At 40.1% G+C, this 260,655-nt stretch overlaps 14 protein-coding genes and 1 pseudogene across 48 annotated transcripts; 5 read left to right on the top strand and 10 right to left on the bottom strand.

Annotated features, from left to right (window-relative positions):
- Positions 1-10,465: 10,465 nt before the first annotated feature.
- tspan7 (tetraspanin 7) lies at positions 10,466-26,741 on the bottom strand. The gene is made up of 8 exons (XM_077580748.1): positions 26,580-26,741; positions 18,032-18,220; positions 15,679-15,753; positions 15,479-15,574; positions 14,282-14,437; positions 14,127-14,210; positions 12,369-12,454; positions 10,466-12,281 (listed from the first exon to the last, which is right to left on the bottom strand). The coding sequence occupies exons 1-7, from the start codon at positions 26,643-26,645 to the stop codon at positions 12,386-12,388; spliced, it is 735 nt and encodes a 244-aa protein (XP_077436874.1). The 5' UTR covers positions 26,646-26,741; the 3' UTR covers positions 10,466-12,281; positions 12,369-12,385.
- Positions 26,742-27,728: 987 nt separating this feature from the next.
- On the bottom strand, positions 27,729-30,305 carry LOC144061027 (mid1-interacting protein 1A-like). Of its 7 annotated transcripts, none has more exons than XM_077581043.1 (2): positions 30,157-30,305; positions 27,729-28,627 (listed from the first exon to the last, which is right to left on the bottom strand). In XM_077581043.1, the coding sequence occupies exon 2, from the start codon at positions 28,610-28,612 to the stop codon at positions 28,172-28,174; it is 441 nt and encodes a 146-aa protein (XP_077437169.1). In that variant the 5' UTR covers positions 28,613-28,627; positions 30,157-30,305; the 3' UTR covers positions 27,729-28,171. The 7 variants fall into 7 exon arrangements, with proteins under 7 accessions (XP_077437169.1, XP_077437164.1, XP_077437167.1 ...); XM_077581038.1 differs by having other exon boundaries at positions 27,729-28,755; positions 30,157-30,304; XM_077581041.1 differs by having other exon boundaries at positions 30,073-30,267.
- A 1,122-nt stretch (positions 30,306-31,427) lies between these two features.
- On the bottom strand, positions 31,428-39,291 carry katnal1 (katanin p60 subunit A-like 1). Of its 2 annotated transcripts, XM_077580140.1 has the most exons (11): positions 39,183-39,291; positions 38,151-38,324; positions 37,928-38,088; positions 35,868-36,033; positions 35,686-35,795; positions 35,515-35,620; positions 32,984-33,142; positions 32,773-32,899; positions 32,554-32,688; positions 32,183-32,309; positions 31,428-32,100 (listed from the first exon to the last, which is right to left on the bottom strand). In XM_077580140.1, exons 1-11 carry the CDS (start codon positions 39,195-39,197, stop codon positions 31,902-31,904), a joined length of 1,479 nt encoding a protein of 492 aa, XP_077436266.1. In that variant the 5' UTR covers positions 39,198-39,291; the 3' UTR covers positions 31,428-31,901. The 2 variants fall into 2 exon arrangements, with proteins under 2 accessions (XP_077436266.1, XP_077436265.1); XM_077580139.1 differs by having other exon boundaries at positions 35,686-36,033.
- A 781-nt stretch (positions 39,292-40,072) lies between these two features.
- Positions 40,073-44,406, bottom strand: LOC144060983 (ras-related protein Rab-33B). Its single transcript, XM_077580977.1, has 2 exons — positions 44,113-44,406; positions 40,073-42,008 (listed from the first exon to the last, which is right to left on the bottom strand). The coding sequence occupies exons 1-2, from the start codon at positions 44,374-44,376 to the stop codon at positions 41,562-41,564; spliced, it is 711 nt and encodes a 236-aa protein (XP_077437103.1). The 5' UTR covers positions 44,377-44,406; the 3' UTR covers positions 40,073-41,561.
- A 1,576-nt stretch (positions 44,407-45,982) lies between these two features.
- kbtbd7 (kelch repeat and BTB (POZ) domain containing 7) lies at positions 45,983-49,558 on the bottom strand. Its single transcript, XM_077580773.1, has one exon. The coding sequence runs from the start codon at positions 49,280-49,282 to the stop codon at positions 47,408-47,410; it is 1,875 nt and encodes a 624-aa protein (XP_077436899.1). The 5' UTR covers positions 49,283-49,558; the 3' UTR covers positions 45,983-47,407.
- Positions 49,559-51,341: 1,783 nt separating this feature from the next.
- slain1a (SLAIN motif family, member 1a) lies at positions 51,342-66,563 on the bottom strand. Of its 2 annotated transcripts, XM_077581008.1 has the most exons (9): positions 65,930-66,563; positions 59,852-59,997; positions 58,689-58,805; positions 58,012-58,113; positions 56,490-56,639; positions 56,075-56,410; positions 55,603-55,812; positions 54,110-54,443; positions 51,342-52,346 (listed from the first exon to the last, which is right to left on the bottom strand). In XM_077581008.1, exons 1-9 carry the CDS (start codon positions 66,388-66,390, stop codon positions 52,271-52,273), a joined length of 1,932 nt encoding a protein of 643 aa, XP_077437134.1. In that variant the 5' UTR covers positions 66,391-66,563; the 3' UTR covers positions 51,342-52,270. The 2 variants fall into 2 exon arrangements, with proteins under 2 accessions (XP_077437134.1, XP_077437135.1); XM_077581009.1 differs by lacking the exon at positions 55,603-55,812.
- A 1,204-nt stretch (positions 66,564-67,767) lies between these two features.
- Positions 67,768-76,423, bottom strand: scel (sciellin). 10 transcript variants are annotated; one of them, XM_077580626.1, is made up of 19 exons: positions 76,146-76,423; positions 74,636-74,714; positions 74,443-74,505; positions 73,663-73,722; positions 73,392-73,424; positions 73,270-73,305; positions 73,106-73,144; positions 72,931-73,002; positions 72,802-72,855; positions 71,681-71,743; positions 71,562-71,606; positions 71,405-71,473; positions 71,237-71,323; positions 69,885-69,950; positions 69,684-69,803; positions 69,533-69,607; positions 69,324-69,417; positions 68,195-68,297; positions 67,768-68,113 (listed from the first exon to the last, which is right to left on the bottom strand). In XM_077580626.1, exons 2-19 carry the CDS (start codon positions 74,695-74,697, stop codon positions 68,097-68,099), a joined length of 1,158 nt encoding a protein of 385 aa, XP_077436752.1. In that variant the 5' UTR covers positions 74,698-74,714; positions 76,146-76,423; the 3' UTR covers positions 67,768-68,096. The 10 variants fall into 10 exon arrangements, with proteins under 10 accessions (XP_077436752.1, XP_077436751.1, XP_077436746.1 ...); XM_077580625.1 differs by having other exon boundaries at positions 69,533-69,610; positions 76,146-76,420; XM_077580620.1 differs by having other exon boundaries at positions 69,324-69,432; positions 76,146-76,419.
- A 5,544-nt stretch (positions 76,424-81,967) lies between these two features.
- Positions 81,968-163,375, top strand: mycbp2 (MYC binding protein 2). 17 transcript variants are annotated; one of them, XM_077579039.1, is made up of 85 exons: positions 81,968-82,688; positions 86,305-86,380; positions 95,036-95,251; positions 95,895-96,048; positions 96,746-96,942; positions 99,151-99,393; positions 100,025-100,096; positions 100,248-100,344; positions 100,607-100,680; positions 101,587-101,725; positions 102,673-102,749; positions 103,271-103,475; positions 103,569-103,733; positions 104,905-105,063; positions 105,686-105,890; positions 105,972-106,117; positions 108,000-108,110; positions 109,713-109,817; positions 111,770-111,889; positions 112,905-112,986; positions 114,783-114,900; positions 114,980-115,338; positions 116,177-116,349; positions 116,442-116,567; positions 116,691-116,818; positions 116,902-116,993; positions 118,414-118,548; positions 118,639-118,722; positions 118,812-118,908; positions 118,977-119,169; positions 119,334-119,608; positions 120,514-120,735; positions 120,818-121,009; positions 122,785-122,991; positions 123,073-123,210; positions 124,627-124,805; positions 124,891-125,033; positions 125,163-125,263; positions 125,344-125,562; positions 126,424-126,646; positions 126,739-126,857; positions 126,964-127,051; positions 127,751-127,800; positions 127,870-128,042; positions 129,735-129,879; positions 129,970-130,176; positions 130,262-130,317; positions 130,566-130,681; positions 130,849-130,946; positions 132,038-132,154; positions 134,279-134,419; positions 136,492-136,569; positions 137,482-137,706; positions 139,640-139,772; positions 139,854-139,979; positions 141,760-141,984; positions 143,078-143,182; positions 144,156-145,796; positions 145,880-146,049; positions 147,451-147,698; positions 147,783-147,950; positions 148,237-148,394; positions 148,477-148,676; positions 150,068-150,217; positions 150,291-150,451; positions 150,526-150,682; positions 150,761-150,985; positions 151,064-151,129; positions 151,246-151,485; positions 152,238-152,327; positions 152,408-152,488; positions 152,571-152,837; positions 153,472-153,755; positions 156,153-156,249; positions 156,329-156,448; positions 156,539-156,640; positions 157,355-157,483; positions 157,570-157,702; positions 157,777-157,880; positions 159,328-159,516; positions 160,995-161,102; positions 161,207-161,416; positions 161,480-161,587; positions 162,634-162,799; positions 162,995-163,375. In XM_077579039.1, exons 1-85 carry the CDS (start codon positions 82,414-82,416, stop codon positions 163,108-163,110), a joined length of 14,412 nt encoding a protein of 4,803 aa, XP_077435165.1. In that variant the 5' UTR covers positions 81,968-82,413; the 3' UTR covers positions 163,111-163,375. The 17 variants fall into 17 exon arrangements, with proteins under 17 accessions (XP_077435165.1, XP_077435167.1, XP_077435173.1 ...); XM_077579041.1 differs by having other exon boundaries at positions 101,584-101,725; positions 108,024-108,110; XM_077579047.1 differs by having other exon boundaries at positions 101,584-101,725; positions 137,482-137,517.
- A 2,697-nt stretch (positions 163,376-166,072) lies between these two features.
- fbxl3a (F-box and leucine-rich repeat protein 3a) lies at positions 166,073-174,529 on the top strand. Of its 2 annotated transcripts, XM_077579980.1 has the most exons (6): positions 166,073-166,349; positions 168,988-169,360; positions 169,464-169,586; positions 170,420-170,591; positions 171,753-171,886; positions 171,998-174,529. In XM_077579980.1, exons 2-6 carry the CDS (start codon positions 168,989-168,991, stop codon positions 172,391-172,393), a joined length of 1,197 nt encoding a protein of 398 aa, XP_077436106.1. In that variant the 5' UTR covers positions 166,073-166,349; position 168,988; the 3' UTR covers positions 172,394-174,529. The 2 variants fall into 2 exon arrangements, with proteins under 2 accessions (XP_077436106.1, XP_077436105.1); XM_077579979.1 differs by having other exon boundaries at positions 171,753-174,529.
- Positions 174,530-174,532: 3 nt separating this feature from the next.
- cln5 (CLN5 lysosomal BMP synthase) lies at positions 174,533-178,911 on the bottom strand. The gene is made up of 4 exons (XM_077579981.1): positions 178,260-178,911; positions 175,689-175,863; positions 175,376-175,601; positions 174,533-175,260 (listed from the first exon to the last, which is right to left on the bottom strand). Exons 1-4 carry the CDS (start codon positions 178,349-178,351, stop codon positions 174,761-174,763), a joined length of 993 nt encoding a protein of 330 aa, XP_077436107.1. The 5' UTR covers positions 178,352-178,911; the 3' UTR covers positions 174,533-174,760.
- Positions 178,912-187,223: 8,312 nt separating this feature from the next.
- LOC144060802 (uncharacterized) lies at positions 187,224-193,382 on the bottom strand. Its single transcript, XM_077580648.1, has 8 exons — positions 193,192-193,382; positions 192,000-192,145; positions 190,171-190,286; positions 189,922-190,046; positions 188,470-188,759; positions 188,187-188,275; positions 187,932-188,115; positions 187,224-187,698 (listed from the first exon to the last, which is right to left on the bottom strand). Exons 1-8 carry the CDS (start codon positions 193,247-193,249, stop codon positions 187,552-187,554), a joined length of 1,155 nt encoding a protein of 384 aa, XP_077436774.1. The 5' UTR covers positions 193,250-193,382; the 3' UTR covers positions 187,224-187,551.
- A 22,851-nt stretch (positions 193,383-216,233) lies between these two features.
- Positions 216,234-219,522, bottom strand: LOC144060308 (alpha-2,8-sialyltransferase 8F-like). The gene is made up of 2 exons (XM_077579709.1): positions 219,284-219,522; positions 216,234-218,081 (listed from the first exon to the last, which is right to left on the bottom strand). Exons 1-2 carry the CDS (start codon positions 219,505-219,507, stop codon positions 217,601-217,603), a joined length of 705 nt encoding a protein of 234 aa, XP_077435835.1. The 5' UTR covers positions 219,508-219,522; the 3' UTR covers positions 216,234-217,600.
- Positions 219,523-219,537: 15 nt separating this feature from the next.
- LOC144060440 (NXPE family member 3-like) lies at positions 219,538-233,048 on the top strand. The gene is made up of 6 exons (XM_077579989.1): positions 219,538-219,544; positions 219,930-219,985; positions 228,269-229,050; positions 229,739-229,809; positions 229,891-230,094; positions 231,956-233,048. Exons 1-6 carry the CDS (start codon positions 219,538-219,540, stop codon positions 232,519-232,521), a joined length of 1,686 nt encoding a protein of 561 aa, XP_077436115.1. The 3' UTR covers positions 232,522-233,048.
- A 3,583-nt stretch (positions 233,049-236,631) lies between these two features.
- Positions 236,632-242,778, top strand: LOC144060841 (uncharacterized). Its single transcript, XM_077580716.1, has 8 exons — positions 236,632-236,826; positions 237,869-238,014; positions 239,728-239,843; positions 239,968-240,092; positions 241,255-241,544; positions 241,739-241,827; positions 241,899-242,082; positions 242,316-242,778. Exons 1-8 carry the CDS (start codon positions 236,769-236,771, stop codon positions 242,460-242,462), a joined length of 1,155 nt encoding a protein of 384 aa, XP_077436842.1. The 5' UTR covers positions 236,632-236,768; the 3' UTR covers positions 242,463-242,778.
- An 8,769-nt stretch (positions 242,779-251,547) lies between these two features.
- Positions 251,548-257,895, top strand: LOC144060003 (NXPE family member 3-like; annotated as a pseudogene).
- The last annotated feature ends 2,760 nt before the right edge of the window (positions 257,896-260,655 follow it).

The following is a 260,655-nucleotide window of genomic DNA, read 5'->3' as shown; positions in this document are numbered from 1 at the left end:
AATATTATATAAGTTTATTGTTTAAATATTTTGTTTAATCACTTATGGGTTACCACATCTAGTGGCTAATAACTGCTTTTGCAAAACCTTATTTTGGAGTGACACCAAGTGTCCGGGTTACCAATTTTCACATTCTGAAAAATGTACAGTAACTGTTAATGTTGTGAACTGTTGTTCATAAAGATTGAAATGATTAAATCAATTGTAAAAAATAATAATAATTATTAAAATACTTGAACCCCTTTTTTTTGTGGAATACTTATGCAGCCAAGATGTGCTCTACTCCAAGACCTTTGAGGTCATTTAATCTACTGTATGCATCTGTGGGAATTACTGTAGGGCGGTTTTAGCAACACTATGCAAGTAGCCCATCTTACCACATGAATAGTGGCCCTTCCAACTGCACAATGCAGCCTGAAAGTTGTGGTATCTCTTGGGGGTTGACTTAGCCCATAAAGGGTAGTCAACCTAGCGTTCGTGGTCCCGTGCAAGACCCTCGAGAGCTTTTGAAACGACCCCTAATTGGAAAAGGATTCTCCTGCTTTACTCTCTCACGTGTACAGCTCACTTATACATAGCACTTCCAATGAATATTGGCAACACTGTCGACTAATTGGCAGGAACATCATGTTATATTTTGAGTGATGAGTGAGAGTCACATACCTTAGCTACGTTGATAACAGTATTTGTGCACCGGTGTACTGTGCCTAATAATACATTTACACAGCAACAGCCTTGTTAAAAAAAAAGAAAACTAATAAAAAAAATTAAAAATTCTTTGCCTACAGAGAATAGCATCAAAATTCCCACAGCTCATATAAGCATGTGAAACCACTATAATGTGCTTTGCCAAATCATTAATAGTTGTAGCTGCTCTTACCCGAAACAATCTGCTTCATAGATCTTGGCAACTTATCCAGCACATATCTGGGTTTTACAATAAAAAAAAATAAAACATATTTAACATAAAAATGATAATATGTACCCGTTGTTGGCAGTTAGCCAAATGTTCATATTAAACACTTACAAAATTTTTGTATTTTCAAAAACAGTAAAAACAAATAACAAAACTTTATTTGAACCAGATTGCAGCACTATACGGCAAAATTGTAAACTATTTTGGAGGCAGCTCAACAACAATCTTTAAATAATAATAACTGTGTGCCATTCTAACATGTTGCTGTTGCTTAAATCTATATAAATTAAACAAACTGGGCGTGTATCAGTACTCCAGCATTAATTTGCTGGATAAGCATTTTCAGGCTTTAAAATGATGCTACAGCCAAAACATTACATCACACTTGTTTTTGGTGATGTGCAAACAACTCCTATTATGGGATTGTCTGTATCTATGAAAGTGAAACAAATTACAGTGTTATAGTATTAACTTTTTACAACAAATCTGAGTTGTAAGCGTTACTTTTAAAAAGACGGTTATCTATTTTTATGCTTATAAAAGAGCCACGCTAATAATTTTATGGGAGCACTTTGATGAATAATAAAGGAGGAACCATAAACTTATAAATAATAATTATAATAATAATAATAATAATGAATCAAAAGTACAAATTGAATACAATGAAAATAAATACAATGTAGTAAATAAATATATATAACATAAAATAGATTAAATAAATAATAATAATGTATAAACTGGTATGTATTGTGTGTGTTTGTTTGTTTGTTTTTTTGCCTTAAACAGGATAAGCATTTGAACAGATTAACTGTTGAGCAGTAAACAAAACACTTAACAGTGTGTTTTTTAATTGCAAAATCAGAAAGCAAACTGCCTATGGCATAATACACAACAGCGGGGGCCTATTCTTAATTAGAAAGGAAGTTGTGGTAAATATAGTTGTTCATGTCTGGGGTGCAGGCTTCTTGGGGACCTAAAATGTACAATGCTGACATTTGAGCCACACTTCCTTTGGCTGTGAGTTATCAAAATGTTTTAAACAAACAATAGGCCTACAGTCATTTTCATTTCTGAGGAGACATCTTCTTTGTCATCGGGCTAGGGGCTTTTGTTTGAAAATTTGTTTGTTTGTTTGTTTGCCTAGGCATACTCTAAAAAGAAAAGAGACCAGTACAAAATTTTGCCATAGGAAAAGGTTGTAACAGTTTAAAAACAGTTACAACCCTCCCCATTCCTGGCAGCCATTAAAAAGCTAACCATTTTTAGCATTTAGCTTCAAAGCTAGCGCTAAAGCAACACACCAAATGAAATTACCAAAACTACTAAATGAGCTTATGTAAGTCAAACAATTGTATCTACAACACAGTGGATAATGTGCATTTTTTTTTTTTGGTTTCTTACCTGACATTTTTTTTGGGGCGGGAGGCTCCAGAACAGACAGTTTGCAACTCAGAAGCATGAATCTTCACCAGTATCATTTCTGATTGGTCAAACTGAGGGTGTTACAACTATCCCTTTGTAACACTCCCCGGTCTCCCCTACTCACAATTCTAAATAGATTTATGAATCATGATGAAACTTAGCTATATTCTAATGCTACTTGCTGCAAAACAGAAACAGATATATTTTTTTCCCCGACGAAAGACAAGACTCTAATCTTTCCTTTGGTAGGTTCCATGTTTTTATAGCAATAGAACACAATATTCTGTGGGCCTTGCAAAATCAGTCAAAATCCAGTAAAACAGCTGGGAGCGAAGGGGGTTGCGTCAGTGAAAATGGCTGGGAATGAATGAGTTAAAATTGAATGAAATGAATGTCAATTTTCTATTCTTCTAGTTTCTAGGGAATGACTGTAAAACTGGAACCAGGTAATGATTGTAAAATGTCAATAAGAGGACGTCTTAGTATCTACCTGGTACTGGCATCGGCCACCGTCCCGAGTATCACTACTTTGAAATACAGCAAGGTATCGGCCCAATTCGCCCATCCCTACTCAACTCAAACAGCCGAAGGGGTGAAGAGGATTGCTTCAGTGAAAATGGCTGGGAGTGAATGAGTTAATAGCAACACTGTCACATTGTAATTATAGAAACCACCAATACTAAACAAAAACACAATGTAACAGCATGTCACCGTGCCACAAACTGCACACTATCTGGAACAGTTAAGAATCAATATTTATTGAATAACATGACAAAATACATCATACTCACCAGAGATGCTCATTATTAAATGTATTAATGACTGCAGATCGCTACAGGTGTGTTTTATAGTCGAAATAAGCCGCAACAAATAAATAAGCTGACCAACCAGTCAAATCAAGTAACAAGCTGTTTCCCAGTTAGAGTTCTTCTCCATCCTTGTGATCTTATGAAACGTCATCAGTCGCCAACCAAATATTGTTTCAACTGGAAGTACGAATAAACCAGGAACGCTCGGAATACACGGATGTTGCTCTTGTCAGCTAGTATTCGGTTGGATACTTTTGAATAGGGGTGTGCCAAAAAAAATCGATTCTCATTTAGTTCAATTCAGAATGGATTTTAAATGTCCCCTAATTGATTTTATTTAAATTATTTTATACTGTTTTGCCTTTGTCTGTGTGTGCCTTTATTTGGAGCGCTGTTCATGTTGTACCCGGTTTGGCCACTGAGGGGCAGTGTGGTTAAGTTGTAACCACATTAGAAAGTAGAAGGAAAAAGTCCCGATCAAGTTATTCCAATATAAGTTTTTTTTTTCAGAGTGGCGCCGTTCTTTTGAGTGATAAAAGTGCCGCGAGTAGCGCGCTAATTAGCATTAGCGAGTCAGACTGGTGTAGATCATTACAATTCCTTGCACATCTATAGATTGAAGCAAAAATCATTGTCAATCAAATCATTTTTTAATCAAAAATGGTTCTTAATCTAAAATCGATTCTGTATCGAATCGCAGACCCCAAAATCGTAATCGAATCGTGAGACATTCAAAGATTCCCACCCCTACTTTTGAAGGCTTGGCTAGCAATATAGCCCAAGATGCATTTTGTGCTGCTAACTGCTATGTCAAAGTCGAGGAGGAATTTAACAAGTACACAACTGTAATTGACAAAGATACTCACATTCTTAGTAAGAACGTTCTCGTCTACGTTCTCAGCAAGACCATACTTGCCGAGTTCATAAGACCGAGACTGTACTCTGCGTTCTTCATATTGAGAAACTACCAAAGACGCATTGCTAACAGTTTAAGTTACATCGGCCCGCGTTATTTACTTGGAAGCCCCTGGGCAGATTAGAATGACATGCATAGCAACACAAAGAGGCTAAAATCTGACTGGACAAAACTAAATCTACCATACTGGAAGCAGTACAGCCAAGAGAAACACTATAGACAGAATAGAACAAATATGCAATTTTAAGTTGTAAATGTAGGTCAGTGCACCTGATGACCTTCTGGCTCTGACCTCCCCGCACTGTGTGTACCCCACTGTAGCTCAAGTAGCTTCTGGTAAACAAGGGGAACGCTTTACTAGAAACAGTCCACAATTAGAAAAAGCACAAAGTACACGTTTGAAATCTGAGCTGTTGTCCACAGCATGAAAACATGTTTTCACTGTGTGAAGGGGGGCAGTTGGGGGTGGACATCTGCTTGTGAATGAAGTTTAAAATAGCGCTGCATGTCTGCTGTTACGTAAACGCCGAGCGGGGAGGGCACGACCGGCATAGCGCAGACTGCGCGGTCGATACGACAATCCCACAAGCGGAGAGTTGAGCACAGCGTGTTCCAGATACTCGCAAAGTGAATCAGCTCTGCAAAATTGTTGCTGAGCAAGAAAGGGAGAATGTGAATAGAACTCACCGGGTGAGTTTCTACTCTTTCTCAGAGGCGTATTCTCAGAATTTCTCACTTATCTCAAGTACAATCAGATGACCTGTTTGTTGGGTTCACAGAGGTCGCGATGATGATCGCAGCAGGATCTTTAGTTGATTTTATTTGTTTTTAATTGTTCGAGACGTTTAAGATGGTTAATTTCAACTACCACTACTTGTCTAGTACTACTAGTCAACAGTGAAGACTGGAATTCTATTTATGATACACAACTAGCATTGTTTCGTGTGTATTATAAACAATAATGAGGAATAGTCCGGAAGGTTCTTGCTACATGGCAACCATGATGAAAATGGCTAGCGTCCAATTAGTTTTTGTTATGAGCCATGACAAAATCATCTCTTGAATGTAACAAATACACGTGTACATAACATTCCCATTTGATGGAAAAATACCTTCAAAAGTTTGCTACATTGCACTGAAGTCATTCCAACATAGTGCTTCTTAACCTTGTTGGAGGTTCCGCACTTGTATTCCCCATTTTCATGCATCTTAAGTTCCTTTAGTTTTTCTAGATAGCAGCTAGTTGTGCTGGAATAGAATTGCAGTTAGGACGCTGACTCACATCACTCAACTCAACTCTATTTTTAGAGCACTTTTAAACAACCACCACTGTTTTCTTAACCCAGGGGCAGCAGATACAACGAAAACAGCAGAGGCTCCAGAATTGAACCCTGTGGAACACCGTAAGTTCTGTTATACATGTGAATTCATGTGATTCAGGTGTGTGTCTTGACCGCCACCAAGCCACAGTTCCGTTCTCAAATCATAGTTTCCCATTGAAATGAATGGAAATGCTATTTCAACCCCCGCCCCCACCCCAAAAAAAAAACTAAAACAACAACAACACACAAATTAAGGAAAATAGCACTCTATCACATGCACAGCAATGCCATAATTCAATTAAATGTTAACAATTAAACTATTTTTGCCATATTTTTATTTGCCTTGTATACGCCTACTCTATTATTTTGTCTGACTCATGCATATTAATGAGTAAAACGTGATTTGATATCAAACCCTATTCTCTGGCAGGACTTTATGAAAGTTAGAATTTACACATTCAAACTTTCCAGGGGGCGCTAGTACGCGCTACTGAGTGAGTTTTTGGTATTTGTGTTCCTGATCCTCAGAATCAGGGCTGGACTGGCCATCTGACGTGCAGGGCAGATGCCCGGTGGACTGGCCTCTTTTGGGGCTGAAGCAGTGCTTTTTAATTATTATTTTCCTACATTTTACCACAAGAGACTGGCCCGCAATTAATCCATTTCAAACATAGATAGCAGATATTTTTACCAATGCACTTTTGCTCTGTGAGTTTTCAGCCATGTTGACACAGCCAAAAAGGCCATTTATTCAAAAGAATCTGAATAAAAACATCCATTCGCCCAAAATTGAGATAAAGAACTGAATCCAAGTATCTGAAGGGACTGCTTCTATACAATTTGGCCAGAAGTTGCTGCCCAACTCTCACAAGCTGTTTGGAAAAAATGCGACCTTGTGGAGCTGATTAAAGAAGAATTTAGTGGCAAGTCATCAAACTTTGCTGCCATTCTGTGCCCACATGCAATGATAGCGTCTATGTGGTATAAATTTGGTAGCCGCCGAGAAATAGCCAAAATAACTGCAATGGCCATTTCAAACCAAAATGGCAGACTTCTGTGTCATTTCAGGCATGATTTCCCAGACTTTTTGTGGGTCTCTTCATACTTATCAAATGTCATATTACTAAGGAGGCGGCGTTTTTAAAGACTATTGGGGAATGGTATTGAACCAGTTTATTGTTCCAATTGTGGTTACGAATTATGAGGCAAAATGGAGTGCACTACTTGGCTCGATTTTTTGGGTCGTCGTGTGTGAGGTCTCTCACGTTTGAAAAATCGGTCAAAATGTTGAAAATCGGTATGCGTGTATCCCGCAGCATTATTTCAAGCAGCGAATACTAGGGCTGAACAATTAATCAAATTCAAATTGACATCACGATGTAGCGTAGAAAGCAATTTTCAAATTTCGGTCTTGGCTAATGAGCCACATGCTGCTTCACCAGGACATCATGGTCAGATCCCCTATCGCACCCCGCTGTGTTAAATTTCCATTACAGCCGGCAAACGTCGTCTGCGCGCCTCGCATTCAGTCTCGTGGTCTTGAACTGCACCTGAGCCGAGATCCCATCAACACACGAGCCGTGCTCTCCTGTCAACAGGGCTGTCAATCAAAGCCCCACCTCGCTGACATCCGCCCCCTCAAACCCCCCCCTATCCCCTGAGCCTTTGCACTTGTCACAGAGGATGCGCGGAAGGCAGCCGCCAAAGCCGCCACGAAGGCTTTCTCACTAGCGTGTCGCGTCGTGCCGCGATTACGCCGGGTGTCATCATCATCATCCCGCAGGCTTCAAAGAAGCGGGCGGGAGGAAGCGGCAGAGGTGGCGCAGACGAGAAGCCGCGCTCGGTGGAAAGTGTTTCGTCAAGGGGGGGAGGCCGGAGGGGCGAGCGTCAATTAGAGGCAACGACGACAACATGAACACAAAGAGACGCCGCTACATCACTTTGGACGCCGCTAAACGACATCTAATGGCGGCGTTAAATAATAAAGACGTCGTCTGCACAACAACAGCCTCTTAGTGCTGTCACACACTTAAGACAAATAGAATCAAATGATCCTTTCAGGCTTTTTTGCCACCATTTTTGCATTTAGGGGAAAGTTGAGCAGTGCTCCATCAATTTCAGCAGATGGCGCTGTGAGATCAACACATGTGTAGTGACAAATTAGTCCAGTTTCACTTCAATGTTATTTTCGCAGTTTGGCCTTCATGAATTCTCAGATTTACCTGTAACTCCGTGATTGACTGTTTTTGTGCATTAGCGCCATCATGTGGAATTATGTTCAAGTAAGGGGAGGAGCTTCATTTCGTCAGGCCATAGCCCTTGTAACACCATCTTGGTGTAAAGAAGGTATGTGCATTGCCATCATCTTGTGCCATCTATACAGACCAAAAAAAATCTTAAGTATTTCTGATTAACTCTTTCACCGCCAAAAACGTTGAATGACGTATACTAAAATCCAAATGAATGCCACCAAAAACGTTAATTGACGTTTACTACATTTTTCTCTCTCGCAATGGGCAGTGAAAGTTGTTGCGCAGCGCTGCCGATTCAATGGACTTGTCAAATCACAAACACCCACTACAGCCAGCAGATGGCAGCATTGCATCTCGTTTCAATGGGCTCCCGTTAGTATGGAATTACACTGAAACATGGCCAATCTGATGAAAATGGAACGTTTTCAAGGATGACGTGAATGATCAAAGCCTTTGTCACATTAAATCTAATTCACAGAACGTCACTTAAGAAAAAATATTAGTGTCAACGTCACCGTTGTGTATGTAAATGTGTCTTTCTCACAAAAAGCTTGTTTTTTCCTTGTTTTCAATTTTCGCTCAATGTTACTCAAATGACCTATTTTCGAATGGTGATTACTAAAGAACGGAATAAGGTAGAAAAAAAATTCTAATGAAAGAATGGAACGAGATCTTTCATTTGGTACCCACCATGTTTATATAGTCAAAGTACACACTATTCTGTTTGCCTTCAGTTACATGTACAGCACTTTGTATACAGCAATGTTTGTTTTAAAAGTGCTTTATAAATAAAGTTGAGTTGAGAGTTGAGATTGTGCTGCTCCTTCTGGTGTTGGTCTTGGCCACCAGAGAGCAGCATAATACATACATAGACACAAACGAAGAATAGCTTCTCAACTACTGTAAGCGACTCAGTAAGCCGCAGCAAAACTAGTCAACCACAACTATCTATGATAATCGTTAGCATATCTATGGTGTTTGCCATCGTTTATAGCATTAAGCTAGTGGGGCCTTTTTTTAGGTAGTTGTTTGGTTGATTTCAATACACATTCACAACGTGTCATTTTTGTTATTTTATGTTTTGTGTGACAGTAAACTTCAACTGTTAGAGGCATTTAACAGCTTGACCCCTCTTTTTTGATGAATCGTTCACTGCCACCATACAGCACTTGTAGGTTAACTCCAGGCAACACACATTTTGGATGTCTGGAACAGATTAATTGATTTACATTATTTTCTATGGGAAATATAGCTTTGGATTTTACATGATTCTGTTTTAGCCAGAGATTCTAGAATGGAATAATCACGAAAACCGAGGTTCCGCTGGACTTAGTTGACAACGTGATGGCGACAAAGCAATGCTTCAGCAAATAAAAGGATATGTAAAAAGAAAATAACTAAAAGGCTGAACACACTGCAGTCATTAGCTTAAATGGCATCACTTGTTAATTAGACAGTGAGGTTTGCATCACATGACAGGATGTATTGAAATTAAATATACATTTGTTTCATTCTAATGCGGCTGCTGATTATGACTGGCCGCTGCGCTGGCTGGCGCGTGTGTGCGCGAGAGACATTAAAAGACAGACTAATAGCGCTTCCCCGGTGGATGTCTCCCTCTGGCCTCTATCAGGCAGGGGGGGTGGGGGGTGGGGGGGGCGGTGGTTGCGGGGCTGGGGGGCGGAAGCCAGCGGCACTCACGCTCCATTAGCGGACCCACTGCCGCGCCGCTCCGCCGGTAATTTGTGTAACGAGGTTGCAGCGAACCCGAGCAGCCCGGGCTTCGCCGAGTAATAGCCTCTCCTTCCCATCATCTCGCCGCTTTGCCGACCTTATTATGGATGCAGGCCGCGCCGCGCAGCGTCTATCTCGCTCGCTCTCTTCCGCTCCCCCCCACTCGCTCTCTCACTCGGACGTTACGTCTTCCCCTGACACCGCAGCGCCATCAAGAGGACGGGTGCGGCACTACACAAGGCAAGCTGCTTTGACGCTCAAGGACATGCGTCGAATTTGTGGCCCAAGGGCCTACATCCGGCCTGCCGCCTACCGCATCACTTTTTTTTTTTCAGTCTTCTAGATATTTCAAATCTTTTTTCTCCAACCAGATGTTGACATAATTTGAGCAATAGTTGGATACTTACTGACAAATAATTCCAAATCCAAAAATTGCCATTTGGAGAAAATCAAAGGTCAACTTACAAACAGCAGTTGTTTTTTCTCATTTTTTTCTAGAGCTTTTTATACAGTGTTATAGAGACAGTGACAGAACCCTGCTGTGAATAGTGAAATCCACGACTAATTAACATCACCCTCGCGAAGCTCCTCCCCTAACTTCCATTCAATTCCTGGGCCTCAAGATGCCATGCACGCAATGGCAATATTTTTCTGATAAACATTGCTTGACCTCATTTTCGAAGTATTTAGTTAACTTTTACAATTATATGGCAGTTAAGAACGTTAAAAAGTCCCTTTAAACATTGCTTGTGCCGTTTTTAAAGGTTTTATGACGTAGATAATATGTATTAACATATTTTTATACTTTATTTTGTAATTAACCATTTGTTAAAATTCTAATATATAAATAATGCATAATAAAGTTGAATACATAACATAATAAAATGATGTAAATACAAACAAATAAATATAAATACAAACAAAAACAACATTTTTCAAATTTTAAAAATTTAATAATGTGAACCCTCACTTCCTGGGACATACCAACAATCATGACATTAACGTTTTTAAAATTAAGTAAATAGTCAGTCTCATTGTAATCCCCAAAATAAACTACATTCTTTCAGAAATGACCAAACGTTAGCAAAGAAATGTTCCATTTTGTCAGTTTATTGATAATAAGACCACTGATGGTGACGAGGATATTAGACAGTATAGTGTTTTTGAGTGTGCGTGTGTGGTGACCCCGTGTGCAAGCTGGATGGCATTACAGGTTTTTTAAAGTATGTACAAGATAAAACATACACATATCCAAAGCAATGCAAAACAGCAAGTAGTTTAAAAACAAGCCACCATTAAATACGGAATAGAACTCAAGAGCTACTGAAGAACAAGGAAAAATTGTCAAAAGGTTACTGAGAAGCTAAAAACAAAATCAAAGAGGAAAGAAAATCACACGTTGAAGCTGTAATGCCAAACCCTACTAGAAGTCTACGTCAGAACATCAGCCAATGCTAGTTACTAGTCAGTGCAAACAAATACTTTACGGCTAAACAGCAGATTAAACACAGCCAATTAACATATTAGAATTAAACATTACATCATCATTATTATAAATTACATTTACAGTACATATCTACAGATATGATGATGATGATGATGATGATAGAAGTGGCGGCTTGGCGATGCGCCACACACGACACTGTCACTCTGAGGATCAAAGTTTGATTGAAATGCAGTTTTACATTACAAGCTAAAGCTCTTAACTAAAGGAGAAAAGTCGGAAGATTAAAAAAAAAAAAAATCATGAGGACAGATTTAAAATCATGCATAAGAAGATAGTTATAATATTTGGAGAAAATCAGAATTTTACTTGACAAAAGTGAGAATCTTATAGGAATAACCTCCAATATTACAAAATTAAGTCAGAATTTTCAGAAAAAAATAAATTTTTGTGACAAGATTTTTTTCAGAAAAGGTAATAATTTTTGTGACATAAGATTTTTTTTTAATTATTTTTTACAAGACTAAATAGACAATATTATGATTTTTCCCCCAAAAAAGTTTGAATATTACGGAAAAAAAAACTAAAAATAAATATTTAAAAGAAAAAATTTTGGGGGGGGGGGGATAAAGTCTAGTATAAAAAAAAAAGTTGCATAACGACTAAAATGTCCTGATTAACTCTTTATATTACAAGAATTAAAGTCAAACGAAAATTCATATTACAGGAAAAATTGGAAGTCCACATTTTATGAGGATAAAATTTTAACATTCCATAAAGTCACAATGGGGGAAAAAGTCATGATGAGAAAACAATTATATATATATATATATATATATAATTTATTAATGAATGAAGTCATATGAAAAAGAAAATGTGTAATTTTTGTGATAAGTCCTAAGTATTTATTAAGTCTTGAATTTGGGAGAAAAAAAGTCAGTCTGCAATAAAGTCAGAATTGAAAACACAAAGTTTTACAAGAATAAAATTGTAATATTACAATTTAAAAACATTTCTAAAACACACCACAAGTGCGTGTTGTTCACTCATTCTTTCCACGTGTGCAACGTTCACAAATTGAGTGAAAAAAAGAGAGACTGCAGTGCAACAGCACCCCCTACTGTCTGGTAACAGATTTGATGACGTGTCTAATTTGTCTCCTCCAACATGTAGTCCAGTACCCGTATTAATGGTGACGTCTAACACAAATGAAATCCATCTATGAAAGCACTGGGTGGTCAGTGTCAGCGAGCCTTCAGTGCAGTCAGTGCCAGTGTGACAATGTGTTGTGTGGCACACAGAGCAGAGCGGTGAGTGGGAATGACGCTTACGTGAACCTAAATGTTGTGCATCATGTACAAATTACAGGCAGAGAGACAAAGGGAAGCAAAAGAAGCTGTTTTGACATGATTTAACAAAAGAAAGTATTCTCGTGTGTCTTTTTTTTTCATCTTCTCTTCATCTCACTGAAAAGACAACAGAATTATTAATGGCAAAAGAAGACTAACTCATCCAAGTTTTTATTTTTTAAATAAAAGCCCCCCCACTCCCACCTGCCATGTGATGTCAGCTACACCATCTCATACTGGTTGGCTGTGATGATCCTGGACAGACAGCAGGCCAGCAACATGCCAATCAGCTAAAACACAAAAAAACAGAATTCAAGTTCAATAAATGCAATAGAAAAAGGGAAAAGGATGAAGTTTACTTTTCCAATAAATAAGTGAAATGAGTTAAAAAAAAAAATTTAAGCTATCAAATAAGGTAGCTGCACATTTTTCTAAACTGATAGGGAATAGGCAAGAAACTTAAAATAAGTACAATTATTAATTAGTAATGTTAAGTAAATGCTGTAAATGATAACTACCGTACATAAATAAGCTAAAAACTAAAAATAACATCGAAATTCAAGTGCAATAGAAGGAAGTCGAAAAGTACATACAAAAAAACTTTACTAAAAAGGTGTGAAACTAATTCAAATAAAAGTAAATAAATACATTATAACTAGTTTTAAAAAAACTCCCATGCCACAAAAAAAGAAGAATATTTGAAACAAAAAAGCTGTGAATAGGTGAATCTGCCAAAAATGCTGGGTCCACTACTTAAAGAAAATAATTCAACAATGAAGAAATAAATTACATAATAGCTTTTTATAATTTCATTTTTTAAAAAGATTGGTAATAAACTGACCAATGAACCAAAGTAAAGATTTTTTAAGAAAGCAAAAAGCTTTGATACAAAGAAAACTGTCTATAAACATGATGTATACAACATTACAATACATACTGTAAATTAGCTAAAATGATCAAACATACTCAAAAGTAAAGTAGGTTAATTATGATGTTAGCTAAAAGCTGTAGTAAATGTTATTTGAAGTGAAATTAAGTTAATAAATATGAATGTGTGGAAAAAAAGATACGTTAAATTAACTTAAAACTTTAAATGTCAATACATTATTAACTCATTCACTGCCATTGACGGCTATAGACGTAAAAAATTCATTTGAACTATTTCAATTAGTTTAACATTTTTCCCACTTTTGTTAACAAGAGTTATGAAAACCTATATATTTTTTTGTATTAGAACAGATATAAAATTTGTGATTAATCATGAGTTAACTAGTGAAGTCATGCGATAATTACGATTACAAATTGTAATCGCCCGATGCCCCTAATTTTTTTATAATCTTTTCTTAAAAATAAAAAAAGATTATAAAAAACAATAAAATAAAATTATTTTATTATTTAAAAAAAGAAAAAGAAAAGATTATTAAAAATTAGGGGCATTAATCGCATGACTTCACTAGTTAACTCGCGATTAATCACAAATTTTATATCTGTTCTAAATGTACCAAAAAAATCTAGGTTTTCATACTCTTGTTAACAAAAGTGTGGGGGGGAAGTTAATCTAATAGAAATATTTCAAATTAATTTATGACGTCTATAACCGTCAATGGCAGTGAATGAGTGCATAAGAAAAGATTAGGATTTTATCAGCTGAAATTAGCTGTTTTAAAAATCGGACAACTGAAAAATCTGAAACTGAAAAAAGTTAAATAGTATTGGACAAAAGTAATGTGAACAGTCAAATGGTCATGTTTATTGTCACAAGCGTTAAGGGAGGCAAATTTTTTATCCATTATATTTAAAAAAAAATAATCAGCTGATTAATCAGAATTGTATTCTGCCAAATATCGGAATTGCCTTTAAAGAAATCCTTATCGGCCTGGCCCTATAAATCCATCAAATAATACATCAAAACATAAAAAGGGCTAATTGATCAACATCCTCTTTGTTTCGTTTTTTCCTTACCTGTGAGAAGGCGATGCCGAAGGTGACACCCGCGATGATGGCCATGTTGGTCTCCATGAAAGAAGTGACCAGCTCGTAGCAGCCCTGCGCACACGCAACCACACGCAACAGTTAAACATGGTAAACGAGCACAGGGTGCGTAGCGCAGCTCGGACCTGGTGATAAACTTTGTTGGGGCCCACAGTTGCGTTGCGGAGGTCGTCCGGGTTGCAGTCCGAGGAGTTGACGCAGCAGCTGGCGGGAATGCCGTGGGACGGATAATACACGCTGCCGAACCAACTGGTGTAGTTGTACACCCCGCAGCAGCGCAGCTAGAAATGCGCGCACAAATAAAACGGAATCAAGTTTGCGGGGGAAATTGATGTCATCAACTGTAAGCAAACACACTGAGGTGACCTTAACTCATTCACTGCCATTGACGGTTATAGACGTCAAATATTCATTTGAACTATTTCTGTTAGTTTAAAATGTTCTTACCCTTTTGTTAACAAGAGTATGAAAACCTACATTTTGTTAATTGTACTTTTAGAACAGATATAAAATTTGTGATTAATCTTGAGTTAACTCGTGAAGTCATGCAATTAACTCATTCACTGCCATTGACGGTTATAGACGTCAAAAATTCATTTGAACTATTTCTATTAGCTTATTTCCCACTTTTGTTAAAAAAATATATGAAAACCTAGACATTTTGTTTTATTGTACATTTAGAACAAATATAAAAATTTGTGATTAATCGTGACTTAACTAGTTAAATCATGCGATTAATTATGATTACAAATTTTAATCACCTGAAGCCCCTAATTTTTAATAATCTTTTATTAAATTTTTTTAATCTTTTTTTTTTGAATAATAAAAATAACTAGTGAAGTCATGCGATTAATTACAATAAAAATTGTAATTGGCTGACGCCTTTAAAAAAAGAAAAGATTAAAAAAAGAAATTTTAAAAAGTGGAAAAAAATGTAAACTAATAGAAATAGTTAAAATATTTTTTTTACGGCTATAAAAAATTTAATCGCCTTTTGCTCCTAATTTTTAATAATTTTTTCTTCTTTTTTTAAATTGAATCAGGCGATACATTTTTTTAATTGTAATTAATCGCATGACTTCAATAGTTAACTCCCAATTAATCATAAATTTTATATCTGTTCTAGATGTAAAAAAATATATATTTCTAGGTTTTCATACTCTTGTTAACAAAAGTGGAAAAAATGTTAAACTAATTGAAATAGTTTAAATTAATTTTTGACGTCAACAGCCGTCAATGGCAGTGAATGTGTTCAAACTAAAATGAAGTCAATTGCACCCTTTGGAAAAGACACAGACCAGTCTTGTGTATGTGAGGCTTACTCTGTGCTGCAGGTTGTCAACAGCGCGGCTCGCCTCGTCCTCAGAGTTGTAGTTGAGGACGGCGTCGGTGTACGTCCTGTGGAAGGTTCCCTTGATCTGTGTTCCAAAAAAAAAAAACATAAAACATGACATCATCACAACCTGACTGACTTTGGATTGACAGTTTTAGGCTTTGGCGCTGAAATGAAAGGCACGCTGACCTCGTGGCGAAAGACAAATCCGCTAATCCCGGCCACCAATTCGGCGAGGAAGACCAGCGACAGAAACATGGCGTACTACACACAGGGAGAAAGAACACCACTTATAAACATTAAGATAATGCTCAGTTCCGAGAGGTTTTTGTTAACTCATTTACTGCCATTGACGACTATAGACGTAAAAAATTAATGTCAACTATTTTTCTATTAGTTTAAAAAAAAAATCATTTCATTAGATTTTTTATGAAAACCTAGAATTTTTTTTATTGTACATTTAAAAAATTTTTTTTTAATTAGGCCCGTCAGGCGATTATTATTTTTTTAATTGTAATTATCACATGACTTCACTAGTTAACTAACGATTAATCACAAATTTTATATCTGTTCTAAATTTACAATATTTGTTTCCCCTAGGTTTTCATACTCGTTAGCAAAAGTGGAAAAAAATGTTAAACTAATAGAAATAGTTTAAATGAATTTTGGACGTCTATAGCCGTCAATGGCAGTGAATGAGTTAATTTGGTTAGCTGGTTCAGTGACATCCAAAAATCACAAACAGCTCTCAGGATGATGCGGTAAAATTTGACACCACTGAAAACCTGAAACCACTACAATCCCTCCTCCATCTTGGGTTCCAGGTTTGTGTCCCGCTATTTCACTGATATTTTTTGGTATAGTTTGTAACTACTTCCTTCCTGCCGTTTATTTGTAGGTGTAATTCTACTGCCATCCACTAGACGGCAGCACACAATTTATTTGACGTGCAAGTCTGAAAGGAGCAAGGATGTAACGATATCCAGCATCATGACATCACAACATGAACCCCACGATATGATAATTATCACTATATTGTGAAGTAGGGGTGGGAATCTTTGAATGTCTCACGATTTGATTTGATTCCGATTTTGTGGTCTGCGATTCGGTTCAGAATCAATTTTCGATTGAGAACGATTTCGGATTCAAAATAATTTGATTGACAATGATTTTTCCTTCAATCTATAGATGTGCAAGGAATTGTAATGATCTACTCCAGTCTGACTCGCTAATGCTAGCACTTTTATCACTCAAAAGAACGGCTCCACGCTGGAAAAAAACCAAACTTTTATTGGAATGATTTGATCGTGACCTTTTCCTTCTACTCTCTAATGTGGCTACAACTTAACATTGTATTAGACCGCGTGGAACCACACTGCCCCTCAGTGGCCAAACCGGGTACAACATGAACAGCGTTCCAAATAAAGGCACACACAGACAAAGGCAAGACAGTATAAAATAATTTAAATAAAATCGATTTTGGGACATTTAAAATCCATTCTGAATCGTACTAAATGACAATCGCAATTCTTATGAGAATTGATTTTTTGGCACACCCCTATTGTGAAATAGGAGATAAAACTATAAAAACGCACAATATTGTAAAATGCAAAGCGACATAATAGCAGTGACAAAGAAATATGCTTTGCTGGTCATTTTATTGTCATGTATTTTCAGTTTTTGTCCATGTGAGCAATAATCCGACCAGAGTACATGTAACATTAACCTTAATGTACATAAATGACCTAAAAATCACTAATAACGCTTAATATTGACTCGCTAATGCTCGCACACATTGTGAATCGAGTTCATCTGTAGAGGAACTCAAAAGTGTTACAATCCCCTTCATCTGGCAATTAGCGTGGATCTTAAAAATAGGTGGCCAAAATGTGCCTAATTAAAATGAAATATACCAAATAAACTAATCACTGGATGGTGCTGGAACTGAACACAACTTGGCCTTTTTAACAGTTGTGCTTCTGTTAAAATCATAACATGACTACGACGACGATATGGTGGCAATTTTAATATTGTGACATCATAATGTTGCTGTCGGAGAATGAAAGCAGGAAGTATTTCGGCTATTTTTTGCTGAAATTAATTGAATGTCCAATTCTCTTCAATCCCGCTTTTTACGCCTACAGAGAGGGTGACGGCTGTATATCATCTTTGGACATAGGGTTATTGATGCATATTTTGAGTTTAGCTTGTTAGCTTGGAAAGAAACAGGACTTATTTACTGTAAACGGAGAGAATGGTACACTGTACAGTTTTTTTTCATCCATTGCTCTTGCTATTAATATATGATATGTTAAAATGGTTTTGTATTATTTTAAAAGTTTGTTTAAAGGCCTTTAAGTAATTACGTGCTGTAAATGCCTTTAGGGTATTTCTACGTAGCTTGCGAATTTCACTAATTGCCGGAGTGATCTGGAACGTAACTCCCGCTATGGAGGAAAGGATTATTGCATTGGTAAAATAATCACTACACATTCAAACAGTATTACAAAATGCAAAATATGGTGGGTAGGTAGCTTCTTACCAGCTTCAGCATCCATGGGCTTCCTCTGCATGTGGCAAAGCAACCGAATAGGCCAAAAACCACAATGACCGTCCCGGTGCCGATGAGCACGTAGGGGGCGTTGGTGGAGTTGTCGGCGATGAGCGAGATGTACGGGCCCAGCATCAACTTGCCCCATACTCCCACTGCCAGCAAGATAGCGCCGGTGATCTGTAGGGCGGGATAGGAAGAGGTATGTTAAAAGCATAAACAAAATGCTAACGTGCTATTTGCGCTAGTATGCTAGCTAGTATGCTAGGTGGTTTGTTTGTGTTTAATAATTGAAGTACTTACTAGAATTGTTTATTTTATTTTATTTAACCCGTTGGCCGTATTTTATTTTGAAATGGCTTGGTCCGAACCATCAAACAAAGTTGATGGGTGAAAACCCGGAAGTCGGAAGTCCCGCCTCCTCCGTGGCATATAGTTCATAGTTTTGTCTGTCACTATGTCGCTGTCATAGATAGATAGATGAACTTGATGATCTATGATGGCTAAAGGTGTGCATCTAATAAATGACGATTCGATACAAGGGGTGCGATATGAATCAAGGAAGGTTCGATTTTAAAGTGGACCGGCACTTCAAAGTAAAAATATCTGTCAATACGTATTTCGATATATTTTACACTGCAAAAACTCAGCTCAATTCGATGGACTCGCATGTTTTAAATTAAAACCGATTTTCCGATTCAAATCCGTTTTTGTTCCCCCCTAATCACGGCATATTAGAGTGCTGCGGCACCTTGGTTGGGAATCAATGTGTAAAATGATGGCGTGAGCAGGAAAGGGAAGCGGCTTTTTACCCCAACTTCCTCTAGACGGGCAGCACGGAGGCGGATCAAGGTGGAACAAGAAAGGGCCGCAATTAGAGACGCGGGATGCGTTTATGCTGCGTGCAGGATAGCGATCACCTGCCTCGTGAATAACGGAGAGAGAGAATGGCGGCGCATCAAAGGCGTCGCTTTGATCCGCCGCGAGACGCTTCCTCCTGTTGCGCCGCTCTTAGCATTTCAAATGAAGGCAGCGGATAAAAGAACGCCGTTGTGCGAGGCAGCTGAATGAAGCGGCGGCGTGCGCGTCTCGGCTGGGAACGTCTTTCCCGGCATGGGCAGGGGGGTTGGGGGGGGGGAGGGGGGAGCACCCGCTGACGACGACGACGATCCGCCCCCGAGCGACGGCGGGCCGTCATCCTAAACCTTCCAAGAGCAGGCAGCTTGCCTTCCCGCTGTCAACACGACTTGACAGCGAGACGTCTGTACAAAATGTCTCCCTCAAACCTCGGAGAGAGGGAAAGGAAAAAAACAAGCTCGGGTCTGGCAGAAAAATAAATCTGCGACGCTGGAACGGTGGCAGGTCCTTTCTTGGGAATTGGTGCCTCTTGGCTGTAGGTCAACCGGGTCTTAAAAGCCACAAAAAAGAGAGGGATGTCCAAAATGAAACACAACCTCTTGTGGTTGATTTGCAAGTTTCATATGCATTTACGATCGATTAGTCGGCCAATTACTCCTCTTCAAACATCTGCCCAAACAATCGGCCAATCATTTTCCCCTTAAAACGTTAAAATCAAAGAAAATCGAAGTTTCTGACGCTGTGAAAGTAACCTGAATGCACCATTTTGCTCACGTAGCATTAGCAAGTAGCAAGTGTGTAGCATACGTTATTATGGTTATTCTGTTGTCCCCCAAGCGTCCTTTAAGCTGTTTAATCACAACCCAGTTGGAGTTAACTGTAAAACTAAACACACGACAATAAGAACAACATCAAATATATTTTTAAATACAAAACATGATTTGTTTTAAAAAAACATCGCTAGCCTAGCGCTAATGCTAAAAGCGAAAGGAGGATACCATTCAAATTCTAACCCGAAGTTAGCATTGACTTCAGGAGTGTTTTTCCCTCAAATAACAAATATTCACACACTAATTGTGTGGGAACACATACACACAGGTAACATAACACTACGCAAAGGCACAAATTCTTCCCAATACGTGAAAAACAAGTTATTGTAATAGAATTCAATCGTAACTTTCTTCCGTACTCACTTTAAGTGTGTGCACGGCACCACACTGTCCCCAAGAGGCCAAAACGCACAGAACAGTCAGTATTTGTTCTTACTGGTTTTTCAGTTGCTGTTATTTAAGTATTTTCTATTCTTATTGCACGTTCTTATTTTTATTTTGTCATTGTCCTTTCAAGTTAGATTGAAAGTTGATATTTCAAAGAATTTCTTTCTCAAAATTCAAGGATGCAAACATCAAATGATTTTTTTTTGTGTGTTTTAATCTTAATACATTTCCACATGGCAAGGCACGAAATAAAATCCCCGAGGTCTCAGGTTAGCCCAGTAAGTCCCAAGACTTATAAAAAAAAAAAGGTTAATGCTTAGAATAAAAATGAGTAATAAAGGCTTGAATTTCACATAATATATTTACAACATGATTTGTACTTGACAAAAACAAAGTGCAGGTATGACTGGGCCATGACGCTACAATGACACTTAAGTAGTTGAGCAGTAGTAGTAGTAGTTGGATAAATATTTAGTTCTGAAATCACAAATTGTTTTAATCATGATTTCAATCTCAATCAAATAATTGTAAATCTTAAAAGTGAAAGTTAGGAATGGGGCGGCACTTTTATGCATTATATATATATTTTTAAATCAGATTAATCGGTAATCAGTATTTATTCTGCCCAAAATCAGTATCGGCCTAAAGAAAATGCATTATTATACATTATAAGAAATGTTAACCACTGTAAAATAAAACACAGCCCCCACTATATCAAGGATTTTTAGGTGATTTTATTATTATTATTTTATTTTAAAGCAATCATTGAACTAATGACAGTAATTTTGGAAATAATAAAACAATGACAAACACTGTGAGAAAATAAACCATTAAATAATAAGCCAGTTAAATGCACGAAATATTACAGGACTTTTGATCATGTAAATTGTTGTGAATTAAAGAACGGCGCAAGCAGTAGTGTCACTGAGCTTACAAGATTGATCTTTTGGGGCCGTTTGGCTCCGGAGGGGCCGCTATACTTCATTTCCATCCAAGCTATTTCGTGCAGGTCGGCGCCCGCTGACACCGTTTACACTTTTGCCCTATCGGCAGAGCGCGACCACAACCATCAGCCGCCAGAGGTTGTTTTCCACGCCAGGCTTTTAGCCTGCACGCTGGGAATCTGGCTGAAGCATCTCCAAAAAAAAAAAAAGGGATCATTGCACTTCAATCTCAGAGGGTCGGGGGTGAAAACAACAAGCGTTTGTACAGCTGTTTAACTGCCACGCATGCATGTTTTCTTATCAACACACGTGCGCGGACAAGGACAATCGCTTCCAGATGAGTGTTGACATGATAAGATGATGAAGGCTGCAGCCAGACAAAGCAAAGTGCAACTATACTGTTGAAATACAGCAAATACTTGGATTGGTGCAGGGGTCAGCTAACCTTTCCTGTCAAAAGAGTCATTTTAGGCCATAAAGAATCTAATCTGTCTGGAGCTGAAAAACATTTGAACATTGTGATGATGGAAACAAGTGTGTGAGTAGTCTAATGTAATGAGGGCCCCATGAACTAATTAGCGCTGCACCATAACAGAAAAATATGCAGCATCCAACACTTTGAGATTCATTTTCTTCTACCTTTCATCCTCTGTTTTTTTTTAACTCATTCACTACCATTGACGGCTATAAACGTCAAAAATTCATGTGAACTATTTCTATTAGTTTCACATTTTTCATTTCATTTAATTTTTTATGAAAACCTATAATTTTTTGATTGTACATTTTTAATAGATATAAAATTATCATTCAATTAATTATGATTAAATACACCTCATTTTTAATATATATATTTTTTTAATTAGGCCTGTCAGCAGATTAACATTTTTAATTTTAATTAATCACATGACTTCATTAGTTAACTAACGATTAATCACAAATTTTATATCTGTTCTAAATTTACAATATTTTTTTTCTAGGTTTTCATACTATTGTTAGCAAAAGTGGAAAAAATTTAAATAATAGAAATTGTTCAAATGAATTTTTGACGTCTATAGCCGTCAACGGCAGTGAATGAGTTAACGCTTCCGTTTTTCATAAATTTCTAGATTTTCTGCTTTTGTGTCTAATTTCTGACTTTTTTTATTTTATTTTTTTACAATTTTATGGACATATGGTAATGTTTTGCCTCTCTTCATCCTGTTTTGGGAATTGTCTTGGCTATTTTTTTTTTATACTTGTTTTGACAACTTTGTGGATATATGGTAATTTTTGAAATTTCTTCTCTTGTTTTTAGGACATTTTATGGTTACTTTTTGAACCTTTTCTTTGCTGCCTTCTTTTAAATCAATATTGTGACATTTTTGGCAATTTCGTAGATATTTTATGGTAATTTTCTGCTTTTCGTCTTCCTTTTTGGACATTTTAGGTCATTTTAAAACTTTTTCATCTACTTTTCATGTACCTTTATCTGACAACTTGGAATATCTAATTATTGATTAAAAAAAAAATCAAAATCATGAATTCATTGAATTATTATTTATCTAAAAAAAAACAATATAATTTCTACAATTTTTTTTTAAAAAAGAGATTCACAGGGAGCCACAGGAGAGGGACTAAAGAGCCACTTATGGCTCCAGACCCGCAGGTTGCAGACCACTGGATTAGTGCAACACTTCCAATATTTTCCACACTGCAATTTATTAGTACAGAGGAATTTTAAGTATAAGTCTAAAAGAAAATACAAAACGACTATTATGGGCATACGGCAAAAAATTAAAAACTGGGAGGAACCGGTCCCCAGTCCATGAATGTGGATGAACACAACATTGTGGAGCGACCACACTAACACCAATGACCTCATTACAACAGTTTCGCCTGCAACGATCCATTACCAACAAGTGCCAACCTTTCTCCTTTGACCATTTTTTTCCCTTCCGTTTTTTGTTTAGTACTCTCGCTAACGGGAAAAGTAGATGAGTAGCTGTCAATCATTCTTACACAGTTAGTGACACAAAAACACCAGCCATTGCATATCGTCACAGTTTATTTTATTTAGATCCTTATTTTTTAAGCATAAAAGGCATGCAATAAACAAATACTAGAGACCGATAAAGACAGGGCACTTTTATCGTCTTCAGGAAAGACTACACATAGAGCTTGGGGGCCCCCTGGTGGCTTGGGGGCCCTAGGCAGCCGCCTACTTGGCCTACAACAAGAAGGGGCTATTGTAAGCCGTTTTAAATTAAAAGGAAAAACTTATTTAGAATAAAAACAAACCTGTCACAATGTCACTAAAGACATTTATTATTCCTTTTTTTTTTCCTACTAGTAAAGCTGAATAAAAACCACAATGGATAAATTATTCATCAAATGAATGCAGCCAATTGGCCGTCCCAACAGCCTTTGTATTACGGGAAAGTAAAAGTGCTCCGTGATGCAATGCAAAACCTCAAGTTAACAAGAGGCACGGCTGCGCGTGGATGTGTTTTCTCGCCATAACGAGTTTCATCTATAAATGGCGATTCTCTTGAGGGGGCGCATCGTCTCTTTTGATGATGACGCTCTCCCTGTTCTGTTTATGGCCTGGGTGATTACAGATAAATTGTTTCCTGCTTCCTGTCCGCGCTGCACACAAGTGGCTTGTTGGGAGCGTTCATTTCCAAGGCCCAACGGGAAATCAAGTCCAAGAGGATACAAGTGCTTCTCAACTTGTTATGTCGGCTTGTGAATTCCAAACAGCTTTGGAGCCGCCCCCTCTTCTCTCCCTCTCTCTTTCTCTGCCCAACCCCCACTGCACTTTTGTTTGAAATTCAACGCCACGCTGGTCATCTCGGTCGGAGAGTTTAAAGGAGGTCGGCTTTCTTCCCTCCTAATAAAGCAGCAGGAGGTGCGATGACATGACGCGCCACCTGCTCCATCTGCGCGAGACGTTCAACAAGCCGAGCTATTCACACTCCGCGCTTTATTTCGCAAGCCGATGACAGTAAAAAGCGAGGCCCGCTGAGGTCTCGGGGTTCAGAAAAACGAGCCTTACTGACAGCGAAACCCGAAGCCGCCCATGTCTCGGAGCGCGAATGCCCGACCCGACTAAATATAAAAGCTTGGTGACGCGGACACATGGCTGCACGGAGGCCAGCACGTCTCAGCCAAAAACCGGAGAGTGCTTGTCACTGCTGGTAAAAGTCTTGCATTCACATTGTTGCTTGTGCTTACATCATACTTGCGTGGCACAAAGTGGCCGGAAGAGAATTGCAACCACCCAAAAATTTAACAGCTTTTAATTTGTCGAGTGCCATGTGTTAAAGCCAACATTATTGCAACACGTTGCGGTTAACAATCTTATTGTAAAGTTTTATATTTGCTACTTTTATATCATTACAGTTCATAATTAATAATCATAAACTATGTTGCTACAGATATGAATCTTATATGATGCAAAAATTATCCCTCATGTATCTGTAACTTTTGTTTTTTTTAATCTAAACCATTTCTTCATGTTTAATGCTCTATACTTCCTACTTTATCCCTGTAACTGAGAAAAAAAAATTATGATGGACGCGTAACAACACCAGGTATTGGTGCCAATCCTGGCCTTATTTTATCAGCGCTAGTGGAAGCTGTCAATACCAGTATCAGCTGCCCTCTTGTGGCCATTTTACGATCATGTCTGACAGATGCCCATTCACTGCCATTGACGGTTATAGACGTCAAATATTCATTTTTAACTATTTCTATTAGTTTGACTTTTTTTTTCTCCACTTTTGTTAACAAGAGTATGGAATTCTATATATTTTTTATTGTACATTTAGAAAAGATATAAAATTTGTGATTAATCATGAGTTAACTTGTGAAGTCATGCAATTAATTACGATTAAAAAATGTAATCGCCTGACACTTCTAATTTTTAATAATCTTTTCTTCTTTTTTAAAATCGCGTCAGGCGATTAATTTTTTTTATTGTAATTAATCGCATGACTTCAATCATTAACTCATGATTAATCATAAATTTTATATCTGTTGTAAATGTACAATAAAACACATTTCTAGGTTTTCATACTCTTGTTAACAAAAGTGGGGAAAAATGGTAAACTAATAGAAATAGTTCAAATGAATTTTTGACATCAATAGCCGTCAATGGCAGTGAATGAGTTAAAGTGTATGTATAGAAATAGAAAAAGATAGATAGATAAAAACTGCCATTAATTTCATACAAATTTAAGGAAAAATACTACTGCATATTGCGATTGGTAGGTATTTGTTTAATATTAACTCTCATTGTTTTTTGTGTGTGTGTTTTTTTTAGGGAGGTATCTATCAGAAGTACTAGTGGTATTGGCGCTTGGTATTGGACGGTATGAGTGACGACTCAAGAGTTGAGTAGTCATACGTATCGTGTCGCTCTGGAAAAAAAAAAAATATAATGCCAAGTGAGACCAAGATTAATTATTTCCAAACTTTTTTCAACATTGTGACCCAAATCCTGTATATCTGAATTTAAAAAAAAATATATAGTAATAATTATAATAATAACTGTGTTTATGTTCAAAATTAACCAATCGCATTGAAACCCTAAATAAAGTTGTTCTAGTAGGCTATTCCTGACATTTTTGCAGTCTGAGTGTGGTTGAGTTATGGGATTTGGTGGCAACAATTGAAATCTCACCAAATGCAGGTGGGAAAATGTGTTACAATGCAATCAATCAAAGGTTGAACTTTGTGGCCATGATTCCAACAGGCACGTTGACACAAAAACAACACTGCTCGGAGGGGGTTGTTTTTCTCGTTAACATTTCAGTTGGTTTTTCAATGACTGGTTATAGGTCACATTAATGGTAGGGGAAAGTACGTTTTTCAATGATTTATCATGTTCTCTTTCTTTTTACATCACAAAATAGTAGTTATACTAAGTTACTAATCTTACAAATCTGACAACGATATCCACAGGCACACATATCTACGGTAGTATTAATTTTGCACACGTCACATATGTACGGAGTAGTCACACAGACATACTGTATGTATTATTAGTCACATACGTGCTCACTGCACCGTGCATGTATCTATGGCAACACGCGTTCACGGGGGGGTGGGGGCATACACACATTCTAATGGAGGCCTCGGAGACAGTACAACATGCGCCTATTTATCATGTCGATAACGCATCATACATGCACACACCCTTTTGCCCATGTACCGAAAGTGGGCTGAGGCCTGGCCCGTCACAATCGTCATTTGTTGACTTGAACGGTTGCGGAGATGACGTTTGTCGTCCGCTGGGCCCACTTGACGTCTAAAAATAATGACGAGCTTCGCGGCATGTTTGTCATCCATTCAAGCGTCAGGCGAACGTCGGTGGACCGTTTCGACATCCGAACAATTGGTGATGCTGCTGCAGCAGCTATTAGCCGCCCCATCATCATCATCATCGTCATCATTATCACCAGCAGCATTACGCACGCACATTATAAACACAACGGCCGCACACGTCAATGGCCATTTGAGTAGAGAGGATGGACTTACCCAAAAGACGAAGGAATAGACGATGAGGAGGGTCTTCAGGCAGGTGATAACCGGTTTGGTCTCCATGATGTCGCTACTGACCGCGGCGGAAACAAACACACTACTGCAGCAGGCACAGCGTCACTGGAGCGCTTCGTCGCGTCGGTCGCCAGGGGGCGCCCGTACACACACACGCCACCATTCACTGGAAGCGGCACAAGTTATTTGGGGGAATTAGAGCAAATATGACTGTTTATTCCCAAAGGTTGTGAGTTTCGACTAATTTTGTCATTCCTAACATCAGCTCTTTAAATACGTAAATTCTTATGTAGAATCAAGCATTTTGGTGCATTTCATCCAGCCTTTGACGACAAGGGGATCAATAAAAAATTGACCACAAAGGGTTACCGTTATTGTTAAATGTGCAAATTGTTGCTCAAGATTTAAACATTGGTAAACATAAATGACCCATGACGTGTACATATATTGCATTTACCATTGTCCACATACCGCACCATGTTGTGATTGATATCCTCATTCTAACATCTTTGGCTGGGATACAGACATTAACATTTTGATATCAATTGAGGATCATTATTACAGCCTTGGCTAATATCATCAGTGTTGAAGCTGCTAAATAGTTTTGAAATGTCAGTTGTCACACGGCTAACGAGAGTTGCTTTCATCGCTTCATTGTCTTACAAAAAGGGTCACATGGAGAGACCAGCTTTGATTGAGCATTGTTAAAGTTGATTACTGTATTTGGTTGGATTAAATAAAGTTCACTTAATGTAGATTTTCACTCTTGATGTCATTTTATCAGCACCATTTATATTGCAAGAATGAAACCTCACGTCGCTTTAAAAAAAAAAACAACTCTGAAATTTGAATTTAAAAGCGCATGTTCGTCAACGGTAGAATGCACAGAAAATGTTTTTTTTGATAGGGACCACCCACAATTTCGGTTTATGCTACCCTGGCTGGATGTCTGGTACTAGGGTCAGTATGAGTTACGTTGAAAAAAAGGGTGCAACATTTCAAGACAAAGTAGTATTTTAAGAGAATCACAATTCAGAATTTTGAGTTATTTTCAAAGACAAAGCAGTAATTTTACAAGAATTAAATTCCAAGTCTATAAGTTTAATGAGAAAAAAAATCTTAAAGTCTCAGTATATTTTGATAAGTTGTAATTTTATTAAAATTCAATTTTACAGAAATTGGGCAGTTGCAAATATAGTCATAATAGTAGGAACAAAAAAATAATACCTGCATCAAGTTGAGCATGTTGTTACAATTTAGCATAAGTAAACAGTGCTTGAAATTCACCAAAAAGAGTTGATTGTCATCATTTTCTTTCATAAAGTGATGTGTGGCAAGATCATTCAATTAGAAAAGTAATTCATTTGAAATTCAATAAATAAATAAAAAGTGCTTCACCTTGGGTGTCACAAAAAAAATACAGGTGATAAAAGTCTCAAAGGGTTTAAGTGCATTATACAAAATTGTGACATTGATAGTGGACGAAAACCACGTACAAGTCGAATTCCTCAGTAGTTAACATGAGCAGGTGGAATTTCATTTTTTTTTTTGGTGGAAAATGTGAAGGTGGCTTCTTAGATACCGACCCTTTGCTTGTAGCAGCTGGTAAGAGAATTGGCCTGCACGGTGAGCTTGGACAGCACCCCCTGGAGGCCGGTGAGGTGGTACTGCAACTGCTTCTCTAAGTTGCTGTCGTTTTCATCCTCCTCATCCTCTTCAGATGATGACATAGATGACGACGACGTGGAGGACGAGGAGTTGGTTCGGGTGAGCGGCTTGCCCTCGGCAGTCTTGACGCCCCACTCGATGTCGCCGCGCAGGGACTTGAGCAGGTGGTAGTAGGCGTACAAGTCACCCTCGTCCACGTCTGACTTGATGTGGCCCATCTCCGTGTGCTCGTCCAGCGGGATGTCCCTCAGCAGGCTGGGCACCAAGACGGTCTGGTCCATGGTGTTCACCGCCCCGATGAAGCCGTTCATGCAGGTCATGAGGGAGTTTTTCTTCTTGGGTGGCATCCTTATGATTTGATTCTAGGCCAGAAATGGATTGTCAAGTTTTGGCTTTCACATGGAGTCCAGGTAAGATCAAAGTGCTTTAAATGTATCAAATTGTTCTCAGGGTGCACATCCAATCCAAGTTGGAGCCGACCCCAAGCGACCTAAAAAGGCCCAGAAAGGAATGAATGGTAATCACAAGAAAAACTTACAGCATTTGATCTTATGAGAGTAATTGTGACTTGTGAGAAAGTTGAAATAGTACAAGAATATAAAAGGGTCCTTGAGTTGATGACAGTACCGATAGATTTTTAAGGTTATAAGTGGCATGCAGGGACCGCCCCTACAGTCACTTTAAAAAAAATAAAGAAAAAGGGACACACGATGAAAGCCGAATTGCTATAAGAACACATCATAAATTAAGTTATATTAAATAGATTTAAAAAAACTGAATTTGAGAAAAAGTAGTTATTGCTAGAACTAAATAATATTTCAACCACCATACCAGTCTAAACATGACATTCTGAGTTATAATACGAGTAATTATAATACGGAATACGAGTTATTTATGCAGCAAAATCCAGTCGTTTTTATCCGTCTCAGGGCTCATTTTGCCACTTGCTGTCGACTTAAAATGACATCACAGTTGCTCAGGGTTCAGGCAACGACCAATTACAGCTCACCTGTTTTCTGAAGCTGAGCTGTGATTGGTTGTTACCTGAGACCTGAGTAACTGTGATGTCATTTCCACTGAGCAGCAAGGGGCAAAATGATTGATGAATATTGATTAAAACTGCTGGATTTTGCTGCTCAACTCATATTCCACTAACGCAATATTAACCAGAATACCGTATTTAGACTAGTGGGGCTGCAGAGAACATATTATTGTTAAGACATTTGTGGAGAGTTGACTTCCCCTTTAAGTGTCGAGAGTTAAGTCTTAATCTTAATAGAAAAAAAGTCATACAAAAATACTAATGTTGGAATATTACAATAATTGTTTTAATTTATGAACATAACATGAAAGTCACTGGAAAAATAATGTCAAATATTATTACAATATAAAGCGAAACAGTTACAAGAACATGTTTGCAATTTTTGAGAAACAATGCCAGAAACAACGGTGCTATAGCAACATACTGTTGAAACTTCAATTCTCAAAATCAATTCATCCCAACATTCTGCTTACTTGCTTACCGAAAATATTTACCAACTGAAAAGGTTGCAAATGCATTCTAAAAGCAAGGTCGAGTTAACGTCTTGGTAGCAACTTTGGCTGTATGTCTCATACGCGTACACCTGATTCAACTCAGCCAATTATGACATCTTAGTTTTGCTCAATACCACAATCTGAAAATACTGTATACTGGTTAATCCGTCAATACTCACGATAGTTTAACGGTTTGGGGTACTCTAGAACCCGAGTTTTGTACGTGTGGTACATTTGTACCACTAACCTCGTAGTAAATGTATTGACAAACCTGGTCGCCAAGATGACGGAGAAAACCGCACCCTGGCCGGTCCAGGGTCGGTTGAGTCCAGTAGGAAAAATACAAGACACTCACCGTTTTAACGTTGGTATGTCGTGTAACTGACGTTTGGTCCGCCAAAGCCGTATAGTTTTCATACACAATAGGCACGTTTTTATCAAAGCCAGTAGCTCAAATTGTTCTGAGCATGCGCACCTGTCAGCACGATATGTCCGGAGACGATTCCTACTTCCACTAAAGTAACCGCAGTTTAGAAAGCATAAATGGATATAAAATAAAAAATAAAATAATAAACTGTGTGACAGAACACAAAACATACTATTTGAAAACGATAATAACAAAAACAAAACAAACAAAAAAAATAATAATACATATATATATATATATATATATTTGAAATTATTTTTAAATCAGGCTGTATGGATAAAAAACAGCTTGCTTAATTGATTTTTTTTTCTGTTTAATTGTATTTCATGCTTTAAACGTAAGTTTTATTTGTATTTAATTCAGTGATTCTACTGGAGGGAGCCCACAAATGGAAGAAACTCAAAGGCCGTAACATACAGTAGAAGTGGAATCAAACTTAAGTCCATTTATATAACACTATAATCAGGGCTGTGCAAAATTCATAATTCAATGGATGAATTGTAATTTTAATTGACCCCCCCAGAGGAAATGGAATTGAATTCAATGCAATTCAGAGGAACTCATTCTCACCACGTATCAGTAAATGTTTGGGTATAGCCATTTCAAAGCTATAGATAAAGCAAGGTATTCTGGGAAATTAAGTGGTGTTCTACCATCATATTAAACAATTTCAAAGTTTTTACAATTTTAATGTTTATTAGAGTTGTCTTTCAGTGTTAATATAAACAAATGACTACACTTTACTATTTACTGTAATTATGAGTAGGCTTCTAATACTCATAAAAAACAATTTATAGGCCTACACGTTACTATATTTACTATAAATATTGTGTATAAAGCCAATAATATTTGTATGAAATTAATGTTGTAAATAGGCTTGCATGCAGTAAAGCTTCATTGTTAAATACACTATAATTTTGCATCATGAATTTTCTTTGAATTTCAATTCTATTTCCTGCAATTCTGCTTCCTGTTTGCTACCTCAATTTCAATTCAAGAATTGAATTGAAATTTAGGGATAATTCTCCATTCAGTTCTGAAATTCTACTATTAACTATTCAATTTTGATAAAATGTTACAGTAAAATTAATTTGGCTAGCATGTACTGTATGCTTAGACAAACACGCAACATTTTGCACATTTTGAAATAAATCTTCAGGCTATACAAGAATTTAATAGAAAACACACAAACAATTCCATAGTGAATAATCAAGGTCATCGATTCATTTAATGGATTTCAGCACACTTCAACAACGTATTAAAAGTTCCTACAGCATCAGAGAAGACAGATTTAAACCACAGTTTGCAGGTGTAAATAGGCAAAATGCCACATGCTGGTCCCTGCATCGAAGTTCCCCTGACATGCAGGATGTGTCCTGCTATTGTTACAGCTACAACCTCGAAAGGAGAAATATTGCTGGGTCGATTTTGCACCCCCATTCGCTGTCAGAAACTGCGTGATAGGCTGTCTGCATTCTGCCATTTTCTTTTTTAAAGGCATGAATTGATTGTTATTGTTAATTGTCCTCAAAGTCAAATGCCCATCCCTAGTTGACAACAAAAGCAGTTGAGTCTGCTTCAATACATTCTTGTTCCTCACCCACAACGGTTTGAAATACTGTTACATATTCATCAGTCAACCATTGTCCAGTTACCACTTCACAAAAACTCCTTCACCCCGAACCAAACTCGGACATCCAGGCTTCATATCTTTCCAGATCTGCAGCAGACACAGACTTGGAGATCTTCTTGAGTGTGAGCGTGAAGTCCTCCATCATCACGGGCATCTGCAGCTCTTCTTTGGACAAGGCTCGGATCTCCTCGGGGCTCAGACCTTGGATTCGCCGCCGCATGGCCATCATGGAAGCATCCCTGAGGGAAACGAATGAAAAGATGGTGGATTTTGTCCAGGATTTTTTGTCTTTGTTCTCTGACCAACATCCTGTTGACAAACCTGCAGACATTGGTGATGTCGGCTCCGGAGTAGCCCTCCGTCTTCTCAGCAATACGGTCCAGGTCCACGTCAGCGGTTAAATCCACCTCCCGCAAATTAATCTTTAGAAGCTCCGTGCGACCCACAGCTGCCGTTTACAAACAAAAAAAAGCAACATTAAGATAACACATACAAGGAAATTAGGTGACCAAGTTGACCCTGTCATTTTACACCTTTGGAGGATGAGTTCCATAATGGAAGCCTCTATCGCACTGCGTATACAATGTGGTATGTTTCTGTGTACCTTCATGATCAACGAAACACGGAATAGGGGGGACAAAGTCGACCCTGTGTCCTTTATGGCATTTCAACATAGGCGATTGTGAAGTCACCTGTTGGCAGAGGGATGTAGATCCGCTTCTCCAGGCGTCGGCGCAACGCCTCGTCAATGTCCCATGGGAAGTTGGTTGCGGCGAGGACCATGACCATCTTGGAAGGGTCGTCATTGTCCTGGGCGCCACCCACACCTGGAGGGGTGGGTGGGGTAAAAAGCATTGAGATGAGAAGATAATATAGGATGAAATGTAAAAAAAAAGAGATATTTTCTTTACCATCCATTTGAATTAGAAGCTCAGATTTGACTCTGCGACTGGCTTCGTGTTCATTGGACGTTCCTCTTCTGCTGCAGATGGAGTCGATCTCATCTATGAAGATGGTCGTCGGCGCGTAGAAGCGAGCCTGCATGAAGCACACAAATCATTGCTTTGAATTGTAATTCCAGCCAATCACGAGTTGTCACAAGAAACATAAAAGTAATGCTACCATTTCAAAGAGCAGGCGGACGAGTTTCTCCGACTCGCCTCTGTATTTGGAGGTAAGGGTGGACGAGGACATGTTGAAGAAAGTCATCCCGCATTCTGTCGCCACAGCTTTGGCTAACATGGTTTTGCCTGTACCCGGTGGGCCCACCATTAGCACGCCCTGTGATAAAGGAAGTTCTGTCGGTTAATAAAAACATGATGCCATTGTCGACATCCATACATTGAGGAAGAATCTCAAATGTCCCTTTTCATTTTGAAGGCAGTTCAATTAATTTTTGCCACGCTGCCACAGGAAGAAGAAAACATTTTGCGCCTCTGCCCTCAAACTCACCACTGTGACTATAAATACTGTAGTATCATTCATCTCTAAAATGGGTTTAAGACTTTTGAAGCCGCGAGGCCGCCATATTGCTCCTCCCAAGAAACGTTTCTCGGCATACGATCCTATACATTAACAGTATCGAAATTGGAGAATATTTAAGACAGTACTGAGTAGAAACAGCATGACTTATGATGTTTTAAATTTGTTAAACATAAACAAGAAGACTTCAGGCATTTTACAACTTGCCTTAAATACATGTATAAATGATATGCTTAATGATGTTTACAGGAGCAAACTTGTATATTTTTATTAAAGAATTATAACTGTAATTCAACAAAAGATGCCTCTGCCAAATCTAATATTGGGGTCTAAGGAACTGAGCGATAAAAGAAAAAGGGGGTCTTCAAAGCAGCACATACTGTCCTCTTATTTTTATTTTTTTACTTTTACTTGTTAAAAAATAGTGACCAGCCCGCCACTAACTCCCACCACGAGCTGTATATGTCTAATCGCTATGTATACCGTAGCCACTGCCACCTACTGTAGTGGATGTGCAATTACACTTGATTCTTATTCTATACAGTGTTCCCTCCTTTTCCGCTGGGGTTAGTTTCCAAAAAATACCCGCAATAAATGAAATCCGCAAAGTAGCTAGCTTTATGTTTTACATTTATTATAAATGTTTTAAGGCTCTCAATGTTCAAACCTTCATAAATTTTATGAAATAGGTACATTACTGTAAAAAAAACCCAAAAACAAAACAAAACATGCAAAATTGCACCCAAAAAAATCAGCGATACAGCGAGACCACCAAAAGTAAACGGTGTTATAGCGAGGGAACACTGTACTCAACAAAAATATAAATGCAACACTTTTGTTTTTGCTCCCATTTTTTATGAGATGAACTCAAATATCTAAAACTTCTTCCATATACACAATATCACCATTTCTCTCGAATATTGTTCACAAACTAGTTTAAGTCCAGACGGAAGCAAAGCCGGCTTCGTTCCTCAAACAAATCTCGTACACACAGAAGCATTTCAAGACTTGCGTGTGGCCAAAAGAAGATGCTGAGGACTTTTAACGGTTGTAACGCATATGCCAAGTCTGGAGTGGCGCTGTAGCGCAGCCACAGAGAGTTAACGGAAAGCGTAGAAGAAGAATCAGCGAAGAAGACAAACACTTTTTTTTCTAACTTTATTGCAATCTACAGAACAAACATGGCTTTGCATGTATCAAAATAACATGAAAAAGACGAACACAGGAGAAGTGACAATGGCGGGTGATTCAAGTACAACACCGCTTGTTGAACGTGGGAATAAAGAAGCAAAATATTTTGCTGCAAAAGCTTAAGCAAGCTAAGGAGGCTGCGCAAAACGACTATGACACGGCTATCCGACATTGTTGTTGACAGACTGACGGTTCGCGCGAGAATTGAAGCATACGTCATCAATCTGCGACAATTCGTCGTCATCGAGCTGCGACCACTACGTCATCGCTGGAGAAGTATCCTGCATAAGGTGTCCAGACGGACGCGTTTTGAAATCTTTCCACTCTGGAGCCCGGTTTCAAAAGTTTCAAGCTCCGAAACCGCGCCATCGTGTGGACGAACGACCTAAACGGTAAGAAACTTGTGAGGATACATTGAAACTGGCTTTCGTGTGGACGGGGCCTCAATCTGTGATTGTGAGCACTTCTGCTTTGCCGAGATAATCCATCCCACCCCACAGGTGTGCCATATCAAGATGCTGATTAAACACCATGATTAATGCACAGGTGTGCCTTAGACTGCCCACAATAAAAGGCCACTCTGAAAGGTGCAGTTTTGTTTTATGGGGGGGGGACTCAGAAAAGCAGTCACTACGAGAGTGGCCTTTTATTGTGGGCAGTCTAAGGCCCAGCTGTGGTGTCTAATCAGCATCTTTATATGTGCGAGGTTGGATGGATTATCTCGGCAAAGGAGAAGTGCTCACTATCACAGATTTAGACTGGTTTGTGGAAAATATTTGAGAGAAATTGTGATATTGTATATTTGGAAGAAGATTTTGATCTTTGAGTTCATCTCGTAAAAAATAGGAGCAAAAACAAAAGTGTTGCCTTTATATTTTTAAATGTAGAACAAAACAAACAAACAAACAAACATATTCCATGGAGTCACACCCGCTCCTCCTGTAATCTCATCATGTGTGTGCTTGTGTGTGCGTGTGTACCTTCCAGGGCCGTCGAATGCCCTTGAAGAAGTCAGGCATCCACATGGGCAGCACCACAGCTTCTCTTAGCAGCTTCTTAGCATCCTCCAGATCAGCAATGTCGTTCCTTTCCAAATAATTCAGCGGTCAGAAATGCGAAACACTGCAGTGTATATGTGTGCCTTTTCATACCAGTGTACATTGAGGTTGCGCGACACAATGTCGCGCTCGAGTGATTCCACCAGCTCGCAATCATGTCCCGCACCATCAAACTTTTTCTGCTCTTTTTCACCTTTCTTTCCCTTATGATTGACAGATAACAGTTTGTGATCTAGCAAATCACAGATTTTCCTGACAATTATTTTGAAACTAACCTCATCGTTCGATTTGATGTTGCGGGCGTCTCTGGCTGCCGGCCGTTCTGCTTTCGGTTTGGCCTGCCCGCGACCTTCTTGTCCTTCCCCTCGATGATGCAGACCAGGCGAGTCTTTCTTCTGCTGCTTCACTCCAGTGCTGGGACGCTTCATTGCGACAGGATTCCTACATAGTGGAAGTACATTACATGCCAGCACAGTCTCATACTTATCAAGTTAATTTATTATTATTAATAGTATTGCTGTACAGTATATGTATAATCTTAAAAAAAAAAAATCTTGGGCCACCTTTTTTTTTTTTTTTTAAAATACCTAAACACCTAAGGAAAAATACCCACTAAAGTGGTACAAAATGACAGATTTTGAAGTGCCGTCACTTGAGATGTCAATAAAGTTCGGCTAATATTAAAGGACTGTTTCTCGACTCTTTTATGTATTTAAATCAGGCCCATTGTTTTCCGTCCAATCTGCCTGCCATTCGTCAAGTTTTCCCAACCTGTCTTTGTTGTGTCCCATTAATCTTGCCATACTTAGTTAATTGCTTCCTTTGAATCTGTGTCAGCTCCTTTTGTTTATCTTGTGAGTTGTGTTGTGCAAATTGCCATTGTCAAATGCCAAGAAGCGTTTTCATTTTTTCCCCCCCATCAGTCCTCCATCTTTGTCTGCTGGTATATCTTTCTGTGTAAACTAGATCCCCAAATCTCTTGAAGATTATACAAATTGTAAAATACATTTTCAAGAGTAATATGTCTTAAAGGTTGCATAAAAGCATAGTTTCTCACTGTCAACATATCATGCAAGACTTTCTTCTTTTTTTTGATAGATTTATTTTTAACATCTTTTTACACTTGCACTTGCAGCTTGATATAAACTTTAATTGATTTACAGATTTACAGATTACACCTGCATGACAGTGATTTGTCAAAATGTTACTTAAAACTTTGGACTGTTTGACAGGTTTGACTTGGGAACAATTTTTATACTTCTTAAGACAATTAAATTTGCTAGATTGCATTACGGCCTTAGCTTGCATGATTTCATATGGGGATTTCTTTTTCTTCCTAATGCTGCACTGATTTCCACAAACCCTTGTAGAGGAATGGACAAGTTTTGGTGAGGATCTGGATAAATCTGCCAATACATAGAATCCACTCCCCAGAATTTCAACAGTCGGCGTCCTCCACAAACAAGGAAGTGGCATACTAACCAAAAAAAAAAAAGACTCTAGACAATTTTTTTTTTCTCACCAGTGAGGCCTTGGTAGAGGTCAGTGCTCTACTGCGTAATAGACTAGTTGGCATTTGTTATTATTGTTTTGAAGTTTTGGGCATTCAATTTAGTAGACTTTTATTGTGTATATAGTCTCAGAAAGGCCTGGCGGGAAAATACTGGGGCAAACCCTATATTATAGAGAGTGCCATACTTATTAAATTTTGTGAATAATGATAAAACATCTATGTTCTAATAATGCTAATTGCTGCAAAATGGAAATAGAAACAAAAGTACTTTTTTTCCCTGATTAAAGAAGAGACTCTAATATTTATTTTGGTAGGTTCCATGTTTTTATAGCAATAGAACAAAAAATTCTGTGGGCCTTGCAAAATCAGTCAAAACGCAGAAAAACAGCCAGGAGCGAAGGGGGTTGCTTCAGTGAAAATGGCTGCCAGTGAATGAGTTAATAAACAGCTGAGAAATGCATTGGTGACTGTGGTAATAGCAAAATGTCCTAAAAACCAATGTCTTAAAAAAAAAAAAAAAACATAATATAAAACGCACTCTAGCGAGAAAAGACTGTATATTTACACTGCATTTGCATTGGCAGTCATTTGTGTCAGATTTGTATCCATACTCAGAAGAGGCCTGATTCCACTTGATGATATCTGAGGTTTTTTTTGTTTGTTTTTTGCACGGCCATGATACATATCAAAATTGTGCCATTTGAACCATGCAGTGTAAATCCACCCACAGAGCAGAAACCATATGAAACCATCTAGCATTACTAAAACAACTACCGTAATAGTATGGTGACGCAAGACTTTTGCACACAACTGTATGGTCACCTGTGTTCCGCAGGCGTGGGCGGCGGCCACGCTGCCGGGTCCTCGGCACTCCCCCCCGACTGAGGAACTGGTACGGTCACTGGCTTCTCGGTCTTGAAGGCTTCCAGCACAGCCAAGATACTCTTAATTTGCTCCCACTCTTCGGTCAGCTCCTGTTTCACCTGACCAAATGGAAAACTCCGATTAACTGATTTGAGATGGTGTCATGAAACAAAGCACCCACCTGCTGCCACCGGACTTTAAGTGCTGGGTCCTTGAGGGTCTGGCAGTGCTTGTTGATCTGCTGCAGCACGCCCTGGTAGTACACGCTGGATGAGTCGTAGTTGCCCAGCAAAGCATACTCGCGACCCTTTTTGGCGTTGTCGTCGATCTCAGACAAATTCATGGTGCATGACAGCTATGAGACAAAGACAAGAAGAAGCTGGATTCTGGTTTCTCTTCTCCAACACACCTGAAGCTCATCAGCAAGCTCTGCAAAAGCATGATAACGATCCTGTTCATTGGGACAGGTGTGTTGGAGCAGGGAAACATCCAAAACCTGCAAGACTTTGGCCCTCTGAGTTAAGATGTTAAAAATTGGTATGTGTGTACCGTGCTGAAATTACGCACCACGGTGTCAACTATGGGGAGTGAGCACTGAGCAGTGATGACAATTCTAAAGGCCCATTACTGACAGGAGCACTAGAAAATGTTATTTTCCATGTGCAACATTAAGTCACAAATGAATATAAATCAATAGCTGCGCTCAAACATGTTCCTATCTCGTTTTAAAGAAGAGCTAATACACATGTATTTTGAAATATTTTTCTACTTGCCTATTTCATAATGTGGTGGGACGGCTGCTCTAATAAGATCTAATACAAGAGCTGTATTAAAGATATCTGCCCTTACAGATATACCAATGCTCACTTATATAGTTTATTATGGTTTGTAGTGGTGTATAGTTGCATATATTTTTCAAGCCTGATAACGTAACCCAACATTTTGAACACCATATGCATGCACCTGTCCGCCACATCCATCCACTCGCCTTAAATCCACTTCATCAGTCCACAATCATTGTAATCTGGCTAGCTGTTGCTAATAGCATCGCTTCCAAGCCACGAAGACAACAACAAACCGGGTGGCGTTAAATAATTCAAAAAAAGCCAAGCGTCGTCGTTAGTAAAAACGAACCGCTACAACAACAACGGAAACTGCGAGGCGCCTGCTGGTATTGTTGACAACAAAATCAACATGAAAATAATCGTCATACCTGCGTTAAAAGCATATGATTGCGGTGTCCTCTTGAATCGGAGGTCCACTATGAAGTGTTACCATGGCCGCGGAGACGCCTGGTGAAGAATACAGATGGCGCGATTACAGTGCTGCATTCACTTACTGCAGAAACGTACGTAAATATAATGAACCTTGTTCTCCTCGCAGATTGCACCCCAAAACTCTCAAAAAATGTTTTTTATATTATACATACTAACGTTTATCGTACTAAAGGTATCTTTGTCAATAGTAAATTGGAACAACTTCATTTAGCACACTGCAATATGCAAATTAGATTGTATTTATTATATTCCTGTTCTCCTTTAATTTGCTAACTAACATGAGGTGGTTATTTGCAGTATTCCTGCCATCTTTTTGGCTAAACTACTTGTTAAAGCTACACACAGTAAACCGACCAGTGGTTAAAACTGTTTTGACGTCTTACTCCACACACGCTCCGAGGTCATTTGAACGCAGCATTAATAATGTTAGCGTTGGGTAGGCAACACCAGATGCCCAAGACTGTCAATACTTGACTGAAAAACATTAACAGTAAATGTACTGTAGTGTGGAGGTAAAATAGAGCATAAGCGTGTGCTATTGTTCTACAAAATTATTATTTGATTTAGTACATGAGAAAATACTTTAAAAAAACAACTTATAGGTTTACTGGTTAGAACTATGATTTAAAAAAAAAAATAGGCAATTCAATACATGCAAATTACATTTGGCCTGGTTGTTAATCCACTTTTCTTTTTTTAATGTGGGAATTCATTTTACATATTACACATACAGAATGGTGAAAATGAATGAAAAATTATAGTGCAACTAATTTAAACTATTAACTACTAGCAATATGTTGAATTAAATACAATAGCCAGCCCAAGCTCAACTATCTGCATCAAACCATTTTTATTTTGCTGGTTCACACACAAGACAAAAATCACTTCAAAGCATACATCAGCCACTTCTGTGGCATGTTCCGAAATTCAAGGTGGTCCAGAGAGGAATGACTGTCTGCATTTCAAGGCTTGTGTACCAAAATGAGAGTGAGGAAAAACAAATCACATTATCAGTACCGTTTATTGTATTTGCGTATAAGAAGCTGAGAAATAGCTGCTTATGATAATATACATTTTGAAGAAAAACACTAAGTAGAGTTCAATAAAAACAAAAAAACAATGTCCCTTTAAAACATTTTTTTCAAGGATTATACCTGGATGCATAGTTATGTTAAAGGAATTTTCCATTTACAGCAGCAAAAAGTTGATATTTTGTCCAGAATGAATTTGGTAACTTCATCATTTTCATATTTATATATTTCATGTACAATTAATACATTTAAATACTATTTTTTCCACTTGTTGTCTGTCTGACTGAAGATAACATAACATGTGCTGAGGAAGTAGGTAATGACCAATCACAACAGGTGAGCCATGACTGGTCGTCACCTACATCCTCGGCACAGGTGATGTCATCTCCAGTCGACAGCAAGTGGAAAAAATCAATATATAATAATAAATACATCATAAAATAAAAGTTATTATTTGTGCAAAAAAATTTACTTTTTAATGCTGAAAATGGCTCAATGAGTCAAGTATCCCTTTAATAGTGTCGCTACAAGGCTAATTGCTTATCATCTTACGCCATAATACAGCGGAATCTCCAGTTGAACACCTTAAAGCTTGACGAATCTTTTGGGGGAAAGGGAGAATATATTATACTGTTAATGAACCTATTTTGTTAGGTTCTGCTTCCAGTTGGATCTTCTGCACTGGGTGTTTTGCATTTGAGTTGGACTGAGTGAAGATTTAAACCGCTACGTTAGCGCCTAGTTCGCTGTTGATGAGCTAGCATGTGGAGGGTACGTGCTATTTGGGCGTCGGGTGTAGTTGTTGCGGTTTGTTCGCTGTTGCTTTTCAGCAAGTTAGGGTTATTTTAGACTCCAAAATTGTCCATAGGCGTGAATGTGTAATTAGTTGCGTGTGATTGACTGGCGACCAGTCCAGGGTGTATCCCCGCCTCTCGTCCAAAGCCAGCTGGGATAGGCTCAACCCTGAAACTTCTGCTTACACAAGCGATGCTGTTAAAATATTATTAAAAACATTGTACGGTCAATTGAAGCTTTGATAATGGGGGATCGAATTATTAAAATTAGAATGCTCAACTTCGGAGGCTCCACTGTAAAAAATAAAGTGCACCCAATTGTATTTTGTAAGCTAAAAAAATATTTGCTACACCACATATATATTTTTGCATGCATTTCATAAAAATGTAGTGCAAACTGGTCCCTCTGCGCTGTCTGTGAAGTGCATAACAGCAGGTAGATGAAGGTATACTATAAAGTCATAGGAAGATTGTGGTTGGAGGCCACCGATCAACACTGACATGTCACCGCTTCCTGCTCTGTGGCTTTCCAAAGATGCCTAACGTCGCTCTCCGAGGGCGGCTTCAGTCTCAGAGGTTTGTGGCTCTTGAGCCTGTAGGCCAGCGTCAAGAAAATGGCGTCCACGTTCTCCTTCTCGGCGGGGTCCTTGGCTGAGGTCTCGAACAGGGGAATATTGTGCCCGTCGGCGAGACGCTGCGCCGCTGACGTCGGCACCTCGCGGCGGTCCCGCAGGTCGCACTTGTTGCCCACCACCACGCGGGGCACCAGCGGCCCCACGCCGTGACGGCCGCACTCCTCGATCCAGTCGGGGACGCTCTGGAAGGTGGTCAGGCTGGTGACGTCGTACACGAAGATGACGGCGTGGACACTGCGGTAATAGTGCTCCACCATGCTCTTCCTGAAACGCTCCTGGCCTGCCGTGTCCCAGATCTGCAACTGGCCCCAAAGTAACAAATATTAACTCATTTGCTCCCCAAAACGTACACATGTTTTAAGTGTCCCAAAGACGTATTTATATGTTTTTTAAGTATTTTTTTTTTTTTAAATACTAGAGCAGGGGTGGCCAAGTTCGGTCCTCGAGAACCATAATCCAGCCTGTTTTCCATGTTTCCCTCCTGCAGCGCAGCTGAATCTAATGATCAGCTAATCAGCAAGCTTTGCAGAAGCCTAATAACGATCCTGATCATGAACCAGGTGTGTTAGGAGAGAGAAACATGGAAAACAGGCTGGATTGTGGCTCTCAAGGACCGAACTTGCCCACCCCTGCGCTAGAGCATACAGAAAGCTTTGATTAAGCTTCTCAACGGCAAAGAACGGTTGAAGAAATTGTAATTACACAAACGGCCAGCAGGTGGCAACCGAGCAAAAGAGATTCACCTGGGCCATGTTGAAAAAGCTAATTTACTCACGTTTCTAAATAGATTTGTGAATAATGATGAAACTTAGCTATATTCTAATGCTAATTGTTGCAAAATGGAAACAGATAGAAATATACTTTTTTTCCCTAGATGACTCTTTCTTTTGGGAGGTTCCATGTTGTTATAGCAATAGAACACAATATTCTGCGGGCCTTGCAAAATCAGTGAAAATCCAGTAACAGACGGGAGCGAAGGGGGTTACTTCAGTGAAAATGGCTGGGAGTGAATGAGTTAAAAACACTCAATGGCTGAATTAAGGAAGGCCCGAGAATTTTTTTTTTTTTAAGATGTTAATTCTGATATTAGGCAGAACAAATTACAATAACTTGAGTTTTCTAGTACAAAAACCTGCAAAAAAGCATGAACTGATTTCAACCCACCGGTCGCAATTGTGATGGACAATAATTAAATGTACAGGACTTTAAAAATTTTACTGAGTAATCTTTAAAAAATATTTTGACCACATACCTTAGTGGTACGTTAACTTATGAGCACAACTGTATAGTAAGGAAAGGCCGAATGCCCATAAAATCCAAAATACTGTGACAATTGTTAATATTTTCAGAGATGGATATGAGTAGAGATGTGCATTTGAATTTTGGTGACAATTCATCACATTTTTGTGACATTAAGCGGCATTTAGCTTTTGTACATAAACGGTTACACTCACAAGTTTACATCCCTAGGGATATGCAAATTTATGAGCACAATTGTATATACGATTACTGTGGAGGGACTTAATTTATATCATGACATGAATTTTAGGCCATATCACCCACATTTTTGCTTTTTGCCCCTAATATCTAGAGTTTCATTCACTTAAATCGATCAACCCATTTTACCTCACTGTGTTTTTTGTTCTCTTTTTTCGCATGTCAGGTTAACAACAATCCTCAATCATCGACCAGCTTGGGGGTACAACCCTAGAATTGTGTGTTATGGCTACTGCAGCAAACCACACCAAATAAAATGCATCCAGGCTCAATCTATGCGAGAGCCCACATTGAAATTTCATTGCAGCATCATGTTTTCATTGACTTGGAAATCTACTCGAATAACTTGCTTACAATGTCACTGAACCTGATATTTATTTTAAGTGTCTCACTCCAAAAAAAAAAAAAAAAGCTGTTTATTTAGTCACTAACGCAACATGAATGAGAGGGCCATCACCACATCTTGGCTCACGGGTCACCTCTCAGCAAAGCTTCAGTTGAACCCTGTTTCAAGTAATCATGCAATCATGTAACCACTTGTTTTTGTTTAAATGTTATTGTAGCCCGTACTCTACTATTTGCATTTTGGCGCATGAGAAATGGTTCCATTGTGCCTCTAAACCCATAGAGAAAAACATGTTTTCATTTTTATTTGCAGTAATTTTAGTGTAATAAACATTTTCTTTCTAAATGTATTTTATCATCTAACAAAAACAGGGACGATACCTCCTATCGGTGAGGAGTGCTTTGACGTCATTTTAAACTGCAACACATCAACGTTTTTGTTTTTGAAAATTGAGCAAGAACCTACTTTTTTCCTTAATACGTTACACTACTACCAGTCTTGTGTTGTTCCTGTTTATATCAGGGTTACGTTTTCGTAGAACCTGCAGTGTGTCGAGGTCTTACCTTAATGATTTCTCCATCAAGCTCCAGCGTCCTCTCCCTAAAGTCAACGCCGATGGTCGCCTCGGGGTTTTTCAGGAAAGACCCGCCGCAGAATCTGTACGTCAAACACGTCTTCCCCACATTAGTGTCTCCTATGACGATAATTTTAAACACGCGACACGGGGAGGGGTTGCCGTCATATTGCGACGACGACGACGATAACTCCAGGGAGTCGAAAAAAACCGAGTCAAATTCCTCACCGCCGGTTTTGTTTTCTATTGCCATCGTTCATCGTCTCTGTTCATGCTTCATGGTGTTAGGGAATCTCGCGAGAAAGGCGTGAGAATTAGCGAGAACGTACACCGGAAATGAAAAGTCGATTTGACCGAATACTGTAAATGTATATTGTTTTTATAATCCTATATGCAATAACACATTTTTAAGACGGTATCTACAAAATGTAGTTGCCCGATCTCTGTAAAAAGGAGCTATATTCTAAAAGGTTTTTAAAAAGAAGAAATTAAGAAGATCAGATGTAATTATCTATCTTTTTCGATCCCATTCAAGATAAAGGAAATCCAATTTTAAAAAAATTACAAAATTTACCCAATTAAGGAATATCTAAAACATAAATTCAAAATGGAAACTGGGATGTGTGTGTTCTGTGGAATAGAAAACGAAGACTTGCAACATCTTTTTTTTCTTCTTGTAATATATTTCAGAGGTTTTGGAATGATTTCAAGGTTAGTTGCAACACAAGGGTAGTCAGTTTGTTGTGCTGTCAATAAAAGAGATACAATTTGGATTGACTATTAACAATAGGAAAATTGACTTTGGTGTCAATGCTCTTCTTGTAATGGGTAAGCAGTTCATTCACAAATGTCGTTTTTTTTTTAAACGAATCCTAATATGGCTCACAGGAAGAATGAGATCTGTCTCATTGCAAAATCTTTTAAGGTTTATGGATCAGAAAAATGCCCATGTTTTTTTTTAATGACTTTGATTACATTTAAAATATTTGTGGGATCCTTTTCTTTTTTTTCAATTTGTAACAATGCCCCTTGTTCTTTCTTTGTTGTGTGTGTGTGTGTGTATATATATATCTTGAAGTTTTATGTAATTGACTTGATTGTAACATTATGCAGTGCTTCAATTGTTTGTATTGTATTTGAGGTGTTTTGAATTTAAAAAAAGTGTGTGTGTGTGTGGGGGGGGGAGAATACTATTTTAAAATAGATAAATATGTTTTTTAATTGTTTTACTTTGGTTTTTGTATTCATTTATAAATATTACAAAAAACAAAATCCCAATTCTATTTCTGTTTTTAAGACCGATTAAGTTGTAGCAAACAGAAACCCATAAATAATACATTAAAAACAGTAAAATAATGATTAGAAAGGCAATATTTTTATTCCAATTATATCGTTTGTATTTTTTAACTCAAAGCTGTATATTCATTTTGAATACCAATCCTGTTTTAATGGATCATGCAATTGATGTTTGAAAAAAATGAGAGCATAATTTATCACACATCCAAATATTTTTAAAATTGTAATATACTTTTTAATTCACTTGGTTTGTTGTATATTCTTCAAATTCAAAAATGAAAACTTCTAATTAACACATCATTACAAACACCTATCAGGATGCAGTGAAATTAAACACCACTCACCGAGAACTCCAACTATAATCATCTACAAATAAACGCAATTGAAACTATCATCATTCAAATGTACTGAATCTTGTTAAAATCTAGTGAGATTAAAATGTTAATGTATAGGGATCAAAATACAATTAATAAAGTGCCAAATAATTACAAAAATGCTAAGTGACTATAAAAACATTATAAATATTAGGATGTTTTTCTTCCACATAAAACAAAGCACTGTGATTCAATTTACACGGTTGGTTTATTGACAGGTACAATACAACTGCCATTGTAATCCAGTTTCTTTGTTTCGCACACATCAAAAATATATTAAAGTTGCATTTATTCACCATATAGAAAACACACACACACACTTGTAAGTAACTAATATGATATAATGGATATAATACTTGGAGTGGAACAGTTTTAAGTTGTACTGTAGTTTGTGTTAATGAACAGATTAGTGGGAACAATTGTTATAAATTAGTTAACAACATTGGAAAATAAGTGTGAGGGTAAAATAGCTGACAAAAATGAGGAGAGGACTTAAACAGACTTGTAAAAAAAAAAAAAAGCACTGATATAGACCCACACACCAATGTCATATTCATTTTGTTAGAAAGTACAACAAAAAAACACCCCTGAGTATGCATAATGCACTCACTGGGCCATGTCATTAGGTGCAATACCGGCACCCAAAATTTAGCACATTTTAAGAACAGTGATCAGTTTTGACTGGCACAATGGAGGTATTACTCTAACATTGTGTGTACGATATTTTGTAATAGTAATGTAACCAATATGAAACAACTTTGTATGATGCAGTGCAGGTTAAATAAGCACAACAATAAATATACAGTATTGTATCACTGTGTTGTTTTGGCCCCGTGAGTGCGGTGCGTAATTAGCTACAATTCAACACAGCATCTGTGCAATCTTCATACGCGTTAAATACAAAGATGGCAAATCGCTAATATGACGTCCAGAAAAAAAACGGCCACCTTCCACAAAGCTGAAGTGCAAGAAAATACGCTCCACGACGCGTATGGTGTCACCCGCCTCGCTCGTCTTTTTTACTTTGAACTCGGCACGCTTTGCTCCCTGAATAAACATTGTAAAGCTGTACTAGCTTTGCTGCGCCGTTTTTGCAATTTGAACAACTGGCAATTGCGCAGATAGAAGCAGCCTGACCTGAACACTGGTCTAGAGTTAATTATATTGATCATTTTGATCCCTGCATTTGAATGGCAGACAGTCCAGTGTGTACAACACCTCTCAGTACCTTAGACACAGGACAAGCCAGGAAAAAAAAAAGTGAGTCAAGACTGGCTTTTTTGGCAAATGACTTCGAGCCCTGCGATTAACTGTTGACCATTCCAGGGTGCCTCTTGACCAAAGCCAGCTGAGATATGCACCATTCATCTCACAGCCCAAATGAAGACAAGTACTATGGAAAATGGATCAGTGACTTTTTGGTTCATATTCAAGTCATTCAGTGTGTTGGAGTGCTTTGTCAAAATGAGATGTATTTTAGGAAGTTGCAGTTCTGGGAAGGAACCAAAAGTTTGGGGGAAAGCCTGCCCTAAAGAATAAACTCCATCTCCCCTGTGAAGTGGTACAGAAAATGGATCGACGTAATTTAGCTTGAGCAACCCTGTAAAAGTCCAACTACCAGTTCTCGTCCGAAAACGAGCTGGAGCTGGCAGAGTCGGAATCTGGGTCCGTCAAGCCGTCCAGGTCCCAGTCGGCGCTGGACCCGCTGTCGTCGTCCTCCTCGGTTGAGAAGCTGTGCGCTGAGCCCAGGCACGCCGGGTAGACGCGTGTGGAAACGCACACGGGGCCCAGCGTGGACACGTAGACCGCCATGACGCTCTTCCAGCTCTCTCGCATCGGCTCGTACTCGTGCATGAGGACGCGGTTCTTGTTGTGCTGCAGCAGCGTCTGCGTGAGCAGCAGCAGCTTGCCGCCGTGCTGGATCACCTGGTAGTTGAGGGCGCGGCTGTCGATGGGGATGTCGGCCAGGCGCCGCCACTCGCCCCGCGCCGGGCTGTAGGCCTTCACCACGGGGATGTCGCACACGCAGACGATCTGGTCCTGGTACACGCACGCCTTGTGTAGCTTGTCGCGCCGTAGCGAGCCGCAGTGGCGCCAGCGGTTGCGGCGCGGGTCGTAGCACAACATGCGTCGCTTGTTCACCACGTACAGGTGGTCGTTCAACGCCACCACCTGCATTTTGCTAAAAGAGTGCGGCAGAGGGGCCACAAAGGTCCACTGGTTCCTCTGGACGCTGTAGCACTCCACCTCTTTCAGCCGGGCGTCCGTTACGGGGTTCCTCCCCCCCAGGAGGTACACGTGACCATTGAGGTAGCCCATCCCTGAGTGAATCCTCCCGAGCGGCCTCTCCGCTAACTCCTGCCAGCTGTTCTGCACCGGATTGTACTGCCAGAAGTGTTTGGAGAGGTGAGACGCTAAATAAAGGTTGTTTTCTGGGCTAGAACACGCAATGAGGGACTCCATGGTGGACCGTTTGTAATCCTGGCTGCTGAGATCCATAAGAGGAGGCGTCACAAAGTAGAGGTCCTCGGAGTACGGGTCGCAGCACATGATGTTGTCGTTGGGAAGACCGAAGAACAAGATCATTTCTTTGGCGCTCACGCCTATCCTATGCTTGGGAACGTCCAGAGACGCGGCCACACCGCAGGGCCTGTTAAAGAACGACTCCAGGTACTTCTCGATGAAGGACCTCGCCGCCAGCCCTTCCAGGTAGCGCTTGTCCCTCTCTGTGAACAAGTTCCAACGTACGCACCTCAGCGCCCGCAGAGTGTCCTCCTTCTTGGGCGGCGCGTTGGCCTCGATCCAGCGCAGGGCGGCCGAGCACACCTCACGTTCGCAGGCCACGTCCAGCGTGTCAAGGGAGAGCAGCTCCTCTAACTGGTGCAGCTCCAGCTCGCACAGCTCCCCCGCGATGCACAGCTGGCCGAAGTTCCTGGCGATGAAGGCCCGAGCGCTCTCCTTTAGCTCGGGGTTGTCATAAGTGTCAGCAAACTTCAGAACCCCCACGCAGTTGGTGAGATCCAGCCTGCGAGTCATGAAGCCAGAGCAGGCCTTCCTGATGTACTCCAGTTGGAGCATGTTGGCGGCGGCATACAGTCTCTGCACGTTGCCCTCCGTGATGGTCACCTTACCCGTGTAGCAGTAGTCCACGATGACCGTCATGGACTCCGCGTCCACCCCACGGATGGCCACCCTCTCCTGGACACTCTCGGTCAAGCCACCGGTGAACATGCTCTTGAAATAAGGGCTGGCGGCGGCGAGGACGTTGCGGCTGCAGTGGAACAGCTGGACGAGGTCGTCCCCCGAGGGCCCACGGCTGACACCACCTCCGCCGGGCTCCAAGGCTTCTCCGTCAGGGTCCACCTCTATGGTAACGTCCGAGAGGAGGCGGCTGTCGTACAACGCCTTCAACTCCCCAATCAAACCTAAAGCGTGACTGATGTCCTCCAACACTTCGGGTCCATTGAAGCAACCTAGCACCGAAGCCATTTTTGGGTCTAGTTTTTATCTTACGTCGCGGAAGCTTTCTGATAAGACACCGCCTCGCGCTCCACCTCCACGGCTAGCTGACAAGGACGCATCCGCTCACAAGAAAACGTCAAATATATGCTTAAAAATGGGGGGAAATTACCAGCTACCTAACGCTTTAGGTGGACGTTAGGGTGCCTCAAAGTTTGTTTTAGCCTCCAAAAGAGCATAATGTCCACTAGAAGTCCACCGTAAACGTGTTGGTTTTCTTCGTTTAACTCCGTGTGTTAATGCTTTTGAGAGAAACAGATCGCGGAAGGCGGGGGGCAGTGATAAAAATACACTGTGGAGTGTCAAAATAAAACGCACTCTTAAGTGTGCATATGTTTTATTGTTTTAAAATAATTTTGCTTGGTAAGTAACATTTATTTGTATTGTAATTTAGCCGAACTAGTCATGTTTTACACATTTTATTTGACATCTAGCCTAAAACTAGAAGAAGTAAGCCCTTGTTCTGAAGGCCGCAAACAGCACTTCCGCTCTCTCTCCCCCACTGCAAGCTCACACGTTTTACGTCAGAGCAAAAGGACGCCTGTGATTGGCTGCCATAACTGGGTCAATTTCGCATGGATAAACAGCATTATTCGAAAGTCCATGATAAAATAACTTATTTTTAAAATCCAGCAGATTTATACACTTTAATTTAAACTGCCACACCCCCATATATTCGAATACAATACATGAAAACAATGTTTGGAGGAAAAAAAGAAAAACATTTTTTTGGGTGTGATTTATTTTATATTTAATTTCAAACTCAATGCAAAGCTTTATGTCAGGTATATTTGCACTTGAGGTCTTCGTGTGAAGTTCATCCTAGTGGATGGTGATGAGGAAGGCGGAGGACAGCGCTCCACCCTGCTGCTCAGTTTCTGGTGCTCGGAGTGGAGGTAGCGCAGCCTCTTGCATCTTGACGACATATTAACAACATGAACAGATCTCAATAGCCCTAATCAATATATTTAATTTAAGGTATGATACGATGTGGTTTGTTTACTTAGGCTCGATAGCTAACAACCAGGCCCGGACAAAAATGATGATACGCTTAATTTAATATTTTGTTGCACAACCTTTGAGGCAATCACTGCAATTAAAAGACGTTTGTAATTTTCAAAAACATTTCTGCATCTCTCAGTAAGTATTTTGGTTCTCTCGTCTTGAGCAAACTACTCCAGTTTTGAAGGATCCTTTCTCCAGACAGCATGCTTCAATCAGCTCCTTTCACGGATGTTCAAAAGGATTTCGGGCTCAGAAGGCCACTTCAGATTCAGAATAGTTCGTTGTTTTGCTCATAGCCATATTTGTGAGTTTTTAGCTGTTTATTTTGGTTCACTATCCTGCTGCAAGAAGCATCACTAAGCTTTCTAACACTTGGCAGCACACCTCTCTCGAGAATACCTCGATAGTCTTGAGATTTCATTGTACCACATGTACCCTGTGATTGACTGACATCCAATCCAGGGTTTAGTCTGATTTTCGCCCAGAGTCAGCTGTTATAACCAGCTGCCACAGTGTCTGTGACCCTGAACATGATAAGCCAGGGGCCACCAAACTCTTTCAAAGTGAGAGCTACTTCTTGGGGACTGATTAACACAATGGGCTTCCATCAGTTTCATACACACTTTTGAAATGACACATTTGCTAAAATTACTCGAATTACTAATAATTAATTATATATATGTGAAAACACCAATCATGTTGTTGATTGCTCACAATAATTATCATCAAGGATATAACATAGCTGGAAACACATAAATACCAATATGCTACACTTTGTTTCTATAATGATCATTTCACTGGACTACCTGTTGCCCATGGGCACCAAGTTGGTGATGCCTGTGATTAGCGGTGGGCTATAGAACACGGAAGGATGGATTTTAGTTGAAAAATTGAATTTAATCATAATAAAGTAATTCCAAAAAAATAAACAATAATAAGATAATAAAACAAATGGAAAGAAAATAATCAAAAAATATTTCAATAATTTATTTTTGTTGTTTATTGTTAAATGGAAGAAACACAATGTTGTCAAAACCTTTTATTTCACCTTAAAAATTCACCGTCTCCTTCAAATCATCATGAACATGTTAAAATCATCAAAGATGATGTGCAATATCAATGCAGCGGCCGGTTACATTAAGTAAAGTACCTTTTGAAAAACTAAACAAAAAAAAAACAAAAATTGAAAAAATTCACATGAAAAATGGTCATCATTTAAGCAACCCATAACCAACAAAAACTTTTAAAGTGTTATTCACATAATTTTGATAAAAGTGCTGCAAGATGAGGCCAGTAAATAAAAGTGATATGAATATGATGAATGTGACACCACTTCCAAACAGGCACAGGATGTAGCAAAACAGTTTCCATCATTTTTACACCACAGTGACAAAAGTTTGTGAGATATTTGAAAAACGCATGTACAGTACAAAAGCCTGACTCTTTTTTTGTTTTTAGCTTGCAGACGACCGACCAACACGCACACTTACAGTAGTAAAAAGTTCACATTTAACAACTGGTTAGTGGAATATTGCAAGTGTCTATAACAGGGGTGGGGAACCTTTTTCCTATCAAAGGCCTTTTCAGTTTTATGAAGTCCTTAGTAAATGTATAAGAAAATATGATGTGACCATCAAACAAATGTTTATTAGAATCATGTGTTTTTGAGTTTTGGGGAGTTTTTGTTGTTGTTGTTTGTTTGTTGTACATCACTTCCTCTGAGTTTTTATTTGTTTTTGGTCCGACCATATCTGGCCACAGGTTTCCCACCCCTGCTTTATTATTACGATCCAGCCTGCTGGATCCATTTATTTCATCCCTCAGAGAAGAAAAAACAGTCATTTTTTCTTGGATGGCAGCTTAACAAATGCTGTTACAGTCAGTAACTTTCAGCGTGACCCTGTTTATTACGAGTATTATTATTATCACTGTTATGACGATACCTGTGGAACGTTAATAGCAGCCGTCTTTCCAGCTGGCATCCCTCAGGGTACTTAGAGAGGTTAGGCTCTTTGGGGGTGTCAGCAAACTGCAAAGGAGAGGAACCAAAGGAATAATCAATGACTCGTCTACGTTCATATTTTAACCATTAGAAAGCAAGCTGCAAGAATGAGAACTCAATATGCCTTTGTGTTGATCTGGCAGTTCAATTAGAAATACTAATGACTATATATATATATATATATATATATATATATATATATACATATACACACACATATATACATACATACATACATACACACACACACACACACACACACACACACATATGAGTAGGATTTTCCAGTTATGAAATACAGATAACAGTCAGGGGGGGAAAAAACTAATTATAAAATGAATTAAAATTCTTTAAAGTAAAGTAAATTAAATGTAAAATAAAAAGTTAGGGCTGTTCGATACGGAACTTTTTTTCAGACCGATACTGATACGCAACTCTTAAGTAGTCACCAATACCAATACCAGATACTGATACCACTAGTACATAAACGAAAAAAGACAGATACTTTTAAAGAAAGACCTATGAATCCCATTATAGCATTTTCCTTAAAAATATATGAAATTAACTGTAATTTTATATTCCTCAAATTTCCCATTTCTAGTTCCTGATTGCCGATACCAGTATTGGCCACTGCCACTAGTAGTGATACCTAACATAAGGCTGGTATAGGCCCATCCCTAAAAAAATATAATAATAAAAAAAAAAACATATTACATAAACTATTTTGAGCTAAAAAAATATATTTCTATTCAGCAAAATTATGCATTCAATTACAATAAGACAAAACACAAAATTGAATATTAACTCATTCACTCGCAGCAATTTTCACTGAAGCAATCCCATTCACTCCCGGCTGTTTTACTGGATTTTGACTGATTTTGCAAGGCCCACAGAATATTGTGTTCTATTGCTATAAAAACATGGAACCTACCAAAAGAAAGATTAGAGTCTCTTCTTTCATCAGGAAAAAAAGTATATTTCTATCTGTTTCCGTTTTGCAGCAATTAGCATTTGAATATAGCTAAGTTTCATCATTATTCACAAATCTATTTAGAACTGTGTGTAAATTAGCTTTTTTCAACATGGCCCTGGTTGATCTCTTTTACTCTGCTGTCACCTGCTGGCCATATTTGTAATAATCACCATTACTTCAACCGTTCTCTGCAGTTCAGAGGCTGCATCAAAGCCTTCTGTATGCTCTAGCATAAAAAAACCCATAAAAAACATATAAATACGTCTTTGTGACACCTAAAACATTTAAAATAGAACACATTTACGTTTTTGGGAGTAAATGAGTTAAATAACATAAAAAATAATTAACATTTGATTTTGTTAAAGGCCCCATGCCACAATTGTTTTCCTTTTCTTGATGTAATTTTATTAGGTATGCAAGACCATTTGGATTAGAAATGCAGCTTACGTTTGGTAATTTTCAAGCTAATTTAGTTGGTCTTAAATGTCTGAGATGTTAAGAAAGTTGAATTCCTGACATGACAAGCTTGGCTCTGATTGGGTCACTGTTTTCATTAATTTGGATTGGAAAACAGTTTTCCTCTGATTGGTAGTTGCCAATATGCCGCCATCCTGTGACCACCATTTCTTTAACATTGTGTTGGATCATGGATGTTTTGAAATTTAGAGGGTTGTCGGCATAGTTGTGGCCAGCCATGGTGCACTCCGAAGCGGCCATGGCAGCCTGGAGGAAAATTTGTCCTGCTTTTTTCTCCTCCATGGCGACACCTGACATATTTATTAAACATTGGGCCTTTGAGTAGTCTTCTGAAACTTACCTGCGCGTGGGTTGTGTGAGTTTGCTCGATCGCGGAGCTCCACCAAGGCCCACAAAGGAGGCGGGGCGAGGCAGCGAGCTGCGGGGGACAGCGGACTGCGTGGCTGCAGCAGGGGTCTTTAGGGGCTGTGGTACAGAGCTGGCGGCAGGCTTGAGGGGCTGAGGCAGCGACGTGCTTCCGGGGATGGAGTGCAAGCTGGTGGAAGTGGACAAGGCGGAGGGGCCCTGCAGGACAGTGGGGCTGACATAGGCGGTGGCTTTGAGCGGGTGACGAGCGGCAGCGGGGAAGTTGCCAACACTCTGGACGCGTTGACTCAGTTGGCCTGGAGAAGGAACTGTAGCACACAAGGTGGATGTAGTCAAATCGAGGTAAAATAGGCTAAGATAAAATTCCCTTAAGTAATAAAATGCTGGTTCAGAAAATGGATGGATACATGAAAACTTGAAACAATGCTAAGCTAATATTAGCAAAGTTAAGACAAGATACCCTAAACTGACCCTTGTGCAGTATTTGTCTAATTATTGGCAATTTTTTCATAGATAAAGCATATTAAAAATCACTTAGGTAGCTGAAATGTCACCCAGATTGTCCAAACATGTTGAAGTTCAAAATGGCACCATCCATCATTTCTAAAATATTATTGTCATTATTATATGTGGGAGACAAATTTTAGACGCAGGTAGTATTTGTCCAATGTTCGGCTCCTTTGACTCCCATAATAAATCATATATTTTTTCATATGTTTGGTGCACTGTACACCTGATGTGTTATATATAGTGCGTTTCCCATGATTACCTAATTAATCCGTTCAGTGGGGCCTAAACTCAACGGGGAAAATAAAAAATGTGAATTGAGAATATTAAAAGCCATAATCCACCAAGTGGCGCTAGAAAGCAACTTTTTGTGCTAATGTATAACCAAAACAAGCCTGCATGGTCGGGATTGAGAGAACAGGCCTGTGTATGAGTGTGTGTGGACGCAGTAACACTCATGTGCACACGCGTACGTGTGTGTGGCATGTGTGTGCGCGCGTGCGTGGTCAAAGGGACAATCCTGACAAAATGTGTTTTATATACAGTGCAAAGTTAGTTTTGCTCATTGCCCACTGCGCAAAAATAAACAAACAACCAAGGAAATAAATAAATAAATGAATACAATTATATATGTTTGGTAGGTCTGATGCCACTGAACATTTTGAGTAGCCTTAAGTAAAACAAAATATTCATAAATTACTTTGTTATCACACTTCAAAGAGGGAGCCAACTCTTGGCAGAAATATCACGAGAGGGGTATTTTTTTTCCCCCGCACAAAACTAAATAGGCTAATCTAAACTAAATCAAGACACCTTTGTCTCAGATGAAAGCTAGTATTTGCTGAATTAAGCAAAGCTAACATAAGATACACTAGGATAAGAACCCTTAACCATGGATGTGGTTGTTGTTGGCCGTCACGTCACACATGAACGCACATACAGGTGCTAGTAGGGTCTTACTGGAGTACTGGAGGCGTGCGAGGCTGCTTGACGAGTCAAAGCTGAGGCTGCTGCGCAGGGAGGACATGGTAGGCAGGGAGGAGGGGCCATGGGATGAGGGGTTGACGGGGGACGCCAGGCATTGCATACTGGGAACGCTCGGGATACTGGGAACGCTTGGCATGCTGGGGGCTCGCATCAGGTTGGGCATGCTTCTCCGCAGCCTAATGTCTATACAACCATGGCAAAACAAAAACAAAACAACATAAGCTAAAGTATGCTAAGAAACTCTGAGCTCTGTTATATGCTAAAATAAGTTCAAATAAGATTACCAAAACAAAGCTAAGTTAGGCTAAGACGAAAAAACATATGCAAAGATAAGACGTGATACATTCCAAGCCCCCTGCAATAAGTGAATTTCCACAAAGTAGAGTTTAAGTGACCAAAAATGTTTACTTGCCACATAAAGATTTTGTGTGAAAAGCAAAGCTACCTGCACTGTTCCTGTACGCCGTGTGCGTTTCCCCGCTCAGGTTTGTGGCCCCCATGTAGGGCGCCAGCCCCCCGAGCGAGAAGGTCGAGGCAGTGGAGCTGCGCCTGCAGTCTCTGAAGCTGGAAAAGGTGTGCGAGTGAGGCAGGCCGCCCCGCTGCACCGAGCCCGTGCGGAAGAGTCGAGGCTGGGGAGGAGGGAGCTGGTCGTAACCTTCATCCTCGTCCTCCTCGTCGTCCTCCTCCAGATCCACGTCGCTACGTCGGAGCGAGTTCAAAGAGAAGCTGGAGCAGCGACGACTGACTGTCGCTGAGGTAGACGCGTAATCCTGACGCAGACCTAGCAGGAGGATTTTTTATTTTTTTTATTGAAATAAAAGGAAGATGCTGGGTTGACTTTGTGTGAAAAGTTGACTCACTCTCCTCCTGAAGACGGGCCATGACCTCCACATCTGTCATGTCCTGCAGTTTGTACCCCATGGAGATAGAGTCGTCATTCAGCTCCGAAATGCCCGCCTCGCTGTCCAGGGAAGACTGGGGGCTTATGGTTGCCTGTCGCCGGCCAACGTCTAAAACGCAACAGAGGTAGTTTATTTGACTTTTATTGTGTCTTTTTTTTCTTATCACAAATCATCCGGCGATTATTTAATCAACTATGGAACATTGACTTTTTAATTGTATGCAAATAGTTGGGTCTGCCATCAGCAAGTGAGAAATTATAAAACCAAGGAAGTCTCATGTTATCTGCCTATTTCTGAAAATGTGTCTGCGAGCGAGCGAGCCGTCCTGCACAACTGTTTCACAACAATGGGGCTAATTTACATACTTTAATACCTGCCCACATCATGAGTTTCTGCATCCATGACTTGGCACCTTGAAGGTCCGGAGCCACTTTCAAGCTGTGGCCAGACTGAAACACTATCGTGCCACATTCTACACAGGGGTCTTCTGCTATTATGTCAAAGTAAAAGCATTAGCTTTGCCTAACAAGTGGTGCGTATTTGACTTTATGGCCACAACAATCACACTTGCCATTGGCCTGACGGAATATGGCGCATGGGATACAGACGTGCTTTTTAGCTATCACACAAGTATTAAAAGAAGTTAAAAAAAATATATATATATTTTTTTTTTTTTCAGGAGAGCTCAGTATTGTTCATTCGATTTGACATCATCATTGCTCTCCTTTTTAAAAAAAAAAATACATATATATATATATATATACGTATATATATATATACATATACTGTATATACTTTTTTTTTTTGTATGTGGGTGAGCATGTGCATGTGCGTGCGTGCGTGTGTGCGTGTGTGTATTCATCAGTTCACCTAAAGCCCATTAAAAAAAAATCCCATACTAATAATATAATATAATAATAAATTGCCAAATGCAGAAACATCAATGTAAGTTATCACGATGTAGTGGCTCTCGCTAACAGACAGAATTAAGTAACCAGAATTAGGTTAAAAAATTCTATATACGTAGACCATGTTTCTATAAATTTATATGATATTTGGTTTTTATTTGAGGCAGATATTTTTTCCATTAAAATGTGATTTATAAGGAGGTTAGACCATTGGTCGATATTCAGAGTTTGTTTATTTTTCCAGTTAACAAGAATTGTTTTTTTAGCGATAGTAAGTAAAAAAAAAAAGAAAAAAAGAAAAAAAAGAAGTTAAATTTAACTCCAATGTCCATTTCTTCTTTTATTATTATTGATGACATCACGGGATGCAAATATCAATTGCGTTTCATCTCCTGTTCACATTTTCACTCTTTGCCATTACTCTTCTGTGGTGGCATTAGGAATAAGTAATCCCACAAAAAAAAAGCCCTCAAAAAGAAAAACCTACCATACTCGAACCATTATTTTTTATGTCTTGAAATTTTTGCACAAAAGTACATGTAAGATGTCCATAATATAATTGAATGTCTTACGGTGCAAGGTGGAGTTGGACAGGAAGGTGGGGGCCCTGTCCAAGCTGAAGCTGGGCCTGAGTGGGAGGGCGGGGCCTGACGATGACGGCGACGGCGGCAGAGCTTGTAGGGGGGAAAAGGATAACAGCAATTTTAATCCCACTCAGGATAACATGCAAATCCAAAGTGCGCTGGCACGCCACCTTATGCATGTCCAATATAACATGAAAATGTGGATGAAATTCAATTTTCATATTAGGCATGTTTGAGCTCTCAATCGCTTTTTCTGCCCATCTAATCTGCTCACTGGAGGGAAATGGTGTGCACTACTCTGCTGTGACCAGCAGATGCGCTGTTGAATCACTCTCAAATAGGTTGCTGCCTGCGGAAGTGTCAAACTGCCATTGTGGAGTAGACATTTTTTTAACTGGCAAATATGTTCAAAAGTGCTTGCAAATATCTTTAAACGTATTTCCAAGTACGTTTAAATGTACTTTTAGGATAAATGCTATAAGCATGTTTTCCCATAAAGCTATTGTGTATTATCTTGCAAGTAAAAAAAAAAGAAAGAAGCTACAGTATTTCGTTAGCATTTGGTTTTTAGTGGGTTATTTATTTGGCCCAACTTTTTGAGTTAAACCAACGAATTACCCAAAAAGTTGGGTTTGTTCCTTTGTTGACCCAACTGGTTTTCTTACCTGTGGTCTCGGATATTGCAGCAGGTTTGGAGTAAGGCAGGACGGGGCAGCTGAGTGTGGACAGTCCATCTATGCAGCTGTACGGTCGGACGGAGGAGATTCCTCGCCACCGCTTGGCTGGACACACAAACACAGCGAGAGGGGTCTTCAACAGTAGCACGGCAGATTGATTATACTGTCAGCAGTCAGCCCAAATATTAATCTTCTGCCGACATACCGCTATTGATGTCATACATGCGTCGAAATGAGCATTAGATTACGACAAAAGATTACTAGATTTTTTTTCTGGAGGGATTTTAGGATAAACAGGGATTGCATATGTATGTGGGTTTCAACCCAAAACACAATCAGACCTACTTAAATGTACATTTTTGTATTAACAGTTTATGCTTTTCTGCCATTTCATTAGCTTTATAAAGCATTATTGGTCATTTGGAAATAATCCAAATCCAGAGGCTTTGCTGTGCCTCTCAGGACAGCGTGAAGAGCTTGAAAGAGAGACCAACAGACAGGCTGCAATGTGTTATTTAAGTATTTCCTTTAATTTTACTTCAGTTTAGTGTGTCTGGGTATTTATTTATTCAATTGCAGATGGGACCAGGCAGTTCTTCGTTGTAGAAATTGTCTCTTTTGGACCCAATGTTGGGTTAGCTATTTCACATAGTTGGGTTACTTTGAACTAAGCAGTTTTAAGATACAATATCAGAGTGCTATTTTTATCATTTTAAAAAAGTTCAGCGTTAGGAATATAGTCATAGAAGGAATTTAACTCGGAACTCATGGCACCACTGCTCCACATTTTCATAAATAATGACCGGCTTGTTTATTAACTCACATTTAATAAGGGCATGCATTGATGTTCAAACTCATTTCTGTAATAAAAGTCTATTTTCCTTTCATGGTGGCCGGGGCGTTTATTAGGGAGGTGGTTGCAATTTACAGAATATAGAGTACAGCATCTGATTTGTTCATGACTGACAACTACAGAGCAAATAATCTTTATCACATTCCATGTTGAGCGCTACAAGGTGTTTGTTGGCGCACGTGTAGGATGCAAAGCAACATGTGTCACAGCTTAGTTTATCACATGTCCACAGCCAGAGGGACAGCTGTCCACATGTGGCCGCTAATCCAAGGGGTTGGGCGGTGCTCTCGCAGGTTACCTTGGTCCAATCTGTGGCACAGCGTCATCCTCGCCAGCTCCACTTCTGGTCCCGGGTGGTCCAGGACCTGCCTGCACCACTGGAGAGGGCTGAGACCGCTGCCACCATCTCCGCCGCGCAGTTTGGCTTTGGTGCTCACATAAAGCCTGAGACACACACAAGCAGCAGTTTTATTGCTCACACTGACAATGTCTCTTACTATTGCTTGAAATGTCAAGCGCCTTTTACAGGGCCACCTTTTAAACAGCATATAAATGCAGGGAGTTTTTATGGGGTCATCCTCCCGTGTGGCTTATTAATGTCCATCAATTGATTCATAGGCTTGAGGTGCCATTTCCTAAAATGGATCTACAAAATAACACATCTTATTATCTTTATTTGGTGAATCTATTGCTGTTTAGTCCATGTCATTTCAATAAAGCCTTTGAAAAGCTAAAATGCTCATAAAGTGTCAGAAGGTCTTTATTGAGAACCGAGTGTTGATTCAAGCCCGTATCTCACAGAGTGGCGCAGGCTTGCGAGGGTGCGCACACATAGCGAGTCTGGAACAAGAAAAAAATAGTAATATAAAAAGGGTTTGAGAGTGTCTGGTAAGTGTCTTTGCAACGTATTGTAACACTGAACGAAGCCTGGCGAAAAAGCAACACTTGCACGCACACTTGCAAGTCTGTGCGACTCAGTGAGATACTAATATACTACTACTACTACTAATGATCATTTACTCAATTGCAGATGGAATCAAATATTTAATATGGATAAAGTGTTTATTGGGGGCATTCATTTGAACAATTAAAATAATAAAAGTATCTGTATTTGCTCATATAGTGTCCAGGGGCATGTATTTACTAAACTGCTGATAGGACCATCGGGGTAGTTTGTTTATTTGGAGGCAGGGAGCATTTACTTGTAAAATTGTATTTTCATAATAAAATCATATTTGCTTATGTAGGGGCCAGGGGCATTTATTTACTCAAATAAATGCAAAGTGTGTGTGTTATTTAAAAAAAAAAAGTATTTTTTATTTTTTTTTAGAGGGGATTGCTTCAAATAAAGACTTATTTAAAGGTGAAGTCAAACAAAAATATTGACAATGATGTTCTATGCAGCCCCACTAGTCTAAATATGGTATTCTGGTTAATATTGCATCAGTGGAATATGAGTTAAGCAGCAAAATACAGCCGTTTTTATCAATATCAGAGCCATTTTGCTATTTGCGGCTGACTGAACATGACATCACAGTTTCTCAGGCAACAACCAATCACAGCTCCTGTTTTTTTAAGCTGGCCTGTGATTGGTTGTTATCTGCGACCTAAGCAACTGTGATGTCATCTTCAGTGGCAAAATGGCCACCCCACTGAGATGGATAAAAACGGCTGGATTTTGCTTCATAACGCCACTAATGTAATATTAGTGAGGTCACATATAACATATTATTGTCAAGAAATGTTTAAAGGTGACTTCCCCTTTCATTAAAAAAAAAATACAATGAAAAAAAATCTCATACAGTGGTAGGTGTTTTTATATTCAACTGTAGAGAGTACTGTCTCGAGGAGAAAGGTGTTAATGGGGGGGGGGGCTTTATTTGAGGAACACATTAAAAAAAAATGTACTAATGTAATGTATAACATTTATTTACTTAACTGTAGAGAGTCCCGGGGCCTTTTGGGGTTAAGGCAGTTATTGGATGTAGGCCTTTATTTAAGTACATTTGTGTAATTCAATGAAAATTTGATATATAGCATGTATTAATTATATAACACATGCTAAATACTTATTTTGACCTAAACCACTCATTAAAGGGTCACTGATCCTTTTTATTGACATTACTCACTTGTGTATTTTCCCTCCACTGTAAATGTGAGCTTTTAAATGCTTTTAGCATTTAAAATGACAAAACACACAAATTTACAACTTATCCAATACAAAATTATTCACAGAACATACATTACTCAATATATGATGAAGAAAATGGGACTCTCAGACTCCGACATTTGTCTCCAATGCTTACAAAACACTACAGACACTTATGTTCATGCTTTATGGTTATGTACTCCGGTTATGTATTTCTGGACTAAAGTCTTAGAAAAACTTTCCGCTATTTTGGACTGTAGGATACCTTTATCTCCAAACTTGTGTTTGCTAGGTGACCTAGCAACAACTGACTTACCACATAAACAATTTCAATCTACACTTGTAGCCCTTACTATTGCTAAAAAAACAATTCTTGTTAACTGGAAAAATAAACAAACTCTGAATATCGACCAATGGTCTAACCTCCTCATAAATCACATTTTAATGGAAAAAATATCTGCCTCAAATAAAAACCAAATATCAAAATTTATAGAAACATGGTCTACGTATATAGAATTTTTTAACCTAATTCCGGTTACTTAATTTTGTCTGTTAGCGAGAGCCACTACATCGTGATAACTTACATTGATGTTTCTGCATTTGGCAATTTATTATTATATTATATTATTAGTATGGGATTTTTTTTTAATGGGCTTTAGGTGAACTGATGAATACACACACGCTCGCACGCACGCACGCACACACACACACACGCACATACACATACTCACCCACATACAAAAAAAGTATATATATATATATATATATATATATATATATATATATATATGTGTGTATATGTATATATATATGTATTTAAAAAAAAAAATACAAAAAAAAAATAAAAAAACATTTATTAATTTTTTTTTAATTGATTTGTTGTTTTTTTTAAAAAAAAAAAAAAAGGAGAGCAATGATGATGTCAAATCGAATGAACAATACTGAGCTCTCCTGTAAAAGAAAAAAAAAGAAAAAAAAAAAAAGTAAATGTGAGCTTTACAGATGCCACTTCTGCTCTGTGTTACTGTGGTGAAGGCGTCAGTCAGAGTAATAGTTAATTACATCTACCTGTGAGGAAAATGCCAGCATCTTATTTGGTGACGTGGCGATGAATTGAGGCACGGCGCCAGAGCGTGGGCCACCATTTCACCAATACAAATATCCTGATCTGAATATATATATACACGTTCGCGGAGTTCAATGAGAGCGCATCTCAACTGACGCCGACCCATTTTATTAGCATCTAGGCCACAGTCAAACGCCTACACGGGGCCATCGCTTGTCTTCTAAATGGAGGATGGCGGCGAGGCAAGCGGCTCAATGTTGCCTCCTGTCATGGCTGCATTCATCCGTGTGCTCCACTTTCCACATCATCACATCACACATGAGCAGCAGTCTGCGTTGTCATCGCAGATGCAAAATACCGGCCTGCCTCCAAACCCATAATGTCGCTTCTCATGCCTGCAAGTGCATGTTGGCAAGGATCTCTTAAGTCTTAAGAGGGAAAAAAATGCACTCAGTCAACGCCCTTTCCACAATACACAGCATCATCATTTATTCTTGGCAGGGAATTTGTTTATTATCCACATTTAAATTCACCCAAGACTTCATAGGGGCTGCTGATTGGGTTTGCAGCAGAGTTCAAATGAGCGAGTTAGCTCTTGAATCCATGAGTAAATAATATCGCCTATTAACTGAGATACGTGCCAACAAATTTTAGAAATGAATATTTCCGTATACCGGATCCTTATTTACTCCATGCTACCAGGTGTCTATGATGGTTAAGGCATTTATTATGGAGAATGCCTTTCAATATACTTTTAGAATGACATATATCCGGAAATATGTGCCAGAGGTGTTTATAATTGATTATTGCAAAGCATACGAGGCATCTATTTGTCACACCGCAGTGAGGTTGTCTTGTCATTTCCTGTTTTATTTTTGAAAATTCTGACTCCTTTCGTTTCAGGTCACTTGCCTTTCCTCATGTGGTGTCAGTGTCAACCCTGATTCCTGATTGTGTCCACCTGTTTCCCATTACCCTCATGTGTTAAATGGTCTGCGTCTCCCCTGTCGTGTGTCAAAGTGTTTTCGTCAGAGCCACTCAAGCCAGTCACAGTCCTCAGCCTCGTTGTCCTGTCCCTTGCGTGAACTTTGGTTTGTAACTTTGTACAGTTTTAGTTAAGGAGTGATATTGTTTTGTTTGTAGTTTAGACATCCTCCCTTTTGGAGCGCCTTTAGTTTAACATTTAATAGCCTTTGTTTTTTCCCTCTAAACGAGGAGTTTTTTTTGTTTAATAAATTTCTGCCTTGGCCTCAAACCCCTATCTCTGCGTCTGAGTCCTAAATCTGCCATGTCATGTCACTATTAGTGGTAAGGCACACATTTGTGTGGAGGCCTCCACTTTTACACCAACATATTTCCCCATATATTGCAGGTGTCAGAGGTGTTTATTTACTCAACTGCAGCCTATCAATCAGCTTTAAGGTGTTTTGTACAAATCCATTTTGGAATAATCCTGATCCCTCTTATACTCTACTACAAAATGCACCAGCCGTCTGTTAGAGGTGAGGCGTCAATTAGGGAGGAGGCCCTCATTTAAAAAAAACGGACTTTAATGATAACGTATTTCTTTATATAGGTGCTGGAGGTGTTTAGCGACTTTATAACTACAGAGGTGACCAACCATCTATTAGGGGTAAGGCATTTGTTTTTACAAAAACTTTTTAAAGTACCATATTTAATCACTTGGATGCCGGAGGTGTTTATTAACTTAATTGCAAAGGGTACAAAGCATCTAACAGAGGTAAGGTGTTTAATCGGGTGTGTGGGGGGGGGGGCTTAATGTAATATACTCTACAAACATGTTTCGGAAGACTTACACATTTCCTAACATAGTGTCATGAGGTATCTTTTATACTCATCTGCAGAGTGTATGAGCCATCTATTAGAAGTATTGGGTTCAATTAAGGAGAGGTATTTATTTTATTTAATGCACAGACACAATTGGAATAATAAGGAAATTCTTCATACCGTGGCAGGAGGAGATATTTTTCTAACCCACCCGGTATCTATCTGAGGTAAGTAAGGCATTTATTAGAGTGGGATCCCTTTTTTCTAATACTGTACCTCATTGGCTGGACGGATTCATTGCAACTGCAGACAAGGCATTTATTATAGGATACTTGTACAAATGCATTTGGTGTAAACAATTCAACCCACAAATAACATTACAACATAATATCTACACTTGGGCTCATAAATATACATACCGTGGCAAATTCTTAAAAACTTTTTTCTAATGATATTGCTATTCTGATTCAGATTTTAATTTGAATCTCAATTAAAAAATAAAATGAAAGTATTTTGCCTGATTATGCATGATAATGATGGCACAAAATCTGCCAGGGTATATAATCTTAGGAGCAAAATGTATCATAAGAAAAATAATGTAAAGGACAGGCAGCATAACACAGTAATGGTTAGAAGATGTTAGATATTATTAACATTTTTAATACTTCATTTCATATATTAACCATTGTTATACATTGTTAACATTTTAATTCTTTACATTAACCTTGTCGAAATGTTTTGTGGACGTGGATAGCAAGTAGTGTTGAACTCAGTATAATTTGACCTTAAGCTGGGACATATTATTTGGTCTAGAAGTTCCTTCTCTGTGGGAAAACACATTAAGTCCTTGAGAACAGAATCTGTTTCGAACACGCACCTCTGACTCTGTTTTCGCCATCGCTCATGGAAAAGTACCCAGAGAGTATGTTTTGTCTACAAATGAAAGAGAGGCGGTCGGTTTTAAACTATAAGAAGCCATTTTACACGCGGAAGAGGCACATTCGGCGCTCTGAATTCCACCTGTTAAGTGATGAATTGGAGACTGTCACGATGTCCAGAGATCTCTGTGATTAAAATCATTTTTGCAAAGGTGTTTTTTCTTACATTAAATCTGTCTTCAAGTTTTGGAACACGCAAAGAGGACAAATATTTTTTATTCCTCTTTCAAAGATCTATATGTCTCACAGGTGGATGAATATCTAATTAAAATAGTGATGTAGGCCTAATATGAGGCCTTTTGTTTGCATTTAGGCAATCTTAAACTTCAACTTGAGTGAGAAAAAAAAACTGGATTTTTGCATTCTGCAAATCAAAAGCATGAAAATATAAGCAGATATGATCTTATAACTAATAGTATTTCAAAAGAGTATTACCAGCTATCCGGTTCCGAGACAGTGAGGACGGTGCTAAGGTCCAATACGTCAACCTCATCCAGAACCGTCGCGCCTCCATCCTCCTCCTCGTCCTCCTCCACAACCCCGTCTTCCTCCTCCTCGGCGGCACCGAAAGACGACGAGCTGGGTTGAAAATAGGCGAAGGGCTCCCGGGGGCTTTGGCTCTCACACTTAGCCGGGAAAGGCTCCTTGGCTGGGGGCAGACAAGCGGCCGGCGAGCCCGTCTGGAGATGAAGGTGGTTGTTGTGGAGATGGTGATGGCGGGAGGCGACGGGACAATTGTTTACAGCGTTGGCCCTGCTCCGCAGCTGCTCGTTTTGCTTCTCCAGTTTGCGGACGAGCTCCTGCAGCTTGAGCACCTCCAGCTCGGCGTTGGCCAGTTTATTGTTGCCGTTCACGTCCGCCATCACGGGGGGCCCCAGAAGCACCTCGGCGTCCATTTGCCGCCGACGAGCACATGGAGAGACGTTCGCGTCAAGCTTTTAACACTAAAGAGAGTCCTTTATGGTTTAATTCGGATGGAGGCGGCCCACGTCCACGGTTTGAACACGCAACACACACTCATATGCACACAGATTCACTCACACACGATCACACACACATGCGCGGAGGATGCTGATGCTGGCATGACTTACAAGCTGTTTTCTGATTGGTCAGCAGTGTCCTGGACACCACATGGCCAGGAAGTGTTTAAAAAAAATGTGGGTGGGCATTTGCCAAGGAGACTTAAACATTGCATGATGTTAGATAATAAACCTCAAGTGTGCACTTTTTCTGTGAATATGTATTTTTAATAAGATTCTTTCAAATAAATGCTAAAACTGATTGTACTGATTGACTATGTACTACAAATGAACTTATTACAAAGGTAGCTAAAGCAAAATGCCAGGCTTTTCATTCAGTTTGGACTGGTTGTGACTGAAGAAAAATTCCTTGTGTATTTTTACATTCTTGGCCAACAAATTAGATTCTGATTTTTATGTACATTTTGGGAAAACTATAATATTTCATCATATATGGTTGAATGGTCTCTTTTATATTCAACTGTGGAGGCATTTAATAGAGGCTATTAGAGTGGAGGCCCTCATTTGTCAAAACTGACTCATATTACATATTTTCTCACATGGACAAACTTGTGGGTAAGCCCTCTCTTAATGAAAGAAAAAAACAACAGTGGTCACAGAAATAAAGTAATAAAAGATTTATTGAAAATGAACCAATGAAAATTTGACATTTCTTATGAATTGTGGTTGAACAGAATTATTAGTAATAATAAAAAACTCATGAAACAGGCCTGGAAAAAAATGGAGCTACTACAAAATAATTGGCCCTAGAGAGACATGTTCAACGTTTTTGCATATTTAAAACATTAATGTCGATCACAATGTCAACTGCAAACATCATCAAATGGGGATCCCAGTCTAACCTCATGTGTCAGCCTATCCGTCGTTATTGCAAAGCAGATCTGATTGATCCCTGATGCAGTCCCACAAATATATGACAAAAAAATATTATTTCTATTTCTAAAACTTCTCTGTCACACCTACAGCGCACCTGACCGCTGTTCTGCTGCCTCCTACATGTCTGTACCATTCTAACATATTTTTCTGCCACTATAGATTTCCCACGGAGTCAGGCTTTCTCTACATCTACAAAGACCCAATGCAGCACCTTCTAACGGATATGTTCTTTACGAGTTGTTTTGTTTCTTGCTCTTACCTGTTTTTACTTGTTCTGTTTCAGGGCAATATGTTTGTTTTGTATTATGTTTGTAACTACGGAGGATTTACAATAAGAATGACAATGAGACAATAGCCTTATATCATTACAGTGACTGCTTTTATTGCACACAGGAATAACAACCCCGGCCATCCACATCACAGTATTGTTATCACATTACAAACAAAGAGTCCCTTTAAAGCCATCAGAGAATATTAGAAATAAAATATTGAGTATATCTATTGAAGCTGTCTGCTATAATATGTGCTACAAAGACCTGTCCATCCTTCATAATCATCCCAAAGCACCTGAATTGATACAAATATAAATGCAACAGAATCCTCATGGCCACCCAGCCCCCTTACACATTTTTATTTATGTATTTAATCACTTGCTTTTTTTCCACCGTGGAAGTTGAGGTGCCAAGTCAGTGACGCCATTTCTCTGCGGGGATGAAACATTGATTTGATTTCTTACTCATTTGCCTTTCCCTTGTATTTAAAAGCTACGAGATGTGTTTCTTACCTCTGGTCACGTCAAAGCAGTTCTCGCAGTGCACCATGTGGTTGTACACCCACATGCAGTCACCCGCTTTTAGGTGGCCCAGCGTGCCATTGCACACCTCGCACTGCGCACACACATCCGTTGTCCATGTTTAATTGAAATACAATAAAAGGTACATTCAAAAATCCTTCTTTTTCTTTCTATCCATCTATCTATCTATCTATCTATCTATCTATCTATCTATCTATCTATCTATCTATCTATCTATCTATCTATCTATCTATCTATCTATCTATCTATCTATCTATCTATCTATCTATCTATCTATCTATCAACTTTGGGCCTACAGTAAACTCTAATGTCATAATTTTTTCACAAATCAATACTATTAGTACCCACCTGGTTATACAATTATAATTTTTTTTAATTGTGTTAAAATGGTTTGCTCTCTGCCAACTTCTTAGCTGGTCAACGTTGGAATGAATGCACGCACGCAGTGCCTTCTCTTGAAAGTCCATTGTAATAATCAGCTTTACAGATGCCATGTTTTCTTTAAATTGATGATTATGCCAATTATTTAAAGGGAAAGTAACCCCGCCCCCCACTAGTGGAATATGAGTTAATATAATATTAATCAGAATGTCATGTTTAGACTAGTGAGGTCATATATAAAATAATATTGTTGATAAATGTTTAAGGTTGACTTCCCCTTCAATTATATTATAATTAAATGAAAAAATATTTTTGCTTTATTAAATAACAATGTGCATGCGAGGTGCAGGCATTATTACTGTCCACTTGGTGTTACCATTCTCATGTTTCACAACATAATATGTGTGACTTTGAGTGTGTGTGGCTTTAAAAGGTGGAGCCTGGCCTGGTGAGGGACGTGGGAGAACAAGTTATTTCTACGCGGAGTTGGTGCATGAGTATGAAGTAACATTAGTCTGTGTGGAAAATGTGAAGCTTCGAGGCAGAGGTTTTGCATCGACTTGTTTTTGTAATAAAATTATTAGATTAATCATTTCAGTCCTTAATTGCCTCTATATTTAAGTAGCTAAAATACATAAAAAGTTGTTAAAATAAAGGTAATTAATTACACCTCTCTAACCTTCCGCGGAACCATATTTTGAGTTTTAAAAAAAATTACCTTGAAGCAGAAAGCATGGCAGTTTATCTTCATGTCATCCAGGACCATCTTGGCATCACCATTGAAGGGCTTATGGCAGTAGGTGCAAAGTTCCCTATCAAGAGGTGTCCTACATTTTTGATAATGTGATATACAGCATATAAGTACTACTGAAGTCAATTCTAATGCATGAAAAGCATTGAAATGTAACGCTAAAGCACTTTTCTAACCTATCAGAGCTGGAGTAGACAGTCTTGACGGACGACGTCATGGGACTCGACAGCATGTTGTCAGACCTGCTGCTGCTGCTGTAAGAGTAACATTCCATTTTTTTTTCTCATTTCAGGTCTATAAATTCACATTCATACCACATGCATGTACCTCCTGTATGAAGTGGAGGAGTATTCAGTGGGACCGCTGATACTACTGTATTCATAGGTGGGCTTGGATGAGGTGGTGGACGAGTAGTAGTAGCTGCCGCTTTTGCTGCCGTATTCGTCACTGAGTGCAAAGACATGCAGAGTTAGTGTGTACGTGTGTGTGTGTGTGTGTGTGTGTGTGTGTGTGTGTGTGTGTGTATACCCGGGCAGGCTGCTGACAGTGTAAGAGGTGACACGGGCGCTGGGAATTTCATCAGTGTAAGAGCGGCTGCATATCAAAGAGAAAAGTACGGTGGCATCGTTTATTGGTGTATAGTAAGTTAACGGAATTTCAATGACATGTATAAAACATAAGTAGGGGAGACTGGGGCTTGTTGTATCACTTTTTATACTTTTATATATTTCTTGGAATCAATACATCAAGTATAAACAAATGTGTACTAGATGAAATACCAAAGTCTTATGTATATTTTTTGTATTCATGTCATTTTCATGAATTTTGTTAGTGCAGAGTTATAAGCCATCAAATAGAGGTAGTGAACATGTGACATGTTGCCCCACCAACGGGTAAGTTGTCACACTATATGGGGTAAGATGTCACACTGGATTTTGCAACTAATAAAATAAGGGCAAACTTATCTTTGTTCTCCTGTTTTTTTAATTGATTTAATTGATTTATTTTTTGCAGCCAGATAAATTGTTTATCATTGTTCTAGAAAATTTAGAATAGTCATTTAGCAAACTTTCAAGTCCTTAGGAACTGCCGGCATGTTAAAGCTCTCAGCCCCCACTTAAATTGGAAATTTGAGATTAAATTGAAAGCCAAAAAATTAAGCATTTCAGTTAATGGATGGATGGATGATTTATCATGAAACTTTAACCAGTCCTGACATGTGAGCATACTGTAGTTCCATTTTTAAACAATGAACCAGAACGTGGCAAATTAATTTCCTCACTCATCAAATTCTATTATCTGAAGAACAATTCTGGCATACGTAAACTTTTAAATTTTTTCATTGGCCCATTCTTTGCAAATGTGACAATAAACCCCAAAATGACTGAGACAAGTTGCCCCAAACTACCATATTGGCTAATACTTGCTCTAGTTTAAAGTTAGCTTAAAACAGAGCGGTGACTGAGGCATGACAAGATGCCTGAATCTCTCCTCTAACGAGTCCAAATAATTTGCTGCTAGAATGAATTTGTCTATGTACGGTGCCTGTATCAAAATATATGGTTGAAAAATGTTAATTTGAGTTGTGCAAAACAGATTACCGGGTACTGGCACTCATTGCAGCTCACAATGTGCTATTCTCTTCTCAGACAGTGCACAACCCCTGACCATTTATACAAAGAAAACTAGTATTCCACTTTTTTGTTGTGCCCTCTGGTGGAGAAGAAAATTGCAATGTGACAACTAGCCCCGGTCTCCCCTACTCAAGTTTAGTAAACATGATGTAATGCATCAAATATACAGTCATGGCCTAAAGTCCTAAAAAATAAAATAAAAAATAAAAATAAATACTGAAGCATTCTCCACGCATGCATGTTTACCTGGTGGAGCGCAAGGATGACGAAGAAGTTAGCGGCGCTACGCTGCTCTCGATCGTCACTAGCTCTCTCTTTGTCATGCTCGAGGTGCTGACACAAAGACACAAGAACATCGTGAAAGTGTCCATTGTGAGATGTGAGCTTGTCGCACAACCATGGATTTGGTCTTACCTGTAAGATGAAGACTGAGCGGAGGAGATGCCTTTCGGCAGCAGGGTGTCATACAGCTCATTTTCAGCTCTGCGAGCGCATGACAACATTCACATACATGACTCACATATACAGTCCCCGTTTATTATTTATTTCACTGATTAAACGTAAGACTTACCCATTAATACTCCTTGTCACAGTCATTGTCTCGCTGCTGGAGAGACTTGTTTAACCACAGGGAAAATAATGGCATTTTTACTCCGTTTTGTCACTACTTTTAACAAATAAAAATCTCACCTGTCTCCAATGTCATCTCTGATAGTATTGGGGGTAAACGAATCATACAGTTTGTCCTCAGCACTGAGGACATACAAAAATACACTTTTTTTGTGTGCTATTTCATGCTGTTAAACCAATAGAAATACAATTGTTATATACTACATGAATACTATACAGCCATCCGTTCTCTGTACCGCCTATCTCACGAGGATCACGGATGTGCTGGAGCCGATGCCAGCTGATTTTAGGCAAGAGGCATTGTGCAATGTACACCGTGAACTAGTTGCCAGCCAATTGCAGGGCAAAAATAGATAACCAACCATTCACACGCACTAAAGACATTTTAGAGCAGGGATGAGCATCTGCTGATAAACATTCAATACACCTTTTTTTTTAAATTATTATTATTATTTATAATTATTATTTTTCCAATATGCATGTTCTCCCCGTGCTTGCGTGGGTTTTCACCGGGTACTCCGGTTTCCTCCCACATTCCAAAGACATGCATGGCAGGTTAATTGAACACTCCAAATTGTCCATAGGTGTGATTGTGAGAATGGTTGTTCGTCTCTGTGTGCCCTGCGATTGGCTGGCAACCAGTTCAGGGTGTACCCCGCCTACTGCCCGAAGCCAGCTGGGATAGGCTCCAGCACCCCCGCGACCCTTGTGAGGAAAAGCGGTCAAGAAAATGGATGGATGGATGGATTTTTCCAATATACCTTTTCCACAACAAATTGGGGGTACATGAGGGATCCAGAAAGTAACAAAATATACATAAAATATACCCAAAAAGAAATCCGCAAAAATTCGCCAAACTGCGAATATGCATTGTCTGTATATTTTAAGTTGTAAATGCACCATTCACCGCTAGGTGGCAGACATAGCTTAGTTGAAGTTACTCGTATTATACTGTCCTATACTACAACATAAGTAGGCCTAATATTTTGTTGTGTGTGTGTATTTGAAATGACATGCAGAAAAATATTTTTTTCTTGATGAAAGAAGAGACTAATCTTTCTTTTGGTAAGTTCCATGTTTTTATAGCAATAGAACACAATATTCTGTGGGCCTTGCAATATCAGTCAAAATTCAGTCAAACAGTGAAAATGGCTGGGAGTGAATGAGTTAATAGCGTTTACCCTTTGCTGAAGGACTGCACTCGCTCGCTAAATGTCTTGGTAGGACTTGTTCTGCTAATAAAAAAAGAACAACAATTTTGTTATAATCTGACAAACGACAATCCAATGACACGACAGGGCACTCTCTACCTGACACTCTGGCTGGTGGTGACCGTGGTTTCGGTGATTTTGCCATCCTTGCTCACTGTGGTGGTGGTGGTGCTGAAGATACAACACAAGTTTCAAAAATAATATGTTCTACTGTTTTTTGTTTTTGTTTTGGTTAAATTTAATTTGGATGCATGAATGACTGTTGCTGGCACACCTTGAATCCGGTTCGTCAGTTCTCCTGTAGGAGGGGGAGCTGGAGGAGACACATTAACATATATAATTTCCATAAAGGGGAAATTTGAATATTTGCAACCGCTTCACATCTTGCAAAGTCAACTTGCTTGATATCTTTTTTCTTTTTTAATAGGAAAAATCTACCTCTGAGTGTAGGAGACTCGGGAATTGGTGTAGGAGCTGTGTGTGACAAGGCAGAAAAGCAATACTTAAAAGGCTTTGCGGCACTTTTCGTGAACATTTTTTAAAACAAATTTGACACAAACCTGGATGGCAGCTCATCCTGACTCCCGCTGAATCTATGACAATAAAAAAATGACAATCAGTGGTGCATATCGACATCCTTACGATACAATTTCACATCGTCAGTTTGGCTAATTTAATTCATTTGTATTTACAGTAGTGTTAGTGGTCTCTATGTTAGACAAATGCCATTTAGTTTCCTGTGGTCCTGGCATGTTGATGAAATAGCAAATAAAATCCCTGCAAACGTCCGAAAATGCTAAAGAATGAGAACCTGCTGAACCAGAGTTTTACCTCTTGCTGAGAGCCTGTACAGATGATGACCTGGTCATTTGTGTTTTTTCTGTCACAGGGCTGTAAGCAACACGCAAAAAAAAAAATAAATAAAAATAAATAAATACTTTAGTAGGAAATTGAATAAAAATCAGCCACTAATTGCAGTTCAAAGTCCGACACGATAGCAAAAAACGAAACAAAAGAATCAACTGATAAAAGCGAGTCACACCACAACATTTCACATACATTGCGACATGTCCATTATTATTGTCATTCTTACATTTTTATACAGTAGAACCTTCAAAGTGGAAAACCCTGAGTTTTTTTTTTCTAGAAAAATGCCTAAAAAGTCAATTAAAATAAGCCTCAACATGACTGATATTTGGTGAGCATCCAAATCAACAAGTCCTCCAACAGTAACAACCATAATATACAGTGGTATTATTATTACACTTGCATGCAGTAAATAGATAAAATGCTAATTGAAACATTATCCTCAACTTTTGGGTCAGTGGCAGTAATTTACGTCACATTATTTCCTGCGGGAAAACAAGGCTTGGGAATTCGAACAACATGGAAGTCAATCAGCTACACAGAATCGATTGTGTTCAACTTTGGATGTTCTGCTGTAACAGAATAAAAAGTCAAGCCTTGCACAAAAATGAGCCATTAGTATATTCACACTGGGCTGTTTTTCTTTCAGCAGCATTGGCTGTCCAATGAAAATCATATACACACAGTACTGTATTTCTAAATGTTGTGAAGATTTTTTACCCCAGAGAAGAATTTACATTTTACCTGCTTAGACTATCGGTAGATCTGTAGTGGCTGAGAACAGATGAGCCAAAGTTTGGATCTCGGCTGTGGAAGAAGAAGACAACAAATGAAGGCAGAGTAAAAGTTACACTCTCTCTCTCTCTCTCTCTCTCTCTCTCTCTCTCTCTCTCTCTCTCTCTCTCTCTCTCTCTTTCAATTAAATAATTGTACTCACTCGACAGCTTCATACTCATCCAGGTCTTTTCTGATCCAACTGGTATCTTTCAGCAGAGACATTGCGCGGACGCTCTTGGCTTTAAAAATATATGCTTATGATTAATAAATATTAATAACACAACAACCCTAACAACAACAACATGACTACTCATACATTTAATATCTCAAGTTGATTTTTTCAGCTGTATGTGCTGAAAACAGAAGGACAAGAGAACGACATTTTAAGAACCGATACCGTATATGCACTACACACTAGCGTATTATGGCCACTAGATGTCGTTGTTGGCTGGGCTTCATGGCTCTCGTAACTGTACACCTCAAAGCTTGCAAGTCAACCCCCGAAGTCAGTAAACCACATGCTATGCATGTTTAAAATACCTTAAATTAAAAAAACTGCAACTTTCCAGCGGTTGAACTGTTAGAAATCAGAGCTCATTCCATTGGATCCAATTCATTTTCAATGACCGTATGGTAGTTAAGCCTACCCACAATGCTCCACGCCGCCTACCCATAATGCACCGTGCAGTCGAGATGCGCACTTCGCTTATCAGGACTATGCCTCGTTTGGTAACACCTGAGATGAGTTGTGTGCTGAATACAAGAGCTGCCTATTTAAAACTGGTTTGTCTGGATCCCAGCCCACATGAACATATCTCCACGTTCCATCCAACACACACCCTCACTAAACACACACAAATACATAGTAGAACATATGAGTGACATGAGTCATTTTCATTAGTGACACTTTAGTGATCACGTCTGCATTTTTAAAAGATGTGTGTAAAGCTTCAATGAGGGTTTCTAAACTAATGGGAAAGGAATGAGCTCATAGTACAACCATCGTAAAACTAAATGTGACTTATTTCTAGTTTTTATATATAGACTTAAATGTAGCCAACTGGAAAATAGTGAAAGTACAGCAGACTACATGGTCAAGACGCAAACATTTACATGCTTTGTGACATGCCCTCCGAAAACATTTGACCCTAAGAAATATAACCTCAAAGGAGCTGTTATTTAAAAGTAATATAATAAATGCTTGTTAGGCATAGTTTTAAAGGGTGAGTAGTTTTACTTTATTTTAGTTGTATGACCCAGTACCTTATTTTGTTTCGCTTGTGTGAGAGTTATGAATGTTAAAATGTTCCTTTAAAGAGAATAAAGAGAGATCTTTTTTCCCCCCACATAAATTTAGTATAGCCCTCAGACAACTAAAAAGGTTCCTGCTCCTGTCCCTGCTCTTATAATTAAGTCCCAAGAATCGACAGCCAAGTTAATAACCCTAACCCTCTATGTAATGCGTGTGCTAATGAATAACACAAGCAAATAAATGAGGGGCGGATTTCATTACTCAATATTTGTTCTTAATTACCGCATTATAATCACTCAAGCAAGTAAAGTTGGATCGACTTTCGCTAATCAAGTGTGGAGTCTGTTGACATAAAACAGTCAGTCAATATTTGATCTTTTCGGAGAGCATAGTAATCAAAGTAAAGAAAAGTGCGTACCTCGATGGAAAGTTGTGAGTTCCGTGCAGGGCGGAAACGAAATGGAGCTCTAAATCCTTCCTTAGCACCTGTATATTACAGCACAGTGTGCAATTACACCCTCGTCAAAGCACTTTTAACCCGAGGGGAGGGGAGTGCGAGGTCACACTGGGGAAGGCGAGGCCTCACTAAAAGAGAAAAGTGAGTGTTCCGTAGGCTTGTCGTCAACATGGAGCAAGTTTGTCGGCCGCCGAGCCCACTGAGACGCGGCTGGAATTTAGGTGGAGCGCCTTAAAGGACCTGCACGTCAACTACAGGGGTTAGACAGGCATGGAGTGGGTGTGGGAGTGCATGTCAGCACGTCACTAAAAATGTGTAAAAGGCAGATATATCTTTTCAAATCAACTGGTTTTCTAGGAAGTTTTACTTTGCATTACATGATTGTTCCTTTGAACCACCTGGGGACTTTGCACTTTATATCCGGAGTAGCTCACAAGGTGCGTCCAGTGAATATTCACTGAGCAACGTCAGTAGCTTATACACTCACAGGCCACAACATTAGGTACACATGTAGGCAACAACCTACAGTAAATCAATGATTCCCAAACACTGTGTCGTGGCATATTAGCGTGTCAGAAGCAAGGTTATTATAGTTTTGGAATTTTTCATTTTAGTTTTTATTTCGTTTTGAGTTTTTATTTTTATTTTTTTTAAATATAGTTACTTAGTTAGTTTTAATTAGTTTTCAGGGTGATTCTGTTCGTTTTTGTTATTTCATAAATGCTTAGTTTTAGTTTAGTTTTAGTTAGTTCCAGTATTAGTTTTAGTTTTGGGAGCAACGTCATCTGAAGGTGCTTTTCTATTGGCTGCTGCTAGATGATAATAATGATAATAATATTGATTAAAAAAATAATAATTTCAATTATTACCGTACACTCCACAATTACAAAATCGGCATAATCATAAACAAAAATAAAAGATTATTAATACTAATTTTGAGTTGTTTAAATGTATATATTTTTTTATGACTATTTTAATAAATCTTGTTTGGTCCAAAAGGAACTTGCACAATTATAGTGTTCCAAAGAAATGTATTTGTTTTAATATTTTTTTTTACATGTTTAAACTTTTTTTTGTACAAAAAAGGCAAATAATTGTCCTAATCATGATTGCAATTATTACCAAATTAATCATGAGTAATATTTTCTTCATAATCAAGCTGCCCGAATCTCAAGGGCCATTACAGTGAAACCTTGAGGAGTGTGCAGACATAAGTCTGGGATTGATGGATAACGATATGAATCAATGACTATCAAAATCAATGTATATGACTGATGCGTTTAGTAAGAATTGATGCTGACGAGTTAATTAATAAGTGATGGCTTCAACTCGCCTCTTCTTTCGGGTGTTAATGTAGCAAATGTTGTGATCGATGTAACCTGTTGTAATAATATGTCCGAAAGGAAAAATTAATAAAACAAATAAAACAAACAAACCTCAAATCCAAAGTTGAAGACCACCTGCCGGTACAACTGCTCCAGAAAAGATTACAATTACAGCGAACATGCAAAAGTTACACATGTGCTTTCAGAAAAAAAATGGCCCAAAAGTCAAATAAAAACATGAAGTTTACAAAATCACCCCACACAGCTTCTTACTCCTTGCCAAGAATTTTTCTTCAAATAACTTGTCTTAGTGATAATACATTTTTCATGATTATGTACGGTTTCAAGATTAATCATCAATTTTATCGATTATTTCAAGTTAACTTGTCTGGATGACTCAACGAGGGAGCTCAAGACAAGAAGAAGGATCCACCTAGCATTGGTTCAGTTGTTTGGACTGAAAAACAGTAAATTTAGTTGAAAAGCGTTTTTTTTTTTAAATCTTTTTTTAAACCAATTAATAAAAGCTCTACATTCAGACAGTTTGGCCATGCTCATCATTATTTTCTTTCAAATATTTTTTGCAGCATTAGATTGCATACAAATGAAATGTCTGAAAATAAATATTACAGAAGCTGGGTAATGAGTAACATATTTATGCCAAAACAAATATCCCAATCAGATGCATCTGTTACACCTTAAGGCTGAAGAAACGTTCTCTTTAAAAAAATAAATAATAATAATAATTAAAGCTTTACAACTGGAACACTACCAAAAAGTTACTGTAAAAGTTTATAATCCAAATCTTCCTTTTCTGCTATGGGACTGTTACTACTTAAATGATCAAAAGTATGAAAGGTTCATAGCATGCCAGGGTGTGACAACATAATGCTGATAGGCAAGCCTCGGTTGCAATGTCAGGAATGCAGACTACCCAGAAAAGAGCTTGCTATTGTGTTTTGTTATAATAGATTAAGCCATTAAAATAGTTATTGGAGAGGAAGGAAGGAAGCACGTTCACATTTGGCAAAATATATATATATTTTTTAAATCAACACACTTGATTATCTTCCTCATTGTGATCATAAATTTCTACTAGCCACAAAAATAGTGTTTGTATAATGTACACCAGGACACCCCAGATTTGTGGGGATGTCATAAGAGTTAAGGGCACATATTTTGGATACTTGGCTGAAGAGAGGGCCGGAGCTATGGTGGGGGAAGATGCTGGAAAAGACGAGGTGGTTGTGTTGGCTTTTTACGCTGGGAAATTCAGCTCTGGCGGGAGTGGTTGTCAGGCTAGCGTGAAGTGGCTGAGATGAGAATCAGTAACTCCAAGTCGGAGACCAGCGAGCATGAGCCGGAAGGCGAAGCTTTCAATTTACCAGTCAATCAACAATCCCACCCTCAACCATGGACATGAGCGACCTCAATGACGCTCACCCTTAAGAGATTGGATGAGAAACTTAGTTGTTCTGGTAAACTGGTAGACAATTTTTTTTAAACTAAAATATGTAAATTTGTGAATCTGCGGGTGCCAAACTGAGTATGCAGGAATCTATACCTATAGTAAACAACATGCAGCTATGTATGTCTATTTTTTTTTTTAGATTTTGAATTTTAATAATTTAATTATTTTTAATTGTATTTTATATCTTAAATTGGGTGACTATCTTATAAATGATTAATTAATTCATTTTCAGAACTGTTTATCCTCACTAAAGATAATATTACAAAAATACACTTTTTTTGGTTTATTTTGTTGTGCCCAATAAAATCTCACCTAGCGTGGCACATTGCACAGTTATAAATTACAGTATTGTATGTGACATTTATAATGTGAACCCACATCATTTTATCTATTAATTTTCAGATACTATTTCACAAAGAATTTGTGAAATAGTCAAGAACAGTTTTCCTTGATTTAGATGACAAATCCTAGTTACTATTTTACCCGTTTCCTGAACATATCCTATTGTTGATTAATTTCTGATCGTTGTGCAGTTTGTCACTTTTTTTTTTTTACTCGTGACTGCCACCTCTGGTCCAAAGCGTAACTGCAGCATCCCAACTGTGTGGAAGTTAGCAGCTCATGCGTACAGTGTCGCACGCTAGCTAACACCACAGGCTAATGCTAGCACAACAACGCCACATGTACGCTCACTCCGCGAGGACGCGCATGACGTCACCCTCCAAGCACTTCTTGATGCTGGGTGGTCAGACATCACCTTAGACACCCTGCCCTGGGCATGCTTCACCAGTGACGCACCCCGTAATACTCAAATGACGTACACTAGGCGGTGCTATTGTGCTGCATTTAAAGACATAACAAAGGTGGCTGCGCAACACTAAAATCAATCAATAAATAAAACGCAATTAAGTTGATGCTGCAAATGTGTGGTGTTCAAAGTTTGAGAAAATGTAGTTTGAATTTAAAACTACATTTTCTGTCAAGATACACCTCAAAAGTTGAATGCTACTCGCAAGTTCAAGCCATCACGTGTGAATCAGTAAATCTAATAAGAATTTAACTCAGTGAGCGTTTAATCGATCAATAACTCCATAAGTGGGTTTTGCTTTTTCCTTGATTTGTTCGTGATATCGCCTATAAAGAAATGTTCAACAAGTTATTAATTCCAACCATACTTATGAAACTCCACTAGGTGACAGTATTGCCCTGAAAACCCCTTTCAGTCCCCTTTCCGTCATGCATCTGTTAGGTAGCTTTAAATTGGAGTAGTTTCACTTTATTTGAGCTTTATTTTACAGCAGCAGTTCCATCCATCCATTATCTATATTGTTTGTCCTCACTAAGAATCAGAATCTGAATGTGAACAGGCATGTTTTTGTAATTTGAGATGAAGTACTTGCCTGGAGAAAATTCAACACAGGCATAGTCCCTACATGCAACCTCCACGTAGAAGAGCCGAGATTTGAGCACAGAACTTTGAACTGTGGGACAGACTAAAGAATGGATGTATATGCCCCGCTCAGTGGCTGGCGACCAGTCCAGTGTGTACTCAAGACTCTCACGCCACAGTCAACTGGGATAAAGCTCAGTCACTACAGAAAATGATGGATTTGTATATCTGCGAGGCCATTGAATAGAAGGTGAACTGCAAGTCATGGGTGACGTACCAAGGAACCCTGAGAAAAAAGACAAAATACATTACTGAACATAAACTTCAAATGGTGTGGGTAAACTTTTTTCTCTCAAATAGCCACGTTTTTATCTGATTTAAAAAATGGACAATCAGGCGAGGTGATTTGTAAATAAGGTGTATACAAAATTTTAAATGTTAAAACTTAAAAAAAAAAAAAGACTTAATTTTCATTTTATTTTGTTTATTATTAATTAAATCATAATTAATTAACTAATTATTCAAAAAAGTAAATAATTGTTAAATACATATTCACATTTGTTTATTTTACATTATTTCACCTTTTTTATCATTAACAATAAACCCATTCATCCATTCTCTGTACTACTTATCCTCACATATGGCCATTTTTGGAATGTGGGAGGAAACCAAAATACGCTGAGAAAACTGACAGCCACGGGGAGAACATGCAAGCTCCAACAGAAATGCTGGTGTATGTACAACAGAGCCTGGATTTGAACTCACAACTTTAGAATTATGAGGTGGATGGAAATGCAAAGCACTAGGCAACTGTGCCGTAGGCGCACAAATTCAGATCTTTTTCTCTTACGGTGATAAAGGTGGGGCTGAGAAAATGTATACAATATAAAATGCTAGGTATTCACAGATTTGGGAAGGGACTAGCACCCATATGCCCCGGGTATAGCTTCGCCCCTGCTATGCAGCCTAATATATATATACAGTATATACATATCATAATGATAATAAGATCAAGACATATATTTTAATTCACCAATGTAAAAGGAAGGAAAGAAAAAATGAAACTATGAATGAAACTAGATTTCTGAAAAATGTTCCTCGCTGGGCCAGAATAAAGTACAGAGTATGTGGCCTGTGGGCCCTATTTTGTCCAATCCTGATCTACATTATACTACTCTGGAAAATAAAGAGAGAAAAGAATCCTGCAAGATTATCAGTTAACCAGGTTTAGCTATTTATAGGAATGCATTTGAGTAAAAACGATAATATTTGTTACATTCATTTAACAACTGAATAAATAAATAACAAAAAAATGACATAAACCTCAAATGTCTTTCTTGTTTGTTTGTCTTTTATGGTTTCCAGAGTAGCAGACAGACAACAAAACCGTTTAAAAATAGAATGTCAACTTGTCAAGGTGCACACTGGGAGGAGTCTTACCTCTAAATATTCCACAGAAATTCTCATCATTAATCAGCAAGCATGCTGCGTAGTTAAAATACCAAAGCATGATGATAATGTTCCTGAAGGCTAATAATCATCCCATAATGAAAATGTTCAGGCAGTGTGCAGGCGAAGCGACGCAGCACACAGTGCAGGGGAGGGGAGGGATGATGGAGCTAAGATGGCAGACCGACTGAGGGTGCAGCCGCTCGGGGGTCAACGCATTTCCGAGGGAAAAATGGCAGAGAAGCCCCAACACAACGAATGCTTTTGATATTGTTGACATTTTATAGGGAATGTTTTTGTAGCGCGACGAAGAGACACGGAGGAGGAGGAGGAGGAGGGGGGAGAAGAAGAAGAAGAAGAAGAAGAAGAAGAAGAAGAAGAGAGGGGGAGGAGGAGGAGGACCTCGGTCGCTGAATTAGCCCTGATAACAAGCGCCGATCCCGGATACAAATTGTGCCTTTTTCCGCAACGTTAAAAAGGACATATAATAGGCGCGCGGTGGCTTTAACAACACACAGATTGTATCCGATGGCCGGGCGGGATCTAGCTGCTTTATGTTTTGCGTGATTCATTTATGCATTGTGCTCCTAAACGATGATGTGTGCCGCTGCGGCAGCGGCCGCCGCCTGTGGGGGGATTCTGCCCTCTTCATCGCCGTCGATCGGGCTGGGAGTCCGGGTCATTTACGGACTAGGAGCCGACCTCTCCACCATTGGGCCGGGCATGGGTCCCTGTCCGACACCCGGAACCCAGTCTGACTGTCGGACTCGGTACCAGCTTTTACTCTCAGGGAGAGCCCTGGCAGAAAGATACCGGAGGATTTATACGACTGCAATTAACGATAAAGAACAAGGAATAAATCCAGGAAGGTGAGTGGGGATATTTGGCTGTTCGGGTAGAAGCTGGCTTGTCATTCGCTGGACTAGCTTGGAGCTAAGGTTAGCTCGACGTCATATCCCTGGCTCGACATAGCTATCGTTAACGAACTGTCATATATGTCTCGTGAGCTAGGCTAGCTTTTATGGTTCATGCCGCTGTCGCATTAGCTTCCCAAATAAATAAATAAATAAATAAACCCAAGAGGTGCGCTGTTTTGAGAAGGGGTGGGGGGCACTCCCGGTGAGGTCAGCTTGCGAAGATAGCATTTGGTCCGGCGACTTCCTTAGCCTCTCGAAGCCCCAATTAGCTCCTGTTAGCTTCGGCCAACATGCACAAGGGGGGCTTGTTTGACTAATGTTTTTTTTCTTTTCTTTCCTTTTTAAGCAATACAGCACTTGTCATTTAAATAACACAACCCGCTCGGACTCTGCATGTTTAATGGCACGCACCTTTGGTTTCATATTTAAAGCCCAAGCTATGTAGCTCTAAGCTCAGCTGTCACGAGAGCAATTTTAAAGATTTATACCGAGTAAATGTGAATAATTACATCACAAACTGTCCAGGATGTGTATTGTTACTTGAGTCGTGGCCATTCGTGTGTGTTTAGGCCCAACGGCGTCACTATTTATTGCTCGCTAGTTAGCTTGCCAGCTAGCTGGACGTCAACTATCATGGGAGTAGCGTTAGACTTTCCTCGTCTTAAGTCCTTTTTTTAGACGACGCACAGTAATGACAGTGACGATAAAGTGCCTGCGTGTATTTTTGTGTGTGTGGAGGAAGAGGTGGGTAATCTCAAGTGGCATTTTTTGGTCTAAGCGGGTAATAAGAGTTACGTCATTTATTGTCAGGTTGGAGAGGAGCTGGGTCATTGCAGCATCCTCCCTCACTCTCTGCTCTTGTGTTGTTGTCAGCAGCCCTCAATGTCAGTTTGTAATCAGACTTTTCTTCACTACAAGATGGTTTGATAATGAAATGCGATTACAGTTATGATAAATATTGTACAGGCTGGGTCAAATGTTGGTATGCACTTTTTATGATAAGCTTTAAAAAAAAAAAATATATATATATATATATATAAAGTTTCGTGATTAATAGTATTCTAAAGCAGTATTGAACAGGTAGCGAAGGAAGAAAAGTAGTTTTAAGCATGCAAAGGAGAATGCAAAGTGTAAAAGTTTGAAGGAAGATAGAAAGGAATGTAGGATGGCATGAAGGAAAGAGGAAAACATCAGGTCGAATGTGGTTAGGAAGGATGGCAAAGAAAATGGTTTAAGTGATAGAACGATGAATGCATGAATAAAATTAGTGATGGAAAGAGGAAGTGGAGGAAGGAAATCATAAAAGTAGTGTTAAGTAAAATGAAGGATGCAAAATAAAAAGCAAGTCTCGGAACGAATGAACGTAGAAAGGAATTTAGAAGCGAAGCGGTCAGGAAGAAAAGAAGAAAAATAGGGCAAAGGTGGAAAGAAGGAGGTCAGAATGCAAGGCAGAAAAGCAGGCTTAAGCGATGAAGGATGATGTTGTGATGGAAGGAGGGAATGAAGGACTCAAGGGAGAAAAGAAGGTTTAAGCTAAGGAAGGAAATATACATGATTGATTTGGAAGGAAGGCAGGAAGGAAATAAAAGTGGAAGGAAGTCAGAAAGTAAAAGATGCCAGAAAAAAAGTGCGACTGAAAGTAAGAAATTCAGGAAAGAGGTCAGAAAAGGAGGGAAGATAAGAACAAAGGAGAGCAGAAATGTAGGTTTCAATGAAGGAAGGAGTGAAGTATAAAAAAAGAAATATAAAAGAAGAAAATAATAAAAAAAGAATAATAAGCAACTCGGTGGTAAGGGAGGAAGCCAGTAAAGAAAAGATGGCCGGACAAACCTGTATGTCTTAATAAAATAATTAACATCTATTAAAGTGTCTACCCAATTTTTTCTCACCCTCTATTTAGATTAACCGTCTCATTGGCGTCCCTATACTGTTGTTCTCCCCTCTAAATGTTTGTGCTTGAGGGGAAATAACATGGTAGTGTTGTTATACATGATGCACAGATGTGTATCGTAATTTTTTAGTCATGCACTCTCAAGTTGACATTTTCATTGACCAAGGCACAAGCGACCTGTGGTAGCATATCAAGTAAGACTTGGACTTGGAACGGCAGCAGCGTGTGACTCAATCAGAAAGTGAAGTCGTTATTTGTCCCACAGCTACCTTAACTATAATTCCTTGGTTGACTGTGGGGAAAAATGAATCATAAATCAATTGATTTGTAACCGGACCCAGGCCCCCTAAATGTATGCTTATTTTAATGTTGTATTTTATCTAACAAATAGCATAGCAGACATCAAGCAAGTCGAGAGTAAATTGACGTTGCCTGAAATCAGTTTCTTCAATCAACAATCAATTTCCCATGCTTTTTATTTTATTTTATTTTTTACGATGTTAGTGACTAATTGATAGTTATGCAACCTGGTTTGAAGTTCTATGGTTAATTATGTTGTACACCTATTTAAAGCTGCTCAATGGAAGGAAAATTAAATTTCGAATTGCTACTGCCAAGTGTGGCGGAAAAATGAAATTGCACACTCCCCTCTTCATGTAGACACTGCACAAATGACATCACATCTTTAGACAGAGGGCGGGAAATACGAACCCGAATCCAGTCTCTAAACTATTGGCCGCAGGCTTGTAGGAGTATCTATTGTGAGCAGCTAAGATGGTAATCTGCTAATTAGAAGATTTTTGAGTCATAAACGGTCATATAAGAAGGCTATTGTAAAGATATTTTTGGGAAAAATGCTCCAAAAATTAGTTTTAAGCTCTTTTTGTATCGTACAAGTTTTATTTTTTTTTGTAGTTTCACTATCTATTACTACCTTTTTCTTCTTCTTGTAATGTCACTAAATCGCAAATAATAATTCAATTTGATTCTATAGGGTGAACACATTTCAAAGTTGGACTCACACTCTCAAAAATAGAAAATACAAAAGCAATTCTTTTTTTGTTTTGTTGTATCTGTCAAAATGTGGAAGATGCAGTTTAGAGACAACACTGCAAGAGCATTTACAGGTGCTTTGGATTGATTTATGTCTTTTAATTAGCGAAAATCATCTTTGTTCACAAGTTATTACAAAAATGATTTGCATATCATGTTAGCCGGGATTTTATTTTGAAATTTAATGTTCAATTTTGCTCTCATTAAAGTGCAAAGCATTATACTCACTGGCACTAAAAAAAAATAAGCATAATTGTATCCCAGTCTGTGGAGAATATCATAATAGTCCAAGCTATAGAAAGCCATTTGACAGGTGTCGTTTACACTCAAGCTTCTATGAAAACATAGACCTTGTCAGGGGCCAATTTTATAAAGTCTTCCACGGGCCAAGCTAAAATTTATTAAATGTATGAAAAAAAAAATACAATTTCATACGATTATTTATTTGTGGTTTTTTTTTTTTTGGTCTTTTTTTTTCTTTCCAATAACATTTCCTCCGAGGTTTTATATGTTTTTAGAATTGCAGGACTGGTCGGATCAAATGCTCTCACAAGCTGTATACGGTCCTCCTGCTGTAGGTTTCCTGATGGATATTCCTTGTGATGGACAAATTGTTTCTTTCAGGGGAAAGAAGGCCTTGAACAAGAAGAAGCTGAAAAGGCGACAAAAGGTGAAGTCCAAAGTCAAATCGAGGACGAAGGTAAGAGATGCTGGTCAATTTAATGCCCTTTGTCATCATCTTGTATGCATAAACAAACCTTCATAATTCACATAATCAAGTGCAATCTTACTGATAGAAATCATGATTGTCTCTGGACTCCATCTCATCCTCAAAAGCTGCCAGGGGAGTGCCAAAAAGCACAAATACACCGGAGGGGGGTTTGGGAGGCTCATCCGTGTTAGTGACAGCCTGTTGCCAAGCGACCCAATGTGTTCCGCATCGCCACGGCAACAGTTGCTTGGCTCCAACTCCTCCGTCCGAAGGGGACACCTTGTCTGTACTCGGTGAGGATGGTGGGGGGCGGTTTGCTGCCTCACTGCAGACTGAACATTTATTTTTGTGTGCTACAAGATCTGTTTTTTCTCCTCAAGGTCAAACACAATCTGATTGACCTCTGGTTTACTTGGATTTTGGAACTATTTTCCCCTTGGGAATAAATGGAAACATAAATAATCTGTTTCAGGCTGAAATTGTCCTAAAGTTGAAGTTGTTGATGTGGCGGTAGAGCGTTTTTTAAATTTTATTTCAATCACTCAGCTGCAAAATTTTGATGCAAATGAGGCTAAATAGAGCACACTAACTATCTGAAACTAACACATGCGCTCTGCAATCACTCAACAGTTTTGCCTAATAAAGGACAAGTTTTCAGGCCTGTACATACTGTATTAGGAGTTCATTTTGGAAGTTTAGAATACAGTGATACCTCGCTACTTCGCAGATTTTTATCTCCCCATTTTCAATCGTGAATACCCCATAAAATTCTTTATTTATGCTGCCATTTTGGTCTTTTTTTCTTGGTAATATTTGAGTAAATATAAACAGCTCTTTCTAACTAACTTCAACAAGGCCAACTCTGCAAGAAGACCTCATTAAGGTGACAGACATTAGGTGCCTTTCCATTACAGTTTTTCGCAAAAATAAAAGCGATATTGTACTATTTTGATGAAGTACAATTTCCATTTGCCGGTGTATCCATTGAAGAGCGTTTCGCTTCTGAGGCGCAATTCTCGTGATGTCTCGCGGGATCTCGCAGTTCCGTAGGAGGTGCTCTGCTCATGATGTTTACGGAAGACAGACGCCTGGAGTTCTTAATATCACTTTAAAAACATCTCCCTCCGGTGATCGGGCGGGTTCAGACATTTGATATTGGTGTTATGTGTGCGCGCTTGGAACTCGTGTTATGGTGCGGACAGATAGATTTCAACGACGACGTGCGCCGTATGCCGCTCGTTGTCCGGGTCAACGGCCATTTCTCATGCTACGTGCATTGAACGGTGGCATTAGGCTCTATAGCTAAATCGCTTTGTGCTTAAAAAGACCTGTTATCCGCTCGGGAGGCAGCTCCGACACGAAAGCGAGCTGCGAGTGGTCCCGTACTTCCCACTTCATTTCCTCCGTGACCGGGTGGGGGTCACATGACTACAGGGAATGCACAAAAAGTGCTTCCATTACAATTTTGTCTCAAAAAGCACCTCATGAGGGCGTAAAAACTTGTTTGCGATATTTGAGAGTTTTTTTTCTAAATTTTTGCGATATTTGATAGTTAGTAGTACATTTTTTGCACCCCTTCGCCACCGAACCCCGCCCTCCCGCTCATCGGCGGGAGGGCGTCTCGGCTATCTGAAATGCTTCGGACACAGACACACACTACGCACTCGCAGCCTCGCACCCGTCGACGGGAATGCGCAACCCAGGGGCACAAAGGCGGAAGCGCAAGTACTGGGACGCGGCCCACACACCGCAAACCGGAAACGGAAACAAACTTGATGGGTGAAAACCCGGAAGTCGGAAGTCCCGCCTCCTCCGTGGCATATAGTCCATATAGGGAGTAGGTTGCACATTCTGACACAACCATTATTAGCGTTATTGAATGGTGGTGGTGGTGGTTGAGAGGTTTAAAGGACCGCTACTTTATGGAAATTCACCTTGGCGTGGAACGCAACACCTGTGAAAAGCGAGGGAAAACTGTAGCAAATATTTCTTATGTCCCATTTACGAAAAACAATAATTAAAGCTGAAATGAACGATGAACGGATCTTTGCATCCCCTCTTTCATGGTGAATCTCCCAAATAATAATAAAGCTTTAATTCTATGCAACATTAGATGTTTTCATCAAAGTTTTAATTAAAATCTTTTTCGTGCTTCCTGTTGTGATAAATGTCCATCTGCGTTTATTATTTAAAATGGTGAACGGGGAATATTTTCTTAACTTGCCAAGAAGCACTACTGAGTAGGTTTTGGGGGATCTTGTTAAAATCCATATTTACAGAAGCATACACCCATGTGCAAAAAAGGGTTAGTTTTTGGGGATTTTTCAGACCCCCAAAAATCCACTCATTAAAGCGGTTCAAAGAGGATCTCTCTTGGTGCTCGGGTCCTAGTTATGATACAAATAACCGATTGTTAATTTTCCTGTAAGGAAATGTAGTCGGGCAATTCCATGACATGGTTGTCATTAGTGCTGTCAAAATTAATCGACAATCGATTATCAAATGAATCGAGTATTTTAATTAGAGGTGTCAGTCGATTACATTTTTTAATCGTAATGAATCGCCTGACTTCAATAATTAACTCATGATTAATCTCTAATTACATCAAACATCTGTTTTTATTTGGGAAAACCATGACCAAACCGATATCATATTACAAATATGAAGTATGAAATACCCACCAATGACTGGTTAATAAACAGAAATCTGGGGGTGTAAATGCTTTTGTAATGCACATAATGCAAAACTAAAATGAATCAGATTGATCGATTGAACAATTGATAGATTAATCAATTCTAAAAATATTCGATAGTGAGAGGCTACAGCATTAGTTGTCATTCTGACCATGATTGCCACAACGACATTGTGGAGACAGTCCAATACTGTGAAATTTGTGGTAACATTGCACTTTAACAATAATTCCTTGTCTTTTTTGCTGTTTTGTTTTTAATCTATCTTAAATTTTTAGAGAACTGGCGATCAAGCATTTAGCTGTTTGATCAAAAATACCATTTGTGTGAATGATTGATTAACTTATTATTCACACAATTAAACAATGGTGAATAGATAACATTAAATGAAACGCTCAAGTGAATAGTGCACCACAGGCCGGGTTACATATATACTGTATGCAGTGTTACAGCAATTATGGGGGGGGGGAGTGTCAGACACCCAGCGTCTTCTATAAATACAGAAGTGGCTTAAATAGCACAGTTTTACTGTAAATTATGTTAACGTGAGCCGCTCAAATAACTGGGAAAAAACATTTAATAGATTTTGAAAAGTGCTATACAATTTAGAGTTTATATTTAGACTTGTTTCGTTATTTATTTAAATTTTTTCATTTCGTTATATTTTCAAATCCTAAGGACTGCAGGCTGAGTCACATATGCAGCGTTGCAGCAATTGTGGAGAGAAAAAAAAAAGTGTCAGACAGGCAGCGTCTTCTAATACAGAAGTGGCTTAAATAGCACAGTTTTACTGTAAACGAGTTTAAATCACTTAATTGGGGAAAACATTCCACACATTTAGATTTTCTGTTATTATTGTTATTTAATTTATTTATTTTCGTTACTTTTTTATCTCAAGAATTGCATTCCGACTCAGGTCGAAAACAAAAAGACAAAAAAAAAAATGTTGCCATGTGATTGTTGCTGCTCCCGGCGGCATCATATGCTTGTACTGTGCACGTGCAGAGCTTTTTTCTTCTTGAGCAATCAGTCTTTTTAAGAAGCAGCTAATATTAGACATTTTCACGAGAAGCAAAAAAAAAAAGTTTAGCGCATCTACCTCACAGTGCAGAGGTTGTGCTGCCATCCGTGTCTGCTCAAAGATGTCCACATTTCTTCCTTACAATAGCTCCATTTCAAGACACATATTGTGGCTTTCGTTTCAAGCTCTCTCTGGTGAGCCTCTTGTGCTGTTTCACAAGTGACCACAAATTTTTTTTTTAAATAATTTTCAAATTCTTGTGGCTGAATTGGCCTAAAGTTGGTATTTCATCATGATTGAGTTTCTTTAGTTGGGCAATATCGGAAGTTGCACATTCCTGCTTTGTAATTTTGTGTATTTGATGTTCATGCTCCGAATCAGATGAAAAAACAAATCTGAAGTTATTCACCATTTACTCAGTACTGGAGTAGTTTTTCCACTGAGAACTTACTCTTAAGTAATTATTAGAGGACTACTTTTTATGTATGTCTGATGCTTGAGTTATGTTTTCCCAAAGTAACAGTACACTTGCTTGAGTACAATCTTTGGTTACTTTAGCACCGTTGTCAGTGGTTATGTTATGATTCCTCCCTGAGACCCAATGACTCCAGCACATCCTTTAAGCCTTCTGCTATCGATTCACCTGTATGCTCATAAGGGAAATATGATACCTGTTAAGCATTGGCTGGCCAATCCCCAATCATCAGTTATGAATTGGATCGTGAGGCTGATATAAGGCTCCATGTTGTAGTTGCAAAATGCTTTAATTCACAAAGGTCTTAATCAACTTCCTCTTGCAGCTGGTCATACAGTTTGGGCATTTCTGTCTTATTAAAGCATCTGCGTCTCAGCACTACGGATGGTGGATCAAGCGTTTTAAATCACGTCTTCAAACCTGCCATGTTCCATTGTTTTGAAAAGGGACCATGTCTTTGCATGAGTGTATTGTGGGCCTAATGGCTTTTGTAATGTGATTCCTACACTTACTCTTTTTGTGCTAGGGAGTACTCTTCAAAAAAAGCTTGTGCGTTAGACCTCCGTTGTTGGGTAGTACTATACCATTTCAATAGTGAATTTCTCTTATTACTTTAGTTTGCAGCACGGTCACACGACACATCCTGAAAGTGACATTTTTCTGATCACTATCTGAATCGAATCAATACCAAGTCCAAATCACTGAGGTAGCCTACCTACCTACATTGGATCATGACTTTAGCGCAACTCCTTGCTTCAGCATATGCTCTCCATACACCATCCATTCTTTCCTTTTCCACTGTCCTTCTCTATTTTGTTCACCGACTTGGCGCCATTTTGTTTTTAATAGCTGAGGGAGATGATGGTGTTGTCAACAAGCCTTAGCATGATTATTCGGTAGAGTACAGAACCAGATCTCTAGGCCTAATTTGTATTGTTTATACTTACGTACAGCGCACCCTTACTATGACGCACTGTATATCAAAATTGTGCTACTTGAGAACAAAAATTCAAAAATTATATATTGTTGTTTAAATCCAGCCTAATATATGCTCATACCTATCACACACGCTTCAAAAGATCAAATCTGAGGTTGTTTTGCCTTTTTTTTTTTGCAACACCTACTACAAACCTCAACAAGCTCATGATGAGCATATATCTTTTATTGTTTTGAACATTATTTTCACAATGTATGGCAATTGTTACTTAATAGAATGTTATTTAAAACGGCTAACAAAGGTTTTATGATGTGACCGTTTGGCCCATGATTTCCTATGAGGAAAACTGTGGTTGACAAGCATACCAGCACGTGCACAAACTTCGAGGTCCTGCTGCATTCCTAGAATGGTCTGTTTCAAAATCGGATTCTCAAGCATTCTCTGCTCATTTACAGCATGGGGTTTATATTACATGCCTTCAATAAGCCTTGTCCTTTTAAACTGTACACTAAGTGCTACAGGCAAGAGAGCAGCAGACGCCCAGCTAGATGGGAACTAATATCCTCCCTGTTGCTTTGAGCTGAGTATGAATGATCTCGCCCCAACCCCCGCTGTTGTCTCCCCCCTCCCAAACAGATGACATCACCTCCTGTGATGGGTATGCCCAAAGGGCAATGAGAGGCAGTGGCGATCGATCGTTGCGCTTCCTCCTCCCTTGGGGTTGTGGCTAAAAATGCTGCCTCAATGGAGAAAGTTAATCATACAGTGCGCTCGTCCTGATTATTATTTGATGGACACTCTTAGATGTACTTCGTGGCGCTTTTTTTTACACCCAACTGCTTCATATTTCTAGCCTCCCAATTAATAGGGTTAGCGCTGGTAGCATATCGGGGCGTGACTATGAACTACTCACTACATGCCCCAAACACGTACTCCAACAGTACATAAGTACCGGTAATAAGAGCTCATATAAGCGCTGCCTCAGACAAACGTAAAACCGCTGTTTGGAGGCAGGTGACTCAACTCACTTCACAAAAAGTGAACGTTTGGCAGATATAATTAGGAAAATAAGTTACAGCTAAAAATGACTTCATGAATGTACTACTACAATTAACACATATACAAGAATCACTCACTCAAATAAATCAATTCTAGATAACATTATAACAAATAGTAGAAGCCCTAAACTACATTCTGAAGTAATATTATCAGATATTTCTGACCACCTGCCTATTGTTTTGTTTCATGGTCTGTCAGTCCAACCTTACGTCCACACGATAAGTCTGGAATTAAAGTAATTAATGAGACTACCTTGCAAAGTCTCAAGGAGCTGCTACTGACTTACACCTGGAATAATGTTTACAAATGTTTAAATACGGACATTGCATATGGAAACTTAGTACAACAAATTACACACGCTATACGGAGGGCTAACCCTGTTAAAAGTGTTAGACACCATCAAATGGCAAAAAATTCCTGGCTCTCAAATAGCATAATAACTCTATTAAATATAAAAACAAATTATATAAACTATTTATTAAAAATCCTACTTCAACTAATAAAGAAAGCTACATCAATTAGAAGAATAAACTATCACATATATTAAGGAAAAGTAAAACCAAACACTACTCAGACCTTATCTCAGCATCCCTAGGAGACTCGAAAAAATCTTGGAATGTTCTTAATAATATTTTGAACAGGGATATGTCCTCACAAACCACTGTGCTTCCTGAAACACGAAACTGGTCTACCTTAGTCGATTCTTTTAATGACTTTTTTGTCTCCATTGGTCACAATGAACAATATTTGACAGCCAACTATCCAAACTCATTCTTCCTGAAGCCAACCAACAGCATTGAAATCTGTGAAATAGTGAGAAAAATGAAAAACTCAAATTCAGCAGGTGCAGATGACATTTCCAGTTCTCCCTATCTATAAATCTGGTGACAAAAACAATCTAAGCAATTACCGCCCTATATCCATATTGCATACCCTCTCCAAAATCATGGAGCGAATTGTCCATAACAGACTTAGTAATTACTTTAACAAACTTAGTATTTTCACTGCATCTCAGTATGGCTTTAGGAAGAATAGGACTACTTGATTTGGTAGAAATAATTAACGAAGCAAGTGATGACAGTTATTGCGGTGTTGGGCTTTTCTTGGACTTGTCAAAAACTTTCGATACAATCAATATTAACATCTTGATTAGGCAGCTGCATCACTATGGCATTAGAGGTATTACATTGAACTGGTTTAGCAGTTACCTACGTGGAAGGCAACTGTATGTAGTTGTTAAAGATTACATATCATCAAATAAAATTATTAAACATCGGGTCCGACAGGGGTCCATACTAGGACCACTTCTTTTTTAGTTTGTATATTAATGACTTTGTTAACTCCTCAAAAGTGTTCCATAAAATTCTATTCGCGGACGACACTAGTCTCTTTTTGGCCCACGAAAGTCCACTTGAACTCAACCGAGTCATGAATCAAGAACTCTGTAATATTGACAAATGGTTTAAATGTAATAAACTTTCCTTTGAATGTCCAAAAAAACTACTATAAGATATTTCGCTCCTATCAAAAACAAGATTATGCCAAACACATACATTTTAAAATCAATAGACAGACAATTTCACAAGTATGCGCTACCAAATTCTTGGGAATACATTTGGATGAATCACTGAATTTTAAAAATCATATTGATTTCCTTGTCAAAAAACTCTCTCCTCTCTCTCCTCACCTTATACAAAACTCTTTTTGAACCACATTTGCATTACTGTTATGTCATCTGGTACAACACTTTTCCAAGCCATACAAAGAAACTCCAAGCTCTGCAAAAGAAGGTGATGCGTATTTTTTCATGCTCTGAATACAATGTCCACTCTTTCATCATCATGGACTATTAAGACTTCCTGAGCTCAGTTTGTACCATAACGCATGTTTAATGCATCAAGTTGTCAATAATTTGATCCCCCATCTCAGCGACCTTATTCCTACCTGTTCCTCCCAACATGGACATAACACCAGGTACAAAGACATCATCACAGGGAAAAGGCAAAAGACAAGAAGGCTCAAGACAACCAGTTTAAGTGTTGCATATTGTGGCCCTCAGATTTGGAACCAGCTTGATATACACCTCAAAACCGCCCAATCTTTCCCCATCTTTAAAAGGAAACTCATAACTGAACTATTGGCTACATATTTATAATTAGCTGAATCCACTGTCTGGGATCAACGTTTTTTGTTTGTATGTTTGTTTGTATTTGTTTAGCTTGTTGTTTGTCTCGTTTCTGTTCCGAGCCCCCATTAAATAAGCTATAAAAAGCTTCTAAGGTGTGTCTCTTTCACATGTATATGTATATTTAGATTGTCTTTATGACAAATGCCAGCTGTGGTATTGCAACACGTGAATAAATTGAATTGAATTGAAAGTGTTACTGCCACAAATGCCAACACTGAGCAAGTGTTCCTGACTCGACTGACCACTTCCCCTTCGTCACTTTGGCTCAAACAGACGGAGAGTTTCGATGGCGCCCTCTGCGTGCCCGACATCAAGCTGCACAGCAACCCGTCGGCATTCAACGTCTACTGCAACGTGCGCCACTGCGTGCTGGAGTGGCAGCAGAGGGAGGCCTCGTTGGCCCTGGCCTCCAGGAGCTCGGTGCAGAGCGGCGACTCAGACAGTGAGGAGGAGGAGGAGTACCGCGAGCCAGCCATCAAGCTGCCAAAGGTAAGGACGCTCCTTTATCATTATGCAGTGAGTTCCCGGTAGGATTTTACCTTTTTAAAAAAGAAAAAATATATACTGTATGTATTTTTAAAAGAAATGTAATGTATTATTTTTTATCACCTTCCCAGACGGTTCTAATCCCTATCAGGAGGATTAACAACGTCGCCTGGCCCACATTTCTCTTTGACTGATTTTAATATCCATTCACGAGGAGCTACCAGTCTAACATTAGGGGTGGAGATGCTGTTGAAAAAAATCTTGTCATCATTTACTGTTCATTGCTCGTTAAACCTAATTCCTGCACACATGCAATGCTCCTGTATATCAGCTGTTTTTAATTTCTTTACTGCCTGTTTTTTTATATTTTATTTCTATCACAAGATAACTCTAGTAAGTTTTCAAGTTACACTGTATTTGATTTCTTACAAGCACTGAGAAAGAGAGGATTCGTATACTGTATCTAAGACGAGCCTTCTTTGTTCATTTAGTTCTCAAGTGGGAGCGATATACAAACTCGGAATGGTGATTGCAGAAGTACACCAGAGGATATTTCTTTTGTTTACTCTGATTGGGAATTTAAGTTTAGACAGTAAGAACAGTATAAATAGTTTATCTTCATGCTCTGATTCCTCTGTGCCCGTAGATCATCGGCATCGGCCTGTGTGGGGTCTTTGAGCTGATAAAGGAGACGCGCTTCTCGCACCCCTCGCTGTGCCTGCGCAGTCTGCAGGCCTTGTTGGACATGCTGCAGGGGCAACAGCCTGAGGGTTTCCAGACTGAACCTCCCGACGTGCTAGGTGAGGAGCTGTGCACACAAATCGTTCTCATTGATGTTGGAGAAAAAACGAGGGAAATGTTTTCTATTGGGATAAAGTCTGTCTATTGACCCTGTGCTGTAATTGTATGCCACAGCGTGACCTGCGGTGTATCTGTACATTCATAGTCTGACGATTTTGTGTGTGTGTGTGTCTACAGAACACAGTCTGCAATATTACATTTGTTAAAAATGAGTTTAGTGTGTTTTTAACAGTGTTTGAGATGGAACATGGGACAAAAAGTTATGGCGTTTCTTATAAATTGAATGTCACTTTTAAACAAGTTAACTTTATTATTGAAATGACATTAACTTGAATGTGTTATTGCTTATTTGACAATGCTTAATAAATTTATTAGCCCACCTGTCATAAAAACAAGGGGTCAAACCAGCAGCATTAAGAACTTTAATGCAGAAATCTCAATATTTTACCATTTAGAACAGAAGCGCAAGAAAATTTGACATCTTAAACTGCATATGTATATGTGATGGTCAGAAGGAGAAATATATGTATGATTTATCAAGAAAAACTGCATCCTAACGCGAAAAAAAAAAAAAACTTGTGTTGTTAAAGCAAGCTTGTAACAGCTTCGGAACGTATTTGTCGAGGCGCCATACTGCTCGCAGCCATCTTTGCCAGCGAGGAGCAAAACATTAATTGAATACATGTTGTCCTCCAGAGTCCCTTTTCCAGCTGCTGCTGGAGACCACAGTTCGAAGCACAGGCCCCAATGACCCGACAGGACAGGCCATCACTGCCCTGTCCTGTGCCTGTCTCTTCAGCCTGGTGGTATCCTGGGGGGACACTGGCAAGATTCTGCAGGCTGTCTCCGCCATCCTCACCAACAATGGCAGCCACGCTTGCCAGACGATACAGGTGACTGGCCAATAGTGGTGTCTTGAGATATGACTTTAATGTTAATTATTGATATATCATGTAATATTGTAATAGTAGTCATCTTTCATTTAAGATTAAGAATTAATTTGTTTAGCTTTAAGTCTCTTTTTTAATGTTCAATTTTTGGCTGAACTTCTTATTGTGTAGTGAGATGACGTGAGTTCACTGCCACAATACTGTGCTCGTATCTCAAGTTTGTACCCTTAAATCAAAGCAAAAGAGCAGCTGACAGACGACTCGTATCTCAATATTCGAAACTTGGGTCACTCATATCTCAAGGCTCTACTGTAGTTTTAAAATTCGTATTTCGTTTACCACCAAGTTTGTTATTATACAGGAAACATCACGGCACCTCCTTTGTGCATTTCTTTTAAGCAATGTGGACAGACCAAATTGAGTTTGGCAAAATGTCAGCCGGCTAGCAGTCCCCTCACTAATTAGTTTACCCTTCCTGATGACTTTCGCTGTTCTGCCAAGTCACTGGCCGTCTCTCTCGTCTAACTACATCCTTAGCCCTCTCCCTGGTACTCAAGCACATTCTTGAAACCTGCATGTTAGGTCCATTGGAGACTGAAAATTGTCCATAGGTATGAATGTGAATGGCTGTTTGCCAAAGTTATCTTGGATTTGCCAGCTAGTGTTGTAGAAAATGTGTGGATGGACTATTCCTAATGACTTCTTCCATCTGCAGTTGACTAAATCTATCTCTCCCCAGCCACTATCTGTGGTAGTCACGCTCCCTGACTTTAACATTAGCTACCCCTAAATTTACCCTGATGTGATGTGTGTAAAAATAAATAAATAAATAATAAAATAAAATAAAGAAAAAATTCTGCCCACTTGAAGATGACTAAAATGGCACTAAGTAGACCACAGACTAGATTTCAACTCATTCACTGCCAATGACGGCCATAGACGTCAAAGATCGATTTTATCTGGGCTGGCAGTGAATGAGTTAAGATTTCTTTTGTTCTGTATTTGTAATTTAGCCTTGAATGGTATTAAGTAATTGGATGTAATCAAGTAAAAACACCTGATTACTTTAAAATGTCTTTGATGCAGTGGTTCACAATAACAAACAATTTTAACTTAACCCATTAAGGCCTAAAGGGCCTGCCAAAACATGTCTCTAAAACCTATGGGTGACTTTAGTCAACCCCGAAAACCTGACGTTTTCATGGAAATTCAACAATGTTCTAATGCCTACTAAATAATTGAAATCAGCAGATAGAAAGATAATTCCCCAAAACATTTCAGAGCTTACACCTGTGGTGTTCACACAAATCTAAGTTTATTATTATAAACCTTCAATATAATTATTTTTTTTTAAATCAACAAACAACTGTGTCTTATCTGTGGGTATATTTACCTTCAACACTGGAGCAAAGTTGTAATAACCTCGAGGGGATCGAGTGGTAATTATTCGTCGCCATTACAAAGCCGTTGAAATTTTCAACATCCTCATTGTCTGCAAACATATTTCTTAACAGTTTGTCATTGTCGACTCGTTACACTGATTTGAATTCCTCCCGTGCCGTCGTCAATCGCGTCATTTATTTCATAACTCCCGCAAATCTGCATCAACCATAAATGCTCAAATAAAATTCCAGGACATGCTACGGGGACACGTCACCCTCTCATGTATATTCTGATGCATTTCTTCGGCTAAGAGACCAAGAATTGGTCAAAACAAAATGAGGTATCGTCTCTCCCGGCTTTAAAGGGAGAATCGCACTGGATGCGCACCAAGCCTTAATGGGTTAACACAGTCTGATGGAATTGAGCATTATTATAGTTTTAAAGATTAAAAAAAAAAGCTTTTGTATTGGAGCCAATTAGATTGTGTAGGTTTACCTAACATAGTGTCAGTTTCATGCCAGCAGACTACAAGCCGTATTTTTCCTCCTGGGTTCTTGCCGTTAAAGCTTTGACAATGCTGAGTCCTCACAAAAGCAGGCTGGCGGGAAGTGTGTACTTCTTCGCACCGCACATTTATGTGCGTGTGTGTTTGTGTATGTGTGTGCTATAACCGCCGTGGTAATGTGATGTTGAGCTCAATGAGATGAGGGAAAACTCATCAGCAACGCCATGAGCATCATTTGCTTCCCATAATAACTCCCCACTATGTGACTAAAGGGCCAATGTCATGTGTTCTATAAGCTTTACTCACACATGCGATTCCCTTAGGTGCCCACCATATTGAACGCCGTGCAGAGAAGCGTGCAGGCAGTTTTGGTGGGAAAGATTCAAATCCAGGATTGGTTTGGGAATGGCATCAAACGCGCGGCATTGATGAACAAATGGGTGCTGAAAGGCGTGACCATCGACGAGGACGAGCGCTGCCTCCTGCAGACCGATGGCTCCTTTCTCTACCTGCTCTGCAAGGATGGACTTTACAAAGTGGGCTCGGGGTACAGCGGCACTGTCAGGGTAGGTGACACTGAAAAGAACATCCACAATTGTACCTGTAAAATAAAAATAAAATAAAAAATTTCTCTGAGACACTGGTTGAAATCCATAAAACTTGATAATGTTTTTTTTTCCATTTTGCAATCAAACAGCAATCAAAGTTTCAATTTCTGTGAAATGGCCATGTAAAAATAAAAAAGGCAACAAGAGAAAACAGTTTGTTCATCCTTTTGTTGCTGACTGAGTCGAAGCCTCACAAGATTTGCTTTTTTAGTAGCTATTATTATAGTGAGAAGTCAGGACAGAAATGCAATAGGAGTATGTGGCAGGTTCAATTTTCAGTTCTTCTGCCATTGTCATATTTTCTTTTTGCCGTACTGTTCTGTGTTAACATCACAAAATGTTTTTGTCTGCCTTTGTGAAATTTGCTTTTATTGTATTTTTAACCAGCTGCCCCAAGATGCCTAGACACAGACAAATGAAGCAGCTTTCCAGCATTGTAATTGTTGTTCCATTTGCAAATTTCCATTCAATTCCCTAACCCATGGTTATCTAATTTCCCTCAGCCATCAGTGGCCTTTTGTATTGAGACTAAACAAATAAGCAATAATAATATATATAATAAAGCATAATTTCTATATCTTTTCCTCAGGGTCATGTTTACAACTCCACATCTCGCATCAGAAATCGAACAGAGAAGAGGTCATGGTTGGGCTTCGCGCAGGTAATTTCAGCTCATGCGTTTGACTCGGCAACTGCATATTGGGCTGTAAAATGTTTTCAGCTAAACCGCATCAAGAATTTATAGTAAGCCTACTTTACTGATAATTGTTTTGAGAATAAAAATGAGCAGCACATTTGTTTTGTCCCCTTAGGGCTACTTGCTGTACCGGGACACAGGTAACCACAGTATGTCGGCCATCAAGATCAATCCTGAGACACTAGAGCCTGAGGGGGCTGTCACCATGCCAGGTGCTGACATGATGTTTATTTACTTGCTTAATAGTCTTCTCTCTTTTTTTTTTTTAATGTGTCAGATTTTTACTTTGTGTGAAGTTATGTTTGTTTTTAATGTGCTCTATAAATAAAGTTGAGTGTATTATACATTCTGAGGTTTTTTTTGCCTCCCATTGAAGTAAGAAGACTATTGAGTTTGCAGTCATCGACAGAAAGATTGATTGAAGTAGCACGAGCGATAAATAGTGAGTCTTGACAGTCAAATTTCTCTCTCCAGGTCAACATTCAGATGGACAGAACATACTCTTCACGGACGGAGAGCACATCAACCAAATAGCAGCCTGCAAAGATGTAAGTCTTAAGATCCTCCAAGTTATTTACATGGGAATTTCTCAACATCTATAATGAATTCCAGACATAACCAAGTACTTGACTTCATTATGAATTACACCGAATTACTTTTAAATTCCCCAGCAGTCAAAAGCGCTTTACATTTGTACAAAGCCTCTTCTCGTATAATGCTGTCATTTATTATACCGAGAGAGCTGTGCTGTCGTGTAGACAAGGGTCGTGCTTGCGTATTTGCCAGAGTTTAATGTCAGAAGCTATCTGCATAAGCACATAAAGACTGCGATGCAACGCAGGTGGGGGGAGGGGACCATGTGAAATCCATAGAACTGCCGTTGCAGTACAGCTTCCAACAAGGGGGGAGCATCTTTGCGAGAAGCAAATCAAGAGGGCTGCTGCGCATATGGTGAATTCTTTTTAATGTCCCTTGCTGCCTGCCAAAGCTTGAGATTTATTGCCTTTAATACAGGTGAAGAGCTGTTTTATTGTTTCGATTTAATTAATAAGGTTTGAGAGCAAAGTCTAAAAGATAAACATTTCAAAGAAAAAACACATTTTCTAATTAGATTGAAAATGTTACTAAGCAGATGATAATGTATCTACATTTATTATACTGTAGCAGGCACATGAATTCCAGCAGTATCTACAGTATAGAACATATTAATCTCATGTTTCATATCCGTTATGTGTCAGGCCTCTTCAAAGCATGAATAGTTTTTATTTGAGTTGTTTTTAGTTTTATAACATAGCAGTTAACTTCCCTTAGGTTAGGCATATCAAAACAGTACTTAAAACAAGCTGTAAGTGTGCTCAGCAGCCTTATGAGTGTCAGCAATCAAATGACTGTAAAAAAAAAAAAAAAAAAAAAACACACGGCAGGTGCATTATCATGTGGTGTTCCTTTAGCAGGACGGTTTTGTGGTGCGCATCTACACTTTGAGCTCCGATCCAAGCCTGCAGCAGGAACTGCAGCTGAAACTGGCGAGGAAGTGTCTGCACGCCTGTGGCATCTCCCTCTTTGACCTTGAGAAGGATCTGCACATCATCAGTGAGTTTATGCTAAACGGACATGATGGTGTTTTCAAATAAATCTTATTTTATCATATAGTGGCTGGAGGTGGGGCTATAATATACAATAATATTACTGGAACTGTATATTCATCCATCTATCCATTATCTGAACCGCTTATCCTCATGATGGTCGCAGGTGTGCTGGAGCCTATTACTTACTTAATTGTTTTCTGGGTTTGGGCAGTAAACTGAGCCATGATTGGTCGCTACCTGCTTCTTTAGCTCAGGTGATGTCATCTTCAGTCGACAGCAAGTGGAAAAATTAGTTTATTAACGTATTAATTGTACATGAAAAATAGTGAAGTTATAAAATTAATTCTGGACAAATTTAATGTTTTACTGCTGAAAATGGCTCAATGAGTCAAGTAATCATTTTAAAGACCAAATCAATAACGGAATCATAATGTTTGTGCAGTTTCTGCATCGTCAATTTGAAATAATGTCATGTTTTTATATGATAAAGGAATGAAAATTTGGATACTTTTTTTTCTCCATCTGATACATCACTTTATTGAAAAAAATAATTGACAGATTAATTGTTAAATTGGAAAATGTGCTAATTGATTTCAGTATCAACTGACCTCACTCATAGATGATCGGTTTCGGAATCTGCTGCATAAAACCCTGATAAGAACACGACTAGAGTTTGATTATTCTACAAATAAAAGATTATGGTTCATTGAAGTTTGGATATTACAATATGATAGATGTCTATTTAAGAGAGGAATTTGTTTATTCAAGCTGATGCCACATCGCATTATTATTATTATTAACATTTAAATGCACAGTGTATTTGAGTCTAGGCTACTATTTAAGGAAATACAGTATGCATCTCTCTATAGTTGTAGTGTGTGTGTGTGTGTTGGCCAGAAGCTATCCTGAACCCGTGAGGCAATCACTCAAAACGCTGTGTTGATGTTACAGGCACGGGCTTTGATGAGGAGGCGGCGTTGCTTGGAGCTGGCAGGGAATTTGCGCTGATGAAAACTGCCTCTGGGAAGGTGAGAGTGAATATCATGTATTATTTAAGTCATACACTGACTGACCACATCAGTCAGTACAAAAAGTGATAGATTGATTTGATCAACACACAAAATAGTAGCGTTGACCTATCCTTGCTATTGCTATCTATTTAGGGGTTATTAGATGTGTGTGTACCTAATGTTAAAGGGATAAAGAGGCTAAGAAACACTTTCTTCATACAAACAGAAGTCAATGCCAAGTATGTTGTTAGGCAGGGGTGTGAACAGGGTGTAGTTGGTTGCTTCTGTGCAGTGGGTGTGACACAGTGTGAGGCCTCGCCAGATAACAAGAGGCCAGCTTGCCTATTGCTCATTTCTTTGGACTTGATTGGACAAAGATCTTACAACACTTCTAAGTACCTACCCATAGGCATATAACCTGTGCTCACACCTACTACTTAAACTATGTTGACTACAGAGAGAAACTGAAGTATTGAGTACGTATCTTTATAAATGTATTAATACCAGTTTTTCACTATTCCCTCATCCTCCCATGTCAGATCTACTACACAGGAAAGTATCAAAGCCTGGGTATAAAGCAGGGAGGCCCTTCCGCTGGAAAATGGGTGGAACTTCCTGTCACCAAATCTCCCAAGATCCTTCAGTTCTCCGTCGGCCACGATGGCTCCCACGCATTGTTAGTGGCCGAAGACGGAAGCGTTTTCTTTACCGGTTCTGCGAGCAAAGGAGAGGACGGAGAATCCAGTATGAGAGATATCCACATTTATTTAGTTAGGACTCAGATTGAAAGATAACATAATTAATGTGATGTGTTATTTCCCCTGCCACCCTGCGCAGCTAAAAGCCGGCGACAACCCAAACCCTACAAGCCTAAGAAGATGATCAAATTAGAGACCAAGATGGCGGTCTACACGGCGTGCAACAACGGCAGCAGCAGCATCGTCACCAAGGATGGCGAGCTGTACATGTTTGGAAAGGACGCCATTTACAGTGACAGCACTTGTGAGTTCATCATCAATAAAAACACAGTGGAACCCCCTAAGTCAAATGCCCATGTAGGGTAGTAATTTGAAGTTTAAACAGATTTTTCTGCGATAATAGTTTTTGGGGGATGCCACTATTGAAGTGTGCCTGGAATGGCAAAGAGGAAAATGTGATGATGACCATAGAACAGAAAAATAATCTTATGTGACCCAGGAAAGGGTCTGACTGGTCAGTATAGTATGGCAAATATTAAATATATTGTAAATTGCATACACTGATATATTTTGCCATGCAGATGCTAACATAAATGCACAATGAATATCATAAAATACTTCACAGTGCTCAACATTTATTAATGCCACAAATACCTATTAAACACCACAATGTGATAGTATCACTCGGGAAAGACCTTCCTGTTTCTTCTACATTACATCTGGTGTCTTCAAAATAGTTGACTTACAAGTGCCCCAACTTACAAGTTTTTCCAGTTAAGAGCCATTGGCTTGGTTGATTTATTTTTCATTGTGAGCCAAAATTTTAATTGCATAACAGATGCAGATACACTGCCGCTTGACTGAAGTGATAATATAGGAGAGCGATGCCGTCTACTGAACAGGACCAACAGTCCAACAGGACCAACATACAAAAATAAAATTGGGACACTTGCAAGGAGCAGGGAGAAAACGCCAACACTGAACTGGCCGCGTAGTAAATGCAAACATGAGCTTGAGTCACGCCCTATAAAGGCACATGTCAACACAAATACTACAGTGTGTGTGTGTGGCTTTTGCCTTAATTGTACATTATAAAACCTTTTCTCTTTTTTTTTTTTAACACTTTCTTAATATTTTAAGTTTTTTTTTAATATTTATGTTATTCAACACATTGCTAATCTTCTTGATTAAAAATAAAATTAATTATGGTCCTTGGGTGAGGTTTGAATGGAGTAATAACATTTCAATTAAATACAATGGGGAGAACTGATTTGGTAAATGAGTAAAAAGTTAAAAGCCTGATCAGAATGAATTAAAGCCGTACGTCTACTGTACTTCTCGACACTCTTATGACAGTTCAGAATGTTAAAATGTAACTTTGTTTGAACAAAGATTGTACCGTTCTGTGTTTCTTACATCCACACTGTTTTTATTAATTTCCATGTCTTAGCATCATCACCGTCTGCTCTCCACAGGCCAGGTGACCGACCTCAAAGGCCACGTTGTCACCCAGGTTGCGATGGGAAAGGCCCACACGTGCGTCCTGACCAAGAGTGGGGAGGTGTGGACATTCGGGGTGAACAACAAGGGCCAGTGTGGCAGAGAGACAGGGGCCATGAGCCAGGCTGGGAAAGGTGGGGAAAATAAAACAATGACCCAGTAAAGTGAATTCAGAGATTTGTTTCTAAATGCATTTTACATGGTTGAAGATAACTGCTGAAAGCATGTGGTAAGACTGCAAACTATGTACAAAGCAGTACAGAATTATGGAGATTCATTCAGTTTTCCTTATGTTTTCCCCCTCCTTTTCTTTTGGGTGTGGCTCAAACAGGGCCCAGTGGTGCACTTTGGAGTCAGGCATGAGTTGAACCTCCCCCTCTATAGACGCGTATCCAGCGCATTTGCGATGCACAGTTAGCTAGCTAGTTAGCTATGCCTGCACCCTGAAAATGTATTTTCGATGCTAGATGAAGCACCATCCATTTTTCCACGTCATTGAAGTGGTATTTGTGATTGACAGTTGGCAGGTGAGCGGAGTGTGGTTTCACTGCATTTAGTGGACGCACCCACAGTATAGAACAGAGAGATTGACATGATTTCGAAGACTCTTTATATTTTTTTAATCATTCAAATTTGGCCAGGGCGTAAATACACTTCTCTGCGTATCAAATTTAGAAAAAATATTCATTTTCACCTTAATAGCCATCATTGTTTCTTTGATATTGCTAACTTGCATACTTGACGTGCCTGTTGCAGCGTTCGGTGTGGAGAACATGGCCACGGCCATGGACGAGGACCTGGAGGACGAGCTAGAGGAGAAGGAAGAGAAGAGCATGATGTGTCAGTCCGGCATGCACAAGTGGAAGCTGGACCAATGCATGGTTTGCACCGTGTGCGGCGACTGCACGGGCTACGGTGCCAGCTGTGTCAGCAGTGGGCGGCCTGATAGAGTACCAGGAGGGTAAGATGACACAGATAATACATATTGCTCATCTTTGACATTACATTTGCTAATTGCAACAGTTTTTTCTTTGTTTACCAGCATCTGTGGCTGTGGGTCGGGAGAGTCTGGTTGCTCGGCATGCGGCTGCTGCAAGGCTTGTGCCAGGGAACTGGATGGTCAGGAGGCTCGACAGAGAGGCATCTTTGATGCGGTCAAAGAGATGATCCCATTGGATCTCCTTTTAGGTAATGCCTTTTCTCACCTTTTAACACTTGAGCCTAGGATATCTGTGAAATCTGGCGCAGTATATCCCACATTTAGATACCATTGCTGCAACTCTGTGAGAGTTCAAACAGCCACATGGCATTCCACAATCCCACAAAGTTGAAACATTACAAGATTAAAGACATAATACATGAAAAAAATTCAGGCAGAATATAATGAGAAAGTCATAATTTTTAGTGATGCACCCGTATATTCGTCCACCGAAAATTTGCGGCAGAAAATGGCTATTTTTGCCATTTTCGCCATTTGGCCAAAATAAAATTAAAGCCGAAATATGATGTTGTGGTGACACAAGCAAAAAAAATCGCCGCAAACAAGCGCATGTTTCAATTAAACAGCGAACGCGGGGGTGAGTGTCTGCCTCACTTCTCGCTGGCTTTTCACCGTGTGAGTTTGCACCGGTCGGTCGCAGCAGCTCCCGGGGTCATTACGCACACCGGAGGAGAGGGGCGTCGCTTTCCCAGCGCCTTCCCTTTAAAAAAATATAAATAAAAGCCCCTCGAACGCTACCACTTTTTCACTTGCATCCAAGTGGCCGTGCTAAGTACTTTAGATAATGCTAGCGCTATTGCTATCAACAGTTTTAAACACGAAAACACTTAACGCTACCGACCCCTGTACAGGACGCTGTGAGTGACTTTGCAGTCTGTTCCCAAAGCCGATTAGCTGGTGCAAACAAATACATTTATTTATTTTTAGACGTTTGGTGAATATGTGTCGCTTTTAAGTGCGCCGCACCTTGTCCCGCCGCACGCATCAGTGCCCGCCTGGGCAAACTACATTTGACTATAAAGTGCAATCGCACCGCCAGAAAATGCTCAACCCTCGTTTGGTGTTTAATGTACCATTAGCTAACATGTCTGCTGTGTGGGCACATTTCAATTTACATTGTGTTTTGTTAAAATGCCAGTGCTAAATAAATATTTTATAATAATATTATAATTTTAATTAATTATAGTAAATGCAATGATGGTAAAAATTGACACAACTTTTTTTTTTCTTCTGCGTTTCGGCATTTTCGGTTTCGGCCCAAAATTTTCATTTCGGTGCATCCGTAATAATTTTGTAAAAAAATAAAATCATAAAGTGTTGAAACTGAAGCTCTAATATTAGAAAAGTAGTCTTTAATTTATTTTAATAAAGGTATATTACAATTTTACTCAAGAAAAAAGTCAGGAAAAAAATTCTCAAGAGGAGCACATTAGAATTTTACTCGAATAAAGTCTAATGTTACAAATTAAAGATGAACAATACATACAGTACACTACATAAAAAGTAAAAAAAAAAAAAATATATATATATATATATATATAAATTGTTTTATTAATTTTTTTAATCACAATTTTTAAAAAAAAAACAGGAAAGGGGGTCTTTTACGGGCAGTGTAAAAGAGGATTTGTTGTGTCCTGTTCCTTTCACTCACATGATGTCCCGCTCACATTTACTCACTTACATGATCAGCATGGTTAACTCTCATTCATCTACTTGTTATATAAGGTGTTTAAAGGTGACTTTTCAGCTTTCAAGAGTGTGTGTGCAGCTTGATACAACTTGGGGGTCACAGGAAACTTTGAACAAGGATGAGAGAAAACTGTTATTTCTGAGTCTGTTCCGCACACACTGGCTTGCCTGTTGCTTTTCTGCTGCATTCCATGTGCCTGTGTCACCCATTTTGTTCTTGTGTTGAGCTGAGTCATTGTTAGTCCATTGCTTCTCTCCATCATCATTCATTCATTGATGTGTGTCTTGTTTTGTTCTGCTCTGCTCCTATCCTCCTCCCATCCTACATCTGTCTGGCCTGGCTGCACCCCTTGCACCCCCTCCCTTTTTTTTTGTTATCAGCTGTGCCTGTTCCCCCCCCTCCAGGAGTGAACATCGAGGAGCACATTCAGATCCGTCAGGAGGAGAAACGGCAAAGGATCAACCGCCGACACAGGCTGGAGGAGGGACGAGGTAGGAATCAGGTTGAGACAGATGGGGACCATCCATTTATGTTAGGCAATCTGTATAAAATTTCCCATAAGAACTATGGAGGTTCATCAGGGATTTTTTTGGTTTTTAATTATGCCCTGCCTCAAAAAGTAATAGTATTTTGGCCACACTGAAAAAAAAAAAATAATAATAATAATAAAATATACATGTATATATTATTTTGAGACTAACTGTAGAATTATGATAATAGAATTGTATTTAACTGAATACAATTTTGTTTCTTAGAGAAATAAAGGAAATTGTATGAAAATAGAGTAAAAATGTATATAAAGAGGGGAAAAAAGCTAGATTTTCTGTGAATCAAGTCAAATATAAAGAATAAAATATAATTCTTAATTAAATAAAATACTAAGTTGTAATATTGGAAAAGAAAAACACATTAAACACACAAAATTCAGAGGGGAGAAAAGTAATTGAGCAAGAAAGTGGTAAGATTTTTTTTTACAACATATTGAAATATGATAGAGTTGGAAATTACAAGCAATGAAAATTTGCATGAATGAGGTAATAACTTTATGGACGTTGGAGAATAAATAAAAACTAAATAAACTCATCTTATTAAAAAATATATAATTTTGAAAGACTAAAGTTGTAATATTACAGGGAAAAATAATAATAATTTTACAAGATTAAAGTGAAATTTTACTAGAATAAATTCCTAATATTACCGGAGATATTTTTGTAATATTACAAAGACTAAATTAGTCACAGTTCTCCTAGAATAAAGTCATAATAATACCATATGTAAATCGATTTAGAAAGTTGTTGTATTAGGTCAGAATTCTCCTAGAATAAAGTCAATATTACTTTATGTAAATTCATGAGAAAATTGTAGTCTTAGGAGAAAAACTCAAACTTTAATGGTATTATTATTTTAAATATACAGAGAAATTGAATATAATTTTATGAAATTGTATTTTAGAAGAATAAGTCGTAATATAAAAATTTTAGTGCAAAGTCATAATTTGCAAAAATAAATTCATATTGACTTCATTCTGGATTTTTTCAGTATGTTTTTTCAGTGTGGCTAATATTGTCTTGTATAACACCACATACAGTAACTACTTTACTGAACTCCTGGTACACATACAACACACCTCTCCATCACAAAAACAACTCAAAATTGACTTACAGACACGTAACTATTAACTGATATTTCAACTAGTTGTAATACGAATGGGCGTGGTTAAAATGACAAAGTAAGTGTAATGACTTTCCAAACTCCATGGTACAGTTGCAGTTGCCATGTGTGGCTGGACGTATGGCAGCCCTGGGGCAAATCCAGAATGAAATGCGTTTCTAAGAGCCTTTCAATGTGTTAATAAAGAGTCAGGGAGCGTTAGAAATTGTGTGAATGGCATGAGTATAAAACAATGCATTCATCCCCTTTCATTTCAAATATCTTTAAGGTGCTGCGCTAGCTTGGGTGCCTTGGTGACTTCCCCCATGCTTTTTTATTTCTGTGAGCGTGCATGGTCGTGGCGTAGCAGTATTTATCCTGTGCTGTTTCCCATTGATTTGTGAGCGTTGTTGCATGCATGTGAAAGTTTCTTTCTCCCCCAGGCCCCATTGTTTTCCCCGGTACCATTTTAATGAACCAGCGTGAGCAAGCCCTAGCCAGAATAAGACCCCTTCAGGCGCTAAGGCATAAACGGGACAAGCACAAAGGTACTACGGTCTTTCACTACCTCAACGGGCAGGGAGACGCTCCCCCCACTTTTTTTGACTCATTTTTCCCCATCTGGCTGTCCCGCCCACTTCCTCTCTTACTCTCTGATGGGGGTCATTCAAGTGTGTTTAGGTTTTAGTTTTGTGGCAACACTGACCCACTTGTGGGCTTTTTAATAGCAGTTCCGCTAAGGTTTTATTTGTTTTTTCGAATTGCATGGTGGTCTGGATCAAACGCTGCTGGTAGACTTTTTGCTGACAGAGTGCTTTTTATTATGACTTAATGCCAACGAGAAGGAAACCCCTTCACCATTCCCGTTTTAATACAAACTACACTAGACCCTCAGAAGTGGAAAACAAGCTGTGTTCTGGGAGTCTTTTTGACTTCATATTGAATGAAAGTTAATTTTGTTCAAATGCTACTTTAAAACATCACCTGCAAAGTTAATACAAAGTTGCATGGTGCCACATTTGGAGCCTGAAATGAATTACAGTGGAACCTCGGAGTTTGAACGTCTCGGAACACGTACAATTCGGACTTCAACCAAAAAATCTGAGTAAAAAATGCCTCGGAGTTTGAACTCATTTTCGGAGTTCGAACACCCAAGCAAAGCAAGTTAAGCCGAACATACCTTGAACGGGTAGCCGAGTGAAACCGAGCAATGCCGAATGCTCACGTTGCGGAAGTTGAGACGATGCACTGCTCATTTCCAATCAGACCGTGAATACTCCCGGAAGTGCTCCATACTCGCGAGTGCATTTTGATTTTTCTTCGCCCTGGGCCCAAAGAAAGACAACAATGCCAGTGGGAGCAAAGAAAAACATACAGTGCTACGAACTACAGAGTGGAATTAGGAAGGAGATTATTGTGCAGTTGTAACTACCGCGACTACTTCTGTAAATACTGGAACGAGGACCACCCTTAGCTCTTCAACCACGTGCTTGACAATAAACAACGCACGCAAGGACCGCTTAGTAGTCTAACAATATGCCCAATGTAAAATACACAAACTCAGCACTGAACTAAAGCTAGCATCAACATAGCATTTATCCTCCACTGATGCCATCACACCACAACAGCTAAGGTAAAGTATTTTTATTGTTTAAATACTGTACTGTACTGTAAATGTAAAAAACATACATAGAAATTAGAATAGGAATTTTCTGTTTTTGGAGCTTGAGAACGGATTAATTGCATTTACATTATTTCCTATGGGAAAAAAATGTTTCGGAGGTTGAACAATTTGGACTTTGAACTTTGAACGAATAATGTTCAAACTCCGAGGTACCACTGTAATTTGACAGGTTCAGAGTTCTCATTAAACATTCAAATTCTATTTTGATTAAATTTATGTTTGATGCTGCAAGAGTTCTGATGGTCCACTGTGTATTTTTGACAATTGTCTACTTTGACACACTTGCGCACCACTGTCTTATTTCTGCTTAACTTTCAGCCCTGCGTGTTAAGTCATGGGGGCAAGAGCCAGTCAATATTTAGTTTGATAGTCAGGGCCAGCTGGTATTCTCTGATCTTCTGTTTTTTTTGTAAACCACAAACAGTTGGCAGTGATTGTGTTCAATGTGATTCATGGGCATTGACGCAGCTTTTTCAACTCCCACAGTCAGACCTTTAACACAAGACTCTCAGTAGACCACATTTCCTCACTGTAGAAAAAAAAATACTAATACAAAAGCACAGTCTGTCGTATCTCATGCAGAAGACCTTAATGATATTTTATTTTGGGACTGTTTGACAGAAACTTCTGTTATTTACCCCCTCTTTCATTTTCAGCATGTGATTTCCGTCTCTCCTTTTACCTCCAGCATAGTTTCTCCTAGGAGTGTAGACACGAGACTTCTGGAAGTTGGAGCTGAGCAGCTTTCGCCACCCTCTCTTGCCCTCAAAACAGGACCGCTTGTGTGATGCTTTTTCTTCTTTTCTTCTCTTTTAGATGGCAGCAGTGAGCGTGGTGAGAAAGATGCCAGTAAAATCACCACCTACCCACCCGGGGCTGTCAGGTTTGACTGTGAAGTGCGAGCTGTGCAGGTCAGCTGCGGTTTTCACCACTCAGGTAGGTTACTTCTTGCAAACTTAATCCTAAACCTTGAACCATAATCTTAAATTCTGGTCAGTCGGGGTTTCAGGCATTTGAAACCGGTAATATGACTGTGATGAATCACTATTGTTTGCTTTTTAGTCGAGTCGATTAATTATTTATATTATTTATTTAATATTTTCGGATACTTAAATTAACTAAGCTGAGCTTACCCTATGGCTGTACCTCAGCTCTGGATGCTGCAGTATGATACTCCACATTCGTCACTTTGTAATCTCTTTGGATAAAATCACATAGTCTAATGCTGCTGTCAGACTGAACGTGAGCTCAGTGTTTCTGCCAGTGGGGTTCCATTTATAGCCAATGAGGTTTGTGCGGTCAGGTGCAAATGCGTGCCGGGCGGCACTGATGAAGCGTTTGAAGTGAAAATTTAGCTTCTTCACCCATTTGGCCGGGGTTTTGCAAATATTAAATATATTTAATAATATATTGTAATATATTATATATTTTTAGTATGTTTTTAATATACATATATTTCAATATGACATTTTAGTACCAAATTACCCTGTTGCCTATGTCTTAGCTTTGGCCACCGCAGCATTTTACTCCACTATCTCAACTTTGCCGCAGCATGTTGTTTTCTTGCTGCCCTTAGTCTCCACTCAGATCAAATTTGTCTTCTTATGTAACGGATGCCAGTTTGAGCTGCGTATTTGTGTGTTTATAAATCCTCACAACCCCATGCCTTCAACGAGGGTGCTGGTTGCTGAGCTGGTGGCTTTTGGCACAGTGGCGAGCGCTCTCCGCTCCCAAGCCGGAGATGTGTTGGCGTTGTGGGTTGGTTCCCTGCGTTGCATGGACACTGCAGGGTAAAACCACCACCGGTTACACTTAATAACCACATGCCACTTACAAGCAGGCTCTTATTCTCCTCCGTTTATTAACTTGTTTCATTCCAACTGATGCTTTCAATGACACTTGTTTTTTTGCCGTTTTCCCCTGTGGTTTTTATGGTTACCTTATCTTGCAGTGGTGCTGATGGAGAATGGAGACGTCTATACATTTGGTTATGGACAACATGGTCAGCTTGGACACGGTGACGTAAACTCCAGGTACTGTTTTGGTTGTCTTTACAAACATACAGGTGTCCTCGTTTTTATAACAAGGTTCTGTTAGCATGTTGGCAATGTAACCTGAATTTGTAGACAAATCCGAGTCAGAGCACACCATAGTCTATCACTAACGCAGTTCTGAAGTTATGATTATGGTTAATATTTGAATGAAAAACACTTTTGTTCCATAAGTAATAATAATAATAATGAAACTAAAAACACTGCAATATAGTTAATCAACAGCTGGTCATAACCCCAAAATGTCTGAATTCGTGTAAAACTATGAAAAACGATCCTAGGTGCAAGTCTCGAACTTTTGAGGAGCGTTTTTTGCAGGTTAATCCTAGTGACCGCCAGGGTTTTTATTAAACAATAAAAACATGACATAAAGGAGAGGTTATATCATCATTTATTTAGATAAGCCATATTTTTTCTTAATAGCAGCAACTGTATTTTATCGTCTATAAACATTTTCAGTGGGGCAAATGTCAAAAAAATGAATACATTTTAACTCAACATTTATTGACTAAAAATTAAGGCATTAAATACAAATAAGATTCAACATCCTTTATGTAACTTCACTTGAGCAGTTAGTCTTTTAGCATGCAACTTAATACAGTTGGTTCTTGATTGTGCAGCTATGAGTTTATGCAAGCTAACTAGCAAGAACAAATATTCTTTCATAGTACACATACTGGAAATATTCAAGCTAGAATAAAGATACATCAAGAGGAAACAGTTAAGATTGTAAACTGTTATTATAATATGTAATGTTAATGTTAAATATTGATTAATGTTCTCATCAATTACAGTAAAAGTGATTAAATTATCCATTTGTTAAAAAATAATCCTCAAGAAGGATTTTAAGGACTTTATCTAGGTCAGAAATAGAAGAATTTCCTCAAATTTATAGTTTTTAGTTGATCAGAAACTAAATATAAAAATATATATACAGTACAGGCCAAAGGTTTGGAGTTTGGACACACCTTCTCATTCAATACATGCTTTATTTTCATGACTATGTACATTGTAGATTCTCTCTGAAGGCATCAAAACTATGACGACAACTAACAAACACATTTGGAGTTATGTACTTAACAAAGCCACCCTTTTTGCTGATTAATATTTTGCACATTCTTGGAATTCTCTCAAAGAGCTTCAAAAGGTAGTCACCTGAAAAGGTTTTCTAGCAGTCGTTAAGGAGTTCCCAGAGGTAAGAATGTCAAGAGTATGCATAAAAGTAACCCGAGCAAAGGATGGCTATTTTGAAGAATTTATAATATAAAACATGTTTTCAGTTATTTCACCCTTTTTTTTTGTTAAATACATAACTCGACATCAGTTCATACATAGTGTTGGTGCCTTCAGTGAGAATCAAAGTAACCAGTCATGAGAATAAAGTAAATGTAAATGCATTGAATAAGAAAGTGTGTCTAAGCCTTTGGCCTCTACTCTATATAAAAAATATTTGGTGGTAAATATTAGATCGCAAACTTAAGATGTCAGATAATGGTAGCTGATTTCAAAAGCAGGACAAAGGGCTCACATATGGTCAAAATTGAGCATTTTTTAAAAATGTATTATTAATTTAATTGTAACAAAATTTGACTCTCAAACTACTATGCGAACCTTGCTAAATCATAAAATAAAAAACTTTTAATAGTGATGGTAACTTAGTGTACCCGATTGTGCTGTGTGATGCCATGTTCATGTGTACCATTCATTTTTTTTAACCTAAGAATGCTACAAATGTATATCCTTTTCAAAAAGTGGCAACTCGTGTATCTACCTTGTAGGGGTTCTCCCACGCTGATCCAGGCTCTCCCGGGTCCAAGTGTCCAAGTGACGGCAGGCAGCAACCACACTGTTGTTCTTCTCGTCGACGGGCAGGTCTTCACTTTTGGTAGTTTCTCGGTAAGAAAATAACAATTTCCGCAATTAACTCAATACGTGAGTCACGTTGAAACCCCAAAACACACAATTGATCTCTCAGAAAGGGCAGCTTGGGCGACCTATTCTTGATATGCCCTACTGGAACGCCAAGCCATCCCCCATGCCCAACATCGGTGCCAAATATGGACGAAAGGCCACCTGGATCGGCGCCAGCGGAGATCAGACGTTCCTGCGCATCGACGAGGCGCTCATTAACTCCCACGTGCTGGCCACTTCTGAGATCTTTGCCAGCAAACACATCATTGGTCTCGTGCCCTCCTCTGTGTCGGAGCCGCCACCGTTTAAATGTTTACTCATCAACAAAATGGACGGAAGCTGCCGCACCTTCAATGATTCTGAGCAGGAGGACCTGCAAGGGTTTGGACTCTGTCTAGACCCTGTGTATGATGTCATATGGAGGTCAGTCTTAGGACTTTATGTGCTATTATTTCTCCATTAAAAACATTCCAATTAAACTTTAATCAATTGAACAGGCAATGTTGTAAGCAAAATTTTAACGTCACCTAAGTATGACATGTGGGGCAGACTACTTTAATCAACAAGTTACATTAAAAAGAGTCCTGTAATATTTGTTGCATTCATTTGGTCATTGGTTTTCCCTCAAAATTAGTTGAATAAAAGATATTTACTTTTTAAAATTAAATATTTAATATTTATTTTATTTATTGTAAATACTAACATATAAAACTATATGGAAACATAAAGAATATTACTAAAATGAAAAAATGCATGAACATTTGTCATTTATTTGTTTAATTAAATAATTGGTAAATTTATAACAGCGTAGTGCATGTGTTTATTCTTTTAATAAAAAAAGAAATAATTAGTTGATTGATTTGTTTATTAATATAATAAGTACAGAAATGCATGTTCAGTTTATTACTGTATAATGAGATTAATTATACAGTCCATAATACCATTTTAAATGAAAAGTCATTATTATTAAATTACTGCAAACTATTTTATAACCCCACTTAAACTTTTTTTTTTCCTTCACATGTCCTGGTCCACCTGTTTCTTCTAAAAATCAAATGTGGCCATTGAGCTCAAACGTTTGTCCACCCCTGGACTGAAGGTTAAAACCCAACACATATACCACTTTACCTTTTGAACATCTTTTGAGTAACAAACATGTATGTCAGCTAACCAATCCACATATTCACACCATGCTCCTTCAAAAAAAGCTTTGACAACTAATCTCCATTGTCCTTAAGCATGTTCATCTGCGTGTCATTAGGTTCTTACCAGCTTCAAGAGAGATGTGGTGCTACAATGCGGTGATAGCAGACGCCAGAATGCCTTCTGCCACAGACCTACAGGCTCGTTGCAGCATCCTCAGCCCGGAGCTCGCCCTGCCTGCGGGGTCACACGCCACCACTACACGCTCACATGGCGCCTTACACATTCTTGGTAATGCCAGAGCTTTATTTCTTCTATGTTGTTAGCGTTTACCAGAATGTCAGAAGGTTTGGTGCTAAGGAGAAGTATGCTGCTGTCAACAGGTTGCCTGGACACCTTGGCGGCTATGCAGGAGTTGAAGATGGGTGTGGCTAGCGCTGAGGAAGAAACACAGGCGGTGATGAAGGTATACTCCAAGGAGGACTACAGCGTGGTGAACCGCTTTGAGAGTAAGTGTGTGCTTGGAAGTATAAACCAGTCCCCTTTGAGCTGTGATTTATTGCATGCTAGCTGCTGAACATAATAGCGCTCAGCACATTGCATAGTCTTCTTGACGATGTGGGATGTTTTAGGTCACGGTGGCGGTTGGGGCTACTCGGCCCACTCTGTGGAGGCCATTCGCTTTTGTGCTGATGCTGACATCTTGCTGGGGGGGCTGGGCCTGTTTGGTGGACGAGGAGAGTATACAGCTAAGATCAAGGTAAACAACCCTTATTTCAAATTAAGACTATTTATTTGCATCTTATTCTGAATTAATTTAATCTTTTCATAACATTTGAACAGCTTTTTGAACTGGGGCCTGATGGAGGTGACCATGAGACGGATGGAGATCTGCTTGCTGAGACTGACGTACTGGCCTATGACTGTGCTGCCAGGTACACTTAATTTTGATTATGTTTTACACATTACTCAAGTACTGGCCTAATCCGTAAGTAAATAAACACATGGCCTAAAGTAGACACCTTCTTTCTTCCTGACAGGAAGCAAATAAAAAAGTGTGTTACTGCATGGCTATAATTACTTACTGATACCATTATTTGTGGCGGTAGTCATCTTTACCACAATAATCACTGCCTACGCGGGATACAATGCTTCTGTGAATCTGTATTGACACAATACATACTTGTATTTGTTGACATTTTTCATAATATATATATAAAAAAAATTAAGCATCAGGATTTATTTGTGGAAATAAAAAAGACAAAATTCTGAAAAATACATTTGGTCAAATAAAGCACCTACTCTAAATTCCTCTTCTGTATTTGATGCCATTTACTGTCTGCAGGTGAAAACATTTATTGTAATACACATTTTGACATGAATAATGATGATAATCGTTGAAAATATATTTGCTTATTTAAGAAAATAATCATTTTTCATATTGGCTAAATATGATGTTATATATTTATAACAATAACACTATTTTAGGTGCCATTTTATGTGTGAAAACAACAAAATACATATTAAAAAACAACCTCGTCTGCAGTTGGGCAAATATGTTCTACTGTATAATTGGTAAATGGACTGCTTTTTAAATAGCGCTTTAACTACATCATATGGTGCCCAAAGCGCTTTACAATTTAAGGCCCCGTCCACACGAAAGCCAGTTTCAATGTATCCTCCCAAGTTTCTTACCGTTTAAGCCGTGCGTCCACATGACGGCGCGGTTTCGGAGATTGAAAACGATCACTTTTGAAACCGGGCTCCAGAGTGGAAAGAATTCAAAACGCGTCCGTCTGGACACCTTATGCAGGATACTCCTCCAGCGATGACGTAATGGTCGCAGCTCGATGACGACGCATTGTCTCAGATTGATGACGTATGTGCCGATTTTCACGTGACTCAGCCTCACATTCACCCATTCACACACACATTCACACACACACCAATGGCTCACTGCTGCTACGCAAGGCGCTGCTAGCTCCATTGGGAGCAAATCGGAGTTTAGTGTCTTTCTCAAGGACCCACAACCTCACGGATGGAAGGCGACCACTCAACCACCGTCTAAATAAATAGTAAAATAATCACTATAATCGCTATTTAATGTTATAATATATTCTCTGAAGTAAATCTTATTTGTGGAAAAAAAAAGGATAACAAGTATTTTTTTAATTTCATGTGCACAAATAAAATCCCCATGCATAATAAATATCATTAATAAGACACATGGTACTTACTGCAAAATGCTGCTGGGCACTATATGAAGAAAGAATTCTTCCCAACAACTTTCAAGCGAATTTGCAGTCTTTGTTCATTCTCAGTTAAAAGTTGTTTTTATTTTGAATTCAATTCCAGGGAGAAATATGCCATGATGTTTGATGAGCCAGTCTTGCTTCAGTCGGGCTGGTGGTACGTGGCCTGGGCCCGGGTGTCTGGTCCCAGCAGTGACTGTGGGTCTCACGGACAAGCTACTATCACCACTGATGATGGGTACAATGCATTTCATGTTTATTTACCATGTGATGTGTATAACATGCCAGGGAAGACATGTACATTGTTACACATTTTTTTCCTCTTTAGTGTGGTATTCCAGTTCAAAAGCTCCAAGAAGTCAAACAATGGTACAGATGTCAATGCGGGTCAAATACCTCAGCTACTTTACAGGCAAGTAACAGCTGTTAATAGTGATTCATGCTTCTTTTTCTATGTTGTCAACTTGTCAATTAAACATGTACAATGTTATTTCACATTAGGCTTCCTTCAAATGATGGGAATGCATCGAAAGGGAAACAGCAGACCAGTGAGCCGGTTCACATCCTGAAGCGCTCATTTGCTCGGACAGTCTCTGTGGTAAATAATATGGTGGGGGTGGTGGGGACATCTCATAGCTTGGTAGTTACACTTTTTATTCCTCATAGGAGTGCTTTGAGTCCTTGCTCAGCATCCTCCACTGGAGCTGGACCACCTTGGTTCTGGGTGTTGAGGAGCTGCGAGGCCTGAAGGGCTTCCAGTACACAGCCACCTTGCTTGACCTGGAGAGGTTGCGCTTTGTGGGTACTTGCTGCCTCCGCCTACTCCGGGTCTACATCTGCGAGATCTTCCCCATTGCTGGTAAGACCACGTGGAATTTAAATGTCTTCAGCAGGCTTTTTCATTTGCTTAGCGATCAAATGCTCACATAGGCCCTTTATTGGCCCAGGGATTGCTTTATAATAGCAGAAGAGTTTTAAATTCAAGAGGGTGTTCTCACTTTGACTATGTAATCTGGTTCCTAGCCAGCACCAAAGCAGTGGTGGAGGAGTCGAGCAAGCTGGCCGAGTGCGTGGGGAAGACGCGTAGCTTACTGAAGAAAATCCTGTCAGAGAGCACGGACAACTGCTTGACCAAGCTGGACAACGACCCGCAGGGCTACCTGTCCCAGCCCTTAACCCTGCTGGAGGCCGTGCTGCAAGAGTGCCACAACACCTTCACCGCCTGCTTCCACTCTTTCTACCCAACGCCGGCGCTGCAGTGGGCCTGCCTCTGTGACCTGCTCAACTGCCTTGATCAGGTTAGTGATCAGTTTGTTGTTGTTTTTGCACTTTTCATACAATCACAGCCATTCAGTGAGCTGGTTGTCTTTTAAAAACTAATTCTAATTGGCATAAATTATGGGTTGACTAATTTGCTCCATAATTCATAACTCTATCTATCTATCTATCTATCTATCTATCTATCTATCTATCTATCTATCTATCTTATATATATATATATATATATATATATATATATATATATATATATATATATATATACAATCTTACTTAATACTAATGTCTTCTCTACAATTTTTTTCTTGACTTACCACAAGTCCCTCTTTTAGAAAAAAAAAATCCACTTGTTAATTCTTTGATGCTTGCTGAAATGAGGTTTAGTGTAGTGCACATTCTGGTGGCATTTTAAAATAAAAATAAATGTAAAAATAAATTAAATTATACGTTAATTAACTCTTTGACTGCCAAAAACGTTAAATAACGTTTAGACAAATCCTATGGAGGCGTGCCAAAGACGTTAAAAGACGTTTGTTTCAAAACAGAGGTGAAACTAACCATTTTCTATTGTTGATTACTCAAAAACGGAATAAGGTAGAAACAAACTTTTTTTCTGATGAAAGATGAGAGTCCAATCTTTCATTTGGTAGTATGTGTGTTTCCATAGTCCAAACACATAATTTTCTGTGGACCTTGAAAGATCAGTCAAACCCTAACCCTAACCCTAACCCTTTTCTGGAAACGTCTGGCAGTCAAAGAGTTAATGAATACATTAATTATTATGATTTTTTTTTTCTGGAAACGTTTTATGAGAAATTATCTAAAGAAACACCATGCCATAACACCAATGTGCAATGTGTTTAAATGAACACCTGGAAAATAAACAGCACTAATAGCACTTCTGCCATTTTGTTGTTGTTTCCAGGACATTGCTGAGGCTAACTTCCGCACATCCAACAGTCGTCTGCTGGCGGCAGTGATGTCAGCTCTGTGCAACACTTCGGTCAAGCTGACGTCAATTCTGCCTATCGCGTACGACGGCGAAGTCCTGCTGCGCTCGCTAGTCAAGCAAGTCAGCACGGAGAACGACTCAGCCCTCGCTCACCGCTTTCCCCTACTCGTGGCTCACATGGAGAAGCTAAGTCATGTGAGTGTCATGTGCACGGCGTGAACTGTTTTAATGAAAGAAATTGTTGAAAGGCTTGAATTGTCATTGTGGTCTACCTTAGACCGAGGAGAACCTGATGGGAATGACCAGCTTCCGGGAGGTCCTGGAGAAGATGCTGGTGATCGTGGTGCTTCCGGTGAGGAAGAGCTTGAGGAAAGAGGTGGAGCTCTTCTCTCCACACCTGGTGTCCAACACCTGTGGCCTTCTGGCCTCCATCGTTTCTGAGCTCACTGCCTCTGCCCTGGGCTCCGAGGTAAAGAATTTGATCACCTTTGACAGTGGTCGAACTTGAACGTGCTAAAGCTCTTTCTATGGTTGAGAGAAATTGCTAAAGTGGATGTAGTATTCCATTCTGTTTGTACGCTTTGCTGAGTCGTGATGTACTCACTGTCTTGGTTATCACCACCTTGCTTCTATACCACCATAAGCAAAAGTCAGGACTCAGCTGTCCCCGTAGTAACCGCCACTCAACAGCAACTCTTAGCATCAGCAATTTGTCACCCCTTGTTAAGGAGACATGCCTTGTCCTTTAGGAAAGTGCAATTGTTTGAAGCAGTGAGCAACCCTCCTGGCAGTCATTTTAAAACGAGAGTTACGGCTGTAACTGCGGTTCTATGAGTCCCGGACGACCGCCAGAGCGTCCTGTCACTCGGAATCCTCATGGTTACGCGAGAAGATTCCGTAGGACATGAACCTCGGGTGACACCGAAACTTACCCAGACACCCAGGGGTCACAGGTGACTAATTTGGTATGCATTACTCGAACTCCGCATGGGCGAAGGAAACATTCAGTGCTTGAAGCACCACCATCTGGCGGTCGGGAGGGACGAAATAGAACTCATTGATTTAAACAAAGTGGAGATGATGAGAAAATGGCTTTTTAATAGCTTGTATACAAATTATTGCGTCTTTACTGGGTCAGCCCATTCATCAAGTTTAAAATTAAGTAAATCTTTTGTTAAATGTCTATTTCTGAAAATATGTCTGAGTGAGCCATTTGAATTTTTGCCCAGTCGTGTAACCGTAATGATTTAATGACCTAATTTACCTAATAACCACCCCCAAACCATGATTTGGAAGGTAGACTGAGTGAATATAGGCTGATTAAAGGTCCGCTTTTTTTAATCGGCGGGCAAAGTAACTGTATTTAGCCTTGCCCAGTCACCGGCCGTCATGGTAACAAAAGGTGTACTAATTTGCACTGGATTTGCATGAGACAGAATGGCCTTCTGAAAACACAGTGATTTTAAGTTTGACAAGTGGATGTTTTTTTAAATTTTTTAATTGTTGTTTAAAAAATACATAATATGTCTCCATTAAAGGATAAAGTTTAGTGCTAACTAGTGGTAAACTAATAGATTGCAGCTGAAGCATTGCATTTTGAAGCACGCAGACTACGGTGCCTTAGGGAAACCACACTTCGCTAGCCTACCACCAATTGCTACGTTCGCAAAGTTCTTCTTCGTATAATTAGTGATTACTTGACTGATGATTTAATAAAGAAATGTATGTTGATGTGTTGGAACATATTTTTTATTCATATTAGAGAAATTAATTGAAGGTTTTTAAAATGAATTAACTATTACTTCACCACTGAATGGCGCTAAATTCTCCACACTCTTCTCTTTAAGGCCAAACACACTGTGTGGTTGGATTGCTGTTCAATGTCAGTTCTATTTCGTCCCTCCCAACCGCCAGAGGCGGTGCTTCAAGCAATGAATGTTCCTTTAGTGCATGTGCAATCCAAGTTATGCATACCACAATAGTCACCTGTGACCCCTGGATAGCCCGAGAACGGTATACGTTCCAGTGTCCCCAGAGGTTCGTTTCCTATGGAATCTTCTTGCCTGAACGCAAAGATTCTGAGTGACAGAACTTTTGATTTAAATATCCTGCTCCAGAATCAAATTGAATATAAAAAATAGCTGTAGTTGTGTTTGCCATCAATTTAACCCTTTTTACAGTGGCATCACAAAAAAAGAAACATCAAAACATAGAGTTAATTCTTTCTTTTCTCTTCTTTATTAGGTTGATGGTCTGAACTCGCTCCATTCTGTGAAGGCCACTCCCAACCGTTTCACCAAGACGAGCCAGGGCCGCAGCTGGAACACGGGCAACGGTTCCCCGGATGCCATCTGCATGACAGTAGACAAGCCGGGTGTCGTCTTGGTGGGCGTCTGCGTGTACGGAGGTGGCGGCATCCACGAGTATGAGCTGGAGGTGCTCGCTGACGATGTAAGAAAGAGTATTCAGCTGGATTTGTTTCACTGTGCACCATTTTAAACCATTTTTTTTAACATGTCTGTTTTCACACAGGCACAGACAGAGCACCCAGGGGACTCTGCACACTCTCACAGGTGGACATCCCTTGAGCTGGTGAAAGGAACTTACAGCACTGATGATTCTCCCAGTGATATTGCGGAGATTCGTCTGGACAAGGCCGTGCCGCTCAAGGTACATGCATGCATTATATGTAAGGACGCACCAATGCCAGTACCGATTTGACTATTGGTGTCGATACTGTACATCTGTACTCAAACCCCCCCAAAAAGCTCCAGTACTACGACATTGATAATTTAAGGTAAACACGGAAGACAACACTTTGTTTGTGGGCTGCGAATAATTTTTTGCAAAATGGATGAAGTCCACTCAGGTAGTTTTGGAGATCAACGCCCTGTGAGTTACGAGAAGCGCCAAGTTTCTCAAGCCCAATTGCTATCTGCTCTGCACTGCTTAGAGCTTAGTCAGCCTCTTTGTGTCTCATACTTTACTTTACTTAGTGCCTCCTAGTGATCAGAATGAGACACCATGCAACTGAAATGTCTTGTGTTACAGGCTACAGTTAAGTGAAATGTGTGGCTAGACAGTCAGAAAAAAATGCAGTTGGCAGTTAAAATGTCAGTGAGTTGGTATGCTAAAAAATGTTAGTTTAAGTGAAACAGCCATGTTCAAGAAAAGTTCATGTTTTATGCTTTGGAACGATATTAGATTAAAATGAAACACATTTGCAAGACGTAGTGGCATTATCAAGTATCTGTACTCGATGCTGGTGAATATTCAAATATGCAAATATACAGTAAGTACTAGTGCTCGGCGCTCGCACTTGATATCTGCTAGAATCGTGAGATGCACATTTCAAATACTTGCAAAGTGGAACCCAGTCCCCTTTCAAAGTGTTATAATTTTAAACAGATTTTTTATTAATTATATTATTAAGTTACGATTCAGGTTGTCATCATACTTTTTCTCTTTGCCTTTTGCGGTGGCTTCACAAAATAAGTAGAACACATACACATTTGTAGAGTTCATTGTGCCGATCAGGGGTCGCCAACCTGTTTTAAACTGTGAGCTATTACTTTGATACGGATCAATCCGAAGGGCTACCAGTTTGATACACATTTCTGAAATAACGAATTTGCACCACTTACTTTTAATAATAATATTGTATGTTAATTTATAATTATTGATAATCATTTATGTGAAGATGCTGATGTTAATGATTTCTGACAATAATTAGTAAACAAGTAAACGTCAATCACTTTATTTCTATAAAGGTCTGCCAGTATCTTTATTTTCAAATCATCACTTGTACAACATTTCTAGAAAATCACAGTCCCGTCATTGGGGAGCTATTTTTAGGCTACTCATGTTGTCCTTGGGTTGGCTACACGCTGCCTGCGGGGCACCACATTGATGACCCCTGGTATAGATATTCCCTGAGATAGGCTGTCATGAAATTTGACATCCTGCTCGATGATGGTTTGTGCTACATGTTTTGTTTGAATTTTGGGGCATGTTTTTATAGAATATTTGGGTTTTAATTCCCAATTCAACTTTTGTGACATTCCACTGTGATGTATTCTCATGTAGGAAGGGGTGAAGTACGCTGTGCGATTGCGCAACTATGGCAGCCGCACTGCAAACGGGGATGGCGGCATGACCACGGTGCAGTGCTCAGATGGCGTGTCCTTTACCTTCAGCACTTGTAGCTTGAGCAGCAATGGCACCAACCAGACACGAGGACAGATCCCTCAAATTCTCTATTACAGGTTAACACAAAACTATCTTTATGAGAAGACATCCCATGACTACTGTATTTTGTCCCCTTGACATTTGTCTTCTGATTTAATTAAGGAGCGAGTATGATGGCGATCTCCAATCCCAGCTACTGAGCAAAGCCAACGAAGAGGACAAAAACTGCAGCCGGGCGCTGTCTGTGGTCAGTGCTGTGGTCAAAGCGGCCAAGGACTTGCTTCATAGGGCTTTTGCTGTCGATGGTAAGCCGGGTAATCAGATGCCTCATTTGCAAACACAACTTTGAAGCACCATAATAGATTCCCCCCCCCCCCCTAATCTAATTTGCTTCAACTTGCTCTCAGCTTTATCAATATCTATTTTCTCTTTAGTGGATGACATCCCTGAGCTGTTAAGCTCCTCCAGCCTCTTCTCCATGCTGCTTCCCCTCATCCTGGCCTACATCGGCCCTGTGGCTGCATCTGTACCAAAGGTACGCTTCCAAGCACCTTAACTATCATTCCATCGTCTTACTTCATTTGGATGGTGTTGAAATTCCGCCTCGTCTTGTAGGCTGCCGTCGAGGTCTTTGGGCTCGTCCAAGAGCTGCTTCCCGCCGTCTCGGCCCTCAACCAAAAGTACGCCCCGCCCACATTTAACCCCAACCAATCGACGGACAGCACAACTGGCAACCAGCTGGAGCAAGGACTGTCGGCTTGCACAACCTCCAATCACTACTCTGTGATAGAAAGTGACCACCCCTACAAACAGGCCGGGGTCACGCAATACAAGGTACAATATTCTTAAAAGTGCAAGCCAGTCTTTTGTTGTTGTTGTTGTTGTTGTTGTTGTTGTTGTTATTGTGTTCCTTAAAACTGGGAAATCTCTGAAATCTGATTTGAAGTTCCTACTTAGGGCAGGTTGGTGTAATCTAATGTAACTTAAAATGACTGCACACACAGAAATGCATTGAAAGACTAAATAAACTATATTTATCTATATTTATTGATTTTACTGGATATGACCACACAACCAGGTTTGCATGAAAAATGGTTTTACGATATAAATAAATCTTAAATTTGATTTTCTATTCTAAATGAAGAGCTGCATTATCTTAAAAATAAATCTTCAAACCACTGTTCAAAGGTTTTAAAATGCCCATTTTTGTTCAACTGTGTCTAACCAGACGACTAGAAAAAAAATGTGATTAAAGGTTTTAGTTTGACTATAGATAAGACATTGCACTGTAAAAAATCTCATGTAGTTGTATCCCAATTTTTTTATGTTATTTTGATGGGTGTCTCCTAATAAAAAATAAGTATTATATTTGGCTTCCTTAAACCTGTCGCTACCCGTTTTGACTCTATCTTACAGCATGAAATTATTTGATAAAACAAATGTCTTTGTTTAAAAAAAAAAAAAAAAGAAAGAAAATATTTATTTTGTATCTGAATTGCCTGCAGTAAAAGGATCTATTCACAAATAGTGTTGCTGTTGCCAGCCATGCTTTTTGTTTACGTTTGACCGGATGAACTTGATGTTGCATCCTGTAGGTTGCCAAGTACCATATTTCTGATTTGAATGTTGCATTTGTACCAGATTTGCATCCAGTCTCTTTTAATTTAACCTCAACGTTACCTCACCTGCCTTCAGGTCTCGTTTCCCGAATGTGTGCGTTGGACGAGCATTGAGTTCGACGCACAGTGCGGCACCGCTCAGCCAGAGGACGTCCTCCGGCTGCTCATCCCCAGCCGCACGCTTCACCTGTCCTGCTTGGGTGGCAAACCCCTGGTCCATGACACCATCAACACTTGGACCGAGCTCAGGAAGTTCTCTGGCTCAACAGGCTGGCCGACCGCAGTGCTTGTGCTGCCAGGTGAGAAGATTGTGTCTTTCCACTTCTGTAATGTTTTTTTTGCATTCTTAATTTATTAAGGATATTAATATTCCATTAAATTTCTTGTACAGGAAATGAAGTCCTCTTTTCACTGGAAACCGCCTCCGATTATGTGAAGGATGAGAAGGCATCCTTCTATGGCTTTAAGTGTGTTGCGGTGGGTTATGAATTCAACCCAGGTCCTGATGAGGTAATGTCTGCTTCTTCATTTTTCTGCATTAATAGTCTTTATTATCCCAAAGTAAAAGCTGAGTGTCATAGTATCTATCTGACAAAAGTCCTTTTGGACATTTCAGGGCATCATCCAGCTGGAGAAAGAGTTGGCGTACTTGGGTAGTGTGTGTGCTGCAGCTCTAATGAAGAAAGATCTGGCGCTCCCTATAGGTATTTGGGGGGAGGATAGACACACTGTTGGGCAAGTTACAACTCACTGTGATGTATTACAGTATATATTGCAAGTTAATGTCTTTTAAATAGTAAAACATCTGACTTTCGCCTCAACAACGGCATAAGCGCTCAGGCATTTAACCCATATACATGTGCATCTATGGACTTGAAGAAAACAACCATGGCCGAAAAACACATTGCATGTGATAATATTCACAGGCCTACTTTTCATTGAACTTTTGTACTTTTTAACAAAATCAAACATTATTTCGATAAAAAAAAAACTTTCCAGATTAAAATATCAGTTGTCACTTTCATTCCTCCTGATATGCTTTGCAGCCGACCTTCTTTAATGTACTGTTTTCTAGCCAATTAATCATTATTCTGACTCTACATAAATTTAAAAAGCAACAACAATTTATGAGTCAGCCGGCTGTTTTAACGGTCGTAAAAATTGTTTAGAAAACACTATGATCACAAATGCTGCATCAAATTGTATAAAAGATGCACAAGTTGTTTTGTTACCAAAATGTTATTGGTATATCCTTATATTAGTGCTTTTACAGCAAGAAAAGTTTTACTTTAATTGCATCATTTTTGTAATCATAACGTAAAAAACTGATTATGTATCATTTGGTCTGTTCTGCATTGCAATATTGTTGTGATCTTAATTAAAATAGCACTCTTGTTTTTTAGGCAATGAACTAGAGGAGGACCTAGAGATTCTAGAGGAGGCCTCTCTCCAGGTAAGTTACTATTTTTTTCCCCCTCCTATTATCTTGCTGCCTTTATTGATCCCTTTGCCCCACCTTTAGGTGTGTAAAGCCCATGCAGGGATCCTGGGGAAGGGTTTAGCACTCTCCCATCCCCCGATCATCCTTGAGGCCTTGGAGGGGAACCTGCCCTTGCACCTCCAAACCAACGAGCACTCCTTCCTTGAGGACTTCATCACGTGTGTGCAGAACTCAAGCGGAGGACGTCTAGCGAGGTATAAATAAGTGTTACTGCCTTTTGTTTCTATTTTCCACTGCATAGGACTTACTTCAGGAGTGGCCAGGTTTGGTCCCCGAGAGCCACTATCCAGCCTGTTTTCCGTGTTTCTCTCCACTAACACGCCTGATTCATGATCAGGATCGTCATCGGGCTTCTGCAAAGCTTGCTGATGAGCTGATCATTAGATTCAGCTGCGCTGAAGGAGGGAGACATGGAAAACAGGCTGGATAGTGGCTCTCGAGGACCGAACTTGGCAACCCCTGACTTACTGTGTTTTACTTGATATTGAAGCTTTTCCAATGGCAAAACCAGGCCCTGCAAGGTACTTTTTGTATCTGGTCAGCTGGGGTTCCAAGTGTGCTGAGAAGCTACCAAATAGATGACATAAGCCACAGTTGGTTGCTCATTGGTCGAACAGATTGATCATTGTATCATTTCACAATAACATAACAAAATAACCATGCTAATGTGAGCGTAACTTTAGCTTAGCTGCATCAGTCTGTATTCTTTTCTGTCCTTTTCTCATTTTCTCATCAATTGTTACTTTTTACTGCTACTCATTCTGACTGATGGGTTCAGTTTGGCGGTTTTGATTTTGAAGTGCAAAACCAAGAGTAGAACTAGGGATGCACGATAATATCGGTAGCCGACAATATCGGCAATCATCAACCAATTTGACATCATACAGATAATAAAAATCCGGCGATAATAATAGACCTGCCACGTTGGTCCATCTATTGTGGTTTTCTCTCAAGTTGTGCCCAACTCCTCAATCCCTCCCCTTTTCTACGGTAGTGTAGCATATTTGTGACGTCATAATGCGCGTTACCTCCTGTTCACATTAGATGCATCATGGGGACATGGCAGTCGCCAGTGTGGGTTTTCTTTACTGTCCTGTTATGGAAAATAACTATTTAACATGTATTATTAACTTAACAAGTTTATACTGTATTGTGGACACCTGTATTTTCTTTAACAATGGGCTTTTCACTTCTTGTACATAAACCAATATAAGCCTGCTTGGAACAGACTGCTTGCTTTCCTATCTTAGCTGACCCTCCCTTTCTCCTCCCAAAACCTAACCAGCCTGCATAAAAATCTTCCCATGATAATTTACTGCTAAACTCGCACAGATCACTTCTTGTAGACTGCTCTGTAAGACTTGTGTATATTTGAAGCTTCAAATATAAAGAAAGCCAAAAGACAAATTGTTTTCCAGACTGTTTTATTCATCTCGCCTAACTACTGAAAATTCCACAACATCCTCGCAGATTTTTGTTGCGTTTTTAAAACGTGACTGTTTTGTTTTGGCAAACTCAAAATGAGTTACTGGTTGTCTTTGAAGCAGATATATCAATAAAATGTAGTTTCATGGTGCTTTACACAATGTTTCAATGTATTTGTACATGTTAGACTTATAGTAGGACTGGAAAGTATATTAGTATTCAAGTTAATTTTGCAAACAATTATCGGCTTACTTATCGGTTATCGACATTGGCACTTTCAAAATCATTGGTGTATCGGTTGAAAATAACATTATTGTGCATCCCTAAGTAAAACCCAGCCAAACCGATACTGCGCTGTATAAAATCAGCATTAGATGATCCCACAATGAGAGATCCAGCTCGAGCCTTTCATAAGAAGTAGCCCCACATTTGGATTACGACTTGCCGTCTCTTCCTTCAAGGTGGCTGCAACCAGACTCCTACGCTGACCCCCAGAAGACATCTCTGATCTTAAACAAAGACGACATACGCTGCGGGTGGCCAGCTACTATCGTTGTGCAGACCAAAGATCAATACGGAGATGTGGTGCATGTTCCAAACATGAAGGTTGAGGAAAATGTTGATTTAAATTTAGTGAAAACTGAACTGGCAGAGACTTATCATTTGACAAAAAATCCTCATCTGTTTCATTACCAGGTGGAAGTAAAAGCCGTGCCTGTTTCTCAAAAGAAGTCACTGCAGCCCGAAAATGTGAAAAAACTGCAGCGACTAACTGGAAGCACATCCCCGGCATCTTCAGGTCCTGACCTCACCTTTGGAGGTCTGCCAGCACCCAAGCTGGAGGCCACATACGAACCCATGATCGTGAAAGAAGCTCGCTACATTGCCATCACCATGATGAAGGTCAGCCCCACGCACACCCACGAATGTCTTTCCTCTAGCTCACCTAATGTGAGTACTTACTTTATTTTCTCATATATATTTATAGGCATATGAAAGCTACTCTTTTGAGGAGCTACGGTTCGCTTCCCCAACTCCAAAGAGGTACGTGACAGCATGAAAGTTGCATTCAAGTACAGTGGAACCTTCAAAGTTATTCTTATTTCAAAACAATTAGAAATGATAAAACAAATTGTTCAAGGCTCAACCTGCTTTAACTTAACGATTTTTTTTATTTTTACATTTGGATTTATTACTCACCTTACAGAGCTGCCAGAACCTTTCCTATGTGGTTCCTGTGTCCTATATCCTGTTCCGTGGTCATCATCACATATTCACATTTCCTTTCTCAGGCCCAGTGAGAACATGCTGATACGTGCCAACACTGACGGAACCTACAGTGCCAACTGGACCCCGGGAGCAATCGGTCTTTACACAATCCACGTCACCATTGATGGAATTGAAATAGGTGAGTGGTCATGCCTTATGCCAGACTTAAAACACAGCTTGGTTTCATAATTGTTTCCCAGTAGAGAAATGTTTTTGTATGCTGATTTTGGGGATATACTATGTGGTCATCTACGGCCAGGTCATGTTGTTGAACTTAAATTGAAACAAAGTACATGGCTCCTACAGATGCTGGTTTGGAGGTAGAAGTCAAAGACCCTCCTAAAGGCATGATACCGCCTGGAACGCAGATGGTCAAACCCAAGGCGGAGCCTCAACCAAGCAAGGTTAGCTTTTATTTTAAATGGCCTTAGTTGTAAACACATCCATGCTAGCAAACACTACACGGAAAATCCAAGTAATCATATTGCCTCAAACACCTGCTGATAATCCCCTTGCACAGCCTGTAAAACATTTTAGTCGGGATCGTCTCAACAAGTTGCATTTTTGGTGGAGGAATTCCTTGACACTTGTCAAGATATCAGATGTTAAAAAATAAAATACTGTGAGTTCTGAATAACAGGAGTGTATGAGAACGAATGGTAATGTAATGTACAGGAATTAAAGCGAATGCACTTTTTTTGAGGAAATGTGTTTCTTTTTAGTTAATTGATTATAGTACTCTACTATTCGCTAAGAATCTCAATCAGTCTACTACAAAGCTGATACCGTCCCTGTCTTTCATGTGTACTCATCACTACTCAAAATCTTATACAATATATTTATTTTCCATTAAGACTATTATATACCTTTATGTATCTGTGACCTCAAATTAACATATTACCATATCTTCCAAACTTTTACCAACTTTGAATATTTCCTAAATTCCCCCAGCCACACCCGCCATTATATTTCCTGGAATGTTTCCAGAAATGTACTGAAAATGTCCCATTCCTTTGCAAACCTAGTAAGACAAACGTCAAAGCAACACCCGAAAGTGATCCCCCGCCGTTGTTTTTTGTCTTGTTTGAACATAAGACAGAATGTCCTGCACTGAAGCCTTGGCTGTTTTGCTTAAGATAAGCTTTTAACTTCAAGGTTTTAGTTTTATTTCAGGGAAGGAATCAAGGTAATGTTTGACCTGTTGCAATTATTGCGCGAGAGGATTCTTCATTTGGAAAATGGGGAAACAAGCAACGTTGTGTACCTACCCTCTCTCTTCTTTGTGTATTCACCTCTCCAAGCGTGTTTGTCATAATGAGATGAAGAAAGAAAGCAGGACTGAAGCAGACCTCATCCAAATGGTGTTTGTCCTTCAGTGCATGCGTGCCTGCTTTCTTTCCCTCTTGCTCTGCTTCACTGACTGTCTTTCTTTCCTGGGTTGTCTTTGTCTTTTACTGCTGTGGCTCACACACAGTCTCCCATGTGCTTCTCTCAGGTCCGCAAATTTGCGTCCAAGGATAGCGCAGGCCTGCGTGTGCGCAGTCACCCCTCCCTGCAGAGCGAACAAATAGGCATAGTGCATGTCAATGGCACCATCACTTTCATTGACGAGGTAATTAAGCCCAAAAAAGATGATTAATTGTTTTGCTTTTATTGTAAGCCGATAGACACAAATGTACCAGGACCTCAAAATCGTACAGTTCAGAATTCAGACAAATGTGAAACGCTGACCTTGCTGTCACTGTTGCTGTGTCCAAAGTATACAATCACACTAGATGTTGTGGATTTGCACAGTCAGATTATTAAATGTGTGCGATTGCAATAATTGCTTTTGATCCAAAGGAGTGTGCACACTGAGTCTTGGGTTCTAAATTTGAAATTTATTTTACACACAGAAGACGTTCCGCCTCTGTTACACCTTTCATATGACTCAGAAATTTGCAGTTTAAGTCAAACCCAGGCCAACGATTAGCACATTTGCCTGAAGTCCTTAGGTTTGGGGTTTGATTCTTGGCTCCTATGAACCGATTTCTCCGGATACTCCAGCTTCCTCACACAAGCTAAAAACATGCTTCTTAGGTTAATTAAAGACTATTAATTGTCCAGTATAAATGGTTGTTTGATTTATGTGTGAACTGTCCTTAGTGCACCCCACCTCACGCCCAACGAGACACAGGCATTGACCTTACTGTGTAGTTGCCAGCGTGTACGAGTAACAACTTTGGTCTGTTCTAAAAATAGCTCACCGGTGATGGGACACTGACTTGATAGGAAGAATTAAAAGAAGAAAAATGTCAACATTTTTTTAAGCTTATAATGGTACATATTTCTTAATTTACCAAATATTATATACTGTGTGTGTGTGTGTGTGTATGTATATTGAATGAAAGTAAAGAGTTGTTTTTATTTCCTCAAATATTACAAAAAAAGACAACACTAGCAGCAGTAATGGACCCAAATAAAAATCCGCGATAAGGGTGAATCCGCATTAGGTGAACTGCAAAGTAGTGAGGGATCACTCTATATATAATCATTGAACACAATATCGTGTGGGTATTGCAAAAGTAAAGTTAAGCAGGTTATTCCATCCATTTTCATCAATAAATAAAACATTACCTGGACAGTTACTAGAGATGACAGTTTTAGGACTGATTCAGTTTAGATTAGTTAGGAAAAATTGGGATTTTGGTCAATCTTTGAGGTTCCTCTGTGCAGTACATAAACCATAATCAATCTTCTCCAGATAGTCCAGTTTATGAATCCTTTTTTGCTTCTAAATGTTGTGGTGATTACCTCTTGCCCAAAATATTTACTTTTCTTTTCAATATTTCCGCTTACAAAGCATTCTGAGGCTGCTTGAATGTATAAAAATAAATCACATTCATAAAAAAATGTTTTGATGAGTATACAATGTACAGTATATCCTACTCACAAAAAGTTCAGATATTTTGCTTTGGGGTGAAATTTTAGGATGAATCTAAAATGCACTGTAATCTTTACTGGTGAACTTAATTTGGCTTTGTTTAAATTTTTTGAATTTAGCTGTACAACTAAACAACTTTCTGTTCTCTCACTATTAGCTATATAACAAAATTCACAAAAGGTGTTTATTTGATCCATAAAAACCTTCAATGATAAACTCTTCTTTGCATTTCTGTTGTCACAGAAAGGCGTAGAAAACTGTTTCTTTGCCACCCGCTAATGACACATTGTGGCAATCTAAGCTCAATGGCCTCTTTCCTCTGGGAACATCCTGTTTGAAGCCCCACAATGGCAAGGTTGAGGTACTATTGTTAAATTGTTAGATAGATGTTCTTTGTCTCATGATGTCAAAATGTGATCATTGTGACAAAGAACTGTTTAAGTACCAATTTTAATTAAAACAAGAACTTTATTGGTAGACTCATTAATCAAACACTTGTGTGAATTTTGCCATTCAGCTCCTTGTCAGAGAACAGCAAGTTATACCAGATTTATCAGTTGAACGTGTTTGATGTGCATTTAAAAGGTCAAATTATGTTCGCTGCTTAAAGTTATTAATTAGTGCAATCTCGATTCATCCTGTAATTTAACTTAATATCCCTCCGTTTTTTTTTTTTTTTACATTCTTGTGGCCTCAGAGTTGCTTATGCTTGTTTTCCGTGCCCCTCCTGTTTCCATAGTAACGGAACGGCATGGCTGTGTTCTGCTCTGTTGCTTGTTTCCCTCTTCCCCCTTCCCCCTTCCCCTACTCTAGATCCACAATGATGATGGCGTGTGGCTCAAGCTCAATGACGAAACCGTAAAGAAGTACGTGCCCAGCATGAATGGGTACACCGAGGCCTGGTGCCTCTCTTTTAACCAGCATCTGGGCAGGAGCCTTCTGGTCCCCGCCGACGTAAGTAAGAAGAAGGCAGTCTGACAGAGGCTGTTCATTTTGGGAGAAGCTCAGCTCCCCTTTTTTTGTGTCAAAACTGCTTTTCAAGGTTCCTGTTTTGGTGCCCTCTCCCCAAATGTACACAGAGCATGTTTAATTGGACCTAATGAAAGGGCGGTGCGCTTGCATGTAATATCTGTTTGAATAACAATTTCTACTGAGGCACAGCAAAGAAAAAGCACGCATGTAGCTAAGAGATGCTTAAATGTGGTTAAAGTTTTACCAAAATGTACCGTATTTTCTCATATAGTGACCCCAGAGTTTTATTTACTTATAATACAGTGAGCATATATAAGGCCCGGCAGGGCTGTAATTTGCTAGTTTTAGTTTTATTTATTCATTTTTATAAACGTGAACATTATTAAATGTTATTATTATGGCATTTTTCACACAAATAAATGATACGTAAACTACTACACTATAGAGGTATATGCCTCAATCATTCAACTGTCAGAAGTGCTAGGTGACTGTTAAGGGTAAGGCGTCTATTAAGACAGTATTTAAATAATAATAATAATGTAAACGCTGTTAAATCATACTGTTTCCAAAAAGGAACAGTACTTCACTAAAATGTTACAACATATAATATGAACAATATTAAACACGGCCACAGTCGTTCAGCGCTGCTGTCGAGAGTACCAGGCATCTATTCGCCTTCACCCTACAATATTTTATAATGGGGGAAGCCATTTTGTTTTGTATTATATAAAAACTGCTGCATCTCAATAAATTTTGAATATTGTAGAAAAGTTCATTTATTTTTGTAGTTCAATCAAAAAGTGACACATATATGATACATAGATTCTTTAAAAATAGGAAAATGTTTTTTTAGAAGGCCAATTCCTAGCTAATTGTTATATTAAAATTTTTAAATAATAATTAGATTGTTTCCTACTAAATTCTTGCGATAGTGAATTTTTGTTAGCTGTAAGCTATAATCATCAAAAATATTAACAAATTTGTGAAAAAAATAACTGAGTAGTAAAACCATGAATTAAACTTTAAACATTGAATTACTGAAATAAATGACATTTTCCACCATATTCCAATAAATTAAGAAGATCACAGTTCAAAGAGATGCAAAAATATTATTGGATACATTTGTAATACTACAGCTTTCTAGGTACCATGTAATAATGTTAGTACATGGTGGTATAATTGTAGAAATTGTACTATAGTAACAGTAGTATGTACTGTACAGTAAATGTATAGCAAAATATGTCTATATACCTGTACTAGTAATAGTAGCTTAATAAAAGGAATTGCATCTATTAGTTTAGTTAAAAACAGTTGAGGAATCTATTTGACAAGTAGTGCTTATTGAAGTGAATAATTCAGCTGGTGATTAATTGTGGCACTGTGTCCGCGGAGATCACTATTTGAGGAAAAATTGTACATGTTGAATTGGAAGCAGCTCTTGCAAGTGCTCATGCACTCAGATAGGACACTTTTAAGTGCATTTACTAACACAGAGAATAAGATGCAACTTTAACCCTGTGGTAAATTAGCTGAGTGGGCTCTTTCTCCATTCCCTCAGTTTATTAGCACTGATGCATTACGGCATGCCGCATTGAAGGTCATTTTTTCTCTTACTTTTTTGCTGCTCCATGCCATGACCAGCAACACAAGTCACTATGAATGTGATGCTCCTCAGTTGTTTGAGTGCCATGGGAGATGTCCCAAAAATTAGATCCATACGGTTTATGAAGCTTTTGAGTGAGATAATTGCACCTCCACAGTTCCACCTTTGCGTCGGGTCGCTTTAGGGGCTCCAAGGCTTTCCAGTGCAAGGTTTCTGTCTGAACAGCATGACACACCGTATCATCCAAGTGGGGGGATTTTTTTGGAAGTGCTTTCCATTCTTCCTTTTTCCAATTTTGCTGCCTCTCCTGAGCTTCTCAAAAAGCCAAACTGGCGAGAAAACCGTTCTTCTTCCCCAAAAATATTTCAGCGCCCCTTCCCTCGTTCCTCCATCCTGTTTTTCTCTCCTTTCTCTGCTGTGTGTCTTGACTGTTTCACGATCTGTTGCTCAGAGTGTCTTTAACGCTAGCCATGGAATCAGGGATGTCGGCTTTTTGTCGTGGACCCCATTAACTATATTCCTGCCACAGGTGAGTTGTATTAAGGAGAGGGTTGAATAGCTTGTCTGCCCCCCCCCCCCACCTCTCCAACACCATATATAGCATCTCATTTATTTCTCACACTGTCTTTGTAGTTGTGTCAAAAGGAAGAGGAGCCAGATTTGCATGGTTATCTTTATATTTCTTGTATCTTTGTGTCAGCCGAAGGTGATCATAATGTCTCCACAGCGAAGTGATTAATGTTGTTTTTAATTGCATGGAATTGAAGACTTCGATACCAGTCCTCGCATGTTTGGCCAGTTTGTCATCTTTATGAGTTCTAGCATGTTGGCCTTAATGAAAATGACATACAGTAATTTGTGTGGGTCCTTCAAGTTGAGTCGGTGATTGTGTATGTTCCTGTTAAATCGTTTTAAAACAATTGGACAAAATTGTTGAGACGTGTCATAACGAATTACCGTAATCAATAAACCTAATTTCTGTCTGAATATGAATTTTCTGGTGCACATGATCATATCATAACAACTTTTGATTTCCTCAATCATTAATGGGGAAAAAATACTGATTATAAATTAATCTTTTCATAGCATCATTTGAATAGGATGGTCAGTTCTCCAATCCCAAGAGATTTAGGACAATTCTATTTCTATTTTTGTAGAATAGACAACACTACTCATATATATATATATTTTTTTGTGTGTGTAGCAGAATCTGGCATATTTGCAAAGGGGGAACACTTCCAAATTTTGTTCTTGGTGTCATAATACTTTTGTCCATATTGTTCGTGGTGCACCCTTACAAGGGGCAATCTGCTGGGAATAAATAAGATAGCATTGAGTTTCTTCATACTTTGAAAAGAGATTGAATTTGGTATAGGTTCAAGTCATACAGTACTTTGTGTGCTTTCCCCCTCATTCTTATTCCCGCTCTTACCTCTTGCAGGAGGTCAGGGGCCAGACGGAGGACACCACAAAGGAGGTGAGCAGCTGCCCTTCCCACGAAGCTCCCGCTCGGGTGCATGGCGGGGCAGGGCAGGGCGGCGGACCGGGGCTTTATAAGGTAGTGAAGACCGGCCCCTCTGGTCACAACATCAGAAGCTGCCCAAACCTTAGGGGTATCCCCATTGGAATGTTAGTACTTGGCAACATGGTCAAGGCCATAGGCGAGGTACGCACTCATCCCAAATGCAATGTCTTAATCAAGTTCAGGGTTGATGTAATTTTGTTTCAAAATGAACTGCATTGGTCAAATAAGACAAATCCACACACAAACAATTTTCTTGAAATGGAATACTGAACTATCAGTGTAACCTGGGTGTCTTCTGGGCATGTGCTCTTTATCTTTCACACGGTGCCTGTGCCTTTTCATACTAATTTCCAGTTTGTTCAGGTTATCACAGCTGTGGGTGGAATCTCTTGCACCTTGATTTCTTAAACTTTCACTTTTGTTGAACGGACCGTCATCCTCTCACCCTCTTTTTATTTTTCGTATTTATTTTTTGGGGTTTTGGCCGCTGTGGTGTGTCATGCTGTTCTCTAGCCTTCACTAGAATGGCCCATCCAGACCTGAAAGGTGCAGCCTGCACATACTAATATTTCCCATTTGTGTTTTGCCCCCCCCAAATGATATCGTGTTTCAGGGAGTTGAGTGCATTTAACTTTCAATAAGCAACCTCTCAACGCGTAAGTTTTGCTTAAGCCTCATTGGTTTTGTAGTGTGGCGTGCTGACAACAACAAAATTATCGAATCCTGTTGTGTTCCAATATTGGCCGTTGTGTATTTAAATTGATTCATTATGTTGCATGTTGAAGATCTGCTCTAGTCAAATTTTTGTCATGGTCTGTGCAGTTACACTGGGATTGATGAAGTGTCTATAGACTGTCTAAAATGTGGATATACCCTCTGTGACTTGGGTTGGCTCCTTTAACCATATAGTATTTGGAAAAGAGGGTGGACTTAAGCGACAAATACCATATCTGGTGAAAGATGTGAGGTAAAAATCCGTTTATTTCAAAACAAATTTTACAGTGCCAGCTGATCACGAGGGATAGTAACTGGGCTGCCCCATAAAAATCCATGTAGGCCATGATGGCCATTAAAATGCATTGGGATTTTTTTTTTTACTCAAAAATTCTTTAAAAGCGCTGATAAACATCCGATATGCATTTTCCATGAAAAACAGGTTGGTTCCCAACAAAAAAAAAACAACCTTTTTTCACAAAATATTGAAAAAAATATATATGGAGAGAGAAAAAAGGTGAATCCATGGGTGCCGAACGTAAAACATTTTCTTAACTCCACAGGTGTTTTAAAGAAACATGGTAACATACAATATACAGTGCATACGAGTGTAAAAATATGATATGCACTTGCACTATTTGAAGTAAAAACAATGAAATACTCAAGTTTACTTTGAGGTCTTTTGGCATTCCATTCCTATGGCTCCAACATAAGACAAATTTGTTCTTAAGATGGATTGTTCCATGGTCTATAACTAACCTATGCTAACTCAGTGCTAAAGTCAGAATTACATACAGTACAAGGAACCCTTCTATTTACATGGTCATGGGGACCAAGCCCTGCCACGAATACTAAAAATCCACCAGTAATTGCTCCAAGTTTGCAATTACTGGTAGCTTTAAATGCTACAAAAGGGCGGCAAAAAAACCAACCTCTCCATCCATCCAGCTTTTGTCTGATTGAAGCTTTCAACTCGCTTCAGTTTGTTTCCTTGGCACCAAGTTGCGCCAAATAAATATTTTTATGAAAAATGTCTTTAGGTCTTAACTATAAACTATCAAATGAGAAACAATATAGTATTTACGGCAGTAACTGAGCATGCAGTTCATTGCCTGCCATTCTAAACATGTCAGTATCCTTTTAAAGCGAGGACCCCCTGCACCCTTATCCGACTTTGTTTTCATCCGTTGACACAACCCTCTTCTGCCACTGAAATGAATACACTTTAAGTTTGTTCCTTCCAGATCCAAAGGCTACATCCACTCTCATACGGTCTATGTTTTGATTTGAATAAATAAGGATTAAGACAAAGCATGTGTCCGTCAGAGAGTTTGGATAAAGAATGCTGTGTGTGTACCAGGTGGTCAACTCGGAGGGAACATGGGTGCAGCTGGATAAAAACAGCGTCGTGGAGTTCTGCGAGAGTGATGAAGGAGAGGCTTGGTCACTGGCTAGAGACCGCGGAGGAAACCAGTACCTTCGCCATGACGAGGGTAAGCAACATCCTTCATCATCATCACTGTATAACAAATGCAGTCACTGTCTGGATAACATGATTAAATTCGCTCTTGCAGAACAAGCGCTGCTGGAACACGGCGCCCAGACCCCGCCGCCAAGCCCTTTCTCAGTGCAGGCTTTCAACAGAGCTGCAACATCCAATGGAGCTCAGGGCTTTGACTATGGAATCTCCAACAACAAAGGTCAGTTTAGGGATGGAATAGTTGTCAACACAAACACTTATGGTCCGACACATTTTGAGTGCTGTTCTATCATGACCAGGGCTCTAGATTAACTTTTTTTTTTTTTTACTAGGAGCACAGTTGTCCCTAACCTGAAAATTTAGGGGCGCAAGTAAAAGCTTTAAGGGCACACACTGTAACTTGACTTGCAGAGTAAATATTCATCCCACTCATTTTTACTACATACCTGAGAAATGGGTTGAAGAGTGAAGCAGAAGATTGTCAGCAACAAACAAAAAATATCAAGAATAGTAATCAGCAAATTTACTGGTCGTACTGACATGAGCCGATGAAAATTTTAGTTTCATTGTCTCAAATTGTATAGGCAGAATGCCACAATTTAGCGGCAGTCTGGAGCCCTGATGATGACTGATAGTCGACACTAACCTACCTCAAAGTTAGGTACACCTGCATCTTCCTTTACAGAGATTTTAGTGCTTAGTGTGAATCAAATTCACACTGTCACAGATTTTTTCATTTAACAATACACAAATTGTTGTGGTTATACTGTGAAATATTTCTCTTTGTATTTGCTCATTTGAATCCCTTAAGAGAAATTAAAACTCCAGTTTGCCCATTCACTGCTTACATCACTGGTTGTGGTCCTGTCTGACTGCAACAATGTGTGCTCGATTCCTTTTCTATTCTTTCACCCCTGCCGACTTTAACTTCATTAATAAACACATGGTTACATTTAACTGATGATAACTGAGCATCAGCGTATCCTACTACTGGAAACACTGAGGATTGAAATCCTAAAATGTTAATTAACCAAAAAATTTTTTTTTTTTTTCAATTCTGATAGCTATGACGTTTGATCAACAATTACTGTGTTGATGACAGGTGGTGCCATAGGTGGGGTTACAAACAGTCATGTTTCAGCCATTCATACATATATAGTTTCTTCAACAATTGGCAGGTGTCCTGACATGATATGGCTGTCTAAAATATCATGCATGTCAACTTTAAACCCCAAAGGGGAAATTCTATTTTTACTCTACTGTATATTTGTGCTGTAAGCAATATGATAGCTAATCCCACTTCTGACACCCATGTGGCAAGCGACCTTGCTACAGGTGTGATGGTGACCTTATTTAGTTACTATAATTTGGAAAAATCTCAGTATGATGTGATGCAATATGTAGACCTCTGCAAACTTTTAACCGTAAATTGACTATCAATAAATGGAGCAGTTACGTTTGCAAAGGAAGAATGCTTGGTGCAGCTCTTATATTGTCTCTCATCATTTGGTGCAGGTGTACCTAATGAAGTCTCGCCTCAAACTTCACAAATTTTGCTTGCTCCTCATTAATTGATTTCATGGCTTTGTCCACTTTTTCTATACTCCAAACTTTTATTAGAGAACCATGTGAAGTTGCTTTCCCCAAGTTTTTTTCAGTTAGCCCTTTTTTCACGGATTTCATTCTGCACTTTCATAAGCTACATTCAAATATCACCAGTCCATTCGAATGTCATCTTTTCATTTGTTTCTGCATGTTTGAACTGGTATGTACATAAGCGATGCCTACCACCGCAGCAATGCCAAGCATCATGTCTGTGTGTTTCTTCAGTTCAGCCTGCTGTAATTTTTCTGGGCCATGCCACTTCTTACATATGTCACACTTACCTAAAATGAAGATTGAACTACCCACACCCTCAATTGTGGTGTCCTTCCCCATCCCAGTCGTCCCCTATAGTTGAAGCTGTAGTTTTTCCACCTCCTCTGTCTCCATGTTTGCAGGTGACCGGCTGAGTGCCATACTGAATTCCATTCAGTCTGGGCCCTTCGTCTCAGCAGCTCCTTCCTCAATGTTTGAGCAAGCCGCACAACCTCCCTCCTCTTCTTCCTCTTCCTCTTCCTCCTCCTCTTCCTCCTCCTCCTCCTCCTCTTCCTCCCTTGTCCACAGTCCATTTGTGTTTGGACAGTCCCCCTCCCAACTGTCTCAGCCGCAACCACAGCTTCTGAGTAAGTGTGTCCAGTTATTAGAGAGCTCCTGATCCTTTCCCCCCCCCTCCCTTACCCTCATTGTCCTCATTCGCTCAGAATGTGTTATAAGGCATCACATGCACTCATGTGTTGGTCCTTCAGCTGGAATACCTTTAACAAGTTCACCAGTCTATCATTGAATTGTTGTCGTTTTAAAAAGTAGCAAGTGACATTGGATTGAACTAAATATTGCACATTTCCTCAAACAGCGGCGTCTAGTCTAATAAACTTCACCCCTCGAAAGGATTCCCCCCCTCAGGAAATAAAAAAAACTAGTAGTACTAGTTACCTTTACTAGGACATAGCAACACATGTATTTCTTTGCCGTGGTAAATATGGTAGACATATAGTATTAACAACTTTAAAATATTATGTATAATAAAATCCATTTGTACGAATAAATACCTGCCACTTGAAACAGTACTCTGCAGTTGAATGAATTTGAGGAAATGTGGTAGTCACCTTTTTAAAACAAGAATTAGAATCTCAATTGTAGGCTGAATGTCTTGTTAAAATTTAATTTTCATGGGCATGTGCTAACTTATGAGGCTGAGTTACTTCATTTATTTTAGCTTGTTCTGATGATTATTGACTTTTTTTTTTGCCCGCATTTTGCATCAGTTTTCTTTCTTTTCCATTTCCATTCTTTGGGATTTGTCCCTAGCCACCCTGACCAACCGCGTCTATTGTTGCCCTTGCACACAAAAGTACTTTTAATTATTGTTTCTGATGACCTCCTTAAACTGTTTTTTTTTCTTGAGTTTTTAATACAATTACAGAGCTCGAAGTGGGAAATTGGCATTGGACGTAACCCAAATTAGTAGCTCTCTTCTTGTCCGACATTTTTTTGTGTCATGCTTATTTTCGGCCTTAAAAACTAATTTCGCTATCAGCTTCTCTATAGGGCACTTTAATGCATTGCCTTTTTCAATTTCTCCATCTTAATTAAACCCATTTCCTTTTTGGTGCTTTCTCTGGCTCTCTCTCTCATTCTCTCTCACTTTCTGGCTCCGGTGGCCTCCTTGCATTCCATGCTTTGTTTGTTTACCTTGCCACTTGTTTTCCGCTGTAGATGATTCACCACGCAGCCTTGCTTCTCGCGAGCGTGCACGCAAAAGCGGCGTGGCTGCGACCGGGCATGCCACCGCTCTCTCATCTCTTGCTCTGAGGCAAAAGGGTGGGTAGTCAAATCACGCATGCCCTCCCTCAGACCGATCAGAGGTTGAGTAGAAAGTGATTTTTTTCTGCTTGTATTTTCTAAGCTTGTCATAAACATTTTCTAATCGGATTTGGCCATCCCGTGCCCCCCAAAAAAGGAGGTCTTGACTAAATGTTGTAATGGTGATGAACCACTCAATACATACTCATGTGCTCATTCACCTTTGTTTGGACCTTTCATATCAGTTTACATCTTTTATTGTCACGTCAGTGTGCTATGTTGTAGCTGAATGATTTAAAGGGGATTTATCATGTTTGCCTTAATGTCTCAGAGTTATAGAGTCTTAAAATGTTACCTCCTTACAGATTCACACAATGGAGTCATCATGTTAAGAAAAGACAAGCTTAAAACAAACGGTAGCCATTCTCAACTGCTTGTTAAAGTTGGAATTCTTTCATGTCACTGTTGTGTACTAGTGAACCTAGATGTTCATTTTCAGCCTTTTATAGGGTGTATCAGAGCTGCTACCCAGGCGAGTGCGAAGTTACCAGACACTTAGCCTACTTATCCCTCCCAGTGTTTCAATGTCTGATAAGTAGTTTGTACCTCATACCAGACAATGGCTCTGATGTCATCTAATTATCTGATTGTGGGATCCCATGTCAGTGTGTGAAAAGCCCACAATTGTGGTAATATCCCACCTTTGTGCTTTTCTGTGTAAAAAGCAAAGGAGGATGCAACATGTTTTTTTAATTGCTATATATAAGAGGTTGTTGAACATGGAAATGTTATACCTAAACTACACTGCTTAATATTGATAATGATCAGTTGAAATTGAAGAAACTTTATTTGTAAAGCTTGTAACCTATGCAGAAAAATGCACATCCATTCAAAACAAATCTGAGACTTAGCATCATGTATCCCCTTTAAATGTGTATAATGGTTTCTCTGGAGTTTTATGTTTTCATATAACTGAATTATTTACATTTAGGTGAGCAAGGGAACCTAATGCCCGGTGCACGGTCCATGTCCCCAGCCTCCAAACACCGCCAGGAGAACCGTTCGCTCAAACAAGAAAGTCGCGGGAGCCGCACACTGGAACACGGCAGAATCAAGACGGGTCAAGAGGGGTCACTCTCGGCCAGCGAAGCCCTCATACTGCGCTCTGATACAGCCAAACTGCGCTCCGACTCTCATAGCCGTTCTCATTCGCCAAATCACAACACTCTGCAAGCCCTCAAGTCAGACGTCAGGACGTCGGGACATAGGTCTGAGTCTCCCAATTCCAGCTCCCGCTCCTCCTCGCCTAAACAAAAAGGAGTGTCCTCTTCTGGCAGGTCCAGTCCTTCCAGCACCTCCTCCCAACATTCCTCTTCAGCACACCACGACAAGAACATACCACCTAAAGTTAGCCCGTCATCCAAAGCTCGTCTAGAACCACCCAGAGAGAGATCGAAGTCTGATTCCTACACTCTGGACCCAGACACTCTTAGGAAGAAGAAGATTCCTCTTACAGAGCCTTTAAGAGGCAGATCTACCTCCCCTAAACCAAAACTGTCTCCCAAAGATCCAAACCAAGATGTTGTCGGTAACACAGAGAACCGTGTTCCTTCCCCCCACGTGACCCAAGAAAACCTGCACAGTGAGGTGGTGGAGGTGTGTTCCTCGAGTACTCTTCTTTCAAACGAGGATGCAAATGATGAAAATGTGGAGGCGCAGGACTCTGAGGAGGCCTCATGCAAGGTGCACTTTAGCATTGGCAAGGCGCCAGTCAAGGAGGAGCTGGAGAGCCGCTCTTCGCCCAAAGTCAGCCGCAAAACCTCTAGTCGGCACGCCCGGCCAAAGAAAGACAAATCAGGACCTCTTTTCAAAGGTGAGAGCGCGCAGATGATATGCGAGCCGGCCAAACAGGCCATGTCTCCATCTGTGGCAGAATGCTCCCGGGCGGTCTTTGCAGCATTCCTGTGGCATGAAGGTATTGTCCACGACGCCATGGCCTGTTCATCCTTCCTCAAATTCAACCCGGATTTGACCAAAGAGCACGCGCCCATACGCAACTCCCTCGGAGGGCAGGGTGCTGAGGAGAAGGAGAACAAGCTCAAGAACCGCCACTCCCTTGAGATTTCCTCCGCGCTTAACATGTTTAACATTGCTCCGCATGGTCCGGACATCTCCAAAATGGGCAGCATCAACAAAAACAAGGTTCTCTCCATGTTAAAGGAACCGCCATTGCCAGAAAAGTGCGAGGATGGCAAAGGGGACGCTGTTTCCTATGAAATTTCATCCCATCCCTCTATGAGAGCAAAATCCATCCTGCCTCTGACCCTGCAGCACTTAGTTGCGTTCTGGGAGGATATCTCCTTGGCCACCATCAAGGCAGCAACTCAGAACATGATCTTCCCCAGTCCAGGGTCGAGCGCCATCCTAAAGAAAAAGGAGAATGAAAAGGACAGCAAGAAGGCCAAAAAGGAAAAAAAGAAGCGGGAAAAATCTGAGGTGCGGCCGAGGGGCAATCTATTTGGAGAGATGGCACAGCTCGCAATGGGTGGACCAGAGAAGGACACCATCTGTGAGCTGTGTGGGGAATCTCATCCTTATCCCGTCACCTACCATATGAGACAAGCTCACCCAGGTGAAGAGAGAGAACCTGAAATTGGAGAGTTTTCACTGCAAGTGACTCATTCCTAAAAAGAATAACTGTCATCCATTCCTCAGGCTGTGGCCGTTACGCTGGAGGCCAAGGGTACAACAGCATTGGTCATTTCTGCGGTGGTTGGGCTGGCAACTGTGGAGATGGAGGCATTGGAGGCAGCACCTGGTATCTGGTGTGTGATCGCTGCCGGGAGAAATACCTGAGAGAGAAGCAGACTGCAGCCAGGGAGAAGGTATCTTGTATTTTAATCTATTGTACTGTACAGTGTACACCAGCATTTGGTGTATTTATACATGCATTTTCTTCTCTGCTAATCTGGGTGCGGGTCATGTGGCAATCTGGGCAGCATTGGAACTCGGGATACCCAGAATTGACCTGGGATAGATTCAAACTGTCTCAGATGACTACATCCTGGCCTGGTGAATGGGTTATTGAGTGGGAACTGATTCCACACCAACTTTAGGATTATGCACAAACAACTGTTTGAACCATTCGATTTCATTTGATCTAGTCAGCCAAGAGTCTCCAGCTATCCAAGCTGACTACAAACACAGGGTGGATGTGAATGGGGTATTGAGTAGGAACTAATCCCACATATGCCATATGACTGTGCACAACTAACCCATTTGAATCAATCAATCCTAACGGTTGGGTTAAAAATTATATTATATATTAATAATTATATTATTAAGATGGGTCAAAATGTGACTGACCCAACCTTTTGGATTATTCATTTAACCCAAAAATATATATCAAATGAATAGCCCCCTAAATGGGATAGCTTTGTGGGTTAGTAAATTAATTTGACCCCCATTTTTGGGCTCAATAGCTCACAGGTATCACGGTATTAAAATTACAGCTCTTAAATGTCCTTCCCCGTAAGAACATGGTGGGGTAAAATGTTAGGATGAATAAAACAGATTATTTTTTCCATTCAACATAATCTATTTCATTTTTAAACACAATATAGAATATTTGGTACTTAACAAACATGTACCAAGATAATAAATAAATGTTGACATTCTTCTTCTGTCTAAATTCTTCGCTAGTCGCAGTGTCTCAGATCCCAGCTGCTAATGTTCAAAATGACACGTTGGCACCTTCACATGTACAGTACATGCTTTGTTTTGTTTTTGTTTTATATATATACATTTTTTTTAAGGACAATTAACACAAACTGAGAAGACAACGCGTGTGTCTCTTTCCTCAGCCCCCAAAACAACCCCAAAAATTGGGTTGCTTTGTGAGTAGTTACTTTAATTTGACCCAACTTAACTTTTTATTAAAAACAACTTTTTGGGTTAAATAACTCAAAAAGTTGGGTCGGTTCCTTTTTGACCCAAGTGTTTTTAGAGTACGTGCAATCCTGAACAGGATAAGTGGTATTGAAAATGGATAGATGACTAGACAAAAGAAGACTAAATTCTCTAATGTCCCACAAGGGCTAGGATAGTTTTCAGTATGGGGGGAGCTGGTCTTCAACTGGAACGTAAACCAAGTCCTTAATGCCAGGTAATAAGGGAGCCACGGCTGCCATAGTGGTCTCAAACCATGCGTTTCCACCGAATTGTCCAGTGAGTATAATTCTGCTAGCGGTCTTACTCGATTTACTTCAGTATCTATTCCTTGCCAGGTGAAGCAGTCCAGGAAGAAACCACTGCAGGTGAAGACGCCAAGAGCCCTGCCGACCATGGAGGCCCACCAGGTGATCAGGGCGAACGCTTTGTTCCTGCTGTCGCTCAGCAGTGCCGCCGAGCCCAGTGTGCTGTGCCACCACCCTCCCCGGCCGTTTCATTCCCAACTGCTCCCCAGTCTTAAGGAGGGCGTGTCGGCCGAGCTTCCCAATAAAATGAGCTGCCTCTACCTACAGACACTCGCCAGGTAGCAAACCATCTTAAAGAATACAACTTGTGCTTTTATAGGTAAATGTGCATGCGTAATAATTAATACACGTTCATCTTTAAGGCAACACACGGAGAACTTTGGCGCCTACCAAGATGATAATCTCTTCCAAGATGAGATGAGATATTTGCGATCCACGTCTGTTCCTGCTCCCTACATTTCGGTTACCCCCGACGCCTGCCCTAATGTTTTTGAGGAACCGGAGAGCAACATGAAGTCAATGCCCCCAAGGTCAATACTCCAAACTCTTACGCCTAACCTCAAACAAACACACAGTTCAGATATTAGATTTCTTTCTGTTTTGTTATTTTTGTTATTGTACAATAGTTTACACTAAGGCAAAATATGTTGCTTCTTTTGTTTGTCTGCATGACTTGCATTTCATTAGTTTTTTTTTATTGTTAACCTTGATCTTGAGGAGATCGCCTAAATTTACTTATAAAGGGGTAAAAAAGAAAGAAAGAAATAATTCGTCAAAAAATAAAGGCTAAAGATATCTCGATGTGCTGTCTTTCAGTCTCGAGACCAGCCCGATCACAGATAGCGACACAGCCAAACGCACCGTTTTCCAGAGGTCTTACTCCGTTGTTGCCTCAGAGTACGACAAGCAGCACTCACCCTCTCCGGCCAGAATCAAAGCCGTGCCCAGACGCAGAGTACACAGCGGTGATGCGGGTAATTCAGCTTGACGCGTTGAACATTTGCATATTTTGTGCAAGCATCATTTCTTACTAACCGTTTCTTGTCTTCTTTATAGAGGTGGGTTCTTCCCTGTTGCGACACCCATCTCCCGAACTGTCCAGGTTGATCTCCGCCCATGGCTCCCTCAGCAAAGGGGAGAGGAACTTCCAGTGGCCTGTGCTAGCATTTGTCATCCAGCATCATGATCTGGAGGGCCTGGAGGTGGCCATGAGGCATGCACTGAGGAAGTCCGCATGCCGGGTTTTTGCCATGGAGGTACAGCAGTCACTTCTTCAATCTCCAGTTGTATTTAATCTTTAAAAATGCACATACATACAGAAAATATTAGGACACCTGGTTATTATTCCTACAGTAAAATAATATGGAGCTGGTCTCCCCCTTTTGCAGATATAGAAACTGGTAAAAATATATAACCCAATCTCCACTATAGATCCTTGAAGTCTAATGTTTTCCCAATATTCAAGACTAACCTATTCCAACCCATTCTAAAAATGTCTTCATACAAATAAAGGCCTCCCTTCTAATAGACGCCTTCCCCCTAAGGTTGGCTGCACACCAAGCGATGTGCCTGAACGTCACTGAACCATCACACACTGTGTTGTTCTGCAACTACAGTACAATTCTTGAGTCGAGTGGCTTGAAATTTGAAATTTGAAATTCAAGCTAGATGCAACCGCCATTAAAAAAAAAAAAAAAAGTCCTATCACATGAGCTTTCACAACAACAATTACATTTCTGGGTGTAAAGCGAGATCTACCTCGGCACCGGGAAGCCATACCAACACAGTTATGCAGTGTTTTACAATAATACTTACTGGTAAGTGTATATATAATTTCATATGTACCTAGCTAGAAAGCGAAGCGTGGAGAGAGTCTACATTATGTCTCTGAAATGCAAAATTGCACTCGTTCAATGGGTTGCTCATGTTAATCCAATAACCACAGATGTTTAGAGAACACGTTCTTTACTTCCATTCAGTTCGAATCACAGTCCAACAATCAACATTAGTTACATAGAGCCGCCAAAACAAAACAGCAAAAAACTTGCGGTACCTCCAAAACCTCACGCACATGCGCTGCATTAAAAAAACAACTTAACAGATCATTGCCACCCACTTCTCAGATATCCACTTTCTCTACTTTATTCTCGCTTGTTTCGTCATTATAACTACCGCAACCAGAGCAATCTGCTTCTTCCTAAACAGTCACACAATGTTGCCTGTCATTCAGTAAAAATATAATTCAGTAGAGTAGATGTGTCAAAACGTTTACCCGAAAAGAGCACAGCGGTCTTAATTTTTCAGTTGCAGCGAGTTGCATTTGAGGGTTGTGGAGATAGATGTAAGTCACTGACGGTAATTTGTCCAGGTTGTCCAATTCAATCGCCACTCGGTTTGCGTTGGTGCTAATATAAACCTCCCCTCATCTACAGTTGAATATATAAAAGTCCTAAAGAGCTTTTTGCAGAAATACAATAATGAAGTAATGCCATATATTGACTGCTAGGTACCCCACAATTAATAATAATGAATTAGCACAATAAAAATCTATTATAACGCTGTACCTTGATGACAGGTAAATTCCTCCACACCAAACTCAACGAACTTTGATTATAAAAGCTCTCATGTGTTCCTGGTGTCCCATCAGGCGTTCAACTGGCTCCTGTGCAACGTGATCCAGACCACTTCCTTGCATGACATCCTGTGGCATTTTGTTGCGTCTCTCACGCCATCTCCCTTTGAACCAGAGGATGAAGAAGATGACGAGAACAAGGGCAACAAAGAAAACCTTGAACAGGTGTGGAGTTGTTAAAAGTGTTTCTGTTATTTGAGTGAGGCTGCTTTGTTTAATCGTGGGTCACACCTCACAGGAACGAGACCTCGGCGTTTGTGAGCACCCTCTGTCCGATATCGTTATCGCAGGGGAGGCGGCCCACCCGCTCCCCCACACCTTCCACCGACTCCTCCAGACCATCTCCGACCTCATGATGTCACTTCCTAGTGGAAGCTCACTTCAGCAGATGGCGCTACGGTATTATTCTGCCTTTATTTTTTTCTGATTTTAAGCATTTTGCAGCTTAGAGAGGTTGTATCTCACTCTTGTAGATGCTGGAGTCTTAAGTTCAAGCAGTCTGACCACCAGTTCCTACACCAGAGCAACGTTTTCCACCACATCAACAACATACTGTCCAAGTCGGATGACGGCGACAGCGAGGAAAGCTTCAACATCAGCGTTCAGTCGGGCTACGAAGCCATTAGCCAGGCAAGAAACCCAGCACTCGGGTACTGCTGCTGAAATATTCACAACATGCGCTGACTGTAATGCCTCGTTGCTCGATAGGATCTCTGCCTGGTGACCTGCCTGAAGGACCTGACTAGCGTTGTGGACATCAAGACGTCCAGTCGTCCCGCCATGATTGGCAGCCTGACTGATGGCTCCACTGAGACCTTTTGGGAGTCCGGGGATGAGGACAAAAACAAAACAAAGAGCGTCACCATCAGTTGTGTGAAAGGCATCAATGCCTCCAACGTGTCTGTTCACGTGGACAATTCCAGAGACCTTGGGGTAAGAGACAACATTGTGTGTTCAAGGGACTTGGGCAGTTTCCTCTATAGCTTAAATTTTTTCCCGTCCAATTCATAGAACAAAGTGACCTCAGTGACGTTCCTGTGTGGAAAAGCTATAGAAGACCTTTGCAGGATTAAGCAGGTGAGAACATCTCTTTATACTCAGATTGATCAATCCACAACATAATATAGTTCATCATAATTCTCATTCATAGCACAAGGTGAGCACCCTAGATGTAAACCGTTTTTCCATCTCAGGTCGACCTAGACTCACGTCACATGGGTTGGGTGACGAGCGAGCTCCCTGGGGGAGATCATCACGTGATTAAGGTGGAGCTGAAAGGGCCCGAGAACACATTGAGGGTGCGCCAGGTGAAGGTGCTGGGCTGGAAGGAGGGCGACAGCATCAAGATTGCTGGTCAGATCTCAGCCAGCATGGCACAGCAAAAGAACTGTGAGGGTGAAACATTGCGTGTGTTTCGCCTCATCACCTCACAGGTAAACATAAAAGTGCATCATTGCATGTGCAAATCCACATTTGTGCTGAGTCGCGACAAATGGTGGGGGCAGATATATCGACATTGAGGTGTTTTGTTTTTGCTTATGCTACTGTTGATTCAATCATCAAGAATATTAAAACTGCATATAAAAAAACATCATACAATGAATTACTAGCCTTCTGTTCCAATTTTAATCGAGTTAAAAATTCAAATCAAATGAAAATGCTCCATATAAACCAGTGGTGCCCAAGTCCGTCCCTCGAAAGCCTCTATCCAGCCTGTTTTCCATGTTTCCCTCCTGCAGTGCAGCTGAATCTAATGATCAGCTATGCAAGCTATGCAGAAGCCTGATAATAATCCTGATCATGAATCAGGTGTGTTAGTGGAGAGAAACATGGAAAACAGGCTTGATAGGGACTCTTGAGGACCGAAATTGGGCACCCCTGATATAAACACAATCTGAATCAATGAGTGAATTGAATTTCATTCAGATTCGGAGGTTGGGGGATATTACTTTATACTTTATATTACCAGTTTGATGTTATTCTGATAATGTAGTTATAATTAGGCTATATCTGTTATGTGTTTAATTATGACATTAACTTTCTTCTAATTAGTTCAATTACGGAGGCGTGTGGTATTGCTATTCCCAAATATGCCAACATTTGAATTCTTGACCTGGCTATGATGTAAGATTTACATTGTAAATGTTTAACCAAGACCTTTTTTTATGTCTGTATGTGCACGTAGGTGTTTGGGAAACTTATTTGTGGAGATGCAGAGCCAACCCCAGAACAGGAGGAGAAAAATCTCCTTTCGTCTCCAGAAGGAGAGGAAAAGGTCTGTGCTGAGAAGTTCAACCGTATGCTTTGTCAACTTTTTTGTCATGCCTCACATAAATGAATCCAATTTTTGAACAGGTACCATCAGATGCAGACCTCAAAGAGCACATGGTCGGAATCATTTTCAGCAGGAGCAAACTTACCAACCTGCAGAAACAGGTCAGGTTCAAGACACAATCAGCACAGGATTAAATTCAACTGGGCATTATTGATTTATTATTTTTTATTAATTTTTTTACAGGTGTGTGCACACATTGTCCAGGCCATCCGCATGGAGGCAACGCGCGTGAGAGAGGAGTGGGAGCACGCTATCTCCAGCAAGGAGAATGCCAACTCGCAGCCCAATGATGACGATGCCTCCTCGGATGCCTACTGCTTTGAGCTGCTTTCCATGGTGCTGGCACTGAGCGGCTCCAACGTGGGGCGCCAGTACCTTGCGCAGCAGCTTACTCTCATGCAAGACCTCTTCTCGCTGCTGCACACGGCCTCACCACGAGTGCAGAGACAGGTGAGCGAGGCTGAACAATTTTGTGTGGAGAAAAAGGGGCTTGTAAGAGTGCTTGTTGTCCATTGAACTGATTCCCAACCTTTTATCCAATTTCTCAATTAGCCTCAATAAAGGTTGGGAAACACTAGTCGAAAGAGGGCCTAAATCGATACTACTGGAACATCCTCTTTGCTGCATTATTGTTAGAATTAAAATTAAATAATATCTAAGAGACCTTGATAAGCTTAAAAATGATATAATATTCTTGCATGAAGGAACAAAAAACATACAGCAAATGTAGCTTACACAGTGACTGTGTTCTGATGACCATTATTTTCTCTTTTCCCAAGAAGATGGTCTTTCTGACTTAAACATCCTCGGATTTAATCAAACAGGAATTATTCCCTCACACCCAAACATACTCAATCTAAAGAACAACTACAGAAACCAATCTATCATTAAATACTGTTTACATCATGTATTTGTTTCAGTACCGATTCTCCCATCCCTTAATAAATATTTAGAAAGTATCCCGAGTTAATCAGTAAAAAATACCCATTCATAGTAAAAAAAATAAAATAAAATAAAAAAATACTATGAATTCATCTCCATTCCATCCACAGTAACATTTTATGCTCGGTGTGGCTTATCCCAGGTGACGTCATTGCTCCGGCGGGTCCTTCCGGAGGTGACGCCGGTGCGACTTGCCAGCATCATTGGGGTGAAGTGTCTGCCACCAGCGGACATCAGTGACATCATCCACTCCACGGAGAAGGGAGACTGGAACAAGCTGGGCATCCTGGACATGTTCTTGGGTTGTATCGCCAAAGCGCTCACCGTGCAGCTCAAGGCCAAAGGGACCACCATCTCTGGCACTGCTGGCATGGCCGCCGGCAAAGGGGTGACCACTGTCACCCTGCCAATGATTTTCAACTCCAGGTGAGTTGGCTCCCTGTGGTAAAAAGATTGTGCCTTTACTTTTGTAATCAATTTGCGAAAGCATGCCTTATTGGGTTGCTCATAAATGGCTATTGATGAATTCTCTATTTGACATAAGGCTGGACAATTAACTGAAATTTAAATTCAAATTTGGGCTTCTCTCGATCATTAAGAGTACTGATCAAAGAAAAACGATTATTGTGCAGAACGCTGCGGCGCGTTTACATGTTCCCTACGTTGTGAAAGGACCCTGAATGCACCATGTAACTTGTAGCTAACCCCGAGCGAATCAGTGTGATTCTGCGTTCTTTTCGCATCTTTTCATTAAGCTGTTTAATTCCAGTTGGAGTTAACTGTAAAACTAAACACACGATAACGGGAATTCCATACAGTGTGTATTTAAATACAAAACATGCTTGATTTTTAACACATCGCAAGCCTAGCGCTAATGCTAATACAAATGAATGGAAGATCCCATTCAAATGCTAACAGGAAGTTTGCATCAACATTGGGAGTAATAGTCCTTCAAATAACTAATATTCACACACAAATGCTGTGGAAACACATACCCACAGGTAAGATAACACTACTCAAAGGCACAAATTATTCCCAATTTGTGAGTTATTTTAACAGAATTCAATCGCAACTTTCTTCTGTTCTTTGTAAGCGTATACACCAGACATGGGCAAACCCCGGCCCGCGGGCCAAATACGGCCCGTTATGCGTTTCAATCCGGCCCGCCGAACTTATCCAATAAGGCTAGAAAAAAATTCTAAATCTTTTTAAAGAGTTCAGTCTATCAGTCAACATTGTGGCACTGTTGCGTGTTTTGATCCTTTTGACAGCTGAAGATAGTCTTTCTACATGTTGTCATGGGTGAGGTGAGGAGCGCGCATGCAGGAGACTGTTGATATTGGTGAATACATCCCCGGGGCGTGCGTCGAGCACTTCTATGAGCGTTTCCTCGTTGGCTTTTGGCTTCTTTTTGAGCTGCTGCACAAACACCGTGTGCTATGCGTCCCCCACGGAGATGGAAAAGTGGTCAGAGACGGATTGGATGTACGCGCTTTGTCCTCAGCGCGTGACAGGCAGCAGCGGCTATCATGCAGCCGCATGTGTCACACGTACTGTGGGCCCGGGTTAAAAATGGGTGGGCCAATGGAAAAAAATCTTTAACTTTACGCCTTGAATTGAAATCTATTAATAATAGATGCAGTCACCAGGTTTGACAGATCACAGTGTATGTGCTATTATAATCTATTTACATTTCTCCTCCCACTTTGCCAAATACAGTAGTGTGTAAAATCTTGCATATTCATTGAGGCAAACGTACTACCTGGATTAGGGCTATTTTATAATAATCATAATAATAATAATAATAACACATTTCATTTAAAAACAGCACCTTTCAGAACACCCAAGGTCACCTTACAAAGCATAAAAACACAGCAAAAGTTGAGCTAAAACAATAAAAATGAAGCTATTGGAAAAGCTGTTTTAAATATGTGGATTTTGCACATTTGAAAAACGCAGTCCTAAGTGCACACTATAAGTAAATTGGGTTGTACATTTATCTGTGTGTTTTTACTGTGCTATGAGGTCCAAATGCTCCTGGTCCGGCCCATCTGTCAAAATTTCAAACCCATTGTGGCCCGCAAGTCAAAAAGTTTGCCCACCCCTGGTGTACACCATGGATGCACAGCACCAGCACAGGAACACCCAGTATTTGTTTTGCAATTACAGTACTGTTTTAGCATACAGTATTTTTTTTTTTAGTTTAAAGATTCACAGAATTGTCTTTTCCTCAAAATTTAAGTATACAAATATATCTATGGACTAATTTATTTTTTTGTCATACCAATCCACATTTCCGCATGACAGCACAAAATACAATCCTTGAGGTCCTAGGTTAACCCTCTAAGTCCCCAGACTTGTTAAAATAACATAAGATAAAACAAATATGATAAGGTTATGTTATACAAGCACTTGACAAAAGAATAGGTTAGTGTTCAAGAATAAAGTGTTCAACATGAAGGGATGAAAGCGTGTAAGGTTCTGATCATAGTTTTGAGTACCGGTAGTTGAAGAAAAAAAAAACGTTTTGAAATCAATGAATAATCATTTTATTAATCGTGATTTCAATCACAATCAAAATAATTGTGATTATTATTTTTCCCATAATCGTCTAGCCCTAATTTGACATGGCATATTATGACATGAGTGAAGGCAGCAAGGCCAACACTCAAACAGTAAGCGAAGGGTAATGGTGAAGGCCTTTCTATAATGTCTGAATCATTATTTTATTATTATTATTATTAGTAGTAGTAGTATTAATAATAATTCTATTATTATTAATAATAATATTATTAATAATATATATTTTTTATTTGTGTTTAGCTATATCCGGCGAGGGGAGAGCCACTGGTGGATGAAGGGCTCCACTCCTCCTCAGATTGCAGAGATCATCATCAAACTGGTCAAAGACATGGCAGGAGTAAGCACCTTGCTTTGTAATCGTATGTACTCATTTACCGCCAACTCACCTCTAAGGTGGCCATGATTGTCGTTTACAGGGTCACCTTTCAGATGCATGGTCACGAGTCACGAAAAACGCAATAGCTGAGACTATCATAGCGCTCACCAAAATGGAGGAGGAGCATCGGTCGCCCGTCCGCTGCATTGCCACCACAAGGGTACGCAGTTGTTAAGCTTAAATTAAAGACTTCTTCTTCTTTCTTTTTTTTTTAAATGTATTGTGTGTTGTTTCCTTATGTGTCTGCTAGCTGTGGCTGGCATTAGCTTCCCTGTGTGTGCTAGACCAAGACCATGTGGACAGGCTGTCTTCTGGTCGATGGATGGGCAAAGATGGACAACAGAAGCAGATGGTAGGAGTTACATGAAAAAAAAAAGATTGTTTAAACAAAATAACATTTTACATAACGCCACATGTCCGTTACTTGTCATAGTTGTCGTCATAGTTTTGATACCTTAAATGAGAATCTACAATGTAGTAAAGCAAATGCATTGAATGAGAAGGTGTCCAAACTTTTGGCCTGTACTGTAGAAGACTGCAAAAAAGCACTGTAAGGATTATGAGACATTTGCAACTAAATAACTGCTCTGTATTAAAAATGTAATTCATTTTAGGGAAAACAAACCTCCTCATTACTGCCGTAGCTTATCGCTGGCGTCATGCTGAAAACCTCAGAAGTCCCAATTTAGAAAATGTCAATTTTTTTCAAAAATATAGTATTGGTCAGTCCACACACATGGGTGTTACTTTTACAAATTATTGACCAATTTAAAGTGTTAAATGGTTTATTAATGGTTGAGCAAGCATGCCGTTTTGGGGGTCTCCTGAAAAGGGATTATTTTGGAGGTACAAGGTTTCTGCCCGATGTCAGCGTTATGTTACTTCAAACACTGTTAGACTGTTTCCACATTCATGGAAGAACCGACCTATCATCAATCCAGAATGCAATGAGGAACTGTTGACAGGAAGGTGTGTGACAATATGAGGATATGACATCCCAAAAAAAAACGGAATGTGGAAAAATTCAGCAACTATTTTCACGTATTTTGTTTTTGTTTCTTTACAGCCAATGTGCGACAACCATGATGATGGCGAGACGGCGGCCATCATCCTGTGCAACATGTGTGGCAACCTGTGCACTGACTGTGACCGCTTCCTCCACCTGCACCGACGCACGCGCTCTCACCAGAGACAGGTCAGCATTTGGCAGTTTTTTTTTCTAAATGTGTACTATTGTTACATGAGTTGGTGTTTAAGTGCTTTTATGATGGCGGTTGTCAGGTGTTCAAGGAGGAAGAAGAGGCCATCAAGGTGGACCTCCACGAAGGCTGTGGTAGGACCAAGCTCTTCTGGCTTATGGCACTGGCCGACTCCAAAACAATGAAGGCCATGGTGGAGTTCAGAGAACACACAGGTAAATTGACGTACTAAGTGCAACACACAGCAGATATACTTTTCCTTCTAAACTTCCCACACGTGTTTTTCCAGGGAAGCCTGCATCCAGCAGCTCGGATGCATGCAGGTTCTGCGGAACAAGGAATGGAACAGAGCTGTCTGCGGTTGGAAGTGTCTGTTCTGATCCTGACTGTCAGGTAAACAGTCTTAAAGATTTAAAAAAATAATAATAATCTTTTGTTGTGGCAACATTAGAACAGCATCTCACTGACATTTGATCACTCCACAATTGTTGTGTGTGTCCTTGCTTGACTTCCCGAAAGCCATGCAATTTATTTGCTCCGTCCCGTTTGACATTTTTTTGTTTGTTTCACTTCCATTTGACATCAAATTTAGTATACTACTAATATTGTTGAATATTGTTCTAGTTTCTTTATTATTAACACACAAATATACACGGTGTCCTTTTTTTTATCATTAGTCTGATTTCTAATTTTAAAGAGATGATTAAAATATAGTTTAAAAGAGATGACACGCGTTTTTAGAAATGGTAAACAGTTCCTAGGTGTCAACAGTTATGTGACATTTGTTCAAAATACCCTAAGGCTCAAGAATTAGGTTTTTAGCCCCTTGTTTTGGTGCAGTAAGACTGTCACATTATTTTCTCATCAACTGCATTGTATTTTCTGCCTCAATTACAGATGCATCTGAATACATTACAGTTTCTTATTTTTATTTGATTTATTTTAATAGTTAAAATAAGCGCTTTAGAAAATGGCTGGACAGATGGAAAGTGAAAGTCGCATTAACACCGATTTGTTAACACATGAAAATACTTTTCATGAGGCCATTTCCTACCTTAGTTCTGGATTAAAAAATATTTTGGTGTATGATAATTTTTTTAATATTTGATGATATAATCATCAATATGTAAAACCATGCAATATTTCCTTCTCTGTAGTGAATCTATATCATGTATGACTTTCAATTTTTTAATTCAATTACTGAAATAAATTAGTTTTAGCATTATTATTATTGCATCCTACTTTTACTTGGTTTACATTGGGTGGTTCTAAGATTACTTTCTGTCTTAAACCGAGCATGGTTACCCCATTTTATGTTTCATGCCAAAAAGAAGAGTACCACAGATGCAGTATTTGCTTTGAGGATGTTGATAGATAAGTACAGAGAAGGTCAGAAGGAGCTGCATTGTGTCTTTGTAGATCTGGAGAAAGCTTACGAGCGGAACTGTGGTTTTGTATGAGGAAGTCTGGAGTAGCAGAGAAGTATGTTCAAGTGGTGCAGGACATGTATGAGGACTGTAAGACAGTGGTGAGGTGTGCTGTAGGTGTGACGGAGGAGTTCAAAGTAGAGGTGGGACTACATCAGGGATCAGATCTGAGCCCCTTCTTGTTTGCTATGGTAATGGACAGGATGACAGATGAGGTTAAACAGAAATCCCCATGGACTATGATGTTTGCAGATAACATTGTGATCTGTAGTGAGAGCAGGGAACGGGTGGAGGGAAAGGCCGAAAGGAGAAGAAGAAGATGTGTTGTACCTTATTCCCCCTCCTTCAGGAAGCAGAATTTACATTCAAAAACATGTCATTTTTCACTTCTCATTTCCTTTTTTCTCCCACAGGAATACTCCAAACTGGCGTGCAGCAAGACGCACCCATGCGGGCACCCGTGTGGCGGAGTCAAGAACGAGGAGTCGTGCCTCCCGTGCTTGCACGGCTGCGACAAGAACACGGGCTGCTTGAAGCAAGACGCCGATGACATGTGCATGATCTGCTTCACCGAGGCGCTCTCTGCCGCCCCCGCTGTACAGGTATGTCCTACTGCATGGGGTCCATCAAGGAAATCACAGAATGAGAGTGCAATAATTATACTTACTACCTTTTTTTTCTGATGAGAAAATGAAAATATCTATTTGTAAGGTGAAGTTTTGTTTTTTCATTAGATGATGTACCTGGTGATTAATTGAAACATGGCATCTACACTATTAGACTAGAGACCTTTTTTAAACAAAGTGTTAACTTCCAAGCAAGCTCATGTGAGCTATTTTTGTTGTTGTTTGACACAAAATATAGAATATGGCTACCATTGTTTATTTTAACAAAATTTTACAAATAAAGGTGTCCCCTAATCTGCAGTTGTGTAAATAAAATACCCCAGCCACTGTATAAAAAAAATATTTAAAATAAAATTTTAAATAAATAACAGTTTACAAATTAAGACCTATTGTCTAATAAGACAAGACAAGCTTTACAGCTGTGTAAAGAAGTGACCCATCTGCTAAAAGGGCAAATTTTTTATTAAAAATATATATAATAAAATGTATATGTACAAATAAAGGCCTCCTCTTCAATAAATGCACGTTCTGCAGCTGCGTAAACGTGACACTTAATAAAAATAAAATAAAAACTTAGAAAACATGTTTTGTTAGCCTAATAACATAATTGCCCAAGTCATATTTAAAGGTTTTTTGAAAACAAGAAAAAACAAACAAACATGCTTTTTTATTAATTTGGTAAAACTAGGTCTAAAATGACCTTGGCAATTATGGTGCTAACAATTTGTACAAATAAGACTTAAACATGTACTCACTGCAGTTTAAGGTTTTTTGGAAAACAAGAAAAAAAAAACGTGCTTTTTATTTATTTGGTAACACTAACCCCGGGATTACACCGCATGCGTATGCGTTGTGTCTCCGCTCCGCTCCGCTCCGTCGGCGCAGCCGATTTGTTTTCATTCTATCAGCTTGTTCAAATTACACCGGCTGCGTGTGCACTGCGGACCAGCTGCGTCGTGTCTGAGGCTGCTGCACGGATAGACCTATTTTCTATTTTTGCCGGACGACGCATCCGTCAAATGGCAAACAAGCACAGAACACATCAAGCGGGACAGGAAGACTTTGTGTGTTTGTCGTTGTTTTTAATGCCACATTATCGCGCGCGATCACGCGAGACACGGCGGAAAGTTGTCGGTCGACGGAGCTGGTGGACCGCATCTGTGCGGAGCCGGTGAGTTTTGTCCATGTAACTGACGTGTCCGGAGCACGCAGTCAAGACGCAGCGGAGCGGAGACGCACACGCATGCAGTGTAATCCCGGAGTAAGTCTAAAATGACCTTGGCAATGATGCTAACATTTTGTACAAATAAGGTCACCTCTGTAATAAGCGTACTTGCTACAGTTGTGTAAAAAAAAATAAATAAATAAAATTAAAAAAAAAAGCCAAGTAAAATACTTTTTTTTTTAACAACTGCTTTCTCATGATGTTTTTTTTTTTTATATATTATCCCCAGCTGGACTGCACTCACGTGTTCCACCTTCAGTGTACCCGGCGTGTTCTGGAGAACCGCTGGCTTGGGCCTCGCATCACCTTTGGCTTCATGTTGTGTCCAATTTGCAAGGTAAGGTGACCTGAGCGGAATTTCTCTGTAACAAAGAGCCATTTAATCCCATTGTTTGCTTTCATCTTGTGCGAAACCACCTTTTCAAATGTTTTGCCCTTTAGAACAAGATCAACCACTCAGTGATCAAAGACCTGCTGGACCCCATCAAGGAGCTCTATGAGGACGTGAGGCGGAAGGCGCTGATGAGGCTAGAGTACGAGGGTCTACACAAGAGCGAGGCCATAACCACGCCAGGCGCGCGCTTCCACAACGACCCGGCGGGCTTTGCCATGAACAGATACGCCTACTATGTCTGCTACAAGTGCAAGAAGGTACCCTTTAAACTGAACAGCATTTTACATGGTGGCAATGTGAGCTAATGTGTTTATTTTCAGGCCTATTTTGGGGGAGAGGCCCGCTGCGACGCCGAGGCGGGGCAAGGTGACGACTATGACCCCAGCGAGCTGATTTGTGGAGCCTGCTCTGATGTCTCCAGGGCTCAGGTAGGTAAACGATATAGCCAGTATGCCAGGTTGTCAACAAGTGAATGGGATAACTGAACTTTTAGTGAGATTTATTTTATGCACAGAACGAAAATACAAAAATATTTTCAAGTTGGGATGCAAAGGAGCCTAAAGCCTTGTTTCCATCGACGGTCTCTACCCTACTCTAGTCTACTCTACTATGCAAAAGCCCCGTCTCCACCAACAAATCTACCCGGCTCTACTCTACTCTTATCGCTTTTTCTGGTCACTGCTCCTTTGCGGTTCAAAAAAAAAAGGTAGCCCAGTTCCAAAAGGACTCACTGCTTTTTGGTGTAGAGCAGAGTTTAGTAGGGTATATACCATCGGTGGAAACAAGGCTTATATGTGCTAGTACATTTCTGCTTTTTCTTCGGCTAACGCTCTATAGTAAAGCTCAGTTCAGCAAGCATCAAAATGTTAAATCTGCATGTTTTTGCTTTCCTTCGGCTTTTTTTTTTTCACAAAACATCCTGTGATTTTCATTTTTCCCTTCCTATTTTCATTAGGCAGTTAATATTTAATTTGACCTTTTAATGGTAAATATACAGTGTAGTTGTGAACATTTCCAGAAAACTATCCATGGGAAATTAACCCACTTAAACTTTGACAACATGGCCATTTCTAGGAATTTACAGGAAATTATTTGGGTCTGAGTTTTCTCGTGAATAACCCATTTTTCTTAGACTTTCTTGCAACATTTATTCCAAAAAATTGACTTGTGTCTTGGGGAAAAAAGACAAACAAAAATATGCTTTAGTGGGTGAAAAAAGCCTGCAAGCCTTTGGCCAATAGTTATCAGACTGGATTGGGGTTCAAATTTCCCGCCATCTGTCTGCGGATGTGACGTCATCTGCACGTTGTGTACATGAAGGGAAAATGCTGTTTAATTTTACAGCCACAGGTGGCAGTAGTGATTCAAAATTCAATTTTCTGCGTTCAGTAGCTTTAAAATAACATTGGGTATTTCTTTAGCTGTGTGGAAATGTTGACGATGCCGAGTTGTGTTTTGGATGTCCTCCCACCAGATGTGCTCTAAGCACGGCACGGACTTCCTGGAGTACAAATGTCGCTACTGCTGCTCGGTGGCCGTCTTCTTCTGCTTCGGCACCACGCACTTCTGTAACGCCTGCCACGACGACTTCCAGAGGATGACCAGCGTGCCCAAGGAGGAGTTGCCGCATTGCCCCGCGGGTATGTTCGGAACTCTTCTTGTGATGTTCAAAAAAAACGTGGAAATTATTAAGTCGGGTCAACTAATAACGTTTATTTATCTTACAACGCATGCCATTCATAATCTTGAAATGTTGTATTCCTGGAGCATCGTACACCGAGGGCACCTTGTACTGTATATTTGAGGTTGTATTGCTCTGCTCATCTTTGTCGCAGGACCCAAAGGCAAGCAGCTGGAGGGCACCGAATGTCCCCTTCATGTGGTCCACCCGCCAACGGGGGAGGAGTTTGCTTTGGGCTGCGGCGTGTGCAGGAACGCACACACCTTCTAACCAAGAGTTCCGCAGTTGGGAACTGTTGTTGTCCACTGTGATCTCTGGCCTGCTGGTTGGCTGCTGAAGCGCATTCAGCATGTTGAGCTTGGCTCCTCCCTGCAGGAAACGTGTGCAGATTCCCGGGCTAGCCAAGAGCCCTCAGGTCTGCTGTTCTACCAACCCACTCAGTATCCAGGCTCCGTTTCGGATTCTTTGGGATACCTGCGTGGAAAAGATGAACAATGATAACAACATATATATATATATATATATATATATATATATATATATATATATATATATATATATATATATATATATATATATTATATATATATACATAACGAAAGAAGAAAATAAGCTGTGGCGTGTTTGCATGCGGCCGTCGTATTCCCTCGGCTTCTCTCCACGTTGCACACCTCCTGATCACCCAAATGAAAGAAGTTTGTCTGGGTTATTTAAAGAAGAAAAAAAAAGGAACTGGCCGTATTTCCAGCTTCCTAATTATTATACATTCAAAATGTTGTTGTATGTAAAACACTTTTCGTAATCTTGTACAGTATTCTCCAACTGTCAAGTGCATAAAAAAGGTTGTCAGGTAAGACTGTTAAAATAATATTGTTTGGAAGGAAAATAGTGTACAATTTATCTAATCTTGTATATAATGCTACTATTCAAATTAGCTGTATTCCGAAAGTTGCTACTTTTCACTTCACTTTTCTTTGGTATATTCTGGGTTATGTTTTGAGCCAGAACTTTTATTTTTTTTTTTTTTTTTTTTTTTTTTTTTCTTTTTTTTTTTGAACTTTTAATGAAGTGCAATACTGGGCGTGCCTCCTGTTTTGCAGCTGTAAAAAAACAAAAACAAAAAAAACCTATGGAATGTATGTCAATAAAGCCACTGTACATTTTTATACAGTTGACGGCCTTGCTCCTGTAATTGTTACGTCTCCTGTTATTGAGGATAAGAAGGAATAATGGTGGATGTCCATCCTATTAATTTACCAAATCTTTTACGTTATACAAACTAACAAACTTCCGTGAGAATGACAACGGAGCAGCGATGGAGTTGAATAGTAATAAACCAGGTTGTCTGTTTGGTAAAATTTATTTACACATAGTCTTTTATAAGGAGGCGTTAAATGACTTGTTGATATATTTTATATCACATCTAAGCAGGTCCAAGTCTGTGCTTTTTGGACTATGTGAATTTGATAAGTATTCAAATCAAAAACTTTGACATAATTTTTTTTCAATTAAAACAGTTCCCAATGTTGCTGCCCAACAAAAAGCATGTGTATCTTAAATTGTTTTTAGGCCTACTTTATTTTTATATAGTTAACCAAGAAACATATTTGTGTGAAAAACAAGAAACAAAAACTCACAAAATCTGTGATCACATCACATGCTTTTTGTTGGCCAAAAGTATGTATACTGTACACTTAGAAAACAATATTTATTATAACGTTTTATTACTTTCAGAAATGTCCTCCAACTTTGCAACATTCCTCAAACCTTGCCAAAACACTGACACAGCACCAGGAATTCCCATCAAATATCAATAAATGAATACGATATGCATTGAGGTTGTTAAAAAAATATATAAGGCAAGTGCTAGAGTTACACCGTTCTACGGATGTGGTGTTCAAAAGTAAGTTTTCAAGACAGTATTGAGTGAAGATATAATTTTATATCTTTTGCGTGTTCCAAAAAATTGGAGATGAGACTTCTTTGTGGAAAGGCTCCTTGCAAGGATGATTTATTACAGAGATCTCCGGTCACACAGTTGAATATCACGTAAAGAGTGCCATCCAAGAGTGGTGTGTGTGTGTGCTCTCTCAAACAAGACACTGGAAAGGGAATTTAGACAAAAACAAGATAACAGATAGGTTGAGTTATATTGAGTTTAACATTATTCCACCTGCTCTACACATCTAGAACTAAATTCAACATGGTTAAAATATAAAATAAAGAAGTAAAAATGTTAATGTTACAACATGTTTGATAGTCTCGCCCAACCCTGAGAGAGAAAATATCTTGGAGCTGTCCCTGGTTGCTGCTGCTGTTGTTTTTCCTCATCATTTTACATGTCGGGAAAATTGTTTCTCTCGCATGTAAAACTCACATGTCATCCACTTATCAAAAACATCAACTTGTCAAAGCATATTGTATTTCTCTGAATAATGCTCCCGTTTGGACACATTTAAAGTCTAGCTTCCAAAGTCTCAACGACTGCATGTAGTATGCATGCGCAATTGCGCATATTGCTTGGAAGGCCAAGATGCTGGAGTGCAAATGAACTGTGTAATAGTGCAAGAGTTAATGCATTTCAGGCCCTGTTGAGGAATCCGATGTATAGATTTATATGCTGTTTGAATGCTTCTCAGAATTTCCAGCATTGTGCTGCTGTTGAAGCCTTGTTTTAGCGCTGTAAGAAGCTAGTCACCAGTCATGTGGAAAGTGGAAACCCTGACTTGGTTACCTTTTTTAAATTTCCATCCATCCATCCATTTTCTTTACCGCTTGTCCTCACAGGGTCGCGGCGGTTGCTGGAGCCTATCCCAGCTGGCTTCGGGCAGTAGGGGGCTACACCCTGAACTGGTTGCCAGTCAATTGCAGGGCACACTGAGACGAACAATCATACTCACAATCACACCAAGGACAATTTGGAGTGTTCAATTAACCTGCCATGCATGTTTTTGGAATGTGGGAGGAAACCGGAGTACCCGGTGAAAACCCACGCAAGCACGGGGAGAACATGCAAACTCCACCCTTTTTTAAATTTGACATTTTTTATTGTATTGTGAACAGTATTGTATAACCATCTATACATTAAACAAATTTGCTCTATGTGTAAAATGCTAAAGTGATAGTAAACCAAGTACCAACACGTAAAATTTCAAATTAGGCGTGAATTTTATTAATTGTATTAATTAGAGACTCGTCTTCGCTCGTGCGTTTTACCGCCCGCCATTTTGCTTCGATCCCACAATGCATCGCGGCCTTGAAAACAACACTTCGCCATTTCAGACTCAGGGGGGCTGCGAGGGAATTAGGTCAGCCCAAGCCGAGGCGCCACTGTGGGACATTCTCGGTCGTAAACTCAATTTAGTTGTATTTTACCGCTTGTGAAAGGTCTTGCGAACAATGCTTGTTATTTTCTTGGCCCTAATGATCTTTTCCAGCGTGGGCCCGGGCTGAGCTGTTATCTCGGTTGTCGGATTTTCCTGCTACCAAGCTAGCTGAGTGTAAACAAGGTGGGTACGCTTCGCGGGAAGTCGGCTATAAAACATTTATAATATGCTTGAATAATCAACACTTTGGTAAATTATTTAAACCCTTAGTTGTTCAGTGCACGTAAACCTGGTGTCAATTTACGTCTAGTTTACCACCGCGTTGCCATTACGTTAGCAAACTTAGCGTTAGCTCATGTAACTGTCCATTGGTTTCGTCGCCTCTACGCACAATAATTTTTTTCTGAATTTGCATATTTAAAGCTTACATTTTATACAAGGTCTGCTTAAAAAAAAACTGTACCACATGATTTTTCACTTGTTAGTCAAACTCGCGCATTTCACGTACATTGCATTTTAACATTTGAGGATACGCAGTGGTTTATTTGCCGTGATTGACAACTCGCCACCTAGCGTTATTTTGCCGTGATTTCGCGCGGGTAAATATGTACCAGCTTGTGCGTAGTGGGTAAAGCGGTCGTCCCGAAGATGCTGTGTCGCGGGTTAAAATACGGCACTGCTCTCTACCTAATACTTATCTATCTACTTATTTATTATGCTTACAATTTCTTGCAGCCAGTCGGAAGTTGTAAATGAACCATTTTGTTTCACGTTTTTTTAAATTGTAATTTTGCCGCGAATCGCTCGAGAACAATGCCAATATTTGCCACATTCGACTGTTAATGCTGTCGTCGTGCAGTTGGGTTTGCTCTGCGTTGATGAATTTTCCACAATTAAAGAAGCAGCAGCGTTTTCTGCTTTTGAATAGTCAGTGTGTCAATACTAACTACCCTGCGCTGAGGGTTAGTCTAGCAATGCTGATAATAGATTATCTTCGGTGGCAAAATAAAGTGAAAACTTAGTGAAAAGAGACAGAAGGGTGGGGGGAGCGAGGCAGGAACAACTCAGCGGATGACTCAAAACAAAATAGCCGATTCACGCCAGGCCAGAATAGCTGTTAAACAGGAAAATAGCACTAACAAGAGACTTGTCGGTCACTGCAAAATAACCACTGCCTTAAGGATATACGTCTAAATATACGTTTCTTCTAAAATCAACAACATACATTTACGTTATACCATGGTTAGAAATGTTGAAATTAAGCTTTATTTGTTGCTTTAGTAGCCCTGGATGTATTCACCAGTCACCATTTTGCTGCAACACTTCATTTTCTCAAGTAGATCATTCTCCTTTAGCATTTAATGATACATGGTTCAAAATGACATCAATAAACACACATTCACTTGCAATTTTATGCACCATAGTCTCCAATTTGCTGCAACACTCACTTTTTCTGGATGCCCTCAGTCTTGTGGATAAAAGAACAATTTATATTGTGTGATACATATCTAGAAATTATAACAATTTACATTTATTCTAATTTTAATATAATCTATTCCTGTGAACAAACGCTCACCAAGTTAAAAGGCTAGTTCGGGTTTTTGGACATGAATCAGTATGGCATCCTCACCTTGGGTGTTGTGTGCTATCAGCACTGACTTACCTACCGCTGACAGCGTCCTGTGATCCGAGACCCGGTCCGGTTTTGGTCGAGACGAAAGTAGTCCGGCAAGTTGGCTGAGGTCACGGAAATAAAGCGTGTTTTTTTTTTCTTCTAAAAACAATTTGTGTTCAAAAGAGTGATAAATTTGCGTCACAAAACTGCACATTAAAAAAAAAACAGACTCCCTTACCGCCAGGCACTATTTTTTTGTTTGTATCACTGCGTGGCGCACTGCATATCCAGCTGACAGATGCACGTTCCACTGTAATTATAACTTTGAAAACTCATGCTAACATGTCTGACTACGCCGACAATGTCTTTAGCACTGAGCCAAGGGGGTGTCTTTATGAGCCCAAATATACTGATGCCGATATTCGCCTGATGGAATCAGAACGGGCAGAAAGAGAGAGCGAGGGCGTGGAGGGATAGAGAAGTGGTACAACTTGATCAGCTGTAGCCCTGAGAGAGCGGGTGACTCACTGACAAATGGGGTGGACTTGTTTGAAGTGCTCGGAAAGTGGTGAAAAGTGTGGACATTCAAGGACATTTTTATTGGTACAGCCCGGGAAATCACGTTTGCACCATTTTTATCACCATTTTTAGCCAATGCCGAACACAAGAAACGCCGCGCAGTGATACGAACAGAGAAATAGAACGCGGCGGTAATGGAGTCTGACTTTTTTCTGTGCCGTTTTGTGATGCAAATGATCACTCTTTTGAACACAAATAGTTTTTTAGAAGAAAGACGCTTTATTTCCGTGACCCCAGCCAACTTGCTGGACTACTTTTGTCTCGACCAAAACAGGACCAGATCTCTGGTCACAGGATGCTGTCAGCGGTAAGTCAGTGCTGATTGCACACCACTTTAGGGGAGGATCCCATACAAATTCATGTCCAAAAACCCGAACTCTCCCTTTAAGCCTGTTCTATGCCTTAGCTGTGGAGCTGCAGTATTATTTTTTGCCGTCTGCATCCATCCACCTTGCTTAAGTCTCTTGCTACCCATCTCCATATTGTCCACTTTGCTGCAGCTGTCTGGATGCCCTCAGTCACCATTTGGTTGAAATATTGGAGAGCTTTGTTCTCCTCTATTGTGAATGTTTATTAGCATCCCCAATTAGGCTAATTTGCAGTGTACATGTAACTGTCACGTTTCAGGATGAAGAGGATAAAAGGCACCAAGGAGGAGGGCAACGTCTCCCCTAGTAAGAGTCCACCTGAGGCTCGTAAGAAAATTCGGAAACAGTCAAGCCTGGCGTCAGAAGACGACGGCTTGCTGGACGCCAATTGGGATCATCTGCCCCAGGAGCTTTTGCTGCACGTCTTTCAGTATCTCCCGCTACTGGATCGGGCCTTCGCCTCACAGGTGTGCCGCGGGTGGAACCAGGCGTTCCACATGCCCGAGCTGTGGCGCTGCTTCGAGTTTGAGCTCAACCAGCCGGCCAGCTCTTACCTGAAAGCCACACACCCGGACCTGATCAAGCAGATCATCAAGCGGCACTCCAACCACTTGCAATATGTCAGCTTCAAGGTGCGAGCGCTGTTGGGCATGGGTTAAAATATTTATAAGGCCTTAAGGAAAAAAAAACATAGCTGGGTTTTAACATCTCTTTTTTTATGTGGTGTTTTGTCAGGTGGACAGCAGCACTGAGTCTGCAGAGGCAGCCTGTGACATTCTTTCACAGTTGGTGAACTGCTCACTCAAGACGTTAGGGCTCATCTCAACAGCTAGGCCCAGTTTCATGGAGGTCCCAAAGGTATAATTAACACGTACACATCCATCGTCTACTATTTGAAAGGAAGTTTGTTTTGAGCTTTGCAGAAGGGAGAATGATGTTCAACTTGCTTGAACGTGAGACTCTTAATTTAGCAGTAGTCATGGGCAAAAATATGAACATTAAGTAAAAAGATTCATGTTATTTTCCAAAGGTTGGTGCCTTGAAAATTATTATTGTTATTATTATTACAAGAAAAATTGCTTGTTCTATTTTGAACAAAATATTGAAATTTGGCACTTCCACATAATTGCATTGTTTTTATTTTTAATATAATAATTTGTAGTGTCACAACTTTTGGGGCATTGGATTTGTAATTTTTTTTGTCAAAACTTGTACCCCTTGTGTTATAAGGACTCTCTCTCATTTCAAACAGCTTCTGAGTACTGTGGTAGAGTAGATTGTTGTGTATTTTTACTTACATGATTTAGTATTTTCCATATTTCTTGTGTGTTGCTTTTATTCTGCTCTAATAATGCACGGTAATAATCTTTCTTACTTGTTCGTATAATTCAATAGTTTATTTAGTAGGTCTGCGCATTTTCATCGTAGAGACAGTAAATAACATGAAAACGCTGCGGGAAAAATCAACATTTTCAAGTTCAGTGGGTGGCAACGTAAGATGGCCGCCGGTGGCTTTACTTCTCGCTGTGGTGAACAAGTAGCCTTGTGACTCCATTCATACAAGCCTGTGGATGTTGCTCACCGTAGTCCAAGCAACGCTCTGTTTTTAACACGTGTGATGGCTTCCATTTTGTGTCAAGCTTTTGGAGCTTGGAATTATTTATAAATCTCCCCCCCCCCCCCCCATCCAGTCTCACTTCATCTCAGCACTGACGGTGGTGTTCGTCAACTCCAAGTCACTGTCGTCGCTGAAAATTGACGACACGCCGGTGGACGACCCCTCGCTGAAGGTGCTGGTGGCCAACAACAGCGACACTCTCAAGCTGCTCAAGATGAGCAGCTGCCCCCATGTTTCACCCGCAGGTGCGTGACCAAACCCGCACTGCCTCATCTTGTTCAACCTGGCAAAAGTTCTGCCTTTGTAGGAATGTGAAAGCTGCAACAAGTGTGTGTTCACACAGCCGGTGCGGCACCGTGACAGGAGATGATTAGATGTGTGGACTGGCGTGTATGAAACAGAAACAATTGCTTCCGACCTGGGTTATAATAGTTTTGGAATTTTCATTTTAGTGAGGTTTTGAGTTTTGTTTTTTAAATGTAGTTAGTTTTAATTCCTTTTTAGGGCGGTTCAGTTGTTTTTTATTAGTTTTAGTTATTTAAAAAAAATGCTTAGTTTTAGTTGGTTTTAGTATTAGTTTTTCTTTTTCTTTTTAAATCTGTATTGCTTGTGTAATATTTAATAAACAACATGGTAAAATGAAAAAAGTAACGCATTTCTTACCTAGCGTTGCATTTCGACTGAGTTAAAAGAAAATGCAGGCATTGGAACCAAAAGTCAATCACGCAAAATTGTCACCTAGCAGCGACGTCATCTGAAGTTGCTTTTGTTGGCTGCTGCTAGATGACGTCACTTCTGTGTGACTCAAACTACCTTACTCTGCTTAATATCGAAACAAATATACTTAAAATCACCCCAAAGGATCATGTATTACCGTAAATTAATTACCTAAGACTCGAAGGATATTTCCGCTACAATTATAGTTAGTTTTGTAAACGGAAAATGTAGTTAGATTTCGTTTTTTTAAATAGCATTGTTGTTGTTGTTTTTAATTTTAGTTTGAATTATTTTGTTAGTTTTCGTTGACTAAAATAACCTTGCTTCCAACATAAAGCGGCTAACGTTGTTTTAAGTCACAGAGTCCATGTATTGCCCAAACTTGACACACATAAGGATTATCAAATATTGAACAGATTTAACATTTATGATTGTCAGCTTTGACTGTTTTCCCCAGCAGATCGGGGAGAAAGAATCAAGTTTTTTTTGCCTAACAATTTTTTTTAAAATTGCACATCCACTACGGTAGGTGGCAGGGGGGGTGCTCATTGTCACATAGTGTGCGCAAGGCCCCATCAGCTCTCATGTAGAGTTTTTTTGTTTTTGTTTTTTTGCACCGGGCATGCACGGTTGCGCGCACGCAGTTTAAGTGTTTGAAAAGTCATTGATAGAAGAGTGTTGTTTGCCAGGGATCTTGTGCGTGGCGGACCAGTGCCACGGTTTGCGGGAGCTGGCGTTGAACTACCACCTGCTGAGCGACGAGCTCCTATTGGCCTTGTCGTCGGAGAAGCACGTGCATCTGGAGCACCTGCGCATCGACGTGGTGAGCGAGAACCCCGGCCAGCACTTCCACAGCATCAAGAAGAGCAGCTGGGACGCCATGGTGCGCCACTCGCCCAAGTTCAACCTGGTCATGTACTTCTTCCTGTACGAGGACGAGTTCGGGCCCTTCTTCAACGGCGAGATCCCCGTCACGCACCTCTACTTCGGACGCTCCGTCAGCAAGGAAGTGCTGGGCCGCGTGGGCCTGCACTGCCCGCGCCTGGTGGAGCTGGTGGTATGCGCCAACGGCCTGCGCCCGCTGGACGAGGAGCTGATCCGCATCGCCAAACGCTGCACGCAGCTGTCGGCCATCGGCCTGGGAGAGTGCGAGGTGTCCTGCAGCGCCTTCGTGGAGTTCGTCAAGATGTGCGGATGCCGCCTGTCGCAGCTGTCCATCATGGAGGAGGTGCTCATCCCCGACCACAAGTACTCCCTGGATGAGATCCACTGGGAGGTATCCAAGCACCTGGGCCGGGTTTGGTTCCCGGACATGATGCCCACCTGGTAGGACGAGGATGTCTACTACGGTGGGCCCCCCAAGTCACAAAAGGCACTACAAAATGTTCACCCGCGACCGGGACAAACCCGCCAACGCCTCGTCCAACCACAGCTCATTGGGATTCTTTGTCGCCGCGTGTCCGAAGAAAGTGTTTCCAAAAGGAGATCCGCGCACAATTGCACTAGTACTAAAATGGCCAACACAGCATCAAGGTGGGAGGGGCTTTGCAATGAATTTGCCGCAAAAGGAATCCCAATGGCCAGGACTGAGAGAGAAATGTGTATATATATGCCTGTATTTGTCACATGAAGGGTGTACAGTGGCAATCTTAATTTTCTTGCCCGTTCCCATCATTTTGGTTTTTGTGCAGGCAGATTTTTTCCCCCTAAGCACCTTACGTCAATACCAAATGATCTTAGTAAACAGAGTGGTGGTAAATAAATGTATAGAAATATATAACGTAGTCAAGATGGCTTCTAACCCACCAATTGTCGACAGGTCGGCTTTTAGCTGCTCTAACTTGGCCGCGCTTTCGCGGTTGCTCAGGTGCATTTCGTATCAGCGTCTTGTTAGTTTCAACTGTACATTTTGCTTTCCCCCGTTCTCGCCCCCCTCCTATAAACCTTGTCCAACTTGGGGTGGTGGTGGAGTTAGAAAATGTCGCAAGTTCAAATGAGTGAAACTTTTTTTTTTTCCTTTAAGAAGGAAGTCAAAAGCATTTGTATATAAAACGCTGTGTGTTTGATTGCAATGACATAGAAATGTTTGTATGTCTTTTATTTCACCCTGTCAGGGTTCCTTCGCTGTTGACTACACCGCATTTCCACTGCACGGTGCTTGCCTTGTTTAATTTTAGACGCTTCCAAAATACCACTTTGCAGGCATCACTCAAAACGACCCAAAAAGAATGAAGGTTTCCTGTGTTTTATCCAAAGCAGAGTGCTGCGCCAAAGTTGAGACTGAAGGATACAGGTGCATCGTAAACGCAGATATTACAAATATTTTAAACATATTTAACAGTTATTGAGCCCTAGCATATATAGTTTACACTAGAGAAATGAAAAAAAAACAAGGCACACTACCAAACAAAAATGTCACACAGTAGGCTACTCTATTTAATGGAATAATGATTTAATCTTAAATGTCACACAGATCATCTAGTGGAAGAGCTTTTAATTGGTTTACCTGTCACTATATGTCGCTGGCAGAGATAGATGAACTAAGATCATTTATGGTAAATATTGAGTGGCCCAATTTAATGAATTTTTCCAAAGGTATACCAGAGGATCTGAGATGCACCTATTATAACTGCAGCACCCTAAGCTAAGCTAACACTAGCGTGTTTAATTTTTTGATGTTTTCCAAATGTCACCCATGCAATATTGGCTCTGTACGCTTGGAAGTTGGAACCTCAGCTCAAGCAAGTGCTGAACCTAGTAGCTGGGCAAGCGTCTTAATTTTAGTTGCCGTGCAGTGGGAAAGGCGAATTAGCAGACTGATCTTTTCAGTTCTGTCGTGGCTAGACAAGATGTAACTTATTGATTGGCATTTTGGGATGTAATGTTTTATTTTCCCTCAATAATGCAATCAACCAGGAAATGGTGGCACACTATGTGGGGGCTGGAACATCTTTAAAAAAAAAAAAGATTCAATTTTTTTTATGTTTGAGACGTATGTCGTTGGGTGGGAAAAACATTGAAGAGGCATAATATAAAAAAAAGTTATTTTCTTATTAAAAACTGTTTTTAGGACAATCCAATATGCTAAGTAAGGTAAATGAAATCCATTCATTGCTATCAAGTCATTTAGAGAAGCGACAAGAAGAATGATAGAGGAGATATAAAGTAACAGTAATGTACAATGGCGGTACATTAAGAAATGACGTGTGATGATTGGACAGCAGCTCTCATTTGCTGTCGTTTAGTAGTTTACATTCATTTTTATTGGCTCTTATTTGCTAATGTGACAAAAAGTTTGTCTTCTATGCTGTGTCAACTTCATCCACTAAATTGCTTTTGAGTGTTGACTGACTGTCCCGTAAACGTCATCTCTTTTTTTTTTTTTGCTTTACCGCTCATCTGACTTGAGATTTCAACATGACTTTTGGACATGTGATCTACTGCTAATAAACACTTGTGAATGGGACGCTTTGCTTCAGACATTTCATATTTAATTGTTCTGCATGCTACTATATATGGCTGGCATGGATACATTAATGAAAAATGTTTTAATAGAAAAAAATTATCCAAATATTTGCCATTAGATCATTTCAACGGTGCCACAGCATCTAGCTGTATTTTGCTTGGACAAGATAAGAAAACCCTGAACTGGTCTGGTCCATCACAACAATCATTTCTTCAAACATAGAAGAATAATTTAGCTTCCAGAAGAAGGCAAAGGCACCTCCTCGTACTGGATGCGCACATAAGGTGGCTTCATGGGCAGCCTCCAGTACTCAAAGTTATAGTAGAAGTAGAAGCTTTTGTCCATCACCACCTTCTTGTAAGCCTCCAGCATGCTCAGGGCGAACTCTGCCAGGGACTGATGGGGTCGGAAATCGTGATAAAAGTCCCGGATTTCCGTCGCCAGGTTCTTGAGCGCCGGCTGGCCGAAGATGGCGCTATCGTTGCCCAGGTAGACGGGCTCCCCGCTGTACAAGTAGATCTTGGTGTAGTTGGTCTGGGAGCGGCTGGACAGTTTGGCCCCCAGCGCGCTCAGCTTGCGGTAAGCGCGGTGCACGAACTGCGAGCAGTCGTACGACTCGAACCACATGGTGGCGTCGGGACCCGTGTGCGAAAGCACCGTCCACGTCTCGTAGTAGACGCCCGTCGTGTTGTCCCCAACCACCCACTGGGCCAGATCGTTAAACTGATTGCCTGAACACAAAATGACTTGCGCTAATATGTCACCACCCAATATTTATAACATGAACATGAATCGCATTCTCTTAAAGTATCAGATCGCACATTCAATCATTAAAGCTACTCTTACCGCTGATTTCTGCTATTTTCTCCAAGGTGCCATTTTGTGCCCAGTGGAAATCGTCAATGCCGTCAAAGAAGCACGCAGCGCCCTGGTTGCACCAGAAGGGGGCGAACATTCCTGGCCTTAAATGGGGGAAGGTGCAGTTTCCAAGCTGGAAGAGCTCGTACCACTCCATGGTGTAGTTGGCCCCCGTCTCTGCGCTGCTGAAGCCAACGGCGTCGTGCATGATGTGCTAATAAACAAACCACAAACACGCGTTGTAACTTTGCTCGTTGTTACACCACTCGGACGCCATTTTTTTCTGTCAAATTGGACTCACAAGTTTCCCCAGTATGTCTCCATACTTGAATTCCCACACGGGAGTCTGCAGACGATACACTGAAATGACGTCCGTGTCCCTCACGTAGGGAATGCGACCATCTGGGTCTCCGGTGGGACAAAAGGGGTAAAGAGCTTGACAGTAAGCGTCCACTTGGGGACGGTGGTCGAAGCGTCTGTTGAACACAGGTTTACATGCCATACTTCAACTTACGCTATAGTCTACATTCTTAACTCATTCACTGCCATTGACGGCTTTAGACGTCAAAAATTCATTTGAACTATTTCTATTTAACATTTTTTCCACTTTTGTTAACAAGAGTATAAAAACCTAGACAAAAGATTTTATTGTATTTCATATAAAAATTTTGATTAATCGTGAGTTAACTATTAAAGTCATGTGATTAATTACAATCAAAAAATGTAATCGCCTGACGACCTTATTTTTAATAATCTTTTCTTTTTATTTAAATAATCTTTTTTTCAAAAAAAGAAAAGATTATTAAAAATTAGTTAAAACTTACTATTTCTATTAAATTATTAGTTTTTCCTTTTTTGTTAACGAGTATGAAAACCTAGGGAAAAAATTGTTGTACATTTAGACCAGATATAAAATTTGTGATTAATCACAAGTTACTATTGAAGTCATGTGATTAATTACAATTACAAATTTTAATCGACTGACGCCCTCATTTTTAATAATCTTTTTTCAAAAATGAAAAGATTAACAACAATTATTTAAAAAAAAAAATAGGGCGTCAGGTGATTAAATTTTTAATAGTAATTAATCACATGACTTTAATAGTTAACTCATGATTAATCACAAATTTTATGTCTGTTCTAAATGTACAATTAAAAAAATCTAGGTTTTCATACTCTTGTTAACAAAAGTGGGAACAAAATGTTAAACTAATAGAAATAGTTAAAATAATTTTTTGACATCTATAGCCGTCAATGGCAGTGAATGAATTAAAGAAGAAGTCGATACAAAAATTTCTTTACAATAATACGTTCTGTACAGCCCCACTAGTGTGAGCACGGTATTCTGATTAATGTTACCCTAATGGAATATGAATTAATCAGCAAAATCCACCTGTTTTTATCCATCTCAGGTGGAGGCCATTTTGCCATTTGCTGTTGACTAAAAATGACATCACGGCTCAGCTTGCGAATGTCACATGACCAAACGCAGAAAACGGTGAGCCGTGATTGGTCATTACCCGAGCCGGACAACTGTGACGTCAGTTTCAGTCAACAGCAAGTGGCAAAATGGTCGCCCCCTGGGATGGATAAAAACTGGTGTTTTTTGCTGCCTAGTTCACGTTCCACAAACACAATATTAATAAGAGTGATGTGTTTACATAAGTGGAGGGGCATACCATACATTAGTCAAAAAAAAATTTCACAATAATATTTTCTATGCACCCCCAATTTGCTCCCACTGGTATTTGAACGTATGGGTAAATGTGAGACTTTGTAAAGAACTTTAATTCCCCCTCAAAAATAAAATAAAAAAAAATTGCCATTTAGCATTTACCCATCTGTCTAGTCTAGACTTTATTGCAGTAATAGCGTACAAAATGATAAATATTCAACTTTGCTCAAGTAAAAACCCTTGTTTTTCAAGTCATATTATTTAACTGCAAAATTAAGACTTATTTTCATATATGTCAATCTATTCTCTGATTTTATTTTACCAAAATGTAATTACTTAGATCCCACAATAATGCATTTGTCCCCCAAAGTAATAATTATACGTTAACTCCATTCTCTGAAAATTATTACTTGTTTCCAAGTCATGTTTACTTATTTTCTTAGTGACTTTTCTTAATTTTACTTAGTCGCTAAAAATAATGAATTTTCTGTCAAACTATTGCACCTTTATTGGTGCGCTGTATATACATTTTTCTTCAGAAATGTTTTTCCTCAAAATATTGCAGATTTTTCCTCATAAAATAGAACTTTATCCTTATATTAGTCCTTATTCTCTAGAAGAAGAAAAACACCTAACGATATAACGACTTTATTCTTGCAACATTACACCTTACTTATTTCATTATTACGACTCATACCACTATTATCTGTAAATCAGAGTTAAAATTGAATTATCACATTAAAATCCTTAAAATTCTAGCTGAGGTTACAATTCCAGAAATTCTGTGGGAATGAATGTGCTTACAGAGAAAACAATGATTGCCATTGAGCCAACACTGCATCCTTGTTTTGTGCAAAATAGTTTTGGACCAGTTAAATGGGAATGTAGAATAAAACTATTAACATATAAAGAATACTTCCGTGCCTGTGTCGATCATCGGAGTAAATTGTATTTATTTATTTATTGTAACAACAGAATTGTCCATACAAGTCTTGTATTACGCTAGTCGCGTACCTAATAATGTGGCCGGTGAGAGTGTAGCAATTTTCCTTCCCCTTTCCAACTTAGTCAACTCCAAATTTCAAAAAGCATGCATAAACGTAATTTTAGCACACAATATTATGTTGAAAACTTCACCACGCGGCTCCTGTTTTGTGTCACATGACTTGACGTAAACGCACTTTCGTCTTTTCTTACCTGTAAGGCACAGGCCACGTTTGATTCTTGAACGCGTCGACGACGTGAAGAAACAAGACGAAGAAACGAACAAGAATCTCCAAGCGAGGCATGTTGGAAGCTCAAAACGTTGACGAAAAGTAGCCTCTGTTTCTCATTCCACACTTGTAAAAGCAAACAGTGGTTCCGCACTGCTGGTCACGTGGTTTTGTTGACCGTTTCAAGTCACCTGATCATGAACTCCAACGGCAGATTCGATACAGAACTTAACGAACTAAAGTGAAATAAATACCGTTAAAAAAAACTGGGATGAGGACAAATAGCAACTTAATATACGATGAATATTTGCATCACTACTAATGATAAATTCGGCTCATATGCTATAGAGTAAAATCACTGTCAAAAAGATAATCTATTCGTATCCGTAATAGTACTAATCCGTGTGTTTTCAATGTTTCCATGTGAGTACAAATCAAACTTGCGAGGGTTTGAATTTCTTTCTTGTGACTACGAATCTGAATAATCATGAACACCAACTCCATAGAATCGAACCCTGCACTTCAAAACCACGCGTTTTTTTCTCGAACGAGGCTGGCTCGGATACACCCCTCTTCTCTCTCTGCGCTCATGACATGCGCACTACACAAAACACTTCAGCGTGCACAATTCTAATACAAAACCAAAAGTAATAATTCACAAAACAAATATAAGTCAAATGCAAGTAAATAAAAAAACATACAAATACATTGCAAACAACGTGTTACACTACGATAATGGCCACACATTGTTCTAAAGAAAATAAGAATAAACCGTACGGACTCCAGCCAACGATAAATACAGTATGTGTCAAAATATTTTCTATTCGTACAAGATATGCTTGGGATATAGAACTGCTTAAAAAACTAAAATAAACAAAACGTGCACCTGTCCTGTACCTTTCACAATGTCTGTTTCATTTCGTGTGTGTAAACGTCATTGACCAATGTGGTTGCCGTAGTTCGCGAGCCAAGATGGCTAATCTTCTGCGCATGCGCGTCACGGATCGTGCAGAGGTTACAGATCGTGCCTTGACAGCGCTCGTGGAGAGCAATTTAGAGGCGTGGCGTTGAAATTACACTTCCTCCCTAGGTTGAGATCCACATGCAGCTCAGTTAAAATAACGTTTCAATAAGGGCGCACTTAGTTTTCCATAAATGTTATGAACACATTGATTAAAAAATACATTTGTTCAAACCTCAAAATGTCCCAAATAAAAAAACAGCACATCATTAACAAGCCAACAGCCATTTTCATTCAAGGTAAAATTACCGCCTAATCTGACAATGTGCATCAATACAAGCGTCTTCATCTATATCAGGTTTAAAAGATTATAGATCGGTGGCGGGTGAAGGAATATTTTGATTACTATATTAAGTGTAATCTTTGCGTGTCCAAATAATTGTATTCAGAATCTTTTCCTTTCCTTTCCCGAAAGAAGTTTTCCTTGCAAGGATTTATTTAGAAGCTTCTAAAGACACAGTCAGGACACCCACATCTGAATGCAATGTCGGGCCCCCAAGTGTGTACCAGTCTACAGAACATCGACTCATTTATAATCAAAAGATAAAAGGTTCCTCCTCCCGGCTCTTGATTGAACAAAGGGCAGACATGTCATCTCCTAGATTGAACAAAGGTGTAAGGTTGATGGTAAACAGACGTTTACATACAGACATGTTGATTCCAGGTTAAACAAAGGTGTAATGTTATTAGTAAACAGACATTTACATACAGTTCCCCTTCTTGACTGGGGGAACAAATGCAATCAGGATCTGACCCCAGACTTTTAGTCTCTAATGACAAGAGACTCTGACAACATCATGCACATTCCCCCTCCAACAGCATTGAGGGTACGAAGATCAAATAAAGTTCACAAAATCACCATCCAACTGTATTCTTTTAAACACTCATGATTATATCACATTGATATGCCTATAAGTAAATTCAAAAACAGTAAAACATCAAATTGAAAATGTTAAATGTCTTCAGTCCTACCATTGAACTTCTATAAATTCAAAAACCGGACATTTAATCCCACAATAGTCTAGAGAGAAAATCCAGCGCGAATCTTGATCGTCGCAAAATGAAGCAATGTTTATGTGTGGAGTTCAGAAATACGAATAGCAGGTGAGAGAGAGAGAGAGAGAGAGAGAAAGATAGAGGGGCTTAGCAGTCAGAATTCAGTTTGATTCATTAAAAAAAAAATTCGGTGGAAGGGGCATAATAAATGTGAGGCACAACACTATGTGATGTGGTTAAGTGTCACGACGCAATAGCAGATGTGTCCGTCCCTCGAAGCCATCTCGTGATGAAGGTCTTTGTTGAATGAAAAGTGTGTTCGACAGTTGGTCAATTTTTTTTTTAAAAAAGAGGCGTTTGTCAGCCTCTTTCTGAACCTGGCACTCCTCAACAGCCAGAGATTCAAAAATTGACACACTCTGGGATCACTATTTGGGAAAAAGTGATCCAATCATGAAATGATGCTCAGGGAAAAGCACTTGAACGAATCTTCTTTCAGCGACCTCCTCCGCGTCCTTGGGCAGCTTGTCAGGTAGACACTGGAAACGGGTGTGGTGGGATCCGTTAGATGGCTCCAATTGGTGTGGGCGCAGATCAGCAGCTTAGTCAACCCCCTCGGTCGGGGTCAATTGATGTGATTGATAAGCCTGGGACCTCATGTGGCTCCCACTATTATGATCAGCAAACCAGATCGACCATTTTTTCACCATATCTGAAAGCAAAATCATTATCATTTAGTCACTTATAACATACAGTCTTCATTCTTTACTTTGAAAAGAGCACCTGGTAATTTTTAGTAAATGTTAATTGTTTCTATATCTTATGAAGTGTTCCTAGGAAACCCTTATGATGGTAGATAATGATTAATCAAATATTTTACCATGATATTTACTGTTGTAGATTTAGCATAAATGTGCTCTTTGTCGTACATCAAATTTCTGTATTTTTAACGCTGGTTTCTTATTATAGCAGTGTAAATCATTTAAAAACAACATCATCTTAACTCAGAACTATTCATGTCCGGCCAGGCCATGAACAGTCTGAGAAGAGATTTATACTTATACCTTAAATAAACACTGCAGTTCATTTTTAACAACTTGTCTCATGAAAAAATGTCACCTAGGTGTGTCAATGTTCCTTCCACACCTAAATGGCATATCCCATGGGCTCTAGAAATTATACTTTTCAATCGTTTCTGAAATGGAACATACTTACCGTATTTCTGCTATTCGGGTCGTCTTTTGTCATCTTTGTAGAACTTACTTTCCTCCAAGTCAAATCCTCTCCATTCTCCGCTCCATTCTTCGCCTGTAAATTCCTCACACCAAACTTCATTCTCACATCAGACTTCCTTTTGATACACAGACAGACCAGTCATTCTCACATCAGACTTCCTTTTCAACCATACACAGACAGACCAGTCATTCCCCCATCTGATAAAGATCAATTTTGATCATTTCAGACCTGAAAGTGAAAACTGCAGCCGCTTCCAAATTGCTGCTTCAAAGAGGAAAAAACAGACACCTTGTGTCCTGTAGATTAGGAAAAACAACCAAATTGTGACAATTTGGCCAACACCAGAACTATAAAAAGATCTCCAGCTGAGCTAGCCATGAGCCATCAAAACAAAAGCCTTTGAGGCAATAGTTTGTAATGTAAATTTGAATCCTGTTCAGGTAACTTAAAGTGAGAAAAACAACTCAAGCAGATGTAAATTAAGATACTGCAGCGGAGGACTTTTAGGGTCAGGAAGAGAAGAGAAAAAGATTTAAAATAACCCCATTAATCTATTGCAGGTCACGAATCTTCCAAATATCTGCCATCTCAACTAGTAAAAGAAACGAGTTATAATCAGAAAAACAAGACAAAACCCCTACTTTAAACCAACCAAAAAGTATTCTTAAAATGCTCATTCACCTCACCTCTTTTACAGAGTAGTGGGGGCTTGTAAAACACAGCAGGGAACTTTGCCTTTGTGCATTCCCTGTGGAATCCAAAGATCAGTGCTGTTGAGCTTAATCAAAATTAAAAATTTAACCAGCAAATTCGCCTTAAGTGTTCCACATCTGAGTCCAATCTAGAAGCTAAAATTTAAAAGGAAAATGGGCAAAAAATTAGAAGACCAAATTCAACAAGCATCAAACAACGGAAAATATAGTATTAAAGATTAAAATAAATTTTATACTACCCTCATTCACATAAGCTGTTCTCAATTTCCGAAACTGCGTTGCTATAGATCACATCTCCTTTTCCGACACAGTACAGAGTGCAAACTGTACTCAAACAGACCAAAATATGACTCGAAGGGCCACTCTCAGATGACTCGAGACCTTTGAGTTAACAACTTGGAGTTCATATTCCTTCCTGTCCTTGTAGATAGCAGTTTATGCAGGGCAAAGTTCAAAGCAGGCCTTAGCGGTCACTGGAGACTCCTGACACTTTCATCAAGACGGCTGTGATGAGAGTTCGAGATGTCTGCTCAAAGAGGAGATGGACATTTTGCTCAGATAATTCATAAGAGTCATTGAACAGTCACAGGGCGAGCGGATTTACAGTGTACCATCCTTTTCGCAGTCCGTGTGATCACTTCCCCCCCAAAAGTGACCATTGTTCAGTTCGCCGTCCACTCTGTGCACCAAGCATAGCAGGAGGTCCATATTCCCAACAGCCAGGTTATTCCAGCACGTTTGAGACACCCAAGAACAACACCTCTCGTCAAAGATTGAACCTGCCTGAAACATTTATACACTCGGAACAGACAGAGGGAGATGAGATCATAGCAAGAGATCCTATCTGCTTGTTGTAATTGAAAAATAATTTTCTCAAAAAAAATATGGATTTTGTAGTTTTATTTAAATGTGTTCACTCCACTATAGCAAGTAGTAGTACTATATTTACGCATATGTCTACCATAGACATCTTCTTCATTACATGTTACCTCAAATTATGCTTAAAATGTGACAGATCACAGTCACCCTGGCCACTTGGTGAGAAGTCCTCTCCAGACTTCTTGAATGGGACTCAGATAAGGACAAAGGTTAAATCATTTTCACACCTACGAATAAGTTATCAGAGATGCAGGGGAAATATAAAAATCAAAAATGAAAAGTCTATTTCAATTAAAATTTGGTTTTATTACTCATTCAACTATAAAACACACAGATCTGATTTTAAAAATAATATGATAGTGGCCTGTAGTTATCATCTAGACCTCTATATCTTTCTGCTTAACAGGAACAATTTGATTTTAACAGATTAGCATTAGAAGACCCCTGCTATTCACACACAACAGACTACAAGTCTCCCAAATGGAGACAATGGGAGAGAGGACTAAACTTATCACACACCCCTCCCCACAGGAGACAAAAAGGAGAGAGAGAGAAGGGGGGCGGAAGAAAAACTTATCATACACACTCCCCTGTCCTTTTTATCTAGTTTAATTGAATTTTAACAGACAACAGTACAAATCACCACCTTCTTAAAACAGCAGCTCACGGCCCCCATCCTCACAGACCTTTAGTCCCTAATCAAGCGTGGGGGGAAGGGCCTTAAAAATTGTCACAGACAAAGGAAGAATTCTTCCCTACTTTCCAAATATGCAGATTTCCTGCTTACCATTCTTTTCACCCTTTTTTGAGGACAAAGGATTTTGGAGGGAAAAAATTACTTTCCACCTGTCTTTTTTCTTTCTTTCCTACACTTAAAAAATCACTGTCTCAAACAAACTTACACTTCCATTCACTTAACTTCTGCACTTTTCTCATCTCCACAAAGGCAGTGAGGAGAAACAGACCAAACGGCCATTTTGATTTCTAAAATCTCGCTAGAACATCACACAACACACCTTTCCCATTGTCAGAGTCACACAAACAGTCACAAACTCCCTGCAGGCACACAAACAAGGAAAAAATCACACAATCCACACATGCTCCAAACATTTCACCAACTGGGCTCAACAAACACTCACACACAACACAAACTCCTCAACTTAATTCAGTGGCGTCTCACTTGTTGAACCAATTCAAGAGACCATAATTCTCACCGCAACGTTGCTCATTTCTCCTCCAAAAAATAAAATAACCACAGACGAACACAAACCTCTCCGAAGTGCGCACTCATTTGTAAAATACACCGTTACTTCGTCGAATAATAACATCACCACGTACGTATAGCTCAAATGTCGACTTATTCACGCACAATCCATCGCAACGTTACGGCTGCGACACAGACACGTCGCGCACATTGTAAGACAAACAACGAAAAAACCGCGTGGCCACAACACACCATGGATCTTAACAAACAAACGCGTACACTCAACAATTCATTTCTAAGCCAAGAGCTCTCGCTTGGTTCAAATTTTCCCCGCGGGTCATCTTTCACAGTCAACACTTCATCTAATTTATGTTCCAATTTCTTAACAGATGCGGCTGCCCGCAGCTAACTTAAGCCTTAAAAACAGATTCGCGCGGTAGCGTCTTACCAAAAACTCATCTCCTGTGCATGGCAACTCGTACGCTAGCAGAGCCGCTAGCTTAGCATCAGCCTCCTCATTCTCAAAATCACTTAACACCGTCATCCGCGCAACTTTCACAGAGCTATCCAACGCTAACATTCTAGCACAAACCAACATTTGATCCACGACCCCACACCGTCTAACTTTTCTTCTATTCAAGAAACTATAGATGTGTTTTTCACGGAGGTAATCAGCGTCTGGCGCTGTTTTATACACGCAAGTTCCACGAACACATCACATATTTCAACGGTGAGAACCAACCACTACCACAATTAGTGCGCATTCATACATTTAAAAGAGTTTCATACTTACGTTGACGCCGTGGTGGAAATGCGTCCAGCATCATGAACTCACTGTTCGCTTAGCGACCAATTCTGACTCTCGACCGGAAGTCTATGCAAATCGAACCTCCTTAGTTACGGTCGAATTTTTTCGTCCATAATATGTAGTAATTAGTCGTTTTTAATATTTATAAAGTCAGTTATCGTCTCACTTATGATACTACGATATAACAGATCAAAACTATTCTCATTAATCCCCCCCCCCCAAAAAAATTATTATTTATTTATTTATATATTTTTATTTTTTTTCAGAAAAATACAAACAAGACGGGGCAGCACGGTGGCTGACTGGTTAGCACGTCCGCCTCCCAGTGCAGAGGACGTGAGATCGAGTCCGGGCTTCGGCCTCCCTGGGTGGAGTTTGCATGTTCTCCCCGTGCTTGCGTGGGTTTCACCGGGTACTCCGGTTTCCTCCCACATTCCAAAGACATGCATGGCAGGTTAATTGAACACTCCAAATTGTCCATAGGTGTGATTGTGAGTATGGTTGTTCGTCTCTGTGTGCCCTGCGATTGGCTGGCAACCAGTTCAGGGTGTACCCCGCCTACTGCCCGAAGCCAGCTGGGATAGGCTCCAGCACCCCCGCGACCCTAGTGAGGAAAAGCGGTCAAGAAAATGGATGGATGGATGGACAAACAAGACGAAAATAAAACAGATATTAAATACCTTTTGCGCGACTTTAATAAATATATCCAGGATCTTCACGGGCGGCTTATATCACACAGCACTCGAACCGTAAAACGGCAGGCTTTATATCACTCCACGAACCGTAGCGATATACGGGCGTTTAAGTCAGCAATCACTACGCGTGATCAACGCGAGCTGCTTATTTCACAACACACATCAGCAACACTTAGTGCGATCACCACTAGCTGCTTATAACACCACAACAACAGAAACAGCCTATTCCTCCGTGGTACTCAATGTCTTATGCCGTTTCAAACGGCAGAGCGCTCCGACTTGACGTCACTTCCGTAAACACGGGGCATCACTTTCCTATGCATAGTTCAATGTCGTAGTAAATTTCAAAATGGAGGACTTTGCGTCCCTCCGTATACGACTTTAACCCCCCTAACTTGTTCACAGATCCCAAACACAACTTAGCACAGACGAAATGCAACTGTATTGATCCTAAACAACCAGAATTTCTCTATGTGGATAAAATGTCCACTCACCTTGTTAATATTTTTGCGCTTTAGAAATCCGGTGTTCAGGAGCAATCACAGCTGTTGAAAAATCGTCTCAATACGATCACGTCGGGGTCACCATTTTGAAGGAATATTTTGATTACAATATTAAGTGTAATCTTTGCGTGTCCAAATAATTGTATTCAGAATCTGATGAAGAAGTTTTCCTTGCAAGGATTTATTTAGAAGCTTCTAAAGACACAGTCAGGACACCCACATCTGAATGCAATGTCGGGCCCCCAAGTGTGTACCAGTCTACAGAACATCGACTCATTTATACTCAAAGATAAAAGGTTCCTCCTCCCGGCTCTTGATTGAACAAAGGGCAGACATGTCATCTCCTAGATTGAACAAAGGTGTAATGTTGTTAGTAAGCAGACGTTTACATACAGACATGTTGATTCCAGGTTAAACAAAGGTGTAATGTTATTAGTAAACAGACATTTACATACAGTTCCCCTTCTTGACTGGGGGAACAAATGCAATCAGGATCTGACCCCAGACTTTTAGTCTCTAATGACAAGAGACTCTGACATCATGCACATTCCCTCTCCAACAGCATTGAGGGTACGAAGATCAAATAAAGTTCACAAAATCACCATCCCACTGTATTCTTTTAAACACTCATGATTATATCACATTGATATGCCTATAAGTAAATTCAAAAACAGTAAAACATCAAATTGAAAATGTTAAATGTCTTCACGGGCACCGCTTTAAAAGTGACGTTAGCTGATATGTGAGCAATAATCAGGCAAACTTTTCAATATCAGCAATAATCAGGCAAACTTTTCAATATTACGGCGTGTACACACACCAAATGTGAACACTTACATAACACCAAGACACTTAGTGAAATGGTCACACACCAAGACACTTACTGAAATGGTCACTTTAATTACTCACTTTTATTGTTCACTTTATTTTATCACTTTAAAACACTCAAGTGGAAATTAACTAATTGGAACTTCTCTCTTCATATTTCACATCCCTGGCACTTAATATTCAACACATTTTCTTATACCACAATCCGTAGTGTGGCCTCCATGACATGACATTGTACAGTTACATTTCATCGTTGCATCGCTAAGCTAAACAGTAGCTAAACAGTGGAGAACAACAAAAGGTGGCAGTAGTGAGTACTAGAATTAAACTAATTGCTGATTGGCGTCCACAAAGTGGTCATCCAGACAGGAAGCTGCATTCGGACGGCGACGTCACATCAGCTGGATACTAGTCAGCAACGCAGACCACACCTCCAACCACTTGATGCTTCGCAGGTCTTGAATTTGATATTTGTGATCCATCTGGTGGATGTCGTTAAAGGTCAGGCGAAAAGTGTCGGCGTCACACCAGATGACAATCTGGATGAGGACAAATCAGAAAGTCAATAAGTACTCAATCAGTAAATGTAGTTTCTACAGGTGCATTTTCACATGTGGACATCTCTACTTGCGCCCACTTCAATTTATGCTCGTATTGGATTGATATTTTGGATTTTACGGATGCTAGGCCTCATCATAGATGCGCACTACAGAAAAAGCTTCAAAAGAAAAACACTTCCAAGTGTGACCAGATCAAGATCAAGTGGTGTGACCTTGAAGTCGAGTCCGGGTCCAAAGGGCCGTTGCTCTGGAAAGTTCTCCTGCCTCTTTTCACCCCACGAGCCGTCCACCATGGAGTTGAGCACGACGGTTCTGCTTTCAAAGTTGAACCTCAGGTGCAGCGCCGTCGCGTCGTCATCGGGGTGGAGGTCGCGCCCCAGCAGGTTGACGATGAGCCTGCCGCGCAAACACACAAAGTCGTCGTGGTAACGGGCTTCTTGACCTTGGGGCAGGGCGTGGCTTATTACGTCTCTGCTTTGGGATAGGCTCGTCCTCTGATGACTATGCTGCGGTTCACGCTGAGACCGTCATCGAGCGCACCTCTGAATCCGCCTTTCTGTACACGCACAATTGAGAAAAAATTTAATTTTAATCATTTATTTGCAAAAGACAATAAAAACGATCCTTTTTATGTCATTGTGGACAATATGGACAGATATTTCCAAAGATGACCTGAAAAAGGTCAGCTTACTTACAACACGGGGAGCTTATAATGCTATTCAGCATTCACAGCAAAAACCATTAACTCACCGAGTTGGCAAGCACGGGGAGCATGCACGAGCATGTGACATTGTGAGAGGAACACGCCATCCCACTGGCCGAGCTCGTGCAGATCTCGGGCTCCCGATTGGTCGGCGGAGCGGTGGTCGACGTCAGTGGGTAGTGGGGAGGGTGGGAGGTGGGGAGGGCGGGACAGGTAAGATTAGGAAGAGCGGGGCATGTAAGATCAGGACATTTCGGGAGGGCGGGACAGGTAAGATTAGGAAGAGCGGGGCATGTAAGATCAGGACATTTCGGACAGGCAAGGGATGGGGTCTCGTCTGCAGAGAAAAAAGAAATCCATTTGAAAGGACAGTGCACATTAGCAGACATGCAAACGTTGTTTGTCATGCGTCTTCTGAAGACACAGGACGTCTGCCTTTTCTTTCAGGGTCGCTAGCGCCACTCTTACTTTTTGAGCATGATGGCATAAGTCATTTGAAAAAATACCGGAGTCTGGTTGCCATCAGCTGTATGACTGACTTAAAAAGAACTCTGGCAATTACTAAGCAATCATCTGTGCATGAAGAAGTCATGCTTCCAAAGTAAGCTATAAATAAACATTCAAAGCTAAATGAACTCATTCACTGCCATTGACGACTATAGACGTCAAAAATTCATGTGAACTTTTTCTATTTAACTTTTTTTTCCCATTTCATTTCATTTTTTATGAAAACCTAGAATTTATTTTTTTGTATATTTATAACAGATATAAAATTTGTGATTAATCTTGAGTCAACTATTGAAGTCATGCGATTAATTTCGAATAAAGATTTTAATCGTCTAACGCCCGTTATTTTTAATCCTTTTTTTTTAAATTAGGGGCGTCAGGTGATACATTTTTTTAAATTGTAATTAATCACATGACTTCACTAGTTAACTAACGAATAATCACAAATTTTATATCTGTTCTGAATGTACAAAAAAAAAAGATCTAGGTTTTCATACTCTTGTTAGCAAGTGGAAAAAAACTAATAGAAATAGTTCAAATGAATTTTGGACGTATATAGCCGTCAATGGCAGTGAATGCGTTAACAAGTAAGTGATCGTGTGCTTGATGCCAAATATTGCATGTTTAAAACTAAGGTTGTCTATTTCATTTTTAACAAAAACTAATTTTGTTCCTAAATGCCATTTTCAAAACTGCACTTCCAATTAATTGACAAAACCCGGTGTGTTTTTTCCCGAATGTTACTATGAAAGTAACAAGTAATTAGCAAAGTAACTAAGTTACTTTATAATCACTTTCTCAATGTCAATGTGGCAACACATGGATTTGGATTGGATTGGACCAGGAATCCCGTCTCAATCTCCTCACCTGGAAAAGAAAGTTCCATGCAAAAAGAACGAGTCCAATTTTGCTGGGACGTCACATTACTAACCGCATTGTCGTAGCGACACGCTAAGGTAATGCAGCCACAAATCAACAAAGTGTGGACTCACCCACAGGGCGCTTGCAGATGTAGGCCAGGTACCTGTCGCAGTCCTTGGTGTACCAACCACTTTGCGTTATCACAGTGCAGTATCCGCTACTAGGTTTTTCGTGCAGCGGACCAGGACCCCATTGCCTGAAACAGGCAACAAGCTTTCACACAAGGGATTTATAAATTGGTGGCCCCCAACCTCCCAGAGCGGATTTCAGGCACAGAGATTTTTCCTGCTCCAAGCACTGAGTAAAGAAATGGCACTTACGACACTACTTGAAAGTAAAGCGTTCCATCAACCCACTTCCACTCTGAGTTATACTGATAAGCACGCCACAGGCCGATCCAGATAGCGTTCCTGGGAAATTGTGAACGCACCCAGTTCTGCAAGAATGGTAGAGAGAGTAAAGAAACGTTTCCATTAGCCCGGTTCCTTGCTTGGCCCTGCGTGGACGCATTTCCAAGACTTTTTGGGGCACAAGCGTTTACGATGGAACCGCTTTTCAGAACCATCTCGGAGCTAGCCTTTTTTTAAAGTTAAAGTACCACTGATTGTCACACCCAACTAAGTGGGGCGGAATTCCTTCTCCGCATTTGACCCAGGGAGCGGTGAGCCGCAGGGGCTGCGCTTGGGAATCATTTGGTGTTCTAAGCCCCCAATTCCAAACCTTAATGCTGAGTGTCAAGCCGGGCGGCATTGGGTTCCGTTCTTATTGTCTTTGGTATGACCCGGCCGGGGATTGAACCCACGACCTCCCAGCCTCAGGGCGAACACTACCGCCACGGCCAATGAGCTGATTTTTGAATCAACGCAAAACAGTGTCCGTTTTCAAGTTATGAAAATGAAAGAGCGGGAGCAAAAGGGAGCGAGAGAATGAGAGATACAATACAGAGAGATTGATCAAGATTGAGAGAGAGAAATGGAGAGAAATATATAGAGAGAAAAATAGAGAGGGAAATCGAAAGAGAAATAGAGAAACAGAGAGAGAGAAAGAAATAGAGAGCGATTGATAAAGATTGAGAAATAGAGAGAGAAATAGAGAGAGCGTAAGAGAGAAATAGAGAGAGCGATTGATAAAGAAAGACTGAGAGATAGAGAGAGAAATAGAGAGAGAGAAATAGCGAGAGAGAAAGCAATAGAGAAATCGAGAGGGAGTGAAAGAGAGAGAGAGAAATATAAAGAGAGTGAAAGAGATTGAGCGATAGAGAGAAATATATAGTGAGAGAAATAGAGAGACAGAGAGTGAGAAAGAGAGCATAAGAGAGAAATAGAGAGAGAGAGCGATTGATAAAAGATTGAGAAATAGAGAGAAATGAAGAGAGAGAAATATATAGAGAGAGAAATATATACATAGAGAGCAATAGAGAGAAAGAGAGAAATAGAGAGACAGAAAGAGAGAGAGAGTGCAATTGATAAAGATTGAGAGAGAGAAATAGAGAGATAGAGATTGAGAAGTAGAGATAAAGAGAGAAATAGAAAGATAGAGAAAAAAAGAAAGAAATAAGAGAGCAAGAAAGAGAGAGCGAAATGGAGAGAGGAATAAAAAGAAAGATAGAGAGAAAAAGAGAGAGAAATAGAAAGAGGAGGAAAAATAGAGAAATAGAGAGTGAGAACTAGAGAGAGAAATAGAAATAGAAAGAGAGAGGAGGAAAAATAGAGAGTGAGAAATAGAGAAATTGAGAAAAATATAGAGAAATAGAGAGATATAAATAGAAAGAGAGAGAAAAAGAGAAATAGAAAGGGAGAAATGGAGAGATAAATAGAGAGAAAGAAATAGAGAGAGAAATAGAAATAGAAAGAGAGAGAAGGAAAAATAGAGAAATAGAGAGAGTGAGAACCAGAGAAATAGAAAAAATATAGAGAGATAAATAGAAAGAGAGACAAAGAGAAATAGAGAGAAATAGAGAGAGAGAAATAGAAAAAGAGAGAGAAGGAAAAAGAGAAATATGGAGAGTGAGAAATAGAGAAAGAGAAAAATATAGATAAATAGAAAGAGAGAGAGAGAAATAGAAAGAGAAATAGAGAGAGAAAGAGAGAAATAGAGATAGATGGAAAGAGTGAAATAGAGAGAGAGAGAGAGAGAGAGAGAGCGTCACCTGCTCATTTCTGTCCCAAATGCTGGCCAGGAGGCCTCCCTTGGAGTAACAGCTGTGTACAGCTCTTCGCCAACTCTGATAGTCGTTTGAGAAATAGTAACAGTGTTCCTTGTAGCGCCGCCAGTTGGTCGGACATTGGGAGAGCACTGGAAAAACAACAAGATGAGAAACACACCAAAATCCACCACACATGACCGCATTCATTGCATATACAGTAAAAATGATAGCTAGTCCAGGGGCTTGTCATGTAACATAGCAATGAACGTCTCTGCCATTCCAAGTGGTGTCCTTAGGGGGCGCTATAGGACAATTAAGGTCACATGGGGCGCAGACACTTCTAATAGGCCTACAGTATACGTCCCCGATCCATCAGGCAGGGCCTACGTATAGTGGCGCAGATGGGATTTTAGAACTGGGGGGGGGGGGGGGGGGTGACAGGGACTAAAACATTTAATTAATTAATAATTAATGTTGGATAAAATCTAAACAAAGATGTAGCAGCTGACATGTATATTTTATAGTTCCGGTATTTCAATTCCGCTATAGCCGACATGTCAAGCATTATCTAGCTAAGGAGAGAAAAGTTACAAACACCGACTGAATATTGTTCATTCTATCTTTCAAATTGAGCAAACACCTTTTTTGTTTGTTTTTGTTTACAGTGTATTAAAAGACTCGAACTGTGACGGTGTGTTCGGTTGAAAATCGGAATTTAGAGATCTAATAACTGTCGCCAAAGTAGCGTGCTCCCAGCGCTTCCCAGCCTTATAAATGCACAACTAAACACGTAAAGTTACTACAAAGAAACACTTGGTGGGGTTGTGCACGCACGGCTCTCATTTAAGATAAAAAAAAACATAGGAAAAGTGCATACAAGCCGAGCGTTGTGGCGTAGGCCTACTTGTTGCGTCTCCGTGGCGACTCGGGCGCCTTGAAGTGCACAGTATGATTTTTTTATTCCCATAAAATTCTAAATTGCTGTTATTTTTTTGATAGTCCTTTGCCATTTAAAAAAAAGTCTCAAGAGCTCACAATGAGTGCAATGACATTTTTTAAAGGAAAACCTCGATAAGAGTTGAACTCGGAATTAAAAGAATATAACTTCATTAGACTTTTGGACAAAGTATTGCGGCGGGGGTGGTGGGTGGGGGTTATTTTTCATCCAAAGTTAATTAAGTAAGTACACGCTCACCTGAACAAGTCCACCAAAGGACAAAGGTAACAAGGAAAGTCACTGCATGAATCCTCATGTTCGGAACTTCCACTGGACGGAAACTAACAGCAGGGGCACACTTAGCAGCAGGGGATCACCGAGTCAACTGCGTCGCACCTCCCTCCGCCCTCTTGTCCCCAGATCACAATGATACCACGTCACAAGCAGACGAAACAAGGGGGGAAAAAGCTTTGCGGGACCCTGTGCGACGTCATTTCAAAGCCTTGAAGACCTGTGTGACGTCATTTCAAAGCCTTGTAGCCTAATAATAATAACTAGAAAAATTCCCGCGGAAATTTTGAATGGGACTGCTGACTCTTGTAAATGAGCTGAACAGTTTAAAATTTAAACGACTGGAATCGGTCAAGAAATGTGGAAGTTAACCATAATCAACATCAACTAAAAGTATCTTACTGTCCATAAAAAAATGTAAATGAGCTGAACAGTTTAAAATTTAAAGGACGAATCGGTCAAAAAATGTGGAAGTTAACCATAATCAACATCAACTAAAAGTATCTCACTGTCCCTTTAAGAAAAATGCACTTTCACGCACACACATTTGACTTGGAGACGTCACGCACCCATATTCCATTGATATTGTATGAGAGATGCACACCTGGAACAAAAGCCTCTCACGACTTAATGGTTCAAAAAATGGCTCGTTAGAACGGCCAGGGTTTGGGGAACACGAGCATGTTCTAATTTTTTCAATCGGATGAAAAATGACCAAATGAGAGCAGGTTGAAAACTTATGATTTATCCAAAATAAAGAGGAAAAAAGAGGCGAATTTAACATGGAAAAGATAGGCGAGTTAGTCCGACTTCTCCTCGCTTAAAGTGAAAATAAAGGTACTAAATGACACCTTAGCCAAATAAAAGTTAGTTTGTCTGAAAGAAGAGACTTGTCACTACAAAATGTGAGAATTTGATGCCTAGTGAGCAAAGATTGTGGCCATGGTGACGAGTTGAAGTGAAACTTTTGGAAATAGATTTTTCTGCCCTCTTGTGGGTCACAACTTAAGGGGTGACCAAGTTGTCCCGCCAACGGGCCTCCTTTTTGTTCAATATTAGAGTCATACTGTAAATGGTATATCCCATAATGGCGGGACATGGGTGTGAAGTTCCACACACTCTTTGACCGTCCTGTTATGGTGAATGAATGAAATTGACATCTACGTAAAAGAGGCTAGTGGCATGTTAATAAGCACATGGTGGTATTTCTGTGAATGGAGGGGCGATCACAGTGGGATTAGTGGTCATTGTGGAGCCTAACTGGCTTTACACAAGCATGTCAAGGGTAAGATGGCAAGGAGAGGAGGGGGCGGGGGGCAGGCAAAAAAGAAAAAAAAAGACACGAAGGGGGTTGGGGTGAGGGTAACCTGAATGGGGTTGCGTCTCAGGAGCAGCAGTGGCTTCCAGTCTTTCTGGGGGTACAGAGGAAGAAGAGGAGGAGGAGGCAGAAGAAGGGGCCGCTCGCCGCCCCTGTCCTGGGGGGGGGTCGGCCAGGCGAAGTAACCGCTGCAAACGCCTACACACTAAACTTATGGGCAGCCGATGAGGGCCGTACTCTGACGGAGGGGCGGAGGGAGAAAGGGTGGATATTATGGAGGGGAGGAGAGGAAGTGGAGGACATGATGCTGAAGGAGAGGAACTGCTGCTTGCGAAGAAAGGCTACACGCGCCCACACCCATGTAGACTACTCAAACATTAAAAAGAGACATATGATATTTTTCTACAAATTAAGACAGTTATCCTGTGTTTCAATGCTTCATCAAACTATTTTTTATAGTCATGAGAGGGGCCAACATCAAAATGTCAACTTTGCACACCGTTTAAAGGTACATTTTCTGGCATCGATGGTATTTTAGCTATATAATTTCACCCATATGGCCAGTTAGCACTCTCAACTATGAACAATCAAAGAGTATTTCTTCTATAAAATGTCACCTTTTATAATATACACACGCCAGGGGGACACTTACCGGACAGCGCCGTTTCCGACACGGCGGGTGCCGTGGTCCCTGCAGTGGGAGTCGTCTGTCTCTGCAACCCTGAGGATGACTCTGCTGACCTCTCCGACTGATGATGTGCCGGAAGAGGGAAGTACGGTAGCAGCTGCTGCTGATGCGGACGAGGAAGAGGACACAGCAGGACTGGTTCGCACATCCGCTGCATCGGTTGTTGCAGGCCTCTGGGGGGCGCTGGTCCCCTGGTTGTACTCACGGGGTCGAGATGGCCATCATCACACAGGAAAACACACCTGTGGGAACCGTGATTCACTACTTAGACGACTGGATGCTGACCGTGACGCCAGATATCTTCAAAACCTTTGTGAAGGTACGCTGACAACTAAAAAATGGGGGGGAAGAATTAAAAACAAATGTATTGCTCCTAGAAGTGAAATAAAATTGTATTTGAATAAAATGTAAAAAAAATACTTTCTCAAAGATTAGATGCAATATTGTAATAAAAAGTTCAACATACCGAATTGTAAACTCTGTACAAAAAAATCACAACAGCGTAATTAAAACACACACTTCAAGAAGAAATAAAACATTTTTCAAATCAAAGTTCTCCAAATAGGAAGTCAAGAGTGCTCGCTTCGAGCTATTTGTCGCTCTCAGTTGAAAATGACTATAAAACTGTGAAATACAACAAAAAAATGTCACATCCAAGACCTTGCTGCTCATCTTTACAGTATGAAAACAACACTGACCTTGATGCGCGTTGATTTCCAGAAGCATCCGTTCTCCACGGAGATGTAAGACAAGTGCGCCGTGGTCGGCAGCGGAAGCATCCTGATCGACAGCGGCTGCGGAGAAACGATTGACTCGGCTCAGTTTGTGATCAGGTGCAATCTACCACCGCTGAACCACGTGTACGCCAAAGACGTAGGCGTCAAGACGGACCTCGTCACGGCCAACCTTGATGTCTTCAAACGCAGGTAATTCTGATGGCATCTTGTCACTTCTGCGTGTAAAGATTTCCAAATAGGAAATACTGGAAATATAAGTAATCCTTTTCATGGTGGCCATCTTAACTCATTCACTGCCATTGACTGCTATATACGTCAAAAATTCATTTTAACTATCAATTAGTTTAACATTTTCCCCACTTTTATTAACAAGAGTATGAAAACCTAGGGGGGGGGGGATTATTGTACATTTAGAACACATATCAACTTTGTGATTAATCATGATTTAACTAGTGAAGTCATGCGATTAATTATGCTTTAAAAATTTATTGCCTGATGCCCCTATTTATTTATTTTTTTCTTCTTCTTGGGAGAGCTCAGTATTGATCATTTGACATGTCATCATCATTGTTCTCCCTTTATTTGATTTTATTTTTATTTATTTTTTTGTACGTGTGTTTGTGCGTGTGTGTATGCGTGCGTGTGTGCGTGCGTGCGTGCGTGTAAAAAAAAAAAAAAAGAATTCCCATACCGTTCACCTAAACCGAACACTTCAAAATCCAGCCAGAGTCGTGGGGCCGCCAGGAGACCCGAAGAGGGACCAAAGAAAAGAAAGAAAAGCGAAGCCCAGCACCGACCAGACACCACCCACCGGGCCACTAACCAGAGTCCTTCACCAACCCCAGAGACATCTAAACTCCAACAAATCAGGGAGACCTCAAGGGCCCAAAGGAGAAACTGAGAAGGGGGAAGGAGACGACAGAAAGGGCAGGAGGCAGTGGCAGGGCCGCAGAGAGAGGGGGAGAGGAGGAGGAAGGGCGACGAGGGAGAAGGGACAGGGAGGCGCAGGGCGGGCGGGGAGAGGCGAAGAGGGAGAGGAAGCAAGGGGGAGGGGAGAGGGAACCACGGGGCACCCCCGCGGCCCACAGGCCCCGACCCGCGTCGCCGGGCCCAGAGCGACGGACCGCGCCGGGGCGGCGCCGCCCCGAACACCAGGGAGAGCCCCGCAACACAGCACCCCCCACGAGACCCAGGGAACGACCAAGACGCAGCCGCCACCCAGCAGCTAACAGAGGGGCAGACCCGGCCACGCCCAGCCAGGGAGGGACAGCACCTGTAGAGTTAGTCCCCTGGCATGCAGTGAATCCCAATATTAGCCCTTAGTGCCCATTGGAGGTGAATCTGCTCGATCCTGTTGGCAGCAACTGGGTTCCTGACTATAAAAATACAACCATTAGTTACAAACTGTCAAATGCAGAGACTTATCACGATGTGGTGGCTCTCGCTAACAGGCAGAATTAAATAACCAGAATTAGGTTAAAATATTCTATATACGTAGACCATATTTCCATGAATTTTGATATTTGTTTTTTATTTGAGGCCGATATTTTTTCCATTAAAATGTGATTTATGAGGAGGTTAGACCATTGGTCGATATTCAGAGTTTGTTTATTTTTCCAGTTAACAAGATTTTTTTTTTTTTGCGATAGTAAGGGCTACAAGTGTAGATTGAAATTGTTTATGTGGTAGGTCAGTTGTTGTTAGGTCACCTAGCAAACACAAGTTTGGAGATAAAGGTATCCTATAGTCCAAGATAGCGGAAAGTTTTTCTAAGACTTTAGTCCAGAAATACATAACCGGAGTACATAACCATAAAGCATGAAAATAAGTGTCTGTAGTGTTTTGTAAACACTGGAGACAAATGTCGGAGTCGGAGAGCCCCATTTTCTTCATCATATATTGAGTAATGTATGTTCTATGGATAATTTTATATTGGATAAGTTGTAAATTTGTGTGTTTTGTCATTTTAAATGCATTTTCACAAATTTGAATCCAAAAGTCAGATTCCGGAGCTATAGACAAATCTGTCTCCCATTTTAAGATGGGTAAAGACATTTTATCCGTATATGAAAGTAACTTATATATTTTTGAAACTTTTTTTGTTGTTGTCGGAGAAAGTTTGGTAATATCTTTAGCTAAACCAGGCGATTGGAGCGTACCCTGAAGTGTTGGAATTTGTTTCTTTATCATATTTTTAAATAGGAGATAATGTAAAAAAATTCCGTTTGTTATTTTGTATTTTTGGAGCAAGGATGTATATGATATAAACATATTATCTGAGAAGAGATGGTGGAGATGTGTAATTCCTTTCTGCTCCCACACACCTAAATAAAACGATTGGTTGTTAATTCGAAAGTCAGGGTTATGCCATAGGGGAGAAAGCCCACAGGGCTCCACTTGGGCTTTTGTAATTTCTAATGCCTTCCACCAAGCAGTCAGGGTGGCGGAAATCATTGGGTTTTTAAAACAATTATGTCGCTTAATTGATGTTGTAATAAAGAGTAAATCTAGAAGTCTGAGGTTATTACAATCCTTCTGTTCTAGTTCCAGCCAACAGTTAGTATCTCTGTTGGGTTGTGCCTATAGAACGATATATTGTAGCTGGTTAGCTATATAGTAGTACATAAAATTTGGTGCCTCTAGACCACCTTTGGATTTACTTTTCTGAAGAGTAGATAGACTAATCTTTGCTTTTTTTTTATTCCAGTAAAATTTTGTAACGGCTGAGTCCGACAACTGGAACCATTTAGCCGTAGGTTTAAATGGAATCATTGAGAAAAAATAGTTTATTTTAGGTAAAACTTTCATTTTAACGGTGGCTATTCGTCCCATTAAAGAAATAGGAATATTATTCCAGCGTTCCAAGTCACTATGAATGTTATCCAGAAGTGGAGAAAAGTTTAAATGAATTAAATCAGTTAATTTAGGTGATATTTTTATGCCTAAGTATTTTAAATTACCTATAGGAAATGAGTAGTGTGGGTCCTGGCTTGCAGGGTTCCATGAATTTTCTGTAATAGGTAGAAGTGTTAATTTTGTCCAGTTAATAGAATAATCTGACAAATGTGAGAATTTAGTTATTAAGTTAAATACTTCCCCTAACGAAATCGCCGGGTTTTCTAAATAAAGTAAAATATCATCGGCATATAAATTAATTTTATGTTCTGTTACCCCAGAGTGAATTCCTTGAATCCTTCTTTCCTGGCGTATGGCTATTGCAAGTGGCTCAATAAATATTGCAAATAATAAAGGGGATAGTGGGCATCCCTGTCTTGTGCCTCTCTGTAAAATAAAGCTCTTAGATATAATCCCATTAGTAGTAACTGTAGTTTTGGGAGAATCATATAATACTGACACCCAGTGGATAAATGATTTCCCAAAGCCAAATGTATTTAAAACAGCAAAGAGGAAGGACCAGTTAACTTTGTCGAAAGCTTTTTCTGCATCCAACGATATAATAACTGCCTTCTTATCATGCCGCTGTGACATGCTAATAAGGTTAAAGAGCCTCCTAATATTATTAGTAGAGTGACGATCTTTAATAAAACCTGTTTGGTCGCTATGGATGATTGTCGAGATTACTGTTTCTAGTCTAGATGTGAAAGCCTTAGTGCTAATTTTAATATCAGTGTTAATTAGTGAAATCGGACGGTAACTTGATGGAAGGGTGGGGTCTTTTTCTGGCTTTAATAAAAGTTTAATTGCTCCTGTATTCATGTGTGGGCGTATGTAACCCTTAGTTTTAATTTCTGTTACTACTCTTAAGAATAGTGGAGCAAGCATTAACCAGAAGTGCTTAAAAAATATAGCCGGATAACCATCCGGGCCAGGTGCTTTGCCATTAGGCATACTTTCTAGAGCACTGTACAACTCGTTTATAGTAAGTGGCGCATCTAACATGTCTTTATATTCAGTAGTTAACTGAGGTATATTTAAGCTACTGAGGAATGCCTCAATATGCTCAGGGTTAGGCTTGTTAGTTTCTAAGTATAGGTTACGATAATAGTTATAAAAAATGTGATTAATTTCTTCTGGTGATTGTGTGCATTCACCAGTTGTCCCTTTAATCGCCGTTATAAGAGACTTTTCCCGATTGCGTTGAAGTTGGTTTGCAAGAAATTTACCTGATTTGTTATTATATTCAAAGTTGTTGTATCTCAAATGTTGTATTATAAACTCTGTCTTTTTAGTTAGCATATCGTCTTACTGTATTTTTGTATTTTGTAAGTCAGTCCATATTTGGTTATTTGAGTTTATTGCGTACTCATCCGTCAGTTGTTTAATTTTATCTTCCAAGTCTTTTTCTGATTTTTGATCCTGTTTCTTTTTATAAGATGAATATGATATAATTTTACCTCTAATTACTGCTTTCCCAGTTTCCCAGAGAAGAGATGGCGATAGGTCTGGAGAGTCATTTATTTCCAAAAAGTCTGCCCACTCTTTTCTTATAATTTTGCCAAACTCTGTGTCGTTTAGCAGTGAGATGTTAAACCGCCATGTCGATGGTGGTTTAAAGGTATAATCAACTTGTAGGGAAAGGGAGACTGGTGCATGGTCGCTAATAATAATAGGATGTATTTTTGTAACAGTTTTATCAGCAATAGAGTTATTTGTAAGAAAATTGCTGGTGGCTCTACAGGGACAACTGTTTCTACTTCTCTCTGGTGACAACACAATGGCAGGAGGCTGAGTACATCTGTCTCTCCATGGGAGGCCACCTGGCGAGCGTTCGGAGCTCCTCTGAACAGGTGACCCGCCCAGCTCTCTCTCTCCTCCCTCACTCTCCTCTGACTCTCCCTCTCTTGCAGTCCTGGCTGAGGTCACAAATTGGCCGTGAGCACTTCTGGATTGGCCTGTCGGGCTACGGCAGGGAAGGAAAGTGGAAGTAGACGGATGGAAGTCCTTATTATCATTCTCTGTCGTAAGTAGCATGCTTGTAAGAAAGTGCCATAAAGCTTGTGAGCATCTTCGCTGGCTAGCTTGTGGGTGAAAGGCCAAAGGCGGCTACATGCTATTTGGCATGATGTCTATGGAAAGTTTGTCTGTTCCAGGGACTGGTATACTGGTGAGCCGAACAACTATGGCGGAAATCAGCACTGTGGTGCGGGCTCATGGGCCTCAGGTCACTGGAACGACTTAGGATGCAGTAGCAAGAGAAAGTACATCTGCAAGCGCGCCAGCGGTGAGTCCACACGTTGATATAGGGCGGCATTACGTTACAATGCTATGCAATGCTATGGAGGGTTAGTACCCTCGCACGCCTGGATACAAGAAAGGGATGTTGAAAGACGTTCCAGAAAAGGATGGTTTGGGGGCTGCATATTGCGTCCCTTTTTCCTTTTCCTTTGTCCAGGTGAGGAGACTGACACCAAATTCCTGGCTGCATTAAAAGTCAAATCAAATGCAATATTAATACATCCATGAATTATGTGGGTAATTGAATTTTCATCTCAAATAGGTGGGCTGAATTAAAGCCCCCATGGTCCAGTATCAAGCACATGATCAAGGGCTCTGGAACATTAGAGCTATCAACAGAGGTGACAAATCCAGGTCCAGAAAGTAAAAACCCTGCCACAGTTTGGCTGTAGCCCCTGATGCTAGCTAGCTCCCTAAAAGTTTGTTTTTGTTTTTTCCACTTACTCACACAAACAAACAAACATGGTCTCCCAGGCAGGGAAGTGAACCCACAACAACCTGCATCGCAAGCAAGTGACGGTTCCACTCCGCCACCTGAAAGGTAAACAAGCACCTGTTGACCTTTTAATATTTTATTTTATCTTTTAACTATTTTGAATTTGGTTATAGCTGTGTAGATGTAGATGTAATTATGTTAACTCAATATAGCTTGATGAGTAATGCTTTTGTCCTCTTTGTTATCTTTTTCCCAGAAATTAGAACGTTAATAAGTGTATTTTATTTATCTAAGAAGTCTAGTTTCTGTTCGTCAGGAATCTGGTTTTTGAGAGTTCAAGGACGAGCTAGCATGCTGGGAGGGGCGAGGCCTTTTCCTGGGAACCAGTTTTTTCAAATAAAAGAGAGACGACACACATTTGTACAGAAACACTAATGGTGATATTCCTTTGTGTCATCAGAAACTTTCTGATTAAAAAACCTTGCAAGGACCCTCTTCACGAGATCTCAACTCTGATTTATTTGAACACGCAAAAGATTACAAAAACATGTAATCTAACACACCATAGGAGCTGGCTAGCTAGCACTTTCTGGACCTGGATTTGATATCAATGTAAATTCATAAATAGGCAAGCAAAGGACACACTTCTGTATTTTATGAAGACACCTTATTTCGCCACCTCCTGGCCATATGTAGATGTGCATGAAGAAGAACATTGGCATGTCTTCTAATGTGCTCTCTCGTTTCAAATGGAATGTATTCCTGCAGATGAAACCAGATCTCCTCCTCCTCCTCCTACTTGCCCTGCTCCTACTACCTGCCCTCCTCTTACTACCTGTCCCACTCTTCCAACCGGCCCTCCTCCTACCTGCCCTCCTCCTACTACCTGTCTCACTCTTCCAACCGGCTCTCCTCCTAACGGCCCTGATCCTCCTACCTGCCCTCCTCCTACTACCTGTCCCACTCTTCCAACCGGCCCTCCGCCTACCTGCCCTCCTCCGCCTACCTGTCCCACTCTTCCAACCGGCCCTCCGCCTACCTGCCCTGATCCTCCTACCTGCCCTCCTCCTACTACCTGTCCCACTCTTCCAACCGGCCCTCCGCCTACCTGCCCTGATCCTCCTACCTGCCCTCCTCCTACTACCTGTCCCACTCTTCCAACCGGCCCTCCGCCTACCTGCCCTCCTCCGCCTACCTGCCCTCCTCCTACTACCTGTCCCACTCTTCCAACCGGCTCTCCTCCTACCGGCCCTGATCCTCCTACCTGCCCTCCTTCTTCTACCTGTCCCACTCTTCCAACCGGCCCTCCCCCTACCTGCCCTGATCCTCCTACCTGCCCTCCTCCTACTACCTGTCCCACTCTTCCAACCGGCCCTCCGCCTACCTGCCCTCCTCCGCCTACCTGCCCTCCTCCTACTACCTGTCCCACTCTTCCAACCGGCCCTCCTCCTACCTGCCCTGATCCTCCTACCTGCCCTCCTCCACCTACCTGTCCCACTCTTCCAACCGGCCCTCCACCTACCAGTCCGACCTTGGAAACGTCAACCGCCGCTACGCCGATCAATTGGGAGCCAGAGATCTGCACAAGCTCCGCCGGGCAGCAGTCATGTTCCTCTCATGACATCACATGCTCGTGCCTGCTCGCCATGGCTGCTAGCCCGGTGAGTTGATCATTTGTGGTGTGATAAAGGTACACGTCTGCAACGGTACCGACAGCAGATGGATAATTTGACATGTTTTTTATTTTGTGTGATGCCATCCATTACCGTTTTTCTTGATTCAAAACATGCAAATAAAATTGCTTGTGATGTTTGGGTGGGCTGCAATGGGTTGGTGGCATTTCCCTTACAAAAAAGAAGTATATTTAAAGTTGCAATATGGAACTTTTTCCCCCAAAATAACTTTTTATTTGACCATTTATGACGGCAATGCCTTCTAATGAGTAGATTAACACCTTAGCTGTTCACAATGGGTACTCCTGCAAGCCTCTTGCCAATAGTTTTCAGACTGGATTTGAGTTAGAATTTCCTGCGCCCTGTCTGCAGATGTGGCTTAATGTGCGTGGTGTGTATGTGAAGAACGGTATGTGCAGTTTCATTTTTCGTCAGCAGGTGGCAGTAGCCATTCAAAATGGAATCGTCTACGTTCAGTAGCTTTAATATACTTTATAATACACTTCAGTATTCTTTTAAGCGTACTAAAATTTAGTCCCAATGATTTTACTTTTAGTACAAGAAAAAGTACACTCGAAAAATAAACGTAGGTGTACTCTATATTATGTACTTAAAGTATACTACTTTTGGGTAAGGCTTGTTACATTTTCATTGGGGAAAACAAATGGCTATGCAGATAAGTTTACTTCATTCGGGACATGTTGGCAAATACTTGTCCATGAAAAAGTGCATTTTGTTCCAATTGTTTGTGTGCAGCGTGGTGGATTCACAGGTGTGCTTAGCGATGGTCTCAGCGTGAACCGCCAGCATTGCCATCAGAGGACAAGCCAATCTGAACACAAAGAGGTATAATAGGCTGCGCTCACCCCTCAACAAAGATGCGAGTGACAACATCTTTGCACATTTGTGCGTCAGGGTGATCGTCAACCTGCTGGTGCGTGACCTCGATGCTGACGCAAATGGCGAGGATGGCGAGGATGACGACACGACAGCACTGCACCTGAAGTTGGACTTTAAAAGCAGAACCATCACACTCAACTCCAAAGTAGGCAACTTGTGGGCCCAAAAGCAGAGCAAGGAGTTTTCAGAGCAAAGCTTCCCCTTTGGACCTGGACTCGACTTTAAGGTCACGTCAATCACTACGTCGTCATCATGTGGAGTTTGCATGTTTTCATACTCAAATGGCTTTTTCTTCCCACATTGGAAAAATGGGAAATTGAATGACAAGCAACAAAGCATAAAAAGCTGAATGTCGCTTAATGTCAGAAAACGGCAATCTTCACTTCAATTTATTTTAGTAATATTATATAGAGGTTAAAGTGTAAAAGTAAAGATGTCCACCTCACTTTTGGTGACGGTTCCATAGCTTTCTGATATGAAGCAGTATTCAGCTTTTTTTTTTAAATAGCTTTCTGACATGAAGCAGTATTCAGCTTTTCTTTTTTTTTTTTACCTTTGACTTTGACTCACCGTTAACATCGTCTGTCTGAATTTCAGGGCGTACCACCATTAGAAACTGTACGTTTGAGTACTTACTGACACTGCTGTCTTGTTGCGGTCCAGATTGTCATCCGGTGTGACGCTGACGCTTTCCACATGACCTTCAACGACATCCACCTGATGGTGTACAACTACCAAGTTCACGACCTGCGACGAGTCAAGTGGCTGGAGGCGTGGCATGTGTCTCTAACTGGCATCCAGCTGATGTGACAACATCGTCAGACTGCCGCTTCCTGTCTGGATGTCGACTTCTGTCGTCATGCTAACAGCAATTAGCTCAATTCTAATGTTGTTTTCCACAGTTCAGATTAACGAGGCAATTATATGAAAATCTCACCATACTTTCATGGCAGTAGGCCACACCACGGTATATGTTTAAACGTTCTAATCACAATTATGCTGAGCAAAGGTTCTGTTGCAAGTCAGATTACTTACTTTTTCGTGTTCATGCTGTTGACATTTAACTTTTTCAATTTATATTTTTACTGTTTTTGAATTTAGTTATAGGTATATAAATGTGATATAACCATGTGTAGTTAAATGAATAAAAATGTGATAATGATTTTGTGAACTTCATTTGAACCTCTTCTTACTCCTCACCATCTCTTGAGACAAGAATGTTTATGTTTTAAAAGTTGTCAGAGTCTCTTGTCATTAGTCATTTGGTCGTAAAAACTGAAGGTCCAAGGCCAAAGCCTGTCCACATCATTTCTCCGGAGCTGGTGGGGAGCTGAGATGAGCATGTCAGTATCTTGTGCCTGCGTATTAAAAACACTATCGGAGAGAACTTTTTCTACTAGTATAAAGACACTGCGAGTTTCCATATTTTCTACACACTGGGAGCTTATCATCACTTTTCGAATGTAAGCTTTTTTCCTGTGTCTTAAGAGCTCTTAATAAATCCTTGCAAGGAAAACTTCTTCATGAGATCTCAATTCTGATTTATTTGAACACACAAAAGATTACACTTAATAAAGTAATCAAATAAAGCCTTCAATGCCGTTGATTAATAAAACATACAATGAGATCAGTGAATTCAGGCATTTTCTTCTTGTAGATTTATTCACGAATTGGTGGACAGGAGAAGGATGAGCCTACTCGCTTCATCTTGTCTCTCAAAGTTCCTCGCAGAGTCACATGACTACGCCCCCATACAAAGAACTAGAGATGGGACGTTTGACACTGACACTCCGGAGCATGTGTCAGCTGAGTGACACAGACTGCTCGAAACAATGTATCAAAAGCCCCGATGACACCTCCGTGATCACGTGCTGATGACGTATCCAGTGGCTCTGCAGTACCTCTCACCACCAGCATCTTCAGGCCCCTGTGAGAGGATTTTCTCAAAGGCTGGTGAAATTGTCAGCCAGAGAAGAAGCCGCTTGAAGCCGAACACAATAGAGCAAATATTGTTCTTGAAAAAGAACTTGTAAAACAAATAAATATAAAAAGTTGGGCACAAGAACAATTCCCTCATGTACATACTGGTATTTGCTTTATTTTCACTGTTGCACAAGCACAATTCCCTCATGTAGATATTTGGTTCACTTTATGTTCACCTTCCATGTGTACCTGATGATCATTAGACAGACACAAATGTAAGACTGAATGTACTGGTGTTATGTTGGAATATAAAATCAGGCGAATCACTTTGAAGATTATAGCTGCTATGACGTAAGACTGAATGTACTGGTGTTATGTTGGAATATGAATCAATCAGGCGAATCACTTTGAAGATTATAGCTGCTATGACTCCAGCTGACCACCAGATGTCACCGGTACGATCTATTTTATGGGGCTTTGAAACTTCGACTCTTTTTCCAAAGCAATCAGCCGAAAGCCTCAAAAGCGTCACAAGGCTTCATTGTCCCATCTCTAGAAATATTGGTGGTGAGGAGGTGGTCCCGTTCTTGGAGGAGGGGTAATGTGTGTTGGCCTCATTGAAGGAGAAGGTCTAGGAGAAGGAACCGAATGAAGCTGGAGCTACTAGTAAGAAGACTTGTACAGATTGTGTTGGGCTTTTGTACTGGGTCGGCAATTGTCCTGTATTATGCGTAGAATTAACTGTTACACAATCATTTTATGTTTTTTAAAAAAAAATGATTTAGACGTCTTATGTTCATTTTTAATGTTATTGATTAGGCCTACAATGTTTGTGCTCATCCAGATCCAACAGTCCTGTCACCAGAGACAGAGGCAGAGTCCAGTATTGTGACAGCTAAGCCAAGAAACCAAATTTGATGTGACTCTCAAAGAGCATTTTAAATTTGATACAGCTGCTTCTTTTTCATGTCCTCTTTTATTGAGTACTGCTGTTATTGGTTAATTGTTGTATGCTTTGTTCATTGCATGTTCAGTTTTGAAGGTTTTGTCATGGTTATCTGAGTTGGATACAAAAAAAAAAGCCACCAGTTGCTCGGCCCCCCAGCTCTGGAACACTCTGCCACCGAACCTCAGAAACAGTGACTCTCTCTCCTCCTTCAAATCAAGACTCAAAACACACCTGTTCAGGACTGCCTCGTGTTACATATTACGTATTACAACATGAAAGACTTGCAGAAACACACGCACGCGCACGCGCACGCCCACGTGCGCACAAATGGATTCGTATCTAGCTGGACAATAATCATCTCTTTGCGTAACCTTGGAACCCGAGACATATTTATTAATATGCCAGTGATCTGTTCTGAACAATGTTAAACTTTCCACACGTTACAAGTAATGCCATCGGACCCAGAGCAGTTTCGACCGACTCTTCTTTTTCCTAAACTTTGCTCCACTTCACTTCATTCAAGGTCATGAAACAGCTGATCTGACCGTTCTTGTCATTATGGGACTGCTTTGCGAAGCAAGCAGGCACATATTGTTATTCTACCTAGGACAGTGGTTTATTTTTCTTGTTATGGGACTGCTTTGCGAAGCAAGCAGGCACATATTGTTATTCTACCTAGGACAGTGGTTTATTTTTCTTGTTGTTATTATGGGACTGCTTTGCGAAGCAAGCAGGCACATATTGTTATTCTACCTAGGACAGTGGTTTATTTTTGTTGTTATTATTATATATTATTCCACGATTTTTCCGCTAAAATGCGGCCCGTACCGTACATCGCACCGGCACAAATGAGGTATCAAACGATGCGGCTCGATCTGACTCGCTGCGCTATTATTTTTCTAAGAATTCCCAGTTACCTTGGCGACGCTATTCCCCAAAAACTCCCAAATTAACTCCCCATTGGGAATGAATGGGAAAAAAATCACACTTCAAGCACCTTTTTCCAAGACACGCTGCGCGCGCATACGTTATCCGACCGATACGAATTTTAGCTCATTTTGTAGGAATTTGTCCCATCTTTAGCTCAGTGTCGAAATCTTTTTTAAGGAATGAAAGCCCCCCCCCCCTGTTCGGGTTCAAAGACAGTAGCTGAATTAGCTTTCTCACACACTCTGTTGGCTAATTAGCCATCCAGTGCCGGGAACCAAATAATGTATTAGAAAAAATTTCACTTCAACTCGTCACCACTGCCACAATCTTTTGTCACTAGACGTCAAATTCTCACATTTTGTAGTCACGAGTGTCTTCTTTCAGACAAACTAACTTTTATTTGGTTAAGGTGTCATTTAGTACCTTTATTTTCCCTTTAAGCGAGTAGAAGTTGGACTCTCTCGCCTATCTCTCCCATGTTAATTTGGGCGACTTCTTCCTCTTCATTTCGAATAAATCATAAGTTTTCAACCTGCTCTCATTTGGTCATTTTTCATCCGATTAAAAAAATGAGAACATGCTCGTGTTCCCCAAACCCTTGCCGTTCTAACGAGCCCTTTCTTGAATCTGTATCTTCAACCGTTAAGTCGCGAGAGGCTTTTGTTGAAGGGGTGCTTCTCTCATGCGATCTCAATGCAATGTGGGTGCGTGACGTCACTTCAACTCGTCACCATGGCAACGATCTTTTGTCACTAGACGTCAAATTCTCACATTTTGTAGTCACGAGTGTCTTCTTTCAGACAAACTAACTTTTATTTGGCTAAGGTGTCATTTAGTACCTTTATTTTCACCTTAAGCAAGAGAAGTCGGACTAATTCGCCTGTCTTGTACATGTTAATTTCAGGCGCCTTCCTCTCTCCATTTCTGATAAATCATAAGTTTTCAACCTGCTCTCATTTGGTCATTTTTTATCCGATTAAGAAAATGAGAACATGCTCGTGTTCCCCAAACCCTTGCCGTTCTAACGAGCCATTTCTTGAATCTGTATCTTCAACCGTTAAGTCGTGAGAGGCTTTTGTACAAGGGGTGCTTCTCTCATGCGATCTCAATGCAATGTGGGGCGCGTGACGGCTCCAAGTCAAAAATGTATGTGCTCTTAAAGTGACAGTGACATATTTTTAGATTATGGTTAACTTCCACATTTCTTGACCGATTCCAGTCATTTAAATTTTAAACTGTTCAGCTCATTTACATTTTTTTAAATACATGTTCAGGGACAGTGAGATACTTTTAGTTGATGTTGATTATGGTTAACTTCCACATTTCTTGAGCGATTCCAGTGGTTTAAATTTTAAACTGTTCAGCTCATTACCAAAGAGTCAGCAGTCCCATTCAAAATTTCCGCGGGAATTTTTCTAGTTGTTATTATTATATATTATTCCACGATTTTTCCGCTAAAATGCGGCCCGTACCGTACATCGCACCGGCACAAATGAGGTATCAAACGATGCGGCTCGATCTGACTCGCTGCGCTATTATTTTTCTAAGAATTCCCAGTTACCTTGGCGACGCTATTCCCAAAAAACTCCCAAATTAACTCCCCTTTGGGAATGAATGGGAAAAAATCACACTTCAAGCACCTTTTTCCAAGACACGCTGCGCGCGCATACGTTATCCGACCGATACGAATTTTAGCTCATTTTGTAGGAATTTGTCCCATCTTTAGCTCAGTGTCGAAATCTTTTTTAAGGAATGAAAGCCCCCCCCCCCTGTTCGGGTTCAAAGACAGTAGCTGAATTAGCTTTCTCACACACTCTGTTGGCTAATTAGCCATCCAGTGCCGGGAACCAAATAATGTATTAGAAAAAATTTCACTTCAACTCGTCACCACTGCCACAATCTTTTGTCACTAGACGTCAAATTCTCACATTTTGTAGTCACGAGTGTCTTCTTTCAGACAAACTAACTTTTATTTGGCTAAGGTGTCATTTAGTACCTTTATTTTCCCTTTAAGCGAAGAGAAATTGGACTCTCTCGCCAATCTCTTCCATGTTAATTTGGGTGTTTTTTTCCTCTTCATTTCGGATAAATCATACATTTTCAACCTGCTCTCATTTGGTCATTTTTCATCCGATTAAAAAAATTACAACATGCTCGTGTTCCCCAAACCCTTGCCGTTCTAACAAGCCATTTCTTGAATCTGTATCTTGAAGAGTTAAGTCGTGAGAGGCTTTTGTTCCAGGGGTGCGTCTGTCATACAATCTCAATGGAATGCAACCAATCTTGATGATAGTTGGATCTAGTCTTCTCTCTTTTCCCTGATTGGTTCGTTTTCTGCTTGTCTGTGCTGTGGCCAATGAGAGACGCTTTAATGACACCAATTAGAAGTTTCTCGAGAACCTACTCCTCCCATTTCATCTCGTCTGAGGTAAGTTGCAAGGCAATTGTTTGTAGTCTGGTGAATAATGCTAAATAAGTGTGATTTTGCAAGTTTTCCCCATCCTAAACTACATCACGTTAATACTGGCGATGTATTGAAACGTATTTGATGTGTTTGAACGTTATGTTGCTGTTTTAACAAGATTGGAAAAGTTAAGTGCTAGAGATGGTAGCCTACATGCTAGCTGCACCTGCTAGCGCTAGCAAAGAGCTAGCAGATGTTACATTAAAGTTTTAATGTGCAGTAAAAAAAAACTAAGAAAAGTTTGAGTAGGCTCTAAATCTCAATTGTGTACATCTCTCGTTGCTACAATATACAGTAAGGCTTTTGTCTCGTCTGTCGTCGACGTGGGGGGGGGGGGGGGTTGAGTGGCGTGTCGACGGTGTAGCGAAGCGGCGCCAATGAGGGATTTCGGAGAACATGCTCGTGTTCCCCAAACCCTTGCCGTTCTAACGAGCCCTTTCTTGAATCTGTATCTTCAACCGTTAAGTCGTGAGAGGCTTTTGTACAAGGGGTGCTTCTCTCATGCGATCTCAATGCAATGTGGGTGCGTGACGTCACTTCAACTCGTCACCATGGCAACGATCTTTTGTCACTAGACGTCAAATTCTCACATTTTGTAGTCACGAGTGTCTTCTTTCAGACAAACTAACTTTTATTTGGCTAAGGTGTCATTTAGTACCTTTATTTTCACCTTAAGCAAGAGAAGTCGGACTAATTCGCCTGTCTTGTACATGTTAATTTCAGGCGCCTTCCTCTCTCCATTTCTGATAAATCATAAGTTTTCAACCTGCTCTCATTTGGTCATTTTTTATCCGATTAAGAAAATGAGAACATGCTCGTGTTCCCCAAACCCTTGCCGTTCTAACGAGCCATTTCTTGAATCTGTATCTTCAACCGTTAAGTCGTGAGAGGCTTTTGTACAAGGGGTGCTTCTCTCATGCGATCTCAATGCAATGTGGGGCGCGTGACGGCTCCAAGTCAAAAATGTATGTGCTCTTAAAGTGACAGTGACATATTTTTAGATTATGGTTAACTTCCACATTTCTTGACCGATTCCAGTCATTTAAATTTTAAACTGTTCAGCTCATTTACATTTTTTTAAATACATGTTCAGGGACAGTGAGATACTTTTAGTTGATGTTGATTATGGTTAACTTCCACATTTCTTGAGCGATTCCAGTGGTTTAAATTTTAAACTGTTCAGCTCATTACCAAAGAGTCAGCAGTCCCATTCAAAATTTCCGCGGGAATTTTTCTAGTTATTATATATTATTCCACGATTTTTCCGCTAAAATGTGGCCCGTACCGTACATCGCACCGGCACAAATGAGGTATCAAACGATGCGGCTCGATCTGACTCGCTGCGCTATTATTTTTCTAAGAATTCCCAGTTACCTTGGCGACGCTATTCCCAAAAAACTCCCAAATTAACTCCCCATTGGGAATGAATGGGAAAAAATCACACTTCAAGCACCTTTTTCCAAGACACGCTGCGCGCGCATACGTTATCCGACCGATACGAATTTTAGCTCATTTTGTAGGAATTTGTCCCATCTTTAGCTCAGTGTCGAAATCTTTTTTAAGGAATGAAAGCCCCCCCCCCCTGTTCGGGTTCAAAGACAGTGGCTGAATTAGCTTTCTCACACACTCTGTTGGCTAATTAGCCATCCAGTGCCGGGAACCAAATAATGTATTAGAAAAAATTTCACTTCAACTCGTCACCACTGCCACAATCTTTTGTCACTAGACGTCAAATTCTCACATTTTGTAGTCACGAGTGTCTTCTTTCAGACAAACTAACTTTTATTTGGTTAAGGTGGCATTTAGTACCTTTATTTTCCCTTTAAGCGAGTAGAAGTTGGACTCTCTCGCCTATCTCTCCCATGTTAATTTGGGCGACTTCTTCCTCTTCATTTCGAATAAATCATAAGTTTTCAACCTGCTCTCATTTGGTCATTTTTTATCCGATTAAGAAAATGAGAACATGCTCGTGTTCCCCAAACCCTTGCCGTTCTAACGAGCCCTTTCTTGAATCTGTATCTTCAACCGTTAAGTCGTGAGAGGCTTTTGTACAAGGGGTGCTTCTCTCATGCGATCTCAATGCAATGTGGGTGCGTGACGTCACTTCAACTCGTCACCATGGCAACGATCTTTTGTCACTAGACGTCAAATTCTCACATTTTGTAGTCACGAGTGTCTTCTTTCAGACAAACTAACTTTTATTTGGCTAAGGTGTCATTTAGTACCTTTATTTTCACCTTAAGCAAGAGAAGTCGGACTAATTCGCCTGTCTTGTACATGTTAATTTCAGGCGCCTTCCTCTCTCCATTTCTGATAAATCATAAGTTTTCAACCTGCTCTCATTTGGTCATTTTTTATCCGATTAAGAAAATGAGAACATGCTCGTGTTCCCCAAACCCTTGCCGTTCTAACGAGCCATTTCTTGAATCTGTATCTTCAACCGTTAAGTCGTGAGAGGCTTTTGTACAAGGGGTGCTTCTCTCATGCGATCTCAATGCAATGTGGGGCGCGTGACGGCTCCAAGTCAAAAATGTATGTGCTCTTAAAGTGACAGTGACATATTTTTAGATTATGGTTAACTTCCACATTTCTTGACCGATTCCAGTCATTTAAATTTTAAACTGTTCAGCTCATTTACATTTTTTTAAATACATGTTCAGGGACAGTGAGATACTTTTAGTTGATGTTGATTATGGTTAACTTCCACATTTCTTGAGCGATTCCAGTGGTTTAAATTTTAAACTGTTCAGCTCATTACCAAAGAGTCAGCAGTCCCATTCAAAATTTCCGCGGGAATTTTTCTAGTTGTTATTATTATATATTATTCCACGATTTTTCCGCTAAAATGCGGCCCGTACCGTACATCGCACCGGCACAAATGAGGTATCAAACGATGCGGCTCGATCTGACTCGCTGCGCTATTATTTTTCTAAGAATTCCCAGTTACCTTGGCGACGCTATTCCCAAAAAACTCCCAAATTAACTCCCCATTGGGAATGAATGGGAAAAAATCACACTTCAAGCACCTTTTTCCAAGACACGCTGCGCGCGCATACGTTATCCGACCGATACGAATTTTAGCTCATTTTGTAGGAATTTGTCCCATCTTTAGCTCAGTGTCGAAATCTTTTTTAAGGAATGAAAGCCCCCCCCCCTGTTCGGGTTCAAAGACAGTGGCTGAATTAGCTTTCTCACACACTCTGTTGGCTAATTAGCCATCCAGTGCCGGGAACCAAATAATGTATTAGAAAAAATTTCACTTCAACTCGTCACCACTGCCACAATCTTTTGTCACTAGACGTCAAATTCTCACATTTTGTAGTCACGAGTGTCTTCTTTCAGACAAACTAACTTTTATTTGGTTAAGGTGTCATTTAGTAACTTTATTTTCCCTTTAAGCGAGTAGAAGTTGGACTCTCTCGCCTATCTCTCCCATGTTAATTTGGGCGACTTCTTCCTCTTCATTTCGAATAAATCATAAGTTTTCAACCTGCTCTCATTTGGTCATTTTTCATCCGATTAAAAAAATGAGAACATGCTCGTGTTCCCCAAACCCTTGCCGTTCTAACGAGCCCTTTCTTGAATCTGTATCTTCAACCGTTAAGTCGCGAGAGGCTTTTGTTGAAGGGGTGCTTCTCTCATTCTATCTCAATGCAATGTGGGTGCGTGACGTCACTTCAACTCGTCACCATGGCAACGATCTTTTGTCACTAGACGTCAAATTCTCACATTTTGTAGTCACGAGTGTCTTCTTTCAGACAAACTAACTTTTATTTGACTAAGGTGTCATTTAGTACCTTTATTTTCACCTTAAGCAAGAGAAGTCGGACTAATTCGCCTGTCTTGTACATGTTAATTTCAGGCGCCTTCCTCTCTCCATTTCTGATAAATCATAAGTTTTCAACCTGCTCTCATTTGGTCATTTTTTATCCGATTAAGAAAATGAGAACATGCTCGTGTTCCCCAAACCCTTGCCGTTCTAACGAGCCATTTCTTGAATCTGTATCTTCAACCGTTAAGTCGTGAGAGGCTTTTGTACAAGGGGTGCTTCTCTCATGCGATCTCAATGGAATGTGGGGCGCGTGACGTCTCCAAGTCAAAAATGTATGTGCTCTTAAAGTGACAGTGACATATTTTTAGATTATGGTTAACTTCCACATTTCTTGACCGATTCCAGTCATTTAAATTTTAAAATGTTCAGCTCATTTACATTTTTTAAAATACTTTTTCAGGGACAGTGAGATACTTTTAGTTGATGTTGATTATGGTTAACTTCCACATTTCTTGAGCGATTCCAGTGGTTTAAATTTTAAACTGTTCAGCTCATTACCAAAGAGTCAGCAGTCCCATTCAAAATTTCCGCGGGAATTTTTCTAGTTTCTCTTTACCTTTTTGTGGCTACGAAGTGGAGGGGTCCGTTCATGTCATCACATTCCAGAAAGGAAGGCAATGGAGCACTATTTCTGCAAGGTTACAGAAAGATACATTTTAACGTTTTGGGAAAGCAGTCATCGCAGGCAAGGCAATGAGTTACTGTGATGCCACCCTTGACCCAAGATCATAGCCTAACCGTGCCAAACTTGATGAATTTTGTCATCTATATGTTAATCTATTTATTTTCACGTGCCACACCATATCTATGTACAATTATTTTTAAATCTTTGCTGTCCTTTCATGGGTTGAAAATGAGCAGGATGCCCATTTTCAAGTTGTTTCAATTGGTCGGAAGAAAGGGATTTTAAACGGTCCATTTTCTCTTTGATATTCAATAATTCAAAATGTAAATGAGCTTTGCTCTGATTGGGTTTCGGTTCTGCTTGATTTCATATGGAAAAATGTTTTTTTTTATTATTATTGGTTAGTTCCCGATAACCAAAAATGAAACTTGACATAACGTCAGTGGTCATGTTTGTTTTGAACTAAACAGCGAGCTGGTTGGTTTGGTTTGTTAGCTTACTGCTATATATGCCCTAACGTTAATAACATTAATAACATTATGTGGTTGTAAATAAAGTGCTAGTAGGAGTGACATTTTTTTTCACAGGGTGTGTGGAAAATGAAACAAAAATATATGACATATTCCTTAAACGAAGCAATTGTGTGCATGCAAATTTCATTCATGTTAAACACTGATGTTGATTGTTCATAGTCTTCGAATGTTTTTTTTGTCTTTTGTTAATAAATGGCAACATTAGGGGCAAAAATCTCCTGTGTGCTATAATATGTACATTTAGAGACTCCGATTGAAATGAATTGTTTATGAAACAAAGTGTTTGGCATAATCTTTTGGATTCGGATACCCTTCAGTAGTCGTGCGTGCGTGCATCGGTAAGCCTTTCCTGTAAGGGTTATGTTGTAAAATGAGTTTGGAATATGATATTTGTAGAGGGCCGGACTGAGACTCATTTTCAGCCCTGGAGTTTCATGGTGTCACGTGTGGAGTTGGAGGACCCAAATGCAGGGAGGCAGGAGAACCGCGGCAGGGATGCATGTTAAACTGAACACGATTTATTTAACAAAAACACTAGCAGGGGTACTGGGTGAACAAAACCAACAAAGATCTGAAAAGACCAAACAAAACACCGGTGGTGACAGCGACAATGATCCAACAAAACCAGGGAACTAAATACAAGCCAACTGACGAGACATCGAGAGACACCTGGACAAGACACAAGTGGCTGGGGGAGATGATTGGATGACACAAGGAAGGGAACAAACAGGATGACGAGTAAAGGTGCAAACAAAACCCCACAAGTCAGACAGGACACCAATCATAACACATGGCTCAGACCGGCTCACTTTAGTTTGCAGTGTTTTAATGAAGATGGATATTTCACATGTTTTAATGTATCAATCTAAAATAGCGTAACATTCCAATAACCAACGTTGATAGTTATGTTGTATATGATCAAAAAAATAAAAATGACTAAATCTGAACAATTACGAAAACATACATAAAGTCAAGGGTGCCATAGAAATTGATTTGACTAACTGTCATATTCTATAAACATAAAGCCTAAATAAGGAGATAAGGCAAGGTACAACACAATTTGTCTATTTTTGAAGAGCTCAAATATTGAACTTCCTTGTGCTAGAATGTGTTTGAATTACTATTAGCCAAGGCAGGGTTTACAAAATTGGGTACCAAATGCAAATCTTAGTTTCAGTCACATTTAAAAACTAGTCATTTCTATTTTTGTTTTCTATGTAATTACTATATATTTTTTATCTATCTCTTCCTTGTAGTGGGGCAGCATGTGGTTTTCCCCTCAATGTAACCCACTGTTCCCAACAAATACGAGATACCACAACATTAAAATACGAGTAGAAACATGATCAGCCAAACCTGCTATTGGACCATTATTTACACATGATAGGCTATTGTTTTTGTGTTGCATTTTGTGTTGCTTACTCTGTCATATCCATCAGGCATGTGCACTTCAGAGCTCTATATGATGATTTATACATTTGAGTTAGGGTGCGTTTGGCGTGTCAGCTCTACTCCTTTTTAATATTGCCTTTTCTGCGCCACTCTTTTCTGCTACGTGACTTCCTTTAATTTTGAGGATCCGGACATTCACACAGAGTCTAGTTTAATTTGTTATTTGTTAACTCATTCACTGCCATTGACGGCTATAGACGTCAAAAATTCATTTGAACTATTTCTAGTAGTTTAACATTTTTTTCCACTTTTGTTGACAAAAGTATGAAAATCTAGAAAAAAAAATATTGTACATTTAGAACAGATATAAAATTTGTGATTAATTGTGAGTTAACTATTGAAGTCATGTGATTAATTACAATTAAGAAATTTAACCGCCTGACGCGATTTAAAAAAAAAGATTTTAAAAATTCAGGCGATTCAAAATTTTAATCGGAATTAATCGTATGACTTCACTTGTTAACTCTTGATTAATTACAAATATTATATCTGTTCTAAATGTACAATAAAAACATTCTAGGTTTACATACTCTTGTTAACAAAAGTGGGAAAAAAAGTTAAACTAATACAAATAGTTCAAATAAAATTTTGACGTCTATAGCCGTCAATGGCAGTGAATGAGTTAAAATGTTATGCAGTAAAAATTATGAAATCTTAAAAGATGACTTTGATTTTGTGTTTGTCAAAAATGGACATGGTCAAGCTCCTTTTTTTAAAGAGTCACACCCTTTCCTTGGCTGGACAAGCCTCAGTGTGAAGCCTAAGCACGCCCTGCTTGTCCAGCCTGGACAACAGTCCAAACTCTATGGGCATATCATGCACGGCTAAGTGCTTGAGATCGTTGTAGTAGTGCTTGGTGAGAGTGTGTCCGTCCGGGTGTTTGTCAAAGGGCCAGAAGCCGTACAGGTGAACTTCGGAGCACAGCTCCAGAGCCAGGCTGGCCATTAATATGCCCGTGGTGGGCTGATAGCCGGCGAGGCCTTTGGCGGCCCAGAACCGCGACACATTGCGCACGTAGTTGGGGTTGAATGAGATGGCACGAATGGGGCTTTTGAAGTCTTTTAGGGTGCGAGCCGCCCGCATTGACACTTGTGTGTAAGAGCGGTAGGAGAAGGTGTGAAGGAGCATCAGGGCCTTCCCGTAGATCTGGACTGCTTCTACAAGTTTCTGCTGTGGTCCCAAGCCCGACAGAGACTCGTACCTGTGGGGGAAAGCTCCGGTGAGAATAGCCACAACAAAAGCTGCCCACTGCTCCCTCAGAGACACAGAAGTCTAAAATCATCTCATGACGAGGAATATGGTACACAAGTGGCTGCTAACTGACACACACATCAAGATTTTGCCCATCTGCCGGACCTTGGAATTGAGCAGCACTTTTATCAAGCGACCAGTAAAACCAAGCTACCCACGCTACTGGCCTACTGCTAACTAACTGACCGTCTAACCAACCAACTACTATCTGCTACTACTCACTAACTAAAATGGGGGAGGATGATCAAGTAGTCCATCATAATAAAATCACAACAAACCAAGCATTATAGTAATTATACAGCTGTGCAGGTAACTTTTAACTCATTCACTGCCATTGACGGCTATAGACGTCAAAAATCCGTTTGAACTATTTCTATTAGTTTAGCATTTTTTCCACTTTTGTTCACAAGAGTATGAAAACTTGGATTTTTTTTTTGGTACATTTAGAACAGATATAAAATTTGTAATTAATCGTGAGTTAACTAGTCAAGTCATGTGATTAATTACGAAAAAAAATGACTGACTAGTGAAGTCATGCGATTAATTATGCCTAAAAAAAATCGCCTGATGCCCCTATTTTTTAATAAACTTTTCTTTTTTTCTTTTTTTTTTTAAAGAAAAGATTATTAAAATAATAATAATTTAACGGCCTGACGCCCCTAATTTTTAATAAACTTTGCTTCTTCCTCTTTAAAAAAAAGAAGTAATTTTAATTATTATGATTATTTTGTAATAATCTAAAAAAAAAAATTTAGAAAAAATTAGGAGCATCAGGCCGTTAAATTATTATTATTTTAATAATCTTTTCTTTAAAAAAAAAAAAAGAAAAGTTTATTAAAAAATAGGGGCATCAGGCGATAATTTTTTTTAAGCATAATTAATCGCATGACTTCACTAGTTAACTCATGATTAATCACAAATTTGATATGTGTTCTAAATGTACAATAACCCCCCTAGGTTTTCATACTCTTGTTAATAAAAGTGGGAAGAATGTTAAACTAATTGATAGTTAAAATGAATTTTTGATGTATATAGCAGCCAATGGCAGTGAATGAGATAAGATGGCCACCATGGAAAGGATTACTTATATTTCCAGTATTTCCTATTTGGAAATCTTTACAAGCAGAAGTGACAAGATGCCATCAGAATTACCTGCGTTCGAAGACGTCAAGGTTGGCCGTGACGAGGTCCGTCTTGAAGCCTACGTCTTTGGCGTACACGTGGTTCAGCGGTGGTAGATTGCACCTGATCACAAACTGAGCCGAGTCAATCGTTTCTCCGCAGCCGCTGTCGATCAGGATGCCGCCGCTGCCGACCACGGCGCACTTGTCGTACATCTCCGTGGAGAACGGATGCTTCTGGAAATCAACGAGCATCAAGGTCAGTGTTGTTTTCATACTGTAAAGATGAGCAGCAAGGTCTTGGATGTGACATTTTTTTGTTGTATTTCCGTTTTATAGTCATCTTCAACTGAGAGCGACAAATAGTTCGACTTACTATTTGGAGAACTTTGATTTGAAAAATGTTTTATTTCTTCTTGAAGTGTGTGTTTTAATTATGCTGTTGTGATTTACAATTCAGTATGTTGAACTTTTTAGTACAATATTGCATCTAATCTTTGAGAAAGTTTTTTTTTTTTTTTACATTTTATTCACATACAATTTTATTTCACTTCTAGGAGCAATACATTTGTTTTTAATTCTCCCCCCCCCCCCCCCCATTTTTTATTTGTCAGCGTACCTTCACAAAGGTTTTGAAGATATCTGGCGTCACGGTCAGCATCCAGTCGTCTAAGTAGTGAATCACGGTTCCCACAGGTGTGTTTTCCTGTGTGATGATGGCCATCTCGACCCCGTGAGTACAGCTGCTCAGGTTGGAGCTGCAACATCAGCAACAATAGTTTTAGGCCGCCTTTGTCTGCTTTGTTATGGCAAGAAAAAGCGAGACCGCTTGTGCAAGTGTTTGCACTCACCAGACGTCTGCAGCTGGATCAGGTGGGATTTGTTTTGGAAGAGAGACTTTGCTAATGAACGTTATCATTAAATGTAGACACAAGAAAGAGAGACGTTACATAAAAATAAAACAAGCTTTTTTTTCTTACATGATACATATATAGCGCCTCGATACCAAATGTGCATTACAACCACCAAACCCTGAATCCATTTGAATGGGTTACTACTAATTGTACTTTTACAAAAAAAAAAAAGTCGTAATCCAAAGAATGAAAAATCCAATTTGATCATATTGCTAAATAGAGCGCATTTAGATAGTGTTTTATCCTAAACCAGGGGTCCATTTCACAAAGCAGGTTCAACTAACTCTGAGACTAACCCTGAACAGTGAGTTGACCTACCCTGAGATAGGATACTGTGTTTTTGGGTTCCAGGATAGCTGTTTTCAGTTAATTTGATCAACGCTGAGTACTTTCACCTGGAGTCAAGCTCGTGCCGCACGACTTTAAAAAGACCGCAACAATGGACCCCCTTGACGGGTCACCATGGCAACGGATAGATGGAGTATAACTAATGTTACATGACATACAGCATAATGGCGCAAAAGCGATGTGACGGGCATACCTCCTGTAGTAAACACGCCCAATCATGACGATGATGATCAGGAAGAAAATGAAGGAGAACACCAAGTTCCTGCGTCTCCTAATCATGCTTACTGATTCACTGTGTCAGGAATCTAAATAAATGTTTGAAAGCAAACAAATTCAAATGTATTGAACATAAAATTAAAATAAAACAGCTGCTTGTTTAAATTAGCTTTTAGGATCAATCCATCAAAAATCTTAAACACAGCTGACTTTCTATTTGCTTTTTGTTTTAATGCACTGTTGACATCCATGTGGGTTGGTAGGATAGGGTTTGTCCAAAGCCGATCCTCGAGGGCCACTATCCTGCATGTTGTATGTTTCCCTCCTTCATCACACTCGATTCAAATGATCAGCTCATCAGCAAGCTCTGTGGAAGCTTCATAACGATCCTGAACATTTGAATCAGGTGTGTTGGAGGAGGGGAAACATGCAGGATAGTGGCTCCCGACGAAAGGTAAAAAATTAATTTAAACTACTTCTATTAGTTTAACATTTTTTAATGAAAACCTAGAAAATAATGATTGTACATTTAGAAAGGATACAATTTGTGAGTTAACTAGTAAAGTCATCCCATTAATAACGATTAGAAATTTTAATCGCCTGACGCCCCTAATTTTTAATAATTTAAAAAAAAAAGTTAAACTAATAGAAATAGTTCAAATGATTTTTTGACGTCTATAGCCGTCAATGGCAGTGAATGAGTTAATGTAACAAAACCAGTGAGCTATAAATTCATCAATTTACACAGCAAAATTAAATCCACAAGATCTTTACTTACCTTTGAAAGATTTGGCAGATCAGGCTGAAAAGTTAAATGTGAATGCTTCTCAATGTTCTTCTCAATGCTTCTTCAGCAAAAAACACACCCATCGGTGCTGATATGAGCTTTTTTGTTTCTTTCTTTTTGTTTCCCCGGTATCAGAAAATTTCCACGGCGCAAACTATGTATCGAGACACACCAAAAATGTATCAGTCACGTCCGGTTGGTTTTTTCAAAAAGACTGAATCTTCGTCTTGTGTTAGGGTCGGCAGCGACCCGTTTTTAGGTTTAACATGCATAAAAGAACCATATAAATTAGTTTATTGCATCAAGGCTTTTTGACTTTGTCAGGAACCCCTATTTCAACAAAATAAAACAAAAACAAAGTTTTTTACTATATTCTAAAATGCTCTGGTTGAAATTGTTACATTTGTGTTGTTAGGGTCGGTTTCGACCCAGTTATAAAAATAAGATTATAAAGCAATAATTAGAGCCAAAACTGGATTCATAATTACACTGCCAGCCAACACACTGACAGCCAGCTCCTCTCCCAATCCTGTGAGCTGTAGGGGATTCTCATTTTGCCGTGTTTTCCAGTACACCTGCACAAAAACAAAACTAACAGAGATGGGCATGTCCTGACATGTAAGGTCAATTCATTCATTTGAAAGGTCATTTGACTTGCAGAGCCTTGCAATTGACTGGCAACCAGTTCAGGGTGTACCCTGCCTACTGCCCGAAGTCAGCTGGGATAGGCTCCAGCAACCCCGCGACCCTTGTGAGGACAAGCGGTAAAGAAAATGGATGGATGGATGGATGGAAGGATGGATTTGACTTGCAGAGTGCACATCTCCAATTTGCAGCATACAAACATGAGAAGAAGATTTTCAGCGACCCAAGTTCTGGATAATCTTTTTGATGAAAATGAGGAAGAGGACACAGTTTCTGAGGAGGAAGACAATGTGGAGTATCAACCAGAAGACACAGACATATCTGATGAGTCTGATTAGGAGGTCACTGGTGGTGAAGCTCCTCCCACTGAAAGATTCAAATCCAAAAATGATAAGATCTTTTGGAGCTCAGTACCTCATGATGTACATGGCAGGGCAGCTGCTGCAAATGTCATAAAAATGACCCCTGGAATCACAATTTGCTGTGACAAGAGTCAGTGACATCGGGACATGTTTCGAGCTATTCATGCCATTGTCACTAAAAAGAGTCATCATGGCTATGACAAACGTTGAAGGAAAAAAAGTCCATGACGACATGTGGAAAGACATTGATGAGGAATATCTGGATGCTTACATTGGTGATCCTGCAATGAGGCCACTGATAGTCTCTGGGACGCATCGACAGGCAGAAATATTTTCCGGGCAACAATGTCACTTCAGACCTTTCGAATGATATCAAGAGTCCTCAGATTTGACAACTGAAATATCAGAGCAATTTCTGACAAGCTTGCCCCCATCAGGGATGTCTGGGAGAGATGGACGCAACTCCTTCCACTGATGTTCAACCCAGGGCCAGAGGTGACAGTCGATGAACGTCTTGTCCCTTACCGAGGAAAACGCCCCTTCCGGCAATACATACCCAGTAAGCCAGGGAAGTACGGCATAAAAATCTGGGCAGCCTGCGATGCAAAAAACAGCTATGCATGGAAACTACAGATTTACACAGGCAAAGCTGTGAGTGGCATTCCTGAGAAAAAAAACAAGGAAAACGCGTGGTCCTCGATATGACTACTGGACTGCAGGGTCACAATATCACTTGCTTTTCATTTTGTGTTTATATTAAAGTTCTACTGCTGAAAAAATACTTTTTTGCATTTTTCTTGAAGTAAATATACATGGGTCGAAATCGACCCGTAACACCATAGATGTTACTATAGTCAATAATATTTAAATTAATAAATAAATAAAACAAATGAATTTAAGAGATGTGTTCTAATAGCCCCCAGTAAGAGTCGGGTAACACAACAACCTTGTATTTATTTATATGATTCTCTTGGTGTTTATGTTCTAATTTTTTTTTAATTGAAATCGAGGGGTATACTGACAAAAAAGGCCCAGAAGCCCACACCAACAACATTAAAACTAATATTTTCATGGATAAGGGAGACTAACAAGCCAACCAAGAGATGAGAAATAAATTGGATGATATCTACTTGTTTTTATTGTATTTTACAGCTGATTTAAGACACGGGTCGAAACCGACCCGTTAACATAAGAGATGGTAACAGAAAGTTAACACAAGACGAAGGTTAATAACCACTTCAAAGTGCAAAGCATATGTAGGAACAGGGCTGTCATAAGGTGGAAGTATTTTTTTTTCATGCTCGAGTTTTGTAATCTTGCTTTTTATTTTTGTTGTTTTTGGTATATTTTGCATTTGCTGTGTTTTGGTTGCAGTGCATTTCTGTTTTTAATGGACTTCCAGCCTAATTGACAGCCAACTATTTGCTATTGCCTGCACCTTGTGCAGCCGTGGCCCTACCCAACCAGTTTTCCTTTTAACCAATCGGTGGTTTGCGCAGTGCCTTTTTAAAGACTCGGTTAGATGGACACAAGGGGAGAAAAGGAAGGAACGGACAGTAGGGATGGCAGAAATGGAACATTGAAACGATCAAATCATTTGGAACTATTGATTCACAAAAAGAATCGCTCTTTTGGAATGTTCGAAACATTTCCCCACAGCGACACCTGGTGGCCAATTGTAAAATATTACAATCAAACAGTAGAGCAGCGTTGCAAGCTCCCTAGTAAGCAAATGAACTATTGGCTGTCTGTCATCATCTAATTAACACAACTGGCAATCAGCCTATACTGTAATTGTAATGGAGAGAGAAATAATATCCTGGGAAACAAAAACGGAATAATCCCCACCCTGTCAAAATAAGTATAGAAGTACAAATGAGCTTGTTGTTGCTGGTACTTGGTTTGTTTTTGCCATTGACGATTATAGACGTCAAAAATTAATTTTAGCAATTTTTATTTTATTTTTTCAAGAGTTTGAAAACCTAGATTTTTTTTCTTGTAGTAGAACAGATATAAACAATTGGGAATAATTGTGAGTAATTTTTAATAATAATATTTAAAAAAAATATATATATATTTAAGAAAAGATTATTAAAAATTAGGGGCATCCGGCAATTAAAATGTGTAATCGTAATTAATCGCATGACTTCACTAGTTAGCTCACGATTAATCACAAATTTGACATCTGTTCTAAATGTACACAAAAAAATTCTAGGTTTTCATACTCTTGTTAACAAAAACGGGATATTTTTTTTTTAAATAGAAATACTTTTAATTAATTTTTGACGTCTATAGTCATCAATGGCAGCGAATGAGTTAAATTGTTTCAACAATTCTCTTTTTAGAGTGCAGGTACACTTTATTACAGTGTTTTGGCAAATACGGAGTTAATGCACCAAAAGTATTTGCCAAAAGAAAGTCAACACGATTCAGGACGGGGACTTCGGATGACAGTCCAAACTCTTAATTTTAAAATAAACAAATCGCACTTGAATATGAGGTGCATGACTAGCCGAACTATGAAAAAAAAGTGTGACCTATACTTATATACTATAAAACAAAATCCATGCCAAAAATTTAACTAATGAATTTTAAAGAAAAATTTGGAAAACTAAAAAAAAATCTAACTATTTTTGGAAACCCACAAGCAATAGTAAAGCTGATTATTTTTTCTTTCTTTCTTACAAGGAGCCTTGTGGATGTGGTGTATGCCCTGAGGGATGAGGTACAAGAGCTAAAACAGGTAATTACTGAACAAATCGATCCTTTTTTTTTTTTTAACTGTACAAGACATTGTTCAAAAAAGATTTGAACATTCTCAAATGTTGTCTCAAATGCAAAATATCTGAGTTTGAATGAAACATATTTTCTTACTCCTAAGCAGTAAATTCTCAAATAAAAGAGTCTGGAAAAATTAAACCGTATACAATTAATAGAAATACACTTCTACTACACAATCTATTGATTGGCTACCTTACATGTACTGTAACTACATAGCTTTAGCGGTTAGCATGTTTTCTCTGTATTTTCCCACTTTAATGATATGCTTGCTTGAGATAAAGTGTCCGGTAGCAGCTCAGAGTTTCTGTGCACACTGGCAGGAGAAACTTTAGCTGCAGTAGTTAACCAGCATCCCACTACACCTTTTCACCATGTGGGTGGCACTCAGGTTCTGCATTTTTTTTTTAATGTTTGTTTTTTTAATTATGTAAATTTGAAAATATATATATTTTGGAGCACATCTTGGAGGAAAATCCCAAATGTAAGTTTAAAAAAAAATTGTGGGTGAACATATTTTGTTTTCCAAAAAAGGGGACACTCAGCCTGGCCTCGAGAGATGTAATTAATATGCAAAGTTTACTAAAAAATTTCACACGTCATAACCATTTAACATATGCTGCCTCTGTATGGGTAGAAAATAGAACAAAAAAAAAACTATTTTTTGAAGTCTTACTTTACAAATGAATGACAATATTCCAAGGCCAACCTTTTTTGCTCCTTTGATCGACTTTTTGTTGTTGTTTTTTTGTTTTTAATTGAGGTGGGGATGGAACCCATGCCATGACCAGTCTCCGGTTTGCAAGTGCAGAGTCTTACCAGTTTTCTTTAAAAACACACACACACACACACACACGCACGCACGCACGCACGCACGCACGCACGCACGCACGCACGCACACACACACACACACACACGCACACACACACGCACGCACACACACACACACAAAGCCGTCTTTTTTTCTCCCTACACCTCTCATGATCGACTTTGGAGCAGTCCACTGTCTACTAGTTGCGGTAACACGTTGCATTGTGCCACCTAGTGGTCCCACAATGAAAATTGGAGCCATTTTCATGAATTTCAAATAAGTTGCTTTGCTATTTGTATTCAAATATACTTTACTGAAAGGATTGTAACACTGCGACACTGATGCTATTTGATAGCCCATCATTCGTGTTTTTGTTGTTAGTATTAAGCGAAACCTTGTACACATGTAATCTGTTTTATGATTCGTTTGACAATACACTTCAACTGGTGTGGCACTAAACAGCTGGAAGGCGCTTTTCCAAGAATTGTTCACTACCTGCCAAATTGCTGCATGTTGTGAAGTGAGTTGAGTTCACTGCCACAATATAGCACTCGCATATCAAATTTTGGCTCACAAGACAAAAACCTAAAAATCGGTGAAATGAATCTTCAAAAACTTGCAAGTCAGGTCACTCGTATCTCAAGGCATTACTGTATGTTCCCCGTTGTATATATAGTTCAACACGCCTCTATAATGAAAAATACGAATTAAGGATGCACGTTCTGCTGTCCCTGTGTAGGACAACAAGAAGATGAAAAGGTCGCTTGAGGAAGAGCAGAGGGCCCGCAAAGATCTGGAGAAGGTTGTCAGGAGGGTGTTGAAGAGCATGAACGACCCCACGTGGGATGAGACCAACCTGTGAAACGCTGCTTTAAAACGTGCTTCCTTATTTTCCCACGCATGTTTGAATTGTTTCAAGACATTTCTCAAACATGAGCGTCATCTCCAGTCTGTCCACCGAGGCGGCAAAGACAACTCAAGAGACGTATGTTCTCCTCCTGTTTACAATCATTCCGCTGGATGCCCTCTGGTGCTCCACACATGGTACTGATACACAATGACATGGACCTGGGTGAACTTTTGCCATGCAATTTCATAACCCATAACCTTTTAGTATTATGTTATGCATGGAAACTACAGATTTACACAGGCAAAGCTGTGAGTGGCATTCCTGAGAAAAAAACAAGGAAAACGTGTGGTCCTCGATATGACTACTGGACTGCAGGGTCACAATATCACTTGCTTTTCATTTTGTGTTTATATTAAAGTTCTACTGCTGAAAAAATACTTTTTTGCATTTTTCTTGAAGTAAATATACATGGGTCGAAATCGACCCGTAACACCATAGATGTTACTATAGTCAATAATATTTAAATTAATAAATAAATAAAACAAATTAATTTAAGAGATGTGTTCTAATAGCCCCCAGTAAGAGTCAGGTAACACAACAACCTTGTATTTATTTATATGATTCTCTTGGTGTTTATGTTCTAATTTTTTTTTAATTGAAATCGAGGGGTATACTGACAAAAAAGGCCCAGAAGCCCACACCAACAACATTAAAACTAATATTTTCATGGATAAGGGAGACTAACAAGCCAACCAAGAGATGAGAAATAAATTGGATGATATCTACTTGTTTTTATTATATTTTACAGCTGATTTAAGACACGGGTCGAAACCGACCCGTTAACATAAGAGATGGTAACAGAAAGTTAACACAAGACGAAGGTTAATAACCACTTCAAAGTGCAAAGCATATGTAGGAACAGGGCTGTCATAAGGTGGAAGTATTTTTTTTTCATGCTCGAGTTTTGTAATCTTGCTTTTTATTTTTGTTGTTTTTGGTATATTTTGCATTTGCTGTGTTTTGGTTGCAGTGCATTTCTGTTTTTAATGGACTTCCAGCCTAATTGACAGCCAACTATTTGCTATTGCCTGCACCTTGTGCAGCCGTGGCCCTACCCAACTGTGGGAGGTGGGACTCACACACATACAAACATACACACCCATGCACGTGTAAATCTTAACCACATTTTGATTAATTGCCCAGCCATACGTCACACATGAGAAAGTCCGCCACGCTGCAATGTGCACAGTTAATAAACAAAACAGCAAATGTAACTATATATGCTTGACATGTGATCTTTTCAGAGTTGGAAGTACCACACAGTGTCACCACCGTACAAGGTCCAGAACCGGAACCAATCATCAAATCCATTTAAAAACCTCCCAACATTTCCCCACCAGCGCACCTTCTGTCCTCATCTGTACCAGCCACTGTCCACTGAAGAAGAGCTTGAGGAACGCAACCTGTTGGACTCCATCGCCTGGCCCCGGCCGCCCTCTGGCTCCGAACCACTCAACCTGTCCCAGACGAGTGACCTGGCCCACAGCCTGTTCACCATCGTAACCTCCCAAAACAACCACAGTTGGTACGTGGGTGACCAGCTGGAAGTGCAGATCCACCTGCACGACTTCAAAGGCCAACCCAAGCGCTACGGCGGCGATTTGCTGTTGGCTCGGTTGCACTCCCCAAAATACAAAGCGGGCGTGGCCCGGGAGGTGCTGGACCACAAGAACGGACTTTATTCCGCTCGATTCCCGCTTCTGTGGGAGGGCTCTGCTCAGGTCGAGGTCATGATGGTACACTCGAACGAGGCCATCGCCGTGCTGCAGCGACTGAGGGAGAAACGGCCCGATCGAGTGTACTTCTCCAGCATCTTTCACCAAGGAGAGCAGTCTGAGAAGATGGGGTGCAACCTGTGCCTGCCGCAAGACAAGGGGCCACTGTGTAACTACACGGACCTTCACACTGGTGATGCTTGGTATTGCTACAAGCCCAAAATGCTCAGCTGTGACACCAGAAACAACCACTTCATGGAAAGCCCCCTCAAAAACATCATCACCAACAAGGAGGCTTTGCTCTTTCAGAAGTTTGTACACTCAATAAATATTTGACATAAGCTGTTCCAAAGGTAATCCAAACAGAACAAGCTGTTGACCCAAAAATCACATTTAGGTTATTGTAAGTGTCATCTCTAAAGTACTTCTAAACAGCACTTGGTTTCATAACCGAAAATCTGAAACAAAACAATCTAGTATTTCTATTTCTGTTTTATGACTTCCGAGTGTCATCGAAGGAGGATTTGGCTGGTACCATTGCAATACACTCTGAAAACAGTTGGGTCAAAAGTAACCCAATTATGGATAAACAATGGACCGATCCACTTAATGGGTCAATTTGACCCAACTTTCTAGGTTGTTTTATACAAAATGACCTATATTTTTGACCCAAGTAAATGATCTGACCAATATTTATGAGTTGTTTTACACTGAAAGACCCATTTCTTGACTCAAAGTTGGGTCAAATCGACCCAAGTTGAGGATCGGTCCATTTTTGACCCATAGCTGAGTTATATTTGGCCCAACTGTTTTTAAAGTGTTCCATCCATTTTCTACCGCTTATCCGGGGTCGGGTCACGGAGGCAGTAGCACTGATGGATGGGATTTAGGTTTTAGGATTGTGGCTGGTACCGTTGGAATAGCTCACTCTCTTTGTACAAATATCATTGTAGTATCTAATTGTTGTTAATTCTGTTGTAATCCACTTTTTGACATCAGAGGCGTGAACCTTAAATATCCCATCCATGCTTCCACATCGGACACCATCGTCGTGCTGCCTTCAAAGAAAGGTACTGTTGACCTACAGAATTATAACTCTCACTTTTGGGGGATGGCGATTAGTCACCACATTGTGTCCGCCATCAATGTAGAAAATGGCAGTAAAATACCGGATCCCGTGAAGCTGGCAACATCTGGATACTACTACCAGGATATTTGGAGGCCGTTGGGTGGCGTGACCGAGCGCCAGGTTGATGGGCTGTCCATCACTCAGTGCTTGGCCAACAAGTTGGTCTACTTGTACGGCGACTCCACCATGCGCCAGTGGTTCGAGTACCTCGTCACTGTTCTTCCAGGTGAGTGTGTCTTAATGGCTGAATGGTGGACAGTGGTGGGAAACAAAAGTGTAAACATAGAAATGAATTGAATCAGCCCCTGGTCAATAAAAAAAATTACAATATCTGAAATGTACTTGAGCACAAACTTAGAAATAGGGATGAGAATTGATAAGAATTTTGTGATTCTGCTTCCATTATTGATGCTGTTTATGTATCTGATTCCTTGCTGATTTCCTTATTGATTCACATTTGGTGAGGGAATCAAATAATACAAATGTTTTTTTCCCCTAATAAATCCCAAATCAAATAACTTACAGAATTGTCAGTGATAAGCTGGTAAACCCTATCATTCTTCTTTGCTGATTTTCTCTGGAGGTGCTTGTCCTTTAAATGCTTGCCTGGACCTCTTCGTCATTCCACCTATCAAACCATCCACCTTATTGTTCCATATTTGTATTGGCATATAGGCACAAAAACGGCATCATTCCACAACATAATCATTTCCAGAATTATGTGAAATGACATTGTTACATGTTAAAGTCGCTACAGGTTTACACATCGCTACAGTATAAAGTGTTGCCTTTTTACATTTCCTAATTATTATGAAAAATCACGATTTTAAAAACATGATTGGTGTGGTGTCTTCACATCCAATGAAAATAATTATTTATTAATAAAGAGGCATAATTATTATAGGTAATTTGAGCACATTTGTTATTTCACAAGTGTGTTTCAAACCCTTTGTATTAATCCCAAGAAGTAGCTCTCGTTTTCAAAAAGGTTGTTGACCTGCACGACATACTGTGCCACAAGAATCAGACATCTGAGCTTTCCTGCTTTACATAATCAATACAGCTCACAATTCCACATTTTTTATTTGCTATTTTATCCTTTTACCTATTTTAAAATAATATATGAATAGTATTTTCATTAACACAGTGTCATTATTTACATTGATTTATTTATTAACTTTTCCTTTACACCAGGCCCGGACTGGGCCATCTGGAGGCCCGGGACAATTCCCGGTGGGCCGCCCTATAGTTTGGGCCACAAATCATTTTAAAATCATGCTGGAAGCAGCCCAAACATTCGTTTTGAAATCAAGAATATTCCCATCATCTTAAATTGACTGTGTCATTGACTGTGTCATTGACTGTGTCATTGACTGTGTCATTGACTGTGTCATTGTCAATCAACTGTAACTCCAATGCTCCTTACATAGGCCATTATGTTGTAACACAGACTGCCTGCCTTTGTTACTAAGGGTGTCACTGAGTTACATTAATTTAATACCAAAAGTAGCAAAACTTTAATTCACAAATATAAACAATATAACTATATTGAACCTTGTCTGTACAATAATAACACATAAAAGAGGCAAAACACAATCACAAGTGTTACTGAGGGGAATGGGAGATGATTTTTGAACAAACAAATAATTAATTAAAAATGGTGTGCATTAGTTATTTCCTTTGTATGGATTGTATCAAAAATGTACTGTCAATGCTCAATAAATATTTTATTTAAGAAATAAATGAAGTTTGGTTTATCTGTAAGCAGTTGATGATGATAGTGATTACACCCTATCAACTGAGACTATAAAATTGTTTTTCAAGACTGTTGGGGTTTGTTGTGTAGTGTTTCCTTGAAATAATGCCATAATATTTTATGTTTTTAGTGCATATAGTAGAAGTGGTACGTCAAGTCACTATATTAAAGAGGTATTTACATGTATGTGACTCTGGATGAGTGACACAGTTATTACACTTTTGGCAGTGTTTGTGATGACGTCCAAATGTCTTGTTAAAGATGCTGAACCGCCACTTGATCTTGACCAGTATTTTCCTCTCATGTAGCTTTATTTTCTTCTGCTCTGCAGGAATGAAGGAATTCAAACAGGAGAGTACAATAAAGGTGGGGCCCTTCATGGCGCTGGACAGCACCCACAACATTCTGCTCAAGTACCACTTCCACGGCCCGCCCATCGTCTCCAAGGCCAATGCTGTGGCACACAAGATACGCTACATCGCCAACGAGCTGGACGGCCTGACCGGCGGTCCCAACACGGTTGTGGCGCTCAGCCTCTGGGCTCACTTCAGTCCGTTCCCTGTGGAGGTGTACATACACCGCCTCCGGCATATCCGCAAGGCGGTGGTGCGACTGCTGAACCGGGCCCCAGGGACGGCGGTTGTGGTCCGCACGCCCAACCCTAGGGCACTGGATCAGGAGCTCAGCCTGATCTTCAGCGACTGGTTTGCGCTGCAACTGGACGTCGTGCTGCGTGCCATGTTCAAGGATCTCAACGTTATGCTGGTGGACGCCTGGCAGATGTGCGTGGCGCACCAACAGCCTCACAACGTCCACCCACCTCGGGTCATTGTCAGAAATATGGTAGACATGATGTTGTCCCACGTTTGTCGTGATGGGACCACGACCGATGCATGATCGTATCTGTGGATGTGTCTTTGTGAGTGATGTCGCAATTTCTGCCAAGTGTCTGTAATCAATAATGTTTTTAAAGTCTTATCGTCATGACTGGGACCTGTTAACATTTTACTATTTCATTTTATATTTTACCTCTTTTGAATTTAGTTAAAGTTGTGAAGATGTAGATATAACTGTTAACTCAATATAGGTTGATGAGTCATGCTTTTGTCCTCTTTGTTATCTGTTCTCTTTTCCCAGAAATGAGAAAGTTAATACGTTTCTTTTATTTATCTAAGTCTAGATATCTATTTTTATTTTATTTATCTAAGTCTAGTTTCTGTTCGTTAGAAATCCGTTTTTTGAAAAATCAAGGACGAGCTAGCATACTGGGAGGGGAGAGGCAGTTTCCTGGGAAACATTGTTTTTTCTAATAAAAGTCCCGTGTCTGAGAGAGACGACACACATTTGGACAGAAACATGGCTTGGTGAAATTCCTTTGTGTCATCAGAAACTTTCTGATTAAAAAACCTTGCAAGGACCCTCTTCACGAGATCTCAACTCTGATTTATTTGAACACGCAAAAGATTACAAAAAGAGGTAATCTAACAGACTTAATCTATTTCCACAACAATGGGCCATTGTCTGTGGTTGAAGTGTCTGTAATCAATGATGTCTTTTTAAAGTCTTATCTCATTGGTGGAGGCTTTGTGGTACCGCTACTTCAAGATAGTATAAGAATGTTGTGAGTCCGCTGTAACTTCGCACTTGCGAGACGCTGCCACCATTGCTGGGAGCTCGCTTGTGGCCGGAATATTCTGTAGAAATAAAACCTTCGAAGGAACTGTTCACCGATCTCCAGCCTGTATTCAGATAATCAACATTCTCACTATCCGAAAGAAAACGAACACGCGAAGAAAAATATTATTTTCTTCAACACCTACTTGAAGTGTCCCAGTTCCGCCCTCATTTGCCCCAAGTGTTTGGGGCAAATGTAAACAACAAAAAATGGCTGATTCCAATGAATTATTTGTTGTTCTGGTTAACGCAGGCATTCCAAATCACATTGTGTGATGTGAACATATGTCTTGTATTTTCATTTGCCTCGAACGCTTTGAGGTCGGAACTAACACAATCCAAGTGGGATAAATCTGATTTCCAACTTCCCCGAATGCAACATTTATCCTCAGTGAAAGGACGCTCTCCGCTCATGGAAAAGCATTGGACTTTGAGTCGCTGTAATTTGATTTGAAAATGTGATCAAATGTTGTTTGACTACTATAACAATATGCCTGGTTTGTATGCTAGACACAGGCAAAAGCAATACAATACCAGGCTGTACCGTGGAAATGAAGCGGAAATATAAGAAATGCCCCAGATGTTTGGAATTGTCAATACCTCGTTAGTAAGGGGGAGTGCAATTTTCAGTACATTAATTTTTCATGAGCGCTTTATTTTTGAGAACCTAATGGAGCAGTTACATAAAAGATGTTTTTTCTCAAATGGAGGTACGTGAGATTTAAAAATAAATTTAGAAAGTAGCATCTAGGCAAAATGCCTTAAAAAATTATTAATTTGTGTAAATATTGCAGTAAAATATAAGTTAATAATAATTTAACTTCATAAAATAAATGTTGCTTATTTTCATTGTCTCCCCATAGCACAATGGCTCGACACAACTTAGCATCACCTGTCCGTCATTTCAAAACTTTATTATCATTATTTTTTGAACAAATCAAACACTTTTACAAATTGACTAAGAACCCAAAAGAGGACAGTTAATGGCGATAATGATATGTGCGCAAATCTGTATAATTAATATATTTCGATTTCACAAAAGTTTTTTTTAACGCTTTATTGATCAACGTGCACAGTCAACAACATGCATCGCAAAAGTCACATTAAAGTAGTGCAAGTCCAAACCAACAATATTAATAATGCAACAAATAGGCAGCTCGATTTCCAAAAAATTCAAGAAAAAAACCCACCTCTAATGTTCCGCCCGCATTAGTTTCACGAACTCCCAAATCGAGCGCACTCTTGCTCCATCTTAAATCTCGCTGCTTATGCGTTCTTTGGATAGGTGCCTCCAACCAGGGGACCAGCGCCCCCCAGAGGCCTGCAACAACCGATGCAGCGGATGTGCGAACCAGTCCTGCTGTGTCCTCTTCCTCGTCCGCATCAGCAGCAGCTGCTACCGTACTTCCCTCTTCCGGCACATCATCAGTCGGAGAGGTCAGCAGAGTCATCCTCAGGGTTGCAGAGACAGACGACTCCCACTGCAGGGACCACGGCACCCGCCGTGTCGGAAACGGCGCTGTCCGGTAAGTGTCCCCCTGGCGTGTGTATATTATAAAAGGTGACATTTTATAGAAGAAATACTCTTTGATTGTTCATAGTTGAGAGTGCTAACTGGCCATATGGGTGAAATTATATAGCTAAAATACCATCGATGCCAGAAAATGTACCTTTAAACGGTGTGCAAAGTTGACATTTTGATGTTGGCCCCTCTCATGACTATAAAAAATAGTTTGATGAAGCATTGAAACACAGGATAACTGTCTTAATTTGTAGAAAAATATCATATGTCTCTTTTTAATGTTTGAGTAGTCTACATGGGTGTGGGCGCGTGTAGCCTTTCTTCGCAAGCAGCAGTTCCTCTCCTTCAGCATCATGTCCTCCACTTCCTCTCCTCCCCTCCATAATATCCACCCTTTCTCCCTCCGCCCCTCCGTCAGAGTACGGCCCTCATCGGCTGCCCATAAGTTTAGTGTGTAGGCGTTTGCAGCGGTTACTTCGCCTGGCCGACCCCCCCCAGGACAGGGGCGGCGAGCGGCCCCTTCTTCTGCCTCCTCCTCCTCTTCTTCCTCTGTACCCCCAGAAAGACTGGAAGCCACTGCTGCTCCTGAGACGCAACCCCATTCAGGTTACCCTCACCCCAACCCCCTTCGTGTCTTTTTTTTTCTTTTTTGCCTGCCCCCCGCCCCCTCCTCTCCTTGCCATCTTACCCTTGACATGCTTGTGTAAAGCCAGTTAGGCTCCACAATGACCACTAATCCCACTGTGATCGCCCCTCCATTCACAGAAATACCACCATGTGCTTATTAACATGCCACTAGCCTCTTTTACGTAGATATCAATTTCATTCATTCACCATAACAGGACGGTCAAAGAGTGTGTGGAACTTCACACCCATGTCCCGCCATTATGGGATATACCATTTACAGTATGACTCTAATATTGAACAAAAAGGAGGCCCGTTGGCGGGACAACTTGGTCACCCCTTAAGTTGTGACCCACAAGAGGGCAGAAAAATCTATTTCCAAAAGTTTCACTTCAACTCGTCACCATGGCCACAATCTTTGCTCACTAGGCATCAAATTCTCACATTTTGTAGTGACAAGTCTCTTCTTTCAGACAAACTAACTTTTATTTGGCTAAGGTGTCATTTAGTACCTTTATTTTCACTTTAAGCGAGGAGAAGTCGGACTAACTCGCCTATCTTTTCCATGTTAAATTCGCCTCTTTTTTCCTCTTTATTTTGGATAAATCATAAGTTTTCAACCTGCTCTCATTTGGTCATTTTTCATCCGATTAAAAAAATTAGAACATGCTCGTGTTCCCCAAACCCTGGCCGTTCTAACGAGCCATTTTTTGAACCATTAAGTCGTGAGAGGCTTTTGTTCCAGGTGTGCATCTCTCATACAATATCAATGGAATATGGGTGCGTGACGTCTCCAAGTCAAATGTGTGTGCGTGAAAGTGCATTTTTCTTAAAGGGACAGTGAGATACTTTTAGTTGATGTTGATTATGGTTAACTTCCACATTTTTTGACCGATTCGTCCTTTAAATTTTAAACTGTTCAGCTCATTTACATTTTTTTATGGACAGTAAGATACTTTTAGTTGATGTTGATTATGGTTAACTTCCACATTTCTTGACCGATTCCAGTCGTTTAAATTTTAAACTGTTCAGCTCATTTACAAGAGTCAGCAGTCCCATTCAAAATTTCCGCGGGAATTTTTCTAGTTATTATTATTAGGCTACAAGGCTTTGAAATGACGTCACACAGGTCTTCAAGGCTTTGAAATGACGTCGCACAGGGTCCCGCAAAGCTTTTTCCCCCCTTGTTTCGTCTGCTTGTGACGTGGTATCATTGTGATCTGGGGACAAGAGGGCGGAGGGAGGTGCGACGCAGTTGACTCGGTGATCCCCTGCTGCTAAGTGTGCCCCTGCTGTTAGTTTCCGTCCAGTGGAAGTTCCGAACATGAGGATTCATGCAGTGACTTTCCTTGTTACCTTTGTCCTTTGGTGGACTTGTTCAGGTGAGAGTGTACTTACTTAATTAACTTTGGATGAAAAATAACCCCCACCCACCACCCCCGCCGCAATACTTTGTCCAAAAGTCTAATGAAGTTATATTCTTTTAATTCCGAGTTCAACTCTTATCGAGGTTTTCCTTTAAAAAATGTCATTGCACTCATTGTGAGCTCTTGAGACTTTTTTTTAAATGGCAAAGGACTATCAAAAAAATAACAGCAATTTAGAATTTTATGGGAATAAAAAAATCATACTGTGCACTTCAAGGCGCCCGAGTCGCCACGGAGACGCAACAAGTAGGCCTACGCCACAACGCTCGGCTTGTATGCACTTTTCCTATGTTTTTTTTTATCTTAAATGAGAGCCGTGCGTGCACAACCCCACCAAGTGTTTCTTTGTAGTAACTTTACGTGCTTAGTTGTGCATTTATAAGGCTGGGAAGCGCTGGGAGCACGCTACTTTGGCGACAGTTATTAGATCTCTAAATTGCGATTTTCAACCGAACACACCGTCACAGTTCGAGTCTTTTAATACACTGTAAACAAAAACAAACAAAAAAGGTGTTTGCTCAATTTGAAAGATAGAATGAACAATATTCAGTCGGTGTTTGTAACTTTTCTCTCCTTAGCTAGATAATGCTTGACATGTCGGCTATAGCGGAATTGAAATACCGGAACTATAAAATATACATGTCAGCTGCTACATCTTTGTTTAGATTTTATCCAATATTAATTAATTAAATGTTTTAGTCCCTGTCACCCCCCCCCCCCCCCCCCCCCAGTTCTAAAATCCCATCTGCGCCACTATACGTAGGCCCTGCCTGATGGATCGGGGACGTATACTGTAGGCCTATTAGAAGTGTCTGCGCCCCATGTGACCTTAATTGTCCTATAGCGCCCCCTAAGGACACCACTTGGAATGGCAGAGACGTTCATTGCTATGTTACATGACAAGCCCCTGGACTAGCTATCATTTTTACTGTATATGCAATGAATGCGGTCATGTGTGGTGGATTTTGGTGTGTTTCTCATCTTGTTGTTTTTCCAGTGCTCTCCCAATGTCCGACCAACTGGCGGCGCTACAAGGAACACTGTTACTATTTCTCAAACGACTATCAGAGTTGGCAAAGAGCTCTACACAGCTGTTACTCCAAGGGAGGCCTCCTGGCCAGCATTTGGGACAGAAATGAGCAGGTGACGCTCTCTCTCTCTCTCTCTCTCTCTCTCTATTTCACTCTTTCCATCTATCTCTATTTCTCTCTTTCTCTCTCTATTTCTCTTTCTATTTCTCTCTCTCTCTTTCTATTTATCTATATTTTTCTCTTTCTCTATTTCTCACTCTCCATATTTCTCTTTTTCCTTCTCTCTCTTTTTCAATTTCTCTCTCTCTATTTCTCTCTATTTCTCTTTGTCTTTCTTTCTATTTATCTCTCTATATTTTTTCTATTTCTCTGTTTCTCACTCTCTCTATTTCTCTATTTTTCCTTCTCTCTCTTTCTATTTCTATTTCTCTCTATTTCTTTCTCTCTATTTATCTCTCTATTTCTCCCTTTCTATTTCTCTCTTTCTCTCTCTTTCTATTTATATCTCTCTATTTCTCTATATTTTTCTCAATTTCTCTCTCTATTTCTCACTCTCTATTTTTCCTCCTCTCTTTCTATTTCTATTTCTCTCTCTAGTTCTCACTCTCTATTTCTCTATTTTTCCTCCTCTTTCTATTTCTCTCTTTTTCTCTCTATCTTTCTTTTTATTCCTCTCTCCATTTCGCTCTCTCTTTCTTGCTCTCTTATTTCTTTATTTTTTTCTCTCTCTCTTTCTATTTCTCTCTTTATCTCTACTTCTCAATCTCTATCTCTCTATTTCTCTCTCTCAATCTTTATCAATTGCACTCTCTCTCTCTTTCTGTCTCTCTATTTCTCTCTTTCTCTCTATTGCTCTCTATGTATATATTTCTCTCTCTATATATTTCTCTCTCTTCATTTCTCTCTATTTCTCAATCTTTTATCAATCGCTCTCTCTCTATTTCTCTCTTATGCTCTCTTTCTCACTCTCTGTCTCTCTATTTCTCTCTATATATATTTCTCTCTATCGCTCAATCTCTTTCACTCTCTTTATATTTCTCTCTCTCTCTTTCACTCCCTCTCGATTTCTCTATTGCTTTCTCTCTCGCTATTTCTCTCTCTCTATTTCTCTCTCTATCTCTCAGTCTTTCTTTATCAATCGCTCTCTCTATTTCTCTCTTACGCTCTCTCTATTTCTCTCTCTATTTCTCAATCTTTATCAATCGCTCTCTATTTCTTTCTCTCTCTCTGTTTCTCTATTTCTCTTTCGATTTCCCTCTCTATTTTTCTCTCTATATATTTCTCTCCATTTCTCTCTCTCAATCTTGATCAATCTCTCTGTATTGTATCTCTCATTCTCTCGCTCCCTTTTGCTCCCGCTCTTTCATTTTCATAACTTGAAAACGGACACTGTTTTGCGTTGATTCAAAAATCAGCTCATTGGCCGTGGCGGTAGTGTTCGCCCTGAGGCTGGGAGGTCGTGGGTTCAATCCCCGGCCGGGTCATACCAAAGACAATAAGAACGGAACCCAATGCCGCCCGGCTTGACACTCAGCATTAAGGTTTGGAATTGGGGGCTTAGAACACCAAATGATTCCCAAGCGCAGCCCCTGCGGCTCACCGCTCCCTGGGTCAAATGCGGAGAAGGAATTCCGCCCCACTTAGTTGGGTGTGACAATCAGTGGTACTTTAACTTTAAAAAAAGGCTAGCTCCGAGATGGTTCTGAAAAGCGGTTCCATCGTAAACGCTTGTGCCCCAAAAAGTCTTGGAAATGCGTCCACGCAGGGCCAAGCAAGGAACCGGGCTAATGGAAACGTTTCTTTACTCTCTCTACCATTCTTGCAGAACTGGGTGCGTTCACAATTTCCCAGGAACGCTATCTGGATCGGCCTGTGGCGTGCTTATCAGTATTACTCAGAGTGGAAGTGGGTTGATGGAACGCTTTACTTTCAAGTAGTGTCGTAAGTGCCATTTCTTTACTCAGTGCTTGGAGCAGGAAAAATCTCTGTGCCTGAAATCCGCTCTGGGAGGTTGGGGGCCACCAATTTATAAATCCCTTGTGTGAAAGCTTGTTGCCTGTTTCAGGCAATGGGGTCCTGGTCCGCTGCACGAAAAACCTAGTAGCGGATACTGCACTGTGATAACGCAAAGTGGTTGGTACACCAAGGACTGCGACAGGTACCTGGCCTACATCTGCAAGCGCCCTGTGGGTGAGTCCACACTTTGTTGATTTGTGGCTGCATTACCTTAGCGTGTCGCTACGACAATGCGGTTAGTAATGTGACGTCCCAGCAAAATTGGACTCGTTCTTTTTGCATGGAACTTTCTTTTCCAGGTGAGGAGATTGAGACGGGATTCCTGGTCCAATCCAATCCAAATCCATGTGTTGCCACATTGACATTGAGAAAGTGATTATAAAGTAACTTAGTTACTTTGCTAATTACTTGTTACTTTCATAGTAACATTCGGGAAAAAACACACCGGGTTTTGTCAATTAATTGGAAGTGCAGTTTTGAAAATGGCATTTAGGAACAAAATTAGTTTTTGTTAAAAATGAAATAGACAACCTTAGTTTTAAACATGCAATATTTGGCATCAAGCACACGATCACTTACTTGTTAACGCATTCACTGCCATTGACGGCTATATACGTCCAAAATTCATTTGAACTATTTCTATTAGTTTTTTTCCACTTGCTACAAGAGTATGAAAACCTAGATCTTTTTTTTTTGTACATTCAGAACAGATATAAAATTTGTGATTATTCGTTAGTTAACTAGTGAAGTCATGTGATTAATTACAATTTAAAAAAATGTATCACCTGACGCCCCTAATTTAAAAAAAAAGTATTAAAAATAACGGGCGTTAGACGATTAAAATCTTTATTCGAAATTAATCGCATGACTTCAATAGTTGACTCAAGATTAATCACAAATTTTATATCTGTTATAAATATACAACAAAAATAAATTCTAGGTTTTCATAAAAAATGAAATGAAATGGGAAAAAAAAGTTGAATAGAAAAAGTTCACATGAATTTTTGACGTCTATAGTCGTCAATGGCAGTGAATGAGTTCATTTAGCTTTGAATGTTTATTTATAGCTTACTTTGGAAGCATGACTTCTTCATGCACAGATGATTACTTAGTAATTGCCAGAGTTCTTTTTAAGTCAGTCATACAGCTGATGGCAACCAGACTCCGGTATTTTTTCAAATGACTTATGCCATCATGCTCAAAAAGTAAGAGTGGCGCTAGCGACCCTGAAAGAAAAGGCAGACGTCCTGTGTCTTCAGAAGACGCATGACAAACAACGTTTGCATGTCTGCTAATGTGCACTGTCCTTTCAAATGGATTTCTTTTTTCTCTGCAGACGAGACCCCATCCCTTGCCTGTCCGAAATGTCCTGATCTTACATGCCCCGCTCTTCCTAATCTTACCTGTCCCGCCCTCCCGAAATGTCCTGATCTTACATGCCCCGCTCTTCCTAATCTTACCTGTCCCGCCCTCCCCACCTCCCACCCTCCCCACTACCCACTGACGTCGACCACCGCTCCGCCGACCAATCGGGAGCCCGAGATCTGCACGAGCTCGGCCAGTGGGATGGCGTGTTCCTCTCACAATGTCACATGCTCGTGCATGCTCCCCGTGCTTGCCAACTCGGTGAGTTAATGGTTTTTGCTGTGAATGCTGAATAGCATTATAAGCTCCCCGTGTTGTAAGTAAGCTGACCTTTTTCAGGTCATCTTTGGAAATATCTGTCCATATTGTCCACAATGACATAAAAAGGATCGTTTTTATTGTCTTTTGTAAATAAATGATTAAAATGAAATTTTTTCTCAATTGTGCGTGTACAGAAAGGCGGATTCAGAGGTGCGCTCGATGACGGTCTCAGCGTGAACCGCAGCATAGTCATCAGAGGACGAGCCTATCCCAAAGCAGAGACGTAATAAGCCACGCCCTGCCCCAAGGTCAAGAAGCCCGTTACCACGACGACTTTGTGTGTTTGCGCGGCAGGCTCATCGTCAACCTGCTGGGGCGCGACCTCCACCCCGATGACGACGCGACGGCGCTGCACCTGAGGTTCAACTTTGAAAGCAGAACCGTCGTGCTCAACTCCATGGTGGACGGCTCGTGGGGTGAAAAGAGGCAGGAGAACTTTCCAGAGCAACGGCCCTTTGGACCCGGACTCGACTTCAAGGTCACACCACTTGATCTTGATCTGGTCACACTTGGAAGTGTTTTTCTTTTGAAGCTTTTTCTGTAGTGCGCATCTATGATGAGGCCTAGCATCCGTAAAATCCAAAATATCAATCCAATACGAGCATAAATTGAAGTGGGCGCAAGTAGAGATGTCCACATGTGAAAATGCACCTGTAGAAACTACATTTACTGATTGAGTACTTATTGACTTTCTGATTTGTCCTCATCCAGATTGTCATCTGGTGTGACGCCGACACTTTTCGCCTGACCTTTAACGACATCCACCAGATGGATCACAAATATCAAATTCAAGACCTGCGAAGCATCAAGTGGTTGGAGGTGTGGTCTGCGTTGCTGACTAGTATCCAGCTGATGTGACGTCGCCGTCCGAATGCAGCTTCCTGTCTGGATGACCACTTTGTGGACGCCAATCAGCAATTAGTTTAATTCTAGTACTCACTACTGCCACCTTTTGTTGTTCTCCACTGTTTAGCTTAGCGATGCAACGATGTAACTGTACAATTTCATGTCATGGAGGCCACACTACGGATTGTGGTATAAAAAAATGTGTGGAATATTAAGTGCCAGGGATGTGAAATATGAAGAGACATGACGTTCCAATTAGTTAATTTCCACTTGAGTGTTTTGAAGTGATAAAATAAAGTGAACAATAAAAGTGAATAATTAAAGTGAACATTTCAGTAAGTGTCTTTGTTTTTGTGCGGTTGCAGCACCCTCTGGTGGCTCATTTGTCATTACGTGCCTCTCAAAAGCGTTATCAGTGCTTGGAGGTAGTGATGGGACGAACAACACTGGTGCTCCAGCACTCTGCCGAGTGCGCAAGTGTGAAACCCCGTATCGGCGCGTGTATCGCTTTATCGCAGTGGTTCTATGGAATTGTAGTTCAGGGTTTGAAGCTTGTATCGAAGCTTCAGTGTCGCACTGCCATCACTACTATATACACAGTGTGAGATGGGACAATGAAGCCTTGTGAAGCTTTTGAGGCTTTCGGCTGATTGCTTTTGAAAAAGAGTCGAAGTTTCAAAGCCCCATAAGATAGATCGTACCGGTGACATCTGGTGGTCAGCTGGAGCCATAGCAGCTATAATCTTCAAAGTGATTCGCCTGATTGATTTATATTCCAACATAACACCAGTACACTCAGTCTTACATTTGTGTCTATCTAATGATCATCAGGTACACATGGAAGTGTTGCAATATTTTGACACTGTACCAGTACTATGGTTCAATGTGATGTCCTGTTACTCATTCAATTTTTATAAACATGATTTGGATATGACACAAGTGCGCTGTGAAGCCAGATGACAAGTATTTCAACATCAGTCTTTGGGAGATGTGACTGAGGGTCTTGGAGAAGCGCTTATAGCAACCCGGTGGAAAATACTTGGGTCAAGCCTGTATCTTCTACACACGATTTAAAAGTAATGCATAATTGGAAACTTTAATTGCATCATTGTGGGAGTACTTTTGTTGGAAACATACCGAATAACTAACTTTTCCAGGTGAACATAAAGTGAAGCAAATATCTACATGAGGGAATTGTGCGCCTGACACCGCGCCAAAGGGTTTGAATCAGTTACGTAATTTCCGGTATCTCATTAGCGCGCATAAAGCCGCATACGTCATCAGCACGTGATCACGGAGGTTTCATCGGGGCTTTTGATACATTGTTTCGAGCAGTCTGTCTCACTCGGCTGACACATGCTCCGGAGTCTCAGTGTCAAACGTCCCACCTCTTTTCTTTTTTTTTTCTTCTTTTTGGAGAGCTCAGTATTGATCATTTGACATGTCATCATCACTGTTCTCCTTTTTTTTTTTTTTGTATGTGGGTGTGTGTTTGTGCGTGTGTGCATGCGTGCGTGCGTGCGTGCGTGCGTGCGTGCGTGCGTGCGTGTAAAAAAAAAACAAATCCCATACCGTTCACCTAAACCAAACACTTCAGAATCCAGCGTTGTGGGGCCGTCAGGAGACCCGAAGAAGGACCAAAGAAAAGAAAGGAAAGTGAAGTCCAGTACCGACCAGACATCACCCACCGGGCCACCAACCAGAGTCCTTCACCAACCCCAGAGACATCCAAACTCCAACAAATCAGGGAGACCTCAAGGGCCCAAAGGAAAGACTGAGGAAAGGTAGGAAGGACAGACGAAGCAGAGTGAGATCCCAGACACCAGCATCCACCGATTCAATGACCTGAGGGAGAAGCAGATTGTGTCTGAGTTACGATAGATGCTGGTGTGGTGGATCTGGCATGCATGAAAATCTCCACCAAAGAGGGGAGCCGTCGACCCCCGCCAGGACAGAGCGAGCGCAACACCTCAGGGCCCCCCAGGCCGTGGCAGCGCCAAAGGACGACCCCCGGGCCCCGCAGGGGCCACCGGCCGGAGAGCAAACCCAGGAGCAGGAGCGCCCCCCCACCCCAACGCGGCCCGCGCCCCCAACCCAACGCAGCAGGACGGGGCACTGCAGGCCCGCCAGGCACCCCACCGGCCCACAACCCCTGCCCCCCCTCCCCCCCCCCAGTTGTATGGTGCATTAAAATTGGAGGGGAGTTGCAGGGCGAAGATGGTGTTTCCACCCTACCCCACTCCCCCCCAAAGTGTGTTATGTGCCCTCTATGTCTGAAGTGTATTGTGCAAAACTAGTGCAGTGAGTTAAGAGGAGCGACCAGCTGGGCCCCCCCCAACCGGGCGGGGGCGGGAGGCGCACCCGACCACCAAACCCCCCTCCACCCCACCGGGACCCCGGCGGGCATATGGGACCAGCCCGGCGGGGCGATAGGGCTTGCCCCCCGGAATACTGGGGCCCGCCCGGAGTGCCAGGAGGTCCACCGGAGCGGGGCGGGCACAACCCCAATCCCATCCACCCTCCCGGCCCCCGGAGCGCCGAGACCCAGGCCACGGATGGAGCCCCCGGGCCAGGGGAGGGGGAGGAAGGCGGACAGGGGAGGGGGAGGGGACGGGGGAGGGGACGGGGGAAGGAGACGACAGGAAGGGCAGGAGGCAGCGGCAGGGCCGCAGAGAGAGGGGGAGAGGCACCCCACCGGCCCACAATCCCCGCTCCCCCCACGACCCCCCCGCACCCCACCCACCCCCGCCATCCACCCCAACCCAGCCCCAGCCGCCCCCAGGTCCCCAAATCCCCAGACACCCCCCCCCCCCACCCCAGCACCCCCGCCCCGAACACCAGGGAGAGCCCCACAACGCAGCACCCCCCACGAGACCCAGGGAACGACCAAGACGCAGCCGCCACCCAGCAGCCAACAGAGGGGCAGACCCGCCCACGCCCAGCCAGGGGGGGACAGCACCTGTAGAATTAGCCCCCTGGCATGCAGTGAATCCGAATATAAGCCTTTAGTGCCCATTGGAGGTGAATCTGCTCGATCCTGTTGGCAGCAACTGGGTTCCTGACTATAAAAATACAACCATTAGTTACAAACTGTCAAATGCAGAGACATCAATGTAAGTTATCACGATGTGGTGGCTCTCGCTAACAGGCAGAATTAAATAACCAGAATTAGGTTAAAATATTCTATATACGTAGACCATATTTCGATGAATTTTGATATTTGGTTTTTATTTGAAGCCGATATTTTTTCCATTAAAATGCGATTTATGAGGAGGTTAGACCATTGGTCGATATTCAGAGTTTGTTTATTTTTCCAGTAAGGGCTACAAGTGTAGATTGAATTTGTTTATGTGGTAAGTCAGTTGTCGTTAGGTCACCTAGCAAACACAAGTTTGGAGATAAAGGTATCCTACAGTCCAAGATAGCGGAAAAATTTTCTAAGACTTTAGTCCAGAAATACATAACCGGAGTACATAACCATAAAGCATGAAAATAAGTGTCTGTAGTGTTTTGTAAACACTGGAGACAAATGTCGGAGTGTGAGAGTCCCATTTTCTTCATCATATATTGAGTAATGTATGTTCTATGAATAATTTTGTATTGGATAAGTTGTAAATGTGTGTGTTTTGTCATTTTAAATAAGTTTTCACAAACTTGAATGCAAAAGTCAGATTCCGGAGCTATAGACAAGTCTGTCTCCCATTTCAAGATGGGTAAAGACATTTTATCAGTATATGAAAGTAACTTATATATTTTTGAGAGTTTTTTTGTTGTCGGAGAAAGCTTGATAATATCTTTAGCTAAAACAGGCGGTTGGAGCATACCCCGAAGTGTTGGAATTGGTTTCTTTATCATACTTTTAACTTGCAGATAATGTAAAAAATTTCCGCTTTTTATTTTGTATTTTTGGAGCAAGGATGTATATGATATAAACATATTATCTGAAAAAAAATGGTTGAGATGTGTAATTCCTTTCTGCTCCCACACACCTAAATAAAACGATTGTGTTACGGTGTGGGAGTGGAGGACCCAAGTGCAGGAAGGTAGGAGAGCCACGGCAGGGATGCGGATAACTTAGTTTTAATCAAAAAACAAGGAAACACAAAATCACGCCCGAGGGCGGACAAAACGGCGAGTCATTGGGATACGGAGTAGATTCACGTAGAAGCGCTACAAGTCAGGTCTGGTGAGTAGCGTCACGGAGTAATAACCCGACACTCCTCGCTGTATCTGCCAGGCCTTTATCTTGGCCTGATGGGCTGATGGGCAGCAGGTGTGTTTGGCGGGCTCCGCCCTCCAGCTGTTTCCCCAGTGACTGCAAGGGAAACAGAAACAGCTGACCCCAATCATTACAGTTTGGTTGTTAAGTTGAAAGTCGGTGTTATGCCATAGGGGAGAAAGCCCACAGGGCTCCACTTGGGCTTTTGTAATTTCTAGTTCTAGTGCCTTCCACCAGGCAGTCAGGGTGGCGGAAATCAATGGGGTTTTAAAACAATTATGTTGCTTAATCGATGTTGTGATAAAGAGTAAATCTAGAAGTCTGAGGTTATTACAATCCTTCAGTTGTAGTTCCAGCCAACAGTTAGTATCTCTGTTGGGTTGTGCCCATAGAATGATATATTGTAGCTGGTTAGCTATATAGTAGTGCATAAAATTTGGTGCCTCTAGACCTCCTTTGGATTAACTTTTCTGAAGAGTAGATAGACCAATCTTTGCTTTTTTTTTTTATTCCAGTAAAATTTTGTAACGGCCGAGTCCAACAGCTGGAACCAGTTAGCCGTAGGTTTAAATGGAATCATTGAGAAAAAAATTGTTTATTTTGGGTAAAACTTTCATTTTAATTGTGGCTATTCGTCCTATTAGAGAAATAGGAAGATTATTCCAGCGCTCCAGGTCATTATAAATGCTAACCAGAAGTGGAGTAAAATTTAAATGATTTAAATCAGTTAATTTAGGTGAGATTTTTATGCCTAAATATTTTAAATTACCTATAGGAAATGAGTAGTGTGGGTCCTGGCTTGCAGGGTTCCATGAATTTTCTGTAATAGGTAGAAGTGTTGATTTTGTCCAATTAATAGAATAATCTGATAAATGTGAGAATCGGGTTATTAAGTTAAATACTTCCCCTAACGAAATAGCGGGCTTTTCTAAATAAAGTAAAATATCATCGGCATATAGATTAATTTTGTGTTCTGTTACCCCAGAGTGAATTCCTTAGGAAAATTTTGGCTGCGGTTTGTCCTTGGCCGATTTTGACCAGTGTTTATTATTATTATTTATTTTATTTTTTTATTGCGCCCCTCGTGTTTTGCAATACACATAGCCATCTTGTACAGTCAGCCCAGAGCCCACTATTTTATAAATACAGGCCGATTACCCAAGACGCCGTATTGCCACAAAAAGCAGCCAACCGCCCCGCATGCGCCCTCATCGGCCGCCACTTGCGAGGAGGACATGTACTCACGGCTGGCGTCTGGCGTGCAACAACTGACCGTTTATGGTTCGTAGGATTGTCACTTTGTGACCAATAATAAGCAGCGCTGCAGTAACCAATTAACTACAAACACTAGCCCACAGGAGCGCACGAGCCGCACCAGCCCTCCGCCCCTTAAGTTGTAGGAGCTAGCTACTGAAAAGAGAAAAATGGCGAAATGAAAGAAGGCAGTTGACAAAGAAATGGGTGGTGTCGAAAAAATAAGATGGATGTAAATAAAAATGCTTCATGGAAGTGCAACCAAATGTGCAAAAATGACAGAGCTTTTTTAGTGGAGGAAAGATGCTGAGGCAGGTTCCAGCAGCACGTCTACAGGAAGGCCCGGTGGAAAGCACATTTAATATGGCTAAATATTAGACCAAGTCCATACATTTAATGCAATTGTTGTTGCAATGCTCACCATCAAAAATCATCAAGAAGACCTACATCTGTGATTTGATCATATCACAGTTAGTAGCAGTTGAGGAATATTATTTGATATGTGGACAAATGAGCTGGATTACTTTCACATAAGCACGTGTGTGTGTGTGTGTGTGTGTGTGCGCGCGCGCGTGTGTGTGCGCGTGTGTGTGTGTGCGCGCGCGCGCGCGTGTGTGTGTGTGTGTGTGGGTGTGTGTGTGTGTGTGGGTGTGTGGGTGAGGGGGGTGGGTGATTTATGTGTGTGTGTGTTTTTTTTTTCTTACATCAATTGCTATGTTAAGAACACAATAGTTAACATTATTATGATTATATGTACATTTATCACTAGCAGCAGAAACATCAGCTGTTAAGGCCACTAGTAGAGGAAATATTTAGAGATGGGACGTTTGACACTGACACTCCGGAGCATGTGTCAGCTGAGTGACACAGACTGCTCGAAACAATGTATCAAAAGCCCCGATGACACCTCCGTGATCACGTGCTGATGACGTATCCAGTGGCTCTGCAGTACCTCTCACCACCAGCATCTTCAGGCCCCTGTGAGAGGATTTTCTCAAAGGCTGGTGAAATTGTCAGCCAGAGAAGAAGCCGCTTGAAGCCGAACACAATAGAGCAAATATTGTTCTTGAAAAAGAACTTGTAAAACAAATAAATATAAAAAGTTGGGCACAAGAACAATTCCCTCATGTACATACTGGTATTTGCTTTATTTTCACTGTTGCACAAGCACAATTCCCTCATGTAGATATTTGGTTCACTTTATGTTCACCTTCCATGTGTACCTGATGATCATTAGACAGACACAAATGTAAGACTGAATGTACTGGTGTTATGTTGGAATATAAAATCAGGCGAATCACTTTGAAGATTATAGCTGCTATGACTCCAGCTGACCACCAGATGTCACCGGTACGATCTATTTTATGGGGCTTTGAAACTTCGACTCTTTTTCCAAAGCAATCAGCCGAAAGCCTCAAAAGCGTCACAAGGCTTCATTGTCCCATCTCTAGAAATATTGGTGGTGAGGAGGTGGTCCCGTTCTTGGAGGAGGGGTAATGTGTGTTGGCCTCATTGAAGGAGAAGGTCTAGGAGAAGGAACCGAATGAAGCTGGAGCTACTAGTAAGAAGACTTGTACAGATTGTGTTGGGCTTTTGTACTGGGTCGGCAATTGTCCTGTATTATGCGTAGAATTAACTGTTACACAATCATTTTATGTTTTTTAAAAAAAAAAATGATTTAGACGTCTATGTTCATTTTTAATGTTATTGATTAGGCCTACAATGTTTGTGCTCATCCAGATCCAACAGTCCTGTCACCAGAGACAGAGGCAGAGTCCAGTATTGTGACAGCTAAGCCAAGAAACCAAATTTGATGTGACTCTCAAAGAGCATTTTAAATTTGATACAGCATGTCCTCTTTTATTGAGTACTGCTGTTATTGGTTAATTGTTGTATGCTTTGTTCATTGCATGTTCAGTTTTGAAGGTTTTGTCATGGTTATCTGAGTTGGATACAAAAAAAAAAGCCACCAGTTGCTCGGCCCCCCAGCTCTGGAACACTCTGCCACCGAACCTCAGAAACAGTGACTCTCTCTCCTCCTTCAAATCAAGACTCAAAACACACCTGTTCAGGACTGCCTCGTGCACCTAACGTTTCCTGCCAGTCTTTCCTTTTACTGTATTTGACACAACGTGGCAGTTTTAGAACCCAGACGCAGAGATAGAGGTTGAGGCTTAAGCAGCTTTTATTAAACAAAACCAAAGTTCCTCGTTGAGAGGGAGAAAACAAAAGCTATTCAAAGTTTAACTAAAGGCACTCCAAAAGGGAGGAAGTCTAAACTACAATCAAAACAAAAATCACTCCTTAACTAAAACAATACTGTGGCTAGTGATGGGATGATGATAGCCCTAACCCACAGACCAAAAGCCCCTTAATCACACTATACAGCAAGACAATCGTTTAACTGGTTTTCATCCTACCTCTGATGCCGCACTCAATTCTTTCAACTCAAGTCCTTTAAATCTGTAACCTAAGGGGTGCCCCAAGGATCTGTCCTGGGGCCCCTCCTTTTTATCATCTACCCGTACCTATCCGATCTTCTGCAAGTATACACTCCTTCCCGCACCTTCAGCCGCTGTGCTCCCCGCCTCTGGAACTCAATATCACCACAACTCAGAAACGTAAACTCTTTCACACAATTTAAATCACAATTCAAAACACACTAGTATAAAACTGCCTACCCAACTTAATGCCACTAAACACTGCCACCAGCCCAACCCCATCCTTTTTATTTATTTCTTTATTTATTATTTATTAAATCGTCTTTAAAATTGTACGGTGTCCTTGAGTGTCTGGAGAGGCGCCTATGCATTATCATTATTATTATTATTATTGTTATTATCGATAAATATACTTACAAATAACATTATAAGAAAACATATTGCATTATATTTACACTTAAAGCTTCAAGAAATATTTTTTTTCTAGACTCCGTTTTCCCCAAGCGCGTACTTTTTAGGCCAGGAACAGAATCTAATTTAAAGTGAAACCGAGTTGTGAGCAACCACTTCACATCCCTTGTTCTTTCTAAATAAAAGCTCAACCTAACATTACAGGAATAAAATAAATCAATAAAAGCTGAACTGAAACACAAAATGAAAACAATTCAGGAATTTGTGGTAAACTAAACTAAACAAAATTACAATAATTTGCAACAGTAATTTTTTTCTGTCTGCAAAATTGAGGCATTACAAACCTTTTTTGGGTGAGCGTCAAATTGTGGATGTTTGCTACACTATTAGCAGATAGATTATCCAATGCAACAGGGAGTTCATTTCAGAATATAAAGATACGCTCACACTGAGGGTATGACAAATCCAGATTTTTTTTTCCATACCTGATCTTTTTATCATGACTCAATCACCATTTTTTGGAAATTATAAGAAATGTGTGTAGGCTACAAAGATTTTGAATTGACATATTGTGTCCAGTTCCTCCTCTGACCAAGAAATGGGAAGGGGGCGTGCTTGGGGATTAGAAAGGGCGTTTTAACTGTTATTTAGTACTTATTACAATTGTTGTTTTTCTTCTCTAGGCTGTTGGGTGAAACTGCTTACTTCAGCAATAAAATACAGAAAGTACACCTGATTCAGGTCTGTGCAGCGGGGGTGACGTCATCGTTACGGCAACGACGGCAGTTAATCACCACGATAAAAGTCAAGGTCGCCATGTCCGTAAATGTTTGGAATTTGAAATCTGTCCTCATCATTCTCACCCTGTTCGGCTTCATCTTACTCCTGCGCAACATAATCCCTGTGGAGGTAAGAGAACTTTGTTTAAAAAAAAAAAAAAGAAGTTTTATTTTATTTTGCATGCTGAAGTTGTAGGCTACTCGTACGTTTCGTGTATACCTTGGCAGAATGTGTTAGGCGTGTACTTTATTTTCTGTAGAGAAAGTATGAGTGATAAACAAAACATGTATTCTATTTTAATTGAATTCCAAATAAATTACAAGGCATTTTGGAATACTGTAGCTCGGGATATAGATCAGGCGGTCATAGCCTGAATGCACAAATAAGTAGCTCAACAGAACATTATTTTGTCAACATGACAGCTTTCTTATTCACGATTAAAAGATAAAATAAGTAAGTGTTGAATAGGCCTGTATTTACAATATTTATTTGTGCAAATTCCCACAGTGTGTTTTTGTTCTATACCCTTGGTGGAACAAAATATTATTTAATATATGTAGTATATTGTTATATTATAGTTTGTTTGTTTGTATGTACAGTATACTGAATATGAAGATGTATGAGGTGAGATTTTTTTTTATAAACTTTTTTTGGCGGGTTCTGTTCTCACCTGCACAATTTTCCCCAATTTTACTGGTCATGTTATTATATTGTTTTGTTGTCTATATTCCAAATAAATAAATACAAAAATAGTATATTTTTATTGATTTATTTAAAATGATTCCTTTGAGCTTCCAGGGATCCGAAAAACCCTACATTAAAAGGCCATACTGTCAATATTTCAGTCACATAGACATCTTAATATCATATTATACACAATATAATTCCAATGAAATTGGGATGTTATGTCAAACATAAAGAAAAACAGAATACAATGATTGGCAAATCATTTTTTACCTATAATTCCTCTCATTTTAAATTTGTTGCCTGCAACACGTTAAAAAAGAAAAGAAAAGACAGGTGCGACAAATTTTAAAAAAGCACATGTTTAGAGCATTCCACAGTTGAACAAGTTAATTGAAAACAGGTGAATGTCATGACTGGATATCAAATCAGCATTCCCGAAAGGGTCAGTTATTCACAAGCGAGGATGAGGCGTGAACAGATAAACCATTTGTTTTGTGAAATCTTACCTTTTCGCTTTGCAGTGAATGGCATTTAAACAAGTTATCTTAACAGCAACCCTTCCCACCAAACAGAGCAGGGAACAAAAAAATGTCATCGGTGATGGACGTACTTGTAAAACTGGATTACTGCTCGGCTGTCAAGTGATGTTTTCGTGAAGAATATAGTGCCATTTGCATGCGTGTTGGTTTACATATGTCATCAACATTCTGTTGCGCTTCTTCATTCCCTCTTCTGGCTGTAAACTGGCTCACAACTGTGGGAGGTGGGACTCACACACATACAAACATACACACCCATACACGTGTAAATCTTAACCACATTTTGATTAATTGCCCAGCCATACGTCACACATGAGAAAGTCCGCCACTCTGCAGTGTGCACAGTTAATAAACAAAACAGCATATGTAACTATATATGCTTGACATGTGATCTCTTCAGAGTTGGAAGTACCACACAGTGTCACCACCGTACAAGGTCCAGAACCGGAACCAATCTTCAAATCCATTTAAAAACCTCCCAACATTTCCCCACAAGCGCACCTTCTGTCCTCATCTGTACCAGCCACTGTCCCCTGAAGAAGAGCTTGAGGAACGCAACCTGTTGGACTCCCATCGCCTGGCCCCGGCCGCCCTCTGGCTCCGAACCACTCAACCTGTCCCAGACGAGTGACCCGGCCCACAGCCTGTTCACCATCGTAACCTCCCAAAACAACCACAGTTGGTACGTGGGCGACCAGCTGGAAGTGCAGATCCACCTGCACGACTTCAAAAGGCCAACCCAAGCGCTACGGCGGCGATTTGCTGTTGGCTCGGTTGCACTCCCCAAAATACAAAGCGGGCGTGGCCGGGGAGGTGCTGGACCACAAGAACGGACTTTATTCCGCTCGATTCCCGCTTCTGTGGGAGGGCTCTGCTCAGGTCGAGGTCATGATGGTACACTCGAACGAGGCCATCGCCGTGCTGCAGCGACTGAGGGAGAAACGGCCCGATCGAGTGTACTTCTCCAGCATCTTTCACCAAGGAGAGCAGTCTGAGAAGATGGGGTGCAACCTGTGCCTGCCGCAAGACAAGGGGCCACTGTGTAACTACACGGACCTTCACACTGGTGATGCTTGGTATTGCTACAAGCCCAAAATGCTCAGCTGTGACACCAGAAACAACCACTTCATGGAAAGCCCCCTCAAAAACATCATCACCAACAAGGAGGCTTTGCTCTTTCAGAAGTTTGTACACTCAATAAATATTTGACATAAGCTGTTCCAAAGGTAATCCAAACAGAACAAGCTGTTGACCCAAAAATCACATTTAGGTTATTGTAAGTGTCATCTCTAAAGTACTTCTAAACAGCACTTGGTTTCATAACCGAAAATCTGAAACAAAACAATCTAGTATTTCTATTTCTGTTTTATGACTTCCTAGTGTCATCGAAGGAGGATTTGGCTGGTACCATTGCAATACACTCTGAAAACAGTTGGGTCAAAAGTAACCCAATTATGGATAAACAATGGACCGATCCACTTAATGGGTCAATTTGACCCAACATTCTAGGTTGTTTTATACAAAATGACCTATATTTTTGACCCAAGTAAATGATCTGACCAATATTTATGAGTTGTTTTACACTGAAAGACCCATTTCTTGACTCAAAGTTGGGTCAAATCGACCCAAGTTGAGGATCGGTCCATTTTTGACCCATAGCTGAGTTATATTTGGCCCAACTGTTTTTAAAGTGTTCCATCCATTTTCTACCGCTTATCCGGGGTCGGGTCACGGAGGCAGTAGCACTGATGGATGGGATTTAGGTTTTAGGATTGTGGCTGGTACCGTTGGAATAGCTCACTCTCTTTGTACAAATATCATTGTAGTATCTAATTGTTGTTAATTCTGTTGTAATCCACTTTTTGACATCAGAGGCGTGAACCTTAAATATCCCATCCATGCTTCCACATCGGACACCATCGTCGTGCTGCCTTCAAAGAAAGGTACTGTTGACCTACAGAATTATAACTCTCACTTTTGGGGGATGGCGATTAGTCACCACATTGTGTCCGCCATCAATGTAGAAAATGGCAGTAAAATACCGGATCCCGTGAAGCTGGCAACATCTGGATACTACTACCAGGATATTTGGAGGCCGTTGGGTGGCGTGACCGAGCGCCAGGTTGATGGGCTGTCCATCACTCAGTGCTTGGCCAACAAGTTGGTCTACTTGTACGGCGACTCCACCATGCGCCAGTGGTTCGAGTACCTCGTCACTGTTCTTCCTGGTGAGTGTGTCTTAATGGCTGAATGGTGGACAGTGGTGGGAAACAAAAGTGTAAACATAGAAATGAATTGAATCAGCCCCTGGTCAATAAAAAAAATTACAATATCTGAAATGTACTTGAGCACAAACTTAGAAATAGGGATGAGAATTGATAAGAATTTTGTGATTCTGCTTCCATTATTGATGCTGTTTATGTATCTGATTCCTTGCTGATTTCCTTATTGATTCACATTTGGTGAGGGAATCAAATAATACAATTGTTTTTTTCCCCTAATAAATCCCAAATCAAATAACTTACAGAATTGTCAGTGATAAGCTGGTAAACCCTATCATTCTTCTTTGCTGATTTTCTCTGGAGGTGCTTGTCCTTTAAATGCTTGCCTGGACCTCTTCGTCATTCCACCTATCAAACCATCCACCTTATTGTTCCATATTTGTATTGGCATATAGGCACAAAAACGGCATCATTCCACAACATAATCATTTCCAGAATTATGTGAAATGACATTGTTACATGTTAAAGTCGCTACAGGTTTACACATCGCTACAGTATAAAGTGTTGCCTTTTTACATTTCCTAATTATTATGAAAAATCACGATTTTAAAAACATGATTGGTGTGGTGTCTTCACATCCAATGAAAATAATTATTTATTAATAAAGAGGCATAATTATTATAGGTAATTTGAGCACATTTGTTATTTCACAAGTGTGTTTCAAACCCTTTGTATTAATCCCAAGAAGTAGCTCTCGTTTTCAAAAAGGTTGTTGACCTGCACGACATACTGTGCCACAAGAATCAGACATCTGAGCTTTCCTGCTTTACATAATCAATACAGCTCACAATTCCACATTTTTTATTTGCTATTTTATCCTTTTACCTATTTTAAAATAATATATGAATAGTATTTTCATTAACACAGTGTCATTATTTACATTGATTTATTTATTAACTTTTCCTTTACACCAGGCCCGGACTGGGCCATCTGGAGGCCCGGGACAATTCCCGGTGGGCCGCCCTATAGTTTGGGCCACAAATCATTTTAAAATCATGCTGGAAGCAGCCCAAACATTCGTTTTGAAATCAAGAATATTCCCATCATCTTAAATTGACTGTGTCATTGACTGTGTCATTGACTGTGTCATTGACTGTGTCATTGACTGTGTCATTGACTGTGTCATTGTCAATCAACTGTAACTCCAATGCTCCTTACATAGGCCATTATGTTATAACACAGACTGCCTGCCTTTGTTACTAAGGGTGTCACTGAGTTACATTAATTTAATACCAAAAGTAGCAAAACTTTAATTCACAAATATAAACAATATAACTATATTGAACCTTGTCTGTACAATAATAACACATAAAAGAGGCAAAACACAATCACAAGTGTTACTGAGGGGAATGGGAGATGATTTTTGAACAAACAAATAATTAATTAAAAATGGTGTGCATTAGTTATTTCCTTTGTATGGATTGTATCAAAAATGTACTGTCAATGCTCAATAAATATTTTATTTAAGAAATAAATGAAGTTTGGTTTATCTGTAAGCAGTTGATGATGATAGTGATTACACCCTATCAACTGAGACTATAAAATTGTTTTTCAAGACTGTTGGGGTTTGTTGTGTAGTGTTTCCTTGAAATAATGCCATAATATTTTATGTTTTTAGTGCATATAGTAGAAGTGGTACGTCAAGTCACTATATTAAAGAGGTATTTACATGTATGTGACTCTGGATGAGTGACACAGTTATTACACTTTTGGCAGTGTTTGTGATGACGTCCAAATGTCTTGTTAAAGATGCTGAACCGCCACTTGATCTTGACCAGTAGTTTCCTCTCATGTAGCTTTATTTTCTTCTGCTCTGCAGGAATGAAGGAATTCAAACAGGAGAGTACAATAAAGGTGGGGCCCTTCATGGCGCTGGACAGCACCCACAACATTCTGCTCAAGTACCACTTCCACGGCCCGCCCATCGTCTCCAAGGCCAATGCTGTGGCACACAAGATACGCTACATCGCCAACGAGCTGGACGGCCTGACCGGCGGTCCCAACACGGTTGTGGCGCTCAGCCTCTGGGCTCACTTCAGTCCGTTCCCTGTGGAGGTGTACATACACCGCCTCCGGCATATCCGCAAGGCGGTGGTGCGACTGCTGAACCGGGCCCCAGGGACGGCGGTTGTGGTCCGCACGCCCAACCCTAGGGCACTGGATCAGGAGCTCAGCCTGATCTTCAGCGACTGGTTTGCGCTGCAACTGGACGTCGTGCTGCGTGCCATGTTCAAGGATCTCAACGTTATGCTGGTGGACGCCTGGCAGATGTGCGTGGCGCATTACCAGCCTCACAACGTCCACCCACCTCGGGTCATTGTCAGAAATATGGTAGACATGATGTTGTCCCACGTTTGTCGTGATGGGACCACGACCGATGCATGATCGTATCTGTGGATGTGTCTTTGTGAGTGATGTCGCAATTTCTGCCAAGTGTCTGTAATCAATAATGTTTTTAAAGTCTTATCGTCATGACTGGGACCTGTTAACATTTTACTATTTCATTTTATATTTTACCTCTTTTGAATTTAGTTAAAGTTGTGAAGATGTAGATATAACTGTTAACTCAATATAGGTTGATGAGTCATGCTTTTGTCCTCTTTGTTATCTGTTCTCTTTTCCCAGAAATGAGAAAGTTAATACGTTTCTTTTATTTATCTAAGTCTAGATATCTATTTTTATTTTATTTATCTAAGTCTAGTTTCTGTTCGTTAGAAATCCGTTTTTTGAAAAACCAAGGACGAGCTAGCATACTGGGAGGGGAGAGGCAGTTTCCTGGGAAACATTGTTTTTTCTAATAAAAGTCCCGTGTCTAAGAGAGACGACACACATTTGGACAGAAACATGGCTTGGTGAAATTCCTTTGTGTCATCAGAAACTTTCTGATTAAAAAACCTTGCAAGGACCCTCTTCACGAGATCTCAACTCTGATTTATTTGAACACGCAAAAGATTACAAAAAGAGGTAATCTAACAGACTTAATCTATTTCCACAACAATGGGCCATTGTCTGTGGTTGAAGTGTCTGTAATCAATGATGTCTTTTTAAAGTCTTATCTCATTGGTGGAGGCTTTGTGGTACCGCTACTTCAAGATAGTATAAGAATGTTGTGAGTCCGCTGTAACTTCGCACTTGCGAGACGCTGCCACCATTGCTGGGAGCTCGCTTGTGGCCGGAATATTCTGTAGAAATAAAACCTTCGAAGGAACTGTTCACCGATCTCCAGCCTGTATTCAGATAATCAACATTCTCACTATGCGAAAGAAAACGAACACGCGAAGAAAAATATTATTTTCTTCAACACCTACTTGAAGTGTCCCAGTTCCGCCCTCATTTGCCCCAAGTGTTTGGGGCAAATGTAAACAACAAAAAATGGCTGATTCCAATGAATTATTTGTTGTTCTGGTTAACGCAGGCATTCCAAATCACATTGTGTGATGTGAACATATGTCTTGTATTTTCATTTGCCTCGAACGCTTTGAGGTCGGAACTAACACAATCCAAGTGGGATAAATCTGATTTCCAACTTCCCCGAATGCAACATTTATCCTCAGTGAAAGGACGCTCTCCGCTCATGGAAAAGCATTGGACTTTGAGTCGCTGTAATTTGATTTGAAAATGTGATCAAATGTTGTTTGACTACTATAACAATATGCCTGGTTTGTATGCTAGACACAGGCAAAAGCAATACAATACCAGGCTGTACCGTGGAAATGAAGCGGAAATATAAGAAATGCCCCAGATGTTTGGAATTGTCAATACCTCGTTAGTAAGGGGGAGTGCAATTTTCAGTACATTAATTTTTCATGAGCGCTTTATTTTTGAGAACCTAATGGAGCAGTTACATAAAATATGTTTTTTCTCAAATGGAGGTACGTGAGATTTAAAAATAAATTTAGAAAGTAGCATCTAGGCAAAATGCCTTAAAAAATTATTAATTTGTGTAAATATTGCAGTAAAATATAAGTTAATAATTTAACTTCATAAAATAAATGTTGCTTATTTTCATTGTCTCCCCATAGCACAATGGCTCGACACAACTTAGCATCACCTGTCCGTCATTTCAAAACTTTATTATCATTATTTTTTGAACAAATCAAACACTTTTACAAATTGACTAAGAACCCAAAAGAGGACAGTTAATGGCGATAATGTTATGTGCGCAAATCTGTATAATTAATATATTTCGATTTCACAAAAGTTTTTTTTAACGCTTTATTGATCAACGTGCACAGTCAACAACATGCATCGCAAAAGTCACATTAAAGTAGTGCAAGTCCAAACCAACAATATTAATAATGCAACAAATAGGCAGCTCGATTTCCAAAAAGTTCAAGAAAAAAACCCACCTCTAATGTTCCGCCCGCATTAGTTTCACGAACTCCCAAATCGAGCGCACTCTTGCTCCATCTTAAATCTCGCTGCTTATGCGTTCTTTGGATAGGTGCCTCCAACCAGGGGACCAGCGCCCCCCAGAGGCCTGCAACAACCGATGCAGCGGATGTGCGAACCAGTCCTGCTGTGTCCTCTTCCTCGTCCGCATCAGCAGCAGCTGCTACCGTACTTCCCTCTTCCGGCACATCATCAGTCGGAGAGGTCAGCAGAGTCATCCTCAGGGTTGCAGAGACAGACGACTCCCACTGCAGGGACCACGGCACCCGCCGTGTCGGAAACGGCGCTGTCCGGTAAGTGTCCCCCTGGCGTGTGTATATTATAAAAGGTGACATTTTATAGAAGAAATACTCTTTGATTGTTCATAGTTGAGAGTGCTAACTGGCCATATGGGTGAAATTATATAGCTAAAATACCATCGATGCCAGAAAATGTACCTTTAAACGGTGTGCAAAGTTGACATTTTGATGTTGGCCCCTCTCATGACTATAAAAAATAGTTTGATGAAGCATTGAAACACAGGATAACTGTCTTAATTTGTAGAAAAATATCATATGTCTCTTTTTAATGTTTGAGTAGTCTACATGGGTGTGGGCGCGTGTAGCCTTTCTTCGCAAGCAGCAGTTCCTCTCCTTCAGCATCATGTCCTCCACTTCCTCTCCTCCCCTCCATAATATCCACCCTTTCTCCCTCCGCCCCTCCGTCAGAGTACGGCCCTCATCGGCTGCCCATAAGTTTAGTGTGTAGGCGTTTGCAGCGGTTACTTCGCCTGGCCGACCCCCCCCAGGACAGGGGCGGCGAGCGGCCCCTTCTTCTGCCTCCTCCTCCTCTTCTTCCTCTGTACCCCCAGAAAGACTGGAAGCCACTGCTGCTCCTGAGACGCAACCCCATTCAGGTTACCCTCACCCCAACCCCCTTCGTGTCTTTTTTTTTCTTTTTTGCCTGCCCCCCGCCCCCTCCTCTCCTTGCCATCTTACCCTTGACATGCTTGTGTAAAGCCAGTTAGGCTCCACAATGACCACTAATCCCACTGTGATCGCCCCTCCATTCACAGAAATACCACCATGTGCTTATTAACATGCCACTAGCCTCTTTTACGTAGATGTCAATTTCATTCATTCACCATAACAGGACGGTCAAAGAGTGTGTGGAACTTCACACCCATGTCCCGCCATTATGGGATATACCATTTACAGTATG

This window comes from Vanacampus margaritifer, chromosome 11, assembly GCF_051991255.1.
Source record: "Vanacampus margaritifer isolate UIUO_Vmar chromosome 11, RoL_Vmar_1.0, whole genome shotgun sequence".
Classification (NCBI taxonomy): domain Eukaryota; kingdom Metazoa; phylum Chordata; class Actinopteri; order Syngnathiformes; family Syngnathidae; genus Vanacampus; species Vanacampus margaritifer.
Note: the sequence above shows the minus strand (reverse complement) of the source record. Positions and strands in the feature narration are given on the sequence as shown.

Excerpts from the sequence above, each read along its gene's own strand:
- cln5 (XM_077579981.1), bottom strand. The coding sequence starts at position 178,351 with ATGCCTCGCTTGGAGATTCTTGTTCGTTTCTTCGTCTTGTTTCTTCAC. Across the intron at positions 175,602-175,688 it reads GAGACATACTGGGGAAACTT|CACATCATGCACGACGCCGT; the intron begins GTGAGTCCAATT and ends TTTGTTTATTAG. Across the intron at positions 175,261-175,375 it reads GAAAATAGCAGAAATCAGCG|GCAATCAGTTTAACGATCTG; the intron begins GTAAGAGTAGCT and ends TTTTGTGTTCAG.
- kbtbd7 (XM_077580773.1), bottom strand. The coding sequence starts at position 49,282 with ATGGCTTCGGTGCTAGGTTGCTTCAATGGACCCGAAGTGTTGGAGGAC.
- LOC144060983 (XM_077580977.1), bottom strand. The coding sequence starts at position 44,376 with ATGGCAATAGAAAACAAAACCGGCGGTGAGGAATTTGACTCGGTTTTT. Across the intron at positions 42,009-44,112 it reads TTGATGGAGAAATCATTAAG|TTGCAGATCTGGGACACGGC; the intron begins GTAAGACCTCGA and ends CTTTGGGGCCAG.
- LOC144060802 (XM_077580648.1), bottom strand. The coding sequence starts at position 193,249 with ATGAGGATTCATGCAGTGACTTTCCTTGTTACCTTTGTCCTTTGGTGG. Across the intron at positions 190,287-191,999 it reads TTTGGGACAGAAATGAGCAG|AACTGGGTGCGTTCACAATT; the intron begins GTGACGCTCTCT and ends CCATTCTTGCAG. Across the intron at positions 187,699-187,931 it reads GACCCGGACTCGACTTCAAG|ATTGTCATCTGGTGTGACGC; the intron begins GTCACACCACTT and ends GTCCTCATCCAG.
- LOC144060440 (XM_077579989.1), top strand. Across the intron at positions 229,051-229,738 it reads GAGGCTTTGCTCTTTCAGAA|AGGCGTGAACCTTAAATATC; the intron begins GTTTGTACACTC and ends TTTTGACATCAG. Across the intron at positions 229,810-229,890 it reads CGTGCTGCCTTCAAAGAAAG|AAAATGGCAGTAAAATACCG; the intron begins GTACTGTTGACC and ends CCATCAATGTAG.
- tspan7 (XM_077580748.1), bottom strand. The coding sequence starts at position 26,645 with ATGGAGACCAAACCGGTTATCACCTGCCTGAAGACCCTCCTCATCGTC. Across the intron at positions 15,754-18,031 it reads GCCCATGGATGCTGAAGCTG|TACGCCATGTTTCTGTCGCT; the intron begins GTAAGAAGCTAC and ends CCCTGTGTGTAG. Across the intron at positions 15,575-15,678 it reads GATTTGTCTTTCGCCACGAG|ATCAAGGGAACCTTCCACAG; the intron begins GTCAGCGTGCCT and ends TTTGGAACACAG.
- mycbp2 (XM_077579038.1), top strand. The coding sequence starts at position 82,414 with ATGATGTGTGCCGCTGCGGCAGCGGCCGCCGCCTGTGGGGGGATTCTG. Across the intron at positions 100,681-101,583 it reads AAATAGCAGCCTGCAAAGAT|CAGGACGGTTTTGTGGTGCG; the intron begins GTAAGTCTTAAG and ends GTGTTCCTTTAG. Across the intron at positions 114,901-114,979 it reads TCACTTTTGGTAGTTTCTCG|AAAGGGCAGCTTGGGCGACC; the intron begins GTAAGAAAATAA and ends TTGATCTCTCAG.
- LOC144061027 (XM_077581043.1), bottom strand. The coding sequence starts at position 28,612 with ATGCCACCCAAGAAGAAAAACTCCCTCATGACCTGCATGAACGGCTTC.
- fbxl3a (XM_077579979.1), top strand. The coding sequence starts at position 168,989 with ATGAAGAGGATAAAAGGCACCAAGGAGGAGGGCAACGTCTCCCCTAGT. Across the intron at positions 169,361-169,463 it reads TGCAATATGTCAGCTTCAAG|GTGGACAGCAGCACTGAGTC; the intron begins GTGCGAGCGCTG and ends GTGTTTTGTCAG. Across the intron at positions 169,587-170,419 it reads GTTTCATGGAGGTCCCAAAG|TCTCACTTCATCTCAGCACT; the intron begins GTATAATTAACA and ends CCCCCCATCCAG.
- scel (XM_077580618.1), bottom strand. The coding sequence starts at position 74,697 with ATGTCTCTGCTGAAAGATACCAGTTGGATCAGAAAAGACCTGGATGAG. Across the intron at positions 73,003-73,105 it reads ACTGACGAACCGGATTCAAG|CACCACCACCACCACAGTGA; the intron begins GTGTGCCAGCAA and ends TTGTATCTTCAG. Across the intron at positions 68,298-69,323 it reads GCCATGCTTTCTGCTTCAAG|TGCGAGGTGTGCAATGGCAC; the intron begins GTAATTTTTTTT and ends GTGTGTGCGCAG.
- slain1a (XM_077581008.1), bottom strand. The coding sequence starts at position 66,390 with ATGGACGCCGAGGTGCTTCTGGGGCCCCCCGTGATGGCGGACGTGAAC. Across the intron at positions 58,114-58,688 it reads TGCAATATCCGAGACCACAG|CTCTGCCGCCGTCGCCGTCA; the intron begins GTAAGAAAACCA and ends CCCCCCTACAAG. Across the intron at positions 54,444-55,602 it reads CGCACGCCTCCAGTACTCCA|TTCCTTCTCCAGGCCAACTG; the intron begins GTAAGACCCTAC and ends TGTGTGCTACAG.
- LOC144060841 (XM_077580716.1), top strand. The coding sequence starts at position 236,769 with ATGAGGATTCATGCAGTGACTTTCCTTGTTACCTTTGTCCTTTGGTGG. Across the intron at positions 240,093-241,254 it reads CATCTGCAAGCGCCCTGTGG|ACGAGACCCCATCCCTTGCC; the intron begins GTGAGTCCACAC and ends TTTTCTCTGCAG. Across the intron at positions 242,083-242,315 it reads GACCCGGACTCGACTTCAAG|ATTGTCATCTGGTGTGACGC; the intron begins GTCACACCACTT and ends GTCCTCATCCAG.
- LOC144060308 (XM_077579709.1), bottom strand. The coding sequence starts at position 219,507 with ATGCTCGTTGATTTCCAGAAGCATCCGTTCTCCACGGAGATGTACGAC. Across the intron at positions 218,082-219,283 it reads CTTGACGTCTTCGAACGCAG|GTACGAGTCTCTGTCGGGCT; the intron begins GTAATTCTGATG and ends TTTCCCCCACAG.
- katnal1 (XM_077580139.1), bottom strand. Across the intron at positions 32,689-32,772 it reads GCTTCTAATTCAAATGGATG|GTGTGGGTGGCGCCCAGGAC; the intron begins GTAAAGAAAATA and ends CCACCCCTCCAG. Across the intron at positions 32,310-32,553 it reads CTACATCCCTCTGCCAACAG|CTGTGGGTCGCACGGAGCTT; the intron begins GTGACTTCACAA and ends TGTAAACGGCAG.